This window comes from Sturnira hondurensis, unplaced genomic scaffold (assembly GCF_014824575.4).
Source record: "Sturnira hondurensis isolate 20B ecotype Veracruz unplaced genomic scaffold, ASM1482457v3 Scaffold0006413, whole genome shotgun sequence".
Taxonomy (NCBI): domain Eukaryota; kingdom Metazoa; phylum Chordata; class Mammalia; order Chiroptera; family Phyllostomidae; genus Sturnira; species Sturnira hondurensis.
The window spans coordinates 23,573,175-23,861,532 of NW_028079044.1; the positions used below are offsets into that span (position 1 = coordinate 23,573,175).

The window sequence follows — 288,358 nt, forward strand, 5'->3', positions numbered from 1 at the left end:
CACTAGCTTTGGGCCTGGGGCCACTTAGCAAGAGGTATGGGGCACCTGCACGCTGAGGCTAGATGCTGCTTGTTTGAGAGGTATTAGGAAAGTCTGAAGCATGAGCTAAGGCCATTTGTATGGAAAACACACTGGAAACAGCTTGGGTGGGCCCATAAGTCAGGTGGGGCAGGATCTCAGGGAATTACCAGGGTCGGGAGAACAGTGCTACCCAGGTTAATGGAAATCCAGATATGGTGCCTGCCTGCCAGCTCTGTGAGGGGGGTGCTCAGCAAAGGAACAATAGCCTCTGCCAGTATTTCTGTCACGGAAAAAGCTGCCCCTCCAACTCTCACCCTAATGCCCGACATTTCAGTTCCTCCCTATATGTTCCTGGTGCCTTTTGAGCTGCTGCCCCAGTGCTGAAGCTCAGAGCAAGTGGGTGCAACTAAGTCTGTGCTGGGGCCCTTTAAGAGGAATGCCTGGGACTCCAGAAGCCCTGTGTGTCCCTCAGCTGCAATCCCTGCTGTTTTTTACAAACAGAAGTTATGAGTGCTTTTTTTTTTTCTGGCACTGGAACTCTGGGCTGGGGAGCCTGCTGTGGACCTGGGACCCTCACTCCTTAGGGAGAACCTCCACAGCCAAGATATCCCTCCCAAAGTTTATCTGCCATGTGTGGGTGTGGGACCAGCTCGTTCCACATCTCTGCTCCTCCTACTAGTCTCAGTGTGGGCTCTTCTTTATATCCTTAGTTGTAGAACTTCCGTTCAGCTAGATTTCAGGTGGTTCTGAATGACAGGTGTTCTGTATTTTAGTTGTAATTCTGATGTGGTTGTGGGAGGATTCAAGTAGTGTGTTTACCTATTTGTCATCTTGACCAGAACCCTAATTTTTGTTATTTTGATACCACTTGAACATTTCTCTTTTGAAGAAAATACTGAGAAAGCACTTGGGGCATCTGCCACACAGTACGATATCCTCAAGGGAGAGACCACAGTGTTCTCTGTACACATAAAGGTCACACTTCCAACCTTGGTGAACTTGCCTTCAAAAGTGGATGAACTTCCAATGCATAAATAAGGTTGGTGGGATTCTGTGTTCTACCAGAGAAGCATTAGCCTTATGTAGGTATTCTGAAGTCAGAGTGGGCTTGTGGGTTGTAGGGGAGGTGGGTGGGCTTTGGAGAAAAACTGACCATCCAAACAGTGGAGGGTTGTTGACTGGCTACATTTGCCACATAGAACTGTATCCTAGGAGTTTTGCCAGCTTTTATGTACCACCATTTGCCTAGGAACAACCATCTGCCCTCTGGGGGCACCTGGTAGACAGCAGTGCCCAATCCCTAGCAACTGGTGAAGAGTCAGCACTTGACTAGAAAGGAACAAGGGAAAAGATGACTGAAGCTTCACAGTTATTTCTGCCGGTTTTACTCCCTGTGCAGACCTATTGAGAGCTTTTTTCCAGGAAGCCAAAAGAGTCCTTCTGTCCTTTAAAGTGACACTCGCGTGCCACTCTGGGGATCCCCCAGGAAGACTTCAACCCACTGTGAGCTGACTTTGATGCCAGTGGGAAGAGTTACCGTTAATATCCGGTAGGCTCTTCCCACATGTGTGAGCCACTGAGAAAATGCTCTAGAGTTTCAGAATGCTGTTATCATAATTGTCTCCAGCATCATCGTTGTCATCATCACTAGCTTCAAGTAAATTGACTGTGCAATCTTCATAGCACTTTATAGCTATCCTTTGCTGAACCAATTTTCTGAACAGAATCTTCCTCCTCTAACATTGGATTGAATGAGGTTTCAGGACACAGCAAGGAGGAGCTTAGCTGGAGGGTAGGTTTAGCAGGGTGTGGAAATGAAGACAAAGAATGCTTCAAAGAGTTAGACAATCATCAATGGCAACTATATTGATAAAACAAAAACTCAAGGATTTTAATATATGTAACCTCAATGACTAATATGTTGATGATTTTATGTTTGAAATTATCATAGTATAATTAACTTTGTTGTTGTTGCACACTGTCACAAATTTGAACAGACATAGGGATCCATGTAACCATCACCACAATCAGGATATAACATGATTTCATCACCACAGAAAACTCCTTGTGCTTCCCCTTTGTGCTTCCCCCTTCCTACCCCTGACCACACATCAGTTCTCTATCATTGTAATTCTGGCTTTTAGAGAACGTTATGTGAATAGAATCACATAGTACATCACCTTTTAAACGTGACTTTTCCCTCAGCATAATGCCTGTGGACCCGGAGAAAGAAGATACCTACTAAGAAGAGCTCCTGGTGGCTAACGAGGCTCAATAAAAAAAAAAAAAAAAAAAAAGCGCAGCCTAGCAACCATTTATAAATAGGGGCATCTCAGAAAAGCCATGCTTCCAGGAGAAGCCTACGCTGAACTGCCTGCCTGCACTGTTTTCCTGCCTTCTGAGCCAGCCCTTATAAAGGGGTTCCTGGAATTTCACTTCGACCAGAAGGACTGAGACTTTCTCTGTCCAATGAGAGCTGCGCAGCTATATCACAAACAGCATCTTCACTGACTAATCAGAGTGGCTCTGCTCCAACCAATTAGGACAGTCTTCCTGGACCAATCAGGGGCTGGGGTGGAAATGGCTCTTTACATAAGTTAGCTCCCATTTGGCTCCCAGAGTTTGTTTTTCTTTTCCAATGAAGACAGAAGACAGCATTTCTCTGGCTGGAGCTGAAACACCAAAGAAGTCCTACAAGGGCAGAGCAGGGCAGGTGGAGTGAAGTGGACCAGAGCAGGTAGAACAGACAGGAGCAGAGTGGGGCTGCCTCTCCCTAGGGTCACTTAATAGCTGTGGTGCTTCATAACTGAGCCGTAATATGCTGAGTGGTTCCACAGCCATGCTGTTCTCACAGTCATGCTGTATCATAATTGAGTCATTTGCACTGAATAGTATCCTTCTTCATGGCACCCCCACATTGGGGATTCTTGTTGGCATGGAGATAGCACTGATGACCATTGGTTGTGATGACTTTGAGAGTCATCCAAGTTACTTCTTGTGTTAATAGTTTGCTCCTCTTCATTGCTGAGTAGTATTCTACCGTGTGCATGTACCATAGTTTATGTATCATTTGTTTAAAGGCATTTAGGATGTTTCCAGTTTTAGGTAGTCAAGAATACCACACTATAAATATTTGCTTACAAGTTTTCATTTGTCTAAGGTAAATACCCAGGTGTAGGGATTGCTGGGTTGCATGGTAAGCCTATAGTTAACTTTACAGAAAAGTTCCAAAGTGGTTGTATTCGTTTGCATTCCCATCCGTGATGTGTAAGAGTTTTAGCTACTTTGCATCTTTATTAGCACTTGGTATTGCCAATATTTTTTACTTTAACTTGTGCACTAGGCATGTAGTAATATTTTCCTATAACCACAATTTTCATTTCCCTGATGGGTAATGGTGTTGAACATCCTTTCTCATGCTTGTTTGCCATCCTTATATCCTCTTTGGTGAAGTACCTATTCCTCTTTTGCCTGTGTTTTAATTGGTTTCTTACTGTGGAATTTTGAGGGTTCTTATGTATTCTGGGCATGTAATTTATGGAATATAATATTTGCCAATATTTTCTTCCAGTCTTTAGTTTTATTTTCATTCTCTTAACAGTGTATCCCATTGAAAAAATCTTTTTTAATTTTGATGAAGTATAACTTATAATAAATGTTTAAGAACTTACACTAAGTTATAAATATTTTCTACTGTTTCCTTCTAAAAGCCAATAGTTTTAGTTTTTCCATATAGTTGCATCATCCATTTTCATTAGCTTTTGTGTAAAGTGTAAAGATAGGTAAAGATTATTCTGCTTAGGGATGTTCAATCCTTCCAACTTCATTTTTTTAAAGACTATTTTTTCTGCATTGAATTGCTTTTGCACATTTGTCTGAATCAATTGGTTATACGTGTGTGGGCCTATTTCTAGATTCTCTGTTCTGTTCCATTGACCTACCAATATTGCTTCACCAATACTCCCACTGTCGCTGTCATTGTAGCTTTGAAGTGTCTTAAAATCAACTAGTATGATTACTTCAACTTTATTCTTCTTTCTCAAAACTTCAACAGCCAGTTTTCAACACACGTTGGCTAGGAATCCAACATCAGGCCAAGCACCTTACATGAAGAATCTCATTTAATCTTCACAACAAATCAGTGAGGATGTGTGTCAGTTTAAGTTAAGAAGCAGATGTCAACGTGAATTTAGAGTGTGATGGGTTTATTGGGTGAAGCTGCCATAGAGGATAAAGGGGAGAGGGAGCAAGAGCGGCAGGAAGCCTTCAGACCATGATGCCCGCTCACACCTGTGAAAGGAGAGGAGACGAAGGCTTGAGTAGGAAGAGACTCAGGGTGCAGCACAGCTCTGAGAAAATGTCATCCAGGGTTATCAGGAAAAATCCAGAGCAAAATGTTCTGACTAGAGGAGTCCCATGTTGAGCAGGAATCCCCAGGATTCTTGTACCTTATTGTGCTCAGCCACTGGCTGGGAACAGCCTGAGAAAAGGTTAGCCTGGTATGAATCCTGCAGAGAAATTAAAATCCAAGATAATCTGATTCTGCTCTTATTATTCCCCCCCCCAAAGATTTTATGGTCAAATTTAATATTATAAACATGTAATATAATCTGAACCCTCCCTTCTCAGAAATGAAGATCTCAAGGTTAATAGAGTTAGAAATTATACAGCATTCTTCTGTTCTGACAACAACAAAATATTAATAGAACTCAATGTAGTGCTTTCTGGATTGGACACTGTGGCCAGAAGAATAACACAGAGTTAAGACTATGTTTCTTGGTGTCCAAAAGACATAATCCTGCCACAAACTCATTGTGTGGTCTCAGGATGATTATTTAACTCCAATAGACCTCAGTTTTCTAGTCTGCGTATATGACTCGTAGAAATTCCTAGCTCTTAAGGGTTCGTATGAGAATTAAGTAAGATGGTGTAGAAGATGTAGCAGAGTGCCTGGAATGTAAAAAGTGCTGATAAATGTCCATTGATGGCTGCTTCTTCTCCTTCTTTTCCTTCTCCACCTCCTCCTTCTTCATCTTCATCTACGTTTTCTTCCTTACCTGAATGCTAGAAAGCCTAGCCCTAATACTGAGCACATAGTTCTCATTCTTTTATTTGGAAAATTGCTTCATATGGGGTCAAGTAGAACAAGAACTGTGGGATGTGCACTTTGGGAGATCAAGATGAATAATTGTGCTCCCGAAATCATGTTGTTCACTCAGTGATAGCAGGGAGGAAGCTAGAAGGAAATCAGCAGCTGACAGATCAAGGACCTTTTCTCCTCTACTTTTCACTCATCTTTCTCTTCTTTAAGAAAAGAAACAGTAACAAAGCCAAAGGGCTTCCTTTTTAGCAAAAACAATGAAAACATTAACTTAAGTATATACAGTTTTTAAAATTTTGGAATGTGCTTCCTTCTTTGAGTCCTAAAATGAACCTGTGAGGTAGGTGGGGCCAGTGATGTCACCCCCATTTTACAGGTGAGAAAAGTGTCACCCAGACAGTTAAAGTGACAGACAAAGCAGAGTTGTGGTGAAAATTTAAGTTTTATGACTCAAGTCATGTGTTCTTTTCTTTACACTTGAAAGTCTATAGATAGCATCACAATATGTAAACGGATGCGTAGTCCAGACCATAGTCTTTGAAAGAAGACAAGAAAGGTTCCTTGAAAAATATAGGAACCAAGCCACCTTGGCTATGGGGAAAAGTTTTAGTAGAAGGCAGGGTCCCTTCTTCAGTAAGCTTACAGCTGTAATGAAGAGATGAGGCCAACATACATATTAATGAGACAGTGACCCAGACACATGAAACTGTCTGCACATCCGCTCCGTTACCCAGGCAGTCACATCTCTACCTGTGAGTACCTTCTATGCCCAACCCTGTGCTTATAGTGCTTTACATCTATTTTCTTAATAATCCTTCCAAAGATCTTCAAAAACTACATCTAATTCTCAGCTTACAAATGAGGAGTTCTAATTGGGAACATTAAGTAATTTGTGCTAGATCACAGAGCTAAAACCCCGTGGTAGATCTGGGCTTCCGCAGGACTGCAGAGCTCAGATTCCCAGCCGGGAGTGGTAGAGACCTCGCTGTTATGCCCTAAGAGGAGAATGTTTCCAATCATACTACTAAATGGATATGTCTATATGAAAAATGAAGATTCTTCTCAAAATCTTGTAGATCTGGTTTAAACTCTTTTGGATTAGCTAATTATTCAGTCAGGATATTATAGACATTGGACACAAAACAAATAAATATTTAATCTTCTGCCCATTGATGGTAGGTCTGTAAGAGGGGCCTCATGAAGCATCCTGAGTAGACAGGGGGCAGGGACGGGGAGTGGGTGGGAAGGGAAGGGGATGGAAGTCTACAGCCCAAGGACCCTGGAAGCCTGAAGAGAAGCAAGTCTGCAAAGCGGGTAAGGGAATACTGAAGTCAAGTTCAGTTCACAATGGACTAGCCTAGCTTAAGGAGGTGAAAGAATTATGTCTTGGAGGTAATTCTGCTTATTTTGTCATTCTGCTTAGGTAAGCAGAATATTACCTAGTAAAATAATGTTGGAGGCACTTAATATATGGGTCAAGCTGTGTTGTGAGTGACTTTTTCATGAGTTATTCCTCATTAAATTTTCACAACCAGCTATTAGGTAGTTGACTCTTAGCAAATATAAATTGAATAAATAAGTACTGATTTATTAATCTTTGGCTTGCTTTTATTTAACTTAAAAATATGTTTTGGAGCTATTTCTAGGTAGAGATATAATTATTTGCTGCCTTCTTTTAAATGGATACACATTATTCTGTAGTATTGAGGTACCATGATTCACAAAACCATTCTCCTGTTGTTGGTTATTTAGGACACTTCTATTCTGTTATACAAACAATAATCCAATGAACATCTTTGCTCACTGTTCATTCCTTTTCCTCGTTATTTGCTACCTTTTGTACATTTGGCAATGTTTCTGTAGGATGGGTACCAAAAGTAGAGTGTCATAGTTGGTTTTTTTTAAAACTAAGAACCCAAGCTTTATTAATTGCTGAGTTGATGAAAGAGCTTTAACTTCTGACCTAAACTGGATTTTGGAACATTCTTTTTCTGTTTTAATGTGAAGCTGAACAATGTCTTTTTAAAAGTTAGGGGATATACATTATAGGCCTTCTATTTCAGATAGACCAAAAATCTATGTGTAATCATAACAGAGCTATAAAATTCTATATTATTCTTCAGCAGGAGGCAAATAAAATTTTTCAGAGTAATAAATATAATTTTGTGTTTTGATGTCAAGTTCAGGTTCTACATTTTATAGCATTTTATAGCCCTTCCTTACTCTTATTTTCAACTGATTTTCTGTAGATTTACTTTTTATGTCTGGAACACCAAAATGTGGGGGGAAATGAAGAAGTGAATGCTCAGTTTTTTAAACCATATTTTGTATCTGAACATACTTTGATTCAACCATCCTCCAGATACCTGAATGTGTCATTTCACAATTAGGATGCTGTTGGTGGGGAAGGTCAGTAGAAGGTGAGGAAATACTGAGCTAAACTAAAAGGTTCCCTGTGGGAATCTCCTCCCATAGAGAGGCTTCTAGACTCTGGGAGAACTACAGACAAGCAAGCCAAATGTCCATTGGTAGATGAATGAATAAACAAATGTGATATACTCATATACAAACAACAGAATATTATTCAGTCTTAAAAAGGAAAGAAACTTTGAACCATGCTACAACAGGGGTAAATGCAGAAGAGATTATATTAAGTAAAGTAAGCCAGTCACCAAAAGATAAATTCCATATTTGTGGTACCTAGAGAAATCAAATTCATGGAATCAGAATGTAGAATGGTGTTTGCCAGGGGCTGGTGGGATGAGGAAATGAAGAGTTACTGTTCCATGGTTACAGAAGTTCAGTTCTGCAACATAGAAAAGTTCTGGAGATCTGGTTCACAGCTGTGTGAATCTATTCAACATTAACAAACTGTATACACATAGAAATAGTTAAGATGAATTTTATGTAATGTGTATTTTACCACAATTTTTAAAAATTACAGATAATCTAACCCAAGAAATCTGTTACACTTTGAGTAACCTACCCTCTAGTGCTTATATTAAAAATTGCACTGTCAAACTTAGCTGTGTCAGTTGGGTTAGCCCGAACCCCAACAAGTTGACCTCAAAATGTAAAATGACTAAAACATAGGAGAAGATCATTTCTCTCATGTAACAGTCCATGGCAGGTGGTCAATGAATGTCTGTTAAATGAATGAATGAATGAATGCAAGTTGTAGGATGTTTATACCCATCCATAGTACCAGGTACAAATCTCATTTTACACATTCAAATGTGAAAGATATGTGACTATATTCTTCCATAATTTAAATTAAAATATATTTCAAACTCCTTTTCCACTAGGTTAAATGACCAAAACTAAACCTGAGATAGCTCCTTGCCACCCTGTAGTAGGCAGTTAATGACCTCTCCAAAGATGTCCCCACGCTAATCCCCAGAACCTATAAAATGTTGCCTTATAGGGCAAAAGAGACTTTACTGATTAAAGTAAAAATTTTGAGATGGGGAGATTATACTGGACTCTCTGGGTGGCCCAGAGTGTTCAGCAAGCATCTTTGCAAGTAAAAGAGGCGGGGCTGGGAAGTCAGAGTGGGAGAGATTTGCAGAGGCTGCACTGATGGCTTTGAAGAAAGAGGAAGGGGCCACACACCAAGGAATGAAGGAGGCTTCTAAAAGCTGAGCAAGGCAAGGATATGGATTGTCTCCTACAGCCTCTAGAAGGAGCCCTGTGGAGCTTACACCTTGATTTTACCCCGGTGAGACCTCTTCCAGACATCTGACCTCCAGAACAAGAAAATAATAAAAATGTGTTGTTTTAAGCCACTCAGTTAGTGGTCATTGTTATAGCAGCAAAAGGAAACTAATACGCACGCCATACCCACCTTGCTGACAGTGGTAGCTAAATTCTGGGTTGGGGAGGTGATGCTGATTCAGAGCAGCCATACAGAGCAAAGGGGCTTAGAGTAGGGACCACTTGGATTTAAAACTCAGCTCAGTCACCTGCTTGCTTTGTAACTTTGTTGGAGTTATGTAACCTCTTTGTAAATATTACTTCCTCACATGTAAATTAATGTCTTTATCTGTAAACTGGGAATGATATCAGTACCTACCTCATTCAGTTATTGTGATGAACAAAAATATGTTCTTTTAGGTAAAGGCTTTAGAATAGTTTATGGATGCAATAAACTCTATACAAATATTAGCTATTATTGTGGTTACTCTTATTATTACCCTCTGGCCCTAGGCCTTGATTAAGTCCATGCTGGTTCCTGCCAGTGGAGCCCTCACCCTACACCATAGGCTGTCCAAAGTCTGCTTGTAACTCAGTTGATCCTGTGGCAGAATGTTCCCCCCATGCTGGAAGCATGGTGCTGATTTCCAGGCCCGTCTGAAACAGAAGGTGTTGGTGACTCACCCAGATCGCTTAGAAACCCTTTTATTTGTTGGTTGATGTTCTTGTCTTCCCAGCTCCTGCCAATGCTTTGGCTGATGGCTCACCTTAGCTGCCTCGTCCAGACCATTGAACTTGGGCAACAGAAGCCACCTTGCCTAAGTTAATATGCCCTTATTTGAGGTCAGGAACACTAGAGAAGGATACAAAAGTCTTGCTCCTTTGTCTCGAGGCAGGACAGACTCTGCAATAAAGTTTATGCTCCAGAGCTTGAGAGGTTCCTGGGGAAGGTGTATTTTCCCCAGCCTTCACCTGGGGCTCTCACTAGGTTAAACCCTAGGTTAAGGGTCTTCCCCTCTCACTACCCTACAGATGCCTCCTGGGAGAACTCCCTCAATAATCATGGGCATGGTTGCAGGCAGCTGAACCTGAGGCGTGGTCTAAGACCTCAAGATACTTAGCAGGGTCTGTGAAGGATGCAAGGGTACATGACCTGAGAAATGACAATAACAAGTTGTGGCATTGCAGAGGAAGGTGATGGAGGGCTGGAGGAGGAGGAGAAAGGCCTGGCAGAGTGGCCTGAGCCAACATTCAGCCTGTACAGATTTAATTTTGAAAAAAAGCGTACTTTTAGACCAGGCTTCATTCTATCAGCCACCTTCAGATGTCATTGTGTCCTGTGCACACAGAATGTGTAATGCTGCCTTCAACCCAGGATCAGTTGTAACAAAGCCAATTTTTTTTCTCAAAAGTAACAACACTGCTACCCCTGAAGGTTCCCTCATGTCCTTAAAGGTAGAACTTAAAAGCTCAAATTTTTATGGTGTCCAGAAACCAAGTAAAAAGTAACTTAGAAAGGTAAAATTGTGTTTGTAGTTTTTCCTGAATAGATTTTTTTTAAAGACCAAATGAATCATTACATTTTGAGACAGCTCAGCAGTTCATACTAATATCTTTTTGTTTTATTTTCCCCATAGGTGATATACTGCTTAATATGTAAGCATTTATGCCAGAGTTTTTCAGTGCTGTCTGATTTTACTTCATTCCATTTCTCTATAGTTCACATGTTTGTGTTCCTTCTCAACGTCCTGCCATCCAAAAGAATCCTGCCTCCATTTAAACTCCTCTTCCACCCCATCCATACAAATGCTTCCTACACACACACACACACACACACACACACACACTTTTTGTTTTCAAAAGAACTATGGCCATTGGCAAGTTATTCTGGGAGTTATAAGAATATCATATGGGCCCTGGCTGGTGTAGCTCAGTGGATGAGCGCGGGCCCGCGAACCACACGATCACGGTTCAATTCCCAGTCAGGGCACATGCCTGGGTTGCAGGCCAGTTCCCGGCAGGGGCCAGTTCCCGGCAGGGGCCAGTTCCCAGCAGGGGATACATGAGAAGCAACCATACATTGATGTTTCTCTTCCTCTCTCCTTCCCTTCCCCTCTAAAGATAAATAAATAAAATATTTAAAAAAATAAAAAAAATTAAAAAAAAGAATATCATATGGATTCACTGGGAATGACACTGAGTGTATGGCCCACTGGAGGTACAGATATCAATCTAAAAAACAGTGTCTTCCCCAGGATAGAGAAGAGTCAACAATGACCAACCATTTGCCACTGAACAGGACAAGAAAACTGGTGATGAGTGACTTTGTGCTACCCATTTGCTTCTTTATCTCTGTCCTTCTTATATTGTCTAGACAGTTGTGGGAACCAAACACAAGTACACTGACCGTGGGAAACGCTGACCCGATGAGGGAACAGGCCCCTCCAGCCCTGCTGCGTGACTGCCCTGGAGGGGCCGGCCCCATCCTGGCCACGTGTTGGCTGACAGGCTGCAGGTCCTGCCTGTGGACCAGGTGCTTACCCATCAAAGGGACACTTGAGAGGGATGAAAGACAAGGGACTCCTTCCCTGGCCCCTCTGTCTGCTTCTCACACTGGCATCTAAGTTTTGACACTTTCACATTGGGAGTCTCCAATACAATTCTTTGCTTTTTGCTTTTTTTTTTTAGAACATAAAGTTGAAGCCTAGAAAAAAAGGCTTCAGGAAAGATACTTTTACTCCATTCTCCAATTTCTCTTAAAAACACACTGCAATACATGCTTTGGGACTTCCATCCTTAGTCTTTTCTATAATTCTTTGCTTTACCCTTTTCAGTTCTAAACCAAGAACGGAGGCCAGAATCCAGATGCCTTGCGAATTACTTCAAGGGAAAAAATCGGGAATTGTGTGTAAACATAGCATGTAGTAGTTAATCATACTGAGTTGATTTTATTTCTAACGAAGGCCTTGTAAAATGTGTTGGTCATCTCCGTTTAATAGAGTAACAAAAACAGATGAAAAATTTGGAGTGATTTTTTTCCCTCAAATTCATCACATTCACGGCAGAGGCAAAGCAAGAAACCAAGAACTTTTTAATCTGAATCCAAAAGAATTTGTATAGCTTCCAATTTAATGGGGGTGGGGAGGCTGTGAGTCCATGTCTTTGAACATAAAATGAAAACAGAGATATCACTTGTAGTCCATTTACTGATGTGCAGTCTTCAGCTTTCTTTTTAAAGCCTATTTCAGCCTTCAAATAATCTCAGCACCAGCCTCAATTAAGCCTTTATTTAGATTGCTATTAACAACATGACTACATAAGAGATTTTTCTGACTAAAAAGAAACTAAATGCTTATGTATCTTCTCCCAGTCCCTACCCCTACAGGTGCTTTGCTGTTGCCTACTGTCTATAAAAGCAATAGAACCATCATTACCACCTTCCACCTCAAACTGTTGTGTGTCTTTATGACTCACGTCTTGGATATGGACCTCGAGAGCACTAAAGCTGGGTAGCAGAACCATCATTCAAACCCTGCCTGTAAAAAAAAAAAAGTAAAAGTAAGTATCCTTTAGCCTACGGCAAAGAATCTGCTGTAACAATATTGAGGGCAAGCAAGCTGAGAGAGACAGAGAAGAAAATGTCATTGGGAAAGGAGAACATCAGACTATAGGAGAAAGAGAAAATGTGTGGCCTCTCTTAGAATTATCAAGTTTGGATAAGTTTCCTGGCATATTTTACATTCTTTACAAATAGGAAGGCATTTAACATTTTTATTACTAGATAAAATATCTATCTGAGGGTGGGATCTTGTATTTGATTTGTAAGGAGAGCTTTCTTGTTCTGTTTCCAGTATGTGATTGGCTAAAACGGAACACGGCCTAGGTATTTTTGCCCCCTGTTTCCCTGTGACATAAAGAAGTTAAAAGGAAAAAGCCCCTGAGGATTAGAATTAGATTTAAATTCATTGTTTGTAATTCATTTTTTGGTTGTTGTTGCTATTGTTTTTGTTTAAAATAATTAGCCCTTAAAAAAACTCTATTTCATCCCCTACGCTCTTCAGGGCTAAAAAACCAATTGGGTTTGATTTAACTAAAATTAAATTATTGCAATGTTTTTTGATGAAGAAAAGGACCACCAACATTCTCTGTGCTGTTACTGAACCCTGGGACCCCCACATCGATGCTATGACATGCTCTGAAAGAGGCAGATCTGTTACGGGATGGTAAAAGATTTTATGGACTCAGGTTCTGAATCTCTACCTGCAATACTAATTAAACCTAATCTAAATTGATGACCTTTAGGGAAATTTGTGATCCACATGCACATCATTGTAAATTATTTTCCAGTAGGGTTCCACATAAAGGAAACGAGTATGATTCTACGACTAAGCAGGGGTGAAACTTTATAACGAAAACAAGCAGGGGTTGGGATGAGAAATCTTTTCCCAGAGACACTTTAAACTGAGTCCATTACCTGTCCGTCCTGGGTGATTTAGGTAAAGCATCTCTGGAGGTTGAGTGATGGAGCACATACCTCTGAAGGCTCTTCCCATCCCTGCAATCAAGTGACACATCTCTGGGCTGTACATTAAGTTTGTGTCCCACAGATGGGTGACATGGTCTTCTCCTCTGTGACTCCAGTGAGAAATATACATGTTGAGAGAGTTTCTTCTTCAGCTGTCACTCTATCTGCCTGAAGACAAAGAAGACAGATACCATTGTCTATAAAGGAGAAAACAAGATTAGATCCATACCTTATACCAAACACAAAAATCAATTCCACGTGGATAAAGATGTAGGTGTCAAGTGCAGAACTTTAAAACTTTCAGAGTTCTATAAGTGAATACCTTTTTGGCTATGGGTGTTTTAAACAATACCACAAAGTGTACTGGCCACAAATATAAAAGCTTGAGACATTTAACTACATTAAAACAAAGAAATTCTACTCAACAAAAGAGAGCTTTCTAAAGGATATATGGACAACAACTGAGAAGGGTGGAAATGGGAGGGAGGGGGGGAGCATGGGGGTGGGAGGGGATGGGAGTAACAGACAGAAAACTGTACTTGAAAAATAATTTTAAAAAAATAAAAAAAAGAGAGCTTTCTAAAGTGAAAAGACAAGCCACAGAGAGAAGGTATTTGTTACATATGACAAACAATACTATTGTGAGAGTGTAAATGACGCCTTGAAGTTCATAAGAAAAAGATGAACAGTCTAATAAAATAATAAGCAAAAGAAATGAAAGGCATTTCATAAAAACGGTAACTTACATAGCCAAAAATATTTGAAGAGATACTCAAGCTTATTAGTAAGAAGGGAAATGCAAATCAAGACTATAAGGTGCCATTTTGTACCCATTTAACCAACAAAAATTAGGAAATTTTACAACATCAGGTATTTAAAAGGATATAAGTAAACAGAATCACTTGTACATTTCAGGTAGGTGTATAAATCACTACATCTGTTTTGGAAAACAATTTGGCTGTATCTCATGAAGTTGTATCTCATGACTCAGCAGTTCCAGTCCCACCCAGCGTGTCCTTGTGTCCTCTCTGAACATCTGTGTTCTGGGAAACAGCAATAAAACACCAGCAAAAAAGGTAAGTCTTCTTGTGGCATATTCACCCAATAAGATGAGTGAATTATAACTGCCCACAACAACGTGGATGAGTTTTAGTAACATAATGTTGAGTGAAAAAGTTGATGGAGATAAAAAATAAGTAAAACTAAATAACATTGTTTACACATAGAAAAAATGATGAACACGCATTTCAGGAGAGTGGTTATTTCTGGCATTGAGGAAGATAGCACGTAGGTAAGTGTAATTCAGGGGTTATTTGTAGTCATTAGATTTCATGACAGGTTCATAGGTTTTTCATTAAATAACTAAACAAAAGCAAAAAAATATAAATAAATACATGAAAAGAAGATAGTTGTGCCCCTACCAAAGACATTAATGTTTGTGAATCAAGGATTCTGAATAACCAGATTTTGTATATATGAGGTCTTCCTCAGCCCCCAAAAGAGAAATACATAAAAATAAAATGTGATTTCATAACTGATGTATTTGTGCTTTTATTCAAGGATTTTAAAGTATCTTACAAGTTTCCTTTTTAAAAGGTCTTATTTATTTATTTTTTTGAGAGAGGGGAAGGGAGGGAGACACAGAGGGAGAGAAACATCAATGTGTGAGAGAAACATCGATCTGTTGCCTCTCGCAAGGCCCCCATGGGGACCTGGCCGCAACGCAGGCGTGTGCCCCGCCCGGGCAGTCAGTCTGTGGTAGGGTCTCCCGACCCACTGAGCCACGCCAATCAGGGCATCTTACCAGTTCAAGCCATGGATTCTACACTATTTCTCAATATTTTCACCATCCTTCCACTCACACACACTTTTTTTTGTTTTTAGTGTTTCTCTTTAGGCTCACAGTTGGAGAAACAGGCAAGGAAGAAAATCCTTAAATGCTTTTCTCAAAAAATCAGTGGTGAACCTAGAAAAATGGCTTCCTAGGCTCTATACCCCAAGATACACCAGAGTGTACTTCAACCCAGTTGTCAGCAATGACGTGCATAGTTCTGAGTTTTACATTTTTATCTGTGGGGCCACTTGTTTTTTAATCAGGCTTGCTCGAGGCTTACTACTTTTAAAAATCTTTTTGAAAGACTCACTTTTTGCTTTGTTAGGTTTTTTTTTAATATCTGAAAGACTTTTTTAAAAAGGTTTTGTTTATTTATCTTTAGAGGGGAAGGGAAGGAGAGAAGGAGAGAAATATCAATGTATGGTTGCCTCTTGTGAGTCCCCTGCTGGGAACTGGCCTGCAACCCAGGCATGTGCCCTGACTGGGAATCGAATCGCAATTGGGTGGTTCGCAGGCCCAAGCTCAATCCACTGAGCAACACCAGCCAGGGCTGCTTTGTTAGTTTTCACTACCGTTTGTTTATATTCAGTATTATTAATCTTGATTTAGTATTTTCATCTTTCTACCTGTTTAAGTTTATTCTGCTTACCTTTTTTGGATTTTTAAGTTGGAAATTTGGGGAGCTGATTTGAAACCTTTCTTTCTAATACATAAGCATTTAAAGCTACACACATTTCTTTCATTAGTGCCTTAGTTATATTTCACAAAACTTAATATCCTATTTTTATTTTAATTCAGTTAAAATCTACTTTGTGATTTCTTCTTTGATCCATTGGTTACTTTAAAGTATGTCATTTACATTCTAATCTTTTCTAGATACCATGTTACTGCTTTCTAATTGGTTACTAGTTTCTAATTTGTTTCTGCTGTAGTCGGAGAACATATCCCTAAGGATTTAAATCTTCTGAAATTATGGAGACTTATTTTATGACCCAGCTTACAGTGGAATCGGTAAACATCCCGTGAAAACCTGAAAAGAATGTGTGTTCTGCAGTTGTTGGTTATAACATTCTATAAATGTCAATCGGGTTGAACCGATTGGTAGTTTTGTTCCTATCATCTATATCCTTATCATTTTTAAAATCACTTCATTCTTTCAATTGCTGAGAATGAAATATTAAAATATGTTAGTTCTGTCACTTTGTTTCATGTCTTTTGAAGCTCTGTTATTAGGTATATACTTATTTAGAATTATCATGTATCGCTGATGAGTTGACACTTTATTATTAAAATATGCCTTTTAAATCTTTTGTAATATTTTTATCTCTAAGTTCATTTTCTATGATATTAATATAGCTACACAAGGTTTCTTAGGCTTACTCTTTGCCAGGTATATTTTTTCTATTCTTTTACTTAAAACTATTTGAATCTTTTTATATAAAAAACTTTTCTTATAAACTGGCTATAGTTTGGTCTCACTTTTTTTCAGCCAGACTGATTTCTGCTTTTCATTTGTGTATGTAACCCATTTGGATTTAATATAGGTATTGGTATATTTGGGCTTAAGTCTACCATTTTACCGCTTTTATTTTCTTTGCCTTGAATGTGAGAAAGAATGACCAGACATCCCAGGAAACAAGTCAGTTTGAGGCACAGCATAAGGGCTGGTTGCCATCAGCTCACAATACGACTCCTTGCCTTATCAAACTCTAATTACATTTAATATCGTACTTTATATAAAATGTAAGAATCTTATTATAATTTCATTTACTACTCCCTTTATTCTTTTAGCTATTGCTCTTATAGGTTTTACTTACACATACACACTAAACTCCAAACTGAAAAGACAATTACTTTGATTTAAACAGTCATATGTGTTTTAAAATTTTTCAAAAAAATAATAGCTATAAATATTTCCATTCCTGGTGTTCTTCATTTCTGCCTGTAGATTTAGATGTCATTTGGTGTCTAAATCCTTTAGCCTGCAGAGCTTCCTTTAATATCTTCTACAGAGTATGTCTGCTGGCAATTCATTCTCTCAGCTTTTGCTTGTCTGAAAATGCCTATTTTAGGCTCACTTTTCAAAGATATTTTTATTTACCAGTTATAGAATTCTGGGTTGACAACTGTTTGTTTTCCTCCTGTAGCACATTAAAAAAATTTCCCACTGTCTTCTGGCCATCATACCTGCCGACATTCCTTTTGTTATTCCTCTGTACCTCATGTGTCTTTAGTTTTTGACTTTTTAAAGATTTTTCTTTTTAAACAAATGGAACTACATCAAACTAAAAAGATTTTGCACAGCAAAGGAAGCCATCAACAAAACAAAAAGACAACCCAGTGTATGGGAGAATATATTCAACAATGATGCATCTGATAAGGGGTTAATATCCAAAATTTATAAAGAACATATATAACTCAACACCGCCTCCCCCCAAAAAGACAAAAATCAAACAATCCAATTAAAAAATGGGCAAATGACCTGAATAGACACTTTTCCAAAGAAAACATACAGATGGCTAATAGGCATATGAAAAGATGCTCAATGTCACTTATCATCAGAGAGATGCAAATTGAAACCATAATGAGTTATCATCTCACACCTGTCAGAATGGGTACCATCAATAAATCAACAAACAACAAGTGTTGACGAGGATATGGAGAAAAGGGAGCCCTTTTGCACTGTTGGTAGGGATGCAGGTTAGTGCAGCCACTGTGGAAAACAGTGTGAAGTTTCCTTAAAAAATTAAAATGAAACTGCCTTATGACCCAGAGATTCCACTTCCAAGGATATATTTGAAGAAACCCAAAACACTAACTCACAACAATGTAGACACCTATATTCATTGCAGCTGTATACAATAACCATGATTTGGAAACAGCTGAAGTGCCCACCAGTAGATGGGTGGATCAAAAAGCTGTGGTATGTTTATTCAATGGAATACTACTTAGCTGTAAAAAAGAAAGAAATCTTCCTTTCTACTACAGCACGGAAAGACCTGGAGAGTGTTGTGCTAAGTGAAATAAGCTAGTCAGAGAAAGACAAATACCATGTGATTTCACTTGTATGTGGAATCTAATGAACAAAATTAATAAACAAAATAGAAATAGACTCAAAGATGCAGAACACAGATGACAGCTGTTAAGAGGAGAGGGGGAATAAAGGAGTTAGGGAGCTGGGTGAAATCAATGAAGGGATTAAGCAAAAAAAAAACCTTATGGATACAGACAATAGAATGGTGATTATGAGAGGAAGTGAGGGGTGGGAGTAGGTGGAAGAGGGTAATGGGAGAATAAATGGTGATGGAAGGAGACTTGACTTTGGGTGGTGAATAAACAATACAATATACAGATGATGTACTTACAGAATTGTACACTTGATACCTATATAATTTTATTAACTAATGTCACTAGAATAAATTCAATAAAAATTTTTTAAAATGAAAACAAAGGATACTGATATCAACCTCACAAGACAATAAAAAATAATAAAGATTTTTCTTTTATCTTCGTTTTTCATCAGTCTGACTATAATGTATGGTTTCATTTGTATTTATCCTACAAACTATTTGTTGAGTTCATTGGACCAATTTTGGAAAAATTTCAGCCAATGTTTCTTCAAATACTTTTTTTCTGCTCCATTTTCTCTCTCTCTCACTTCTTCACTTTCTCTCCCCTCCCATCTCCTCTCTTTTCTTCTCTTCTTATCTTAAGCACTGAGACATGTATGTTAGACCACTTGATATTGTCTTACAAGTTACTTTTTAAAAAATTTTTTTTGTCTCAATGATTGAGGAGAGGAGATGAGAACAGAGGGGAAGGAAGAAGAGTATGAGGCAGAAAGAGAGGAACAGAAAAAACATTTGAAGAAACAGTGGCTGAAATTTTTCTTTTCTTTGATTTACTGTTTTCTGATTTTTTTGAATTTGCTTTAGAATTTTCATCTGACTCTTTTTAATAATGTCCATTCATGTACTAATATTCCTTATTTGTTTATTCTTTATGCCCATCTTTCCCTTCAAGTCCTTTTAAAATTTATAATGGCTGTTTTAAAGTGCTCATTGGCTAAATCTAATATCTTGGTTAACCTCAGAGTTTATTTTCATTGACTGCCTTTTAAAAAATTATTCATCACATGTTTCTGTTTCTTTGCATGTCTAGTAATTATTGACGGTATTTTGGATATTGTTAATGATTGCTTTGCCATCCTTCAGCGACGGTTGAGCTTTGTTCTGGCAGGCGGCTACAGTACTGGTGGGTCTGCATTCTCCTGTCAGCTTAAGTTTTTGCTCCATTGGAGTGGGTTATTCTGAGTCTATCCTTCATCCTAGGAAATGGATATCATTTATTCTTAAACTGTAGTTTTTATTTTATTTTAATTGAATGCGAGTGTGTCTCCCTAATCTGGCTGGGACAGAACTCCAACATCTACTAACACGATGCAATCCCTAGTGTCTCTATTACTTTTTCAGTGTCACACTGGCTGTCTTTCACGAGGCTTACTCCATGATAAGTCCCCACACAGATTTCGGGGGTCACCCTCTGTGTAGCTATCTCCTTCTCAGCACCTTGCTCACAAATTTCAGCCTTCTTAGCCTCATCTCTCATCTCATCTCATCAACTTCTTGGACTCCTCTCACTGAGGTATGGTCCGGAAATTTCCTCCAGGCAGAAAGGTAGGGTAGCCATGGGTGTCCCTTCGTGTGTTTCCCTTCTCCCAGGAGCCACAGTTCTGCACAGCCTGGTATCCAGTGCTTTAAAACAGCAAGTTACTCATATATTTCATCCAGTTTTATAGCTATTTATGATGGGTGGACAAATTCAGTAGCAGTTTTTTCACTTGAAAAAGAAGTAATATTACTTGATTTTTATAACCTTTTGTTTTGTGTTTATAAAAACTTTAAATTTTTTATATTGTTGCAAAGCAAACTGAGTTATGACTTACACGCACAGTTCAGAGATCTGATTTCTCATCTATTTGCAAAGCTGTCACATCCCCAGCTGTCAAAAGATTTTCCCTGTCACATGTCAGAACAGTTCTCTGAGACATGAGTGTCCTGTCCTTACACTTCCACTCCCAGTACCTCCCTTCTCAGGTTGGACCCACTCGCCCGATGTCAGAGCTTCTCATCAGCTGCATCTTCTGGATTATTTACCTCAAAACATGAATCACAAAAATTCTTAAAACTTTTAAATAACCTGAGTCCAGCCATCATTTGTGCATGATGACAATGCTTCTTGAATCTATTTATATTTCATTCTAAGCCATATTTGAGGAAAGGCTCTTTAATATGTAATTCTTTTCATTTATATGTATGTTTAAATTTTAGGTAACATTTAACCGCAAACATGAAAAGAAATTTCCAAAAGCTCACAATTGGTGCTCTCTCATTTGCCCTGAAACGACTTCCTCCGAGAACGAAGTGGTGACACCCTTCACTTCCAAATCCAGCATTTGACGAGCATGTCTGATGTCTCTCCAAGGTGGTTATGCTCTTAACATGCCACTTTCCTGCTGTCCTTATCTTGTCTGAATTCCACTATTTCATTTACTCTGTCCTCATTGGATAGCTCCTAAATATGTGGGCATTTCTGTTGCTTTTCTGTGGGACCTTCAGATGTCCTGTATGCCTTCTTCTGAAGCACAAAAACCCAGCTACGTCTGGTACTCCAGAGGAGTACCCAGGCCCAACAAAGAGATTTCACACCTTGAGGTCCCCCTTTGCTTGAAACAATGACCAATGACAGAGAAAAATACCCAAATTATGTTCTCTGATAAGAATACAAGTCATTTGGCATTTGATAATAAAAAGATTTTAACATCTTCATGTATGATAACTATTAAACACATTAAAAAACAAAACTGGGAGCATCCTCAATGAAATATTTATAAATTTTGCTTAAGCCTTTAAAAAGCTAACAGGTAGATAATGCCTTCAACTCCCAACCAAGAGGAACTTACAAAAGAGATTTCATAAAACCATTAAAAACTCCAGACTCACTGGGCTGGGGATCCTGGATCCAAAATTCACTGGTTAGGTCAGTTTGGGCAAATGGTGGAAACGCCCCAAGCTACGGTTTCTAGTCTGTTAAATGCAAACATTCCTTGGTTTACATGAAGATTCCCCCGAAATGTTCACCTTGAGATGTATTACAATGAGAGGTTACTAAGACATTGTAATTCTCATTTACAGTATGACTATATCTTATTCTAAGTTCAAAAATTACCATAGCGTAGTATCTAAATACCTACATCTATATATCTTAAAGGCTCAGAAATCTAATGCAATAGAGATGGAGTTTTAGATCAAAATTTATGGAGGAAATATTTATTGTGTGTCTTATGTACCGGGAATAAGAAAGCAGTGATGGGCAACACAGAATGGTGCCTGGTTTTCTGCACTGAGCATCCTAGAAGCAGAAGGGCTCCATAATTCATTCACTCCAGAAGGCAAGAGAAAATAGTGTTAGAAACTGGAAGGGGATATGGATTTGCCATGCTCTTTAGTATACCCTAGACACAGGATTTTAAAAAAAAATCAGAACAAAAATTTTCAGATTACTTACTTCCATTCAGGAAATACACCGTTTCAAGTGCTTGTATTATTAAAGGAAAACACAAATACAAGAACTTAGAATTTTAAGAAATTATAAAGAGATCAATTTCTAAAAAAAGAAAGAAAGAAGAGATAATTAACAAAGACAAAACAGGGAAAACAAACAAACACAAAAAGTATCAGGACAAGTAAATGGAAAAGTTACTTTACAAAAGGTTAGTAATAGAACGGATGAACCTCTGGAGCCTGATGGGAAAGAAGCAGCACAGAGACACGGTGAGGACTGAGAAAGGGAGGCAGGGCCATAGTTCAAAACTGTATGAGAATTTCTCTAAAAGCAAATATATGGCAACAAGTTTTAAAACCCAGAGGATAATAATGACTCTCTGGCAAAACACAAATGACTGGAACTGACCCCCAAAAGGGTGCCCGAGACTGGAACAATTGTGATGGAAGAAATCATGGGAAGAGAGCTACCTTCAAACAGGCACGGAGACAAACAGTTTCCTAGAGAGGGTGCCATCTAATCTCCACAGAACTGATTGTTCCCATGGTGCAGAGTTTGGTCCAGCCCAGAGAGAAAATATGGAAAGTTCCCCGATTTGTTTTATACAGTCAGCATGCATTTAATGCCACAGTCGTCTAGTAGAAAACACAATAAGAAAGTATATTTGAGTGTCATTGGTCGTATTTTGCTTGCTTGTTTGGTTTGTTTAGAATCCTGTTAACGGTGAGATCATATATTTGTCTTTCACCGCCTGGCTTATTTCGCTCAGCATAATGCTTTCCAGTTCCATCCATGATGTTGCAAAGGGTAGTAGTTCCTTCTTCCTTTCTGCGGCATAGAATTCCATTGTGTAAATGTACCATAGTTTTGTGATCCAGTCATTGACCGATGGGCATCTAGGTTGCTTCCAACTCTTGGCTATCGTGAATTGTGCTACTATGAACATTGGGGTGCATAGGTTCTTTTGGATTGGTGTTTCAGGATTCTTAGGATATACTCCTAAGAGTGGGATTGCTGGGTCAAAAGGCACATCCATTTTTAGTTTTCTGAGAAAATTCCATACTGTTTTCCATAGTGGTTGTACCAGTCTGCAATCCCACCAACAGTGAACTAGGGTCCCCGTTTCCCCACAACCTCTATGGAACAGGCTGACAGGGTCCAGAGGGGAGAGGGGAGAGAATCATAGGGGAAAAGGGAATGGACTCACATGAACAAGTATAAAGGACACATGGACAATAACTAGGGGTGGGGGGTGGAAAGGGGAGGGAGGCGGGGAGCATGGGGTGGGGGGCGGGCAGAGTTGGGAATATAAGACAGAAACCTGTACGCGAACAAGAATTAAATAAAAATTATATTTAAAAAAAAAGAAAGTATAGACGTATACCACTCTCCAATGAGATGCAAAATATTCTAGACAACATATTAGCAAATATTATCAAGTTCTCAAAAAAATGAACTCACTAAGACCAAGCTCATTTTATCTGAGGAATGTGGAAGTGTCTAGTTGTCAGATAGTCTTGGGGAACAACGCAATCAAGTTTATCAAGAAACTAAAATATAAAAGCCATAGAATCATATCAATAAATCTGGAAAGGACTTGGATAAAACTGAAAAACTGTTTCTAATAAAAACTCATACTAAGTAATGAAACATTTGACCTCCTAAAGACGACCCCCAAAGTACCCACAGCGGTCATTGTAAAGGACCACACAGAACACACTAAATCATTTCCATTGAAATCAGGAGCTAGACTGGAATGCCTTGTTATCACCATTGCTGTTTATAACACTTCTGTGGTTGAATGACTGCCTTAGACATTACAAAAGATATTAAAACCGGACTTTTTGCTGATGATATAATTGTATACCTAGAAATCCAAGAAATTCCAGTAAAAAATGTGGTAGATTAATTAAAGAAGTTTGTAAGATAGTAGTAGGAGTAATCAAAATAAAGTTTATAGAAGATAGTTTTTCTCTAGCAATAAGTTTCTGAGTGAAAATGGGGGAAATTCATTCATAATAGTGACAAAGTGTACATAAATAATGGGACTATACATTCGAAGTTCACGGGATATATAAGAAGAATATAAAATCTCATAAAAAAGATACTTATAGCCCTGGCTGGTGTAGCTCAGTGGATTGAGCGCGGGCCTGTGAACCAGAGGATCGCAGTTCAATTCCCAGTCAGGGCACATGCCTGGGTTGCAGGCCGGTTCCTTGCAGGCCAACTACCAGCAGGGGCCGTACCAAAGGCAACCATACACTGATGTTTCTCTCCCTCTCTCCTTCCCCTCTAAAGATAAATAAATAAATAAAATCTGAAAAAAAAGATACTTATAGATCTGAGCAAAGTGACTCTGATAGCATTTTCTGGTTTGAGAAGACTTAATATCATAAAATATGTTAGTTGTCCCAAAACCAGTACATAAATTTAGTTCAATTCCAAATGGAATTCTAAAATGTTTTAATTGTCCAAAATATCTTTTGAATTTATATGGATAAAAACATGCCCCAAAATATCCAAGAAAAACAAGAAAAAAAATGTGTGGTTAGGAAGACCACAGAGATTGGCTTTGGAAATATCAGAGCATACTACACAGCCAAGGTAATAAAATGGATATGGCATGACCTGAAAATAGACAAATAGATCTGTATACTTAAGAATACATGTAAAATGAGCCCTGGCTGGCATAGCTCAGTGGATTGAGCACAGGCCTGCGAACCAGAGGATCGCGGTTCGATTCCCAGTCAGGGCACATGCCTGGGTTGCAGGCCAGTTCCCTGCAGGCCAACTCCCAGCAGGGGGCGCATGAAAGGCAACCATATATTGATGTCTCTCTCCCTCTCTCCTTCCCCTCTAAAGATAAATAAAATTTATTAAAAAAAAGAAAAAAAAGAATACATGTAAAATGGATTAACAGCATAGTTATAGATGTATCTATTATAACAGCTCTTAGAAGAGAAAAGCATAGCCCCTGGCTGGTGTAGCTCAGTGGATTGAATTGAGCGAGGGCCTGCGAACCACACAATCGAGGTTCGATTCCCAGTCAGGGCATTCGAAGTTCCTGGGTTGCAGTCCAGTTCCCGGCAGGGGACGCATGAGAGGCAACCATACACTGATATTTCTCTCCCTCTCTCCTTCCCTTCCCCCTCTAAAGATAAATAAATAAAATCTTTAAAAAAAAAGAAGAGAAAAGCATATGTAGGCAAATGGGGAAAAGATATGAACAGATAATTGACAGAAGACCAACTCTAAATATAACAAACACATGAAAATATTCTCTAAAGCATCAGGAGTCAGGAAAATGCATATAATACTGGCAATGAGCTATCACTTCATACTTATCAAGTTGGCCAAAAAGAAAGGTGACACCTATCGCTGGCTGGGAAGTAGAGAAAGGAAAAAATACTCTCAAACACTACGGAAGGAAGTGTGAGAAGTTTTTGTTGTTATAAAATTGGCAAGTAACATCTTATAATGTTAAAAATCTTTATACTCTCCAATGCAACAATCCTACTCTTGGGAATCTATCCCACAGAAAGAAAATCACCATTAGTTAAGGCGATATATAAAAGGTATTTCTTGCTTGTAGGAAACAACTGGAAGCAGAATAATATCTATATCAGTGAAATGGCTGGGTTGAGGATGAAATATGCAGTCATTAAAAACATGAATGAAAGTCCTGTCAAGTGACTTGAAGAAATTTCTACCAGATAAAGAAAATGTTGAATTAAATCCCATTTTGTAATTTTTTTGTAGTGGTACAAGACTTATTTGAGAAATGACAAGCATGATCTTATTTTATTTTCTTTTTTAATTGAACTTATGGGGGTGACACTAGTTAACAAAATTATACAGCTTTCAGGTGCACAATTCCACAATACATCATCTGTACACTGTATTGTGTGTTCTCCATCCCAGGTCAAGTCTCCAATAGTCACCATTTATTGCCCCCCATACCTCCCTCCACCTCCCTTCCACCCTTGGCAATCACCACACAGCTGTCATGTCCATAAGTTTTTTTCTCTTTTTAAAAATTTTTGCTCAATCCCTCCACCCCTACTGAGCCCCGCAATTTCCCACCCCAATAGCTGTTGGCCTACTCTCTGTCTATGAGTTTGTCTCTATTTTGCTTATTAATTCATTTTGTTTATTAGACTCCACATGTGAGTGAAATTATACAGTACTTGTCTTTCTCTGACTGGCTTCTGTCACTTAGCATAATGCTCTCCAGGTCTATCCATGCTGTCGCAGAGAGTAAAGGGAAACTAAGAAAACAAACCCACTCACAATTGCTTCAAAAGAATGAAATACCTAGGAATAAATATAACCAAGAATGTAAAAGACCTATACTCAGAAAATTATAAGACCCTAGGAAAAGAAATTTACGAACACACAAATAAGTGGACACGTATACCGTGTTCATGGATAGGAAGAATTCACGTTATTAAAATCTCCATACTACCCAAAGGGATCTATAGATTTAACACAATTGATATCAAGTATACCAATGGTGTTTCACAGAACTAGAACAAATATTCCAAAAATGTATATAGAACCACAAAAGACTCCAAATGGCAACAGCAATCTTGAGAAAGAAGAACAAAGTTGGAGAAGCATGTTACCTGATATCAAACTACACTACAAAATCATAGTAATGAGACACATGGATCAATGGAACAGGATAGAGAGCCCAGAAATAAGTCCACACCTTTATAGTCAATTAATGTTGACAAAGAAGGCAAAATATACAATGGGGTGAAGATAGTCTATTCAATAAATGGTGTTGGAAATATCATGCAAAAAATCCCATCATCTTTAGACTATCATGTAGCATGAGACTCAATGGGCCTTTGGTGTAAATCCTAATGTAGTTGCAGGAAAAATACATACTGATTCAATGTAACATAAGGTACTGCTTCCAAACTCTCCCCTGAATGCCACTTTTTGATAGCTATTTTATTTATTTTTTCATTTACTTTAATTTTTTATTGAGCTTATTGGGGTGACATTATTTAATAAAATTGTATGTTTCAGGTGTGCAATTCTATATAATACATCGTCTGTATGTTGTATTATGTCTTCCCTACCCCAAGTCATCTCCTTCCAGCATCATTTTCCCCCAGATCCCATCTTGTAAAACAAGAACAAAACAAGCAAATCTCATGTGTGTGTGTGTGTGTGTGTGTGTGTGTGTGTGTGTTCCCATACAGAGTTATATGAGTAGACACAGAAAAGGACACAAGTCACACCGGGCCCCTGGGGTATGAGGGTGTGCCTGTGGTGAGTGGCAGGGCAGGGAGAACTGCTTTTACAATGCAACATTGGACTGAAATCTGGAGAGAACTTCCCTTCCTTGGTCACTCACACTACTAATAGCTGTGAGCAAAAGTGGACATTCTGAGTTCTGTTTGATAGATTGTATTTTTCCTTTCTGTGAGCATTTTCCTTATTTCTATCTGAATTCAAAGGGGTGATATTTTGTTTTCAGAATTCAATTCTTTTTACTTCTATTTCAGAACCTGCAATTTTGGAAGGTTATCATCTTTCTCAAGATTTTTATTTAGGCTTAAACTTGTTATGGTGTGTGTATTTCATTAAAATATAAAATGATGATGGGTCCTCTTATTTCCCATGCCCTTTGTGATGCCTCTTCGTGTTTTGTTTGTACTCTTAGCCACATCTGCACATGTTCCTATGAGCCCTTTTTCCCAATACTCAAATATTCCAAGTTATAATTAATAAGTAAGAATCAATTGTCTCAAAGGTCTTGTTCAGGCTATAGGGATCAGGAAAAGCCACCTTGAGGGTGTGTGTAAGGCACCCCTTGGTGTAGACACCAAGTAGGCACTCAAATACTTGCTAACCAGGACACTTCTAAACTAACACTGAACAAGGAAGTAGGAATTAGCGAGGCAGGCAATTGCAAGAAAAGGTAAATTATTCCAGGCAGAGGAAATACTAATAACAACAACTGGCATTTATGACAATTGACGCTTACTGAGATAGCTGGCATTTATTCTAAGTTTTCTGAAGTAATTGGCTAAATACTTTACATGCATCAGCTTAGAGACTCCACACATTAACCCTATTATCTTCAATCTACTCATGACAAAGCTGAGGCTTAAGTTCAGTGGCCTCCCCAGGAGTCGAGGTTTTTTAGAACACAATAGGAAGTGAGAGTAGGATTCAAACCTTCTGTTTGTCAGCAAAACCGGAGCTGTGACTCACTGTAGTGTACAGCCTTCCCTAAGAGCAGGTGGAAGAGGCTGTGTTATATCACCTTAAGGCATTGGGTTACTCTAGAACTCACCCACGCATGACCATCATGGCTGTTTCCTATTTCACTACCTGAAAGAACTTAGTAACTTTGTCACTCCGGGACATTTGTGCGCTTTGCCTTCTAAATCTTTTATGAAAGTGTTCAATGAAGCAGTTTCCCTCATTTAATCTGTGTGATCCCAGTATCAATACTATTTTATTCAGAGAAATATCTATGTGTTTTGTTCTGATTTTAGGGTTTTTAAGATTTCCTAACTCTATTGAACATGGAAAACATTTTCCCCAAGATAATTCAACAATGAAAACATTTTCTTGAAAAGTTTTTTTCTGAAAATATTTTTATAGTAGTTTGTCTTTATTAAGGTGTTCTTTACCTATATATGCCTTATAAAGCACTAAATGACAAGGATTTCATTCTATTCAGAGTGCAGATAAGGTGGTCAAAATTAGGATTCATTTTCATATTTCTTTGGGATTATTGGCTTACCAGGAACAGAACTAAATAACAACAAGGATCTGGCCTTAAGGACACTCAAGTGTCTCATAGATCCCATAGGAACACATATAATTCGGCTCTCAATAGAGGCTAGAAAAGCAACTAAAAAATGTGAGAAACCTCCATTATTCTGGAGCCATGCGTCCCCTATTTCTGCTTCTCTCTGTTCACCTGCTTTACTCTTTCTACTGTAGAGCAGTATTTTCTATTTCACAGTTTTGGATGACTCCCAGGTCAGCATACAGTTGAGTTACACTCTGAGTTCTTTGGCTTAAATGGGTGAATCTGAAGGGTGAATGTGATTGGCCAACAGCCCAGTAATAAATTGCCGGCCCCCATATCCATCCCCACATAACTAACCAAGGAGGTGTGGGACCACTGGATGCATAGTATTAGGGTTCCTCTTCGGGGCCTTGGGAAGGCTGGATCTCTGATTACACTAGATGGGGTTATGGCTAGCTGGCATTAGAGTGTTAGTGTGCAGAGAGGAACAAGAGTAGCACCCTTTTACATAAAACCAGCCAAGATTAGATGCTCCTGCCCAACTGGATATATCCAAGTGCAATGCCATTACTTGAAAACATCTGTATGAGACCTAGCTAAATTCATAGATCCAACATAGCTCTTAGAAAAATGTTGTTTGGTGCCCAATAACAATGTGTGCTATAAACATGGTTTTCTTCAAAATTTCATATTTGATTTAAGAATGAAATTTGACATGCACCTTACACAGACTCATGATTTCAGGACACCTCTTAGTGTAGAGATGTGTTAACTCTAACATGTTTCAGTAAAATTCATGGGCCTTCGCCATGAGTACCTGACATGTGGTAGGTAATAATACATGTTTGTTGAATGAATGTCAAGTTTTGACAGCCTTTAAAGAATATACCATTTTATTAGGGAAACACAAGAATGTTTTGCCTTTTTGCCTCCTCTGTTTTATTCAGGGGATAATTCATATATTGGACAATTTCTTGACTTTCTTGCCTGTGTCCCGCTACCCAAAATGTAATATTTTGTTTAACGTTAGCACAAATCAAACTGTGAAACTCAAGTTACCCAACTTCCCTGGCAAAGGGTTGGCAGAGGCAGATGGGAAAAACAGTGGAAAGATTTAGACTAAGAATAGATGTTTTTAGATTGCCTGTAGATTTTCATCATGACCTCCACTCACTCGCAACTATTAGCATGGGTAATTAATAGTTGGCTGGCTGGATTCCCTCTTACTTTCGGGTTCTATCGTCTTTCAGGTGAATTTCATGAGGGCTGATACTACCTAAGAGATTTCTAGCCTAGTCCCCTGATGACATTCCAGGGAATGGGAAGTGGAAGAACAACCAACAATAAGGTGACATCTTCCTCCCTTTGCAGTTCCCTACTCTGGACAGGTCACCTTGGGAGACAGCACCTGTTTGTCCATAGTTGCCAGGTGATATTGTTAGATATCATAATGACCAATGTGTCAGCTTAGGTTATAAAATATGTCCCTAGTAGCTTTCATTTCTGTTATTTTATTTTGTCTGGTTACCTTTTAATTCCTGTTTTGTTTTTTTACATTTCTGCCTCTCAGTTTCTGTTTATTTGTTCCATTTTCTTCTGAGATTCTTGAGTTAGTATATTTATTCTTTTAATAACCAGTGAAGCTATTCGGAAAATGATCAGTTTTGATAATTTACTGGCTGTGCTCCTCAAAGCACAGCCCTCAAACAGGACCTGAACACACATAACAGTGAGGGACTTTGGGCTGCAGTCACACGCTCACTTAGTGTATTAGACATAATCCACAAAATGCTACTGAATTATAGTCCCCATCAGTTAAAAATCCAGTTAGTACAACACCCAGACAGGCCACCAATAGATGTTTGTGCCCCCACTCTGATTTTATATGTAAAATCCTAACATGTGAGATGATTGTAATGGCACTGGGGCTTTGGGAGGTACTTCGATCATGAGGGCTGTTAAAAAACAAAATTCAGCTGAGTAAATTTTAAAGATTATTTGGCTTTATGCAGTAATTTATGAATTGGCCAGCATCCCGTCTAGTAGATAGGAAGGAGTTCCCAGGAGCTGGACAGAATGGAGGGCTTTTATAGGCAGAACAGGGGAAAGAGCATATTGTTTCAGGCAATGTCACCGTCCTTTAGGGGATGAAAGGGGACTGTCAGGTGGATGATGTTGCCAGTGCCGACCAGGAAATTCCAGACTTAATTTAAGATTACATTCCTGGGAGAGGCTGAAACTGCAATTAGGTTAGGTGTTAAGTCTCAGTTTGATGACAGGGGGCTTAGCACAAGTGACTCCATTTTGGACCTGTTGTCTCTTTTTGACCAGTTCCTTCCTTTTGATCAGACTCTCAGCTTAACTGAGAGAGATGATAAAAAATTAATGCATTACCGCCAGTCCCTGGTACTGCTCTAAAATTCTAACAGTTTGTGTTGATTCTCTGCGTGGTATTCACTGGTCATGAGCGTTGTTATTTTTTTCCCAGAATCCCTGTGATATTTACAAGCCACTACTTTAAGTTCAAAAAGTTTCAGTTGGTCATTCTCTTCATTCCTGCTCTGAGGTTCAAGTCTTAGGGAGATCATTTGCTTGGTGGTTAGTGGCTGTGAACATACACTTAAAGCTTTTGAGAGAATACAGCATGTCAGGGAGACCACTATGGTTATTATATGTAGGATTAATTCCCAGTGTTTGAAATGCACTTTGGAGCCATGGTCCCCAAAACCCAAACCCAAATCAAAATTAAATAAATCAAAGACAGACCCTGTTGAAGGAGTCATCTGTCTAAGCCAAGTGGAACTGAATTCACCCTCCCAAGAAGTGTTAATCCGGGTGCTGGGTTATAGCATAGATGGTGTTGGTCACAGCATAGAGCATCGCAAAGACGTGTCCTCATTCAGCTAAAAGATAATCAAGAGCTATCCTATCAAGAACAACTTTGGCCTGAGAGTCAGCAATTGCTTTAACAGCAGATTCCACAATACTTCAAGAGTGAAGGAGAGACTCTTGATGGCAGCCTCATCTACAATTACTCCTCACCAAGGAAGCAGGATCCTGCAGAGGAAGAGAATCCGGAATCACAAAGGCCTCCTGGGTAATTCCCACTTAAATCCATGGCTCGGGACTGCAAGTGACAGTCATGGAGGCCAGCACAATTTTAAGGGTCTGTAGACCATACAGACAATTTTGTTCCAGTTATCCTTGCCTTGTGTCCCTTTCTCTGCATAGACTGGATTCAAGGTTCCCTGAGTTTGGGGCTGTCAACCAGAGATAGGGAAAGAGACCACAGATTCCCTAGCCTCACGGACAGATACAATATCCAGCATTCTCAAAGATTATCCACCTTGGCAATAACCTAGGAAAAACAGATGAGGGTGTTCTCTTTTCAGGCCAATATCACAGTAAAGAAAAGAAAGAGAAGGAGTGTTTCATGTTCGGTTAAAGTATGAAGTCCTGATGCAGCATCTCCGGAGGAAGCAGTCTACCTCAGTGTCAGCTACGTATCTTCCTAGGCACTTTGGTTTGCAGGCCTCCGACATTTGCACACAGGTCAGGCAGGGCCTTCCTCAGCTGAAGTTTGGCCGACATCTGGTTAGTGAGGAGGACTGGTGTAGTCCCTTCCAAGGAAATTCGAGGGCGGTCTTTCTTCTTAGCTATTCCAGATCAGAAGAGTGGGAGAAAATTCAAAATGTTAGTTCGTGGATTCCTAGCTAGGTTTTCAGGAAACTAGAAGAATTCAAGATGCAATCCACTTTACAGGTATACAACAGAATCTCAAAGACAATTAACAGGATTATAATGTAATGTAGACAAAGATGCAAACATCATTTTTTTCTCTACAATTATCCCCATTTCTTTTTTTCATGGATGATTACAGAAAACTCATTAGTTTGCTATAGACTTGGCTGGTCTATTTATATAAGGGCAGCAAGAATAGTGACCAACCATGTAAGACTGTTATAAGAAATGGGGACAACTGTAATTGAACAATGATAAAAATAAATAAATAGAGTGATTATTGATTTAAAAAAGAGACTGCTTTGCTGGAACCTTGTAAGCAAGGTGCCAGGGAGAACTTTTCAAGGCCTGTTGCAAGGAGAACAGATTTTTATTGAATGTATGCAAGCAATTGTGTTGCTATAAAAGAATACTCATTTCTAAGTTATGGTGGGATTACTAGGGAGAAGTAAATGTTTCATATTTGTTTACAAAGGTATATTTTATCAAATTGCTACATTTCATAGCTTAAGAGAAAAGGTTTCCTTAACTATGGAAAAATAAAACAGTAAAGAACCAGCAATGTTTCATGGAAATTAAAGTCCTCCTCCTCAGTCCACTCAGTTCTGTTATTAATTCTTGTTCTGTTTGAACTCAGGTTTTCTTCTTTAGTTCTGGAAATTCTGACCCAGTTGAGTTGTACGATCTTAAAGTTATCAGACACCTTTACTTGTCAACAGTCCTTTCCTTGAATTTCCTTGAAGATGAAGTACTTTTGCAATCCTGTTACAAAGTACCTGAGTAAAGAAATAAGTGTCAATAAATGACAAAACGTTTTTTAAAAACGTGCATTGTTAGAGATCTGATGAGGGCTTGTTGTAATGGAACCGGTAAGGAAATTTGGTGGCTTCTGTGACACAACATTTTAAGCTAATAACTGGAATTATGACTGATAATGTTAGACTAGGACATAGCAGATGTTAGGGATTTCATGTAACTTCTGGAAAATGTATAACACACACCTGTACAAATATAATGTAAAGGAGGCCTAGCATTCCTTCATATTTGACAATACTTCCCATGTGATTTAACATATAAATTAGCCTCATTAGTTTATCTCTTATAAGGAAAGGGGAAAAGAATCTTTTGAGATGTTCTAGGGCCTCTCTGAAAAGTCCTAAAGTTACTTCTAGGTACAAAAGAATTCATTTAGAATTTGATATTGGAAAGTTTGCCAAGAATATCAAAAGATTTCCAAAGACTTGGCCAAATTGGATAATAGACCACTAAGAAACAATACTTAGTTACCCACTTAACCAAAGTGACAGAGATTTCCAAGGCAAAAGCAGGAAGTTAAGTCATGTAAAAAAACACCCAACTCTTTAAATAGAGAATATTCAATTTTCTTAAGTAGTCAGAAGATCTGCTAGAAACAACATGAGAAGGTATTTTGAAAAGACATAAAATCTTTGTTCTCTAGACAGATTACTGAAAAAGTAAAAAAAAAAACACAAAAAACTCTTACAATCTGATATTATAAACTGACCAATAGTCCAAGAAAAGTCTTTAACAGGGTGAATATCAAATTCTAATTTTGCACCAGCTTACTTTTGATATTCAAACTCATTTTTACTGACCTAAATTCACTTAAATCGAAGCCAGCTCGACCACGTGTATATTTCTTTTGTCGAGATTTCTTTTTCAGAAGCCTTCTGCAAGGTTTAGGTTTTGTCCTCTATCTTTCCTCTTCCCTATTTTGAAATGATCACCTTCTTTTTAGGACAAAATCACTTCCTTTTCCCTTCACCAAATGCATTTCTGTTCCGTACATTTTACTTTCCTTGCATACAGAGATGCTTCCCTTGTTATCTGTAGTAGCTTTAATCACATATATTAGAAGTTTTTAAACCTTAGAAATCTTTGATTTCTATGAAAATTTTAAAAAGTAAGTAATTGTGAACTAATTATCTTTTATATTGGTGTTCTGTTTATAAGTTTATATACAGTTTATAAATTGATAAGCACTTTTTATAATTTTCAGAAATATGTGCTTTCTCATAGTAAATTTCTCAGTTTAACAAAATATATATTTACTAATAGATCATATATCTTTAGTTTCTCTGAAAATGGAAACCAAAATTATGTATGTCCAGCAATGAATATTTCAGTATTTTATATTATTTGGAAATGATTCAGATATTCAATAAACTTAACTCAATGTATCATTTAACTTAACTTAGCAAATCTTTAAGGTTTCAGGGTACCAAAACACTTGGGAAAACTGTTTTGAAGGTTCATTTAAAAACTTTTCATCCTACTTACATCTATTTAATTTACTTATTTTTTAACAATTACTGTATTTTTTTGGACTATAAGAGATACTCCCCCCAAAATTTGGGAGAAAAATGGGGGTAAGTCTGAAATGTAGCTTATCTGGCTTGCTGTGTGTGTGTGTGGGGGGGAGTGGAGCAGGGTCACAGGTTATTAAATATTTTACCACATTTTTTGCTTCAAAATCTTTTTCCTATTTTCTTCCTCTAAAACCTAGGTGCCTCTTATAGTCCTAAAAATACAGTCTGTTTAGATGATCCACAAAAACTTCATGAGACATTAGACACACTTTACCGTCATTCTGAACTATTTTTCTTACTGACAATTTTGTAAGAGACAACGTGAACTTATTGGACCGTTAGAAAGCCTAGGTAGAATAAAATCCTAGGTGGAATATGACAGCATATATATATATATATATATATATATATATATATATATACTGCAAAGATAGGCCTTTACTGAAACCAACAAACTTAAACTAGATTTAATACCAAATATTTGCCCAGATCACATCAACCTAAAATTCATATGAATAAAATTCATATTATAAAATGAATAAAATTGAATAATAATATGAATAAAATTCATATTATATTTCTGAGACTGTAATTTCTATAAGCCCTTAATGTTTTAAGCCAATTAAAAGGAGCACTTTTACAAATCAATTTTTGGTAATGCCATCTGGTGGTAAAAAGGACCATACATCTACAATACATACATAGGGAGAAATACACATAAATATATAGATTGATGCAAACAGAGATTTTCTAGCTTCTGTTTTAAAATATTAGCCATGAATTAGGTATAATACTACCAAATTCACCAGTTATAAAAGAATCTGGATTTAAGTTGTTTTTGTGCATAGGGAATAAGATAAGTTTACCAGCTCAGGTAGCTAAAGCCTATGAGCCAAGAAAAAATAGACCAAAAACATCCCTAACAGTTCCATTAACTGTGGGAAAGATCCTCCTTCGAAGGTATATGTGGCATTGGAGCTGGTGTTGAAGAATTTGCAGAGGACCTATGAGGACAATTTCTTTGCCAGTGTCTCAGTTGAGCATCTCCATTGATTACAACTGAGACATCAGTCTCTGGGCTTGTATTTGACAATGGACTCCCAGGAGGGTATGATGTGAGAGGCCCAGGTGTTATTTTAGGTCTCTGGCCTTGGAGTTGTTGTAGTTGTAAGGCCAATAGGTTGGAAGAATTTTGTTAAAATCTTAGGAGATAATCCAGGTCACCCAACTGATAATACTACTCCAGTAGGTTGAGTGACCTCATTTGCTCAGAAATTTGCTTTGGATTCCATTGTTCTCACCAAATCTGTTGAAAAAAAAAAAACAACACAAAGTTCAGCTGAGTAAATTTAAAAGATCTTATTAGCTTTGTTCAATGATTCATCTAGCAGATAGAAAGTAGCTCTCGGGAGCTGGACGAAATGGAAGGCTTCTACAGGTGGAAGGAAGAAAAGAGTGGGTTGTTTCAGGCAACGCTGCTGTCCCTTAAGGGATGAAAAGGGTCTATCAGGTGGATGACCTCATTGGTGCTGACAGGAAAATTCCAGACTTAAGATCACATTCCTGGGAGAGGCTGAAACTGCAGTTAGGTTCGGTATTGTCTTGGTTTGTTGATATGGGGTTTAGCACAAGTGACTCCATTTTGGGCCCGTTGTCTCTTTTTTAGCAGAGCTTAGCCCTCATGGATGGGACTAGTAAACTTATAAAAGAGGCCCCAGAGAACTCCCTGCCCCCTTCTGCCACGTGAGGACATAGAGAAAAGACAGCCATCCATGACCCAGGAAGCTAGCTCTCACCAGGCACAAAATCTTCCTTGATCTTGGACTTCCCAGACTACAGGATGGTGAGAAATAAATTTTTATTGTTTATAAGCTGCCCAGTCTATAAGAGTAGCCCAAAAGGACTAAGACAAAGGGCTTTGTCATTTCCAACATTTAGACTTTCTCCTAACACCTCCACCCCACTCAGTGTTAAGTAACTTTTTTCTTTTCCAGTCCTTGTGGAAGTGCTTTCACTGTTAGTGATTTTATATGGCCACACCTGTTAATGCATTTGAACACAAGAGCTTGAATATTTACTTGTTATCATATACCTGGTACGTTTAACTGTCAAAACTGCACCATCCCCTTGTATTAAATATATACTCACAACTGTGTGATTATTTATAGAAAACAAATTACTGGGCGTCTCATAAATGTCAAGAGCCTTGGGATGTGTCTTCAGGTGCATGGACAGATACATTCCTTCAACAGATGCGTCTGCTCATTCACTTTTATTGGTCTTTCGCCAAGCTGAAGCAGAGAGAAACCACCATGCTTCTTATTAGGTGGGATGCCCCAATAGGCAGCAAAAACTGTGAGACCCAGTGAATGAGTGCATTTTCCCTTTTTATTGGAACTTCAATGTATTTCATGGACTCTAACTGTTGGGAGAGAATGGGGCATGATCTTGCTTGAAGGCTGAGGTGCAGAGTAGGTCTCTTTGAGTCATTTTATGGCTCTCTCATGTTTTAGAACCTCCTAAAACTCTTCAACCCACACACATACTGCTTATGAGAAATACGGGCATAGTGCATTCTTTCACAAAGCAACCTGGACCCACATTAATTCAGAGGTGCTAGTTCACTTTCTGTGGAATCAGAAACACCCAATATTATGACTTCGAGTGCCCTGATCTTTTTCTTTCTTTCTTTTTTGCTCCCTCTTCCACTTCTCCATATTACCCTTCTGGCTGACAGCGCCTTCAGTTTGTCCATGGGGAGCTTCATAGTTAGCACTCGAAAGCCAGGAGCTGGGTGTCTCCAACTTTGAGTTGTAACTCTCCAGTTCTCTAAATTTCTTTCTTTTAGATTCATTACAGTGGAACATTGCTAGGATGTTGTATTCTCACTTAATCATAGCCTAGTATCTATATAGCTACATCTATGTATCTTTCAGTTGCAAGTTTTATGTACTATAGATTGATTTGTAATCCTCACTGGAGGATATGTTTATTGATTTGAGAGAGAGAGACAGAGAGAGAGAGAGAAAGAGAGAGATCGAGCTTGCCTCCTGCATGTGGCCCCACCGGGGATCAAACCTTCAACCTTTGGTGTTCTGGAGGACACTCCAACCGAGCCACCTGGACAGGGCTAGATTGAGTTTTAAAACAGAATTTATTCAATAAATATTTATTGTGTGTCTTTTGTACCAGAATGAGAAAACAGTGGTGGACAAGACAGAAAGGTCTCTGGTCTCCTGGAGATTGGCACTCCAGAAACAGAACAGCTCCATAATTCATTTACTCTCTTAAGTCAGAGAAAAAAATAGTGTTAGAAACTGGAAGGGGATAAGCATTTGCCATGTTCTGTGGTCTACCCTAGCCAAGGAATTAAAAAAAAAAACCACAAAATATTTCAGATCAATTCCTTTCACTTGGGAAATACATGCTCATTATTTTCTTCAAACTAGAAATTACTTTATCCCTCTTTTCTTTGAAGTTCTGTTAAATCTGTTATTATTCAGGGTCTCCATCCAATTTTTCATCAAACTGTCCTATTTGTAGTTTCCGAATGTTAACACCGATGTGCTGAAACGAAGCCTATAAAATGCCCTAGGGGCTTAAACTGCGTATGAGGCAGGAATGGTATTTAGGCCCTTAATGAAATTATGAGCTTTGAACGTGTTGTATTTTAGGTTTATAGGAGTCTTCCTCCACTTTTCTTTTGACAGGGTGGGGGTCTGGGGTGGAAATACTCTTTCTTAGTACTCGTTTTTTACCTGTATTGTCTTCTCTTTTCAAATACAATTTTCTGAAATTGCACATTTATAAACACTTCACACTGCTTAAAGGCATCTGTAAACTTTGTGAATGTATTTTTCCAACTCTCAGGTTTTTTTCCCCCCTACTGGTCTAATTCTCGCAGGCAGAAATGCTAAATACGTCTCTCCTTGCTTCACCGATCTTTCTCCAGAAAAATGAAAGTGGCGAGAAAACGAAATAGAGAAGAAAAGAGTATGGAGAAAAGAGCATAGGGAGAAGCGAGGGAAAGGGGAGAGAAGGGGAAAGGAGAGCGAGAACACGAAAAAGCACTGGAGTACTGATTGCAGACAGACTCAGAGCAGTAAAACGCCGAGCCGCCCGCGCCCACTGGTTCCCGGGGCTGCCAATCCCGGCGTAATCCCGTAGGAATTTCTCTCGGGTTTAGCTAGGAGTCACATTGCCGCCTCCTCTCCCCCAGACGCCCGGAGGCGCCCGGAGCAGCCAACTTGGTTGGGAGAGAGGGAGGGAGCAGGAGGAGAGGAGAGGAGAGGAGGAGGACCCCGGGAGGGAGGCGGTGGCGCGGGGAGAGGAGGGGCGCAGCCGCTGAGCCACCAGCCGCCTTCCACCGCGCTTCTCTCCAGATACTCCGGGAGCTCCAGCCGCGCGGAGCGCACCCCCACTGCTCTGCCCCCAAACTTCAGCTGCAGCTACATTCCAAGCCATCTAATTTATTCCTCAAGAAAAGAAGCTGAGCCGAGACACCGGGAAGGAGTCCGCGGAGGAGTGAAATAACAGCAGAGCTAGAAGAGCTCCAGAGAGCAGATTCCCCCGAGCAACAACTCGGTGTCAGGAGTGCAGAAACCAACAAGTGAGAAGGAACCGCGTTCCGGGGCGCAGCCGAAGACCCGGGAGCAGGCGCAGGAGGAGGCAGCGAGCGCCCCGGAGCATCGAGCCGGAGCCTCCTGCTCCGGATCTCTCTGCGTGGCTGTGCCTGGTGCTGGTCAAGGGGCTTCCTTTCGCCCTCGTTGCAAGCGGCAGCTCCTAGCCGGTCCTCGGGGAATATGCAGCGCGCTTGGATTCTGCTCACCTTGGGCTTGGTGGCCTGCGTGTCTTCGGAGTCGGTGAGTGGGCCAGGAGGAGATCTCGCACGCTCACGCGCCTTTTAGGGGTATTGGAGGCGAGGGGAGTCCGTGGCACTAGCAGGAATCAGGTTGCGCCACTTGGGGGTTCTCACCTCCCACACCCCCAGGGAGCTGCAGGAACAAATGCACTCGCTCCTCCACCCCTTTTCGCCTTCCCTCTCCACAGAAAAGCACCGCTTGCTGGAGTTGTTCCGAGGTCCCTGGGGATGAGGGCACGAGAACGCAGTTTTGTCAAACCGCAGAGGCCCCTGAAGTCACTACCAATTTCTTCGTCCTTGTAGAGTCTTGCTGCGTCGCCTGGGAAGGACCAAAGGGGAAAGGGTGGCTGGAGACGGGAACCGAGAGAAGGTTTGCAAGGGAACGGGTTCTCTCCACGGGCTCCCTGAGACCCAGGGGTGACCAGGAAACTTTGAAGTACTGGCCTCTGTACAGCATCTCCCTCCGCCAGCTCTCCTGCTCCATTGAATGCAAGTTCTGGGGAGAGGTGACCCTGATTTAAGAAAGTCACGATTATTGCGAGAGGAAAGTTTGTAAAAGTTCTTTTGTTTTATGTTCTCCGTGGTTGGGGTGAGGGAGCAGACACTATGTGGAAATGCGACCCGTGGAGGCGCAGTCTGCGTTCCCACGGAGGGGTAGCGAAACGGNGCATCTCCCTCCGCCAGCTCTCCTGCTCCATTGAATGCAAGTTCTGGGGAGAGGTGACCCTGATTTAAGAAAGTCACGATTATTGCGAGAGGAAAGTTTGTAAAAGTTCTTTTGTTTTATGTTCTCCGTGGTTGGGGTGAGGGAGCAGACACTGTGGAAATGCGACCCGTGGAGGCGCAGTCTGCGTTCCCACGGAGGGGTAGCGAAACGGCCGGAAAGTGCTGGGGCACCGGTGGCTGGAATCCGGGTTCTGCGGCGTCCCCCTTCTTCATGTAGGACTAAGGGCGAACCGCGGGCCCTGAGGGGCAGGAGGACATTTTAACACTGATTGCACTGGAGTGTAGCGTGCAGGGCTAGGCGGGATGCGTGTGACACTGCTCCGCCTCGGGTGGCGTGGCAGCTCGGCGATCCAGGCTTCAGGCTCGCCACGCTCGCAGTTGCTGGCCCTGGCCGGGGTACACTCAAGGCCCGGAGGAGTTTCTTCTCCTAACCCCTGCAAGCAGCAGGCACTTGGTTTCCGGCAGGGGGAACTTGATTTCTCCTTTGGGTGGGTTTCGGTGGCTGGAGCTTGTTTTCCCTACGTCGCCCAAAGAGCGCCCTCTAATGGGAACTGTCTTCTGGGCTTCCCCCGGTCCTTGACGGCCCCTACCTAGGCGCCTTGAGCTTTGCGGGGCTAGGTGGAGGAAGCCTAAGCACCCGTGATTGCCTCTGCAGCCTCACTGCAGCTTGGGGTCTCATTCAGGGAGTACAGCTGTTTCCATTCCTTCTCGTTCCCCATATCTCCTCCTATTGCCACCTAATACTTTGTCCATTTCCAATGAACTTGAATGTGTCTTGCAAGACAAATGCCATTTCTGGAGATGGTGTTGTGTTTTTCCCCTCCCCTCTGGACTTCCCCCTTCTTTTTTGAGTTGAGGCAATCCAGGATTGGGAAACCTCTTTGGCGTTGAGCAGCAGATGGACATTTTTCGTCAGTGTGGGAGTCTCTGTGTGCATTGACAGATCCCCGTAGATTACTGGAGATGGAGAGTGTGTAGAATTGAACACTGCACAGAATAGTTGAGTATTTGGCTGCTCAGGCTGTAAAATAGAACTCTGAACCTTATCAGTATCATTTCTCTCCGGCAAAAGCTCTTTAATCCACTGGGACTGGTAGTTTCCCAGCCAGTTTTGAACTTTGGCTCGTTGTACACAAAAGGGGAGAGATTCTCTGTTTATTTCAGGAAAAGCAAAGCAAAACATAACAAAACAACCAAACCATTAGTGCTCATCTTGTTGCAAAACAGGGCAAAGGGAGAACTCCATCTAAAGGTTTTCAAGTGAAGCCTACCTAAAAAAGCTGTTCAGAGTTAAGGGAGTCCTTTTTTTTTTTTTCTGTGATTTGCTAAGAAAGGTTACTATTTGGGGATTCTAGAAAAAGAATGTCTGTATTTTCTTCCTCTCGGGCACAAACCGGACAGTGGTGCTCCTGGAGGGAGCTTTCTGGCTGCACTACACCTGTCCTCCCCAGTGGTGCCTTTTTCCTGAACTCATTTTTGGGGTTCGGATATTTTTCCTGTCCAGCCGGAATTGGATGCTTTCCAAGTGAGCTGCTTCACTGTGGTAGATACTGTTTTCAGTAATTGGAATATCATCCAGAAGAGTGATTAGATATTTTTAAAATGTCAACTTGGAGACTCTAGCAGGGAGTCTTTGTTAGGAGCTCAGTCATTCTCAACTGAAGCTGTTTCAAAGCCCACGGTAGCCAATAGTCTATTTACATTACTTTTAACTCTGTGTTTGTTTCATGTACAGCAGCATAAATGTACACAATATCGACAGATTTAATTTTTAAACACGTGGTCATTATAGCACATTATTTCCAGTGCTTCACATTTTGATTGGAAAACTGCTACCGTTTCCTGGGAGTTAGAAGTAGTGATATTCTAAGTCTTTCTTTACAAGGAAGAAAGGAAAAATGTCTGCAGTTAGTGAATTCTTTAGTTTAAAGTAAGCTTAAGGCTAAAAAAAAAAAGAATCTCAGGAACCAAGGGTCGACGCTGTCTGAAAAGGAACTGGCAACCCTTCCTTTATGGACACTGGGAACCGCAGTGACAGCCCCTTTGTGGTGATGCGTTCATACTTTCCACCGGCAGGTTAGGACTTTTTGCAGTGGAAGGCAGTGCAAGGGGAAAGGCTGACTGAGTGTGGCAGTAGTGATATGCTGCTGTTTCTCCATCCGGTTTTCCATGACTGTTTAGCTTTAGAAATCATGTATTGCCGACTGTTATAAATGCATAATTTGAACTGGAAATATGTTTTGAAAAAGGAAGTGTTTTGAACTAGTGGAATTTTATACATATGCTTAGATGTATGTAAATTAAAAGAAACTGTCAAGTCATTTGGACCCATGCATTACCTCTCAGTGTGATATGAAAGGCAGGCTTTGAAAAGTTTACATTAGAAGGAAAAATAAAATTGGAGCCATGTAAACTTTTGCAGTTCTTTAAAAATATATATGTTGGCTGTTTGAGTAATGAAACAAATTACTTTTGCTGGGGAATTTTATAGAAACAAGGGCTCTTTCTCTGTTCGTTGCGTGTTAGCAGTAGCTAGGTGTCATTTAAGAAGGAGAGACCAAACACGGTCAGACTTGCCCAAGAAGGGTGCCCTGGCAGGAGTTTGAGTGTGCCCTCCAACCCTTACTTCTGGAACCAGGTACATGAAGTTTTGATGGTGCTCACCTTGCGAAAGACTACGTAATGTGATACTCAAATGGTGCCTTGAAGAGTCATTAGTTTGGAAAAGATTTTAATGGATTGTTTAGTTTTTTTCCCCAGGTAGGACTCATTCTCAAGTCTCCAGAATCCCCCAGAAACCTGACTGGCCAGCTGTAGATGGCCTGGCGTCTCCTCAGGTTGGCAAAACTCCTAAGGCTGACCCAGCCCCATAGAGCTTGGCCGCCTTATAAATCTGTAGCCGTCAGATTTATAAGATGCTCCATAATATTGCTCCTTCTGGCTTATAGCCCCTTGATTACTCTCGGTCATGCTTCTGGGCTATAGACTACCTGTCGCACTGTTGTGGATGTTCCTGGGATACATCCTCGTCACTGTTTCTCATTTTAGATTCTACTGATTCAAGTACAAGCTCTAAATAGCTCTACATGAATGATCCGGTCATTGTTTTTATCTTTCTGTGAGTAGTCAGGTGGACTAAGGGTCAGAATCACTGAAAGTATGTAAAAATACCAATTTCAGAGCCTCCTCTCAGAACTACACAGTTAGAAATATGAAAGGGTGCAGCTCAGTGGATTGAGTGTGGGCCTGTGAACCAAAGGGCTGCCAGTTCGATTCCCAGTCAGGGCACTTGCCTGGATTGTGGGTCAGGTCCCCAGTAGGAGGCACACAAGAGCAACCACCCATTCATGTTTCTCTCTCTCTCTTTCTCCTTCCCTTCCCCTCTCTCTAAAAATAAATCAATAAAATCTAAAAAAAGAAAAGAAAAGAAACCGGAAAGCAGGTGGATTGGTCTATACTTTTATGAAGCATGTCAGATAATTCTGATGAATCAGCCACATGTGGGAACCATGGGTTACACATTTTACCCCTGATTCCATGCTATTTGGTTTTGTCCCAGGGCTCCTTGTGGTAAGTAGCTCTGTGACCCAGGAAACTAGGGTAGTGTGCACAGGGGTTGGACGTGGAAAGTACACGCATCTGAGTTCAGATGCTGGTACTTTGCCACTTCCTCAGTTTTGCCACTAAACTCTTGAGTCACTTAAAAAAATCACACATGCGTGTATAAGTGGGACCTAAGAATGCCTTTATAACATGGCTGTAGTGAGCGTAAGATGAGGCAGCATAGGAATGGAACTTAAGGCAGAGGTAAAAAGTGTTATTTAAAATTTTTTCTTTAGGATTTTTCAGCCGAGAAGATATTCTCATGGCCTCTTAGACCTCTGACATTCTAGAGGGGTTGGTGCCACCTGAGTGGAGGGCCCTTGCTCCCACCCTTTGACCCCTGTGGTGAGTAGCTGTTGATGCTGCTGCTGAAGTGTGCCCCTGACGAGCTGGTCGGTCCTGCCGGAGCTTGCTTCCCTCTGGCTGCTTTGGGCAGTGTGGTCTAGGGTCAGCTAAAGCCAGTATCGGGGTAGACCTGGGGTCATTGGACATTTTTGACTCTATAGATCTCAGTTGCATAAACATTGCAGCTTTGGTTTGAGGAATAAAGGAAGCATTGACGTCATCCTTCACACTCCCTCCTGTTTCCTTCGGCTGAACCAGGTTCCAGCAAGTAGGAAGGAGAGAGTTACCTGTGCATTGCATGCTGGAGTGCTTGCTGGTGGTCACCTAGAATGATGTGACAGGGGTGGCGAGGGAGTATTGGGACTGGAAAAGGAGTGTTTTTTTAAAGGGTGGACATGGATGAAATTTCTCCTTTTAGCAAGTTGAGCTTTGGATCTTACTTTTGAAAATCTTCCTGGGGTTTTGACAAGTCTGTTACTAGGGCAGCATTAGCTTTGGCAGGAAGGCTAGAGGGGTGACTGCCTGTGAATAGGAAAGAAGACTGTTGAAATTGAATTGTGAATGTCTTTTTCTGAGGGATCTCAAAAAATTGGTAGGATTGGAGGAAAGGGAGAAGCCTCGAAGTCTTTGGAGAGTTCCCACTTGAGCTTCCTATCAGCAGAGTGAGGCCCACTGGAATGCCGTGGGTGATGTGAGAGCCAGTTCATGTAGTCTTGGACTCCAAAGCTATAAAAAAGTAATGTCACTAAAGACAAGATATGTGTTCATATTTCTTCTGCTGTTGAATCTGTTTTGTGAAAAATGTCAGAAAGCAGTCATGTCACAAATGCAGGAAATATGCGCTCTAACGTGTTGATGTTTATTTTCTTATGGTGGTACAGGTATATTAAATTCAAATAGTACTAATATTTAAGGAGAATGCACAGTGCATAGAATCTTGTCTTATGACAAGAATGACATATGAAACAAAATATCCATTTATTACAAGAAAGTTATTTTTTCAAGTTCTTACCCCCAAATGAGTAAAAGTTAAGTATGTATTTGTATATGATTTATGATGAAATGTAAAGACTAAAAATAAATATGTAATATTTAGGGCAAAAAGTAAGGCTTTGCACACATTTAATGAACTATCTTAATCCATCTGAGACCTTAGCTTCCCCATCTGTAAAATGATGGAATGAACTGGAGGAACTTTCTGTCTTTAATATTTCTTTTTTCTGTGTGCTTCGGGGCGTGATTAGAGAAATGTTATGCTTAACCTAATCAATAAGTAATTATTAAGGTCCTGTCAAATACTTACTATTTTATTATCGAAGCAAGTAATTCATTCACATTACAGAAAAGTTAAGTCATTTCTAATAGCTGGTTAATTAGTTATCTTGCATTGAGTATTTGTTGGGTGTTAGGATTATACATGTTGCTCCGAATGGTGATGACCTAGTAGTGTCCTGCATTTTCCAGTATATTTTCTGATAGAAGCCCGTGTAGCACGAAGACAACCGGATGTGATAGAATTCACTTTCATTGTGGATAGAAGAGAGACTTGTAGTTTGGAGGGCTTTTTAAGGCAGAAGTGACGAGGGATCTCAGGCTTCTCATTTCCAGAGTGGAGCCTTTCACGGGGGCCTTCCTGTTGCTTCCTCTGTGGAGCCCTAGAGCCCAGGGCTGGTGCAGCGGAGACCAGAGCGAGACTGGAAGTGAGCAGGAAGTGTGCGAGGTGGTTGAGAGCCTGGGCACTGGAGTGAGACTTGCATTGGGTTTGAAGCTGCTGGCTCTGTTTACCTCGGGCACGCTTCTTAATCTCTCTGCACAGTTTTCTCCTCTGTAAAATGGGTTCTTAGGGTTATGTGAGACGAAATAGGTAGGAGCTTCTAACCCAGTGGCGTGTTCATGCTCTGTGTCACAGGTTTGTTGATGTTACTCTAACTCCTGGTTTTCTGCTTCCAAAGCCTGGGGGTTTGGCATTCTGACTGGGCCCAGCTGATAAGGTCCAGTGGAGGATGTGCCCAATTCATCCTGCCTTTTCTTACCGGGGCTCCCTTTCCTGGCTTGGGGTGGCCTTGCTCTGTGTTGAGATATTGGGGATGTTTATGCTGGTATTCAGCTTTTCTCTAAATGTGGGCAATTTAAGAGAATATGCCATTGATTATTTCTGGCCCATGAAAGGTTCTTTGCAGGGACTGGGTGAATCTGTGTTAGGATGTCAAAAGCCCACCTTTTTCAGTAATTTTACTATCCAAAGGAAATAATCACAGCCACTAAGTGTATTTATTGAAGCTTTACTTAGAACATTTCAAAATGGAAACAATAATAAAGGAATGGTTAATAAATTGTAATTTATACGTTAAATATTATATAGCCATTAAAATGTATTTGAAGAATGTTTATAACTTAGAAACTGTTTCCATAGGAAAAAAGTTAGAAAACTGTATAATAAAACTCTTAGTTATATTAAATAAAGTATATACTATATATAATACATACTATATATGGGGTATATATACATATTATATATGTATACATTATATATAGGTATACACAGACCTGCACATGTGATAAAATTGTGTAGCAGTAAATACGTATACACATGCGCACAAATGAATATCAGTAAAACTGGGGAACTCCGAATAACATAGGTGGACTGTATCAGTGTCAATATTCTTGTTGCGATATATTTATTATAGTTTTATAACATGTTACCATTGGCAGAAACTGGGTAAAGGACACAAGAAATCTCTCTGTATTATTTCTTACAACTTTATGTGAGCCTACAATTATCTCAACAAAAATTTCTATAAAAAATGGCACCAGACCCAGATGGTTTTACAAGTAAGTCTGCTGATCCTTCAGAACAGATAGTAATTGTTGTCCCTGAGCCTAGAGAATACAGAAGGCTATTCTTTTTCATTTGATGAGGTTAACATTGCTGTATGTGAAAACCAGACAAGGACAGCACAAGAAAACAAATCCGCTGGCCAATTTCACTTGTGACCATAGATGCCAACCTTTTAAGTAAATGTCATGAAACTGGATACAGCAGCTTGTAAAGAGAATAATGATGAGTCCAAGTGGGGTTTTTCCAGGAATGCTTCAACATCAGAAAAGTAATGCAGGTATTAAGTTTAGGGGAGATGACAACATGATCATCTGAACAGATGCAGAAAAGCATGTGGTAATAAAAGTTCATGAAGATGTTAACATGAGGGTCTCTAATTTCTGGTTAACTGAAGGCTCACTATATTAGGGTCCATACATCTGTGCGGATAGCTCAATTTGCTTGACATATTTAGGAACCAGAAGGCCACTGTTTACTGAGTTGTTAGGCAACTCTGGTTACATGGATGACAGGTGTGTGACTGTGCAATAGAGTGTGGATCATAACATATATAGATTTCAATTCATACGAAGCTATAGTTCTGGCCTTGCCAGGGTTCAGTTGTATATGTTCTGCCAAATTTAGATAATGCAGGGATTAATCTTGAAGGTTTGGGAATAAGGTGAATAACTTAAGGGTTCTGTTGCTGGCATTACCCCTTAAAAGCTACAAGACTATGGGGAAGTTTCTTGTAATCTCTGAACTTATTTTTTCAGTGTGAAACCGGAGATAATAATTTGATTTTTGGATAATTTGAAGATTAGTCTCAGTAATGATTGAAAATGTCTCACACAAAACCTTACCCGCAGTAGGTTTTTTAAACACATTTTGTCTTTTCCCTTCTAGCTTTAAGTTTAGTGATTCTGGAATATTTTTATATATGCATAAATATGTATGCATATATTTCTTATTTCTCACTTGCATTCTGATCCTTGTCCCTAAAGAACGTACATTCTCACAACTTGATGACCAGCTTATTTTTTTATCAGGCAAGGTGTGATGCTGAACCATACTTTTTCTTTCCCCACCATCCATATTTCAACACCAGAACAGCAATGCAGTTCTTCAACGTGGAAGGGAGCTAATCGCACTCAGCTAAAGCTCAAAATCGACTTGTATACAAGTTGGAAATTTAGTTAAGACTTAAAAATATAATGTAGTGCTTGGGATTTATAATTGTAAAATTCTTAAAGAAGGTCAAATTGGAATCTTACATTGTAAATACTGACTTATCTGTTAGGTTTACTAATGAGTTAAAATCTTTACTTTATGTTTAAGTTCTAAACTCATTTAGATAAGAGCGGTATTTTATTTGATAATATTATTTGATTAGATTTTTGTCTTCATTAATTAGTAAATGAAGTTTTATGCTTGCCGAGCCAGTCAGTTAATAGTTAACTCATGTTACTACACACTTACCAAGGACAAACTTCTTTGCTGATTTGTAAGTTAAAAAGAAATTATGACATGATACCTACCTGCAAGCAACTGTTGTCTATCTACCTTTTCATTATTTAGCATAATTGAAGGTGGGTTGGGCCCTCGTTGACATATGCATTGTATAAAATACTCATCATTTTGGCCTCATCTGCTTAGACGAGTCTACAATGAAACTGCCAGAGAACTACATCAGTTGAGAAGGATTAGAACCCCTTGTGAAAGAGAAGCCGCTGCCACCAGAAGCACAAAAGCACCTTCCCTGAAGTGGCAAAGTGTGTTAAGAAAAAAAAAACGGTTCTATTGATGATGTGGTAACACTTTTTTTAAAGATTTTATTTATTTATCTTAAGAGGGGAAGGGAAGGAAAGAAAGAGAGAAATATCAGTGTATGGTTGCTTCTTGTGAGTCCCCTGCTGGGAACTGGCCTGCAACCCAGGCATGTGCCCTGGCTGGGAATCGAACTGCGATCGTGTGGTTCACAGGCTTGCGCTCAATCCACTGAGCTACGCCAGCCAGGGCGATGATGTGACAACACTTAATTTTCATTTCTTTCTTTTTCTTTGCCTGCTGTCCAAGGAAAGGCTTCTGAGTGTCAAGATCTACAGAAGATACAGTGAGCAAGACATTTTTTAGAACCTGAGTAATCTGTTGATGTTTATATCAGGGGAAAAAGAAAGCTGACATTTCACCAGTCTAATTCCCCACCCTTTAGAAGCTTCGGGCTCTTAAAGGTGAGAGCTGCACCTGATGCGTTAGGGTCAAATACTCTTAGCTGCTGAATGAGAGAAGTATAAAAGTGTTGGGATGATTCTCATTATATTCTTTTGAATTCTGGTTTTTCAATATGTGACAATGGATTACAGAGCTGGAATTGACTTTTAAAAGGAGGTGTACCTAGAGAGGTTTAATTGATTTGTCCAAGAGCACGTGGTTAGTAAGTGGTAGAGTTGTAAGTTGGGCCAAGACCATCTGACTTGTTAGTATTTTTCTCTTACCATGTTAAGTTTCCCTCTGGGCTCCTTCTTTTCCGTTCCCCACGTTAATGATCAGTACCAAATAAACTTATTTAGGGCACATGCTTGTTGAGTAAATGAAGCACCAAATGGAACATACATTATATGTTATATACAATGTGCATCCATGTGGTTGATTTGTTTTGTGCAAGATGAATAACTTAAGGCGATGATTAGAGCATTTCTCCATTTCCAGCCAGACTTGTGCTGCAGCTACCTCTTCTGTCCGCACACCTTTTGGCTGCTTAGGGAAGGAGAGCTGAGGGCTCCCCCTGGGAGGGGACAACCCTCGGAGGTCAGGGACTGCAGGGAAGTTGGTTTGTAAACCTGAGGAAGATTCTGGAGACTTGTGGGCAGGAAAGGAAATAAACGCCTTCTAGAGATAAGAATCAAAACCAGAAGCAAAATCCTCATGAATGAAATGTGGATTTAGTGGGGGAGACAGCTGCTGCTGCAGGTTGAGGGAAGGAGAGCATACTTTGGAATTGCATACTTCGCATAGGAAAAGAGAGTCAGAGGCACGAATGGCGCTCAGGTGAAGCACGTTTCCACTCAGTTCTTTTTGCCCACTCTGGACGCAGGTCCATTTTTTTCTCCCAATATTTTTTTTCCTTGAACACTGCTTCTGTAAATCTTAGAGTAGTGACATAAATGTATCTGCGTCGTGGTTTATCAGAAAACGAGTTTTGGCAGTGGTATTTTGTAAGAAATGAATTTATTGGAAGACAAGAACATTAAAAATCCCTCCACTGATCTACTTAGACCTATGACAAGCCCTCTCCATTCATTGCCTCTAACGGTCTCACAACTGCTGGGCTGGCCGTACTGCTTGACGAGGCTGCATGTTATGTGGCCCAGCAGGAGTTAGATCCTCAGTTTTTCTAGCTTTAAATAGTCCTGACTTGGTACTACCATCTAAATGTACAAGCTCTTTTTAATGTAGTCTATGGGTGCAGCCCCAAGTAGTGCGTGTCAGACCCTGCGTTTGCATTGGCTGGCCCTGTTCTGATTTCTTCCCAACATTTAGCGCGCTGCTCTGATGACCCCTCTCCACAAGCTTCAGTCTGGTGATGAGAGAACTAAGGGAGTAGAATTAATGGGAATCTCTTTAAATCCCAGCTCTGCCAGTATCCTTATGACTTTGGGCAGGTTACTCAGTCCCTCTGTGCCTCAGTTTCCTCATCTGTAAACAGGCGCTGGGTCACAGTAGCCACAATTAGAGAGGCTGGGAGGGTGAGTGAGTGAGTTACTGCTGCATGTCACTCATTTCGAAGAGTGCCTGGTGTTGAGTCAGCCCTAGCCTCTGTGTTGAGGCTGATTGAAAAGGATGGCTCATTAGATGCGGTGACCGAAGAAGTAAGGATCCTCTTTGGAGGCTGTGAACCTGAGGCTGAGAAGAATGGTGGTGCCACTGATCAGAGAGGAAAGACGGGAGCCACAGAATTTTGTCCTTTTTTCTTTATTTCGTATGTGGCTATTGTGTTTTGGTGAAATGAGGACGCATTTAAACCTCTCTAGCTCGTAGTTCTCGTCTGTACAGTGAAGGGCATGTTCTAAGTCAGTGGTCCTCAATCCTCTCTGCACATTAAGTTCACCGGGGGAGCGTCTACCAGCTGTCTGTGCCCAGGCCCCACCCAGCATTGGTTAAATCTGAATCCGCCAGGGCTGGGGCTCTGCTGTCGGTTTGTAGAAGCTTCCCAGGTGATTCTCACTTCCTGCAGGTTTGAAAACCGCTGCTCCAGGTACCTTTTGTGGTTTCTTCCAGCTTATAGGGAAGTTGAGCAGGTAGAATTTTTGTCATCTTAAAGCATGTCCCGTACTGCTTGGAGCACGGTGGCTTCACGGGACTGATCTGCTGCGGCCTATCACCTCCCGTCTAATCTGGGCAGAATTGGGAAATGCTTGCTCTTCTTCCTTTTTAAAAAAATCCCTACCCGAGGATATGTTTATTTATTTTGAGAGAGAGAGGAAGGAAGAGAGAGAGAGTGAAAGAGAGAAACATTGCTTGATTGCTTCCTGTATGTGCTCCAATGGGGAGTGGAACCCGCAGCCTAGGTATGCGCCTTGACTGAGGATTTAACCCGCAGCCTTTTGGGGAATAGGACGACACTCCAGCCGACTGAGCCACTCAGCCAGGGCCAGCTTCTTCCTCATCTCTTCTCAACATCTTTTTCTGCTGGCTCATAGTTTTCTGATAATCACGTTGATAGACTGTGATACATTTGAGAGCTCCTCAGACAAGAGTTTATACCTATACATATACTTTACGGTTATCTGAGAATGTCTTTAAAAAATTGGAACATTTTTCTTTCCAGAGGAGAACTTCCCTGAGTGAAACAGAGGATGTTTGCCTTCTTGGCCTCGTTGCAGGAAAGCATGTTTGGTCAGCTTATTAGATTTGCCCGAGTTCACGCTCTGAGCAGAGATTGTGTGCTTTACCGATTGGGAATGCATGTAGGACTTTTCTGAATTTACTGGTCGTGTGTAAGCCCTGCACACGCATCTTAACCACGGCCCTCTCATTGTAGCTGCACTTCGGCTCCTTGGAGCCGGTTCAAGTCCAGTTAATTCCATGAACTCTACGGTTTCCGGATGAAGTAGGGAAGAGAGAGTGCTTTGGGCTGTCCTGTGAATAAGGCATTGAAGTTGGTGCTAGTTCTTGCTTCAGTGAAAAAAGCAGCAGCCCATTATCTAATCTATTCATAGTTTACTTTGTTCAGATATCTAATTTGGGAGCATGTTTGCCCTCACTCAACTCTGAAACAATTTTCCATCCCTTGAATAAAAGGGGATATCTTTAATTGACTCAGGGGGGAAAAAAGCCTCATTTAAGAATTCTAGAGTTCTCAACGCCTTTACAAATTGCTCTGCTGGGTAACATTAAAATGCTGACCCTTTAGAAACTTCCATTCAACATATATCTTTCCTACAATGGAGTTGGAAGAAGTATTATTCATGAGCAAGCTGTTAAAATGAGCCATTTTTAGTGATTCGTAGGCTTTTCAGTTTAATAAGTCTCTAATGTCTAGAATAAAATTCAACATTACTGTTTATTATTTTGGAGGCAGTAGGGTTAAATGTGTCTGTCCCAGAGCATCGATGTACTCCAGTTTGCCCAGAAGTGTTTGTTCTTGGTAGAGATAGACATGTATCACTGAGTCATTAATTAGGTCAGTGGTTCTCAAAGTGTGGACAAGTCAGCATCTGCATCCCCTAGGAATGTGCTAGAAATGCAGATTTATGGGCTTCCAGACCAACTGAACCAAACTCTGGGGTGGCACCCAGCAATGTGAGCTTTAAAAAGCCCTCCATGTGATTCTATTGTATGAAAGAGTTTGAGAACTACTGAGTGGTTCACATCTCTGACTGCAGGGGCACAGTTAAGTGAGAGTCCCTGACTATGGGGCTCAGATATCAGCATGTTTTTTATTTTTTAAGCTGCCTGGGTGACTCCAGCCCTGTGCCCACAACAATCAGGCACCAGAGAGAGGAAGGGAGGAGTGTTAACTCCCTGGGCCGAGCAATGCCGGATACCCTGGGATGTGAAGCTGTAGTTTCCTGGTGAAACAAACAGGCTTATGCTCCCCAGTTTATTAAGCTGTATGTCTAATTCTCTTTGCTCCCCTTTCTTAACAACTTATTAACTACCTACGGTTGCACAGGTAACAAAATCCCAACTCAGACGGGCGAAAGCAATAAAAAGGAACTTTCAGCTCAGATAATAAAGTCCTGAAGTAGTCTGTCTTCAGGCCTGCTCCATCAAGAGGCTTCAGGAATGCTGTCAGGCTTTAGGTTTTATTTATATCTTTCAAAGTAACTTTCCTTTGATAGATTCACTCCCAGGCCTTAACTAATTGAGGTAACAGCTAACCTTTGTGAAAAAGAGAGCCCCAGATATAGTGGCTGGCAAGAACTACAAGTCTTGTTTCCCTTTGACATAAAAGTCCCAAGACGGGGCTGGTGGGATGGCTCTGCCTTGCTCTCCTGCAGCTCTTACCTGTCTCCCAGCCAGGAGAAGGAATCCAGGTGAGGACCTACGCACTCCTTTTAAGGCCACAGCCTGGGACTGTACTTCCACCTACCTCTCAGTCATCAGAACAAAGTCCAATAGTCATACAGGGTGCAGTGCATGCTGGGGAATGTAGTCAGATGTGGGTGGCCATGTTGCCAGTAAAAGTCTGGGGAGGTTGTATTACTAAACAAGGGAAGATACTAGGTATTAATGACAACCAGGGGAGGCCTATCGCTGTGTGATGGCAGTACGGGGCCTGGCAACTCCAGGTTAACAGTCTACCTTCTCTGCAGTTGTAATAGAAAGAGTTTCTTTTCTCCAACTATCTTATTAGCAAGATAGGAAAATAGCTTCTTTTTGACTCTGGATTGGCCTGGCCTGGATCACACGCGTCATCCCTGGAACTACAAGTGGTGGAAGCGTTGCCAAAATCCCATGGACTAAGACAGGAAAGGATTGGTTCCCAAAGAGACATGGAGGGAGGAGAATGGGTGTTGTCTGGAAGGGACACCCTTTCCTCCCTCCATCTGTGCTCTGGTTGTCTGTTGCTCTTATGAAGCCTGATCTTCACCTTACCTGATTTTGCCAGGGTAAGATGGTGGCACACACCACAGTCCGCCCCAGGGCTCACACTCTTGAGGACCATCTTGGATGGGGATGGGTTCAGACATCACCCTCTATCCAAAACTCCCCTGTACATCTATTTAGCGACAAAATGAAAGCGTGTACAGAGTGAGCTTAACCTCAGTTTTCTGTTCATTGCCATCGGGACGGAGGCAGGAAAGGGGAGAACTCGGGGATGCTAAAGTGGGAGAAGAGGAGATTTACCATCAACTTAGTTGAGGATGGAGTATTTGAAGACTGTTAGCACATTAGATAAAAGACATTTCAGAACAAATTTATTTGATGAGTTTAGTAAACGCAGGAGATGGTAGCAGGGCACCTTAGATGTCTTATTTTTTTTAATTTATTTATCTTTAGAGGGGAAGGAGAGAAGGAGAGAAATATCAATGTATGGTTGCCTCTCGTGAGTCCCCTGCCGGGAACTGGCCTGCAACCCAGGCATGTGCCCTGACTGGGAATCGAACTGCGATCGTGTGGTTCACAGGCCCGCGCTCAGTCCACTGAGCTACACCAGCCAGGGCCAGATGTCTTATTTTAATGGTTGGTAAATATGGATACAGGAAAATATAAATTTGTTTATTTTGGGCTGAATGGTAAATGCTTTTTCTAAAATATTCTCAATGAAATGGTTTCCATCTTTAATTGCTGAAGATTGTGTAGAGATCTTATATTAAACAATGACGGATATTACAAAAATGATGTCTTACACTTATGTTTACTCTCTTGTTCTCAAAGGTTTGTTTCTTTTAATGTGTGTTTTTATGCGTTACTCATTGCATAGAGGAACTGAAGTAATTTCTAAGACTGCGTATCTTTTCCACAAAGTTTTGAAGAAATGATGTGAATGGTTGGTTTATATTCCTATGCAACCAGCATTCCAAAAGCACACTATGTAATGCTTAAAAAAAAAAGCGTGTAGTCTTAAATGACAGAAAAGTAATATGTACTATTCAGAATGACATGCTATTTCTAAGCCTCTCAACTGAGTGCTTATTGTTCTTTTAATAAAAATGTGGATTGAAGGCACGTCTGATATAAATGAATTAAAATTTCATTTGCCCAGAAGTTTGTGTATTAACGTTAATAAGATTTACCCGAAACACTATTGATGGCTCAATAAATATTGAGAGATCCTTTGAGTTGCCTCCCAGTGTTTGCTGTTTCTTCCCTTGGGCATTAACTACTCTTGTGAGTCTTTTCCAGGCTGCTCTTGTTATTTTGTGCCTCGAGGTGTAAGTAGAGACAGAAAACCCAGGGAGTCAAACAAATTCCATACCATAAACCATTTGCAGATGTGTTTAGTATCCATTCAGGAGAGCCTTTCCTTTTACTTTATTTAACGTAAAACTTTCTCTTAGTGTTCTATGCTTACAACAGGAGAAGTTTTTATTTCATTGGAAATTTAAACAACAATCATACAAGCATTTTCTGGGAAAGCATCATCCGGTAACAAGCGCCAGGGAGATTTTGTGTAATGACCTACACCTGATGCTTCGTCTTCCTGGATCTTCATGGTCTTTCAGACACGCAGGGATGAAAGGGGTGGAGACTTCCAAGGAGACAGATTTTGTCTGGATAAAAGAAAGGCCATTCTGAAAGGCAGTCAGAGGTGGAATAGATGCCTTTTCAAGTGGTGAGAGAGGGCGGAGCCTGGAGGTGAGCGTGCAGGTGTTTGGGTGGCCATTTATGTGGGACCTTTAGGGGGAGTGAAGAGCATCAGCCTCCTGGGAGAGTAGCCGACCTTTCCAGCTTCCTTCTCGCCTTAAATTCTGTCATTCTTACAGTATTTTGAAATTGAATGCTGAGCAACTCCACATGTATTTTCTTTCATGTCTTATTAGCATGGTCTGACTGAGGTGAGACATCTTTTGTTGCCTTTAGTTGAAGGAATGGGGCATTCTAGCACAAACTATCCGTTAAAGTGATGGCAAGGCCTCCATTTGCCAAATTTGGGGGATAAGGTAAATATTAGAATTTGACACTGTCTGAAACTCCAGGTGACCCTGACAGGTACTTAATCGGGTAGAATGGGCAGCTTGACTGATGTGAGCCATTGGGAGATCCGACAGACAGGTCCCAGTGAGACTGGGAGGGGGAAGGAGTGGCAGAGGAGGAAGGGGGTCTCTAGAGGTAGAGGGGCTGAGGGTCTCCTAGCCAGTATCCAGGCAAAGGTGCCACTGTCCCAACCTGTCAAGGCTTTGGGAGGAGGGGTGCTTAGCCACCCAAGCATTCGCTGAAACAACTGATGAGTGGAAGGACTTCAGGTAAGGAGCCATTTCCTCACCACTTCACTTTTACCAAGGAGCATTCTCTGTGTGTTTCCTTCTTGAATCGTGGTGAAACGAGAGCACGCTGGGCAGGCAGCCAGGAGACTTGGTTCTGACAGCCTGGCTTTCTCTGCCAGTGACCAGCTGTGCCCTCTGCTGAATCACTCAACCGCTTTTCCCTCCGTGTGTCCCTTTGTAAGACCTGTTGATCCCTGCAGCCAATAGTATTTTCATGGTTGTGCCTTTTTTTTTAAGGAAATGATTTTTTGTCTCTTCTTTCTACCAACTTCCTTGGAATAAAGTTTTTAAAATTCCGGTCCACATTTTAACACTGTGCTCTGTTCTCCTCTCTTGTCAGCCCAGTAAATTGGTTATAGTTGTCACTTAGGATGCAGTCATCTTTCCTGATGAACCATTTCCTCTGAGAGATGCCACTCCACGCAGCTGCGGCAGCTTCAGTTTCTTCCTCCCAGATAGGAGGGTGGAGGTTGCTGTTGAGGATGGGAAACAGGAGTTGGAGTAGGAGGTGAAGTTCTGGCAGTGGAGGAGGATGTTGCCTACCTGGTAGAGACAGGAAATAGCGGGTGTGAAGGCCAGCTGCTCTCATTTTGTGGATGACAACTCCCAGCAGAATATCGCCCCTTGCGTTTCAGGCTCTGCACACTGCACTCTGGGTACATGTGTTTGTTGTCTTGGAATCCAACAGTTCTGTTAGGAACTGGGAAGTGAATGCACTTGGAAATGATCCGGAGCCTGCGGGTAGCCCAAGGACTGTGTTCAGGGGGTGCCAAGGAGCTGATGAACTTCCTCTTCCAAAGGCTAACCTTTCAGTCTGTGTGACCTATCCACAGACTTTCCAATTTGAAAATCTACCAAATGCCTGTGACTTTAAAGGCAAGAATTACTATGAGGGAGGTGAAAAATACTGCCCAACCATGATCATGCCTCACTCACCAATTTACAGCTCATCAGCCCCAGAGGCTGCCCAGTGGCGCCTTCCCAGGACACTGTGTCTCCTTGCCCAGATTCTTTCCTCACCCTGCCTGCGTTGGAACCATCTTGGGTGTGTTTTGTTAAAGACGCACATTCTTGGTTCCCACCTACAGCATTTTTATGTCCGAACATACTGACGTTATGTAATAACTGCTTTAGGGTGAGAGGCTGCAATGCTCGGAATGGCTTTCTGCGGGCCCCCCACCTTGATGCTAACCTTCCTGGTATTCTTAGTTCTAGGTCTAAGGTCCTCTACAAAATGCAAAATCTGACACTCAACCCAGGATCAAAACATATCTAGAAATGACTTATTCATTAAAAATTAGTTTATTTGGCCATTCAATAGGATATCTGTCAAACAATAATTTATTTTGTGCTACTTGCAGCTGATGTACGTATTATATGTACATAACATTTAACAGCTCTCTTAAGACATCGCTCACATATCACAAAAAGCTGCTCATTTAAGGTGTATGGGTTAGTGGTTTCTCGTGTTTTCACAGCTGTGCACCTTCTTTTAGAACCTTACCATCATTCCCCAAAGAAGCCCTGTGTCATTAGCAGTCACTTCTCATTCCATCCCCCACCAAGTCCTCATGGTCACTAATCTACCTTGTATCGTTATGAATTGTGTCTATAGATTTGCCTGTTCTGGAAATTTCATGCAAGTGGAATCATAGAGTATATTTTGAGGCTTGCTCCTTTAACTTAGCATAATGTTTTCAAGATTCCTCTGTGCTGGTATCTATTATCAGTATTGCATTTCTCTTTTTTGCTAAATGATATTTCATTGTGTGGCTGTGGCAGATTACTTTTTTACCCATTTATCAGTTGATGGACATTTGGTTTGTTTCAGCTTTTTGACTGCTATAAATAATGCTACTTTAAACACTCCTGTACAAAGTCTTGTGGGGACATATGTTTTTATTTCTCCTGACTATATACCTAGGAGTGGAATTGCTGGTCATATGGTAACTCTGTGTTTAACGTTTTGTGAGAAACTGCCAGACTATTTCCAAAGTGGCTGTAACATTTTATGTTCTCACCAGCAGTGCACAAATGTCCCAACTTCTCCACCTTCTTGCTGACACTTGTTATTGTCTGCCCATCCTTTGGCCTTCCCATTCTAGTCAGTGAGAACTGGCCTCTCACTGTCGTTTTATGTTTACCTCATGACCAGTGCTGTGGAGCATCTTTTGTGTTCCTATTAGCCATTTGTTGTTGCTTTTGGAAAACTGTCTATTTAAATCCTTTGCATATTTTAAACTTTGTTTTTTTGACTTCTTACTGAGATTGAGAGAGTTTTTAAAAAATATATTCTTGATAGAAGTCTCTTATTAGATAGACAGTATGCAAATATTTTTCCCCATTTGTGGGTTATTTTTCAGTCTCATGAGAGTATCCTTTGAAGTACAAACACTTTTCATTTTTAGGAACTCTCATTTATTTTGTGGTTGCTTTTTGGTGTCATCTGTAAAGAACCATTTTCTAACTGAAGGTTAAAAATTTTTATTTCTCTGTGTTCTAAGAGTTTTATGTCTTTAGCTATTACCTTTAGGTTTATAATCCATTTTGAATTGATTTTTGCGTGTGTTGTGGATACTACTTTTTTTAACGCACTATCTTGTTGTCCCAACACATTTTGTTAAAAAGACTATTGTGGTTTTTTTTTCCCTTCATTGAATTGTCTTGGTAGCCTGTGAAAAAGCAATTGAACATAAGTGTAAGGATTTGTTTCCAGACTCTCAATTTTGTTGCATTTATCTACCTAATCTGTATGCAGTACTGTATGTACATAATTGTGTCCATAAATACATGTATATGTGCACACACACACAGAAGGAGAGATCTTGAAGCAAACTTGGGTGTGATCAGTGTATTCCTTTGTCTTAAATTTAGGTGGTTAGGAAATGGGGAAAATTAAAAAGTAGGAATTTAAGGCATTCCCTGTATCAGGGCACCTGACCATGAGGTCCCTTGACTCTCAGTTGAGCCCTCTTACCAGAAATACAAAGAGTAGGCAGCCAGTGGCTGGGGCTGTTAGCTTCTATTCTTTTTCTTCTCTTCCTCCTGAAGTGGAATGTATAACTGAATGTTTGGGAGTGGAGTGCATTTCAGTTCTCCCTGGGTTTGGCTTAGTTAGCCCTGCCGGTGAGGCTCTGAACTGATTCTGGGGCCTGAATTTCCTCAGCTGTGAAATGAAGCAGCTTGACTATGATGCTTCTCCCAAATCAGCTGAAATTCTGATTTGTGTGCATGGCCACCCTTAAAAATGGTATGTTTTATTGTTGTCATCTGTACACATAACAGAAGGAATAAAGACGTATCCTATCAGTTCTCTCATTTTACTGCTGATTTGGGTGTGACTTAGAAGCAAATAAATGGTAGAATTGATTGCAACTAGTTCTGTCTTTTAAAAAAATAATAAATAATTCTCATCGAGGATGTGTTCATTGCCTTTAGAAAGGGGGAAGGGAGGAAGGGAGAGAGAGAGGGGGAGGGGAAGACAAACAGACAGTCAGACAGACATCGATGTGAGAGAGACATAGATTGGTTGCTTCCCATACATGGCCCTACCTGGACATCGAACCTGCAACCTAGATTTGTGCCCTGACTGGGAGTCGAACCTGCAGCCTTTTCCCACATGTTGGGATGACTCTCCAACCAACTGAACCACAGGGCCAGGGTGACTGGTTCTCGTAAGTTATTTAGTTTAATGGTATGAAAACCTACTTGTTTGCTCTTTGTAATGTTTCTTGGTGATTTTAATTTTTAATGATGAAATGCATGCCATAGAAAAAGGAAACAAGATTTTGACTTGACACTGTATGCTTCTGCCTTACGGATGTGGTTAGGGGGTTTTCTTACCTTGAGAACAGTTAACTATAGATACAGAGCTAAAAATTCTTTCAGAATGTCTTAATTTTATTCTTGGGTTTGTGGGAATTTACAAATATAGGCTTTTAATTGTTCACAGCTGGTGCGTGAATATAGTGGTAATAATAATTAAGAATAATATGGTTCACCTCTTAAGCTGTTCATTTTAATCCGCTAATTTATTTTTAATCTGAAATCTGGCAAAGTCATGAAGTGGAACATTTGGAGGCGGTCCCTTTTAGTTTTCAGCTGGGAAGTGTGTGAGTCTGCCTTCTCTTGCTCATTTCTGACACCAATTTTGATCGCTCGATTTTAATATCTTCTACTTAAAAGCCCACACTTAATATCCACGCAGACTTCCTCACTACAAGCGAGCCCTTGAGCACAAGCAGCAAGTACCAGACGCCTGGATCCAGTGTGTGTCCGGAGCTGAGCCCCAGACTGGCTCTCTGCCCTGGGGCTGGACCCGATGGAGACAGGATGCTTGGTATGAGGGAGGGCTTGCTTTAAGGCTCTTGTGAATGACTCCAAGTACGGCATTCAGTACTTTTGGGGGATAAAAAGAACTCTCCCAATTCCCAGGACACTTGAAAATCATAGCGCTAACTACGTGTTATCTCCGCTCTCTCCCTCGTTTTGTTTGTTCTTTGTAAAGTCCTCAAATTCAAATTCTAAAGTATTATGACAGTTTATTGATGGAGTTTATTTCCCATGGTTGCTTAATGCTCAACCATAGAGAAATTTTTCAGAGTGTTTTAAAATGATAAATATTTATTAAAAACAAGTATAAAAAATAGAATGTGTATTCTTGAAGAATGGTTTGGTTGGAAGTTGTGTTCTGGGAAACTTTAAAACAACAACAAAATGGGTGTCTTATGAGAACATGTAATTATATCAAATTATGAAAATAACACCTCTTTACCCTGGATAATTTGGGGAGAACAATATCTTAAATTTGCATCTCACATGTGATGTAAATTTAAGTTTTTTTACTATGTTTTTAGAAGTAATATTCTAACATTAATTATATGAAGAAATAGAAAGCTTCTCATATTTTATCCTAGTCTTTAATTTGCCCGAGTTAATAAATAGTTGTTAAATAGTAAATAGTTGTTGGAAGTAAGTGATTCTCATAAAACATCTTCACTTTTCTCACAGGGCTTCCTGGAACAGATGACTTTTGCTAGGTATAGTTGATAGAAGAATCTTGATAAGAAAACTTTTGTAAGGACAGGTTCTTTCGGTTTTTTTTTTGTTTGTTTTTTTAAGTACCCAGTGAAGAGGACTCTCTGGGATCTACAGACAGAACCCATTGTAGAAAGCTAAGCTGTTCGTCCCATTATGGTCCCAGGAAAACAAGGTGGAATTGTTATGACTTCAGAGGGCCCTGGAACTGAAGGAGGGAGGTTGTGACTGCAGGGAAACACTAGATCAAAATAGAAATGAATGTGAGATCCATAAATTTAGCCATTTCCAAATGGGTCCTCTTTACTGCTGTGCTCGCTTTTGCTTTCTCATGAAATAATCGTTTGTGGAAGTGAACAGAGGAGCAGTGATGCTTCCCTTCCTAAGGAGTCCTGTGTCTCCGCCCCTCAGAGGGCCTCTCTTCCCATCTCAAGCTGTTTATATGTGGTCAGCATGTGGGCACTGTGCGTGCCTATGTTTCAAGTATTTTCTCTTAGAGAGCCATCGTGGAAAAGCAGAGCAGAAAACTCCATTGACATTTTGAGAGTTGAATCTACAGAAGATGTTTGTAGTGTGCTGAAAACATAAGGTCCAAACAGACGGAGTAGGCCCCGTGCCAGACCGTTTCATTGGGAGGGAAAGAGGAGGTCTGGGGCCGTCCTTGCAGGATTATCTCCAACTCAGCAGCTGCTGTCTGAGTTTGATTATGCACGTCCTGCTCTGGGAGCCCCGCAGTAACCCCTGGGCCCGTGGGGAGCTTCAGGGCTGTCTTTTAAACCAAAGACTCTCGCCCTGGACACCCAAGGGCAGAAGTCCAAACAATATGGAGGTTAAAAAAAGGTGGAGCTTTTGACAATTGGGTTTGAAAGAACAATCTAGGAAGGAAACTGATTCCTGAAGTTGGGAACTGCCTGTGCTTTTTAAGACTCTGGAAATGTCTTAAAGGGATGAGGAAGCAGGGCTCAGAGAAGTGATGTGACTTTCCTAATGAGACCCAGCCAGAACTGACAGGTCTGGTTCCTAGGTGAGAGCTATTTTATATAGCAGCACCCTATTCCTGATGACATGATTTTCACATCAATATAAATAGCATGTTGTGTGTTTTGGAAAGTTGAGGTAAAAGAGAAGAAACTTTGAGAAGGCATTTTGGAGTTGTGTGCTAACCACCTATTCTATACTGTCCAGTCACATTCAGATTCTTCTTTAAAGCAGTAGTGTTTTATCAGGGGGTTAATCTTAGTAACTGACCCTTAAAAAGATTATTCCAGTAAATTCTGTGTATAATTCTTAAAGGCAGAACAGGCATATTGGAGAGGTGATGGGAGGGAAAAGTTGAGTCTGAGAAGACTGCTTTAAAAACTAGGAAGGATGTTTACGTAACGACCTCTTTTGTTCAACTCCGGTTGTGTCTGGAGCAGGGCTGCAGCCTCTGGGGATTTATGGCCTCCAGTATGCAGGAGGTAGGTGGGCTCACATTATCTGTGTTGAAGACCATGTGTGCGGTCTTTGAGCTCAAGGCTGTCCAGGTTACAAAAGGCTTTGTCAGAGAAGATGGCCACCTAGAGTTCTTTGAGAGTAACATGTAAAGTGTCTGTGCTGAGAACTGGTAGTTTTTCATGCTTTGTGGTTGTAGAAACAGACTTAGTTTTTTCCCTTTTAAAGATTGGGAAGCTGATGTCTTGTAGGAAAGAATTCATGAAATCCAAGGACATCTCTGGAGTGTGGGTACCTTCTCTTCTTGCCTAATTAAAGGGATGAGCTGTTGGAGTTTTGTTGGGTATAATGGAACTATTTACTTAACATTGTTGACCTCAAGGGTTTTGCCCAAGAGAGGAAAATCAGGATGGTCTCACTCACGGAAATTCCTAGTGGATGTGGAATCTGTTTTTATCCTTCTTCACGGTGAGATTTCTAACTGCTTTATTCATTTGTAAACGTTATGCTGGGTGTGAACTGAGTATCCTTCTCTGTGTCCCACTGTCCTTTCTGTCTGATTTAAAAAGCCAATGCTGTATTTAGGATACTCTGTTGAGATGCAGTGGAGTGGTTTTCTTTGCATTTATCTTCGAAGATTTGGGGACTGAAGATAGATAAGGGGAAGTCTGGAGCATATTGCAGGATGAGACTATTTTTCAAATAGGCAGCTGTGAGCGTCTTTTAGAGCTACGCCTTGGGAAAGGTCTTTCATTAAGTGGCCTAATTAGGCCATGTCTGAGTCTGTTTATTGATGGATGAGCTTTTGAGGTACCTGTTGCCTGAAAGTGAATTTGTCTGGTGGTTATCTGATTCCACACCCCCAGTGACCAGAGAAAAGCTAGGTGGAAGGGAGTGCTGTATATTATTTCTGTCCTTCACCAAAGATACAGTTTGGGGCACTTTGGAAATAAAAGGTCTCAAAAGATCATTAATGCTTTCCTCCTATGCTTCCTTTCATTGATAGCTGGCCATTGGCTTCCTTGAGAAACCCTGCCTGAATGGTATTATATCAAAGGAGGCCACTAAAGTGATTTTCTTGGTAGGCAGTTGTTCTATTTTGCACGATACATAACAAACCTTTTTTGGAGAACTGTCTGGATTACTCAGGTAGGAGGCAGAGCTCAAGGATCTGATATGTATTTGAAATAGTTTCACTAAGTTATCTAATTGGGTGTTTAGAGAGTTTCAGGATGTACAGTGTGGGCTAACACCTGCATAGGCTACATTCCGTTGTCATCGCTACCAGGAGTAAGTTGCCTCCGGTGGTGGCTTTCTGTAGGAAGAGGATATATATATGTCTATTTCTGGATTAGTTTTTACATAACTGAAGTGTATTTCCCACCTGCTGCTTTTTTGCCTGGGGTTGGAAGTTTTCCTTTGCTCTGCTTGTCACTTGGCATTTACATGGCGATGTGTCCTGCCTTTCACAGCCACAAGATTCTGTGCGATTCTTCAGGACAAATTTCTCCAAGCGGTTCTTCATTCAGTTGCTCCATAGTAAATGGCTCACCACACCACAGTGAGGAAGTTCTGAATTTGAAATCTCTTTTAAAAATATTTTTCCCCTTCAAAAAATGTATACAGCAAATTTCTGAGCGGCTGAAATCCCACAATGCATTGTCATTCTCTGTAATCCCTTTTTAGAAGATTTGGTAGTGTTTTGCTGCTTAAACTAGACTGCGCTAACATGAACTTCAGGTTCTTGAAGTATAGACATAATTCAGGAATAATAACGGGAGATCCTTTAGATTTCCTTGGAGAAGACAGATGACTGTATGGTGAATATACATGAATATCACATGTTTGAAAATGTTACTTAATCATTCTGGTTGTGAGTTAAGCTTCCCCTTGGCAGATTGGGTCTCTTCCCAGAGTAACACTTGGAGCCCCAGGTGCTGTTGCATGGTGCCTTTCGTTCTTGGCATTCTGGGGCGGTTTACATCTGTGAGCCAGATAAAAATATGTGGAAAGGTGATTAGTGTAATTGGCCCACTATTATAATTATTCAGTAGGAGGTGACTATGGGACTGCTATTATAGCCCAAAATGCCTGGTAGGAAGGGGTGGAGAATCATTGAAAACAGCAGCAACATTATCAGGTGTTGGTTTAAACGTGCCTTTAATAACACACTGCAGTGGCACTTTAAGAAAGATGGAGGAATTCTTAACTGTTTGGGACAAGAATGCACACATGCACACACACACACAAAGAGGAGGAGGGCTTTTTTCAAGGATAATTGTGGAGAATTCTGCTAATGATTTCTGTTCCCTTAAAAATAGCGTATGGGGTAACAGAATTTAGTGGGTGTAAACTCACTCATAGTGTTTGTCAATGTAAGATGGACCCTCTGAAGTTGTTGCGACACTCAGGGTGGCCCTCATGGTGGTGGTGTTTTAGCTTCCTTCAGAAAAGAAGCCTGGTCCGGGGTCATGTTGTAAAGCGAAGTTTGGGGGTTTTTTCACATCAAAGGGCAGAGAATGTCTTACAGACAGTGAGCTAAGAAGTAGGCAGCAGGCGTTCCAGCCCTTGCATTGGGAAACTATGTGTGGAATGCCACAGTTCATGGACCAGGGACCTCCAAGTGAATCCAGGTGCCTGCCCACCGCTGTTCTCCTAGAGACAAACGACTGTAGGCAGAAACTGCAGACAGATGGACCAAAAATGAAATTGATGGCTTTATTGGACATTCTTTTCATGAAATTTAACTTTCTAATGTGCACATACATCACTCTGGGGACGTCATTATAAATGGCTGACCTTTTGTTGGGGGAGCTGCTGCTGGCTGGCTGCGCAGCCCTGCTCAGCTCCCTTTGATTCCGGCCCACATCTGTTCAGCATGTGATCAGTTTTTTTTTCTCTCTCTGAAGTACACTGACAACTGCCTAAAAAGATTTAATGAAAACCAGTCAGAACTAATTTCAGTTAGATATTCCAGCTCTTCTGGTTTCAAATGTAGAAGTTATGGCTTCCTAAAAGTCACTGTTGAGGGCAGCATCAGGAAGTCTCCCTGGGCAGGGAACTGGGTTTCTTTGTCTTCCTCCCTGCGCCGTGCCCCAGGTTAATGATTGCAGGGTGCCTGGGAATAATGAACCAGTGCTGCAAAGCTTGTTTTTGGCCGGCTCGAGTAATACTGAAAAATTGTTCTTTCACCTCTTCATCCTTTCTCATAGAAGTCAGACCACTGCTGTGGTTACACCTAATAAATACTGCAGACTTCATCAGGCTGTTTAATGGGATTTAATCCAGTGTCATTTGTGCACTTCAGTGAGTGGTTCTTATTTTCGTGTGGGTTGCTGTGCAATTTTGAAGTGAGCTTTGAGGACTTTCCAATGATCTCTGTTTTTTTATGGACCCAGAATTTGAGTGAGCATGTTTCTAGTGGAAGTAGAATCCTATCATGGAGTTGCAAGAAAAGCATTTCTGGGGACCCACGCATAGGATGATGAGCTTTAGTGGTGAGATTTATTGGGCTTGAAATAAATGGCTACGCCCAGGTTCCTGATGTCTCATGTCCTTTCATTCCACTGTGGAAAAAGTCCAACCTTGTCTGTATCAGTCCCAGAACAAAGGCCAGTGTCCAAAAATTCAGAGCCGTCAGTTTAGTCCATGTCTGTCCCCATCCAGCTAGCGTTGTCTGTTCCCAGCTGTGCTCCGGTTGGTGCTGCGTTGCTGTACTCAGGCTCATGCTTGCAGCCTGGGCCCCAGACAGCTGCTAGACTGGCATGGCTGTTACAGAAAGAGAATGTGGGAGCACAAGGTGAGCATGTGTTACTGAGCAAGAGAGAGCGTTGTTAAAAGCTTGGATTGTATTATATCTTGGGCTTGAGAAGAACCAGGTGCCTTTTCAAAATAACAAATTAATTTCCCAGTCCTTTGTGGGTTTGTATAGGGTCCTTCCCCTAACCAATCCATTTCCTAGATCTTCTGGGGTTCTATGCCCCTTATCCAATCCGATCCTTTTCCCAGGCTAGTTCTGCCCCTTATGGTGTCCATCTTGGTTCCTACTGTGCATGCCTTATCATAGAATCTCCTTCCCCTCTGCCATCTTAGCTTCTATTGGGCATGAGCCCAGCAGAGAAATTTTTTCTTGCTGTTTTCATTCCTTCCCCAGTAATGACAGAAATGATCCCCCTCCCCCCACTTCCCATTTCAGAAATTAGGTCTCGAGGATGGAGAATGCAGAGGTCCCCTGAGCAGTCTGTAAGTGCTGAAGCTTCCTAGTGAAGCAAGTTTATTGTCTGATTCAGCTCCTTAGTAGGTTAGGCTTCTTAATGTCTGATCACTTTTCCTCCCTTCCTTTATTAATATCTAGTGACCTACACTAATATATTCCCCCCTTGAAGAACCTTAAGCCTTGTAATCTTACAAGGGTAAATGCATGAAGTTCTTATCTTCTGTAGCTTTTTATTGCTGTCTAGGGGTGTAGTCCTGCCTATCCCCAGGCTCAGAGATTCTTGCTATTTGCCAAAGGAAGAAAGAAGCACAGGGAAGGGGAGGCTTCACAGGAGGGAGAGGGATTGTTGTAAAGTTCCATCAGTCTGTTGTTTTCCTTGGGAGATAGCATAGGTGTTGTCTAGAGGGCGATAATGTTGGGCTAGCTGGCATCCATGTTGTCTTCTAGAGCTGACAAATTTGACAAGAAGGTTAAAAAGGTATGATCCAAAATGAGGGGAATTATAACAGCTAAAGGTCTGATGGGAGGTCAGAACAAGGCAATAGAGAGAGGGATCAACTTTAGAGAGTCCTAGATTACACTGCAGGAGAGGCTTCCCTGGAGGAAGGTGTGTCATACCTGCTGATGCCCTTTTGTTTACCATACTTAATTCAAATTAGGCTAAGGGGAGTATCTTAAGATTTTCTTCTCGAAGCACGTTTTTTCTGTCTGAACTCCTTGGGCAGTAAAGGGAAAGCAGTTTTAAGCTAAGCCGAATAAACTGCTCCATACCTCACAACTCAACCATCTGGTCTTAACAACAAGTCAGTCTGCCCAAACCACTGAGTCTCATTTCAGGTGGCTCTGATACACATGGGCTTCTGAAGTGAAGCCTGTACTGTATAAACAAGTCATCATGTAAATAAGGTCATAGGCATACCTTATGAAAACAGCAGGAAAAACCCACAAAGGTTAATGAGCACAGTAAGTCATAAACCAGTTTCTGAGTCTGTTAGCCTGTCAGTTGAGAAGAATTTTAGATGTAAGGTTTTTGCTGGAATGAAAGCAGTGATAATCTGATAGATTTTTCTGTGTTCCCAGTTTGAACATCTCTGGTGATGTCATCATGTTCTCAGGGAAATTCTGCCTGGTGTACACAGCCTTAGGAAAAAAGTTTTAGTTATCAATAATTCCTAGTCAAAAGACAGGAGAAAAATGAAACATTAGTTTGGAGGGTTGAAGGAACTAGAAGAAGTCTGATACTAGTTCAGTTTTTGGTGAAAAACAAAACTTGAGGACAGTTAACTGACTAGAGTCTAATGTCCATAATTGGGCATTAAAAGTCCCATTTAAATACAATTTCTCTCCCTGAATTCACCCTCGTTTTTATTAAAGAAGCTGTATTGAGTCCAGTCTTAATTTGACCTGATTAATTGCATAAACACAATAAGAATAGCAACTGATCATACAGGTTCTTTAAAATCTGCTTTGCTGGAATTTCATAAGCAGTCTTCAGATTGAGATTTAATCAGCCTCAGGGTGAAAACAAAGCCAATCCACATAGTTACCATAAGGCTTTGCCTGCAATACCTGTAGGTTTGGTAAATTCTTCAAGTTCTTGAGGTCCTCAAGAAAGCAGGGTTGTTTTCCTTTGTTCCTTACTTGGAAAAACTGCCATGACCACATAACTAAGCAAGGTTCTAGGCCATTTCTTCAATGGCCTTCTATCAACTTTGAAAGTCAATCTTAATTCCATAAGGGTTTCTGGTGACATCCAGAGTCCAGGCGTGTCTCTCATAGATACGACATTTCAGTCAGTGTTGGTTAATAGAACCACAATTGGAAACTGGTTTTATGTCTTCTGTTATAAAGAAAACAAATTCTTATTGGATTCATGGAAAAAACCAAATTGGCATGACTTACTAAGAATTGCCAAGCTCTGGTTAGTATGTCTTAGTTGGTTGGAGTGTCGTCCCATATCCAGAAGGTTGCAGGTTTGATCCCTGGTCTAGGCATGTACCTGAGGCAGCCAGTCAATGGTTCTCCCTCACATTGACGTGTCTCCCTCTCCCTTCCTCACTGTCTAAAAGCAATGACAACAATTTCCTCAGGTGAGAATAAAAAGAAGCAAACAAAAAAAGAATTGCCAAATTCTGAAGGGATCAGGTAGGGAGAAAAAATATAAGGAAAAAGGAAAATCGTTGTCCTTTTAACAGAGTGAAAAGGATCAAATTCCAGTTCTGTATTAGACAGCTAAACAAGTAAGTGATTTGCATTTTTTAGGTTGGCAAACATGTTTCATAACTTCTAGAAACATAGGCTCTTTTATTGGCAAACACACTCGAATTTTTTTAAGAGACAAACTTTCATGAAACAGGTATTACAAAGCAAAACTACTGATCTGGAAAGGAACAGCTGAAATAAGTTAAACTGATTTGCTCAGATGGCTGAGGTTTTTCCTTTTGATAAGATTTAGCTTTTCAGAAACTTGCATTTTAAAAGATGACCCAGACAAGAGTTCTTGAAGACCAGGTATTTGCATTTCAAAAGTACAGACTTTGGTTTAATAAAGCTAATTATCTATCCATAAACCTTTTCCTTGAAGGACCCAGGGTTACATTTCTGCCAGTTGTCAAATATGCACCCCAAAAGGGCTCTCTTTAGGCACCATGGATGGAAGTGGTATTGCCTGTAGTCCTTGGGGAGAGAAAACTTTCTTCTTTGTAAAAGAGGAAGAAATTGAGTAGCTGAGGGAGCCATGAGCATCTGCAGTGGCCCCTAGCCCCACATCACACGGCCAAAACCAGGGAAGGTGTGCGACCCTTTATTTGCTGGCCATTGGCATCCCACGGCTAGGCTAGTTCCTGCCCGCGCCAGCTGTTGCATCTGTTCCGCGGCTTTTCCTCTCCCCCAGTGACGGTGGAGATGCTCCTGAAGAGGATGACACTATAGTATGGCTCCACTTGTAGAGCCTTACCAGTGTCGACAGGGGGGACCAGGCACTGCTTAGCGGGTTTCCTTAACTCCACACGGGAGATTTTGATGGCTTCTGGACATACCTAGTTTTACCAGAGGTCCTCACCCTTGTGTTTGCCTGTACGAGGGGTGCCTAGTATCTTCACTACCTTGAGTGGAAAATCTTGTCCTAGAACTCTGGCCTTTAGCAGTCGGGCTAGCAATCTGTCTCATAGCCTTTCATAGTTCCAGCACCCCCAGCCCTTCATGGTGCCTAGTAGTGTTGGGGAAGCCTCCTCTAAGAGGGAAGGGAGTATCCTTGTAAAGCCACCCTGAGGATTAGGCGAGAGAGAGCACCTCTGACCCAGGGGGCAAATGTTACCTGCCTTCTGTTGCAAGATCATAAATTGCTGGAACCCCTGGGTATGAGAGGGCACGAACGTTGTCGGAGAGATTAACAAACATTCAGCCAGTCTCAAGATTAGTTTACTCTTGTGGAGGTTCTTTCAAAATCATCACGTCCCAATTCGTTTAATATAAACCTTTCCATTTCTCTGAGTACTTGCATCTGAGGCTTTTACTTACTCTCTGCCTGTAGGAGTATTAATGAGGACCAGGGCGTGAGAGCGTTCAGCCTTGGAGGCAGATTTTCCATGTTTATTGCACAGCAAGGGGGACTCGGCCACCCTGGGGTGCAGATAAACATCTACATTTGCAGCAGGAGGTGGGAGCAGAGCACTGGGCTGGGAGTCTCAGGTGGGCGCTCTGGCTGCAGTGGCGCCTTCCAGGTGGGCTTCACCCCAGCCCTGGCAGCTATTGGAGGGGAAGGGGCAGCTGGGCATGCTCCAAGCATACGTGAGCATCACGCTTCTGTATCCCCTGATATCCATCCACCAGTCTCCCCACCAGGACCTACAGTGCTGGGTCTGGTCCTGTGGCTCTGAGGGAGGGGAAATACCCAGTACCACGGAGTCTGAGTCTTGGGCAGTGTGCCTGCTGCACTGAGAACAAAGGAACCCCAGGGCAGGCAGATGGAAAGTGGGTGCTGTGCTCATGGGAGTGCAGTGTTCTGAGGTGGCTGAGGGGAGCAGGAGGCAGTGGGAGGAGGTCCCTCTGCCCACACCCGTGAAGATGAAACCAAGGGGAATTCCGGATCTGGATGTGACATGGCAGTGAGGGAGATGAGAGAAGAGGAACCAAACACACACACACACAGGGAGCAGCAGAGAGACAGTAAAGAAAAGACCTCCAAGCCTCCCAGCTTCCCAGCATAATGGAAGAAAGGTCCCACTTCTTACCACAAGCCACGCCTCCCCCCATCCCTTTGTGGTTGCTAGATGTTGCTGGTGGAAAGGAAGCCCTTTCACAGAGTCCCAAGAAAAGTATTTCGGGGGACCCAGGCGTGGGAGGATAAGGTTTAGTGGTGAGCTTTATTGGGGTTGAAATAAATGGCTGTGCCCAGATTCCCAGTGTCTCATATGTGACTGTTCCATTGTGGAAAAAGTCCAACCATATCTTCATCAGGCCCAGAATAAAGGCCAGTGTCCAAAAATCCCGTGCCCTCCGTTTAGTCCATGCTTGTCCCCATCCAGCTAGCATCGTCTGTTCTTAGCTGTGCCCTAGTTGGCGCTGCTGCGTTGATGTACCCAAGGCCTCCAGGCACCTGCTAGGTCTACGGAGCTGTTACGGAGAGAAGATAGGAGCTCACGGGTAAGCGAGTGTTAGAGAGAGAGAGCTTTGATAAGCTCGGATTGTATCATCTTGGGCGTGAGAAGGACCAGGCGCTCTTTCAAAAGAACAAATCAATTTCCCAATCTTTGGTGGGTTTGTGTGGAGTCCTTCCCTAACCAGTTAATTCATTTCCTAGATCTTCTGGGGTTCTGTGTCACTTCTCCAATCTGGTCTTTTTCCCAGGCTAGGTTTTGCCCCTTATGGTCTCCATCTTGGCTCCTACTGCGCACGCCGTATCATAGAAGCACCTTCCCTTGCTTGGGACACTTCAGCTTCTAGGCATGCGCTCAGCAGAGGCATTTCTCCTGCTGTTTTCATTCCTCCGCCAGGAATGACCAGTAAGGACCCTTCCGCCCTGCCTCGGGGATTAGGCCTCCAGGTTGGAGGATGCAGAGGTCTCCCAAGGGGTCTGTGAATGCCGAAACTTCCTGATGAAGCAAGCTTATTGTCCAGTTCAACTCCCTTAATGTCTGATTACCTTTTCTCCCTTTCTTTAATAATATATACCTACCTATGCTAACAAGAAGTCTTTGGCCCTTACTTAACAAGTTACCTCGATTTGCATATGAGCTCTGTGGATACTGGAGGAATTAAGTCACAATAATATAAAATTGTGTTCTTCACATCAATTCATTCCAAAAAAATGCTTGGAAGTCCTGATCTCCCCCCTTTCTTCATGCAAACCCCAGCCACGATTTCAGCCACTACCCACAGGGCTCCTGATCAGTGTGTGATGTCACTTAGTGCAGGAGATGGCACTGTCTTGGTCATCCTGGAGAAGCTTCTGGCCCTCATGGGGAAAGCTACCCTACTTGGTGTTGCCAGCCTCCTTTCCGCTCCTCCAAGCCATCCTTCCGCCTCTGTTTGGTTATACTGGAAGACCTCAAGTCCTGTAGGCTGAACCAGTCCACTTAGGTTACTGGACAGTTCCTGAAGCTCGCCCCAGTCCTGCCTTTCCCAGCATTGGTGACTGCCATTATCTTAAGCTGTTAGATTCTTGCCCTGGGGCAAGTCTGGCTCAATTCTAGGAAGCTCTCTGGGAACAGAAGTTTCTCTCCAGGCAGGTTCCTTGAACCCAGACAGATAAGAGAACTGGTGCTTGGAAAGGTTAGAGGACTCGCCTAAGAGCACACCCGACTGGCAAATTGGATCTCTAAGTCTTTAATGATTTCTGAAGACTCTCCCTTGATTTGTTGGACTTCTCCCTTTGGGGGAAAAACACTACTTGGGCCTCAGTTTCTCCATATGGAAAATTGTAATCAAACCACTGACTCATGACTGAGGGGACATCTGAAGATGGGTCCCTCAGAGGAACAGGCCTGTGCCTCCAGAGGAACGGGTCTGGGACATTGCACAGCTCTTTAGAATTTACAGAGCATTTTCTACACATGATCGGGCGTGGTCCTCCCGGTATTCATGTGAAGTGGGCAACACTGACCTTGTTTCTCAGATGAGGAAAGCAGGTCCCAGAGAGGTTGTCAAGACTGAGCATTTGGCCTGAAGTTTGTTAAGCCTCAGCCATAGAGACGTGGCTTTGGGATGAGACTTCCAGGCAGTGGTAGGCATGTTCTTCCTTGTAACCATTTCCCAATGTTTGGTCCCGTGGGCCTCCCCAGAGTGGCTGTGTGCCTGTTTGTGTTGTGGGTCTGAGGAGGATAGAATTCAGCGAATATGTACTGTGGTTCTGGATTTAAACATAGGACTCTTGAAAGGGAATACAAACTTTAAATTTTGTAGAAAAAGAAGTATCAGAAAGTCATCGTACATAGGCAAAAGAAAAAAAATCACAGGTTTGCAAGCCTGATACAGAGCTGCTCTCCCTGAAGCAGTTTCTAGAACCACCTCATTATCATTTAACAATGCCTGTGCCTTGTCGTGCAGCATAGGACCAATAAATGGCAGGACTAAATATTTTACAGTTGCAGGAGTTTCTTCCCTCCCTTCCTTGAAGTTTAAAAAGGTAGAGCAGATGCCTCTAGTCTGTTTTCAATGCAGTGAGAGAGAGAGAAAGTTCTTTCCAGATTCAGGGATACCAAAGGTTGGTCTCCTGCTAACAATACATAGATTGTACCAAGGACTGTGGACAATGACCTCCCCCTGCCTTTTTTTTTTTTGAGAATTTTTAAGGGCCTTTATAAATTCTTGGGATATATCACAAAGTTGAAAGGTCAAGCCAGGAACCAAAACTGGGTTCTCTATTGACACCCCCCTCCACTACCCCCCTGCATGAGCACCTGATTTCATTGCCCCTGTTAATTGACCTTCAAAATGGACAGTGCTCATTTTTATGACTGCCTGGTGCCTGGAGGAAGGCTGGGAAGGTGCTCACTCGGCCAGCCCCTGGACCTGAGGGGGGGAAGGGGGCCTGGCCCCTGGCCTGGAGGGGAGAGGCAGGTATCTTCCCCACAGGTGGTGGCTCCATGCTGCAGTCTTTTTCTGATACTTGGTCAGAGCCGTATTTATTCTCCATGTCTCCTGCTGATTTTTGACACCCATCCAGGCTTTCTTTCAGCAGGTGCATGGCCCATAGTAGGTGCTCAGTAAATATGGGTTGAGGAAATGTAACCCTCTGCAGGGAGAGGGAAGGTGTGCCTATTGACATGTAGGGAGAGAAACCCTGCTTGGGGACAGGTTCCGGAGCTTCATTATTTCTGGCTCTGGACTGTTTGAATGCATCCTCTGTCTCAGTAGAGGCCATACGGCATTATAAATGCCACTGGAATCATATAAAAGCAGCCTCATTGTCCTTGTCACTGCTTGTCTAGAAAGGATACTACAAGAGACTCCTAACTGTGCTTGCTGACACTGTTGGGTGCTTTAACACCAATCTAGCCATCCACTCTCACGGTTATCTTTATCCTTCTAAATCAGAAATCTGGTCATGGCACCCTCCTACTTAAATGCCCTGCATTGGCCCCCTATTGCCTGCAGTAAAGTCCGTACTCCTTGCCACCAGACCACAGAGGGTCCCGTGTGCCCCTGCTGTGTCAAATCCCAAGGACTCCGTGTACAGCCGTGCGGGCTTTTCAGGTGGGGACTCTAATGTACCAAGTGGAGTTCGATATGTTGGGATCTAAATTCCCCTGGTGAGTGTTGGGTTTCCCAATGATCTGGGAATCAGTGTATTTGGGACTCAGCAGTAGGGTACATTTAAAAAAGGGCACTGAATGCTTGGAATGGGAATGTAATAATTCATGTTTAATACCTGGAGAAAAAGGAGATGTTAAGGGGTCTTTGCATATAATCTTCAAAAATGAATTTAATAAAAATGTTTTTCAGTTGATTGTATAGTTTATTTGAAAGAACATACAGAGTGGAGCAAAAGTAGGTTTACAGTTGCATGTAAAATTACACAATGATTAACAGTAATATAAGAATAAACTCTGTTTCACATACCCATTACCGTAAGCCTGCATTTGCCCTACTCTTCATATGCGTGTGTAGATATACACACGCTTACAGGTATGTACAGTTGACCCCTGAACAATATGGGTTTGAACTATGTGGGTTCATTTGTACATAGGCTTTTTTCAATAAGTATACAGTTGACCCTCCATATCTCCTGGTTTTGTGTCCACAGATTCAACCTACCACAGATAGGAAACGAGTATTTTCCATTTGAGGATGAGAATCCCTGGATGCAGAAGGCCAACTGTGTGCCCTGTTCCTTGTCATTTTATGTAAGGGACTCGGCATCCATGGATTTGGGCATCTGTAGGGGCCCCGGAACCAGTCCCTCGTGGGTACTGAGGGAGGACTGCAAGTTAAGTTTTGGGGGAGTCAAAGTTACATATGGATTTTTGACTGTGTGGGTATTGGCACCCCTAACCCCCTGCATTGTCCAAGGGTCAACCATATACATACGGTATTATATTTTTTATAGTTTGGAAGAGGAATGAATCAGAGCCTTGTACTATTGGAGATTAAGGCATAAAGTTATAATAATAAAAGGAGAATGGTATGGGTATAAAATATGCAAACAATCTAACAAAACAGTATGCCTCAAAAAATTCAACATGTAGTATAACAATTATATATCAAGTCATTGTGGGAAGGCACAGACTATCTGGTAAAGGAGGTTGTGAAGTTGGATACTTAGAAAAATATTTATGTTGCTCCTTGCCTCAGCTCATAACACTAAAATATTGTCCATGTGCATTGGCATTTCATACACACATACACACACACACATATAACCCTAAACAAAAAATAATCTAGAGAATATTTGATCTTTGAAAGAGGATATCTTTTTAAGCCTGAAAGCAAGAAACTTATCAGTGATTATTCAACTTGAGTACATAAAGTTATTCTTTTTACTGAAGAATTACAAATGACTAATAATCTCTAAGATCAAAAAACACATCAAAACACATATTCATTGTTCTACCATCATATTAGGAAAGATTTAGAAAGTGCAAATACTCAGTGCTCATAAAGATCTGCTTAGATACCCCTTCTAGAAAGAAATATAACTTAAAAAAATTTTAAAATACTTAAAAATATTTTGGATTTTATATATACTGCGGAAGTTACTACTTAAAAATAGGGTAAATTATTAAAAAATGAAAATAATCTGTAATTTTAGTTTTGAAATCTTGGTTTTAATCTTAGTTTTATTTATTTATTTATTTATTTATTTATTTACGTTTTTCAACAACCTTTTGGCCCTTGGCTTGTCCAAAGAGTGATATCTATAATTTACTATTGTTAGTCACATACTTCTCCATATAAAATAGGGCAAAGAGATAACCCATTGGGAAAAACATGTCTGATAAAGGGGTTGTGATCTTTACTGTCCTAGAAGACTATAGTGAGACATCCTATATAAAAGACAAGTCATGTTAAACTCTAGTTCCTGAAATGCTCAAATTATAATTTACGGTGTAACATTGAACACACTTTACCTGTTTGGATGTTCATGTCCTCCTCTGTAAAATGAGAGAGTTGGGTTAGATCACAGTTTACCTACTGGGGTGCCCCTATGCAGCTGTGCCCAGATTCTGATGCCCCCTGGTCCTCGGGGCAGCTGGGCAGAGCCCAGGGTGGAGGCCACATCACCTGTAGCCAAGACCTGCCATTTATTCCTGGCAGTGGGCGCGACAGTACTACCAACAACCCCACCTAATGCATGAAACCTGCATGCCGCGACTTGTTTTAAACTCAAGAGGAGAAAGCTAGTGGGAAAGGAGATAATTTCAAAAATCATAAGGAACCGCTCATCCTTCCCACTCAGTACTCAACAGCCGTGTTAAAAAGTCAAAGGGAGAAAATACAGCGAACTGTTACCAGTAATTATCTCTGGTGGTGGGCTTGTGGGTGACTTTTATTTTCTTATCTCTAAAATCCTGTATCTTCAAATGAACTGCGTTAAGAATGGGTTGAATTTAAGTTAAGATTAGTTGTTAAAAACAAATCCTCACCTGTAGCCATCCTTGTAGTCCAAGACTCCGTGGGTACAAGAGGCTGCTGTACTGTGAGTGTTAAAGACGGCAACCAAAGAAAAACCTCCCAGCCCCCCCTGTCCTCACTGTGTAAATCTCCTCTGTCGTTTCACCCCAGGATTCCTTGCCCAGTGCTTGTTTTTCAGGGCGGGTTTAAAGTGTGAGAACTAGCTTTCGAGCTTGTCTTAGGGTCAGTTAGAAGTCTTCTCCTTTCCTTAGAGTAGCTTATCCCTTTTTCCTCATATTCCTCTCAAAATTCTTTCTTCGCTCTTTTTCCCTTCTCTGTAATTATTGGAATGACTGAATAATTCTTTTTGTTTGTGTTCTTGAACCCCCCGGGGTGTATATAGTTAGATGTATGTGCCTTGTGCCCTCTTCACTAAGCGATGGAGATTCTGTTTTTAACTTGTTCCATCTAGTTCCTTAGTTGTCACTCTTTCCCCTCTGCCACCTCCTTTCTGCTTATTTACATCCTTCTGGTGATGAATTGCCCAGACCTTTCCACCCTACTATGTTAAACCAGATTTGGGGTGGAGGTATGGAAATGTGGGCCTTTTTTTTCCTGCCCTTTTTTGGTTTTGCTTTTCTTTGTAGATAAAACACTACATATACTAAAGGTGTTTAAACCTGTTTTGTTTTGTTTTTAAATATTTATTTATTTATCTTTAGAGGGGAAGGGAAGGAGAGAGGAAGAGAAACATCAATGTATGGTTGCTTCTCATGCATCCCTTGCTGGGAACTGGCCCCTGCCGGGAACTGGCCTGCAACCCAGGCATGTGCCCTGACTGGGAATCAAACTGCGATCAAATTGGTTCACAGGCCCACACTCAATCCACTGAGCTACACCAGCCAGGGCTAAACCCTGTTTTCTCTGGCTTCTTAAACAGGTATTTTGCATTGGGTCCAAATATTTTAATTATCTGAAAACTATGATTGTCTTGTCTAAATGATGGAGGTGGCATGGTGGGCACATGGAGAAAGAGAAGTGCCTGTATAAGTCTTAAGCAAAATTTTGGAATGATTAATATAGCAAGGCTACCATAGCATATAGTAATTACAAATGAAAGTTAGAATGTACTGGCCCTGGCTGGTGTGGCTCAGTGAACTGAGTGCAGGCCTGCAAAGCAAAGGGTTGCCGGTTTGATTCCCAGTCAGCGCACATGCCCAGGTTGTGGGCCAGGTCCCTAGTAGGGGGTGCATGAGAGGCAACCACACTTTGATGTTTCTCTCCCTCTCTTTCTGCCTTCCTCTCTGTCTAAAAATAAAATTTAAATAAGTTAGAATATACTATAATGTTTGTATTAAAACTGTGGTAATATTGATTACTTTCTCTTATATAACACTTTAGTATTTTATAGTGTGCCTTGACTTTCTGAGCATGGATAATAAACTAAGATATTAAGTAACAGAAATTTCCAATTAGGAGTATGCTAGTAAACAACATTGTAATTATATACTTAATTTTTACAGTAATATTGATTTCTTACAATGATGCCATTGCAGTTTGAGTCATAATTATAAAGCACCATTCTCTGCATTGCGGATGATAGAATCTGCCTAGTAGTTCCCCAAAATGTCAGAGCTGATGTGGACCTTGAGGTCATCTGATCCAGGGTTTCCCAACCATTGTCACATCATGACATACATCAGAAGGTTTGCACTGCTCACTACCAGGAAACAAATGGTTGCTTTTGGCTGGAAGAGATGGATCAGGGACCTCTGGCTGCCCTGAGGGCTGAGGGGCTCAGAACTTCTCACAGCTGCACCAGGGCATCCCAGTCTGGAAACTGTGATCTAATCTGACCCTCCTGTTACATCTGAGACACATTTGTGTCTACCATTGAGATCCAGACAGGTAAAAGAACTCTCCAAAGTTACACAATGAACATGATGTTACAGTAGATAGAATTTGAGCCGAAATTTCTGGCATTGGAGTCTCACGTGACTTCTTTTTCACAGGGAATGCCTCATTGCGGTTTTTATAAGGACATTAAGGACCATGAAAACCTTTTATGGGGCATGTTTTCTCAAAAGGTCTATCTCTTTGCCATATTTTATATCGAGAAATATATGATTAAGAGTAGTAAATTATAGATACATTTCTTTGGGATAGCCCAAAGAATAAAAGGCTCTTAAAAAATTAAGGTTATGAAACTAAAAATATTCCAGTACCTGTAAAAATAACCAAACCAGTTTAAAATATTTTATATATACAAATTAGGAAGGTACTCAGTGTATAAGACCTTTAAGCTTGTGTGTTGCCTTACTTTTAAAATTCAAGATATAAAAGATGAGAAAGGAGATTGAAATTTCAAATATCAGAGTGAGTCAACACCACCTTCATTCTTATTTACTAGCTGTCAACGAATTAAGCCCCTCAGGAATACTAGGAAACCGTGGTTATCTGACGTAGTTTGTATTTATTTGTTTATTTTTAGAGGGAGGGGAAGGGAGGGAGAAGAGTGGGAGAGCAACTTTGATGTGCAAAAGATACATCCATCTTTTGCCTCTTGTACCCAGGCATGTGCCCTGACTAGGAATTGAGCCAGCGACCTTTCAGTTTGCAGGCCAGCACTCAATCCACTGAGCCACACCAGCCAGGGCTGATATAGTTTTATGATTCCGTGGTAGTAACCTCTAAGTTCTCCCTCAGCACCCCCATGGTGTGATTCACTGACTCTAGTGTTACTACGGCTTGGATCAGCCTTAGAAATATTCATGTGCTTGTCAGCTAAAATGCCTGCTGGAACATGGCAACTCACCTTTAGTTCCTTGACCAAACTAAAAACTCTACATGTCAATTCTGGACAATTTATAGTGTGCCAGGATTGTGACAGATTGAGTTGTTTCACAGTTACCTCGAGATGTATAGTTCTAGCATCAGCAACAGCTCTGTGACCTTGACGTTCCTTAATCTCTCTCTTTGCCTCCATTCCCTCATCTCTACAGTGGGGAATAGCAGTACCTGCCTGCTAGGCTTGTTGCACAGATTAAGTAAAGTAATAAATGTAAAGTCTTCAGAATAACATCTGGTACATATAAACCCACAATAAATGGTATCTATTACTATCATTTGCCACCATAGGTTGTCATTGAATAGGGGCCAGTAGGGGCCCTCAGGTATAGCCGAGAGCTACCTACTCTCCCAAGCTCAGACTTACATCTTTTATAAAAACAGTAGTCACCCAATTGAGTTCTGGGGGCATCAGGGAGTATGATGATTGACAGATGACCCCAAGTCTCTGCCTCTTGAGGACATTTTGTTGGCTGTCTTCTTTGGGGAACATAAAAAGAAAGCCTACTTCCTGGGGTGTGTATAAAATATTTTCCCCCCATAGTTAACATTAACAACTAGTTATTCTTTTGTAGAAAAGCTATAGAATAAAGGGGGAAAAGGCCCCAACTTTTGGCTTTCCTAAGAATGCCTCTCACTGATATCAGGATAGCATGGTGCTTTTTCAGTCCTGTGCTCCCCCAAGGAGTATGAGGGAAAGCGCCACAGCTCTTAATTCAGACAAGCTGGCTTTGGCTTCTAGCCCACACTTACGGCTGAGCGCATCCTGGAGGGATGTCTGACATGACATGGAGGGTGCTTTAGTTATTTTATAATGATAGAAAGGTTGATAAGTTGCCTAGCCTGGACTGGCTACAGAAGATTCTGTTTGAAATCCGTCAGAGAGGGACCTACGGTCAGATAAACTTTTGCAACAATGCGCGGACAGATTTCCAGTGCATGGACCAATAGCAGACTCTGTAAACATCACAGAGCGAGGGCACACGGGAGAGCCTTGGCTTTCTCTCATAGTCTTCCAGCTTGGAACCACCTTCTCCTGGTGTCCTGAGCCGCCGGGAGGGAGTGTGGTGTCAGAGACCAGCGAGGTGCCTGGAACACAGACTGCTCACCGTAACTGTGCCCTCTGTTTCCTGAGGTCATTGTTGCTGAAGTAGTTTTTTAAGGGAATCTTGGGGCAGCCTTGTGTGGTGGCCCATGAAGGGTATTTCATGCCAGTGGCTTTTTAGGGGTGACTTTGGTTAAATGGCTCTGAATCTCATTGTCCTGTGCCCTCCTCCCCTACAAACTTTTCAGCATCATTCTAAGTTATTGGAGCTCCTTTAGTTTTCTTACCCATCACACTCTGTAGCCTCACTGTGTTCCTTGTCGTCACTGGTAGATTGGTACCCTCTCCCCATAGGGTTGCCAGGTGAGATACAGGATGCCCATTTAAAATGCAATTTGAGCCCTGGCTGGCGTAGCTCAGTGGATTGAGTGCGGGCCTGCGAACCAGACGATCGCGGTTCGATTCCCAGTCAGGGCACATGCCTGGGTTGCAGGCTGGTTCCCTGCAGGCTAACTACCAGCAGGGGACGCACGAAAGGCAACCATACATTGATGTTTCTCTCCCTCTCTCCTTCCCCTCTAAAGATAAATAAATAAATAAAATCTTAAAAAAAGTAAAATGCAATTTGAGATAAACACTGTTTTTTGTAGTGTAAGTATGTCCCATGCACTATTTGGGATGAACTTATACAGGTGACCCTTGAACAGTGCTGGGATCAGGGGAGCTGACCTACCTTCCCAGGCCGCCCGCAAAATCTGCATATAACTTTTGACTCCCCCCAAACGTAACTAAAACCAAGACTTGACCAGAAGCCTTACCCACAGCATACACAGTCGATTAGCATGTATTTTGTATAATATATGTATCAAACACCGTATTCTTAAAGTAAGCTAGAGCAAAGAAAATGTTATTAAAATCGTAAGGAAGAGAAAATCCATTTACAGCATTTATTGAAAAACAAATCCATGTATTAGTGGACCTGTGCAGTTCAAACCTGTGTTGTTCAAGGGTCCACTGTGTTAAAAAGTATTCATTACTTGAAGTTCAAATTTAACTGAGCACCCCTTATTTTTATACCTGGCAACCCTGTGCCTCTTACACTGTTGCAGCATTTACTTCATCTGCAGGATATCCTGGTCTTAGGAATGCTGAGGGGAGTGAGAGAGGCTTCCCAGGTACTTCTGAGTCCGTTTTGACTACCTTAAAAAGAAAAAAGCCTGCAGGTTGGAAGCAGAGTCTGGCAGTTGGTAGGGGATTCTGAGAGGTCAGGGCATGAGGCACCGATCTCTTTGATTTGGGAGGTCGACAGTATGAAAAGACAGCCATTCACCAAGGAAGTGTACACTAGACAGTTTTATGAAACATAGAAATGGCTTTTTCATGCGGCTCAAACGCATGATGTTGAAAGAGAAAACGCAAATAGGAACGGTTTGTGTTTGTCAACCAGGAACGGTTCTGGTGGTGTCCACGGGAAGTACCGAGGTAATCAGGTGACAGGGACTTGCCCCTCCAAGAATTTAATGTATGGGTGAGAAATTTGAAAATAGAATGGCTTATCCCAGCGTCGGTTTTTCTTCCTTTTGTTTCTTCTCTTAGCCCCCACCTAAGAGACAGAGCAGGTCTGCCGTGGCTATGGACGGGGATCTCAAGTGAGGGTGCGCTGTGGCCTGGGAGCTCCCGAGTCAGAGGTTGCTGCTGTGGCTCACGCTGTTCCTTGAGTGCCTGCTGGCTATGGGTCATCACTGTATTAATGGGTGCCTTGTGTGTGCCTGCCCGGGCCTTAGGTGCTGGTGACACAGCAGCGAGTGACACAGGCCTGCTGGAGCTTGTGCTGTATCCTGTGGGTGTTTTGAGAAATAGGAAGATGTGCCTGGTGGGGACCGAAGCCTGGCCTCCAGCCTCTTACTCAGAACTGACTCCTGTGCGCTCTCTTCCTCTGTCAGGTTAAGAGTCTGCTATTGGCCAGTGTACTGGAAACCTGGCTGTGCACTGTTGGGAGAGTTTATCTGACCTTAGGTCCCTCACTGATGAGTTTTTACCAGACTCTTCCGTAGCCAGTCCAAGCTGACAGTGGCAGGCTTTTAACAACATAGCTAGTCAACTAGTCAATCCTTCTATTGTTATAAAATAGCGAAGGCGCTCTCCATGTCGTGTCGGACAGAATGCCTCCTACTATTGGGGCACTATCAGTACCTTGTGGGGTGGGCACTGTGACGAAAAATGGTAGAACGTGGTAAGTTGTTATGACATTTTGATAAATTTTGAGGGGCTAAAAACAGTGTACTGTGACAGTGAGCTTTTTCCTCATTATCAGAAGGATGTGTAAATGGTACGGAGTAAGAGAGGAGGCTAGTGGCTCTGGTAGTTGTGGGTTTTTAAAAAAGATATTAGAAAAATAAGCCTTATTTTAAGCTCCTTGGAATTTGAATTTTTTCCTATATTCTAGAAGCTTCTTGGGCTGGTTGAGATCCCCATCCTGAAGTTACAGGACCTCACAGTGCCCAAGTATCTCAGAGCTGTCACAAGGTCCTCAGAAAATCCTGCAAACAGTTACTTAATCAGCGAGTAGATGATGGAGTATGGTTTAGGGCTGGGGGGGTTCTCCGTTGGGGAAAATTGCAAGTCAGTCAGGAACCAGGTGTTGTCAGGTCAAAAGATTGCTGTAGAACATGGAAACCTGTGGCTTTGGATATTCAGGGAAGTTAAAAGAAATTCGTAAATTTTCTTCTAGAAGATTTTTGCTTTGAGATATTCTGATTATGTTGTATTGGCTTCAAATGCTATTTTAATGAGCTCAGGTTTTTGTAGTGGAACTATAACTACAGCCATGAATTTTATGGATTACTTAGGAAAGAAAAAAAAGATTATTTTCCCATTGCTTAAGGGCCAACACACTTAAAAATATCTGTAAACTTTGTCTTTAAAGTCTTTTTATTTACAAGTGACTCCTGATGTTTGGCCTAATTGGTTCCTGAACATTTAATCTTGAAGCATAGCTATAACACCAACTCGTATTTTCTGTGGGCTATGTTAAATGTAGAGCTTACATTATTATGTATTGGGCTTCCATTCCTGGAAGTCAGCTTTGTAATATTAAAAATAACATAGTGGATATAAAAATACATCAAAAATATAAATGCAATTTTTAAACAAATATTTATTAAATATTTCAAACCAAAGATACTAAAAACAGTAAAAAACCTTTGCTGGAAGTGTTACTTTGGGGGAATTTTTTTCTGCTGAAGCTGAATTGACTGAAGCTTGTCAGAGTCCAATGTGAAATCTTCATAAAGCAAAGAGTCTCTTTTTGAGATTTATTTATTTTATTTTTAGAGAGAGGGGAAGAGAGGGAGGAGGATAGGGAGAGAGACGTGGATGTGAGAGAGCAATATCAGTCATCTCTTGGATGCCCTGTGACTCGGACTGAACCCACAACCCAGGCCTGTGCCCTGACCTGACTGGGAATCGAACCGGCAACCTTTTGCTTTGCAGGACAGTGCCCATTCAACTGAGACATACAGGTCAAAGCCAAATATAGATATTTGTATTCCATTGCTTCCAGGACCTTTAAATTGTATTATATGATAGGGTTGTCTACCTCAAATTCTGTTGTGTTGGAAAAGTATAGAAATGCCTATAAAATTTTTAATTGCTAAAAGTTGAAGGAGGGGCAGTTGCCATGGCCACTCATGCTTGGATATTGCAGAAGGATCTTCTTAGCTGAACTGTGAATGAGATGTTTAGAATTTGATCAAGACTTCATACTGTGTAGAGCAATCGCTAAAGAAGTTCATTTGCCCTGAGCGCAGTTAGAACAGACGGCCAGCCGGGTCTGCACCGTCCCCAGCTGAGTCAGCCTTGCCAGTCCACGGACCACGGCATTGACTTTGTGCATCTGGGTGCCATCAGTTGGGTTATCCCTGTGAGATAACAGGCTGTTGCAGGTGGAGCTGTCTCCGGGGTTTGAAGCCCAAACAGCATTAGGATGTTCTTTAATCTGTATGTGTTTGTGCCTCAAGAAAATAAGCAAAATAGAAGTTTTGGATAAAAGACCAAATTTAGGCTGTAATCATTTTCTGGTTTTCTTTTTAAAGAAAGGGACAAAGCAGGGCCTGGCTTTATCTCATAATAGCAGCACTGACCATAGAATTTCTTGTGTCTGTGCCTACATGAGCCATCAGAGTTCCTACAGTGACATTAAAGAAAGATCCTTTATCTCCCACGTTTTCAAAGATGAAACACATCTAAGTGAAAGAGATGATATGAACGTATTTTCTTCAAACACTTTTGGGTACTTACTTTTTCTTTCACTAGATTTTGTGCTTTGCAGGGTTACGTACCTGGTAAAATATTTAACTATTTGTGTATTCATGATATGTCGACTCTCACTTTCTGGTTGAATTTATATATTTTTTTAATTACTGAGGTATGTTAAAAGGGAAAAAGAAACAGTGATCTTGCATTATTGTTCATAGTCCAGTAAACATCAATCTCCAAATCAACGTGTATTAAGTAGGTATTTGTGAAGCACTACACCATAGGGGCCAAAGGGAAGGTGAAGAGTGATTCCCAGACCTTTTTAAGTTTCCTGGTCCGATTTTCTGACCACTTATTAGTGACTAAAAAATCAACATGACCTGAGTTCAATGGGATTTTCATGGCAATGTATCCGACTCTACTCACACTTTGTCATTCATTTGGTTTCTTGGCTTAGTTAGCATTTCTGGTATTCTTAGTTTGGTGGGTCACTCCTCTGCCCAGGTGTTCCAGTTGTCTAAGGTGTCATTTCTGGGTGAAGGTGTCATTTAACCCTTTCCCACCCTTGGGACACCGTCTGGTAGAAATTAACTGAAGCAGTTCTGACCTGCTTAAATTGGTTGGGAACTGTGGCCTTATTGGCAGGATGCTTTGACAGAAGAAAGACTTTTAAAACAGTCATTATATTTAGTTTTATTAAGATGACTGGATCAAGCCACCAAGAAGTTCCAAGGAGTGGGGAAAATAATGTAGTGTGCATTATGAAAATCACTTGTGGTTATGCGCTTTGGTCATCTCTTCAGAATCTCACGGTGGAGGAAGGAAGGAACGGGGAAGGCGCTATAGGTACAGTGGCGGTGCCTTGAAGACTGTAAGAACCTACACAGTAGCTCTCAGGGGGCCCTGCCATGCCCATCGGCCCTTCTTGGGAGATCACTCTTGTGGAGACAGAGGCCCCTCCCCCAGTGCTTCTCTTTTTTTAGACTTCCGCGGTTTATGGAAGTCAGGATTTGAAAATATTTAACGATGTTTATTCTTTCTGTAGTGGATGAAGAGGTTCTCCTCTTAGCCTTCATGAAAATGGGCTTTAGCCATGCACTGCACTGGAAGTGTCGAAATACCAGCTGATAAAAGCAGGAAGGTTTGCCAGGAAAATCTCAGTTCACACAGACCGAGTGAGCTACTGAATCAGAAGAGCCTTAGGCAAACATTTTTTCACCTGATTTATATTTATTTAAATTGCTAGTTTCTTTATGTTTTGTAAGAAACTTTAACTATTATAGTCCAAGAAAGAGATTTGACATTCTCTCCAATTTGCAAAGACTGGGTTCTCGTCCCTGAGGACTAGCTACTGCATTAATTCAAAAGGCATATATAATTTGGAAAAACAAGTGATAGGTACATGCAATGGAATATCATTAAGCCTCAGAAAGGAGGGAAATTCTGACATGTTACCACATAGATGAACCTTGAGGACATTAAATGAAATAAGCCAGTTTCAAAAAGACAGGTGTTGTGTGATTGCACTTATATGAGGTACCCAGACTAATCAATTCAGAGACAGAAAGTGAAAGGGGGCTTGCCAGAGGCTGGAGGAAGAGGGTAAGTGTGTACAGATTTTCAGTTTTACAAGATGGTAAGAAATTGACTGATGGCGGAGATGGTTATGTTGCTGGTGAAACAGCCCTTCCACAGTCTCGCGAGGAAAGCAGCCCAAGGCCCACACATGGGAGACTGTGGTGCGACAAGATGGCTTGTCCAGGTGGAAATCTGCCCCTGGGTTTCCGATGTCCCATCTCCCTCCATCCGGCCATGGGAAAAGTCTAGCTGTGTCTTCAGCGAGGTCAAAACAAAATTTAAGATCTGGAGTTTCTGCTTCACGTTAAACCGTAGTCCTTTTGGAGTCCCACAGTCTGCCGCGGGCACTGGTAGCAGCTAGTCCCACAGAGCCCCGTGCTCCTGGGCAAGAGAGAAGGTGTGAATGAACAGGGCAAATGCATAGGCAAGAGAGAACACAGAAAGGAGGGGTGAGTGGGTCAGAGAGAGAGGGAGAGAGATTCTTCGTTGCCCTGGGATTATATTAGTTTGTGATTGGGATGACTGAGGTGTTTTTTCAAAAGAATCCATCAACTTCCCAAGCTTTTGCAGGCTTTGGCTGTGTCCACACCTTCTAGTTAGATGGACTGACAGGCCTCTTTAGTCCAGCACCTCCCTTCGCCTCCCCCAACAGTCCTGTACCAGGGTGGGGGTGGGAGTGCTAATTAATCCCCTGGGGTGTGAAGTTGCAGCTCCCTGGTGCAGCAGTCTCCTGCGTCCAGTTTATTAAGTCAATGTCTAATTTCCTTTGCTGCTTTTTCATATTAATAATTGTTAACTACCTGCGGTAACAGATACAGAACAGTGAATTTCAACCTCTGTCATCTCATGGCACACAGGAACCAATTATTGAAATTTAGCAGCGCACCAAAATACTTGTTGTATTTTTTGCCCATCTGACCCCCAAAAGGTATAATTTTGACTTATTCACACCAGACTATTGTTGTATTAGCTGTTGTCGTTTTTTTAGTTGACAGTCTAAGGGAAAAGAGGTCAGTGCCCCTGACTAGATGGTCAGGTGTTGCGTGTTTTAAAGTTTGGTGTAATACCAGTTGAAAATCACTCGTGTAGAGCCTTGTGAATGTATTTAATAAGACTGAGCTGTATACCTACAAATGGATAAGATGGTAAGTTTTATGTTATTTTATTAGTTATAAAAGGTATTTATTGTTCACCTGTTTGGGGAGTGCCAGTTAGAGTCCAGTGACCAACACAAAAGCCCCAGGTTGAAGGGAGCTCACAGGCCAATGAGAGTTCAGGGTGTGATGCTGCTGGGATGGGGAACCCAAGGTTAAGGTTATGGTTAAGAATGCCTGGGTTCTAAACTCACATGAACCTGAGTGGACCACAAAGGGGACCTGAAATGGTTCACTGTGTGATTTCCACCTGTGCCTTCTTCCCCCAGTGAAGCCCTGCCTCCGTGCTGCCTCCATCCCCAAGCCGGTGCCTCGGGCTCACTTCAACAGGCTTCTCCTTTAACAGGCTTGCTTTATGCTCTGTTCCCAAATCCAGCTCTGCCGTTCGTTCTTGGCCTGTACTTTTACATTCCCTATTTGATGTGTGAGTTTCTCCCATTTTAGGCCCATGCCTTGTTTTCTTCTTAGACTACAAATTCACAGAGGACACGAGCTACACACTTTGACCTTTGCAGCACCCAGCACAGTAAACCATATTTAATGAACGTTTTGGATGAGGATGAAGTGGAAGCTGACATTGCTAATGCCTACTTAATTGAAGGTTCTTAGTGCCTCTTTAGCAGTGAAGGATGGTCTTCAGTTTACAGCAGAGAACAAACAAGCCCTTAAGCTTTTCCTAGTGACCCCGAAAAATTCAGGCATTACCCCAGTACATGCTGACCTGGACTTTGCCGGAGAAAGGGAGAGAAACAATCGGGGCAGTGGGACACCTTCCCTTCCTGGTGCACAGTTCAGAGACGTGAGTTCAGTGCAGGGGATGGTCCGAATGTTTACTTACTAGTTCAACTTACTAAAGATGCAATTTCCCTCCTCTTTCTCAGCAAATAGATTTTTCTTTTTACCCAGAATAATACTTGTAAGTAGGGTTACATATGTCCTAGTTTTTGTTTGTTTTTTTTTTAATACCTGTTTTGCTGGCTTAATGAACAGCTTCTCCTTTCATTTTCAAAGTGCCCTGGTTTGGATACATTTTATTGCTGCTTTGGTTCGAAGCAGGGACCATCTACAGAGAATCAGTTACTAGAGGAAGGTTGGAGGAAGAGGAAGGAAAACTTAGGTTGTCAGAGACTCAGGAGGTGAGGAATTTGAGAAATAGCTGTGTAGTCTGACATATTTGGGTGGGAAAAATTATTTGGCTTTTAAGTTGTAAGCATGCTAGACTAGTACGTTACAGTTTGAAAGTCTTGTGGACTGCATGGGATCAAAGAAAGGTTTATTTTAATTAGCCATCTGATAGAATCCTTTACTGCAGGTTAATATTTTCTTTAAGGCTTCAAACATTTTTATGGCTAAGGGCGAAAGTTTCCTATAATGTGCAAATGTGTGCATATATCTTGCATTTGATCTTTAACTTTAAAAAAGAATTCCGATCTGCTAAATTCTACTATATGTAACTTAGATAATTGTATAGTTGATAGTTCAGTATTGATTGACTTAGCTATTAAGAAAAGCCATTTGGATAAATAATAAAGGAAATGAGGTAGGACCATATTAATATCTTCATATTTATTAAGGGAACATCATGAAATCTAAACAAAATAAGCCTTTTTTAAGTCAGGTATCATTTAGGAATTTTTATGTTGCAAGTTTTAATTTAAACCAGTTTGAGCTGATTTCGGTTAAGGAGGTATATAGGTTTAAGTGAACGGCAAGTCCAGCTGTCTGTGCTTTCAGGTGGGTTGGTCCAGCCGTCCAGTGATCTCAATGCCATCCCGTTCATTTCCATTTCGCATCCCTGGTGTCCACTTCAGCCGAAGCCTAGGGCTCCCCTTGCTGGGACACTCACTATGTTCCTTGAGTTTTTTTTATCATGACATTCTCCCCGTGTTACTTGTATACAAAAATAAAATTTAAAAGTATTTAATATTATATTTTGAAAGAGCTTCGCAATGCGATAAGAAGGCCCTAATTCACATTCATCTCATCCAATCAGCAAACGGCCTTGCTGGGTGGAGGAATTATCATTTGTATTTTGCATGGGAAGAAGCAGAAGTGTGAGTTTGAGTTACTCAAGGTGGGATAGCTGGCAGGATGAACGTGGACTTCAACCCAGGTCTCCTCAGTTTTATTTCAAAAAATGTTGTTTCCAATTTCCTTTTCCTGTAGGTTTAAGGTTGCGTCACAGTGTTCCTTGTTAGGGAAGAATTAAGCTGGGTGCCTTTGGGCTGATCAAACTCGGCTTACTCATCAGCAGAGTGACTTTATTGACTCAAAATTAGCCCCATCCTCCCGACATACCGAAGAGAGATCAGGAGCTTGTTCAAATATCCTTTGACAACTCTGCCTCAGTCAGCACCCCATTCCTCCCTGAGCACTGGGGTTTTCCATCATTGTTCCTCAGCTCCTGCCCTTCCTGCTTACAGGCTGTCATCTCAATTGTAACCTCCACGTAACAGACTTATGCTCATTCCTTATGAACCAGGTAAAATGCCGCTGCCTTTGTGATGTTTTCTGTTTATTCTGGTAATCACTCTTCCTTTCCTGAGCTCCTGGAGTGCCTTGAATTTCTCTTATGGCACTTAGCACATGCTGCTTTGCACTCTTGCTATTTGTCTTTATTATATTCTTCCCCACAAGCTTGTTCTGAGCTCCTCAAGGGCAGTGACCATTTCTCATTCATCTTAGGAATGAGATGCTGTCCCCACAGCACTTAGCACAGTGCGATATCCCCAAGAAACTTTGCAGTTACTTTTTAAGAATAAATGCATGGGTTTAGAGATGGTTATGCCCACTCATAAGATTTGAGGATTGCAGATTTTTAAAATGTGAGTATTATAGGGAACCTTATTATTAATATAATTATCACCTCGTTTGTACATAATTTTAAAAAGTCATTGTATATTTTTGTGCAGTAGCTTACAGTTTTAAGTCCACACTACTTTTTATGGACCTACCATTTCATTAAATGGCATAGGCGTTTTTGAGAACTTGGCTATGGAGGGGGGAAGGAGTGCAGACAAGGCCTTTTTCTGAAGCCCAGTGACCTAACTTCAAGCCTTGTTCGGTATATCCTGTTAGGCTAAGCCATGGACAGCTGTCTCCACCCGACCAGCTTTTCTCCCACAGCTTGCATTCATTACATTAGCCTAGAGAACAGGTCTGAAGGATTTTAACTCTTCTCTGCCTGACCTGCTTTTCAAAATATTTTGGTGGTTTAGGAAATTCTCCCTGTTTCATATATACTGAATTTTTTTCCTGCCCATACATTTCATTCCATGTCCCCCCATTTCTGCAGAACTTGTGGCACCAGCAGAATTTAGCTAGAAAAGCGAGCAAAGGGAACTAGATATTGAGTTTAATTGGGAAGCATAAACCTGTTTGCTTGCTAACCAGGAAGCTACACCTTCACACTCCAGGGGTTGGTACAGCATTTCTGTACCAAGCAGAGTAACATTCTTCCCCTTTCCTCTGTGTAGAAGTTCGGGAGTGAGAGGAGGGAAAGGCAGGCATATGCACACTAGAAGTCAAAATGGTATGGGGGAAGTGCTGAACCAAAGAGGCCTGTCAGTCTAGCCTGGGGAAAGTAGGGATTGGTTAGAAGGTGGGCCTATCAGAGGCACACAAAAGTGGGGGAAGTTGACTGGGCATTCTGAGGAAGCACGTGGTCCATTCCAATCCCTGCCCTTGTTCTCTCCATGGCCTCTAGGAGGGGTCCTGAATACCGAGGCACAGCAATGGACTATAGCTGGAAACATGCTATGCTAGCCACATGCCTGACTGGCCTGGGCTTTGACCTGGAGCATAAACTGTGAGCAGTGGCCTTCACCCAGGCCCTGCTGATGACATAGTTGGATGTTTTCCAAGCTGAGACAGACAGAGATGGGGCACTGGGAAGCCAGAAGGGGAACCCCCTTAGTTTTACAACATCAGTAATCCATACCACAGAGCCACATTCTCCTGTGCAGGTCCCAGGAAATTCTTTTCCTTTAGTTACCACAAAAACCCCACTTCTACCAGAAATAAACAGCATTCCACCAGTAGCTCTTGGGCTGGTCTAGGACCTGGCAGTTTTGAGAGTAACCCCCACTTACTCTCATTCTAGGTAGTGCTGATGTTGGGGTCAGAGAAGAATCTGTCTCAAGGGACACCAGAATAGACTGGTATTGAGGAATAAGGGGCTTTGAGACAGACCTTTTAAAGTGTGTAAGATTTAGGTCAGTGGAGAGGAGCATATTTCCATGTAAAGGAAAGAAATAGAACAAAGTCTGCGGTGAGAATGAGTATGCAAAATTAAGGCAGGAGGACCCCTAAGCCGGCTTCAATGGAAGCTTGCTTTAGAGAAAGGACTCGTAAACTGTGGGCGCATCAAAAGTGCCCATTGAACTTCTTAAATATTCACATTGCTGCACTCCACCCCGACCCTGAAATTCTGTCAGACAGGACTGTTCTGAGATATAGGGTGTGTCCTGGGTGTTTGCATTTCTAACAAACATCTGACCAACTTTGAACACCTTGAGAGGAGGGACACCTGCTTTATGGAGTAAAATTAGATACACTGATGGGGTACATGTCCGCAGTCTTTGCATTTTTGGAGGAGGTTTTGGGTATTTAAGAAGGACAAGAACTGTAGCTGAGAAATTGTTCCAGGGTTGCTGAGTAATCCTGGTAAGTGATGTAGGCAGTGAGGGTACGATGTCGGTGGGTGGGGGAAGGAGGGGGGTAGATTAGGAATTAAAGGGTAGGCCTTTTCCTTGGAAGAAGGTGTAGACAGCTGAAAAACAGAGTTTTTCAGTTTTACTCTTCTGTAAACTGCAAAGAAATTACTGGGAAATTTTCCATGTACATAAGCCACTGAAATTTTTTAGAAAGGCAACCTTTTTAATCCACTCTTCAGCTAGCCCTGCTAGACATCCAAAATAGCTTGAAGTCAGAGACTGGTCTAGTCTTGGGTTTGGACTTGGAATCTGAGAACTCCGGACAAAGGACTTTGTGGATCAACTCCCTGAAAATAGGGAATTTCCTGTGGACACACGTTACCTGGGAGAAGGTCCATATTCTTGATCACATTTTATTTTTTTTTAATATTTATTTATTTATTTATAGATAGAGGGGAAGGGAGGGAGAAAGAGTGGGAGAGAAACATCAATGTGTGGTTGCCTCCCATGTGTCCCCCACTGGGGACCTGGCCCACAACCCAAGCATGTGCCCTACTGGGAATCGAACCAGTGACCCTTTGCTTCACAGGCCCGCGCTCAGTCCACTGAGCTACACCAGCCAGGGCTTGATCACATTTTTAAAAGAGCCCTAATTAGGATTTTGGGTAACATCATTTTAGCACTCTTCTGATTGGCTGGCTGGATTTTCCTCTCTTCTCCCATTTTAAAACCCATAATAAATGCCAGTTGGTGAAAAAAGGACCCCAAACAACAAAGAAGGCCCCAGCCCATACACCAGAGGGATAGGAGAGCCCCGCACTTTGATACGGAAGACCCTCCTTGTGCTTTTGTGTGTGTGGTGTGCCATCATTAACAATACACTGCAGGAAAATGGAACAGGGGTGTTTCATTGAATGTGTGATGAATGTTTCTATTCCTTGTAGAGCAATTTCAGTGGTCTCAGCTGAATTACAGAGAGAGCTATTGTAACGGCAGGGAGCTGATGCTAGTTATTACCATCAGGTTTGGAGCTGAAGAACAAAGCTGGTGTGTGAAACAGGACTATGTGTGAATGGCTTTCTCAAGTTTTTCATTAAAGATTTGTCAAAATGGTTAGCCCTCTAACCATCGTGGACTCTCCGGCTTCCGATGAGTCCTTTGTGGAATTAAAAAATGCTTTTTGGGGAGAGGGGCTGAGCAAGTGCTTTGTTGGAATTTCCACAAATTGATTAATGGGCCCAGCAGAGCGTCCTGCTGTGAATTCCTTCTGCTGATGGTAACCATCACAGTGAGCAAAGCTTTTCCGAGCTTGGCACTTCCATGCAGCCTGTAGGCTGCTATATTGGGTGTGACCATTTTTAAAACAGTGCTAGGATGAAAATGGGCCATTTCGAAATGGCCTATTGATTTGCAAAACCTTTTTGTGTCAGATTGAATGGTCTCATATCTGAGTTGAGGGGAAAATGCAGCCTATTTTCAATTTATTATTGTGTCTTGAAAGTTTGAGTTGACAACATCTCAGGCAGTGGAGTTCACCTCCTGTTGAAAGGTCTGCTTGCATTTCCTGCCTTGGTTAAACATGATAAAATCTGATTCAGTAGCTTATACTGCAAATACCTCTGCAGGCCCCACTGACAGTGTGAACCACAGTCAGTAAATGAGGATCTAGAAGGCCTAACGATGAGTCAAGTTCACCCATAAACTTGGGGACCATCTCCCCACCAACGCTCTCTATCAGACTGTTTATGGAAGAGGCCACCACATTTATTAGGTGTTGGCCTCATCGGCAAGGTCTGTGTTCACTCTGGTCATTACAGTATTTAATCTTGAGGCTAAGTCTGGCCTCTTTACAAAGAGTTACAGAATGGTAACAGACCATGTGAGCTTGCCACTGGGTAAACGATGTCTTCGCCTGTTGATAAGAACCACCTTGATATACTTTAATACAAAAGTGTAGGGTCTAGGTTTATAGGATTCTTTCCCTATCTTAATATCAGGGCTGACTTAGTGTGAGTCCTGGTTTGACTTCTATTGCAGACTTTATATGCACCTTTTGTGGATGTTTATGACTGCCAATAATAACAACAGTAATAAAGGGTTAAGGAGGAAGGAAGTTGTAAGGACCACAGATGCTCTTTGCGGAAGTGTGGTGTGATTCACCTTGAGGAGAGGAGGCTTCTCATCCTCAGGCAGTCCGCAGCCTGGAGTGAGCAAGCTGCCACCTTTGAACCCGTATTTTGCCCACTCCCTTCAGTGCCTGCTTTTTTTTTCTCTTGAAGTGGCAGGAGTATTCATGAAAGGTGAGGAGCTACCAGAACTATCTATGACCAGAAATGGACCAATGACATTTCTGGGGAGAACCTTCTGTTTAAACCCCCCATTTTAGCATCGAGAGTCTGCTTCACAGTGAGCATGAAGGAAGGCATTCACAGCTGTGAGGCCGTGTGTGCTTCACGGTCTTGATGTCGAATTTGGTGGTAGGAGGACCATGGCAATAAAAAAGCCCAGACCCCCAATCTGCTTGGGAGATGGAACTTCCTAGAGTATCCTAGAAAGTAGTGAGCATGTGGAGTAGGCACCGTTTCATGAGTTTTTGTGGCACATTGTGTTTTGTAAAATTCCCTCTATCCCTTAAATTGAACTCAAATGCTCCTGGTACCTTCTGTCTTCATCCAGCTGTTGTGTATCTTGGTGTTTCCCATCAAGGAAAATGAGGTTTGGAAAGTCTTCCTGTCAGTTTCTCTTCTGAGGCCTGGAGTAATAACTTGTACGTGTTTGCGTTCCCTGGAATACTTTTGTGTAGGGACTTACGAAGTTTTTATTATTCAGTTCCATTTTTTGATTTAATGAGCATTGTTTAAAGCACATAAAATCTTTGTCCCCTTCTGTCAAGCCAGAGCCTAGAAACTGTTGTGATGTAATGACAGGCGTGCTGCTTTTTAGCTGAAAAAATAGAGTTGGAATAATGTTTCCAATTCATCAGTTTTGAAATCCAGCTCGCCTTTGAGACTGGACTCTCTTTTAGCTTTGAAATTTTACACTGTGGTATAAAAAAATTACATTTTGTAAATTTTATACTTGCGTCTCCCTAGTAGTACGTAGTGTGTACACACACAGGCCACATAGATGTGGGCTGAGGACCTTCCTACTCATACGAAAATGGGAACCCAAAAAGTCTCTCGAAGATCTCATGGTGACAAGTGATTAAATATAATGTGAAATGAAAAAATTAAAATCAAAATCGGAGCTAGAATGGCTGTCCCAGTCCTACTCTAGGATTTGGGGTATAGATACAATCAAGTACTTGGTGGCGAATGCTGACCCTCCTTCCCAGAGATAGACAACATCCTCAAAAAGGAAAGTTAATTGGCCGAGAGTATTATTATCATCATTATTGACACCACGACTTGTTTAGAAGGTGTTCCTGAAACAAGGAATTTTGATGCTGTCCAACATTTATGGACCACATGTCCACTGACTTGGGCTGGTTCTCACCCAGCGCACAGCCGCCAGGAACCCTGGGGAGTGGCTTCATACGGCAGCCCTGAACAAGTCCCCTGACCTCTATTCTCCAGGCGTGTTTGTAAAAAATAAAAAATGTTCTATGAACTATACCACAGTGATTCCTACTGAAGCAGGCCAATCGTGACAGTCTGGTGCCCTTCTGTGATTACCCCCAGTTGGAGTCTGGAGCCCCAGCAGCTGCCGGTGGAGGTCTCACTCCTCAGGGGAGAGGAGCCAAAGGCTTGTGATGGGCACCCTGATGTCGTTCCTAGTCCTGTATCGTCAGCTCTTGGCTCCTACCCACAGTTTTCTGTGATCACCTGCCGGGTGGGGTCCCCAGGTATGCCCAGCTCACAAGTTACTGTTGAGAAGGATAGAAACTCACCTCCTGTTCAGCCAGCGATAAGTGTGCTCACCCACGTCTCGTCGGAAGAGCAGGGCTGCTAGAGAGGGAGGGTGGGTGACTCTCCCCAAGGAGTCCTTGCTTGGTTCAAGCCAGACCCTGTTACCTGTGGGGAGGTCTCTTTGACCCACACTAGCCTGTGCAGGTGGTGTAGGTGCACAGAGAGACATGCACTATGGATTGCATCCTGTTCCTCCTAAAAGGCCTGAGAGATTCATGGTCACCCCCACTGAATGGGATGAAGAGAGAGAATCAGTCTGTGGTTATAATTTTCCTAATCAAACCATCTTCCCTCCCTAGGACAGTATAAAGCCAACCACTTCCTTAGTAAATAATTACTGGTAACTAACACTTAGAGATACTGCTTACTTACTGTGAGCCAAGCACCTATTCTAAGCAGTCTGCATGTGTTAAGTCTTGGAATCCTCACAGCCGTCTTAGGAGGTGGTTATGCTATAATTGGCTGCAGAGACAGGGAGCAGTTAAGAAACATGCCCGAGGTCACTGGGCTGGTGGAACCAGGAATAAATTCCCCCTATGTAACTCCAAGGCTCTGTCCTTGACCAACCTGTCACACCTCTTGTTGCTGAGTGCAGACTAGTTTCTGGGTGGTTCATTTGGATTCTAATGGGCTTTTCAGGCGATCAAGTTTGATCATCTATGGGAATAGGCCATTTGTTTTCCAACTCTGCGGAAGAGAGATACCAAGTCAGAGACCTGGCTAGGTCAGCTCATCTGGTGGGCCCCTGTGCTCGGGGTCTCTCTCTCCTCCCCTTCTGAGCCCAACACCAGGAACTCGGTGCCAAGTACTCTTGTACCCATTTCCTTTTTCTTGGAATAGATTTTCACAGGTGCCTACGTCTTCCTTCCATCTTCCTTCAAATTTTCTCTTCCTCTTTCCTTTTTCTGGAAGAAGATCAGCCTGTATTCACTGTTGGTCAGGGAGGGAAGGTGCCTCATGAGTCAGGCACTTGACTGGAAGGTGAAGGTGCCAGTTCTTGCGGCCAGGTTTGGGGAAGGTAGCAAATTACATCGTTCTTCAATAGGAGTGATGACATCCTGACGGACGTTTGGCCTGCCTCTGATTTGAAGTTGCTCTTCTCCAGCTAGGCTTGGCCCAGATGCCTGCTTAACCCCAACCTTGTTCTAGTTATGTGTCTCAGACTGCAGGTGAAATGAGGAATGGAACGCAGAGTTAGTGTTAATATAAAACTCTAACTTGTTTTCACTCAGAGCTCCATCTTGGGACTGCATTCTAGCTGGAGGCCCTGAGGAATTTCTCTCACTCTCTTATTTTGATATATTAAAGTTCTTGAATTATATTCCATGTTATTGATCTTGGTAAATGTTAGTTTCAAAATTGAGAGAGAGGTAAATGGTATGAGTTTACAATATTCCATTGTTTTTACTGTGCATTTGTCTGAATTCTATCTAATGCCTTAAAGAATTATATCCAGCTAGAGCCTTTTCACATAAAATCAGTTTACTTTTTTAAAGTATTAATTAATTTTCAGAGAAAGGGGAAGGGAGGGAGAAAGAAACATCAATGGGCAAGAAAAACATCAATCAGTGGCCTGTTGCACACCCCCAACCGGGGACCTGGCCCGCAACCCAGGCATGTGCCCCAACCAGGGATCCAACTGGCAACCTTCCGGTTTGCGGGATGTTACCCAACCCACTGAGCTACACCAGCCAGGGCTAAAGTCACTTTACATTTTGCCTTTAAAAATATTGATTGATTTAATACATTTGACGTTTGCCATATCTAAGGGAATTTATTCTGATCAAGGATCATTGTAAAGTCCTAAAGTTTATGTAGACCAAATTTCCTAATAGTCCATGCACAGGCTCTCGTCCTCTGCATTCAAGACCAGAATAGACAAAGGAGTTTCAGGTTGTTGCCAACTAGCCTAGAACATGTGATTAAAAGTGGTTGTATTCTGTTCTGAAGCCTGTTGGTCTAGTCCCGCTGTTCTTCAGAAGGGCCAGGTGACGGCCTCTTCAATGTGTTTGTTCAGTTAACTTTTCAGAGCGTGGCATCCTCTCCCCACAGAAGACTGACTGATGAAATTCCTGTGGCGTCTCGAAGCATCTTGCCTTTGTTAGGGAGTAATGTTTCTCTGGTTCATTAAGCTTGTAAGAGTTTTCTGGTACTGAATAGAAAAGAATTGTAGGTATTTCAGGAATTCCTGAATAGCTATTTGATAATCAGACGGATGAAAAGAAAACTGTTAGGCCAGGGATTCTATAACACAGGTTTCAGATTTTGAAAATGATGCCAAAGTTGGACACTCTTATTTCATGAAATGCTGTTTTGCACTGAAGGAGAAATTCCTAAAAGGTATAAAATGTTTCATTTGAAAAATACTGGAAGTGAAATGTGCTAGGTGAGACATTCTTTTAAAATAAACTCAACTCCTATAAGCCAATATTTCTGTTGGTACTAATTTCAGAAAATCTGAATTTTAGGCGTTCAGTTTTGATAGCTAATCTATAAATACACATTCTGTCCACACAGGTCATATATGAGAATGTGTTTTTCTAAAGTTTCATTTTGCTTTGTTACTCTGATTTTTTCAAAGTAATTTTCTGAAGATACCAAGAATATATTTCAACTATAAATGACCTAAACGTTCCCTAAACAGCTGGGAGAGGTTTTCTGTGGAGGTGGGGGTGTCAACTCAGTCGTCACTCTTGCTAAATTTGATTGCTGTAGAGCTTCCTTTTAGGAAGAGATAAGGGGAGCGGAAGTTGTAGAGATAAGCGGAGCTCACACCACCAGCAAGCAGTCTGGGCGCACCTGGGCCTTTTTGCTTGGTGGCCGTTTTTTGGCAGCAGGAACCACATACACCACTCAGGGAGCAGATAACACAGTCGTGGGATGAGCGTTAAGGAACTGCGAGTGCTTCTCTTTTCTCTTTGCTCTGCTTCAGAATTTCACCTTCGGCCTGTGAGAGCCACGGTCAACTTACTTATGTTTAATTTTACATGAAGATTCTTAATCTGTCTGTCTGGTTTGGCTGCAAGTGCTGTATATAATGTGATTGCTTGATGGCACACAATTTTGGATGTCTACCCGGGATAATTTTTTCTAAGGAGTTTTAGAGGATGATTATTTAAAATATAAGATTCTGGTGTATTGAAATATATAAGTGTCGGAACAGTGTGCTTTCCAACTGTAAAGAGCCATAGGACAGGTTAGCTTCTGAATTTTAATGTTGTTGAGTTTTCTGAATATCATATCCTTCGGCAAAAGCTCAAGTCTGAGAGGGTTTTGTCTTTGGGCAGATGCTTCTTAATTTGTCTCTGACTTTAAAAGGAAAAGATGCAAGTCATGTTTTATGTTTCAGCACTTCATTTCAAAAATTATGATTTTATAAATGCTAATTTGCCAAATACTTTACAAAGCAATTCGCATACTTCGACCTACTTCGTCCCGCACAAGAGTGCTCTGAGGGAGGTGTTAGCATCTTCGCCTGACCCACTGAGCGGAGGAAAGGTCAGGCCTCACCTTTCCTGGTGCCCATCTGGTTGTTGAGCTGGGGCTGGGGACTTGGGTTACTTGGCTGATTTGGGATCCAGTCCATTTTGTAAAACGCCACACAAAGCTTTTTTAAAATAATTATTATTTTTCTTTTTTTGTTAAGATAAAGATATACCCTCAGCAGGCACCGCAGTCTGGCCTCTGCCTGCCTTCCTCACTTCTGTTTTCTCCCCCCCTCTTGCCTTCCCTCCTGCCCTTCAGCCTGTGGGCTCCTTTCTGGCCTCTCCCACAGGCCCAGCTTCCTCCCTGCAGGGGCTTCTGCATAAGCTACTCTGTTTTCATGAAACTCTCTTCCTTCCCCTTCCCCCTTTTTATTCCTTTCCTTGTTCCCTGTGAAGGCCTAGGCATTCTTCAGGCCTCAGTGCAAGTCTTTTTTGACCTTACACTCTCATAATTTCACTCACTTGTTGGAAGCATTTCTGCAGTTTATTTGTGTGGCACTCGGTTAATATAACCGAACTGATTCAGAATGATTCAGGTAGCTGCTGGAAATCGCTTGGGAAAAGTGTGCAGATAATAAATGGCAGTGTTTATTTAGGGGAGCTGTGCAAACATTTAAACACAAATGTATGTCGTCGGTAGAATTTAATAAAATAGGTTTGATTTGAAATTTTTCCCTTTGCTGTACAATCTTCATGATCTAAAAATAGATATAATATTTCTTGGTCTGAGAATAGTATACATCCAGCTTGAGCTTTAATACATTGCTAAACCTACTGAAAGCTAGACCTGTCCACTTGCTCTTGAACTTGATTGTCAAAATATAATTTGTTTGGAGTGAATTCTCAGAATATCACAAATACACATATATTCACATGTGATTAGATGGTATACTTGGAAGTCAAAGTTGAACTAGGAGGTATACAGTTTGGATTATTCTTGTAATATTAATTCATATTTCCTGCCATTGTGTTCTCCTCTTTGGGGCTGATGAAAAGTTAACTACTTATGAACCAGCCTGAGAAAGAAATTTTATGTTTAAAGGAAAAAAATACTAAACATGGAAATTATTCCTTCTCTTGAGTACACCACACCCCTTTCCCCAGCACACACACACTTTAACCAGTTTTGGGATCGTATCAATTAAATATTTTGCCATGTGTCTGGTTATTTGGTGTTTATATGAGAGTGGTGCCATTTTTTTGCTGAATAATAAATATTTTTATCTCATTGATTTTTGCCTCAAGCCCTAGAACACAGTAGCTGTGTTGTGTGGTAGGAAGGACCTAGAATGCCAGGCTGGGATTTTTTTAAAAAGAAGATACAGGAGGAATGCAAGTACACGGTACTGATCCTGAGGATAGATGTCAGGGCGTGTCTAAATCATGTCTGCATTTAGCGTACTTTGTAAATAAAGCCCATAATTGGTACGCATGAGTAGTTGGAGCGGTTCTAATTGCATGAAACCCATCTGAGAGAAGGGTCCATTCTGTTCTTGGCGGTTGAGGAGATTGTAAGTGCAGGGTAGAGCTGTGTGTCATTTAGAGATGGTTTGCTAGGGTTCAGACATCCTTTTTCTCTGGTGGGTGGAGATGGGGTGGGAAGAAAATAGCTGGATTTGCCCCAGTTCTTGGGAAGGTGAAGGGGATTTGTGATTCTGGCTAAGGATTTGGGGACCCGGGAGCAATGTCCAAGCAAAAGAGCTGGCTGATGGTAGATTTGTGGCCAGCAGCTGACGGGCCTTTATTGGTAGGCATGTTGCCAGTTTAAGTACTTTTGTTGGTGTTGTCTTCAGTTATATCCTTGACATGTAGGGAGGAAATCTTTTCAAAGTAAACAGAATGACAAAGAATTTCTGAATTTTACCTCCTGAGATTGGTCTAGGGTTCTTCGATTAAGTTCCTGACACCCAGTTCATTCTCTGAAGTATTTTTTTGTTGAATGAATGAATGAGTGAATGTAATTTTTAAATGGGATTAGTCCATATAAATCAAATACCCATTGTTGAAGCATTTCTATAAATTAAATGAAATCTGTGTAATAAACTGATGTGTATCAGTGAAGCACCTAGATGGAAAACTCATTTTAAATCATATCTTAGAAGTCACATGTAAAAGTCATTTCCAGATTATGATTGCTAGTTGAAGGACAGCTTTAGTTTTAGACCTGCTTTTGCATGACTTGCTGGAATTGGGGAGTAAATATGCCCGTGGTAACTTAATGACTAAGTTACCTGCTTTATGCTACGTGGTTGCTATGAAAGATCTCCACACGAATAACGGTGAAAGCAAGGTTGCCGTATTTCAGCACAAGGGCTAAAAGGGACTAGGCGGGCAGGACATGAAGACATAGGAGAGGAGGGTCCAGGCTTGACAGCTGTGAATGAGGTGAAATTGGAGGTGGGGCTTAACCGATTTTGGAGTCTGACAGCTAGAAGGGAGAGGGGAAGGGCTTGCTGGGGAATCTCCACTGATTTGGAGATGGAGCGTGGGCAGTGAGGGCGGTGATAACCCTGAGGTTATTGTAAAAGGGGAAATGAGGCAGGGAGTGGGCAGAGGACCTGGGATTTATTTAATTACGCCATCAGATTTCCGAAGAGAAGTGGAGGAATGAAATTGTTCAAAGAGAAACGTGATTATCCGTGTTCATGAGTCCTCATGAGAGTATACGTAACTGGCTGTTTCCGGAGCCATGTAGCAGATGTGGTCTCCAGTAGATTTTGCCCTATCTTTTCAGCCTAATGAATAATCAGTCATGAGTCAGTGACTGAACCTTCCTAAGTATCAGGATTTTGTCTCAAATTTTATACCTCTCTAGGTTTGAGGGCTAATAGTGTATTCCCCCACTGCACAAAGGGGAGCAGCTGAAACGCTAGGGTTCTAAAGATAGAGTCCAACCATGTTGGAATTAATGCAGGGAGAGTGAGCCAACTTTTCCAGGTACTACTGAACATTCTTTTAAAAAAAAAAACATTTTATTTATTTAGTTTTAGAGAGGGGAAGGGAGAGAGAAAGAGAGAAAGAAACATCACTCTGTGGCTGCCTCTCATGCTCCCCCCACTGGGGACCTGGCCTGCAACCCAGGCATGTGCCCTGACTGGGAATCGAACCAGTGACTCTTTGATTTGCAGGCTGGCACTCAATCCACTGAGCGACACCAGCCAGGGCCTATTGAACATTCTTAACAGGAAATAAAGTGTAAATATTCAGGGAAACAAAACAATAAAGCCTTCATGTATGACCAGATATTAGTTTTTGAGTTGGTAATAATTTTGATCTAAAAGATTACGAAATGTCAAAAATTCATCCCCTCCCAATTTTCACTTGATTTTCTGACAGCTTTATTGAGATAGAAGTTACACACCACATAATTCATCCACTTGGAAAGTGTACAGCTCAGCTGTTTTAAGTCTGTTTACAGTTGTGTGACCATCACCACAATCTAATTTTTAGAACTTTTTCATCATCCCCCTGAAAAAACCTATATATGTCCATTAGCAGTCACTCCCCCCATTCTGTATTTCTCACTTCCTCTCTTCTTCCCCCCAGTTCTAGGTAATTATTAATATAATTTTTGTCTCCATAGACCAGTTGATTTTTCAAAACCTGGTGTTTTGTACAATGTTACCATGGATTTTTGGCATCAGAAGACCTGGGTTTAAACCCAAGCCTATTAGTGCTATGACCTTAAGAAAATTTCTTAACTTCGTAAAGTCTGTTTCTATATTTTTAAAACACGGGTAATAATAACTACTTCACAGCTTATTGTAAAGATTAAGGGATATTGATGTAAAAGTGTTTCGTTAAGTGTTGTGTGAGTTGGTTGTTCTATAGGAGTTGAGTAACGGTCTCAAATGTTAATCCTTAAGACAGATGGTGGGGTATCGAGGAGGTAGAAGAGAGTAAAGGGGGTCAAATATATGGTGACAGAGGCGGCTTGACTTTGGGTGATGAGCACAGTGCAATGTACAGCTGATGTGTCAGAAGTTACACACTGGCACCTGTGTCATCTCATTAACCAGCATCAGTCCAATAAATTTAATACAATTTAAAAAAATAGTTGGTGGAACACAATAGAATCTGTAACAAATGTTTGATTACAGAAAAACAGGTTTTATACTTTTGTGGCTATGGTTTTATTTTTATGTGGATTTAGGGTTTGATTTTCAAGATGGATGTTTTTCTGGATTTCCCCATGGAACCTAGTATGTTAGTACTTATGCTGTTTTTGAATAACAGGCCCCTTTGAGAACCTGATGAAAGCTATGCGTGTATACTTGGCTTTATTAAAGAAAATTAGGAGGTTCGCAGATCCCTTAAAACCATTCATATACTCTCTACATACCAGGTTAAGAACCCATGCACGGTCTTTTAAAAGAAAAATAAAATAGCTCTTCAAAGCTGAGGGGAGCAGTTCCACATGTTGGCAGGAAAACAGAACCATCAGCCCAGTGTGTTTATTTACTGTTCAGTTTTTAATATTCACATAAAAGTGTGCCTCGTAGGCGCTTGGCCAAGCGAGGTGGGTTTGCATCGAGGTATAGAAATGAAGAGAGGAGAAGAAGTGAAGTATCCTAGACAGATAGAACTGGCAGGAAGAAGAACAAGCAAGCAGAGAACCCTTCATATTGTGAGCCATGCCAGCATCTGCTCAAGTTAGAACCCTCGTGTAAACAAGCATTTCATTCCTACAGCACAGGGAAGTGGGAATTCACCACAGCCTTACTGTGCAAAGTGAGTGGAATGGCCTTGGTGGAGCTCATTCTCCAGACAGCTGTCACTCACAGGGCACCGGACATCAGTGTCAGGTATTTCCTGGTGGTCGAATGGCCCAACTGTGCAGCGCCATCAATGGATTTAACAAAAGACGATCTTACTAGGTCTAAAAAGTGAACTTCCTCCTTCCCAATTCTGGTTTCTCAGTTTCTTCCCTTAATTTGAAACACATCATTATGGGAAGATATTTGGATACCAGTGGTAAAATAATCCAATTAAGATTAAAACTAAGAAGGTTAAGACCGAGAGAAAAGATGAGAAAGCCAAGTACGTGCTACAGTGGCCAGCTGGTCCCTGTCAAGTAAGAAAGATCACTTGCTTCTTAACCTTTAAATAGTCCTTTAGCAGACATGTCTTTTGCAAATATTTTCTCTCTGTGGCTTGTTTGCTCATCTCCTTGTCAGTGTCTTTTACAGAGCAGAAGTTTTTAATTTCAATAAACTCAGCCTTATCAGTAGTTTCTTCCATGGATTGTACTTTTGCTGTTTTATCTGAAACATCATTGTTGTTCTCAAGGTCATTTAGATGTTCTTCTGTGTTGCCTTATGCATTAGGAGTTGTATAGTTCTGCATTTTGCATATAGGTGTGTGATACATTTGGAGTTAATTTTTGTGAAGGGTGTAAGGTATGTGTTTAGACTCTTTTTTTTTTGGCCTGTGGGTGTCCAGCCTCCCCAGCACCATTTTCTCCACTGACTTTGCCTTTGCCCCTTTGTCAAAGAGCATTTGACTATGTGGGTCTATTTATTCAGCCCAGCCTTCTAGTGACGTAAAGATAAGTGGACAAGAGTTGGCATTTTTCACTGCAATAGCCGCCTTGCTTGCCCTAGGCAGGATTTCTGGAGGTGATGGTCAGTGTGGGGAGTCAGGGTGGCAGGGAGCTGGCATGGAGGATGCTCCTTTTAGGACTCGGAAGTTCTGGAAGTTTCTTAGGGAGGGATTCGTTTCAGAGTGAAAGCTAGAGGCTCCGCAGAACTGGAATGAGAGCAAGTCCAGTTCTCATTTCCTCCTCCTCTGCAGGCGCCTCATTCCTGACACATGCATTCTAAGCAATAAGATGAGAGCAAAATTTGGGTTATCTACTAGGGACTCCACTGAGACAAATATAACTGGTAATTCTCACCTTTAATTCTTTATTATCATGAAGCCTAAAATAAAAGTCAAGTTGTTTTCAAGCAGATCTTTTGTGTTTAAATTTTCCCTTTACTGGCTCCGTATCTGCAGGCTAACCTGAATTCCAGATTTTCCATTTGGGGACTTGGCAGGCTCTCCCGTGGAGCCTCAGGTTAATTTAGTGACAGGTTAGTGCCTGGGAGAAGGAACATGTTCATAGTAGTGTTACATTTTTTTTTTTCCCCCTGATAGTATCACTTAACTTTGTGGCTTCAGACCATCATTTTCCATTCACGTCACTCCTGATTGGTGTTTCTGGCTCTGTGTCCTTTTCCCTTTCATGATTTGAACCACCCGATAGACATTTTCCCTTGGACACCCCGTTGGCACCTCCAAAGCCAAAAGCAACACCTGCCACTATTCTCCCAAACTTACCTTTCCCATTACTATTTCTAAATGGTGTTAGTGAAATGTCTCTATTACCAAGTCTTGTTCAAGTTCCCACTTCTGAGACCTTATAAATGTCTCCCTTGTCCATATTCTATGACCTTGCTCTAGATTAGCCTTCCTGAAAGACTTCATCAACTCTTCCTAATGCTTCCTAAGGCCCCCTTTTAATGATCTCACTTCCTTCTCCCCAGATTTTCAGGAGCTCACGATTTCTGGTTATATAGAGTTCGGGCTTCCTCAGCGGTCAGTCAGTGCTTTAAAATTCCTGGCCTCCACAGACTCAGAGAGAGAGAGCAGGCTGACAGCTAAGAGCAAGGGCAGGTTAAGGGGTAGAAGGAAAAGGAAAAAGGACTCCTGGATATGGACGGCCCTGTGGTGATTGCGGAGGGAGGGGTATATAAGAGGACTACAATAAAAAATTAAAAATAAAACACAAAAATAAAAAATAAAAAAAATAAAATTCCTGGCCTTCATATCCAGCTCTCAGCGTTGTTTTTACATTTTTCCCTCATGCTTCTTCCTGCCTACCTAAGCTCAGTATTCTCCCAGTACCCACATTTCCTGCAAATATCTTATACTTTTGGGCTTGTATATCTCTGTCCTCAGACTTCGAAGCCCATGGTCCTCACACTTAAGCATGCGTCAGACTCACCTGGAAGGATGGTTGTAGCAAAAGTCACTGGGTCCCACCCCCAGAGTTTCTGCATCAGTAGGTCTGGGGTGTGGTCTGAGAATTTATATTCCTGAGTATCTGGGGATTCTGATGCTGGTGGTGCAGGAACCCCACAGCCCCATACACCTTGCACCTTGAGAACAGTTCCAAGGCAATTTCAAAGCTGAGATGGACATATCACAGTACATATTTAGTATATTTGGGTTTAAACATAAATTTAATTCTTAAGGAGGCTGTCAGTTACTCAGAGTTGTGCTCTGGAGCTTTTATGCTCAATTATGATTTGACTTAAAAAAAAAAAAACAACTAAGCTCTTACTGTGCCAGCTGAGAGGCCCTTGCCTGTAAAAGCACTGCTGAATTGAGGGTTCTCCTTCTCTTTCTCCACTGCAGGTTGGACAAGGACACTTACCATATTTACACATGAGCCACCAGTGTCCACACTCTGTCATTATGAAACAACAGGCTCTACGGACAGTCAACTGCCAATTACCAAACTATAGCACTGTGTTCCAAAAGCAGTTCAGCCAAGCTATGACAACATCTTGGTCGTGTCTTCTGTTATCAGGCCTAGTCACGGTCTTGAGCTTGTTGGCTTGGTAATTACACTCTTTTGAAGCTCAAGTGTCCCCAGTTGTCCTGGTGAGATGGTTTCATATTTTAGTCTTGTTTCATGGTATGGGGATCAGCCCTGGCCGTGTGGCTCGGTCAGCTGGAGTATTGTCCTGTAACCAAAGGTTTCGGGTTTAATTCCCAGTCAAGGCACATGTATAGGTTGCTCATTCTACCCCTGGTCCAGGGGCATATGATCCCTGGTCCAGGGGCATATGAGAGGCAACCAGTCCTGTTTCTCTTTCACATCAATGTTTCTCTCTCTCTCCCTTCCTGTCTCCTTTTTGCTATTTGTTAATTAGCAGAATTAACTGCTCAGAATTTTTTCCTAGAGGTTAAAGTTTTTTTAGAGATATTCAAGTCCAGTCTCTCATTTCATTGGCTAGTGCAATGAGGTCCTGATAAACCACACTGGTCACCAAGACCACCTTGAATGTGACTCCATCTTTGATTCAGAAGATATCGCCAGGTCCTGTGGGATCATCATACAGAAAATAATCTTTGTTGCTTCTCTATGCTAAAGAAATTAAATTAGATCTAACCTTAAGATTATCAGGGTTTTGAATAGGTAGAGTTTAACATATAAATCCTAATACTGTGTACATATGTGGTCTTCTGTATCAGGTTAGGGACAAGGTGGAAAGGGAGGGGGAAGGAGAATTAAATATTAGGGACACCAATAGCAGTTTCTCCTATAATTATAGGCGTAAGAGTGTGGCCTTGTGGCTGTGTCTCAGCTCCCCCTGGCACCAGTTATACTGACATCACACCTAGACTGAGGGAGACAGCGTGTCCCTTCATGAGCCATAGAAAGGTCTGGTAGGAAAGGCTGTGTAGACAACTACCGTGAAGAAAACAGAGACGTTTGGAATGGCGGTAGGAAGTGGAGGGTCCAGAGCTGGTTAACGTTAAAGAATCAGTGACCCGGAGGTTGTAGAGCTGAAGTTCAGCAACCAGTTGAAATACCTGAGTTATTGTCACCTCACAGAAGATTCATACTGTTGGTGAAAAATACAGTGGTCGTGTCACTCACCAGACCTGAGCTCAAGTCTTCCTTCTGTCCTGCCTCCCACGCCACTTGTTAGCTGTGTGGTCTTGGGTAGGACCCTGGTGTCACATCTGTTTTGTTGTCGGTGGGGCCCATTGCCTGGGCTACGTCACATGGGTTCAGTGAGCTTCACTTTCACTGAATGACTTGAAAATGTGTCACAGACACGAGGCAACAAACTGAAATGGCTGGGGTTTTATCATGAGTACCATGGTCATAGTACATTTGTTACAGAGGCTGACTTTATTGTGAGCTTCTTTGATGCTTCTCCTAAAGAAGTATGGAATTTTAATTCAAAAACACATTTTATGTCAGAACATAGAAGTTGACTTTGGTAAATTAATGAACTTAAACACTTAAATTCTCTCAGAGCCTTTACACATTTCTTGATTATTTAAGAACATTTGGTTCACCCGAATGCTATGGAGTTATAAAACTGTTAATGGTTTTATAGCTCTGGAAGCAAAGGTTACAGTTAATTCCTAAGAATGATAAGGAATATTGTAAAAGAGTTTTGTTTTCAAGCATTCTGCTCACAGTATTTCTGGGGGGAAAAGCAATTTGAACCATAACAGATTCTAATTGGCCACATTGTATGTGCCTTAAGGAGCTCTTACATTAACTACTGTGCTTCAGAGTTTTATGTGAAATACAACTAATAAGCACATGTAGCATGCCAAAAAGCATTCCTGCTGAGTGTCTTCGTCTCTCTGAGTTTAGTAGTATTTCTTTTCTTACAGGTCATTCTGGCCCACCACAGTCATTATTTTCATATTTTAATTTCATTGTAAACATTAATATATAGAGAGGGCGTATGTGTATCTGTATATGTTTTTATGTGGTTGTTCTTTATTTTCTAAAGTTTACACAAGTAAAAATTTATTACTAAAATCTCATGGCTATAATGGCTTCTATCAAATGTTATTAAAGTTTGACTTTAAGAAATTTGGGAAGAATTTCCCAAAAATACAGGGAAAAAGTCTCATTTCTCTATGTCAGTTTGAAGAGAAAGTAGTGCCTTAGTAGTGCCTTACCAAATAAGTCCTAAATTGTGGTATGTTCTGCCATCTTTAACCTCTCTGAGAGTTCACAAGAATAATTTAGTTGTCATAGGTGTTTCTTCCTAAACCCATTCTCACCATAAAAGCCTCATTACCCACCCAGAGTCTCAGAAGTGGAATGGAAGGAGCATCTATGGAGTACCTGCTATGTGTCAGGCACTGTCAGACACTTATGTGCAGGTGGTCATTCTGACCGCTAGAGAGGGTGGTCATATAATCCTCACTTTGTAGAAGAAGGAACTTCTGTGGAGTGTTGCCGTCAGTGGAACCCATGCCTACTGCACACTGGAAAGTTCCTGTTTTTCCCCACTGCTTGTGGATAGAGGCATAATTACTGACTCTTTTTTTAATGTGCCAGTAAAGCTTATTTTATGTTTTAGAATCAATAAACTTAAAGGAGCGTTGTCTCAAGTTTTGTTCGCTTTGTCTTACAAAGTTCCACGAGGTAGGAGCCAGGTAAGCCCTCTGTCTGAGGCGAAGCCTGTGGGTGTTTCCTCTGTTGCTCAGAAGTTTTTAATTACACTTGGCACAGCTTGTGGTGAAAGAACACAGCTTGTGGGGGTGGAAAATGAAATGTTAACTATAACGGATAAAATTGTTAGCCAACTCAAAGAGTTGTTTAGACAAAAGGAAGAGGGAGCGGCTTGAGTGAATTTTTTGTAATCTGCCTTTATAACACAACCAACACCTGTCCGAAATACTGCAACTGTCCACTTGCTAAAACGCTCTTCTCCATCCTTGGTGGTGGGGCCCTGATACCCAGTCCACATTGCTCAGCAGGCACAGTGGCTGGAGGAGTGATGTGTGTAGGTCAGAGAAGTTCAATGACTCACCTGATGGAAAACCTGGAGGTGGAACACTTGGTTGTCATTCCTGATTCCTAGGTGCAAATAAGTACCACGGAGAATGAATTGGGGCATCTCTTCTTGTATCTGCACGTTGGTAGACTGGGGACTGTAGATCGAGCGTGGGTCTGCTGAAGCCGGGAGCTGGGTCATGCAGCTCTGGCCTAGGACCCTCACTCAGGCTGCCGTTTTGGAAATGTGGGTCTTCAGTCCTAAGGGAAACTCGGGGGAGGGGGGGGAGTGAATTCATTCAGTAAATATTTATTGAATGTTTTCTGTGCCTGGTAGAGAAACGGGTGACATATGCCTCTTCATCTGTTTGGGGTAGGCAGACCTAAGTCAGAGTAGGATGTAAGTAAGAGGCATAAAGAGGAATGAAAAGCCATTTTGTGATCGGGAAGGGGGAGAAGTTTTGTGGGGCTGGTACTCGGGTGAGAATGGTAAAATGTTCTTTCATGCTCACTCCCCGTTCTCCCAGGTAGCCTCAGCCCAAATAGCCTTTCCTCCGTGAATCCCTTCGGTAACCCCTCACCCTGGACTGGGTTAGGGTCCCTTGTTGTGGGGTCCTAGAGTATAGTGTGATGCACTGTTAGCACACCAACTACCCCCTGGATTATAGCTGGCCCTTCCCTGTCTCCTACTCGACCGTAAGCTTCCGTGAGGAGAAAAGCCATGCAGACACAGTGCCCTGTGCTTAGTAGATGTGTAAATATTTGCTAAATGAAGTGAGGCTATAAAGGTTCAGTCCAGTTGTGGAGGGCCCTCTAGTAACATTAGGTGATATTTATCAGTTTCTTACTACATGCCAGACACTGTAAAAAGTGCTTGGCACATACTAACTAATTTAGTTTTCCAACAACCCATAACATAGGCACTATTATTATTCCACTTTATAAATGGAGAGCCAAGGCACGGAAAGCTGAATATGTTCAGCTTGTAAGTGCAGAGCCTGACTCAGCCCCGGCCATTGGGATCTGGAGTCCTTCCCTCACCCACTGTGCACCCTGCCTCTGGCTCACCCTGCTGGGGCATTTAGACTGGCTCCTGGGGGCAGTAGGGTTGATACTGCTGCAGGCAGGGAGTGTGTGAGCACACATGCCCTGTGGCACAGCGATCCCAGCATTTTTGTGTAGACAGACTGTACAAAGAAGAAAGACGCCTGGAGCAGTGCAAAGTCTCCCTGAAATGGCAATAGCAAGACACATGAGCATGCTTTATTGACCTAAGGCCTTCACCGAGCACGTGCTATGGGCCAGGCACCGTTCACAGTGCTTTACACATGGAAGCAACCTATGTATCCCCGGATGAATGGATAAGGAAGATGTGGCAGATATACAATGGAATATTATTCAGAAATTTTAAAAAAAGGAAATCTCACTATTTCTGACAACATGGATGGACCTAGAGGGTATTATGTTAAGTGAAATAAGTCCAAGAAAGATAAAAACGGTATTATTCTTTTTATATGTGGAATCCAAAAAAAAACAAACATGATTAAACCGAATAGAAACTAACCCGTAGATACAGAGAACAAGTTGATGATTGCCCAAGTAGAGCAGGTAGGGGGATAGAAATACAATTTTTAAAAAAATGTATAAAGATCTGACCACCCGTGACCCTGGCCCCAGGGGAGGCGCCATTGCCTGAGCTCTTTCATTTCTGCTCTGGCTCTCACATGTTCCGGGGTGCCAACGGCAGGGCAGAGTGGCGAGGGGAAAAACAGTTCACAAATATTAGCCAGTTTGATGCTCATGGCAACCCGTACGGTAGGCACTGTCACTGCATCCTCATTTTACAGGCAGGAGCCCGAAGTTCTGAGGTCCCACGGCTGGGATGCGGGGGAGCCACGCAGGTCTGCTTCCGGCCCTGACCTCCGTCCCATGCAGCCGACGAGTCTTCCGGAGTCTGCTGCGATTTCTGATAGTTGCCAGTGATGTTTCCCCTCCATGTAGTATGGGATCTCAGTGACATTTTGAAGACAGACTCTTTTATTTATAAAAGCATGGGCTCTAAAGACGTTTGTCTAGAACCATTTATATTCTATTTAACATTTGCTGGCTTAGAGCAGGGAAAAAAACAGACACCAGCCCTGCCTTGAAAGAACTTGTATTTCGATGAGGGGCCACAGAAAAGCATATAGATGTATAAAGAACAAAATAATTCCTCCTAGAGAAAGGAAAATGAACGAAATAAAACCAGGTAATGCACTTGACCTGTGCCATCCACTGCAGCAGCCACAAGCCACTTGTGTCTGTTGATGACTTGAAATGTGACCAATTCAGACTGAGAAGTGCTGGAAAGTGTGCAATATGTCATGGAATTCAACAACGTAATATGAAAATGAAATTACAGGTATTTCATAAATAATTTTTCCATTGCTGACATCTTTAAAATTGTTCATATATTTGATTACATAAATTACAATAAAGGAATGTCAAGTGAAATAAGCTAAGCACAAAAGGACAAGTATATTGTGTAATTCCACTCGTATGAGGAATAATCAGATTCATAGAGACAGAGAGTTGAATGTTGGTGACCAGGGTGGGGGCCTTCTGGGTACAGAGTCGCAGTCTGGAATGATGGAAGATGTCTGGAGGTGGGTGGCGGTGATTCAGGTTACACACCAAAGTGGACGTCACAATGCCACTGAGTCGAATACTGCAAATGGGAAAATACAGGGGAAATGTATGCATGTTTTACCACAATATGAAAAAAAAACAAACAAAAGAATTGACTATTAGAAAATTAAAAATTATACATGTGCTTCCCATTCTACTTCTGTTGGGCTGTACCGGGACAGAGAATGGTGGGTAAGACGGGTAGGAAAGACTTTCCGGAGGAGGTCTTTGGAAAGAGAAAAGCCTACTCTGAAACGAGCTTGAGGGAATAGTTTCAGGCAGATGATGAGCTGGCGCGAAGGCCCTGGGGTGGGAATGAGCCTGCGTGGTTAGGTAGGTGGGATGAGATGAGGATGGAAGGGGGCGCCGGTCATGCAGCCTTCTGGGCTGTGGTGCCTGGATACTACTCTGCTTGACTTGAGAACAGAAACATATTTAAAAAATGCAAATTCTTCATAGACCAAACCATAGGAAATTGCTGCTATTTCTGACCTGCACAATGGCAGTTAGTCTGATTGAACCTGATACTGTGTTTATAGTTTTGGATCCGGTCGTTTCACCAGCAGTGTGCTCAGTGTGCTAGCAAAGAACACACTTTGCTTTCTAACTGCCTGCTCCCTGGTGGGCGCCCCAGAGGGCAGCACCCATCCTGTTGGCCGGAAGAGCACCGTGCCCAGCAACAAGCCAGTGTCGAAATGGAAGAAAACCTAGTGGGCCACAAACTAGAGCAGTCACAAATAATTAAAAAAAAATCCTGAAGGCAGTACCTTGAACATTTCCTATTTCCTGAATCCTCATCTCTGTCAGCCTGGTGGCTTTGAGAACCCCGAGGGAGAGATAATGGGGTCACTAATACCTTTGGATCTTGGCTCTGCCAAGTCCCTGGGCATGGATTATCATTGCACAGGTGGACTTTCTTTCCGAAAGGTCTGGGCTCAGACAAGCAAGTTGGAGGGCTGGCTCTCTCAGCAGGGGAGTGTTGTTGGGGATGTAAGTTGGGGTTTGTTTGTTCTTATATAAAAAGGCCATCAGTGTTGGCTCAGGCAGTCTCATGGCCAAGTTTCCTGGGGCCACCTTGGTGGCTCATTGTGTGTCATTACAGCCTTTCCCTGAGCAGGGGGCCCGGGACAATGAGAGGCAAGTGGAGGTGCCAATCATTTTCTTAATGGCCTCTGATGGGAAGGTTCATTTGTGTTAGAGGGGAAGGTGGTTAATACCTAAAATTTTTCATTTTGTGTAAACATTTTCTGGGCTTTGAAAGATCTCTGGCCAGCGGCTGGGGATGGGTGAGTCCAGCCAGCAATGATGATTACCTCTTTGTGTTCCTGTCTTCTGTGCAGACATTCTGTGCCATGCTTGAACTCCCCAGCGGGGCGGGTCTAGGGCCTCTGGGCATCCTGGGTGGTATGAGGAGGAGCAGTGACTCCAGGCTCTTTGGAGTTTAAAAGTTGCCTGGGTACTTGCGCTCCCCTGAGATGACTAGACATCATTTCCTGGTAGGCTAGGTGCTTGCTCTTTAAGCTAATTTTTCAAAAATACAATGGAGGTGTGTTCTGTCCCATTTGTAATTATTGATATCTGAGTCACAAATCAGAAATATATCATGCCGTTTCTAGATTTCTCTGCTCAGCATATATGGTGATCCGTGTCTGTGGGGTCACTGTGGTGTCGTCTGTGTTTACTGTCAAATGGTTGACTGATGTAGTTCTCAAGTATATTAATTCAACACTTTCTAAACTCAGGAAAAACTGGTATTTTGGTAGGTTTATATGGTGGCGAAGTTGGGGTTAGGCTTAGTTACAGATTCTCTGTTTACGTGTTTTCCTGACCCGATGAGCTTCCTGTGTTTGTTTGTTTTGTTTTGTTCTTGCCGTGGTTTTGGTGATGATCGTGCCCACCTGGCTTAGTTGTGACAGACTGACAAAGCTGTGTGACCTCCCTGACGGTGGCTCAAGTTGGAGGAACGCCCAGTCACTTTTGTCACATGGTACTTGACCTGCCTAAAAGATCAGATGCATCTGTACAAATACAAACAATCGTACATACCGGGTTTTCAGTCTGCAGTTTTCACAGCTTGCATCTCTTTCGTCCTCGTGTTAGACCCGGGAGATTGTAGTTACTGTTTCCTCATCTTACAGATAAGGAAACTCAGTGCCGGGGGCATTGATTTCAGGTTTGAGTCTCTTGACCTCATCTGCCGACTACCATGTGGCCTGACATGCCCGCAAGGGGCCAACAAATTGCAAGAATTTGTTATTCGGCGTATGCTGAGAAACGATGATCTGTCATGCGTCATTTTTTATCTTACTTTACTAATTGCTGCTGGTACGTCCTTCTTGCTCCTTCCTCAAACCCCTGTCTCAACACAACTTGCTGTCTGACCCCAACCCGCCTCTTCTTGTATTCCTGAGTCAGTGAAGGGCCCCACTCCTCATTCTGGGGGCCAAATCAGACACCTGGGTGTTATGTTTAATATTTAGGTGATGGTGGGCAGACCATGTGATCACTGAGGCTCAGGTTCCAGTGGTCAATTTGGAGTAAAACCTACTTTGTCAGATGTGAGTCATATTTGGGGGTAAATGCTCTATAAGGACAGCAACTACTGTTGTCATTAAAAAAAAAAATCATCATGTCTTCTCACTCACCCCTTACTTACTCAGGTGGCAGGACCTGGAGATTTCACCCACATTGATACCGTGGACTCAGCCCTCTCCTTTCTAATCCTTCTACTGAAGACTTCTTACATTCTTACTGCCCTAACTTGACTCATCACCCTGATCTAGTCTAGCCCCTCCTTCTTATCCATCATCAACACTACACCCAGCCTGATCTTCCCAAAATAAATAAATTTGAACTTTTCCTTTAAGTCCCTCATCTGCTTACAGAATTGATGTAAATTCCCTAGTTTTTCCCCAGAGGCCCTGCAGGATCTGACCTTTTGAAGCCTTAGCGCACACTGTCATACCTGTTCCTGGACACACACCCTGCCCTCCACTGCCCTGAGTTCTCCATCCTGTCTTGATCCCCCAAACACTGACATTCCCTGTGCCTCAGTTCTCCCTTGTTTCCTTCCTGCCTTCTACACCTCCTCTCCTCTGCCTAGCTAGCATCCACCCATTGTCAGCTTTGTGGTTGTAGCACCCTACACATGGTGGGTGCTCAGTGAATGAATGAATGAATCAGCTCTTGGCTAGAGTGGATACAGAATGGCCAGCATCTTTAGTCTTGAGGTCCTCTCAAGTCTGCAGCCTCCTTAGGGGTTTGGCAAGCCTGGAAACAGATAGGATCTTCAGAGGAGGACCCTGGTTGGCAGCTGAGCCACGGGGAGACCTGGAGTCTGCACCTGGGAACTGGGGCCCAAGAGAAATGCTATCGCTGTTGCCATACATTGTCTGCTTTATAAGCAGCATGAAAACTTACTTGTGAATTATTTGAATTCGAGTGTATACAGCAGCTGTCCCATCAGGAATTTATTTACAACTGCTGTTTGTCTATTCAGAATTTAAATCATAATCACCCCTATGAATTCCCTGCAGAAACAACAGTTCTCCCGCCACCTCTGCCTCCAAGAACCAACCAGCTAGGAGTAGTTGTTAGTGGTTATCAGGTGCAAATCTCCATTAGCCAAAAAGCAACAAAGCCAGGCCTGCTGTACGTCCAGGCTGTAGGGTCCTGCGCAGTTGTGATCAGAATCACACAGTCATCTGACAGCTTCCTCTGGAAGGTTTGGGGACTCTCGGCTAGTCTTGGCCTGCTGTTCTGTGAGAAAGACATTTAATGCCTCCCATCTTCCTGTTAAGCTTTACTTCTTTGGAACACTCAAGAAGTATGACAAGATTATTTTATTGCATGTATGTTCTAAACAACTAGAAATCTAAGCTTTTTTCCTTCATGAAAAGGATGGAGGTTCTTTGCCTTCCTCCCATGAGGGGCAGAGTCTGTGGAAGGTGTTTGAGAATTGGCATCTCTTTGACTTTCATGTTCAGATACGCAGGTGTGCCTGGAAAAGAGCCACGTGATCCACCTGCTGAGTATCTTGTAAATGCAAACTTGTGTTAAAGAGAATGCCGCGGCCAGGGACAAGGCCTCGTTCTCTAAGACTAGGTTGCTCTCTTCATGTACGCTGTTGCAGTAAACCTTTTACTGAAGTATAACATAGAAAAATACAGAAATTGTAAGTGTACAGCTTGAATTTTCAAGTGGGCCTCTTAATATGTTCATATATAATACATCAATAATTTAGGATTTGGTGCTACCACCGATTTCTTGTTTCATGAAGGGGTTGGGGAGGACGGAGGTGGGAGGGACCGCCGTTCTGTCGGCCCAGCTTTTAATAACCTCCCCTTGACTCTCTGCTCGTGGGGGCAAAGTTTTGCTTTCCTGGTGGTACTGTCTGGGCCACTCAGGGCCGGTAATTTTTACCTTCAATTCCGTTTCTTTAGACTTTTAAATACTTCACGTGAATTCCATTAAAGCCATGCATGTATATAAATGGTCTGCGCCTGCCTCTGTGGCAGGTAGGACAGTCTCTTCCACCTAAATTCAGTCATTGGTAATAGTCTACTATATTTGCTTTATTCTCTTTTATATATAGATTTTGGGAGGCTGTACTATTGTTGGTATATTGTATTTTGGTCTTCAGCAGACTCCCCCTGCCAAATACTTCTGCATTCACCCCTATGAGTAATGACAATACTGTATACAATAAGAAAGTTAGTCCTGGCTGGTGTGGCTCAGTGGATTGAACGCCGGCCTGTGAACCAAAGGGTCGCCAGTTCGATTCCTAGTCTGCGCACATGCCTGGGTTGCTGCCCAGGTCCCCAGTAGGGGACACATGAGAGGCAACCATACATTGATGTTTCTCTCCCACTCTTTCTCCTTCCCGTCTCCTCTCTCTAAAAATAAATAAATAAAATCTTTTCAAAAAAGTTCATGATGGTTCTATAATATTTTCTAATATCCAGTCTATATTCAGATTTCGCCCATTATTCCAAGAATGTCGGTTTCAGTTTTATCGTTTGAACCACGGTGCGCTGGAGTTCTGGTCTCCCTCGCCGTTTTACTGCATCGGAGAAGGCGGGGGACTGAGGCGGCTCCGTGGAGGGCATGGCACAGCTCTTCGCGCATGTGCACCTGTGAGTCGTTTTCCCAGGCGGAGACCGCACTCGCCTGTCTGTGTCGGCAGTTTCCTTCCTTGCCTGAGGCAGCAGTGGAGGCAGGAATGAATGAAGAAGAATCACCACTGTGAATGGGCTGCTCACAACTTTAAAAAATCCGGGGATGGTTATTTATTGGGTGAAGCTAATTGAGTCTGATGCCAATGGCTGAGGCAGCTGGGCATACACAGTCAGTGACCAGGAGCCATCTCTTGTGTGCTGGTTTGCCAAAAACCTGTTGTCACTCTAGCAGGGAGCATAGCTTGAGGCAGAATATTTGGACGGGTCTCAGGAGCTTTCCAGGCATTTGGACGTCATGATAAAATAGACTTTATTACTATTTGGTACTGTATACAATTTATAGAATAATTGAACAGATAGTGTATCGAATTCCGTATACTCATCTTACCCCTCCATTTCGCTTATTGTGCAAATTTGTCATTATCATGTACATTTGTGTATATTGCAATTCATAAGCTGATATTGCTGCATTGTTATTAGCTATAGGTCATACTTTGTATTAAGTTCCCATTTTGTGTTGCGCAGTAGTTCTCTGGGCTTTGATAAATGCAAAATGTCATGTGTCTATCATTATAGTTTTATATAAAGATAGTTTCATTGTCCTAAAAATCCCGTCCTTCACCTATTCACCCCTCCCCCTTTACCCCTGAGCCCTTGGCAACCACTGGTCTTTGTATTGTCTAGATAGCTTCGCCTTTTCCAGAATGGCGTACAGTTGGAATCGTACATTATGTGGCCATTGCAGACTGACTTTTTTCCACTTAATAATATGCATTTAAGTTTCCTCCATGTCTTTTGGTGGCTTGACAGCTTACTTCATTTTATCCCAGAATGGTATTCCACGCTTTGTTTATTCATTCACGAGTGTGGCTGGTTTATTTTTGAACAAATATAGAACATTTCAGCACATAGTGTGGGGTTGATAAGTAATTGTTGAAGGACCTCATTAGATTGAATCCTTCATTTTCCTGGCAGATATACAGTGCCAAAGGAGGGTTGTGACAGAAAAGGCAATTATGTTGTTAGGCACCAATTTCTGCTCGCGGTGGGTATTGTTTAAGGAGGGAGCGCTTCGCCCTGCAGTGGCTGAGCCCAGCAGCAGCGGCTGGCTTTGATCTGGGTTCCCAACAGCAGTTTACACGTTCCCTCCAGAACCGTACTAACACAGTAGCCACTGGCCACATGAGGCTATTGGAATTAAAAACGATTAAAGGTGAGTAAAATAAAATAAAAACCATTGGGTCTATTGCATTAGCCACACTTCAGCCGCCCAGGAGCCATATGTAGCTTGTGGCTATCATTTTGGATGAGGCACATAGGGGACATTGCTGTTGTCACAGTAAATTGTATCGGCCAGGCTTGATCTAGAGCATTCAAGTAGAAGGACGGAATTGAAATCAGTTGACCAGGCTGACTCCGGTTTCAGCACTGAACTGTTTTGTGCTGTGACAGTTTGACAATGGCAGAGAGGAAGGCCAGAGATTTGTTTGCTGGAGAAAAGTTGCTTAAAATAACTTGCCGGGGATAAAAAGGTTGCTGGGGCCAGTGAAGCTGTGAAATCCGCCTTGTGTGACGCCCCGGGAGGCAGGGCCGCACAAAGGGCTAGGCCCTTGATCAGCCAGGGTTGAGGGGTTTTACTGAACTCAGCTCTAGCTTCTTTGGTTTGGTGAAAAAGCAGAGGCCTTCTCTAATTTGAGGGGCTGGGGTGGGTGTGGACAGGGAGTTAAACTTCCCAACTAATAAATTGGCAAATTGTATATCCGTCCCTTCAGTAAACTCCTGTGGCCATTGGATGCCAGGAATGTGGAACCCGAATGAGTATCAGATATTTACCACAAAAATTGCAGCTCCTTGCCTTGGAATTGAAATTACTCTTATTTGGGAACAAAGCAAATGGTAGTTAAGTTTTCTTGGCCTTTTCCCTGTTTTGCCAGCTCTTTGGATTTGATCAGATCTAATTTCATTCACGCGATAAGTACCATGCTGACACAGAGTATTATGGGCTGTCAGTCTACTTAGATTTCAGTTCTGTGTTCATTTTGCGTATGGCACTTTCATAAAAATGTTGGGTTTCTTTTTTCTAGATAGAAGTGCAGATAACAGATATTACATGAAATTGTTATTTTCCTTAAAGTCTAATCTAGAAATTGGCTCATGATGTTGGCGAGGGTTTTTAATATAATTTAAATGAAAATGCCAAATTATACTCTGTGCACATTGTAGCTTTAAATATTGACTTTTCGCCTTTTGAAGCACTTGAGTTTCTAAGAGGCCTAATGTGGAAAGGCGAATTTGACAGAATAATACATCTAGTATAATTCCTGTGAAAAGACTTGAAATATTCTGGAATTTGGAAGTTCAGTCAGGATGTGACTGACCACTTGGAATCATGAAGGTCTATAAACACAGGCTTAGGATTGACAGTTTTCTCTAAGAATAGGCACAGAGAAAATAGTATATTATCTTGCAAATGAAGGATGGGAAGTGCCAGGTCTCAAATGAAGACAGATTTTCCTTTCATCTTTCAGCTCGTGTCACCTTCCAAGAGTTACTCAGGTTTAATCAGTATTTAATAATTATTGCATTTGTACAACCGACTTTTCTTTTAAAAGCAAACATGTCCCTTGAATGAAAGGCAGGATAATGGATGGATTTCTTATAACTGCTATGCTTTAATTTAATTTTTAAAACTATGTTTTAATTTCAATACTGTTTCATGTTAGCAAAGTCTAGAGAAATTGATTATGGCTTCTTAGCATGGGATTGTTTCCTTAAAAGCCGTGAAAGGGAAAAGAATCAATATTAGTGATTTCCAAGTGGCAGCTTTTTACACAGGCCCCCAGCACGATTGATTACAGCTCCTTTTGTAAAGGATTTTAAAAGAATAATCTGTATTAAAAACATTATTCTTTGGTATGAGCTTCACCAGTTCCAAATGGGTTTCCATGGGGGCTGTGCTGCAATGTCTCCACTTGAAGGGATTGTGGCTGTCATCGGTGGGCCAGTCAGAGTAAAGGCTATTAGGTGAGGAGCTGTTGGCTCGCATGCCAAACAAGGTTACCCGGGCAGCTGCGGTCGTTCAGCCTCCCAAGCAGCAGGGACAAGAGGCAAGTTATTTTCTACGAGCACTGTGTAAGGTTAAGCAGCAAGAAGAGTCAGAAGTATGTCTTTGTTCCAGAACCTTGGCTAGAGGCAGGTGTGTTCTGTCAATGTGGGGAGAAGTAGAAGCTGGTAGCTCCCCAGCCTCCATATCCTGAGACCCGTGCAGAGAGGAAGGGGCGCATCTTCATGGGCATCCAACACTTGAGCACCGTGACCAGGTTGTTCTCAGGCTGCAAGCTGATCTTGTTCCAATTAAATCATAAACTTGACTCTGGGCAGAGGCCCTCTCTGGAGGTGGGGTGCCTGGAGCAGGTAACTCTTAGAAACAGCCCCATCTCGAAAGGGACGTGACAGGGCCCAAGTGAGAGACCTTTCATGTGGCCTGGGCTCCCATGGTGTTTAATTTTCAGTAGGCCTCCGTGCTCTCTGGGAAATGAAGATGTAACAGGTAACAGGTAACGGGGGTGGTGGGGGTGGGGAGAGCGGGACAGACCTTGCCATTGGTTGCTTCACAGAAGGCGTTTGCAGGAATAGGGGGACTCATTAATTTGCAAAGGATGGAAGATCCTGGGGACGTGGGGATTTTTAGAAAACAATGTTTGGTTTATCGCCATCAATTTTTATTCGGTACCCCTGGATGCCAAATCGCCACAGAGCCCTTTGGTGGGGCTTGCTTCAGAACTGAGAGAAACAGTGGGCAGGCTGCTTTTATTACTGGTTCATCTGGAGGGAAAAAAATTCCTTTAGGTGGTCAGATGGGTTTTTGACTCATCACTATTTGCTTTTCTTTATGCCCCATGATTTTGGCAAACGAAATGCCGTGTCTCTTGTGAAATGGTGCTTTTGAATGTGTGTTCCAACTGAGACTTAATTATCACTGAGGTACCATGAATTGCCTCCTCGTTTGGGGGCAATGATAATAATAATATGCTATTTTAAAAATTATTCTCCAAAGTGCTTTTTAAATATTATTTTTAATTGAGCATGTGATTTTACCATCTTTCCCAGTTTCCTCTTTCCCCTCAAACTCCACATCCTGAAATCATGAGAACAAGAGTAGAGGGTTCCATCGGCAGAGTGTCTTCATATGGCGGTTCCGATGGGTCAGAAAGATGAAGTCAATGCTGAGGCGGGTTAGGTTACATTCTGGATTTTTGAAGGCTTTGGCCACATGTTGATTTGCACAGTCAATAAAGAATGTGTCATTGGTGGAAAAAATATCTCTGTCCACAAGTCTCCTTTCGTCTTCATTTGGCAAGACCATAAATGTTACCTTCAAATAAATTTTGCAGACACTAAGAGAAGACACTATGAGAAGAACCTTCTGAAGTGCATTTGCTTGGAGACGGCACAGGGCCTGTGACTGCGTGCACACTCCACGTGAAGTGTGTTGTTTTGGCTGGGAGCTCGTGTTCCTGCCTCACGTGTTGCAGGCCCGGGAAGGCTCCATTTCTTGGGGAATTTCATCCAGGGTCTCTGGTAGATTTCATCGCATACTCTCATACCTTTAAATCCTTTCCTGGTTCCTCCATTAAGGATACAATTTCTTTAAGAGCTGCTTGGCCCTCATTGTTTACTTTATTTGGTTGAAAAGTTTGGTCCAAAGCGGGAAGAATTGGGACAACTCTACTAGCATAATCAATAAAGTGTACTTTAAAAATCTCTTTATAATATAATAAAAAGAAACCCAGGGCCTGGGGCTGTGAGTCTTGGGCAGAATCAGGGTATTATTTCAGTAGGTATCAGTAATGCGAATAACCTTTGGGCACACAGTGCGGACCCCACTGCAGCTTGGCTTCGAGTATGACAAGTTACCAGAGTTTGACTCCAGTGTTGAAATCAGTGGTCTCGTCACCTTTTGATTATCCCTTTCTGCTTAGCTTTGTTTCTTTCCAGAGTAAGGAACCATCTGCACACGGCATCTTTGAAGATGCCCTGCTAGGTTAGGTGGGCACTGTGTCGACCAGAGGTTTTCTGGAGTGAGCAGGACAGGCAGAGTGAGAGGCCCCCCTTACAGACAGATGAGGTACGTGTAGTGGAAGGGCCCCCCAAACTGGGAGCAGCGTGGAGCACCTCCCAGGCTTGCTGGCTTGGCTGCCGCTGCCTGGGACCAAGCTGGAAGCGCCCTTGTTCGCTGGGAACCCCGGCAGCCTCACCTTGAGGTGGAGTGGCTTCCTTGCTTTAAATAAGCAAGGAGGAGAGAGTAGCTAATGAGATGGGTAATTAGACCCAGTAAATTTTAGAACCAAGGATCTTGTGATTGGCTTTCCGTTTCACTGTGACTTCAGATAAAAATCAGCAGGAGTGGCCCGAGCATGGTTGTGTCATTCTGTGGCACTTTCTTAAAGTGTGAAGTATTTTTCATGCCTGTCATTTATATACCTATATGATACTTTTCTTAGATTTTTAAAAATATAATGCCCCTGTCTCCGTTTGAATGCATTTATTGTTAAATAGTTAATGATTAAGTTTTCAGAAGCCATTTGTACACTGGAAGCTGGTCCTTGGTCATTCATAACCATGACCCATTAGTCTTGTGCTTTCTGTACATCTAGTACCATATATATTTACATATTTATATGTTTTTTAAATGTAGCAGTAATATCACTTAGGAAAGACAGCATTCACAAGCCCACCTCGCCCTTCCTCTTTGTTTTCCAGTTCCATTTCAGTGCTTGATCAAATGGATGTCAAATGTTAATAGAGTTGTCATATTAGAAAATATCACAATAGCACATGCTTTTTAAATTTAGTGTGTAGTCTAAACATTTTTCCTTGTTGCCCTGTGGTATATGGTCTTTCATGGCTATGTTGAGAAAATCCGTGTGTCATACATAGCTGACACCGCTGCACGGCTGTGGTTGGCATGTAGGCTGTCTCAGTGATCTCTTCCACTTTTCATTTCAGGCATGATCAGCAGTCATTGTTTTTCCTCTAACGTAGTAGTCAACACCTCAGCTTTCCTGTTTTTAGTCTGTTTCCTTAGGATAATTCCTGAGAGTTGAACATTCTGATCAGATGGTATAAAACATTTTGGATTTTCTTAAAATGCATTACCAGAGTGCTTCCCCAAAGGGCTCAAGCCAATCTCTGTTAGTCGGCATCCAGGGAACAGCCCGAGCTTCTCATTACAGGCCAGGAGTCAAGTGTCCCTCATCCCATTCACATTTAGTCTCCGTGCTCGCTTAGACCTCTGCAATACAGGCTTATTGGGAAAGTCTGTTTTTCAACTGCCGTGGTGTACAGGTTCTTTCTCTGCGTCTGCTGAGCCTGGAGGGCAAGGTCTGCCCTTCGGACCTAGGGTCTTTCCATTTTCCGGTCCCATAAGCTTCCTGGGGCATTTTGTCAGCCCCTAGACAGGGTGGAGATGTAGGTGGCTGTGCCTCGGGGCCTCCAATTACAGCAGTTGAAAAACCCTTAGAGTGAATTATTAAATCTAAACCAGAGTCTGTTGGCTTCCTGCACTTGCCTTGGAGTCTGTTCCATTATGGTAGTTTCACACTACACTTCTGAATTAGAAATAAATTCCAAATCTCTTTTTTCCCCTCCTCTCCTGCCAAACTCCACCAGGAAACAGAATCTCGTTATTTCAGTTAGAATATATTAATACTGACCTTCTCCAGCACTTGGGACTTTTCAGGTTAGGCTCACATGGCTTCTATTTTTACTCTAGTCTAAACTGTGGTCATATGGATAGCAAAGTAAATACTGAAATATTCTAGTTTGAGTGGTGGGGAGGCAGCATTGCTTATAATAACATGGCTCCAAACTTCTTCCCTCTGTTTGATATTCCAAAAAAGGGAGAAAGCAGGACTTGGAGCACATCTGTAAGTAATGAGCATTTTCCTTTTGTGTGTCATGCATATTCAACATAATCCTATGCGAAGTCCCCGGCGTTGCTTTCATATATGTTGCTTCAGAGAGGCCTGTTTCTGTTGCCAGCAAATTTAATTCAAGACAAAGGTCGCTTCCCTTCTCTGTCTGCATCAGGAATCCAAACCCTTCCCACAAACAGAAATAAGAACTGTTGAAGTATTCTGCTTTTGTTATTTACCCTCCCCCGCCCCCCTCCACCCAGTTGACTTGCAGATAGAAGAGAAAGAAGACTAGTTTTTGTTTGGCATTAGCAATAAATTGATTTCAGGAGGAGTATATTTTTAAAGGCTATTGATAGAATTTTGTAATTCAAATATTTCAGAGCTTTCAGAATGACATAAAGTGAAAGTTCCTTCCAGGTGAGATATTTTTCTTGGAAATAGTTGTCTTTGTCATTTCTCTAGCGTACAAACTATGCAGTCTGTTGGGAACTTGGGGGCCAAGTTTAGATTTCTTTCTGCTCAGTTTATTTAGTTAAGGGCTCTTAGAGCTTTGTGAAATGTTGGCTTATAGAAGAAACTGGTGTTCGGGTCACAGGAGTTTGCAGGTGATGTGCCAGCAATAGGCTTATTGGTAGATGAGCATATTCTCATTGAGTATCTGTGATTAGGGCTGTTCATTGTTACCATGTTGCAGAGTAAAGAGAGATGGAGCTGGGACTGGGAGGTTTGCATCCTGCCTGTTATGTGTGCCGTGATGCTGGGGAGAGGAGGAGGGGTGCAGTGTTCAGTCAAATAAGCATACAAGCTCTTCTGGGTCATCCTACCTGAGATGCTCTTAAATTTACCCAACAAACCACTTATTGAGCCCAGTCACTGTTCTGGAGACTCAACAGTCAAACATTATAGGAAGAAAAATCATTGTGAAGCACCAGCTATACCAACATACATACGGTGAGGCACTTCTTCTGAAAATGATATTGATCCTGTTTAATCATAAATACATAATTAGATGAGCCAAGTGATCCTTTGGCAAGATTTTGTGTGTTATTTTTGTTAACAGGCTGATTATTGTGCTGAGCATTTTATTAAAGAAAGGTTTAATTTGAGCTTTGTTGGCTAGGAAATGTAATTGCTTAGAACCATATTCAGGGTTTGGTTGTGTGTTTTTTTTTAATACAAAGAGGAAAATTCCTACACTTAAGTACACTAGCTCAGTGTTGCTTTTTAAAATGCTTTTAAGCCATTTAAATGTTCTCCAAAGACTAGTGCTGTGTCTCCCTGGCCTGTTGGGGGCATTGTTAATGAGTGGGCCATGTCTTCTGAGGTCCTACGCACCTTCCTGGCAGTCCTCCTCAGAGTTAGTTATAAGGCTGAATTCTAGGTTGCCCTTTTTAAAAGAGACCTAGTAAGAGAACTAGGTTTTAGTTTTTAGTTTTTCCAGGTGTGAGGTAACCAGGCAACTTCTTTCAAAAGTATGAGATCTGTTCAGAAGATATACAGCCATGTAATGTGAAAAATAGAGATATTTACTGAAGAAGATGCAAAACATAAGAAAGTTTGTACATGGGACAACTTGGTCCCCGTCAAAGCTGGCTCCTTGGGACCTCTCATAGTTTTCCCAATAGCCATAAGCTGCCACATTGTTTTTCCTGAATCTCATCAATGGTCTGAAATCTCTTCCTTTTCAAAGGTGATTTTAGTCTGGGGGAAAGACAGAAGAAGTCTCAGGGTACCAAATCTGGGCTGTAGAGGCACTGAGTCACCTGGGTGGTTTGATGTTTCACAAAAAAACTCTGAAGATGTGATGCATGAGTGGGCACATTGTCATGATGAAGCTGCCAATCACCAGATGCCCATAGCTGCGGCCTTCTGAGTCATCCAGATAGTTTCCTTGGAGGAATGTTCACGCTTAATGCAAAATTTGCTGCAGATCCATTGCTCTACTCACTCAGTCATTCTGAATGTGACAGGCTCAGAGTACACATGCTCACTCATCTACGGCCCCCTACTGACTAGTACAGTGAAGTCATCATTGTTCACACATGCACGTTCCAGTCCACTCTCCTGGGCTGCCAGGTTACACTGATGTCATACAAACTTTTCTTGTTATATTAACAACGGCTGAACTGTTTCCAGACAGGCCTCATATGATTATTTCCTTTCACCAAATGGCTTAACAGTCAAGTTCAGCCTTTCAGAAAAATGTGACCCCTGTGCTTTTTCTTGAGCATTTACCCTCTCCAGGCTCTTAGAGCACAGTGACTGGCTGGGTAGGGAGGTAGAAAACCTCAGACTTGGTGCTGGTCTGGGCCCTCTTCCAGAAATGCACGCTCTAGGTGATGAGAAAGAGTCCCACACAAGGGGAAGCATCCACCAGGAAAATCCAGCCTCTGCAGAGTTCCAAGCGATTGCTTCCGACTTGAAGGAATATAGACTGTAGGAATCCCATCGTCTGCCCCACCTCAGTTTGTTTCAAACGGTTCATAGAACCAGTCAAATTTGTCTCCAGTTGCCTGTGATTTGACTTTTCTTAATTTGATTTTAACTTTACATTTTTATGAGCAGCCTGGTTATCCTTCGGCCTCACATGTCACAGCCAAATGTGATTCTACCTTCATATAACCTGGGCTTTTTTTTCAGAATTGGGTTTATATTCCTAATATGCACCAGTAAATAATTTAAATTCATACCCCCACTCTGTGGAAGGAAGGTGTGCCGAAGTGTTTCTTAAAGGAAAAGACCTAGCTTTCCATGTAGTTAATTAAGAACCTATTGTAGCTTTCTGAGGCAGTTCTGAGCTAAAGACCTTTCTTACGCAGGGATTTAAGAATTTTTTCTCACGTGTGGCCTCATCTTTGACCTTGGCTTTTGTACGTATTATATACAGAATGGTAGAGTAAGCCTGGTACATGATTAGGGACAGGTTAGTTGTCTGTCAGGTTAGTTGTAAATAAAACCTTTCAAAAAAGTTTTTATAAATACAACAATATTTGGTTATAAACTTATGTATCGATTAGACCTCATGCATTCAAGGACAACAATATGTTTTTCTAGTAATAAACATAAGGTTCTTTCGATGACATCTTTGGTTCACAGGGACACCTGACAGAGAGAAGATATACTAAAAACGAATGACTGACTAAAAACGAATGAGTGACATTCGCTGTACATGGCTCCAGGCCTCTTCCATGTGGGGAACTTACAGGAGATGAGGCGGAGAAGAAACTCTCAAGCAAGAACTCTTGACTAACGCAGAATTTTCTCATACGGTGCCAAGAATGCTAGTTCTAAAAGATGTTAAATAGATATTCTGGAGGGAGAATTTCCATGGCCAGAGTTGGAAGTGCTGAATCAAGCAGAGCTCGACATGATTATCGCTGTTCTTCTCAGGGCCTTTTTACGATTATGTGCAAATCACAAGCAAAGGGAGGGAGGAGTGGACACTGCAGGGCCAACACTCACTGAGTGCACACGTTGAAGCTCAGATGGGTTAGAACCCCTGCCCTCCCGTCTGCACTGTGGGTCTTTGGGCAGGCCTCAATTCCTTGGTTTATAGTGGAGATTGTTGAGATGATTACTCGTAAATGTGCCAGTGCTTATAAAACACGGTTAGCACAAAATGCCTGGCACAGAAGAAACATTTAACAGGTAGCTAGAGCCAATGCTTTTGAACCCCAAGCTGAATGGCTTTGACATTGTAATGTCACGGGTCATTACAGGGCAATAGAAAGGGCCCAGAGGAAGGCAACCAGATTTGGGGGCCCCCTTTTGGCCACTAACTAGACTGGATGATGTCAAGCTAATTTGCTAGTATGGTGTTCTGTATCTTTTGGGGAAAAAAATAGGTGATCTTGATGTCTGTAATGTCTGGCCAGACTCTAGGATTATATGTTCCTTTGAGCTATACGGAGGCCAGAATTGGAAAGTTCATCTTAAGGGCAAGTATATCATTTCTGAGTGAGTGTGTGGGAGAAATTATTTCATTTAATATGTGTGTTAGTAATAAAATAGTTGAGTTAGTCACCTCTGGAAAGATAAGCTAAAATTACAGCCAGTTTGACACTTTGTAATCACTGTAAAAGTGAGTACCCATTTGAATTTAAATCTGGACCGGATGTGCCTTTGTCCTGAAATGAAGAGGCATCGTCTGAGTGTTGTTCTCTATGATGTGGTACGGAACGTAATATCGGGCAATGTGAGTATTTTGCTGTTAGGTGCAAAAACTCATTTTCCAAAGCTTGGGTCCTGGCGTGGATGGTGTTCATAAGTAGTTAGGTTTTCTACTTTCTGACTTTGTTACTCATCTAAGTTTAAGCCGTGAAGTTAATTTAACGCCTACTGCTTTGAGCTTTAATTACCTTCTCAGTTGCACTAGTTGAAGGCATTTAGAGGGTGTGCATCTAGTAGATAAAGCAGTGTTTCTTTCAAGGAGGGCCTCAGATTTCAGAATAAGAGATTTCCATACCTGCAGGTTGAAGCATGAGAGCTGTTCCATACAGACCGTACCTACATGAGAAAAACCCGACGATTAGATCTGTTCAGTTGCTTGCTGCCTCGCAACTTTTCTTTGCTGGGAAAATGGACAGGCTTGTGATATTTCTTTTAAAGCTGAGATTGGTGCACTTAATGGCCTTTGGTGCATAGAATTAACATTTCTCTTCCTATTTATTACAAACACCATATGCATTTGGGCTGAATCATTTTCACGAAACACTAGTTTTCATCATCCTCAAGTATGTAGGACCTAGATCACTGTTGCTTTCCTTAACTTTCATCCGTAAAGTGGTGTATTTCCTCTCAGGGATCTTATGTAAAGGAAACTGGTGTCACCAGGTCACAGTGGAGTTTTGGCCATAGAGCCGGAGGTTCAGGTAGAAGTAGCACCAGCTGGCACTTGAACTGTGGGTGAGGCCACATGGTAGAAGAACTTTCAAGCCTAAGGTGCTTTTGTTTTATCCTATAGATGATAGGGAGCCAAGAAAGGGGTTCCAGCAGGGGGGAATGTGGTCATGTTTAGGAATGGTCCCTCTGTAGAGAATGAATTCAAGGACAAAGACTTGAGCAAGTGACTAAGCAGGGGGTTCTGAGTAATGGTCCAGGCCCAAGGTTACGAAGTCGTTGTAGTTTGAGGGCTAGAACAGGAGGGATGAAGTTAGGAGACGAATATGTCCCTTGCTTTTCTCCTAAGCACTGTGGGGATACAAACTGAGTCAGAAGTCATCCTCCTCTGAGAAGAACTGCCTTGTCTTCATGCTTCAGTTTCCTTGGCCAAAAGTGCCACATCTCAGGCTGCAGCCCGCCCCCCTCACCATACCTCGTTGCTTTCCACAACTTCCCTTTGCTCTCCTGTGTGCACATCTTCCATCAGCCAAGGGGGAAAGGTGTGAAAGCCCAGCTTTGATTTTCTTCCAGCTCATACTCCAAGCCCTATTAGCCAATGATACTGACACTGCCCCCCAGAAACGGTCAGTCCCAGATTAAACGGCCTCCTTGAGCAATCCCCCAGGTGGGCGGCTCCTTTGTACTTGGGGACGTGCTTCTGCGCCCTTCTCCTGGTGAGTTTAGTCAGGTGGTTCTATCTCATGCAGGGGAAGGATGTTTGGAGTGTGCCCTGAGGTGTTCTGCTTCAGGAGGCAGGCAGCTGGCCAGGAGTAAGAGCAGTTGTCTTGAGTCACTCCTTCTGATGGCTTTCGAGAGATGCACATCTTCCCGTCTCAAGGAACTGTTGGTGCGTAATTCTCTTCCTTCTCCAGGCACATTAACAGCAAAAGTCCTTTCAGCCCAGTGTGAGTCTTCACAAAAAGAAATGTGTCCTGTTTGGAATGGTATTTTTTGTTTAAAGAAGAGACACTGGAAGTATTCTTTGAGCATTGTCTGCTACAAAGTGAAGGGCTTACTGATTATTAAATTGGACTCTGGAGGGATTTGGGGAATTCCTTCTACACCCTTGGTGCCCCTGACATTAGAGTGGGTGATGACTGTGAGTTGGGTGTGGAATTATTTGCACCCCACTGGGTGATGGGGGAACAAATACTATTAGCTGCATTTAAGCACATTAAACACATTGCCAGCTCCCAGACTGTCCGGAAGTCTTCCAAACCCCCAAGTAGCCAAGGGCGAGTCAGCTTCTCTAGACATGGCCTGACAGTTCCTCATAAGGAGCCCGTGGTCCTGGGGAAGTTTGTTGTTGGTCAGGCTACTCAATGTGCTTGAACTGTACGAACTGGGAGGTGGCCAGGGTCTCTGGGAGATGTTTCTGCCCATCTGGCTGTTAGTTTGACAGGTGTGTCAGTCTGGACAGCTGGGTCCCCTAATGAACAGAAATTTAATTTATACACAGGGATGAAATATTTTAGTGATACCCATGCCGCCTCAAACTTCTTTGACAGAGTCAAGAGGAAAATGAAAGTTAGGCAATGAATTGCTAACATGTAAATGGACTTTCACTTACTTTTCCAACTCTTAGGTTGCTTAATTGGATACAGTACAATGTGTATGGGGAAGATGATCACCCAGGCTTGGACGTGAGGGATTTTAATGATAGGAATCGTGGTGGATCTTGCGATATGCATTAACTCAGGGACCTGAGACAAAGGCTAATTTGTTTTAGGTAATCTCTATTGACAAATATTTATTAAGTACCCATGCACTTTGAGAGGGTCAGGGAGCATACACAGGCAATTGAAGGCCTGCCTTCAGTGAGTGGTGCTGAGCTGAGGGGCATGAGAAACACATCTGTGACAATTAAAAGTAACAGTGACAGTTTATGCCTTGAATTGTTCACATGCTACAAAATCCAAAACAGTAGTTTACCACTAGGGAACATATGGGGACTAGAGAAGTCAGAGGTTATTTTGGAGTGGACAGGATTTTAGAACAAGAAGGCCCTCCACATGAGTTGCACCGGACAAAGGTTAGTTCAAGCAGGATGGAGAATTGCTTTCAGGTGGGAGCCCATGGAGCCCAAGCAGCATAAACTGAACGCCTCCTATCTGCCAGGCACTGTGACTGTGGGGAGTGGAGGTAGGTTAACGATGACCTGAGGCACAGTCTCTGCCCTCCACGGAGCTGTGAGTGTAACAGGGGTCATTTAAGTTGATAGTAGAGCTATGGAATGCAGATGCAGTTCACAAGTTTTGGGAATGATGGCCTGGAATGGTGATAGCCTTGGAAACGGTCTAGAGCAGGATGGCCTCAGATCACGGAGTTAAGCTCTGACCATTCTAGCAGAAAAATTCCAGCACACTCTTGGCTCAGGGTGGTCATTCAATGCCTGCAGGCCAGCCCACTGGAAAACCAATCCCTAAGGTTTCAGTTCTCAGAATGTGCCGGGGTGGTGGCTCAAATGAAATGGGTTCCCATACTTCCCTGTCAGCTGGCCCTGAAGCCTGGTGGGAAAGACGGGCTCAGGTTTAAAACACCCCGGTGTCTGTAGCCAGCAGCTGAAATGTGAGAGGCTAAAGTTTAGGTGGTGTTGTGGAGGGCGGGCCCGTATCGTCGTAGGAAGGCCCCAGTCAAGGAACGGAAGTTTCCTTTGAAGGGGAAATCTGATGAAAGCCAATGCAGTGAGGGGAACATTTTTTATAATTCCCATTAGGAACAAATATTCAGTTTGAATTTTATAAATAGGACAATAATGGTGTTACCTGTTTGCAAACACGAATGTTGTCTAGTAGCTATGAGTTGGCTTTATTTGTTTCTGGGCTTTTATGAGCTATTGGTGGTAAAATAACCAATTTATTAAAACCATTTGAAAGGATATATGTCTACTCTGCCTTCAGTTCGTGCATGCATGCTACCTTTTTGACATGATTAGGTTGAATTCTAATATGAACACTCTTACTGAAGAGCTGAGAAGCTGTGCAGCTGGTATGCTTAGGGAGTGGTCCCTCTCTGCATGCAGTGTGTGGTTTGCTGTTACCAAGTGCCAGCGATATAAAGAGAATGTACTTGTGTGGGTTTATTTGCATTTGTCATTAAGGCTCTGCCAAGCCAATGAGCCCTGGAAACAGGCTTGCCGTGGGCTTTCACCCTTGTCATTGAGCCTCACTGGTGCTACTCCTTGTAGGGTTCCCTGCGTGGCATCTGCCCACATCTGGGATGTGGCAGAAAGCTCTGGACTGCCCAGGTGACCAGGGAGCTCTTGGCCCTGAGCATGGCCAGGCCTGTGAACACTTGGTAACCTTGATTTAGCTTAAGTACCACCCTACCTTTGTATACATCCTCAAGAACATCTTACATGATTTCAGTGTTTTGTAGCTTTCCAGTAAGGAAGCTTAGCAGTGACTCTGTGACAAAGTGAATGCCCGAGATGGCTTAAAACTGGCACTGGGACCACTGAAACTCAGGTTTAGTGGAATGTAACAAAATATGCACTTGACAGGTGCTGAGGTCTCTGTGCCATCTTCATTCCCTTGGAGTAGGCCATGTGGGCTTCCCTGGGGGACATTTGTCCAAGCTCAGCCCTTCATGCATGTTGTCAGGGGGTCCTGAGGAAGGGCAGGGCCAGAAATGGGGGCTCAGAGGGATGGAGGAGAGAACAGGCTGCTCACTGCAGCATGAACCTGAAGAGTAAGATAATTAAGTGCATTTGTTCATTTCTCCCCATCCTGAATACCTTCTCTTTCCTTCCTCAGAGGGCAGAGCTGACATCTGATAAAGACATGTACCTCGACAACAGCTCCATTGAAGATGCTTCAGGAGTGTATCCTATTGATGATGATGACTATGCCTCTGCATCGGGCTCGGGTAAGGCTAGCTACTGCCACTCTCACGGCCATGCTCCGTGCTTGCACGTGCATGGAGACGCACACAGGCGCAGTGTCCTGGGGCTCACTTCAGGGAGACAGGCAGGTGCACACTGGTTGAGAGCATGCTCTTCGGAGCCTGGGTGTGAGTTTTAGCTCTCCATCACCTCAGCTGTGAGTTCGTGGGAGAGTATCTAACTTGGCTGGACCCCAGTTTCCTCATTTATAGAATGGAAGGCCACTTCCACATAGACTTGTTGTGAGGACTAAAGGGGTCGATGCATCTGGGGCTCTGAGAGCTTGCTGCTTGGCATGCAGTCAGTGTTCTGTCCATGTTAGCTTTTAATTTTTGTGTGTGAAGGCTTTCACAGTGTTATCATGAAAACCACCCTGAAATAAATCCCTCAGGCCCTAGTTTTATAAAACTGCAAACCCCATATTGAAGATTATGGATGAAACCAAGGAGCATTATACTTTCTTAGTCCTAGTGTATTGCTCAAAAGTAGGAGGCGGAATGTGGTAGCCAGGAAAAAATGATGGCAGGGGATAGCCTCATCTCCTCGGTGTATCAACTATCCGTTGCTTCGGCAATGCTGTGTAATAAACCACCTCAAAATGCAGAGACTTACGTCAACAATCGTTTATTCAGCTCATCGTTCTTATGGGTGGGTGTTTTAGGCTGGGCTGAATGGGCTCCCCCACACATGTCAGTGGTCAGCTGCGAGTTGGGTATGCAGCTTGCTGACCTTGGCTGGACTCTGACATGTCTTTGAAGCAGCTGGGAAGATTTGGCTGTGGTCCACATGGTCTCTCATCCTCTAGCAGGCCAGCCATTTGTCCCCAGGCTGGAAGCAGAGATCCCAAGGAAGCAGCAGGGTGCAAAGCCCCTTAGAGCCTGGGCTTAGAATTGGCACAGCATCACCACCCCATTGTATCAGTCAGAGCAAGTCACATGCCTGCTTTCCTTTCATTGCTCCACCTTGTAACGAAGGTGCTACCAAGTCACATGGCAGAGTATGTGGAGACCAGGGGAAATAAAGGATCCTGGCTGTTTTTGCAGTCTGCTGTACCTAGTAAATGTTTTCCCCGTGCCAGGAATGGCCCCTGAGAAGCTGAGAAAGGGTTTGTATGTATATTTAAGTAACGATCAAGTCAGGAATTTGTGGCCAGCAGCATGCTAGGGAAGTGTTATCTAGGACTTTTCCTGCTTTAGGTTTTCATTGTAAATTCAACAGATAGTAAAAGTTATGCTGGACATAGATGTCTGACGATGGGGTTGGCCTGGGCTTCAGAATGACTCAGAACAAATTAAAACCAGCTGTATCTCTAGTAGAGGTCTAGCTGTGTAAGAGTGAGTGCTTTAAGTTAGAAAATGCCAAGTCTGAGTAAGACATGAGAGGTGGTGGCTGACCCAGTAACAATGAGCTTACAGTGCAGTCCTAATGTAAAAATAACCCCGGTTATTCTTGGGAGAGTGATATATATTGCACACACAGATTGAGTGTGAAAAGAGTGTTTCTCCATAGCCCACAACTCTATTAATATATTTCACTCATGGCACCTCCTTTATTCCCCTTAGCACCTCAAAAGTGCTTTGTAACTGTCATCTTCGAAATGTCCCAGGAAATAATAAATATGGGGACTTTTCTGTCCCTGTTTCACAGATCTTAGCATCTAAGAGCTCTTAGAGATCTGTAGCTGTCGTCCAAGTCATTTGGCTGATTTCTGGCAGGATTGCCCTTCAGTTTCATATACGAAAGCAGATACACAGTCCAGTGCTAATCCCGCCTCTCTCCATCAGGATGATAGGGGTTTTGAGGGGGTCATTTGAAATCCCAAACCCACTAACCAGATAGATGGAGTTGAGGCTTCAGTGTGGGCTGGCATTGCTTCCGCTTTGACCCCAGCCTGGGGCAGATGATGGCTGCAGATCAGTTCATGCAGACTCTGGAAAGCCCTTTGCGCTGCCTCGAGGATGTTATTTCTCAACTTAAAAATAGCAGAAGTTGTAGGTCAAATTCGTAGATCATATACTACGGTCAGACATTGTTCCTACCCTTCTAACGTCACTGTTAGGACATTTCTGTTACTGTCTCCATTTTTCTAGGCAAAAACCTGAGGCATAGAGAGATTACGTCACTTGCCTTAGGGCACGCTGTTAGAATGTCATGGGAGCTGGGATGAGGACCTGGGAGTTGGGCTTGAGAGTGTGTTCCCTTCCACTCCTTTGCCAAGCTGCCTCCCTATAGCACAGAACCCCACTCCAGAATCAGGACACCCTGCTGGCTGATGGCCAGCCCCAGCTGGAAACTGGGGTGCCCCATGGTGTTGGCCAGTGTTATCTCTGTTTTCACTCCTATCAAGCTATCCTGTGGGAAAGCAAATGGACCAAATGAAAATGGCCAAAGCCCCAGAGGGTGCTTTCCAGGGTGGACTTAATTAAGGTGGGCATTAGTGGGTATGAAAACTTCACCCATTCACTTAACATTTCCTGGGCCATCGCTATGTGCCAGACACTCTACCGTGTCCCTGGGACACAAGGCTAAGAAAGACCTGGTTGCTGTCCTCAAGAAATCAAGAGCCCAATGGAAGAAATGTAGAAAAGAGGAAAAAATAATTGTAACACCACGTCATGGGCGACATAACCTAGCAAAGTGCTGTGCATCAAACGTTTAGGGTTAAAGGTAGAGCTCTGGTTAAAGATGGCAGGTTGCACACACGCACATACCTTTTCAATACTCAGCTAAAGTGACGTCAAGGAATTGGGCCTAAATTCGCGTGGACAGACAAAGCAGAAGAAGAGACAAAAGCCAGCATTCTGAAAGCTGGGAATCAGATGAGCTGGAAATGATGCCCTTGGCAGATAGGGGAAAGCTGAGTCAGCTGGCGGTGGGGTTGGGGCGGGGCTCCAAGAAGCAACCCACTGAACACAGGGGATCCCCTTGGGGCCTGGGAATGGGTGGCCCTCGATGGGGGTGGAAGTGGTACTGGTACTAACGCAGGATAACTGAAATTTTGTTGGAGAGGCAAGCAGTGCAAGGAGAACTGTGATGAGTGTGAATTGTAGAGCAGGAGTCGGAAGCAGAGACTCCAGAGCCCGAGTGGACATCCCAGTTCCGCCTACATCAGCGGTGTCCCTGGTAAATTGTCCAATACACAAATGCTCTGTGCCTCAGCTTCCTCACGTGTAAACGTGGGGAACAGTTGTACCCACTGCCCTGGGCTACATAGTTAGTGTATGTAAAGTGTTTAGACCAATGCCTAGCACATAATAAATACTAAATAAATGTGGACGGTTTTTTAAAAAGCAGTAGCAGCAAGCAGATTCCCTGATTCCTTACCACCATAATGCAGCCAAGGGACTCATGCTCCCAACCTCAGAAGGAAACTGGAGCTTTATCATCAGGAGAGGATAGAACAGAGGGTCTTTAGACTGGGAGTGTACCAGGCACAGATGGGGCTGGGGTAGGACACCAAAAACAGAGAGAGCTAGGCCCTAGGCTAAGAGTTATTCAATGTTGAGCTATTCCCAGTTGTCTCCTCCCTATCAGTTCTGGAACACTGACAGTCTGGCCTTTACTCTCTTATGGGGAATTGGATCAACTCCAAGGAGACAGCTCTACTATATGGTACTTGCATTGGGAGCTCACCGACAAAACACACAGGTCTGTCTGGACTCACAATGGCCACAATCTGACAAACCTCTCCTGTGTGCCCAGAACTTCTGGTCAGCATTTCAGTGTTTCCCACTTAGAATCGAAAAGACAAGCAAGGCTCCCCGGACATTTATGGAAAAATGTGTAATATGAAAGGTAGAGACCTCCCCACACTCCAAAATTGGAACAGGACAGAAACTCACAATGAGAAGAGAACCTATAAATGTGGTACATTTGGAGAGATAGGAAGATGCTTTAATGGTAAAACAAGAAGAGGAATAAAAAAGGAGCCTTCTAAGAGTTGGAAAGAGCCCTTGGAGAGTAGAAATACTGTGTCAGAAATGAAAAGCTCATTAGAAGATGAGAAGATACAGAGGATATTTATTCAGCAAGTATTTGATAATCGCCCACCACATGGGAGAACAGATACCATTCTAGGAATACGTCAATAAATAAAATGTAGCAATGCTTCACTGGTGGTGGAATAATTTTATTTATTCCTTTTTGTACTTCCATGTTTCCAACTTTCATCCGTGAAAATATATTCTTTTTTAAAAATGTGTCCTTTTTTTAAGTAGAAATTTAAAAACATTTTTAGAAGAGGCTCAGTGACAGAGAGAACTTGGAGAAACGGTTTCACAATGGAGGGGAGGAGGCGGTGGTGTTGCTGCTGGGCAGCAGAGTGTAAGCAGGCCTCTCCCAGGTGGGGACAGCTGGGCTCTGGGTGGGAACATCTGGGTTCTGGGTAGGATGTCTCAGGCAGAGAACAGTGAGAGCTGAAGGTCAGGGTTGAGGGGGAGGTGGTCAAGGAGGCTGCCGGGTTTCTGGTTTGGGCAAGAGAGTGACTGCTTCTGATAAAGATAATAAAGACCGTAGAAGAGCTGCCTCGGGCAGATCAGACATCTGTCTCTCACTTCATAAATGCTAGCCTGAGGGAATGTTCTACTTTACAAAACCGCTTCTCCTTCACGACACATTCCCCACACTCCTACTTTGGTGATTCATAGTCGTAGCTATTGTGAACCAAGGGAGTCCTGAAAGCCCTTAGAATTTTTTGTTTCTCCTTGAAAACATTTCTGTAAGAAAATGATTCATTGTAGAAGGAGCAGCTCAAGCATGTTGTAGGTAAAACCTTGATGGAAAACCAGGTAAGCTGATCTAAAAGAGCAATGCGTTTCTGGAGCCCTCATTTCTAATAATGTATTTACGTATCATTTTATGTATATGAAATGCTTTCAGATATTTATCATATTTGAACCTCTGGGGATTAGTTATGGCTTTTTCCCACTTAGAGATGAAGAAACTAATAGTCAAGCATTAATTGCCCGAGGTCACAGAGCTAATAAATGCCAGGACCAGTACTAAGTTTGTTGATGTGTTTGTTTAGTGCCAAATCCCACATTCATTCCAACACATCCTGCCATCTCTTCTCTATCTAGTGAATATACACACTGAAAGTAAAGGAAACAGTTGATAGAATAAAATATATTACTATGTATAGTAAATATATTACTATATTTACTATTTAAATATAGTAAATATATTACTATATTTACTATCATAAAAATATAGTAAATATAGTCAAAACAGTTGATATAGNATGAAGAAACTAATAGTCAAGCATTAATTGCCCGAGGTCACAGAGCTAATAAATGCCAGGACCAGTACTAAGTTTGTTGATGTGTTTGTTTAGTGCCAAATCCCACATTCATTCCAACACATCCTGCCATCTCTTCTCTATCTAGTGAATATACACACTGAAAGTAAAGGAAACAGTTGATAGAGTAAAATATATTACTATGTATAGTAAATATATTACTATATTTACTATCGTAAAAATACAGTAAATATAGTCAAAACAGTTGATATAGTAAAATACAATAAAAACAGTTGATATAGTATAGAGTAAAATATTTATAAAAAACAAACCATAGTCGGAGCCATTGTACTGTTCCCAGCACCTGACCTCTGACTTTCTCAACTGTCTGTTACATTAACCTGCTTCTGTGCGAATTTGAGGTATTCACTGTTTGTTTCTGTCTGAGGAAGCGGGTTGGTTTGATTACAGAGTTTGAGTTTGTTTGAGATTTTACAAATTTGACAAAATGGTGAACTTAAAAAGTATGTTGCACTTCTTTGAATGTCAGAAATGATCAAATGTAAAATATAAAAAAAAGAAAGAAAAGTGTAAACTAGTGCTGATGACAGTCGGCAGTTAGTGCTGAATCTTAAGGGAGACTTGACGTTCTGTGTCCAGGTGGGAAGAATGAACCTGCCACAGAGACAGAAAGTCGAGAGGGGAGAGGAAAGCCAGGAAGTCAAAGGCACAGAGGCCTGGAGATCAGGTATCAAGAAGGAGATGGTGGCCGGCAAGCGACCAGGGGAGCTAGGAGGTTCAATTAGATGAGAACCACTCTAGAAGGTGCCATTGGATCTAGAAACGTGGAGGACATTGGTGACCTTAACAAAGTCGAACCACCAGTGTGATGGCAGGGACACTCTGACTAGAGAGAATGGAGCAGATGGAGAGGAAATGAGCGAGGGAGGGGCTCCAGCGCCCCTGGAAGACCGAGGGCAGCTCCCTCAGATAGGGGTCACCGTGAAACTGTTCTCCTTGTTCGGTTATTGGTTAGTTATGTTTTGAAACAGGACAAGTAGCATGTAGAAGGGAAGGGATTTCACGGATCAGGAAAGACTGCACATTGCAAATGAAGGGTTACTTGAGAATGTTCATGGGAATAGTATTTTTTGAAATTGCCAGGCTACCCACAGATCCACTTTTAAATCACTTGTTCATCACAGTGAAGACCGCTGAATTCTTTTTAAGGGGAAAATTCTCTACTTTAAAGGTTATATTTATTTATTTTTAGAGAAGGGGAGGGAGGGAGAAAGAGAGGGAGAGAAACATCAATGTGCATGATAAACATAGATCGGTTGCCTCTCCCACGTTCCCAAGCAAGGGCCTGGCCGGCAACCCCGGCATGTGCCCTGACCCAGAATTTGGTCCCTCAGAGTGACACCCAACCCACTGAACCACAGCAGTCAGGGCAAAGCCTGCCGAATTCTTGATGAGCAGGTATTTTAAAAGAACATGCCTCTGTCAGTGTCAACAATAGACAGTATTGTCTCTTTATGTGGAAATCTGCATCTTGATTATATAGCATGTCCTATATTTCACATGCTCAGCTCATCTTTGCCGCCTTCTCTAGGAGCTGATGAGGACATGGAGAGTCCTGAGCTGACCACATCTCGGCCACTTCCAAAGATCTCGTTCACCAGCACTGCTCCGAGAGTGGAAACCACCACGCTGAAGATTCAGAACAAGATGCCTGCTCAGACGAAGGTATGTTTTGTCTTGCATCGTATTATCAGGTCACTGATAATACATTGAATGTCATTATCATTGTATTATCATTTAGTCATATGGAATAGTCCTTTTAAGAGGCCCCATATAAAACTATGTGAGGGCAAATGATATTTCTGTTATATCATCATAAATGGCATTTACTTACTGTTTATGATTGTTTTGACTTTTGCCCACTGACTGCTCCTTTTGTGAGTTAGGTAGACTTTGTTTTGAGAGCAAGTTTAGGTTCCAGTGAAATTGAGTGGGAAGCACAGAGAGTGTCTTTCGCCACCTGGCCCCACCTATGTCCAGCCTCCCCCACTATCAGCAGCCTCCCCTAGCGTGTACATTTGTTGTAATCAAGGAACCTACATCCACATGTCATTAACATCTGAAGCCCATAGTTTACATTCTTTGGGTTGTCATTCTTTGGGTTCTGACAAAGGTATAATGACATGTGTCCACCGTCATAGGATCATACAGAACCGTTTTATTGTCCCCAAAGTCTTTGGTGCTCTGCCTATTCTCCTCCACTAAAATCTGGCAACTGCTGATCTTTTCACTGTCTCCATAGTGTTGCTTTTTCCTGAACAGCACATAGCTGGAATCATACAGTATGTAGCCCTCTCAGATAGGCTTCTTTCGCTTAATAATAGGCATTTAAGGTTCCCCCGTGTCTTTTCATGGCTTGATAGCTTATTCTCTGTACTTTTAGTACTGAGGCCTAGCTCAGATATGACTATTTTTAAAGGGTGGTCCTTTTTAAGGGACTCACAGCTAAATTAAGGAACAAAACCCTTGTGGTTTTTTATTTGGCTCAAGACAAGAAAATTTATTTTTGTTTCGTAAAGAGTCTGTTCCGAGTTAAAACCAGTGTGGACTTTACTTATGTTGAAACAGGTTACGGAATGAGGAAACTCCAGATACTAGTTGCAATAACTTTTTTCTCCAAGTCTCCGCCAGCCCATCATCAGTCGTATGCAAGCTCTGATCTCTTTCAGTGATACTGATGAATCTGAGTGCATCTCTATGTAGTATTCATTTTGAGAGCTGACTTACTAAGAAATAAGAACAGAGCAAAGGTACAACTAGCTAATGAAACTGTAAGACTTGTGATTTTGGCCTTATTAATGTTACATTGCAATTAGCTGGCCCCCTACAAGTTTAGGTGAGCTTTTTAATTTGGAAAATGCATAGTAAAGTTTGAAGAAGGCCCAGGTTTCAAATCCTGGATCCGGTCAAATCTCTGAGCTTCTCTGAGCCTATTTCTCTTGCATCATTGAGAAGATTAGAGGTGAGGGCAGGCTACATGGCCTCTGAGACCTGGTAAACATTCTGTAAGCCTTGACTGAACTTGGTTTTAGCGGCCAAGACCGAGCCAATTCACCAAATAAACACGTGTAACAACTATAATAGTAGACTTTGTGCACAGTCCAGGGCAGCATGTGGCTTATGAAAACTAAGCAACACAGTGGCCCCTTTGGGAGCTCACCCACCTGTTGGTGCCCAGCTTTAGCAGCAGATAGGATGTGAAAGGCTGTGCTGTGCAGGTAGTGATAGGCCTTCTCTGGAGTAAGAGGTGCCCTTCTGCTGGCAGGAACACAGGTGGGCTTCCTGCCCCTTCATTTCCTGCCCTTATCAGAGAGCCTTTGCCTTCCCCGCCTCTTTTCCCCTCCCCCATCCTTCATCCTCCGTCTTCTGGTGACTGTGAACAGGATGGTGACTAACGCAGCTGGAAGGCTGTGTCTCCAGATGTGGAGCCGCCAGGTCAGCCGTCTCCAGACTGAGTGCTCCCGGTGGGACTAAGAAGGGTCAGTAGCTGATCAGCCTCACAGGTCAGGAGATAGGAAAGACAGAGTCAGCTCTGTGAGCCCTGAGGCAGCCCCACCGAGCCTGGTGCGTGCACGGCGGCCGCTCCATAAATGTATTAAGTTGAATGAATGAAGAAAAAAGAAGGGAGAAGGTGAGAAATGCACAGTAACAGGTGCAGCTGACGGTAGGACGGCTGACCACCTCACAGCGGGCGTGGCGCAGTTTTCCAGGGTGGATGTTGAACATGCGTTTGGCTTCACTACGTTCTTACTTGGACCATTTGCCGGGACTAGTCTGTAGAGGTGAGGGACCATTTAGACTCACTAACTTGAGGTAAGAAACTCAGTTTTGGCTTTTAGTGATAAAAAGTAGTATCTTAAGCTAAATCTAATATAACTTAGAGTCCTGGTCAGTTGACAGCAATGGATTAAACATTGATTTAAATGTTTAAAAATTGGCTTTAAGGAAGTAATTGTGTCAGATCAATATAAAGAAGATAGGTATTTGGCAGATGAACTCAGAAATTAAGGATGTCTAAACATCTTAATATATTTGTATTCCTAGTATCATTTGTGTTCAATGTAATCATAATCAGTTTCATTCATTTATGGGGATTTATTGAGGGCTACTCATTATGTGTCAAATACCATTCTAGGTACTGATAATTGATAATATTGACAATGAAAAAACATTTGTAATAGTGATTACACTTTTATTTTGTTGTGACAAGGCACAGCTAAATTAGACATTGCCTTTAGGATACTACTCGGGGAGAGGTTGTTTTTGTATGGGGCTCACAGTGGCATTAATGTCACCATTCTAGATATGCTTCCTAGTTTGTTGTAAATTTATGTGACAAAAACAAAAAGAACACAGTTCATTGTTCAAGCAGAACATCGCTCTTAATCTTTTCCTCCTGTTACATTTCCATGGCATTTAAACAAGCAGACACGGGTGTGACAGATCTTTACTTGGCTTCGTTTAATCATCTGTGCTGCCTTTGGTACTTTCATTTTGCACGAATGTGCAAGAGTTAAGGTATTTACGATTAATTCTGTGCCATAGAAAGAATTCTTCTTAGAGAAGCCCCTGCTTCCATGCAATAAAACCTTCCATTTTTACATGTTTTCTCCAGAGCATCTGGAAGCTATGCTGTGATGGACCATCCCTCTCAGTTCACGGTGCCCCAATTCTGTGTAGCCCTCCGGCCCCAGACACTAACACCCCTGAGGTGCATGCAGCTTCCTGGCTGCTGGATTGGAAGCTAAGTCAGGGGAATTGAAGTGTTAGCTCTCTCAAATGATTCCAGGGACTCAGAAAACCTGAGGGGACATTATGTAATTTTTCTTGACAATGGGACAGAGAGGATGTGGATAAGTTAAACTCAGTCCCTGATATCATAGTAGCTGCTTGTGTGCCACCAGAACTTGCTTCCCTCCTTCCCTTCCCTCGTCACACACTGGAGTATTCACCCATTTGTGTTTTCCCTTCCCTTTCCTAGTCTTTAGGGCCAGTGCTAATGAGCAGTGGAAACATTAGTAGGTTAAAGCCTAGACAATCCATTCTCTTATCTGTTGAATTGTCAGTCCTTCTGACAGGCAGTGGGTTAGAGATGGGGTTTCACAAGAAGAAAAGAGAAAACTCAAGCAGTGTACTGCCCAGGAGCATTCCTCTTTTGCTTTCTTTTTGTACGTGAAAGCTTGGGAGGATCTTTTCATGTTTTCTTCTCCCACAATGATGTGAGGGAACGGTGAGATTTGTGTTGCATTTTGTGAAGCTATGAATGATAATTTTATCCACAGTCTATTTTTGTAAGTTACAGCGTGTTGAGGTTTCAGTCACTGGAAGGTTTCTTGTGGTTTAGGAAAGTAAGCACTCTATCTCACTTGACTACATCTGAGCTTCGCTGGAAGCCTAGTGCTCTGTTCACTGAGGCAGGGACCCCCTGACCTCACCTACTCTGAAGTTCAAATGGGTCCACCTGGTCTAGTTCCTGGTTCTTTCTAGAGATGTCCATGACCATGAAGCACCCCAAGAAGGTGCGATTTTTTAAAGGTTATTTAACTGTCTAGCTGTAAGTAGCAGACTGCCATGTTGGGTGAACCCTGGCTTTCAGAAAGCAGTCAGTCTTAATGAAGGCCCTAGCTCAGAGTCCTAATGAAGATGGTTGGCTGTCCTTAGGAAGAGAAGTGGCACTGAAAAGGATTATCGTCTTCGATAATAGCCCAGTGCAACTGACAGTGTTTTCTATCAATAGTAATGACTGACGAGAACTCCAGGCTCACAGAGAATAAGCAACTCGTGTGAACTGAGATCACCTAACCCAGTAGTTTTCAAGCCATAGAATTGTTTGGAGAGCTTTATAAAAAACAACAATAATGAAAATCACTAGTAGTTTTCCCACCCCAAACCCATGGAAACAGTCTCTGGTGGTGGGACTTGCATTTTTTTTAACTTTGTAGATTTCATTGTAACTGTAGGTCATTCACACAGGATGGGCAGTGATGGAGCTGATTATTAGAAAGCCAACAGCTGATTGATGTGTTGATGTTGTAGACTGTGAAGTGTCCTGGGGTTTCAGAGAGGTGAAAGATGAGGAAGGGCTTTGTCAAGGGCAAATGGACAGTGAAAGAAGTGGAGGATTTGGAGGATTTGGATCGGAGTTGGGAGAAATGCATGAACCAAGGCACAGGTGTTAACGCCAGTTTTGGTAAGTGGCCATAGAGAGGGGTGTGTGAGGTTTCCTCCTGGGCATGAAGCTGGGGGGAGACTACAAGCTCCCCAATATGTGCAGTTATAGGGTCATTGCAAGAACTAATGTGTTACAGACCTGAACAAGGCTGCGGAAATGAGAATGCAAGGGAGGAATGTAGTTGGAGAGAGTGGTGAGGGGCAAATTGGCAGGGCTGTGACACAGCAAACTGATACAGTTTGGAATGTGCAAAAATAACAACTTTGGGGGAGGCCCAAAAGAAGAGTTGGAAATAGAAAAGAAGGTTGATCTGATTCAGTGCTGCAGCCAAGGATTAGTGTCTTATAGGCTGCTGGGTAGATAACAAAGCTGACTGTAGATGAGGTTTTGAGAGTTATTATCTTAGATTTATACTTACAGAATTGTGGGATACCCAAGGGCCTGAGTGTTCTTCATTGGTTGAACAAACACTAAGATCCAGAAACGTGGTGCGACTTAGGGTCACATGGGAGCTACTTGCAGAACCCAGGTCCCCTGAAGCTCTAGTTCAGGGTTCGCTGAACACATAAGAATGCATAAGTGAAAGAGAGAATTATACCCATAGGGTAAGCCTGAGGGCCTCTCCCCACAGAGTGGGATCAGGAAGAACCCTTCAGAGCACCTGCAGAGAATGCCTAAAAGGAAGCTGTCACAGTGCCCTCTGTCACAAGGCAGGGGACTAAGGAGAATTGAGACAGTGCCACTAGGTTGGAGCAGCCAGAGAGAGATGGTGGCCAGAAGAGTGGTGAGAAAGTACAGATCTCATGAAACATCAATTAAAACAACTAACCACGCACTTAGGATTGTTATGAACTCACTCTCTATCTTGCCTGCACATGTGATGGCTGTTACATAAAACGATGAACTACATGGGTTTACCGTAGGACTCACCCACTTGGTAAAAACATTACACAAAGTGATTATCCCAATTATTTCCTAAACCTATTGTGTTTTTTTGTGGGGGGGGAGCAACTTTGAAATATACTCATTATCTTTTAAATACATTAATGAAAATCTTTACAATCTTTCCCTTTTCCCATACCAGTCACCTGAAGAAACGGATAAGGACGACGCTCACCGCTATGACTCAGGACGAAAAGTGGACCCAGCTGAAGAGAATACAAATGTGTTTACTGAGAAGCACCCAGACAACCTGTTTAAAAGAACAGAAGTCCTGGCAGGTGAGCAGTCTGGTAGGGGTTAGGTGAGAGGACCCTTAAACAGGCTCCCTGTTTGTCTGAGTGAGATTTAGAGGTGTGGGCAAAGGTTGCTGAATGTCACCTTTCTACTAAAAGCCGTTGGGGGGTTGGGGGTCACACTCCAGAGTGAGAGGTAAGAGTTAAGCAAATGTCTTTATTTTCTGTCAACTCCCTCAGCCTTGGCCTTGACCAGCTATTGTGGGGATCTTGGGGTGGGGGAAGAGGAAAGTTAAGATTTTTCCAGAACAGCTGGGCATGGAGGATGGCATGATGTGAGCCGATCAGTCAGTCTTGCTCCAAGGCATTGCAAAATAGAAGAAAAAGTTCCTCACGGAAAAGGCAGTTGACATAAGCAACACCAAGGCATTAAAGATGGTTCTCAAATTAACTTATCTGGTGAAAGTATTAGCATTTGCTGTTGAAAGGGAAGATTTGCAAGATTTAAGAACACTTAATCCTGGAAAGGATAGTCCCAAATCCAAGTCTGGGGGTGGGGGGGTGGGGAGCGGAAATTGCTTGCTTTTTTCCTATTTACTCTTACAAAATTTAAATAAATCGTGTCATGCTTTGTGTTTTCATTGAAAAAGCAGTTAGAAAGTTAGACTGTGAAATGTGAGAACGGAAAAGACTAAAGAATTTTACAGTATGGAATTCATCGAGTTCACGGCCAGATTTTTCTTATTGAGGCTTTTGGGTGATGCTATTAATACAAATCAAAGAGGGTCATGTACCTTTCTGAGGAATGTCAGAGCTGCGCAATTGCTTCATTGAATCCAGTTTTTACATTTTGGGGGGCTTTCAAATTAATCCTTTTCTGAAAGTGTTGTAAAATAGTTTTGACAACAGGCCTGACAAAGCTACTTCTGCAGCCATTGAATCTCCTTTAAAAGCAATCTCCCTGTCGGTGCGTTTCAGCTGTCATCGCAGGCGGAGTGATCGGCTTCCTCTTTGCCATTTTCCTCATCCTGCTGCTGGTGTACCGCATGAGAAAGAAGGATGAGGGAAGCTATGACCTCGGAGAGCGCAAGCCATCCAGTGCTGCTTACCAGAAGGCACCTACTAAGGAGTTTTATGCGTGAAACTCCCGCTTAGTGTCTCTATTTATGAGATCACTGAACTTTTAAAAATAAAGCTTTTGCATAGAATAATGAAGATCTTTGGTTTTTGTTTTTTTCATTGAAGAGCCATTCTGGCGCTTCAATGATAAAAGTCCCATTGTATTTAAAACTTTTCATGTATTTCTTTAGAACATAAAATTACAACTTAACATCTGCAGTGTTCTGTGAATAGCAGTGGCAAAATATTATGTTATGAAAATTCTCAATATTCATGGAATCAGTTTAAACTTTTATGCGCAAATATGGGATGATTGTTTTTATTCAGTGGTTCAAAGAGGAAAGCTGTTTGATTTGTGTCCGCATGTCTCCGACCGACCCAGCCAGGTTGGTCTTAGTTTGTTAATTTATCTGTTGTTCCCTCCTCCTCTGCTCTCTCCTCCTGTCCCTTGGAAAACAAAACTCTCCGCCTTTTGTAGCTGTTACGGTGCAATTTGTCTTCGGATAATTCAGATAACGGTAATTTAGTGTATATGTGATTTTCAAATATGTGAACTTTAACCTCCACTTTGTATAAATTTTTAAGTGTCGGACTATCCATTTTACACTTGCTTTGTTTTTCATTACCTGTAGCTTCAGGCAGATTTGCAACAGCAAATTAATGTGTAAAATTGGATTATTACCAGAAAACTGTTTAGTCCAATCTAATCAGATCCTCTTTTGGGAGGATTTGATGTGAGTTACTGACAAGCCTCAGCAAACCCAAAGATGCTAACAGTATTTTGACAAGTTGCTGCAGATTCCTTTGGCCGCTGTATTTGTTCATTTCTTGCAATTTGAAGGTATGAGTAGGGGTTTAAGGAAAAATCAGTTTTTGTTCTTAAAAAATGCATTTAAGTTGTAAACGTCTTTTTAAGCCTTTGAAGTGCCTATGATTCTATGTAACTCGTCACAGACTGGTGTTAATGAGTATATATAACAGTTAAAAAAAGTTGGTATTTTATAAGCACAGACAATTCTAATGGTAACTTTTTTGTAGACTTACGCATAGACATAAATTGTAATTTGGGAACATAAAAACTACTGAATAAATCATGTGGCCTAATAATTGAAAATGTCACTGTTATAAATTTTGTACATTTCGACCAAATGTACATCTCCCCCTTGCCATTGACCGTCCGCTCTCCAGGATGACGTGGGTTTGATTTCTTAGCGTTCCACAGCATCAGTACATCACCACCGACGAGCTCCTCATTAGAGGCTGGTACAGCTTCACTTCTGAATTGGCCAGAGGAATTCTGAATGTATCATCTTGTGTGTATTGGGGTGTGGTGGGGATGGTGATGTTTGCGGCCCTTACAGCAGAGCTGATGGCAGCATTGAGACAGATGCCTGCTTTCGCAAACAACGTTTAGGGCTATCAATTCCAAAGAACTGAAGGGAGCTTTCTTGATGTCGGTATCTAAGGTTTAGTTTTATCAATTGACTTACCTTTGAAACTATGCTCCAAATCTCTCCTGAAGCTTCACCGAAGAACCACGAAATGGAATACCATCATTCACACCACGGGGAAGGACGGAAGGGCTGGCAGGCTCTCTGTATGAAAAGGAGGGCCTCCCTGCTTAGGGTTGAAATTGTGCGCAAACAATGATGCGTGAGGGGGAGAGGGAAGGAGGGTCCCCTGCCTGGGTACTGCTTTCTAACTGAACATTGCCTTTTTCTATGTTACCATTAATTTTGCTTTACATTGTGAGTTTCCAAAGTAGGAAGGAGATGGAAAAAAGGCAACCTTTGCAACATGTAATTTACTTTACATAAATATGAAGTATTTCATTTAGAGAACATTCCCTGGAATTGCCACAGAACTCATTTCTTTACAAAAATGTAAAGCAACACCTGGAACAGTGTTTACTTAAATTCTTAATGGCCTTAATTCTCAAATTCCTGCCCCATCACTTACAGAACAAATTCGCATGGGAGTGATTAAAAGGAAGTGATAGCACCCTCTAAAGCTGCATGTTATCCCTCAGTTGCAAGGTAAAGAATCCGGTGAGCATACCTCTAACAGTGCAAAGCATAGTGAAACTCAGTTCGTAGAATAACAACTGCTTGGAAACTCAATGCCAGGAAGAGAAAAATTCTGCCAAATATTTTGTCACTGCTGTAAAGCAAAATATTTGTTAAAGTGCCAAAATAAAGTCTGTCATGCTGAAAGTAAAAAAAAAAAAAATCATTGTATAGACTGACATCCAGTTTTCTTCAACTGTATGTTTTCTGCCTACTTTAATTATTTTTTAATTTTTAAATGCAATAAATAGTGCTATAAAAAGTGTTAGTTATGATTACCGAGTTCAGAAAAATTTTGGTCGACTATAAATATTAAAGCCAATGTGAAAATTTCCTGTTTCCTTAACCACATGTAAATGATTTCCTTTGTGTGAATATGGCTTTGTGTTTGAGAGATCTGCAATATTTAAACTGGCCAGTTTTCCGCATCTGGGGGGAAGTGGGATGAGCCCACTTGTTTTGAAAAGTTTCAGCCACAGTGAATAGTACCTGAACTTCAGGATTAGGACCTGGTTAATACGACTGAATTTAGGTTGGACAAGTTTGCAGAAATTGGCATCTGTGAATGCTAAATGTTGATAGTTTCAGATCAGCTGTTCAGTGAATTTGTAATGCACATTTTCTTGCAAAGCAGACGAAATGCACTTGCTTATCATGGATATAGTTTCATTGTGCAGAGTTTGGGAAACTAAGCTAGATACGTAGAACAGAATCAATGACCTTACTCTGGTTGCCCAAGGCCCCACCAATGGTGCCGGTTCACGCGAGAACAGGTGCAGCAACAATGCCACGGTTTTTATGAGCTTACTTCTTCACTATCTTGGACATTTTGAAACCTTAAGGGAAACTTCTGTTAGGAGAAAAAAATATTCAAACCTGAAAATATTGCAGGGCTAAATGGATGAGCAGGATCTTTTTTATAGCTTGATTAGAATTATATTGTATAATAGAGTGGTCGAAGAGTATATTTTTAATACCTTGGGTTTCCAAAGGCACTGACTTCAGGCAACAGAAGCTGCGACTGGAGCTGCTAAGCTTTTCCAGGCAGCGATGAGACCCCAAGAGGTTTCTGATTAAAAATAATCATGCCAGATGATAAGTGGAGTGTTATGAATTGAGCAATCACTAAGGCTTTTTTCAGTGCTAATGTTTTATTACAATAGTGAAATTTGAGATTTGGTCCTTTCTGGGGAATTAGATTTTGCTGGCAGAGGACATTTTTAAAGGAGTAGAACAACTGCCTGCCATTTAGTGGTGAAAACAGTGTTAACATGAATTTTGCCCCACCCTCCTAACTCTGGCTGACTTCACATTGAACGACTTATGGTTCTAAGATTCCATCCCTTTTTGTTTGTGTACTGCACATGGTCTGTAGCAGGGCTTCTTCTGACAGAGCAAGTGTGGTCGCTTTGGGAGCAATTGGGTTCCCTGAGAATCAGCTAGAAGGGTATAACCCAAGCAGTCGTTCTAACACACAAATGACGGAGTGAAGCTTTAGGCTTTGGTTCTTCAGCTTTGGGCTTCGGTTGTACTGAGCACAGGCTCATGAATTGTCGTAGCCTTAGCAAAATGGGTTTTGCCAAGTCCGGTGGTGAACTAGGTAGCCAGAGATGCTGCCCTCATGGGGTTTCGAGAGGGGTGCAGAGTGGAAACTAAATCGGTGAATAAAACAAGTGGGAATTATCAGTCCATGGCAATTTCCATAAAGGACATAATGCAGGCCAATGTAAGCCACTGAAAGATTGCATCGGCCCAGATAGGCTGAGCATTTTGCAGGAACAATCTTAAAAGTCTTAGCTACTTAAAACAGCACAGGTTTATTTCTTGCTCATGTGATGTGTCTATGGGTTGGCAGTTCTCTGAATAATTGTCATCCTCAGGTCAGTGGAGTAGCCATTATCTGGAACGCTGGCCATCACTGAGGTAGCGAGGAAAGTAGCAGTGAAGCACCCGGTGGCTCTGAAGNCAGTCCTTGGCAATTTCCATAAAGGACATAATGCAGGCCAATGTAAGCCACTGAAAGATTGCATCGGCCCAGATAGGCTGAGCATTTTGCAGGAACAATCTTAAAAGTCTTAGCTACTTAAAACAGCACAGGTTTATTTCTTGCTCATGTGATGTGTCTATGGGTTGGCAGTTCTCTGAATAATTGTCATCCTCAGGTCAGTGGAGTAGCCATTTTCTGGAATGCTGGCCGTCACTGAGGTAGCGGGGAAAGTAGCAGTGAAGCACCCGGTGGCTCTGAAGGTTCCCACCCAGCAGTGACATGTTGCTTCCACCCACATTTCATTGGCCAAAGCAGTTCATGTGGCCACACCTGACTTCCAGGCTACCGAGAAGTGCCACCCTATTTTGTTCCCTTCAAAGGAAGAAGGGATACTTATGAACGACTATAATTACGACAGCCTGGTCAGGAGAGGTTTCTGGGAGGTTAGGGCTGAAGGGTGCAGAACCAGTGGTACTAACTCGGGCCAAGCATTCCAGGCTGTGGGAAGCCCTAAAGTGGGAAGGAGCTTAGTGTGTTGAAAGAACAGTAGCAAGACCAGTGGTCCAAGAGATGGAATAAGAAGGCTGAGTTGTGTAATGGCCTTACATTTTTGTTCACTTGCACTTTATTCTCCTCAAGGAAGCTGGGCTAATCTCTACAATAGATTCAGATTTACAATTTGATTTTTATGTTACTCCCTTCAATGGCTCCTATAGCACTTAAAATAAACTCCTGACTCCTGACACTTGTCCTCCAGATCTTCAAGAACTGACCACTGGACCGCGCATGATAAGGAGAGACAGTGGGGTAGCGTGGCCACTTAGGAAGCCACGATTGTCACCTCAGGGAGAAATGATGGCGGCTTGGCCTCAGATGGTAATAGTAAAGATGGAGAAGACTGGAGAGGAACTGTTTGGGGAGATGGAATCAACTGGTCTTGTAAAAGGTTGGAAGGAGTGGGGAGTGAAGAAAGAACAGAAGCAAAGATAATCCCCGTTTTTGGCTGAGCTGCGTGAGTCATGTATTTAAGAACGGCAATATCGGGAGGGGGGTGGGCCTGGCTGGTAAAACAAGAGTTCCCTTTGGGCTGCATTAAGATAGGACTGCTCAGCACCCAAGTGGAGATGTCAGGTGAGCAACTGAATGAATCTAGAGCTCAGAGAGGAGGTCTGAGCTGGAGATACTAATTTAGGAGTATCGTCCATTGTTGGTGTGCTGACTTACTCCTCTTTTCCTACTCTGCTCAGTACCCAAGTTAGAATGGGGAGAGGGTTGACCCATGCAAACTACATTTCCCAAGCTTCTTTGCCAATGGCTTCTGGGAAAGTTTGGCCAATAGAAGGTACTGGCAGAAGACTAAAGGTCAGCAGGAAGAGAGAAGCCAGAGTCCTTTGTCCTCTCCCTGCTTTACATTAGTGAATCTTCTCTACGGTGTGAATTCCCAGGGACCAGTTCTCCAAGTTCCCAGCTCCCACTGTCCTAAACTCTCATAAACCTCACTTTCCCTCTTTATCTCTCACCTTTAGGGAGGGGAGCTGCGGTTGGTATTCTCTGGGTTATTTCACCCTCCCCAGTTTGCCCTTCCAGCCCTTCCAACCTGTTTGTAACTAATTCCCTGGAGTACATCCCCTCTCTGCATTACCCTCCTGTGTTCTATTTTCCTTCCCGGCCCCAACTGATGACCGAGGAGTGAACAGCGTGTACATGGTATTAAAAGCCACAGGACTAGACGAGAATATCTGGAGAGGTAAGTAGACAAAGAAGGAGGATGGCCCTGGCTTGGCCGCCTTGCACCATCTGTCCTTTTTAGATGAACCATTACCAGGTTCATTCTTCAGCTCTGGTCATAGGACTGGATTTTCATTCCAGCAGATGCTTAGCAGGGAAATAATCTTTAAATTGCAGAGGGGAAAAATCTCCATAATGTGTCACAGAGAGCTCATTTTTGAGCAAATCAATAAACAAGCTCAAGTACTCACTTCTGCCAGGACACTAATAACCTACAGTATGTACTGGGTTTTTTTTTTTAGCAATTGGGTAAAGGAGTAAGAACTATTTGAATATTCAGAAAATAACTCTATTATCTGTGTTTAATGAGAAAATAGCAAACAAAATAGGAGTTCTTCCACTCTTAGCCTTATCCAAGGCCATTGCAAGCAGAACTCTTGCCTCTTTAGTGATATTCTGCTCATGTAAATGCCAGACTCAGCTGGGGTTTCCTCCCTGCAGGCCAACTGCAAGGAAAAGCAGTAGATGGACTTGACTCCAGGTCAGACCCAGAACTTGGGGATCATAAAAAATCTTTTCTGATGACCCATTTCAGCCCTTTTCTTTTTTTAATATGTCACTTTTCCTCTGCTTACCTCATTTTTTTCATGTGTAAGATAAAAATAGTAACACCTCCTACATTGGCTTATGGGAATTCAATGATGCACATATAATGAGGTGGTGCACTTAGCATCTGGAAGGACATCAACACAGGCCCGTCTCTTTATTCACTCCCTGCACCAAAGTTTTCCCATGCACTCACTGTGTAGCATGCTTCCAGGCCCTGGGAATATAGGCACCGATGAAATGAAGTCCCTGCTCTCAACAAACTTATATTCTAGTGGGAAGAGACAGACAATAAACACGTAATACAGCGATGAGATGGTGACATTTCAGCAGAGGCTTGAAGGTGGTGAGGGATTAAGTCATGATGGGTCAGGGAGGAACTCTGGGGACTGGGGAGCATTTCAGGAACTCAAGACATAGCCAGTGCTAAGGCCCTGAGGGTGGCTGAGAAGCAAGTGACTTAGAGGCTGCAGTGGTGGGCAGCAAGTGAAGGGTCCATGGGCTAGATGGTGCCTGTATGTCCTCATAGCCAATGTAAGGACCTTGGAGGACTGTTGCGGGATTTAGAACCAAAAAGTGGCATTATCTTGTCCATGCTTAAAATTCTTAAGCATTCTTAAGACCTTAAACCTTGGCAGGTATCAGAATCACCCAGAGAACTTATTAAAACACAAGTTTCCAGGCCCCACCTCCAGAGTTTCTGTAGGTGGCATTTCCAACATCTTTCCTAGGGACAGCTACTGCTGTTGGTCCCACTGGGGAACCACTGCTTCAAAGGGGTTGCTTTGATACTGTGTTGAGAATAGGTTGATTGCAGGTGGTAGATGTCAGCAGAAACACAGCAGGAAGACTGGGGAGACATCACTGCGGTATTCAGGGAGAGAGACAATCATGGGGGATGAAGTGGTGAGAAGTGATCGGGTCCTGGAGAGCCCAAGTGGCCACCAAGTCTGGAGAACCCAGGTGAAAACATAATAAATGGCTTATTGACACAGTACATTGCAATATACTCGTCTCCCAGATGGCCACAAGCTCTAGACTCTTCCCTTCTTCTTAGGATGTCAGGATCACTGTCCTGATCCAGCCCCCAACAACCTCACTCCTTTCTCTTCACTTCTATATCTTTCAGCATATAGCTTTACCCAGGCTTGTGTAATATGTGCCTTCTTTTGCCTTCAGTTCTAAGGGTGTCAAGGACACAGACCAGGTGTGATTCATTTTGCCACTCGTCACCCGCCCTTAGTGCCCAGCCCAGGTCCCAGCACAGGATGACGATGCATACACGCATCATCTGTGCTCTTACCAGCCTCTTACTCAATTCCTCTCTGCAATTTAGTAAGAACTCATGTCCTAGACCTTTAGCCAAACAAAACAAAACAAACAATTTATATTATGTCAAAAGTCTAAACAGAATTCGGGTAAGTAGGTGTTCACAGATACTTGTTAAAACCTTGGACTTGAACTTTGTCTACTTAAAACACAGAAAGTACTTTGATGGGATAATGGTTTTCTTACAGATACATTTTATCATTTTTTAGATAAATATTTAGCATTTATGCAGGGAGCTTATTAGGGTTGTCTTCCTTTGTTCTTTCAACATTTCCGTTACTGTGCCACATAATCACCATGCTGGATCCATGCTGTTCTGAGATCAAAAACTACCCTTTTTATGAACCTCTCTCCCATTTATGTGAACGAGGCTGGGCTGTAAACATGGTATGAAAAAAATTCTTATATGCCATCTTGATTGCTAACATCTGTTCAAATTTCCATTCATAAATTTAAAATTCAGGCTTCTGCAGCCATCTGTTTTCTTGCAACAATCTGAGAAGAAGAAAAGCCTAAGGCAGCTGTGCAGGTGGGAGCAGAGTTTCTGCCTGGCTTGGCCAACCTTCCTGAGCCCTTGCCTTGCTTTCTCTTCTCTCCCTCGCGGAGCAGGCGTGCCTTTTCTTCTTCAAGCAGGGGTTTTGTGCGGCAGTCCCCTGTCATGCTGGAAGGAGGGATCGGGAAATGGCCAATCTTTTTTTTTTAATCCACACCTGTTTTTAGTTCATTTACTCATGTTGACCCTATCTTCTGGACAGTATAGAAAAAACTTTATTATTTGTCTTATCATTGCTTTTCACTGCCTTCTATGTTTACTTGTCTCTATCCCTCTCATCCCCTCTTTCACATACACACACACACACACACACACACACACACACACGCACACACACACGAGTAGAGTGCCCATTTTACAAACAAGAAGGCAGGAACTGAAATTTTTCTACTGACTTGCCTCCAGTTGCCTGGCAATCTCAGCAGACTCTGGAGAACAGGAACCCATTGCTTGCCTAGATCACAGGCAATTTTCTAGCTGAGCCACTGGGCCTCTCATTGGGAATATCTCTGTGGATTACTTTGGCATGGTTAATAGATATGATTTGGCAGCTGCGGGACGCAGATGCCCAGCTAGGCAACGGCTCTTCTTTATTTTGCTCTTGGCAGTGTCATCTATGTCTAAGGGACTGGGCTGCTTCTAAAGCCACTTGGCGTTATTCCAGTGGTGCTCTTGCAGCAACTGTAAAATGCCTTCGAAAGCTGACGTGACATTTTGGGGCCCTGCTGGGCTACAGTGCTCTCCCAAGTGCAACCAAGCTTGGGACTCAATTTTAGCTTTATATGACTATTTTTTCTAGTTTATCTTGAGAAGTAAGTCCTCAGCAAACCCCATGCAGAGTTTAGTTTGCATTCTAACGTCTCTCTGACATTAGAACCTCACCAGAACGAGTGAGGGCCCACCCATCCCAAACCTCACTTTACTCGTCCTGCACGTAAGCTGGTTTGTGGGATTGTCGGGCTGGGTGATGCACTCATTTTCATTCTCTCTGGCATAGCTTTTATGTATAGCTTATAACTGCTATTCTAATCTCACTATGTGGCCTGGAATGAGTCATTTAACCATTCTGACAACTTCTTGACATGCCACGAGAGTAGACGATGTCAAAACTTTGCCTCCCTTATTCTTGCTGGCTTGTGGTTCATTGGGGTGATTTTGCAAGTTTGAGGAAGGGCTTGGCCAGGGTTCTGATGCAGGACTACTCAACTTACAAGTTACCCATAATTCTCAACAGCTGTTGTCACTCCATCAGAGAAGTCCCTGCCACTGGTCTCCCCAGGCACTCCCCCACTGTCACAGAATCCTGGAGCAGAGCAGTTTCTGCTCCCCTCTTTGTTCTAAGAAACACTGCCCTGTCCCCTTTCCCTGTGGCCTAGGCTCCTCAGGGCTCAAGGTGGAGAAGCGTTCAAAGGCAAGGTCATACATAAGCCTTAGCTTACAGCTCACTTGTCGGGGCTTAACAGGGTCTGGAACAGAGATGACAAATGTCCAGTTTGGGGGCCCCTCTTTCAGCACAGTCTGCTCTTCTGCTCCAGTAGAATTCTTCAGAACTCTTCAGAATTCTACTGGAATTCTACTCCAGACAGTGTCTGTGCGACCACAAGGAACTGATTTGAATTGAACTGGAAGATACAACCCTTCTTACCATCCTCTGCCCAAAGGGGCACTGGCCTTGAGACCACAGTTGCTCTGAATTGGTGATGTTGTGAGTTAAATGTAGCTTGGCCTAGGAGCCACACCTAATTTGCAATGTTGTTTTGGTGGGAAATGCATTAGAACTTGAAACATCAGCTTACAAAGTGAACTTTTGGAAAGCTATTGGTATATAAATTGGAGTTCTCTCCTGTTCTTAGGTATGTGGTGGTACAAGCGACTGCATGGGTTGATGTTGAGAGCTTGTGCTGCCTACTTCTAATCCTGTCCCTGCTTCTTACTGGCTGTGTGACTTTATGCAAGTTAATTAACCTCTCTGTGGCTCATTTCCTTCACTGGAAAATGGGGAAGGTAATAGGATTACCCTGCCGACAGGGTTATTATGATGATTAAAAATTTATTATTTGTAAAGTACTTAGATTAGTTCCTAGCATACAGAAGGTACAACATGAATTAGAATGAATACCATGTGGTAATCTGAACTGAGAGACTATATCTGTTTGCTTTATTTTCTTCGTAAAACATAAAACAGAGTTGATGACAAATTTTGTATTTCTGTGAGGTGCTATGGATATCTATTCATAATTTATTCAATACTTTACAAATATATTCATTCATTTAATACTCCCAGTAACTTTCTGAAGCAGGTATTAGTCCCTGTTTTATAGGTGAGATAATAGACGTTTCTATACAGTGTTAAAGTGAGCTGACACAGCCGTACACACCCCTCAGACACATGTAGTAGTCAGTGACCTTATGTCAGAGACAAGGGGAGGCTTCAGGGACTTGCTGAAATATCTTCTGTAAGATCAACACGTCCCAGGTAATACAAATGTGTTATTCAAGGTCGTGAAGACGGACCCTAGTGACTCGTTTCCCCTAATCCTGTGATTTAAATTTTACTTTAAAAATCATCTTCTGCCCTGGCTGGAGTGGCTCAGTGGATTGAACGCTGGCCTGCAAACCAAAGGGTGGCTGGTTCGATTCCCAGTCAGGGCACATGCCTGGGTTGCAGGCCAGGCCCCCAGTAGAAGAGGTGACCACACATTGATGTTTCTCTCCCTCTCTTTCTCCCTCCCTTCCCCTCCTTCTAAAAATAAATAAATAAATAAAGTCTTCTAAAAAATCATCTTCTTATACTACAGAACCAGGGCATTACATCGTTGTATATTAGAAAATAGAGACAAGCAAAAATAAGAGAGTAAAACAATATTCTTGCCACTCAGTGAGTACTAGTGCTAAGGGCAGAACTCTACTTATATTTGTGTTTCTCTTTTTTCCACAAGATGAGATCACATGATACATACTACTATTCTATTATCTGCTATTTTTTTCTTTTCCAGTCAATGATTCCCACTTTTCCATTTCAACACATTCTGTCTCATCTAATAATAAACCATATTTACATTACCCAAGTGTCTCCAAACGTGCCTCAGGGCTGTTTATCCAAACTTGAATCTCATCCAGGACCATGTTTGCATCTGCTGATTTTAATCTATTCCTTTTTCCTGACACAGATTTGTTGAAGAGTCTGGGCAGTTGTCCTGCGTCCCTGACCTTTTTTTTTTTCCAGAAACAATCCCAAATTTATAGGAAAGTTGCAGTACAAGTAATTTGCTCTTCATTTCTGAAGCAAGTGAGAGTAAGCAGCTGACATGATGCCCCATCACATCCAGTCATTTGAGTGTGTATTTCCTGCAAAAAGATCTTGTTCCATATAACCTCAGTCAGGAAATGCACCGATACGTCACTACCCCCAGGCCCCTTCAGGTTTCTCCAATGGCTCAATAATGTCCTTTGGTTGAATATCTAAATATTCATCTGGAATAATGTGCTTTGAGTTTTGGTGTCATATCTTCTTTGTCTCCTGTGATATGGATCGTTTTTTAATTTTTCCTTGACTTTTGTGGAGATTACAGTTTAGTTATTTTGTAGAATGTCTCTCCCGTTAGACTTGTCTGCTGTGTCTTCCTGATCGGATTTAGGCTGTGTACCTTTGGCACAAGCATCGCAGAACTGATGCTGTGCTCTTGCTACTGCACCCCACCAGGTGGCTTAGGGTTTAGATTTGTCCCATTATCGATGATGTTAGTTAGCACTTGCTGTCGGCTGTGACGGTGCCTGCCACCCACACATCTTTCTTTTTGTAAGAGGTAATTTAAGACGAGGTAAATATCTTGCACTATTTCTTACATTAGCAATTTATTTCTTTATTCCTATCAGTGTAGACACAGAAATTTCTATTTTATTACCTGTTACTACATTTGTTATTATGTTTATATTAGTCCATACTTGGCTAGCGGGAGTCCCTTCAGGCTGGTCCTTCTGCGTCCTTTGACGTTAGATGTCTCTAACGTCTTTGTTCACTTTTTTACTTTCTGGGACAAAAGGAGGTTTCAGATTTATCTTGTACTTGCCCTAGCCCAGCTCTGGAATCAGACATTTATCCAAGGATCCTTGGTGCCTTTGAGTGGAGACTGGTGGGTTGTTTAGGGGTTTTTTTTGAAGATTTTATTCATTTATCTTTAGAGGGAAAGGGAAGGAGAGAAGGAGAGAAATATCAATGTGTGGTTGCCTCTCATGGGTCCCCTGCTGGGAACTGGCCTGCAACCCAGGCATGTGCCCTGACTGGGAATCGAACCACGATCGTGTGGTTCTCAGGCCCAGGCTCAATCCACTGAGCTACACCAGCCAGGGCCAGAGACTGGTGTTTTGAGACCAAAGTCGAGGCGTGCACTATGCTCACTGCTGTTTCAGTGTCCCTGCTCCCAGATCCTCTGTGTGCACAGAGGTGGGGAGAGTGCATCTATGTGTGTCCGCTTTTGCTTTATTCTTCTTTATCTGTCTGCCAATCTATCCATCATCCTCTGTCTGTCCTCTTGAAATCTACGTGTTCCCACTCTCATCTCCATTCTGACCCAACACCACAGGGATCACTCTAGCCTCCCCTTTCCATACGTGTAATTTCCTTCTTCAATGAGACACCTACTTCATTGTCCTTATGTAGTCACTTCTCTAATTAACCCACCTCTGTGTAAACCATCTCTCCTCTGTCCTTGCACCTTGTTTTAACTTAAGCACCTCTTTAAAGATTGTATCTCCAAATATAATCACATTCTGAGGTACTGACAATTAGCACTTCAACATGTGGATTTGAGGAGACAGAAGTGAGCCCGTACGAGGGACACCCTCCCATAAGGCTGAAAGCCTTCCATTCTTCTGTATGTAGCCAGAGTGCCTTATACAATGTAGATTTCTAAGACTACCTTATTTGAATGACCAACCTTTTTATAAAAGCTTATTCTCATCAAAAATTTCTATGACCAAATCTGGGGAAAATAGTCTGAATATTCTGGTGGGCAATAGAGGAGGTTTTGACCTTTGGGTTTCCCGAATAACATAAATTAAAGCCAAGGACAGCTACGTCAAAAGAAAGGAAACATGTACGATGGGAACTGGAAAGATCTGCAGTAGGGCCCACAGAAGGAGACCGAATAGCTCAGTGGTTCTTGCTTATGGAGAGATGTCTGGCCCACTGGCCCTGGGCTGGGTGCAGACATTGGGGACACTGCCCATGGGCTTAAATGGGTGCAGCTGAGGTTTTTGGAGGAACTACATGCAGGGAGATACCCGAAATAGGAGGCCAGGCTCAATGTAGCATAAAGTGTCAATGCAAAGCAATCTGGTACCAGATCACCGGACAGAAGCAGAGATAAAGAATCAAAGCCAGAGGGTTCAGAGTGGGAAGTGCAAAGTGGAGCCCGGGGCAATTTCCTGAACCGCTGGGACAGAAACGTAGGAGCTGTTTATAGTTCCACAGCATGTCAGCCATGGGTGAGGAAGGAGCCGGTTGGGTAAGCAGACCACGTTGGGCACTCTGGAAATCAGGGCTTTTTTGAGAAGCAAATAAGAGAAACTTCAACTTATATAAGCTTAAATTTTAAAAAATGAATTTATTGGTGCATGTGGCTGAAAGAGGCAAATCCAGCTTTAGGCACAACTGATACCTTGGGGTTTAAATGATACTGTACTTTCTATCTGATGTCCGTACCACTCTGCCTCCCTCTTTAGTTTGACTACATTTTTCCCCACCACATACGACCTTTCTAGGGCTAGGAAAAAGATTTGAAAGAGGGGAACTTCCATTCTCCTTCGTCTGTCCACCCTATCATTTTGCGTGTCTGTTAAATTTTCAGGTAGACTCTAGATGAGTTTGAGCTATATCCATTCAAAACCCAATCGCATGGTCAGGAAGATGACATACTCTGAGTGGTCATTCTGGGTCTGGTGGGAGATGAGTGCAGCTGTGCCTAAATCATGGGGGAAGGGAGAGCAGAGCAGCTCTAGAAGGGCAGCAAAATGTTGTTCACAAAAAAAGGGAGAGTGGAATGCATGGTGGGCAAAACTGTGCATCCATCACAGACGCCTGTGCCAAAACCAGGGAGTGGACACACCTGACGTGCCCAGGACACGCCCGGCTCCTTCCTGTGCACTAGGTTACTCCTCCTATGCAGGGGAATGACCCAGAAGACTAGGTCTGAGGACTCCGTAAGTCATCCTAGAGTTGCTTTCTATGGCACCAGCCTCCTTCTGAGTTAGGCCCTGTCTCTGCCTGCTAAACCAATGCCCACTATAATCCACTTTTGCTTGTTGTTTTAGTGTTCTGTAGGAGATCAGTAAGCAGTTAGTGTGACCACAGCACATGTAGTAGACAAAGTGCATTCGAGTTCAGCCAAGCAAAGAAATGAATCTTCAGGACTCTGGTGAATCTTTAGTCACGCCTGCTACAGAGGGCCCGTGACGATTTCTGTCTTTGGTAGGGAATGTCATAGTCTACTGACAAATAAGGGGACATGTCAGTTTGTTTCCGATTGCATTTCTTCCCTCCCTTCCCCTCTTTTTCCTCTCTCCCTTCCTTCCTTCCTTCCTATCTATCTACCTTTCTATCTGCACACATCTTCTTCCATCATCTGTGATACTTATATCACACTCACTAACTGCCAGGCACCATTTTAAATGCTTTTGACAAACTTCAGCTCCTTCATTCCACATAATCTTCACGTCCTAAGCATCCTCTTCACATCCGCAGTTGAGGAGAGACGTTTTCTTCTGCAGGTTGATGAAAGTACAAAAATTGATTCTGAGGATTTGGAAAGTCAAAGTAACCAATAATTAAAACAAATAAAAAGCTATAGCTCAGAAAACAAATCAAAAGATATAGCTCAGAAAAAAATCAAGGTGACCACCCTTCCCTCACTCCCTCAAAAAGGAAAGAAAATGTCAAGTCAGTATGCGCAGTAAAAACTCACTTAACGTCATTGATTGGTTATCGGAACGGTGTCAAAACCATGTAGAATGAAACCAGTTTTGTCACAGGCTAATTGATACAGACCAGACTTAAGTCCCTGTCGCATGTAATGAAACTTGTAACAGAAGGATGTTGAATGAAACAATGTTATTTGAAGACCTGCTGTCTTTAGCACCTGGGCCTTTTCAAAATTATAATTTAAGACACTCCTCTGGATTATCTTAATGTCAGATAAATAAACGGAATTCAATCAAAGTTATTTGGAGTCTTCTATGTACTAGATGCTATGCTAAAAGATGTACTTATTTGTCCTTAGTGAATGAGACACAGTTCCTGCTCTCATATAAAACTTACTGTCCAGTGAATAGTAGTCAAATATGGCAGAAACTGATAACTACCCCCTTGTTTATTGCATCCTTCTTCATTTTAATAATAGAAGCTCCAAAATTTTAGCTGTGCATATGGCTGCGAAGCTAGGAACTACTTACCCCAGCAAGTGTGTAACTAGATTGGCTATGAAATTATATTTTAGCCAATCAGGTGTGTGACTCTCAGGGTTACATTGTCTAAAGAATCCCCCCTCTTCTACTTCTTTTGTCTCCCTTCCTGTAGATTGGCATGTTTAGATATGGTGCCAGTGTCTAGCTTCAGCTATGGAATAAGAACCACACTCTAGCAGTCTTTCCCAACTGGGGTTCCTGTAAGAGTTAAGCCCTATAGAAATGATTTAAGTAACTCTTATCTCCATTATTTCAAGGATGTACACATCTATAATATTCTACATATGCAGGAGAAAAGTTAACTTGTTACCACAATAGACATTTAAAAGCATTAGAGCTTATTTCTCTCTTGAGAAAACTCCATTGAGAAGGGTGGTTTGGGGATATTGGAGCAAGAAGACAGAAGGAACCTAGACTCTTGGATGCCTACGTGGACCACAGCCTCTGACCCATTCTACACAGCCTGCCCCTCTCTGGTCTATATGAAAGAGAAATTAGTGTCAATATTGCTGGAGCCATTACATTTTGTGGTGTCTTGTACACAGGAGGAGCTTAGCCTTTTGCTTATTTAATTTACACTGAAAGGGAAAAGAACATTGCTATAGGACTCAAAAGGCTTGGGTTCAAAGAGCTGTCTCATGTGGAGCCAGTGGATGTCAACCTGAGAAGGTAAATAAGAACACTTTTGGTGCTTGGCACAATCCTCCAGCCACAGGAGGCCGCGTGACCAGAGCAGCAGCTGAAGACGCAGGGAGAACAACCCCAACGCAATGCTAGGAGGTACCTTTTTCCATTTGCCTCATGCCCAGCATTGTCCTAGGACCCTCCACGGTAAACACCTATCTTGCTCATGAACCAAAAATTCAATCTGCCAAGAAAAGAAGTGGATGTACACAAGAACTGTCGGACCAAACACATAATAGCGAGTGGCTGGCCTTTCGTCTTAGAGGACATCTTTCCCCAGACAAACGGCTATGGTTGCCAGTAGAGAGGGTGTTGACAGACATGATGGAGAAATACTGTATTCTGGGGTGCTACTGGGGTTCTGTATCTCTCCAGTATGGTGGCTTTGCATCAATAAAGTCCAACCATGGGTCACATCTCATAGTTCTTATTAACAGAGTCACGGCGCACTCGCTGCGATCAGCAGTCAGAGTGGCCCTAACTACTAGTATCGGTGTCCAAAGTGCAGAGCCCACAGAGAGTGTCACGTGCAATTTCTGTAATCACTTATAAGTAATGTGGGGGAGGTCACGATATAGATTGTACAGATGAGAACACTGCTATCTGGATAATTTTATATAACCTGTGGAAGGCCAAGGCGCTGTCAGGTGATTGCCTGGCTGCACAACTGATGGTCTATCACACCATGCAGCCGTATAGTTGACTGTTGAACAACTAGGGCATTAGGGGTGCTGAACCCCCATGCAGTCAGAAATCTGTGTATAAGTACAGTTGGCCCTCCGTAAACACAAATCCCCAACCATGGAGTCGCCCCTTTAACAATGTGGATTTGAACCATGCAGGTCTATTGAACTTCGATCCACTGGAAAAAAATCCACATACAAGTGGACAGATGCAGTTCAAGCCCATATTGTTCAAGGATCAGCTGTACTGAGTAAACGTGGTAGATTGAATTGTTGACCCCAATTTCTTAAGGAACTCTTCCTTTTGGAAAGTGGAAGAAAAGCAATTATAAAAGACACCTGCCAAGAAAATCAATCTTTGACAGGAGGCACCATTTTTGAGGTTCTGAATTGTGAGGCTGCTGCTTTAAAACTCCTTGTGCTTGTCTCTCTGCCTCTTGGCAAGTCTTTGAGCACTAAAACGACCACACCCCTCAGTTTACACCTGCCGCCCAGGTGACGTTACTAACAGCACCGCTCTCACTGTCTAGGAGTCTCAGTTTGGATGTTGTTTACTATTGGTCACACCACCAAGGACCCCTTCTGGTCCCCCAGGGAACATATATTCAGATCTGAAGACCCCTCATGTAAACCAAGAAGTGCCTGATTTATTTCCCATTTCTTTTTTCCTGTTACATTTTTAAAATATTTATTGTATACCTATTATATACCATATGCCCTAAGTTACTTTGATATATCTTATCCCATTTTGCCATCAGAATTATCATGGGAGGTATTTTTATTGTTCCACTTTTTTTTTTAACAGAGAAGAAACTGAAAACCCAGAATGTTTCCTGGACCAGCCACAGATAGCCAGTGGCTAAACCAGAGCTCACACCCTGGCCTCCTCGTTTCTAAATTCTGTGCTCGTGATCAAGTCCGGGCCCTGTGTCTCCAGGGGGGAGGGTGAAGAACTGCCTTGTGTTGGTCCCATTCCCCCAGTCATGAGGTCCCACCTCCCTAAAGCTGGCATTGTAACTGAGGCCTGCTCAGGGTCAGGCTGCTCCTTTTGCCCAAATCTCCCTGTGAAAGACCTCCTACCAGGCTTCCTTTCACAGCTGCCCTCACTTTCTCTACATCTCTATCCTGGTTCTGTTCACCAGCATCCCCTTGGGTGGCTGCCCAGTGCCCAGTCCATTCCATGAGGGCAGCCCGAGCAATCTCTCCAAAATGCTGGCTTCACCATTCCACTCACCTGCTGAAGCCAGTCCAGTGCTTCCCATGGGATAAAGTCTGAACTTTACATCAAGGTTCACAAGGTTCTTCTTTTCAAATGCGCACATCAGTTGTATTGAACTTTGACCTTTTCCTTCTCCAACCCCCACCACCTTGCCAAATATTTGTTCCAGCTTCCAAATATGTTTTCCATTCATGTGTTATATCTCGGCTTAGATCTCTGGGCTGCTTGCCTGGGCTCTGTGTGCCCCTCTCTGCCCTTCCAGTGGCATGCTGGAGCCAGCTGTTACGAGCTCTCCAAGCTGATTGCGCCTATTACTTCCCAGCTCCAGCACTGCCTGCCTTTGTGTGTCCTCTGAAAACTGGCCACAGTGTGAGTATTTGCATCACCGAAATTGGCAAATGGTACAAAGCAGGGTTTTTCAAAAGAAACTGGTTGGTAAACATGTACCAGCGTGACACTGTGCCCCTCCTGTGTTTTTGTAACCCTATTATTCATTCAATGAATGTTTACTCACTCACTGCGTACAACACGTCAGATACCATCCTAGGGGCTGGGTGGGCAACTATATTCCCTGGCATCATGGAGCTTATGGTGTTGAAAGGGGAGACTGGCCTTATTCAAATATTCACATACATAAACTATAAAGTGATAATTCTGTTCAGAACTAAAAATCCATTTAATAGGATACTTGATTTAGTCTAGGAAGGTTTTCCTAAACTAAAATCTGAAGGAAAACTTGGGGTCGAGGAAGGAATAAGGTGAGGGAACAGCATTGCAGGCCAGGGGAAGAACATGTGCTGTGCTCAGAGGGAGCATGGCTCTCAGGAGCAAGGGGAAGAAGACAAGAGAGGCCAGGAGTGAGCCAGGAAGCGTGGTGGGAGATGCAGCGCAGAGTTAAGGCCACATGGAGTTTTGTAGGCCTTATTAAGCAGTTTCACCTTTAGCCTAAGAGCAGTGGGAAATCACTGAACTGTTTTCAGCAGGGAGAACCCATGGAGCCGTGGAGAGTAAGCGCAGCATTCTGGTTCGGTTATCAGCTCTGGAGCCAGGCTGCCTGGATTGGAATGCTGACTCTGCTGCTCACGGGCATCTTCTCTGTGCCTCAGTTTCCTCATAGGAAGTGGTGATAAAATAATACCTACTCTAAAGGGCTCTTGGAGCAGCGCTTGTTCAATGAAATAAATAAAAACCTCTTTGGTAAGATAGCCGAATGTTACAGGTGGCCTACGCTCTAATGGGGAATGCAGACACAAAAAATAATTATAATATGACATGAAGTAAGCCCAAAGGACAGTGGCAACACAAAGATGAGGGTGGGCTTGGTTTCCAGGGCAGAGTGGAGGGCACAGAGGATGTCCCAGGAGAGAGAGTAGCACTACGAGTTGTGGAGATTTACCAATGACACTGAGCCCTGAAGCTTAAAGCCTAGTGTAGGAAACAAGACATGAATACAAAGCAATGGAGAAAAAATCTTATGGTAGAGGTTACAAGTGAGGAGTAATTAATTTCCACCGGAAAACAAATGGGGAGGCTCTATGGAGGAGGGCCCAGCATCCTGGTTGGCTGCACAGGCACTGGAGTCAGGCCAGTTCAGGTCGTTGTACCTCACTAGTTAATATACTTGGACCTCTCTAACCCACAACATCCTCCTCTGTAAAGCAGTAATAATAATAATAATACCTAGTTCGTAGGGTTGATAACAATTCACAGTTAATGCATGTAGAATCTCAGCATAAAGCATGCAACAACTGCTAGGCTATTATTTTTATTACATCGTGAGTTGAACCTTGAGTGAGAAGCACTTTGATCGGCAGTAAAGGAATAACAGGAGAGCAGCCACAGAAGTTAAAAAGCATCACACAGTATGGTCATCAGTACCAATCTATGAGCTGTTTTTACTTGTCCAAGATGAGAAAAATATCAAGACTGAGACTCGAAATTGAGATCATAGGGGAAAAGGTGAGGGACTCACATGAATAAGTATAAAGGACACATGGACAATAATTAAGGTGGGGGGCGGAAATGGGAGGGAGGTGGGGAGCACTGGGGGGGCAGGGCAGGGAATATAAAACAGAAAACTGTACTTGAATAAGAAATAAATAACTAAATAAATAAATAAAAAGAAAGCAAAAACATATCGACAGAGTATGTTTATACTTGCGTGCCTGTAATGAAAGCTGCAGTTTGCCTTATAGATCTTTTGTCTGTTTCACTTTTCCAGCAAGCTTTTAGTTGTATCTTACAAAACTAACAGTCCCTGAAAAATTGGAAAAAATAAAACTTGTCCTTTACCTCAGATAGAGAAAAAAGTCATTCCGTGGAGTTAGATTTAGCACCGCAAACCTGACCCTGGAAAGGTGGGCCAGGATCAGAGTTCATACTTTATCTGGTGGGCAGCGGGGTTCATAAGCGTTTAGAGAGATTGCTAACTGAGAGGTATGCCTATGCGGATGAACTGACATTGCATGACTTGTACTTTTCTCCCAAATGAGCATGTCGTTTTCTTTTTTAAATTAAAACTTTCTTTTTCTGGTTAAGAGGAGGGATCTGAACTGCTCCATGTTTCTNCACTAGTTAATATACTTGGACCTCTCTAACCCACAACATCCTCCTCTGTAAAGCAGTAATAATAATAATAATACCTAGTTCGTAGGGTTGATAACAATTCACAGTTAATGCATGTAGAATCTCAGCATAAAGCATGCAACAACTGCTAGGCTATTATTTTTATTACATCGTGAGTTGAACCTTGAGTGAGAAGCACTTTGATCGGCAGTAAAGGAATAACAGGAGAGCAGCCACAGAAGTTAAAAAGCATCACACAGTATGGTCATCAGTACCAATCTATGAGCTGTTTTTACTTGTCCAAGATGAGAAAAATATCAAGACTGAGACTCGAAATTGAGATAATAGGGGAAAAGGTGAGGGACTCACATGAATAAGTATAAAGGACACATGGACAATAATTAAGGTGGGGGGTGGAAATGGGAGGGAGGTGGGGAGCACTGGGGGCAGGGCAGGGAATATAAAACAGAAAACTACTTGAATAAGAAATATATAAATAAATAAATAAATAAAAAGAAAGCAAAAACATATCGATAGAGTATGTTTATACTTGTGTGCCTGTAATGAAAGCTGCAGTTTGCCTTATAGATCTTTTGTCTGTTTCACTTTTTCTAGCAAGCTTTTAGTTGTATCTTACAAAACTAACAGTCCCTGAAAAATGGGAAAAAATAAAACTTGTCCTTTACCTCAGATAGAGAAAAAAGTCATTCCGTGGAGTTAGATTTAGCACCGCAAACATGACCCTGGAAAGGTGGGCCAGGATCAGAGTTCATACTTTATCTGGTGGGCAGGGGGTTTCATAAGCGTTTAGAGAGATTGCTAACTGAGAGGTATGCCTATGCGGATGAATTGACATTGCATGACTTGTACTTTTCTCCCAAATGAGCATGTGGTTTTCTTTTTTAAATTAAAACTTTCTTTTTCTGGTTAAGAGGAGGGATCTGAATTGCTCCATGTTTCTCAAAGATAACCGTTTGTACCTGATGAGTGTTAAAGAAATGCAAACTTATCAAAACATAAACGGTTGAAAATACGTGAGCGCACTCTTTGTGACCAGCAACACAAGCGACCTTTTGAGATAAGCTACACCGGGCAGTAATCAGATGAGTCTCCTTTCTTCTTGGGCACCTTCACATAATTAATGCATAAAGTAAAGAGAAATAACTCTTCCTGATCCCTATCTGACTCACCTCCACTACCTGGCAATCCTGGCAATTCTGAACCAGCAGGATGGGAAAATAACAGTTTAATTGCTCACGCCTCAGAGACGTTTGACAGCCCTCAAAGCTACGAGTTTCCAGACGTCCTTAGCCAGGTTCAGCGCCACCAAAACCGTTCGCATTTTCCTTTCAGCTTCACAGCGCCTTGCTTTCCTGCATGCATCGCCACTCACTAAAGCACAAAACACCTGCGTCCACGCCTGGACCCGACTCGGCCTGAGGCTAGAGCTGCTGGAACATCCCCGGGCCCAGGAGCAGTAAGGGCCCGCGGGGGTTCGAGGGCGACGAGCGAGTCCTGTTCGCCTCCTTGGTAAAGAAGCGAGGCCACGGGGATCAGGACCCAGGGCGACACTAGGTGTCTAGTGGGACTCGGAACCCAAAAGGTGAGGAGCCGTGGGGTGGGCCAGTGGCCCCCCGAGTCCCAGTGTGTGGTGCCCGCCCCTTCCCTCTCCCGGGCCGGGTTGAAGGTGGCGCCCGGGTCCCTCCCACCTTCGCCCGCCCGACCAGCTCCGCCCGGTGACCCGAGTCCCGCCTTCCCGCCGCGGCGCAGGGGGCAGGGCCGCGGACGCAGGCTGCGCAAAGGGCCGCGACCAGAACCTTGGCCCGTGAGCCTGGTCGCGGGCATCTCTGCTGCCCCCTCCGCAGCCGCCCAAGCGGCCGGACCAGGTGGGTTCGTCCGCCCGCCCCGCAGTGCCCGCAGGCGGCTGGGCAGAGGCCCCGGCTCCTCCCGGGGGGCGGGCTGAGGTGGAAGTCGGCCTCGGGGATGGGCTTCCTAAGTCGCTCACTTTTGAAAGTGACTGACGGACATTGCTGGGAGGCCACTGGAAAACTGGGGCCTGCGGCTTCCGTGACAAGGGACGCGCCGGGCCCAGAACTGGGAAGCCCCCGGGCTTTGGGATGGAGCAGGAGGCTGCCCAGCCGCCGCGAACGGACCACGGCGGTGCCTCCCCTGCGCCGCCCGTCTTTCCCCTCCTCTCGGGGCCCAGCCCCACGCCCCAAGGAGCTTCCCTCTCTCTCCCGTCTGGAACAAACGCCTATCCCCCTAGCCTTCAGGGTCCCCTATCTGGTCCCCTTTGAGGTTCTTTTCCCTTGCGCTTTCACTTTTGGTGCCGTCTAGGCTCCACTGTAAGTTCGCTCACTTGTCAGGCCCTCAGTAAGGACTCAATGCGTAATGGAAGGACGAGCGAGGACCCAAAGGTAGACTGGTGAAGTAAGGAATGAGTCAGTGAGTGAGTGAGAACACCTGAACCTGAGCTGAACGAAGGACCACCTGAACGGATACAGATACATTTCAAGTGGAGGCAGTGGACACAGGCTTACAACTCATCTTCTGGTAGATAGTTTTCCGAAAAGTTGTCAGTGTTGTACGTACTTTTGTCAATGGAGTCATTCTCTTGTGCAAGTTACTTAAAAGGAGCTCTCCTCTATGCTGTTAAAAAAAAAAAACAGTCACAGAAGCTCCCCCTCATTTACATTTAGGTGGGTTTTTGTACAGGTGTTCCTTAAAACAAAATATGCCTAGGCTTTTTCTTGCTTGCATTTTGTTTCTGCTTTGGACTTCTGCAGAATCATTGTCACCATAATATTATTTATTGTATTTCAGAAAAATAAGAGTGAATCAAGACGTAGAACCACATGACCCTGATCTTAATTTGTTTGTAAAACCAGACATTTCTCTTGAATTCATGACTATGAAGTGTCCTGTTTCCCTGAGACAGGTACTGGCTAATTTGTGGGTGACTGAAGAAGGCTGACTCTAGTACAGAAGAGAAGAGAGACATTTATCTGTGTGTGGATACTTTAGAAGTTACATAGGCCTAGACTTTTTTAATATGGTTGGTCACTGCATCAGTTGTAGGATGACTTTGGACTCATCACTTGATCTCTTCAGTTCTTAATTTCTTAATCTCCAAGATGCAAGAGGTTGTGGGATCACTTTCACAGTTAGACTTCCAGGTACAGGTGGCAAACGCAAGGCCTGTGGGCTGAATCAGGCCTCCTACCTTGTTTTATCTGGCCCAGCACCTTGTTTCTACCTGGTGGCAGCCCGAGCTCTTGCTTAACTGTTAAGGAGTAGTTACATTTTTTTAAAAGATTTTATTTATTTATCTTTAGAGAGGAAGGGAATGAGAGAAGGGAAGAAACATCAATGTATGGTTGCCTCTCATGAGCCCCCTGCTGGGAACTGGCCGGCAACCCAGGCATGTGCCCTGACTGGGAAGCCAACCACAATCATGTGGTTCCCAGGCCCGCACGCAATCCACTGAGCGACATCAGCCATGGCGGAGTAGTTACATTTATACAGTCCTAAAATTACATTCAGCCTTTTGAAGGCACCCACGAGGCTGATGTGGCTCCCGATGAAAATAAGTTTGACACCCCTGTTCTAGGACTCTACTATCAAGATTAAAAGGTGAATTTGCAGGTGATGTAATGAAGTTCTACTTACCTCAGCTGCTCTGCTTGGGAGTTCTGCACAATCTTGACCCTCTTTTCTTCCCTGCACCTTGCAGCTCACTCCTCCTCCTTTCCATATCTGCTCCAAAAGACATGGGAGCTCACTAGACTCTGGGCTGGTGGAGAGAAAGGAGAGCAGGGTTTCATTCTGCATTGCCACAGCTGCCTGTCCTGGCTCTAACTTGTTTCCTATGCAGCCCAGACTGACAATGCCATATATTTCCATCATATCCAGGGAATTGAAACACTATTAATTTGCATGCATATGAGGTTAGTTATCATAGATCACAACATTTTGGAGCTGGAAGGGCCTTAGAGATTTTTAAAAAGCATTTATGGCATTTCACATATTTATGAAAATGTATTTTGCATGCTACATTTAACAAAATCAATGTCCCAAACAGGTTAAGTTGAATAAAATAATGTTACCTGCTTCAGTTATTTCAAGTCTGTTGGGAGATGTGGAGCCAAACATGGTGTTTGGTGAAAAAAAAACAACTTTCACAGACTTTTTTCCCCCAAAAAGCCAATTATGGGATCATATGTTGTTCATCCATGGAATGTAACAGTTAATATCTACAGGGCATTGCCTGCCTGCTAAGCATTATTTTATTTATTTATTTATTTATTTATTTATTTATTTATTTATACTTATATTGCCCCATTTAATTCTTAGTATAAGCCCAAGAGCTAAGTACTATTGCATTCCCTGTTTAAGCTTCCTTACGAGAAATGGGGCTTGAAAAATGTGAAAGTCGGGTACTTGAAACACAGGCAGATGGAGGCAGGATCTCTTTCCAAAAGACGGACAATTCCAGGGTACACTCTGGGGCATTGTGGGTAAGTGAATTTAGGATGGGAGCGCAGGGGTGGACTGATTCAGACTGAATTACAAAAATGGGTCTTTATATCATTTTGAAAATTATTGAATCCCACTGGGACTCGGGTACATGCAGATACGTTGACCTAGATGCAGGTTCATCCTAAGTTTAAACACGCTCAGATTTACCAACGTAGGTAGTAGAAAATGGGTGACATTGAGAGCTGTCATTAGTGAGTGGCCCTTAAGGGCTGTGAACTCTAAGTACCAAGCGGTGTTGTTTCTTGGGCTAGCTTGGTGTCCTTGGTAAGGCACTGCCTCCCAACCTGTTTCTTAATGTTAAATATTCGAATTTATCCTAAAATCACTGTCAAATGATCACATATTAAATACAAAATACAATAAAGTTATATAATACACGATGAACACTGTGCTGTACTTCCTGATGATGCCAAAAATGTGTCTTCCTGTGTCTGCACGTGCCTGTGTCCCCTCACGTGTCAACCTCTTCCTGTATAAGAACGACAGCTCCTAAGGCAAACAAGGTCCAACGCCTGCATCCCTGTAATCCAGGGACTTGAGTGCAAGATGAATTTCCAGGACCTTCATAATTAACCTACAAGAGCAAAAGAGGGGCTCATAAAACAAGGGGAAAATTATTTTGTTTTTCCTTTGTCAGTTAAGTTTAGCCTCGTGGAAAGTAGAGACCAATTGTGGCCACCTGAAAAACCGAGAACCAATGCCAGTTTGATTTAGCTCAGGAGGCTGAAATTTTATGCCCTGAAGGCCGGGGTGATGGAATAGACCTTCTCATTGCTCACAGTAGTGTGTGTGTGTGTGTGTGTGTGGGGGAACATTAAAGCAACAATTTTTATTACTTTCCCTGGAGCTAGAACTTTAAAATGTACTTTATTCTCCCCCTTCCCTTCCTAAACCACTTAGCTTTTAAAAATAAACGACCCATTCATGTGTTTGCTATGGCCAGGGTATTAGTCCTCTCTCTTTACTCCTGAGCCCTGCTTCTTTCATGCAGTAAAGAAGTGGGACTGATGTGCTTCTAGATCTCTGGAATTTTTCTTTAGTTATTTTATCTAGCACATATTAATTACAGTAACCGTTTCTTGAAGGTGTACCATGTGCCCAATAAAATGAAGGAGATACTGAATTAAGTAGGAACGTGATCTATCCAAAAATAATTACACCACAGGTGATGTGCAAGTAGTTGCCACTAGGAAAGGGGTCTGCGGAGAGCCGAGGAAGACTTCACAGAGTAGGTGAATCTTCAACTGGATTTTGAAACCTAAGAACCAAGGGGAGGGAGAAGGATGCTTGAAGCGAGGAGAACTACCTGGGCAAGGAAAAGGGAGTAAGAAGCGCGGCACTCCCAGAAAGAGCTGGTTTTCATAAAGGGGGCTTGTGAGGTTGGGGCCAGAGAATGAAGGTCCTCGAATGCTATGCTGCTTGGATTTTACAACAGCCCACATTATCTTTTTTTTTTTTTTTACAAGTGTCTTTAAGCTGAAATTTTAAGCAGATGGTGCTATGTGGATTTTCTTTAGAAAATAGCTCCGTGAATAATGTTTCAGTGGAACTGATGAGGGAAAAGCCAGGAGGCCAGAAGGAAATGATAATGTTCTTGCTATAGTCCACATGAAATAGGATGAGGGTCTAAACTAATATTTTAGTTTAGAAATATTCAGAAAATAGAGAAGGTAGGCTCTAATGACTAGGGCATGGGGAAAGAAGGTCGAAAATAATTCTGAGATTTTGGAATTGCTTGACTGGGTGACTGGAGATGCCACCATGAGAATAATAGAAATAAGATAAGGAGGAGATTTTGAGAGAAAGACTAAGTAGGGGTAACTGTGGAACATTCAGGGGGGATCCCCAGGATGTAGCCTTGACCGTAGCTGCACTATGACATCATATAGTTGAGACTTGTCAAAGGTTATGACAAGTCCTCAGTCCTCAGACAAATCATTTCCCCAAGTCACTTAAAAAGAAGGGAAAAAAAACACACTAGACTTGACTAATGACCATTACACCATATTTACGGCAAATTTGTTAGAACTCTAATTGCTATGTAAGTTCCAGTGATGGGGAAAAGGGGACAGGTAAACAATGAGGGGTTACGATAAGCCAGCAAGATAAACCAGAATAGAGCAACACAGAGGGGAGTAGTTGAACGGAACACAGAAGAACAAACGGCAGGAGCATAGCAGAGAGAACGGATGAGTAAGGACTTGGTGTGGGCAGACTTGGAATACAGAGAAGGAACTTGAGCTGGCTCTTCCAGAAAACTGTACTTCTTTACAGTAAGGGTAACATAAGTTTTGATTTCTCTTTTTAGTCAACATGTCAGGAAAAGACATGTGGTGACTGGGCAGAGGGTTTGATGTTATTTTGCAGAGGAAGTGTTGGGAGACCTTGAACTAAGGGAAGAATGACAAAGGAAGAGTAAGATACAGTGAAAAGGACAATGATTGGGAGGAATTTTCAGAACACTTAACGGATTCTGTGACAGCTGCTAACAAAGGTGGTGTAGGCTGAAGCAATGCTCTCAGTGTCGTGACATAATTGCTCGGAAAAAAGGATTTATTAGCCTACCATCTTACACTTAAAAATGTTTTTAAAACTTGATTGTTACATGAATCTTCAGAAGCAGGTACATCCAGGCTCTGTTATTTTCCTTTTATAAACTACAGATCTGGGTGTTTAGGAGGCCAAGTTTGCATCAGATTCTATGGCTGGAAAGATGTTCAATCCACCATTGCATTCACTGTATTAGAGCCTCTCTTTGCCTTGGACCCTTGGCCTTTTACAGTGTGTGTCTTCCATCCCCCACCATGTCACATGATGTGGAAGTAAAGGGTTGATATTCAGAGGCCAACAAAGCCAAGGTCTGCAGGGAGAGAGGCAGTGATGGAAGGGATTCTTGGCACCGACTTTGCTATGAGCAGTAGAGGTGGTCATGAAGACCTGTACACAGAGAATATCTGTACAAGTCAATGACACTTTCAATATGATAGAAGTCTACAATCTAAAACAGTCTTATGGTTAAATCTTCTTGGAGGCAAATATGCCCTTTATAAAGTGACCTTAATCACTCCTTAATATACTGTCTGGGTGAATTCAGATTTTCAAATACAGGATACATTTGCAGTAAGCTGCATCTACATCGATTACGTTGTGTGTGGAGACTTTTCTGACCAGAGCATCAAATATGAAGATGGGGACTGGAGCTGGGTCCCCCAGTTATCAGAAACCATTTATAACTTATTGAACATAATGATTTGCAGTTCAATGCATCCAGCTACTTTGAATGTTTATGGAGCACCTACAAGTAGGGCGCTAGGTCGGACAAAGCTTAGCGGGAAATGAAGAGACAAACCCAGCACTTGAACTGCCCCTGGTCTGATGATGGGACCCACACAGATAGTACCGAATGTAAACTCACCAACACCGCAGGGCAGCGTAGGGAGACCGGAAAGTCTTATGGGCCTTGAGTTCCACATTATTATTAAAATGAGACCAAGTATAGGCCCTGGCTGGGTATCTCAGTTGGTTAGAGCGTCGTCCCCATGTGCCAAGGTTGCGGGTTTGATCTCCGGTCAGGGCACATACAAGAAGCAACCAATGAATGCACAAATAAGTGGGACGACAGTCAGTGTTTCTGTCTGTCTGTCTCTCTTCCTTCCTCTCTCTAGAATCAATTTTAAAAAATGAAATTAAGTATAATTCAAAGCAAAAAGTATTAAATTAGATCCAGAATTATTTTATACTGATAAAGGATAAATCTCTGAGGAAGACAGCATAGTTGTGACTTTTTATGGACCAAATATTGAAAAACATTTATCCTCAAAATATATAAAGGAAATGGTTAGAAGTGAGAAAATGACCCAAAGAATTTGTAGGAGACCTTAAGAACTGTTGTTTACATGACAAATCAAGTAGACAAAAGCCAGTGGTTATATACCAAAGGTAAATGGTAGGATTTGAATAATGTAACTAATGAGGTGGAAGAGTATAATTTATAAGGGTGAACAGGGATATAGAAAGTTTCAAACTATGATATATTTAATATTATTCAAATATAATTATTGTATGGATATATGTTTATAATACACATGTATATATATCTATCCATCTATCTAATCTCTTAATTGTGGAAAATTTATTTCTTCCTTGAAACATTTATGGAGGATGGTAAAAAAAAAGTCAAATGAAGACTTAGGTAGCTTCCAGAGCCCTCCTGGTCCAGCGCCTCGGTCCTCTGGTTCAGCTCACTTTTGAGATGATGAAAAGAAAATATCCTCTCTTTTTCTTGATGTTGTCAAACTGTTCACATAGTCCATCTTCCACCTTTGTATACATGCTCTTTTTGTGCCCAGAATCATTTTGAGATTTTTTTTTACTATTATCAAAATACATGGATCTATGTTACCGGTGACTCATGTGAAGATGCAGTTGTTACATTCAGTTGATTTCTAAGTCAATAATGCTGTATGTATTTTACTGCCAAGTGTGCCGTCTGAAACACCTGGCCATACTTTCAGAGGTTTTTCTTTACATTAGCTTCCCTGAACTAAAGCTTAAAGAAAACCAGTGGCCATAGGAATGACTGACTAGAGAATGACCGGAGGATCATGAATACCAGTTAAAGTCCTTCGGTAGAGAGCAAATCATGGAATTCAGCACTGTGCTGAGTCCATTTCACTACCCACTCAGTTCAAATTTTTTTAGAGTCTACCACTGAAACTAATGACATGCTAGCACCCCATAGTCTTCATAGTTTAATGATTAAGAACCTGGGCTTTAAAGTGGTTTTCCTTGGTTCAGAGCTGAGCACCAACAACACACAAGTGACCTTGGACCAACTACATATCCTTTCTGTGCCTCAGTTTCTTTATCTGTAAAGTGAAGATAATAATTACAACTGGCTGTGGTGGGCAGAATAGTGCCCATACCCTAATCCCCAGAACCTGTGAATGTGATAGGTTATGTGGCAAAGGAGAATTAAGGTTGTAGATGCAATGCAGGTTGCTAATTATTTGATCTTAAAGTCGGGAAATTACCCTGGATTACCTGAGTGGACCCAGTGAACCATTGAAGAGGGTCACAGAGGAGGAGTCAGAGTGTTGGGGAGATGTGACTAGGGAAGAATGACGAGAGAGCTGCACTGTGGCCACCTCTGGAGATGGAGGAAAGAGGCCATGAGACAAGGAGTGTGGGTGATCACCAGATGCTGGAAACAGCAAAAATCCTCCCCTTGGAGCCTCCAGAGAGGAATACGGCCCTGCCAACGCTTTACCTGGTGAGTCGAGTGTTGGACTTCTGACCTGCAGAACTGTAAGAGAGTAAGTTTGTGTTGTTGAAGTCACCATGTTTGTGGTCATTTATTACAGCAGGGATAGAAAGCAAATGCATCGCCCTCTAGGGTTTGTTGTTAGGGTTAAGAAATGCAAACACGTAGGATAGTCCTGCCACGTGGGCAGTGCTCAGTCAATAGTAACCACCATCATTCATTGGTACTTCATCTTCAAGGAAGAAACTCTGCTGTCTTTGCCCCTTTGTCATAGTTGTCTTGTGATTATGCCAAATTGTGCCCTCTCCACCAGAATGAGGAGCCAGGAGTTTCTCCTTGTCGGGAGAGTCCATAATCATTCCATGGCAATTTGCAACCTGCTGCTTAACCTTCCTACTGGTTTATGGCTCCAGAGGGTTCTGCACAAGGGTGACCTGTGCTGTGACTCCCTGGGTTTGCCTTTCTTTCCAGATTTTAGGGCGGTGGTTTGCTTGGGACCCTCCATTCTCTGCTGGGCGCAAGGAACATTGTGCACTTTCAGGCTCTTCAGTTATTTTGTTGCTTTAAGGACAGGAGTGATGACTTCCAAGCTCTTGGCATGTTTGCGCCGATCAGAAGTGAGGGGAGTGTTGTCATTGCCCTGGGGCTGCTAGCAGCGCCTCTTCATTCAGGAGCTCTGCATCTCCACACTTGACTTCTCTCTGATTTCTCTTCTCTGGTTCTCAATTCATCAATTTCATTCCCAAACATGCTCTTTCTGTGTTTTCTGTTTTGGTTAATGGTACTCAGTCAGTGAGAGAGGAGGTAATGTGATGTGTCTGAAAATGTGTGGTTTAAAACAGGCTCAAAATCTGGGAGGTCATCCTTAATTTTCCCTGTTTCCTCATCCTCCAAAATTAATAAATAACCAAATGCTGTTGTTTCTGTCTGTGATAGCTCCTGCAGGTTTCGGTTCCCTCCTCATCCTTCCTATCAGTGCCCTCGTCTTACCCCTTACTGTCTCTTGCCTTGGCCATGTGGAATCTTTTAAACCACTTTACCCTCCACACCACCTCGTGAGTTGGATCATAGGCTGGCTCCTACTGCTTCCCTTCTCAAAAGACCTGTGTTTTGAGAATTTGTCTGTGGAATAGGGACTAAACTCCTAATACGGTACTTAAAGGTTCTGAAAGATCTGGCATGAAGACAGAACTCTAGCTGCATTTCTGGAACATTCACTTACTGCGTTTGTTTGCTGGGGCTGCCGTAACAAAATACCACTGGGTGCCCTAAACAGCAGAAAGCTATTTTCCCGAAATTCTGGAGGCTGGGCATCTAAGATCAAGGTGTCAGCAGGCTTGGTTTCTTCAGAGGCTTCTCTCCTTGGCTTGCAGATGGCCCTCTTCTTGTTTCCGTATGCACCCTTTCTTCTCTTCATGCACATCTCTGATGTCTGTGTGTCCAAATTTCCTCTTCTCATAAAAACACCCATCAGTTGTATAAAAGCCCACACTAATGCCCTCATTTTAATTTAACCATCTCCTTAAAGGCTCTGTAGTCACAAATGTAGTCACATTCCAAGGTACTGGAGGTTAGGACTTCAACAAATGAATTTTTGGTGTGTAGGACACACTTCAGCCTATAACACTGACTGTTTCCCCCTATGCATTTTGTCTGTGTGTATGACATCACATCATGAGTGCACGTCATGACTCGCAAAGTTTTAAAAATACTGATTCTTGGGTCCTGCCCAGCTCTCTAGCTTCTGAATTGCTAGGGCTGAAATGGGACTGGGGATACATTTGTTGCATGTATATGTTTAAATTTCTCCTGAGTGCTTTATAATCCTCCATCTTCCCTAGACTTTTTACCATTTCTGGGAAACATATTATAAAGGTTCACACCTTGGCTCATGGTTGTTCTTTAACTAGAAATACCCTTCCCACCATACAGCTCTGAAAATTCACATATCTTGCAAGGCTGAGCTGAAATACCATCTTCTGTGTTATTTCTTCCTGTTCTCTCCTGTGATAATACATATTTTATCATCATTTTATTGTAAATATGTGACAACCTATTTCCTTCTGTTTTGTATGACAGTAATTTGCCTTCCTCTTTTACTAGCTTCGTGGAGCAAAGGATGACATATTCTTTATTTCTGTATACGAGCATCTTTGAAACAGTTGCTCTGAGCATAGTAGGTAATCAATCAGTGTTTGCAGTATAAATAAATGAATGAACTCCTTAATAAATCCTTATGATTTTTTACACAGTGGAACCCATTGGACAAAAATAGCTTATCAAATCTCAAACAAGTGACAGGCTTTTATTCTTATATTAAATATCCTTAACACAATACATAAACAATGTCTTTAATGTGTATTTTCAACTTAGGACCTGAAACATTTAAAAATCCCACTTGAAGATGGTGTTTGATAATAAGAGGAGGATGCAGTGGAGGCATCCTACCAATTTCTGATAATGGCATTTTTTTGTGTATGTTGCCCTTTTCAAAGCCCATGGCTTAATTCTTAAAGGTGAATGGATTTCCCCATTTTTGGTATATCCTCATTTATCCTCCCAAACCAAGTGCTTCTTTATGGCTGGTATGTCTATTAGCTAAGTTAGTAAGCGAATGAATAACAGAAACAATTCTTGAAATAATTACATCAACTAAGACCCCATTTCTGGTCAGGGATCTAGAATGTGGCATTTCCTTTTTTTGTGAGTTTCCTGAAAACTACTAACACTTCAACTCTACACTTTGCAGAGCTGGAATAATTTCCTCCCAAGTCATTTCTCCAAAGCCTTTTCTGGGCCAGGGCAGGCAGTAACAGAGATTGGCAGGGGAAGGACTGTGACTACTCATGGGGGAAGAAGGAATCAGCTTTGAAAACACAGATGAGCTTTTGGATGTGGAAATTTACAAGGGAGCCCTGAAACATCTCTAGAAGCTGAGCCCGGCAGAATAATGGGGGGCTGTGCGCTGGCTTGGCACTGGAGTCTGTCTGGCACGAACAACACTGTAAACAACCTTCTAAACATTTGCATCTGCATACATGACATTCGATTCTCAAACCATCCAATTAAACACTTGTCAATGGAAGAAATGTTTGCTTCCCCAGCTGACGTGGCGTCAGCCTGGCCTTTCTGAAGGAGAAGCAGTTTCAGCTGATAGTGTCGTGTGCTTTTCTTTTGTGGATCTGAGCTTGTTTCCCTTGTTCAGAGAAAAAATCTCCTTGAAAGCCACGGAGACTGTGCCAAGCTATGGACCATGGGATTAGGTTAGATAACTAAAGAAAATATCCAGGCTGTGAGCACTTTTCAAACCCAAGAAAACCTTCCTCAGGGCTGTAGTTTCTTTTGTACAGTTCTAAACGCATAGTGCTTAAAAACTATAAGTGATACAAGCTGAGAAAAAGAGAAAAAGGCTATGCTGATACATTTAAAAACTATAATTCTTGGGAGGACTGGGTGTATTTTTCACAACATCTCAACAAATACACATTAAATTAATGTTAATATTGGGGTTGTGTGTGCGTGTGCAGAATGCATGTGTGTCCCTGTCCTTGTCCACAGACACAGACATGCTCTGGAGTAAGTCACAGTGACTGGTTTTGGCCACATGCTATAGGGACATAGTGGAAGAGAGGGAGGAAATAAGGCAGAAGAATTCAATTTAAATTATTCTTTAGAAAAGTTCAAGTGTATGAGGAAGTGGGAAGTGTTGTGACTTGGAGTAAATTTCGCAATTCTACTACCATGCGTTCTCTAGTTAATAAAATAGGAAATATAATAACAGGAACATCAAAGGTTATTGTCAGGATTAAATAAACCGATCTATGTAAACTGGTTACAGTAGCACTTTCCACTTTGTAAATGCTCGAAAAATCTTAGCAGGAGGTTGAAGCATTCCTCTGTGGAGAAGAGAAGGAGCCAAGAAGAGGGAGAAAAATTGGGTAGTTATCACACTGTGGATGGAGAATTCGGCTTTGGAGAGGAGGGTGGGCCATTCATTCTCTCACCGGGACATGAGCTGAGAAGGACTGGGTTTCGAGGTGAGGGTGAAGGCAGCCAAGGCCTCTCGTGGTCATAATATTGTCTCCTCGCTTGTGTAGATGAAGAGAGCTTTTGTTGAGTGTGGGGGAGGCAGGGGTGGAATTTGGGGCTTAAGGAGAATGGAAAAACTTTGTAGCAGCTGTTCTGGGAGATTTGATAGGGGTCAGCTGAAGATAAATACAAGGGTTGCCCAGCAATACAGAGGACCCAGTTGAGATCAGACAGCCTGTCTGTAGTAGAGACATTTGGCATAATTATGTAAATTTTGATGATGGTATCGTGTACCCTGGAGCAAGGACACAGAAAAGTCAAAAGGCCCTGAACTAAGATTAGTCTGAAGTGGTGAGTTGGGTGGGTAGAAGCACAGACAGACTGGAGGTGAGGAGGTGTCCATCATTCCGGGCTGCTATGACAAAGTACCGAAGGCTGGGAGGCTTATAGACAATGGAAGTTTATTTCTCACAGTTCTGAAGGCTAGAAGTCGGAAATCATGGTGCCAGCTTGGTCAGATTCTGCTGAGGATCCTCTTCTGGGTTTGCACACTGCCATCTTCTCATATCTCCATGTGGTTGGAAAAGAGCTGGAGAGAGCTCTCAGGTGTTGCTTTCATTAGGGCACTAATCCCATTTACCAGGGCTCCACCCTCATGACCTCATTACCTCCCAAAGACCCCACCTCCTAATACCATCACATTGAGGTTAGGATTTCAACATATAAACTGGGGTGGGAGGAGCACACTTGGTTTATGGCAGGAGTCTCTTCACCCGGACAGTCAACGTCAGTCTGGCTGCTACTCCAGGCCACACGTGTGCTGTGTGATGGGGTAGAAGGATGAGGGGACACGGTTCACTTCAAAAGCTCAAAAGCATTTCTTGAGCTTCTCCTATATCCTGAGTGGATCATTCATATGACACTGATCTTTTCTTTGAAAAGCTTTAAGCCTACTGACACAATCTGGGTAATTTTGATTCAGATTGTGGTAAACTTTGAAGGAGATTGTGCCTGAGCTGACTCAAGATGCTTGTAGGAGAGCAGGGGTAGTGAATGGCAGAAAGGGAGAGGAAAAAGCAGGGCGAGGTGCTTGATTTGTTCAGGGCGACTAAGAAAAGGTTGTAGAGACAAGGGTGTCAGATTCTGATAACCAGTTGCCATCTATGCGGGTTTCCCCCCACCCATTCAAGAAATTCTCAGACAGCAGCTAGGTTTCTTACAAGTTAACTCAACACAATTCTGACACTACTGTTAAAAAATAAAATACAACCAAATAAATTTAAAGATAAAATTGGATTTACTCAGCCTTTCAGGGATTGGGCAGCATCCCCTCTAGCAAATAGAAAGGAGCCGTGAAGAGCTTTAGAAAAAGAAATGCTTTCAAAGGCAGAGGTGGGTGAGACAAGGGAATATTTAGTGAAGAGCAGATAGTTTCAGGTAAGACCACTGTGGTGCAGGCCACGGGGGCCTCTCAGGCAGATGACCTCGCTCATGCTGACCAGAAAATGCCTGACTGCTTAAGATTGCATTCCTAGGAAAGGCTGAGACTACAGTTAGATTACATATTAAGTCTCAGTTTGGTGATGTGGGCTTAGCGCAAGTGACTCCATTTTGGGCTTCAGTTTCCACGGCTGAGGACTTGGCTTCACACACAGGCCCTCCACTCAGATGTCAACCACCAGTCCACGTTGTTACCTGTGTTTCTGACCAACCGGCTGTAGATCAGAAGTTCACACAACCCTTTCCTTAGATTTGATTAACGTGCTAGGGCTGCTCCCAGAATTTAGAGAAACGTTTACTGGATTACCAGCTTATTATAAAAGAATATAACCTGGGAACAGCCAGCTGGAAGAGATGCATGGGGTGAGGCATGGGGGGAGGGATTGGGTCTTCCATGACTTCTCAGGGCGTGCATCTCCCCGTGTTCTCCAGCCTGGAAGCTCTCTGAATCCTGTCCTCCTGGGTTTTTATGTGAGTTTCATAACACAGGCGTGGTTGATTAAATCAATGACCATTGCAACTGAACTCAATCTCCAGCCCACTCCGCTCCCTGGCTGTTGAGGGGGGCGGTCAGCGGGGTGGGCAGAAGGACTGAGGGTTCCAATCCTCTAATCATATGGTTGGTTCCCCTGACAACCAGGCCCCATCCTCAGGCCTGGTCCAAAAATCACCTCATTGACTTAGGAAATTTCACGGGTCTTAGAAGCTCTGTGCCAAAAGGGGACAAAAACCAAATATATATTTCCTATTATAAATCACAATATGATGACATTATGCTGCTGTTGCTAAGTGCGAGAAATAAAGATCTGCATTAAAGTGATAAAAATTTACTGGTAGGAAGAGGAGAAAGACATGTAAGAGTATAGAACGATGAGACTTAGTGACTGATTGGTTATGGAAGAGAGAATAGATGATTTTGTACTTTTAAGCCTGGATGATAACAACAGTTATAGTTTTATTAACAAAAAGAGGGAATTCCTCTTTTTGAATTAGAGAAGCTTTGCAGGGAAGAGATGATTTTGGAGATGTTGAATCAGAATATTTGGCAGTAAGTGAAAGCAATCCAACTAAAAGGAGAGTAAACCAAAAGAGGTAAGAAGTAACTCTCATAACTGGAAAGTTTAGAGAGACAGCTGGCTTTCAGCAAGACTGGATCCAGGGCTTGCGTGATGCAATACAAACCTGTCTCTGTCCTTATCATCTCTACTTCTTGACTCTGCAGACAGGCTCCCAGCATTGGGCAGGCACAATGGGCGCCTGAAGCTCCAGGTTCTCATCCTAGAAATCCCAGTGGAAGAACTTGCATTTGCAACATGCATATGTTTTCAAATATCTTTTACTCCTCTTCAGGTGTGTTGAGGTCAGCACATCAGGAGATGACAGCTGTTGAAAGACAGTTTGTTATTTGGTTCCCAAGGCAGGTGCTAAGCTGTGCAGGGGACACTAGGGTCAGTTAGGAGGCTGAAGGAGTGAGTATAGACATAAGAATCCTTACTAAAATGTTAACAAATAGAATTCACCAGTATAGAAAAAGAGCTATATACTCTGTATAGAAAAGGACACATGATTCAGGGGGTTTGTTTCAGGCAGTCAAGGCTGGTTCAATATTTGGCAGTCAATCAGTGTAATCCCCCATATTAACTATTTAAAAAAGAGAAATCACATGATCATATCAGTTGATGTGGTCAAAGCATTTGAGAAAATTTAACATCCTTTCATGATTAAAACTCTCAGAAAGATAGAAATAGAGAAGGGCTTTCTCATTTTGATAAAGACCATCTATTAGAATATACAGCTAATGTTTCACTTAATAGTGAAAAATGATGCTTTCTGCCTGAAATCAGGATAAAATGGGAATAATCAGTTTACTTGATTTCAAGCCTTATTACAGAGGTGCAGTAATTGGTGGAGAGACAGACACACAGATCCATAGAGAAGAACAGAGGACAAAGAAACAGACCCAGGTAAGCATGTCCGCTGATTTTCCACAGAGGTGCGGAGCAATGCACCGAAGGTGATGGCCTTTTCTGCAAATAGTGCTCCAACATTCGGACACCACCACCAGTATATGGACGTTGACCTAAGTCAGTTAACCCAGAATGGGTCATGAACATGAACGTAAAATGCCAAACTTCACAAGTTTTAGAAAATAATAGGAGAAGATCTTCAGGGTCTAGAACCAGCAGCTCTAAGACTGACACAGTGATTATGATCCTTAAAAAGAAAAATGTGATACATTGGTCTAAATGAAAATGAAAAACTTTCTCTGTGGAAAACCCTGTTAAGAGAATGAAAAGACATGATACAGACTGACAGAGAATATTTGCAAATCACATACCTGACAAGTGACTGTGTCTACAATATATAAACTTTCAAAACAACAGTTGGCAAACAATCCAATTAGAACTTGGACAAAAGATAAGAAGAAACATTTTACTAAATAAGACATGCAGGCAAATAAGCACCTGGAAAGATGAGCATTGTTTTCCACTAAGGAAATGCAAATTAAATTGACAAGATATCACTCTACACTTATCACAGTGGCTGACAATTTAAAAAAATCACAACACTAAATGCAAATATGTGGACAAACTAGATCACTCACATGATGTTGGTAAGAATGTAAAATGTCACAGTCACTTTAAGAAAAGAGTCAATTTCCTAAAAAAATTAAACATGCAACCACCATGAAATCAGCAATTGTATTCCTGAGAATTTCTCCCAGAGAGATGAAGATGTATGTTCGTACTGATCCCTATACAGCTTTCCATGTAACAGACAAAACTTGGGAACAATGTAGATGGCCCTTTAATGAGGGAATGGTTAAACAAACTGTAGTATATCCACACTGTGGAATACTGCTGAGCAATAAAAAGGAACAGACTACTGATATAGGAAATGACTTGGATGAGAAGAAGCAAATTCTAAATGTTATATGCTGTGTGACTTCATTTATGTAACATCTGTAAAATGACAAAGTTATAGAAGTGGAGATGAGATTAATGGTTGCTAGGACTTGAGGGGCTGGGGGTGTTGGTACAGGGAGGAAGGAAGAGTGGGGGTAGCTGTAAAAAAGCAACATGAGGGATGTAAGTGTTGATGGAAATGTTCTGCACCTTAATAGCCTCCTGCAGTATCCTGGTTCTAACATTGTACTGTAGTTTTGTAAGATGTTACATGGGGGAAAACTAGGTAAAGGGTACATGAGAATCGCTATTCTTTCTTATAACTGCATGTGAATATACTGCATGTGAATATCCAATTATCTTAAAATAAAAAATGTAATTAAAATAATCTTAGGCTCTAGTGTAGCTTCCTTCACTGTGGTTGACAATCTAGAATATTTTGTTAACTAGTGATATGCTAATCTGCAAACATTTACTCTGAATTTCTGCACTGTACTCACCATTATGGACATACTTAGACATACCCACACATGCATTTTACACATACACACATACTTGGGTTTGCATGTACTCTAAATTTTACAATTCTAGAAGCATACAATTTTGAGTACATCTTAACTAGAGTGTGTGTGTGTGTGTGTGTGTGTGTGTGTGTGAGAAAGGCCTGTGCAAGTATGCTTGAGGGAGTGGGCATAACTCTCTCCATAGTTTGAATGTTTCATTGTGGATTACAGGAGCTATGGTGTAAAGGGGTATTTGTAATCCTGTTCAGCTCTTAGTTTTCCAAGAAGAATATCCTCTCTCAGGATACGTAGCTTTGCCACAGTACTAACATTGCATCGTCAAATCCACGTGAATTGTACACAACAAAAGAGAAACAAACAGCCTAGCTAAGGTTTGGCACTTGCAACAAGGAACCTACCAATTTGAGGTTTGTTTTAATGGAGTACCTTTAAACGAATATTTTCCTGAGTAATTCTAGTGCTTGGAATGAATGGAGAATCATATGAAGAATTTGTAATTTATTTCCAAAACTTGGGGAAAAAAGAAAATACCAAGTTTTCTTTGGTTTGTATTTATGGAATATGTGGAATTTTAGCATTTTAGATGTTCCCTAATTATCAGTTAATTTGTAGAATATTACTGAAGAACTGTTTTCACAACCAAGTTATGACTAGAGTGATATAGTTCACTAATGATTTTTAGGGATCTAGCAGAAAAATAGATTCTGTCAGACCTCATGGTTTAGAAGAATTCTTAAAAATGTAGGTGAAATAGATGATTTTTTTTATAGAACCAGATCATTGTTTTTCTATCCAGCATCCAATACTAGTTTACTATGTAATGAAACCATAAAAGCAAAATGAAGTCATAAAACAGAGGAGGCAGAAAGCTTCGAGGACACCATGGACGGTTTCTGAGCTTGGCTGTGCTACAGACATGAAGCAGATAGTGAAGAATCACCCAGGGCCTGGGCCGGGCTGCTCCCCCCTTCCACCACTGCCAGGCCGTCTGGACGGTGTGTTACACCCGGCTTGTTACACAAGCCTCTGGGCTGTGTGTTACAGTGGGACCAGCTCTCTGAGCAGCTCTGGCCCCGGCCATGCACCTGACATTGTTCTAGGTGTTGGGTACAGCAGTGAACAGAACAGGTGAAGATCCTTGCTCTCATGGAGTTTCCATTCTAGGTTGGAAATAGGGACAAGCTAAATGGGTATGTTAATTTGGTAGGCTGTTTGCAAGGACGTTTCTATGTAGAAAAAATAAAGCAAGGAAGGAAGTAGAGGATGCTAGAGTGGGTGGAGTTGTTGAAACTTTGACTATGGCAGTCAAAGGAAGATTGACTGAGAAGTGAAATTTGAGCAAAGCCTTGATGGCACTATGTCCCCTTTGGTCATAGCTGTCCCAAACAGAGCAGACAGTTGGTACAGAGGTTCAGAGGTAGGAAAATCCCACTTTAGCAAGGAGGCCAGAGAGCCTAGAGCAGAGCGATGGAGGAATGGAGATGAGGCCTGAATGTAGCAGGGGCCTTGTGGCCCATCCTAGGCCCTCAGCTCTTACTGAGAGAGAAGGTGGTGAGCAGTTTGAGGGCTGTGAGCAGGAGGGCACATGGTTTGCTCAGATAGCTTTGGTAGGATGTGAGTATTGTGTTGCCTTATTAAGTTAGAAGGGGCTCAAATGCCATATTGAAAGAATTCCAGTAAAATGCTAACTGAGGAATAGGGAGGTTAGAATGAAGAAGAAAACAGAACACCTTGACTAGACTTTTCTAATGCTCTTAAGAAAGTGAAGGTAGAAGGGTGGGATAGTCTTATAATTAAAAGTCTTATTTCTAGAATAATTATTGGACTAGCAACAACAAAACTGATCACAGGACATCTGTTTTAGTAGGTAGTGCAATATGTCAGCCACCATTATGGTGTCTTAAAATCTTGAACATCGCAAAAAAGCCGAAGGCGTTTCAACTGGGATTGCTCCCACTGGGAAAACCGTTGGAAACAGAAAGGGTTTCAACCAGAAAGGGAGTCTGAGAAGTAGAAAGGAAAGAAATGTGTGATTATCTGGTGTTTTTGTCCTTCCCTTAATGATGTGCTTGAAACACTTTTATGGGTTTATGGAGACTAGTGAATATACTTAGTTACATTTCATTCAAGTCAGATCTATATGGCTGAATAAGACTTCATGACCCAAGTAAATTTTTATGTTACCCTGAATTAGTGTTACTAAGGGTATATGTTTCCTTAAGAAATGCTTGTGGAGACCTTAAAATAATGAAAAAATATCAAACACACCTGGCTAAGAATTATAGCATTAGATTCACGTTTCTCTAGATAAAGGTCATCCATTACAGGTACATATTTTCAGGTTGAGACTCGGAATAGCACTTCTAAAGAAGAAAGATCCAAACAAAATGTGAACAAGATCTCTTTGCTTGTTTGTTTGAAGTAAACATTCTCAGCCTATCCTTACACAGCTACATCCCACAAAAGTTTGGAAATCTTCATTTGTGTTTTGTCTTCAGTAAAATAAGAAATGCCTTTGAAAAACTGTTTATCTTTGCATGTAAAGGCAGAAAAAAACTTTTGATGTTTGGCAACAGATTTACTTACGAACAGAAATGAAATAGTGTTATCTTTTTTCTTTTTCCTCCTGGGCATCATAATCAGACTGAATATTGCAACAGTGATACCTGTTAGGGAAGACTGTTTATCTTGCCTGTCCCTGGAATAAGACAAGAATACCCACACAAGTGCCATCCTCTTTGGAAGAACAAATGCTAAGTATATAATTTTTTTTTGAGAAATTTTGAAGATACATGAGTCAGATAAGAGAAAATGTGTAAAATAGGATTTAAAATTTCTATAGCGTTTGAGGAAATACATGCAGGTGGACACAGCACCCCTTGCCCTAAGCCACTGGGTTACTCACTGTGGGAGGCCCCCCTATTATCGGTGGCCGTGTACCCCTTGGAGAGAGTTTATTCCTTTTTTCTTTACAATTGAATGGCAGCTTACTGTGCATTTTGTTCTCACTTCGTTTTGTTCTTCTGGCATTCCTCCTGGGATGTTGTTCAATATTTGTTCGTAGAGAGCACTCTATTCTTTTTCATAGTTTCATGTTCTACCTTATAGAAGTACCATAATTTACTTAGTCCGCTATTTATGGACAGTTACGCTTTCCCCAAACTTTTGCTATTACAGATATGTAACAGTGAATATCCCTGAACGTAGTAGATCTTGTCCATCTGTGGGGAAATTTCCAGGAGAGGAATTTTTGTGTTAAAACGTGCATGCTTACGTATAGACTGATCTCCACAGAAATCGCACGCTCCTAGCAGCAAAATGGAATCCTACCTATTTCCTTGTTCCTTGTTGCCACAATGGGTTACAAATCTCTGGTTTTCAGCAATCTGATGGAAAGAAATGGCATTTGTTCTTAGTTCTCGTTTCTCTTAACGATGATCTTGAGCATCTTTTCCTGTGTTTTAAGGGCCATTTGTATTTTCTGTGACCTGTTGGTTCAGATGTTTTTAAAAGCATTACTGATCTTTTCTTATTAGTTCTTCCATATTGTTTTTAATCCATTAATTTTAATTTTTATTGGTTTCTTATTTCTTTCTTCCCTTTTATTTTATGTTTCAGTGGAATGCTTAAATCTTTTTTGTTCTTGTTACTTAACAGTTTAGCCATCTCTTAGCTAATAGTTATCTTGTTTTTCTATATAATTTTTTAAACCATATGTTGTTTTTCTTCATTAATTTAGACATTCTGCATTTTTAACTTTTGATTTTTATCCTCGATGCAAAGATTAACAGAATTTTAAAATATCCTGATGGTAGAGATTTTGTTTTCTAGCTTCATCATTTTGGGGTTTGACTACATTATGATTACAGATGGTCTGTACTGCTTTGCCTCTTTTAAAAGTTGTTGAAGTTTTTTTTTCTTTTGCTTGTTTGTTTCCAAATAGCCAGTTTTGTGAATTTACCAGGAAAGGAGGTGCATTCTCAATTTTCAGAGAGAATTGAAAATTATTTTACTTACATTTTCTAGATTCTGAGATATATTTTTTCCTAATAGTTTTATTGAGCTATAATCCACATACCATACTTTACCCATTTAAAGCAAACAATTCAAATAGATTTTTCAGTAGTCCCAGAGTTGTGCAATCATCACACTTTCACCTTTTTCCTCCCTGTCTTTTGTGTTTTTTAAATTTTTATTTCATTTTTATTTTTTTATTTAATTCTTGTTCAAGTACAGTTTTCTGTCTTATACTCCCACCCTGCCCACCCCTTAGATTCTGAGATATATTTTGTCTGCCTGTTCAGGTGTGTATGGAAAGAAAAGAACTGAAGTTTCCTATTACTGAGATTTTATTTTCTACTCTAAAACTTTATTTTTTGTAGGGTTTTTTTGTGATGTTATATTATTGGGTACTTAGATATTCATAACAATTTTCATTTTGGCTCGTACCCTTTATATTATAAACTCTTTGTCTTCACTTAATATATTTTATTCTGCATTCAAACTCTTGGTATTGATATTATGAACCTTGTTTTCCTTCATTGTTGGCTATTGCCTCTTATAGCATTTGCCCTTTTATTTTCAGCCTTCCTGAGTTACTTACTGAATTTAATGTGGCTTTTGTTTGTTTGTTTGCCATTGGATTTTGCTTTGAGATTCAGTCTAAAAGCCTTTTTAGTTCTTTCAATAGGTATGTTTAGATCATGTGTATTTATAGAACTAAATGGTTTTAGTTCTATCATATTTTTGTTACTGTTAATTGACAATATTAACTATATTTCTGCTTTTTTGTTTGTGTGCATCTTCTCTTAATTTGAATGATTTGCATTTTTCTAGCAGTTGTCTTTATAGCTTTACATAGTTCTCTTTACTCCTTACTATGATGAACTTGGCAATTTCCACTTCTTTTGAGCTCTAGTATATAAGATTATTTTAGGGATAAGTAACTGAAAACCTGCCTAATAGTTGCTTAATCAGTAAAGACGTTTGTTATCTCAATAGTAAGTTTAGAAGTAGGTCAGTTCTAGAGTCTCTGCTTGGCTGCATTTACAGGCATGAACTTCCTACATAGCTGTGGCAAGAGGCAGAAGAAAGTGCTGTTTTGTTTTCTGATATTTCTTCATAAGAGCAAAGTCTTCCCTCATGTTTCACCGGCCAAAGTTGAATCAATCATTTGTGCTAAAAATCAGTTATTTAAAAAAAAAATACATTTGTCAAGACTGGCTTAGAATAATCAGTGATTATTCCCAGGAGCTGGGGAGAGCGCCTCCGCACTCTACCAGCAACGAAGCAGGGAAGGGCAGATCTGCGTAGGTCCCCACTGCTGTCGGCTACCTCTGCCTGTGTAAGGTGAGAAAATCAGCAGAAGTGTATTACCACCCACTTTCTTGGCCCCCCGCTGTCTCAACTTTTGTTAACTATATATTGCGATGCTCTAGGGCTTACACCATTCATTTTATCCTGTAACCATCGTCTTTATATTTGTTTTGGTCTTAGCATAGTGAGTTCAGTACTACTATCAGTTATTTTGTCAGTTTTCCATTCACATCTTGATTGGCTCAAGTTAACGTACTAGCAATTTCTTCCAGGATTGGTGAAGCAGAGGGAATCAAAATCTTTGATTTCATGCATGCTCAAAAAATGCTTGTCAGCTGTCAATATACTCCAGATGTTTTATTGGATATAAAATACTTAGTCCTAATGTATTTTCCTGAGGATATTTCTCTAGTCAGGGAAGAGACATGGAGTCTATGGGTTTGGATTCCGTACAGGTTCCATTGCTTTGATTATGCTGTTGAGGGCACTCATTCTGCGGGTGTTTGATTTCCATTTTCTGGCTTTCATATTATCATTTTTGCTCTAATTGTTTTAAAATTTTTATTTTTGCTGTCACCATTTTTTAACTTGGTCATTTATATTCTATTCTGTCACGTTTCTCATTTGGGTCCTTCATAATCCTTGCTTTGTTTTCAGCAATTTTTAGTCTTTTTTGGTTTTCCCTAATATGTCTCTAATTTCTCCAATGGTGTGAAGCCTGCTAGTAGGTAAGTCATCACTTTCTATTGCCTCACTGTATTTCACTTGAGCTATTGCATGTTTATACTGAGTTTTTGTTTTTTGTAAAGGCATTGCTTATTTTGGGTTTATGGTGTTATATTTGGCTACAATATCATCTGCTCTGTGGCAATATTTTTTATATTCCACTTTTCCCTGGTCCCTTATGTTTTAGTTTTGTTGCTTGGTTGTAGTTCCCCGCCCCATCTTTGTAACAGTCACCTGAAACAAGGCTGTTTCTGGGTCACTGTTCATACAGGGAGAGGGGTCAACGCTATGTTCCAGACCAAGCAAGTGGCTTTATAACGGGGGGTTTCATGAGTGAGTGTGATTTTTTAGCTTTTACTTTCCACCCCACTCCTTTGCCTTCAGCTTTTTGAAAATATGGCATGTGCATGTCCTTTATCACTCATTTCCAGCTACCTGCTTTTTTGGTGTGTGCAGTTTGGTCCCGGACGTCTCACGCCAGCCGTGTGCCTACTGTCTTTACTCCAAACTAGGGGTGATTGGCTTTTCCTATCAGGGTGGGACGCTGGAGCTCTGTCCTCTGCTGGTTTTGTCTTAGATCTGTAGCTGGGTGTGCTTTCTTTGGACGTCTTCCTGCGACCCCATTTGGGCTGTGACACAGGGTTTACGTGTCTAATGCAGGGGGATGATGCGTGTGCCCTGCTCTGTTGGATGCCATAGTTGCTGACCTGTTCAGACTCTGCGGTCTCTCCTGGTAATAGCAGGAATTGGGAAAGGCTGGCCTAGAATCCTCTCCCCACCTACGTTTGTGGAGCTACATGATGACTTTCTTTCCTCATAACAATGATATGACTGCCTCTGTGGTCTTTTATGAAACACAAAATAAAATGTCATGCTAGCAACCGATACCCCAAATCCAGGAGGTTCTGTGAGTGAGAACTCCAGAGAAGGGCAGAGCAGAGTCTTGACCCCTGAACACCAGCCAGGTGTGGAGTCAGGGTCTTCTGGGCTCTGATGTACAGAGGTTCAGCCTTTCAGGAGATACGAATTCTGGTGGAGCACAGAGACCAAAGAACGTATTAAGGAAAATATGGTTTGAATTTATTTGATGGCTGAAGTTTTGATGCAAGAGCAATTGAGGAAAAGAAATAAGCACTTGCAGAAGGAGCAGGCCAGGAAGTGCCCTGACGGGGCTAACAAGCTGCACCTGTGGGGCCCGGCGCGCACAGTCAGGGAGGAGGGCCGGCAGTGAACCGCTGAGATTGTGCCCAGGCCAAAGGGGCAAGTCAACCCTGATGAATTGGCTAGTACTTCAGATTTTTAAAAATGCCATGCGGCTCAAACAGAAATGCCTGTTGTAAATCTTTGCTCCCTGAGCCACTGGTTTGCCACTTCTGCTAAATTAGGGCTGAGGAAGCCTTTTGTGGGGCCACTTTGGCTTTGGCTGGCTGGCTTTTACTTGGGATTGCCACTTACGATGGACAGCGGGGACATTTCTCTTCATGAGAAATGAGTTTCAGTTTGAGTGTTATTCTTTTGACTGAACTGACAAGTTGGCAACGTTAAAATACAGTTTTCAAGGAGGTACTAGGCTTTCAACATCTTTTGAAATAACCTACAACCACAGCTTCATGTTTATATGCCAATAAGTTCAACTAAATTGGGCAAAATTTATGTTGCAATTATTGATTGGGACCTTTTCCTTTCCCTTGGAACTGGGACCATCTTGGGTGACCAGGGCCCAAAATGAGGCCAAAGATGTATAAAGCACCCCCTATGTTAAAGTGAGCTTCAAATAACTGGGGTCAGACACCCAGAGCTCAGTATGGGTGGCCAAACGGTTCTTACTATTCCAAACTGTCACCCCATGCCTCCCCCAATCCTCTGCATAAAAGAAGATACAGGGCAGAGGGGAGAAAGAAGTCACTGTTACCATTCTGAGTTGCTGACCACATGTTATAGTGTTTCCCTCCTTTCCCCTGGGGGGCTTCATGGCTAGACGGAGCTCCAAGAAAGGTAGACTCCTAGACGAGAGCCTGGGGTGTCACAGGAGCCTGGCTCCTCCCTCCTGGCTGGATGTTGGGTGAGATGAGGCAGCCTTAGCATGGACTGGAGCTAAGTGTGGGGAAGGAAGAAGAGAGCCTGATACGAGTCCCTGAAGTATCAGTTGTATGTGAACTTGGAAACTGGTGTCTAGCCTCTTGTCTGACTGTAGTGGTCTATAAAAGCTGATAGAGAAGGGACCATGGGCTACAGTGTCTGCGAAGACAGAGGAAATTCCTCACCTCACCTGGAAGGCCAGGAAGAAAGAGGATTTTCATGGTTGCTAAGGCTTCACAGAAGAAGCATCCAGCATGGGAGGAAAAAGTGTGGGGACTGACATCTAGTTAGGAGATACCACATTTAGTGCGACGGTTGGGGGCATGAACCACTGGCAGAGACAACATGGAAACACAGTTGTTCCCCTCTCGGAGGGCATTCTCAGTCATGGACGGAGAGGAAGTGAAGCTGAGCATTTCTCCAAGTAAACCGCATGCCCCTTTGCGTAGGAATTGCCAAATGAGTGAAGACCACCCGCAGCTGCGAGAACCAGACGCAGCTAGAGAGGAAACGCAGATAGCCCTCACCTCTCGCAGGCAGCTGGTCTGATACGTCAACCCCTGCTGCCACTCAGATTTCACCCTGCCTGCTCCAACGCTCTACGGACTTAGGCCTGGAAGATGGAGGGTGGAGGAGGGACACTGGACACGGAGTACATCTCCTCTTTAATTAAAGAGGGGTGTTGGGGAGAAGACCAGGGCCCCTACTCCCTCTAAGCCCTGATCTGAAGGTTGGCTGGCCTGGGCAACACAGATGGGAAAGAACTTAAAACTGGACATGAATCTGGGATTTAAAAATTAAATAGTTGCAGTCTCAAATACTGGAATGTGACTCTTCTAACAACTGAAAGTGATTGGAAAGTAGTGGACCCTCCTCGGATGTTATTAGGGGACAGCAATTCACTACAGCGCAACTGGCAGGAGGGACTGGGGAAAATAAAGTCATTTCAAGGTATTCATTGGGTTCAGACCATCCAATTACCTGGTTGTATACAATATAGTAGAAAGAATATAGCTATTACAGTCAGAATGATTTGGGTTTGGTTCCTTGTTCGGCCACTTACTTTCCACATGATTTTTGGTAAATTACTTTCCACGCAGTTTCCTTAACTGTGAAATGGGGATGGGTTGTCACATTGACCCACAAGGAATTTGGGGGAAGATGAAATGAAATCATTCCAGGAAGGGACTAGTGTGGTGCCCGCAGCAGAGAGCCTTGAAAGGAGGAGGGGTGACATTGTCACCGGGCACAGATCTGTCAAATCAAGGACTAATGGCCACAGAGCTGTGAGACCAGGTATGCAGTCGTCAGATGTGTCAAGTCAAGTAAGTGGTTGATATTTCCTAAGTCCCAAACTACCCTTTTCTGTGGAGGCCAGTACATTTTTCCTACTTAACTTGAAAGTTTAAATGTATCTAACTGAGGGCTAATACTATGGAAACCAGGAAAAGGGGCCCCTTGTCCTCATCAGAAAGATGAGGAAGCTCCAAAGAGGAGATCTGAGGCAGGGCTTCTGCCAGCCCCAAATGTGCCACACACATTTCACTGGGAAGGCTCTCTGAATAACATAGTCTTGGCCTTGTGAGTGTGTTCCTTGGCAACCTTGGCAGGAGGGGGTTTTCACGTTGCCAGCTAAAGCCCCACCACTTGGGTTCGGCTTGAGTGTCTCTGCTCCTGACCCTTTCCCTGCCCCCAACCCGAGGAACTTTTGTTTGTGCCACGGCCATTGTATTTCTTTCCTTCTACTCATGGGCTCTGGTCCAAACTTCCTGTCCACATCCTCCAGCACAGACATGCACGTGGGAGGTTTGCTTTGAGAAGGCCCAGCTTTGGGTTTGTCAGTTTCTCATCTGGCTCCTCGTCTCTCTCTCTGTTTCGTCTGGAGCCTTGCTTCTTTGTGACCCACTGGAAACTGAAGTTGTGCTGACAAGATGGCGACTGTCTTAGTCCCTTGCTGGCGCTGGAAGGGATGGATGCAGAGCTCCAGAGTTAACATGAAGGCTCCTTCTGCCTGCAGATGGTCAGTTTGTCCTTGGCAGAGCCTCTGGGCATAGAGCAGGAAAGAGTGTTCGTCCCAGAACCCGTCCAATTTACACTTGAAGGAAGCGCCATCTTATTTTGGAATGAGAGCTACTTTCCTGCCGAGCAAACTTTGTTTCTAGGTCAGCAAACTCTTTGAGGGAGGGGAATCTTCCAGTACCCTGTGTGGGCCTCCAGGGGGTCTGAGGCACAGGCAAGAGGGAAGCAGTGAGGGAGAAAAAGAGGGGTGAGAAGGAGAGAGGAATGAGAGCTGTAGCTATTGAATACCCATTCTGTAGCCACCACATATTTTTACTGAAAGTTTAGGGTAATTTTCCAGTGCTTCCTGTCTATTTATTTTGGTAGCTAACACTTAAATAGCGCTTACTATATGCCAGACGCTGCAATGAACATTTCATTTGTATTAACTCTTTAATCTTCACTACAAGTCCACAAGGCAGAGAAATGGAGGTATAGAGCCATGAAGCAACTTTCCTAAGATCCCGCAGCTAGTAAGTGGTAAAGCCAGGTTTCAAACCCAACAATTATATTTTCTTATTTTTCCTTCTCCTCTCCTCTTCCCTGCCCCCCCCTTTCCCTCCTCTGCCTGTTGCTCTTTGCTTATACTGTAAACAATAGTACTGTATACTATTATTTATTTATATAAATAATAAACATACCATTTATTTGTGGTCTCTTTAGCGCCACATTTTTCACATTTTTGTGATTTTGGGGGGTGATTGCATGGTTTAAAATGGCCCCAAAGTGTGGTGTGGAAGTGCTGTCTGTTGTTCCCGAGTGTGAGGAGGCTGTGATGTGTCTTTTATGGGAAGTACATGTGTCCAGGCATGAGTTAGAGCGCTGTCGGCTGGGAGTGCAAGGTTAATAAGTCAATAGATAATAAACATGGTGTCTTTAAAAGAAACACACATAAACAAGGTTATGTATTGATAAGTTGACAAAAATGTAGCTAGAGATTCACAGGTACCTAACCCTGTATTCTCCTAGGAGCCATGGTTCAGTATTTCCTAGTTCGGTGTTTGTGGTGACTTTGTAGAACATAACTACCATGAATAATGATACTACACTATATATCTTTCTCTGGCAATGATGACAGTTAATATTCTCTGTTATATAAGTTTGACTAGATATATAGCCATCTTCCTAAGTAATGTGGTCATTATGCTAAGCATTGCCACTACGTAGGTTTTACTTCCTCAGTTCATAAAACCCCATTCCTAGTATCTGACATGGTGCCCGGCAAATAGTCAGTAGTCGGCAAATATTTACCAAATGAATGAGTGAGTGAATAAGTGCATGCTTCAAGCCTACAAGATAACCTAGAGTAATAGTATACATCTTAAGAAATACATGACTGGACCTTAGAATCAATATTTTCCTTCTTTTCTTAGTAAGCCATAAAGCCTATATAGTGAGCAAGTTTTTCTAAATTGCCTGCTAGTTGATTGCATACTATTTGGTGAGCATTGGCTTTTGGGATTTTCTGAGTAGAATTTTATATTGTTTGCTGTACAGATTGTTTATTTCCCCTAGTCCTGTCTGAATAAGATTGGGGTCCATCTGTCTTGGCTAAGAGTGAATTGTTGACTTACCAAGAGCACTTTGACAAACAAAGAGGTTATCAGCCCCTTGTGTGGGTACCCTGTAGTCTGTTTGGCCACAGTGGGTTAGGAGGTCAAAAATCAAGGACTTAGAGAGGTAGAATACCTAAGGGGATTTTGACCCATGAAGGGCCTTATATATACTTAGGGATCTATAGAAATGGATATATATATATATATATATATATATATATTAATCTATAATATATATATATTCATCTATTCAACAAGTATTTTGAAGTACTGGTATTGTAATTTGTAATATCAATATGTGACTTTTCTATTCATTGCAGCTATTCATTGGCATATTTGGAAAATAGTTCTATTTAGAAAGCATTATCTTTCATGCATTTATTCCTTAAATATTCTTTGAGTAACTGTTATGTTCAAGCANAGATATATATATATATATATATATATATATATATATATATATATATAAATCTATAATATATATATTCATCTATTCAACAAGTATTTTGAAGTACTGATATTGTAATTTGTAATATCAATATGTGACTTTTCATTGCAGCTATTCATTGGCATATTTGGAAAATAGTTCTATTTAGAAAGCATTATCTTTCATGCATTTATTCCTTAAATATTCTTTGAGTAACTGTTATGTTCAAGCACTTGGGATATAGCAGTAGACAAAGTCCCCAGCTTTTGAAGAGTATAGTCCTTCCGAAAAAGCAGACCCTGAACAATCCATCTAAGGCAGTGCTTGCTGCCTTGGACCTGTTCCTGACCCAGCCACTCTCTTTCTCATAACTTATTTTATTGTCCTCCCTCTATTACCTGAAATTATATTGCTCTTTTTGGTCAGTTTCTTATTGTCAGTTACTCCTTATATAAGTATGTAGTTCCAAAAGAGCAGAGATCTTGTTTGTCTTTCCTGTTGCTGAATCTCCATCACCTAGAACAGTGTTTGGTTCAATAGTAGATGCTTAATCAATGTTTGTTCTTATTTCATTGTGCTATGAAGTGTATTCTAGAGAATTTTGACTCAGCGCAGGGAATGGTTCTCTAAGGAAATACTGATCGGATTGAATTCTGAAGTAGTAAAAATTAGCTAAAGGGGGTGAGGAGGGTGTATTCCAGGCAGAGGCATCAGGACAAAGCAGGTGTGTTGGAGTGAGATAAAGTCAACAGATCTGGGGATTAATAGAAGGAGACTGCATGAGATGAACCTATGAAGATAGGAAAGAGCAAGGCATTTGGGGATGAAAAGGCTTTGTGTAGAAAGCCATAGTTTTATCCTAAGAGCAGTGGGAAGCAATTAGCTGTAAACAGAAAAGCAATCTTGTAGCTTTAAAGATTGAAGGGAGACAACTGAGTCTGACTCTTCATGGTCTTGATGAGCAAGCAATCAGTTTCAGAAACCTTCAAACTGAAGTACCCATAAAACATCCAGTTGAGGATATCAACTAGGAATTGGATACACATATTATGGGGTTCAGAGAAGAGGTCTGAGATGAATATACCATTTGAGTAACAGCATTGTAGATGATATTTGAAGTCAAGGGCATTGATGAAGTAGTCTAGGGAGAGATTATAGAGTTAAAAAGCCTTCATTTAGTCTGAGCCTTGAGGAACTTTAACTTTTAAAGACTTGATAAAGAAGGGTGAACAGGGAAGAATCTTAAAAGGAGAGGGGGCTACATTATAATGCTTTAGTCCTATGGCCTCTCTGAACACTTCCGTCATTAGTTGCCCAAAGATAACCTGTTTAGAGCCTGCCTCTATAATGGGATTCAGTTTAATTTACTGGACTTTAATTATTCATTTTCTCGTATTAACCTGGAGAGCAGGAACTTTGTCTCTTAAAGTCATGCTGCAAACTCTAGCACCTAGCACACTGACTGTTTAGTAGACATGGAATGTGTCCATGTTTGAGTGGAAATAAAGATCCTCCTTAGGAAAGATGAGTAAGAACAGAAAGAGTTTTCTTCATATAGCTTCTCTGTGTAGTAGGCCACAGTACTTTTATTTCAAGCATTTTGTCTGTAGCTGTGAAAAGGTGACTTTCAGGTATCAGCAAGCAGATGGGAAACTTTCTGAGGGGCAGAGGAGTCCAAACTCTTCATACGTGCTGTCTGTGTGTGGATTTGCTCCTCTCTAAGACCTATGGCTGTTAGAAGTTACTCCCAGAAGCTGCTGCAGCAGGGATTTGGTGCTGACCTCGCCAGTTGGAGCTTGGCTCCCAGTAGGCATTTCTCGGTTTCCTTCTTCTTCGTGACTGCCTACCTCCCCTTCCTCCTAACTTTATCTGAAACCCTCCTTTCTGTCCCCCAAAGGATTCCAGGAGCATGTTTCACATAGGCATTTTTTATTCATCATTCAATAATGGTTTATATTCTTACCAACTTTCTTCTTCATTTACCATTCTAAAATACTTTATTCCATGACATATAATTGTTACCTTTGGCAAGGAGGTTTCTGTATCCTTTTTGATGATGGATCTAAGGATGATGTGATCAGTGTGTGAAGGTCAGTGGGCCTTTCTCTCCTCCCCACGGTTTCTCATTCCTGCTGGGTGCCTCGGTAAGCCTGGCACTCCCATGCTTGGTTCTTTTTGGTGGGGCTGAAGCAAACGGCTGTAATAGTGAAGTCTTGCTGTCATTTGGTGATCAAGTCCTCGCTGCCTGGACTTTGCTTTAATTCATCATCTTCCCTAGACTTACTGTTTGGTCTTGCCCTGTGGAGTTTTATGCTTACTTGACCTGTGGAATTTTTCTTTAGCCCTTGGTGTGGAACCAATGACTCTGTTGTTTTAATCCAGGTATGTGTTCTTCAGCCTGTGTCTGTCATCTTTGGTGCTGCCTGTTATGTTTCTCATCTCCAGGTGACTTGGATGACTGAGCATTCTGTTAGCTTTGGGGAAAAGCATCAGCATGACTTGCATGTTGCTGGAGGAGGGTGGGGCTTTAGCTCCTGAGAACTGAGGGTCAGCGCCTGGAGGGGATCAGAGGGAAAGAATCTGGGGGCTGAAACTGGGGCTAAGTTGGAGAAAGACTTTCAGCAAAATAAATCTCACTGATTTCAAAAAAGGTGAATATGAAGTTCTGTGTACATAAGTGAAGACCAACTTTTAAAACATTTAAAGGCATACATTTAAAAATGACAACTTAATGCTAAAATGGGATGTTTGGATTTTTAAGCAGTAGCTTAATTTTGAGTAACATGACCTCATTCATTGACATGAACTGCTTTACATCTTCAGGTTTCATTCTATCAGTACCATAAATGAAACCTAGAGAAATTACAGAGGAGAAAATGATTTTGATTTTCCATATAGTAGTCATTACGTACATCCTTTCATAGTCTTTTTGTGAATTTTAAGTTGCAGTAATGTCTTGCTATTCAGTATTCCAATTTTGTGCAACCATGACCTTCCCGAATAGTCACAAATGTAGGAGAAAACCCAAATACAAGCCTTTGAGCTCAATGAAATACCTTCTACCAAGCTCACAGCTTGACTCAGCAAAAACATAATGGCATTTCTTCTTTTATAATAGACCCATGTTAGGGTTTCAAGCATAATTTTAAGAAACAAAAATCACCGCTCTGAAAGACAATAGAAGGAATGAAGAAGAAAAATAATGATTAAAATACAGTAAATTAAATTGGGTCCCATTATAAAGGTGGGCTGAAGGTGAATAAAACTATCTTTGGATAACCGATGATGAAAGTGCTCAGAGAGGCCATAGGACTAAAGCATCGATAATGTAGCCCCCTCTCCTTTTAAGATTCTTCCCTGTTCACCCTTTTTTATCAGGTCTTTAAAAGTTAAAGTTCCTCAAGGTTCAGACTGAATGAAACCCTTTTTTTCTTAAGTCTATACTCTCTCCCTAGACAACTTCATTGGTGCCCTTGTCTTCAAACACCACCCACAATAATGCTACTCAAATGATGTATTCATCTCAGACATCTTATCTGAACCCTAAAGTGTTTATTGTCCATTTCTTATAGGTTTAGAGCCTGTTTGATTCAGTTATACCTATGGTATTTTATTTATTTTCTCCTGGAGACATATAGATTTTACGTTTAACCTAGGAAACAAAAAGATAGTTGTATATTTAGAAATAGCCCTGCACAAAGTTATAGGCCTTAAAGCATAATTGAGTAGAGACACTGAAGAGATCATTGCTGTGTGATAGAAATTTCTGTGATAATAGAAATGTCTATCCACATTGTCCAAGACAATGGCCACTAGCCACAGGTGGCTGTTGATCACTGGAAATGTGGCTATTGTGATTGAGGAATTGAATTTTAATTGTATTATAATGAACTTACATAACATGTGGATAGTGGCTACTATATTACTGGGTTGGCCAAAAAGTTAGTTTCATTTTTTTTATAAAATAAAAGACACTTTTTTCATTTTCACCAATAACTTCATGGATTTGAATATTTTGAGTATGTTGGCTATCTGCTGCTATTGGCTTCTAGTGGGTAAAGGCCAGGGGTGCTGCTGAACATCTTCCAGTGCATAAGACAGCCCCACAGCAAAGAATAATTTGGTCAAAATGTCAATAATAGCAAAGAACTTTGCAAACCACTTTTGAAACATTTTGTTAGTCACAGCACCTTCTCCACACACTGCACACATCTTGTTTAGAATTTCAGTTGTGTTTGTACCTTTCTTGTAATAATAAAGCGTGATATGCTGCAAACATTGTATATTTTCTTCCATCTGCACCATTAAAATGGCTGCACAAAAATTCACCAATTTTGATACATTTTTAAAAAATGCACACGGATATGACAGCTGTCACAACACAATCTAACGAAATTGCTTTGAATGAAGTGAGAGAAAACTAAGCACTGCTAGAGCCATCTGACAGGGAAAACTGAATGAACTTTTTGGCCAACCCAATAGAAAGCACAGTTCTGTATAATTGTTTTAGTTTCCCATTGCTGCTATTAAAAAATTACTATAAACTTCATGGCTTAAACAGCCATTTTATTTAACTATTTTATCATCTTACAGTTCTGTGGGTTTGAAATCTGGCACAGGTTTTGCCAGGCTCATTGAGGTCCTGGCCTGGCCACTTTCATTTCTGGGGGCTCCAGAGGAGAATCACCTGCCTGCCCTTCTCAGCTTCTAGCAGCTGCCCGCATTCCTTGGTTCCCGGGCCCTGTGCTCCACTTTCACCCAGTGTTACATCTCCCCGTCCTTTTCTTCCATAGTCATGTCACACTCGGAGTCTCGTCTCCCGCCTCTGTCTTCTGTTTTTGGTAAGACAGACATGCTGTCTTGTGATTTTACTGGGCCCACCTGCACAGTCTAGGATACGCTCCCTGACTCAAAGTCAGCTGGTTAGCAATCTTAGTTCCACTTACCATGTAACCTAATGTGCTCATATGCTCAGGGATTGAGATTTCAACATTTTAAGAAGGGGCATTATTCTGCTACCACATCAACTTCTAAATATAGACCCATTTCATAAAAGGTCAGGTTAATCCCTATACATCTTTTTCATTTCATTTCATTTCATTTCACTTTATTTTAGATTTGAGAGAGAGAGAGAGGGAGGGAGAAAGAAAGGGTGAAAAACACTGATGTGAGAGAGAAACATCAATCAGTTGCTTTTCCTATCTGCCTCAACTGGGGACCAAACCTGCAACCCAAGCATTTGTCCTGACTGGGAATCAAACCAGTGACTTTTCGCTTTGAAGGACGAAGCCCACACAACTAAGTCACACCAGTCAGTGCAGTATTATTTGTTAAGCCTATACTTATATTTCATTCACCGTAGTACGGAGGTCTCATACCAATTCAAGAACCATAGGATTTTAACTTTAAAAGGGGATGGATATGATACCTAGTCTAATCTTCTATCTGATACAGTGTCGCTTTCTTCAATAGAATCTACAGCTCATTTAGCTTCTGCCAGTAGTTTCCCATGAAGGGCCCTCCTTTGAACCCTTGTATGTGTGACACTGATCTTTCCCAGCTTGTCTCATATGCAGTGCTCTCTGCCTGTGCATGTTTACTTCCCTATGTCGAGATTCCTCATATCCCTGACTCCCCACTGGACTTGGCTAACTCTAGCTCTTTTTTTAGGTTGTAGCCCAGACTTAGCTTTTTTTGGAAGGCCTATACCAGGATAGAGCCTCTTGCTTTATGCTTCACACTCTATGTTAGTACAGTTATTTAACAGTTCCCTTGTTTCTTTTCCTTATGCCCACTGGAAGTAGACTCCATAAAGACGGGTTTTTCTCTGTCTTGTGCAGTGCCATAACACCATGTGTAGGACAGTGTCTGCTGCCTACACAGGTATTCTGATGCTTATTTATTGAACAAATGAATTTACAGATCATGTCTATTCTTTTTTCATGTGACTGTTCTTTAAATAGACAGGATAGCTGTTGTACTTCCTCAGTCCTGACCTCTCCAGGCTGCATATCCAGAGACCATAAAGGAAAGGTTTATGTGTCTATAGACTGGTCGGCAAACTATAGCCGAACCTGGCTTGCTTTCTGTCACTCTAAGTAAATTTTACTAAAACACAGCCATGCCTATTCTTTACCTATGGGCTATGGCTGTTTGTTAAAATAATTTCAAGCTACTTTCTTTCACAATTGGGATCTACTGATTTTTACAAATTGATTTAATTTTAAATTACTCAACTGATACAATTTCTCAAGGTTGTATCAATCATGAAATACAGCAATGTTTTAAATGGCCTGCATGACCTCCCTGACACAAGGGGACCCTTTTATGGACCCTTATGTGTAGACTGAAAGCTTAGTCGATTCATGAGTATCATTATTTAGAGTGGTGGTTTTAGGCCCCCCTCCCCTTATTTTGTTTGCTTTAAGCAATGCAATACTTTCAACAAGTGAAACTTCAGAAGGAGCCAAATTAGAAAACATGTAAAGGGAGCTTGTGTGATTGAAGAGGGCTGCCTTTGGATGCCCATTTACTCTGTCTCTCTTTTATTACCCCATGTCTTTCTTCCTTTTTTTTTTTTGCACTTTTTTTTACTGTTGTTGAAGTACAGTTGTCTCCATTTTTCTCACCACCATTTTCCCCGCCCAACCGGCCCCCACCTCCTTCCAAAAAGGGCTCATTAGTAGCCTCCTCCAGGAGAGAAAACCACGGCGATGGCATCTACAAGACAGAATTCTGAATTGGTCCTGCTCCCGATGTAAGGTATGAGGACCTGGGCAGTGTCGCCGGAGGGTCGGTCTTACTGCTGTGTTCCACGGGGCTGCCGTCCGGATTTTCCCAGCTGCTCCCGCCTGACAGCCCTTTTACATCTCAGCAAACTTTCTGGCTTCAAGATCCCTCCCTTGTAGCTGAATGGTACAGGAGGCTAACTCCTGGGTCTCACTGAATTTCACCTGCTGGTGAAAGCTGCCGGTCTTTTCTCACCTTTGGCAGCTGAGGGGTCATTAAACCAGAGATGACATATTCAAATGCTTAGGCGGTTCAGGGTGTGAACACTAATGGGGGACTCCAGGTCCCAGGGTTAGTGAGACAGCACTGGTGGCAGTGGGACTCTGGTGCCTGAAAGTGGAGTAGCCTCTGTTGATGAGGTTGCTCCCAGATCGTCTGATTTTTCTGGAGAAATTCTAGATTTTCATGTGAAATCTCTTGACCTTTTATGTGACCAGTTGATTTGATAAGTGGAAAAACACTGTGCACGCCAAACAAAATATACTTGACCTGGACGAAGCCCACGGATGACCTTTGCCTCGGTTTTTGGCTTGTCTGCCTCTTGGTTTGGCTTTGCCTGGGCTCGGCCCCCATTTGGCCGTTCCTACCAGTGTTGCACACTTCCTGGGGGGACAGGTTATTGGAACAGCTGTCCGGTTAACCTTGACTTCCCGGTGATCTGATACTGAGAGCAGGCAGGACAATGTCCGGTTACTTATCCGTTGCATCGCTGGTTGCCCCAAGTGTTTCTGCCAAATCTGGGATTTGGGAAGCCTGTTTTTATAATTTTAACAGAAGAGAAATAGTCTATGGAAGTACTTTTTAAGTGTTGAAAAGTATATATGACAAGAATCCAGCATTTTATTACTCAGTGACTTTCAAACCTGTTTGTACTTTGGGGTTTCTCTGTTTGGCCTTGCTCTTAATATTAATCAGGTGGCTCTGACTTAGTTAAAAGTTGGACTGCCACCTACCCACTCCTCTCCGAAAAGACCAGTGAGCTAAAGAGAAGTCAGTTTCATTTGTTTAGAAAAAGAAAGCCTTTAATCTTTCACCATCTTAGACATTTTCACTACCTTTTGATTTGTGGATTTTAGGCTTTTGTGCATTTTGGGCATAGCCTTCCTGAAATAAAATCTTTGCATTCCTTGGGATTATTTGGAACATTCTAAGTATGGACATGGCCAATACCAAGTTGGGAAACCAAGAAAGTACTTCATAAATCACAGTGTTTTCTCTGACCTCGAGTCAGTATCCGACACACATCCTCTCTGAGCCAGCCCTCCTGGTCTGCCTGGTGTGGGACTATGCGTGCCGTCTCTGGGACTGAGCTGGTGGAGCTCATTAAAGCAGGTTGCTAATGAGCACAGGCTCCTGTGTTTGATGCCCCCACATTTGCGAGCTTAGCCCAAGGAGGGACTGCTGGCTCAGCCAGGGCGGCAAATGTGTGGTCTCAGGCCCAAGAAGGGTGGGATTAGAGTAAAGCAGCGAACAACGGAGCTCTGAGCACATGTGCTGCTGGTTGTGGCAAGTGGTGTCGTCTGTGGGTGGAACGAGCACCTATATTACCTACATTTAGGGACAACATTTGTGTCACACGAAATCTCCCAACATGTGTAATAATGGGCCCTAAGTTTTCAGTGACAGAAACCAATAGTTTCCCAGAAATCTAGGAAGAGACAGGGAGTCTTAGAGCTCACGAAGCTTGGGTGGCCTTCCATGGCCAACCTGGAACTCGGTGACTATGCTGAAGAGCCCTTGTGCGATCCCTTGTTAGATGTGAAGTCATGCGCATGCACCCGAAGACAACCCTTTCTTCTCATTGGGGACGTGTGAAAGGGCAGAGAGAGTTGGGGGCGGGCCTAGGATTGTGGACATTGCCCCATGGCTGCCTTGCACCCCTCTGGTCTCACAGTTCCCGAGTGTTTTCCTATGGAAATCTTCGTTATAAGAAGGACACTATTTTCTAGCTGTACCTGTTTTTCCAAGAGTGAGAATTTTTAAAAATTATTTTTATTGTGAAAATTTTCAAACAAATGAGTACATAATATAATGAGAATATAATAATGAATATCCACTTGTACTTCATCTGGATTTAATAATTTTCAACCTTTTGCCACAAGTGCTTCATCATTTTTTTGTATTTTTGCTAATGTTATATTCCCCCTACATTTCTTTAAAAATATCACTATTTCTTGCATCCACACATGCTATTATGATTCTGATTAAAATGAGATTGTTAGTGACCAGGAGACCTGCCCACAGAGGGCCTCTGGTGATGAGGGGAATGAACACAAAAGCCACAGCTTTGTCCTGTGTCCCCGTGCTCTGCTCCCTGTCAGAGCTGGCCGGCACAGGCACAGGGCCAGAGTCCTTTTGGAAAGAATCAGGTGATTTTGTTCTTTTTGCTAGGCCATAGTACAGAGCTTAGGGAGGTAATCATTCTATCGAACATATATTTTGAATAGTGTAAACTGAATAAAACTTAGAACCAAGAGACAGGGAAATGGAAGGGAACTAAGGCTATGAGAAGGTCATAGAAAATTCTCAGTGGCCTGACAGTTTGAGCGTGTCCTCTTTTCTTGAAATCTACTCATCTCTCTTGGGGGTAAAGAGGACCCAAAGTTGCAGCAAACATCTGCAGAGGGCCGGGTGTCTTGGAAGAAGCTGAAGACAGGCGTTGGGAGATCACACTTGGGAAGAAGAAGAAGACAGCCAAAGAAGGGAGCTTAGTACAGGGAGGCAGACTCAGAAGGTCCAGCTCAGCTCTGTTGTCCTTTTCCCAAAAGACTGGTTGTCCGTGGGCCTGTTAAACCTTTTTTGATCTGAAAGGTGTTTTGGAAGACTAACTCAGTCCATAGCATTCTTAATCTCAAGCAGGGGTTCTGAAAGTTGAATGCATATGGGTTTCACCTGGAAAGCTTTAAAGACTGCTGCTGATTCCTGGATCTCACCCTCAGAAATTCTGATGTAATTTGTCTCAGATGTGGCCAGGGCAACAGGATTTTAAAGGACTGATTCTAGGGATATTTTAAGACTCATTCTGCAGGTTTGAGACCCACTAACCTAAGGCAATTAACTATATACATTACCCTTTAAAAAATGCATTCCATCTCCTCTCCTCCATTAAACTTTATGGGAGCTCAATGCATAAAAATGATAAAAGTGGAGGCTTTTTAGTTAAGGTAGTCCTGCAACCTTGCTCAATGGGCACCACTTGCCACCTCCACGAGCCAGTTCTTTCCAACGCTCTCATTTCCTCCCTTTAGCAGCATCTTCATCAAACTAGGCTCCTAAGAGAAGGACCGCTAGAAGAGAATCACCAGTCCAGAGTTTCCTGGATTTTAACCATCTGGTCCTGAATTTGACCCTTGGCTCTATTATCACTTGACTTAGTAATTGTGACTTTGGACAACTGTACCTGAATTGTCTCACCCTCGGTTCCTGTATCTCTTCATTAGAGGTAACACCTATCCTACACGTTGTGGGGAAGACTAAATGTGGACATAAGTTAGTGTATTGGCATTAGAGGTTAGCTCCTTCAATAGTGCAAGCTTTCCCTGAGGCCACACTGCGGACAAGTTCAGGTCTGGGACAAGATCAGTGGTTGGTTTAGTATGCAAACCTGTGTAGTTACCCTTGTATTGTACCTATATCATGGAATGAATCCTGATTCTCTCTACCCATGGTGGATCTGAAATTCTCCATTGACTTGTGCATTGTAGGAAAAAGTAGGGAAGGGGGAGGTTTTCCTTGCTGAGTGGTGGGGGAGCAGCCAGGCGAAATGCTTCAGGAAACTAGGTAGAAGCCCACTTTTCGTTAGAACGACTGTATGAAAGAAGTATGAGAGTCCATAAGGGTGGTGGTGGGTGGGTTGGGGGCCTGAGGTGGGAAGGCGTTCTCTGTGGACCAGAGGTGCAGGTTATGACCAAGGTAGGATTTTTGGATTTTTAATCTCATTTTTAAAAGAACAATGGAATTTTAAGCAGTCATGGAAAAAACATGAACATCTTTTTTTTTTCCTATTTTGGTATTCTAATATGGTTAAATAAAACTCAGATAATATAGAAACTTCACTTTCCTCCTTATGAATATTTTACAGTGTTGCTAAGAAGTGAAATTGACTGATGTGAATTTAACTACCTCCTCCTCCTCCTTCACAGCCAGACATTAGTAAGTAGTGAAATGGCTGGAGGTGTTCAAGGAGATGACAAAGAGAAACCAGAGGCTTGGGGAATTACAGAGTCAGATAATCTGTAATTGAATAATGTTGAGTAGGATACACAAATCAAAAGTGTTTAAAATCTGTTAAAGGAAGGGCTCATTTGGGTTTGGCCCTGTCTCAATGACATTGAACTAGTGATTGAAGTCTAAGCGTGACCATAGGTGGTATTTCCTGTTTACCTTTCACAAAGCTGGCATCAGTTTCCACATGGAGTTCCCTGCATGCTCCCGGCCTCTACAGAGTGAAAAGTGCTCTTTAGTTTCCTCAGCTTTAATAAAGAAGAACACTTCTTTTCTTTCTGGAGTCCGGATAGAAGGAGGACCAGTACCCACGGGTAGGTGTCTGGGCCAGTGAGGATGTTTGGTGGGCTCAGTGTGAACTATCCTTAGTCTGTTCAATTTTTTAAAAATTATTTTATTCACGTACTATCATCCAAAATATGTAGGTTTGGTTGCTGATCCATCTTAATATAGTTGGTATATTTTAAATTTCTATTCTTAATAGACAGATAGGAAAAACAACCACGACAACTCCAAAGAAAAGTGGAGGATACTTATTTGGGACAATAAAACCTCTTTTTGTACTTTGAAACGAAGGCTGAGGCAATTTCTGGCCAAACTGTCATCCTTTCTGTCTGGTGACCTCTTCCTCATATCACCCTCCTGCTGTCCGGACACCCCCACTCATGTCCAGGTGCTGGGCAGGGCCCCCACTCGGCACTGTGCTCCGAGGTTCCCTGTCCACAGTGCCCCGCTGAGGGCACCACCTGCAAGGCCATGTCCTTTATCATTTCCCTTTTGAAGAAAATTTCTATTTTTTATAACACCTTAGTGTTAGTGAGTTGTCTAAAGAAAATTTGATAAAAATAGCTCTGGTGAAGGTATGTATGAGAAACTAATAAATGGTAGGATTGCTTTACCCTGATATGAATATATACGTTTCACAAGGAGTCCCCTGGAACCCCTGACTAGTGTGTATGTTAACGAGGGGTGTTCAGGATTTCCGGTGTGGATTTAATGGCTGGGGCAGAGGGGGGCAGAGTACCTTTTATCTACATCCTCCTCAAATCTCAACAGATGACTACAGCTTCAAACCTGTCTTAAAGACAGGACCTACTTAAGTTTTGCCTTAACATCACTAATTTTTTTTTGTTACACTCACCATTGCCAGAACATTTAAAAGTCCCTTTCCTTCCCCCTAAAGCTAAGACAGGGGTGACATCTCACTTCCTTTCTACATGTAACTTACACTGTATTGGTGAAGAGGTGAAATTTGTGGATTATAGGGATTTCAGTTCTGCACTTTGCATTCAATTAACAAATTACTTCATTTATTATCGTCCTGACTTTTCAGCTTGAGGCACATCCTTCTTTCCCTTTTACCAGTTTTAACAGTGAAAAATTTCAGTCCATCATTGCCTAATGAAGACATGGATAATAATGAATACATTATTATGGTTCAGTTATTTCTTAGAACAGCCCTGTTTAATAGAAATATAATGTGAACTGCATACCTAATTTCAAATTTTCTAGCAGCCACATTGAAGAATAAAAAAGAAACAGGTGAAGTAAATTTTTGGTAATATATTTTATTTAATCCATGGTCAAAAATATTGCCTCAAGGTATAATTAATTAGCATGGTATTATATACATAATTTTTTCTACACTCAGTCTTTGAAGTTTAGACTCTATTTTACACTTACACCACATCTGAATTTGGAGCGGCCAAATTTCAAGTGGTCAATAGACAAATGGAAAATTTCTGAGTAAGAAGACTACAGAATTGTGAGCCTGTGCTTACTTTTGGATTATCTTCTTCATAAAAACAGGTTTCAATCTCATGATTTTTCTCTCCATTTCTCGTTCTCCTCTAGTGCTGTCCAATTCAGTAATTCACTCATTTGTCACTAACATGCCTGCCATATATGGTTTCACAGATAGGACACTGTGAAGCCTTCTAAAGCCACCAAGCTGCTAGAAACAGCAGGCTGCAAATGCATTTCCAGATTCAGCTGCAATTCATTTGAAAGCTTGCTACTACATGCCAGGCACTGGGTTAGTCCTCCACACGTAGGTGATGAACAAGTGAGACGTGGTTCTCTCTCCTTGGAGAGTTCACATTGTTTGAGAATACATAAAAACTGCAAATATAGGCATCTAGATAGACTTGTGATAAGTGTTATGAAGGAAGGGTAGTAGTCCTATGGGAATGTGTAGAACGGGAGCTCAAGAGTCAAGGAAGATAGAGGAGATGTCCCTGAGGGAGACCCTCTAAGGGGTTGTAATGACAACGCCCATGGCTGTGTGCAGCAGCACTGTTTCAGTGACACAACCTACTTGTCCGTGTCAGATGCTTTATGTCCTTGACCCCCACTCCCCATCATTTCCAATCCCGTCTTTCACTAAGTTCCATTGGTTCTTCCTCCAAAGTACACCTACAGTCAGACCATATCGCTCATTCTCTGCTGCCATCTCTTTAGAGAGGCTGCTACCACGCGGTTATTGCATTAGGCTCTGGCTGGCTCCCCATGCACTGTGGGCGTTCTCCAGTCCGTTCTCTGTGCTGCAGCCTGTGTTGTAAAATGCAAGTCCAAGTGCGCCTCACTCCAAGTTAACACCCTCTACCCTCTTCCCATACTTCTAGAATAGCCCCAGTCACATGGTGGCCCACAAGACCCTTGCGACCTGGCTCCTACTACACACCACATCTTCCATCTGCATTTTGCCATGCTTCTCTTTTTTTCCTGCAAGGGGATTTTCACACACTCTCGCTTTTACCTGCAGTGCATTCACTCTCTCTTTTTGCCTGGCTAACTTCTTTTGGCCATTCCTGTTAAATGGGTCTCCCTCAGGGACATCTCCTCTATCTTCCTTGACTCTTGAGCTCCCATTCTACATGTTCCTATAGTACTACTACATTTCTCTCATAACACTTATCACAAGTCTATCTAGATGCCTATATTTGCAGTTTTTATGTATTCTCAAACAATGTGAACTCTCCAAGGAGAGAGAACTACGTCTCACTTGTTCATCACCTACATGTGTAGGACTAGCCCAGTGCCTGGCATGTAGTAGTAAGCTTTCAAATGAATTGCAGCTGAATCTGGAAATGCATTTGCTCAGCCTGCTGTTTCTAGCAGTTTGGTGACTTTAGAAAACTTCTTAAGGTTGTATAACCTCTTGTTGGTATGAGTCAATGTTCTGGCTTCTGTTTCATTTGCAGATTTTAGAGTGTATCCTTTACGAGGCTTTTTCTTCAACAGACAGCCAAGAAACCTGGGAAAGTTCCAGTGAGCATTGAGACGATGCTCACAAGATCGTCCGCCTAGCTTCGTACCATAAGCATAGTCTTAACCACCAGCCTCTTTGGCCCTCGTACCCATTCCTGTGGCTGTGGAATTGCTAGGTCATAGGTACATGCATGCTCCGATTACCATATAATTCCAAATTGTTTTTCAGAGCAAATACCAATTCACACTGTTGACAAATAGTGTAGGAATTCTTCTCTTGTTCCATATTCTCTCCCACACTTGTCAGACTTTGTTTTTTAGTGGTGTGAATGGTATCTTGTGATTTAAATGTATAATTCCCTCATTACTAATGAAGTTAAGCATCTTTTAATTTTTTTATTCACTATTCCTATTTCTCCATGTGTGAAATAACTTTTGCCATTTTTCTATTGGATTGCCCATCTTTTCCTCATTGAGATTTTCTTTGAGATTTTTATGTATTTTAGCTTCTGATCCTTTGTTAGTATCTGTTAGTAACTAATTAATTCTTTTACTCTATTTTTATTGTTGACACTATTATAGATGTCCCCACTTCCACCTTCTCTTTTACCCCTTCCCATCCAGCTCCCACCGCCTCTTCCCTCTGGCAATCACCGCACTGTTTTCTGTGTCTGTGGGTTATGCAGGTATGTTCTTTGGCTAATTTCTTCACCTTCTTTCATCTCGTCTTCCTCTTTGTTAGTATTTATATTGATAATATTTTCTCCTAGCCTTTGGCTTTGTTTCAGTTGGTTCTGTGGTCCTTTTATGAATAAATACAATTAATTTTGGATAGAGTAAGTTAATATTTTCTTTTATGGTTCCTGTTTTTGAAAATGTCACTGAAATAAATTCTTTCCTACTCCAAAGTTATAAATCTATCTCTATCTGCAATTTCACAGATTTTGATCAGTAGTATTTTTGTTATCTTTCAGTTCCATGTATTTTCTAATTTTTATTCTTTTAAAATTCATGGGTAATTTTGAAGTGTTTTGAATTTCAAATACATAATTTTCTTTTATACTTCTTTTTGCTGCTGATTTTTAATTTAACTTTTTATTGTCAGGTAATGTAGTATGTGAGATAAGAGAACCTGAAAGTTGAGATCCATTTTATAGCCTGGAATGTGGTTAATTTTCATAAACCATGTGTGCTTAAAAAGAATGTATAGCTTCAAGTTATTGGATTTATTATTTTACAGACACACACCAGATCCAGTTTGTGATGTTGTTCAGATTTTTAGTTACTGATGGTTGTTACTAGTTGTTATTGTTGCTGGATGTCAGTTACTTAGTCGTGGTAAAATCTCCCATTATTACTTGGATTTGTCCATTTCTTTGTAATTCAGACATTTTTTGGCTTATGTACTTTTGAATACATATTATTAAATGCATATACATATAAAATATGTTATATATTTCTGGAGAATTAAGCCTTTTATGTAGTGATTCTCTTTGTAGCTAATACTCCTTTTGTCTTTAAATCTATTTTGTTTGATAATAATACAACCTTACTAATTTTTTAAATTAGTATTTTGTCTTATAACCAGATAATTAAGTCCATTCACATTGCTTGTGATTAATGTTATCTGTGGACTTATTTCTCCCATCTTTTAATGGTTTGGACTAAAGTGTTGATCTGGATTATATTATATACTTGGTTGATAGATGTTTGGATGCTAACTTACCCAATCACCTACCCATAATCCATTATGTTGGACTATTCCCATGGCCCCAACAGCACAGTGGCTTGGAATTCAATGGCACAGTAAAGTGATGCAGGAACTGGATATGGTTAGCTCGGTAAAGACCAGTGTCAGGAAAGAAAAAGTTCACCATCATCATATATTTAAAGAACTGTCATATGCACATAAAGAGGAAATAAAACATTAGCAACAAACGATAGAGCTAGAAAAAACGAGTGGATAATCCTTTGTTCATTGAGTAACTGGTACATGACAGGTAAACTATGAATTACTTGTTACACCTAATTCACATAACAAACCACGAAGGTAGGAGCTTATTATCCTCAATTTTTACAGGTGAGGAAACTGAGTCTCTCAAGGTCAAACAACTAGTGACCCACTTGGTGAAATTGGGAATCAATTGTATTCTGTATGAATCGAAAATGCTTGCTCTTTTCACTGAATTAGAACACTTGGAAGTGAACTAGTAAATACCAAATAAAGAAAAAACTCTCTTTTACTTAAAACTGATCAAAAATATAATGAGCTATCATTTCAGACAGTGCGTTTCCCGCCTTTGAATGTTTCCCAGCGAGGTGGTTGTGTATTGAGTCTATTGTAGTGGGAGTTGTACTTTGAGTGCGGAGTTGTCCTTTAGATCAGATGAGCATCACGGTCTACTGCAGTTTCCAGCGCTTGTATTGACACTGTGCCAAAGCTTAACCAGTCTAAGTCTTCCAAAACCCTCCCTACTTTTTGAAAGTAGCCGCCATGTGAACCGGCCTTTCTTCACTCTGCTTCCTGAATTCACTGCAGTGCTAAATGATGTGCGCAGGTGGGGGCTGAATCAAATGCTCTTTGATAATAACTTGATGAAAGTCAACCTTGCCTGTTGGGATCGAAGAAAAAAATCACGTGTGTTTTGTAGAATGAAAACGTGATTGCAGCAGAAGGTTTGTTAATTTGAAGGGCTGGAGCTAAGAAATGCAAAAGCTGAGAGGCTCCGTTTAAAATGAAATATAATTTTGTACATAGATTTTAGCAAGTAGCCAGAATTCACTGGGGGGAAAATAAAGGTCTGTTTTCTGTGTCTTGCTTTATTCATACATTTTGCCTTGTGAAGAATAAGAAAAACTTGTTTCTGTCTTCAGTTCCCTCAGGCGGAGTGCCCGTAGGCTCTGTTTCTGTTCAACTTACTTTTCAGCCTCATTGCCATTTGATCAGTAACCATGCCCCTCCCCCTTTAAAGCCCTGCTAAAAACATATTTCTACCAGATGCTTCTGTTGATCCATGCCTCTCTTCTTCACCTTCAAGTAGCCAGTGGTGGCAGCTGAAATACACACACATGCACACAAAGATTTATACATGCTTTACTTTTGAGTAGTCCTTGAAAAAATTTGTAAAAGTGATTTGACAACTAACTGCTTTCTCCCACATGTCTCTGGGGTCTATAGGAAAGATCTCATTATAGGCTTTTGATACACAAAGAAACTGAGGCATAAGGAGGTTATGAATTGCTAAGTAGTCGGTGGCAGAGTTTTGGCATCTTTCAGTTCCCGCAACTCTAACAGCCAGATGTTGTGTTCCAAAATATTTCCCTTGAGCTTCTGATTCTTAGAGTTTAATTTATGACATGGCTGATACATGCAGTTTGGTATATTTGCAATTGGCTGAGCCAATTGCAAATTTGAATGGTTATTCAAATTTGAATGGTTATTTGAATGGGCCAACCAAGTGCTAGCCAAAGCCTACTAGAATGTGAACAGACTTGAGAAGGGCCTACTTCTGAGGTGAATGTGTTGTCACCTGATGCGTGACACCACAATATACCCAAGAAAAAAGATGGCCTTTAGTATTTGACCTTGTGTCTCTGTAGATTGGTTATTCCAGTCTTATCTAGTTGGCCCATGTGACTCTAGGGTGACTTGGGAGGTTTATCACTTTTATTTTTCTGGCCTTGGCTTTCTCATCTCATAGTTCAGGGGCGTGCACCAGATGGGTGATTCCCAGAATGTGTGGTCTTTCGGTTGCACATACCCGAATCAAGAGGGGAACTTGTTAAAAGTCCTGATTCCTGAACTCCACCCAACCAGGCAGGATGGGCATCTCTGGAGATGGGATTCACTTATTTACCTTTTAACAGAGCTGACAAAGTATGGGCACTAAAGTTTGAGAACCTCTGAATGAGGTAATCAGGAAAAAGACTGAGGAAGATAGCACTTATGGATTTAATTTTAGCAGAGACTTTTTTTACCCTTTGCTCGTGTAAGACTTTCTTTGACATACAAAAGGCTGCACATATTTCATGTCTGTGACTCGGTGAGTTGGAGATAAGTACACACCCACAAATCAGTTTCATAAACTCATCCATCATATCCATCACTTCCGGGAGTTTTCTCCCTCTTCCTTCCCTCTCTCTTTTTCTATTTTTCTGATAATGACACTTAACATTAGACCCTGATTTCAGTTCCTTTGGATATATACCCAGAAGTGGGATTACTGGATCTCATGATAATTCTACTTTTAATTTTTCCAGAAAGCTCCATACTGTTTTTCATAATGGCTTTACCAATTTACATTCCCACCTCTGGTACCCAAATATTTCCTTTTGTCCACATCTTTGTCTTTTTTGGTAATAGCCATCCTGACAAGTGTGAGGTGATTTCTCATTTCAGCTTTGACGTGCATTCCCCGATAATTAGTGTTGTCAGGCACATTTTCACATACCTGTTGACCACACAGAATGTTCTTCTTTGATATCAGAGACTCTCGTTGTTTTAAATTGTCCAGAAATGAACTAATTAGCATGCGATGACAATATACTGTTTTCATTATTTACGTCTGTCCCTCCGAGCTTATTATCTGCTTTGGCTGTTCCTCTCTGGCATGCCAACAGCAGCCTTCCACCTCTTCTCGTTCAAGTTGACCCTTTATGCTACTGTCAGAGGTGTTCTTTGGTGTGTGTCTATAAAACAACCACCACAAAGAAGTCTCTCACACAATTAATTATTTCTTTGCATTATAAAACATTTAGTTTTTTAGCATGGCTTCCTAGGCCTTTTCTAGTATTGGAAAAGTAGTAGGAGATAAAGCTTTTCTAGTAGTTTTATCTCCCAAATTTTTATTCTCACCTATCTAGGAGTCCTTTTTTTTCTCAAAGTGGTGTAGGTATCTGCTTACCAACAGTCATCTTGTTTCTGTTTTTTTTTAAATATGCAAAAGCTTTATATTTTACACCATTGTTGGATCCAAGAACAATATATTTGTAGAAAATATGCTAAAATATTAAACTGCAAGCACTTATTAATGAAGAAAATAAGCACAATTTAGGTTGGCTGTTTGAATTACTTATTTAATTTTTTATGTATTTATTTTTACTATTTACTACATCTTGCTATTAGAAAATTGAAGACAAATACCAAAGAAGTATTTGTGCATAAATAACTTAAAATCAAGAATATTCTGTATATACATACAGATATTACTTAAAAAAAGATTTGTTGTAACAGATCGCAACAGATTGTCATTCTGGGATTTAAACAGTAAAATACCTCCATTTGGTCTGTGGAGCATCGGGCTTCTCTGTGTGCAGTGTTAAGCAGCAGAGCCTGCACACTTCTGGAAGAGTCTCCTTCTGGAAGGCCTTTCGGGAACTTTTCTCCTTGAGGAACTTCAACACATTTTTCACAATCCAGTGGACTTGTCACCTTCTCTGCAAAGCCTTCACTGCCCCTAAAGATAACTGCTCCCTATATTTTCATGTGACCAGGGATATTTATCTATACATTTTTGTAATGCATATGAATTATTATCATTATCATTATTATTATTCTGTTTCTGCATTTCTTGCTAGGTTATATCTCATTCATTCAGCTTTATACCTAAGTGCCGCTATGGGGTCTGGCACAAAGTCGATGGTTCATGATTGATATTAAGTGAGAGTCTTGTTTTGACTTTGATATTGGTACCTCAAGACCCTATGCTTCTTATTATTATCCTAGAGTACGGGATCTTATATGCACCCAGTTAGTGTTAACAGCTTGGCCAAGTGATCTGGCTTCTCTCCTTGCTCTGGGAAATAATTCAACTCTGTCAAAAAGCAGTCAAGAAAATTTCACATATGGGGGTGTTGTGATTATGGCCATTTGAAAAGCTTGGAAATACCTTTTTAGTTTTATTAGACTTGTGTCTGTCTTAAATATGGATTAGGGCCAATGCTTTGCTATATCAAGCAGCAAGGATCAGAACTCAGGATTTCATGATCTTTCATTCTGATCAGAAAATTACTGAAATGATTCATTATTAAACCATGAAGACTTTCTAACACTGGTCTTAAGGGAGGAAGAAGCCTACATCTTGGAAGGGGAATTTTCTGTCAGTGACTGTGAAAGGTTTAGTTCAGGTCCAGTAAATAACTGGAGAAGGAGGGAAATACAAGGACACAGTAGTTGACAAGGGATTTTAATACTAGGCATTGACTTGGGTGTGAGGGAACACGCATGTGCACTGTTGGTGAGGATAGTAAATTGGTTCTGCCTTTCTAGAGGACAGTTTTGCAATGCATATTAAAAGTCTTAAAGGTGTTTATACTTTCTTTTCTTACCAATTCTACTTCTAAGAATTTTTAAATGAAGTAATCTTGATAAGTGTACCAAGAGGTTTGTCTAAGGATATTTCTTTGGAACCTATCTAAAGGTCTGAAAGAGAGGGAATTGATCAAACATTGTTTTGTCTATATAAGGTAATCTATACAGACATGCAAATGAGGTAGAGCTGTATTTATGGAAGAGGAAAGAGGCATATGAGATATTGTCAAGTTGAGAACAAAAGCTGTCTATGAGACCATAGGTAGATTTTGATTGATATTTATAACAAACATTTAGATATATTGGCACCAAACAATGACTAGGAATTACACACTGACACAATTTTTTTCTTTTGGTTTATCTTAATGTTACAAATTCTCTCCAGAGAACATACATTATTTGAATTAGGAAGAGATCATATTTTATGTTAAAAATTATTATCTATAGCCCTGGCTGGCATAGCTCAGTGGATTGAGTGTGGGCCTGCAAACCACACAATCGAGGTTCAATTCCCAGTTAGGGTACATGCCTGGGTTGCAGGCCAGTTTCCCGCAGGGGACACACCAAAGGCAACCATACATTGATATTTCTCTCCCTCTCTCCTTCCCTTCCCCTCTAAAGATAAATAAATAAAATCTTTAAAAAAATTACTATCTATAGAAAGAATAATACCTTCAGGATGGTATTCTCCAGATTTAATGAATAGTTCTTGGAGGGAGTAAATGTATCATATTATTTTAGCAATGAAGTGACTGAGGGAATAGGCAAGTGGCTGGACTCCCAACCTGGCAGTATTGGGTAATATTGGGCCCCCTTTTGCATTTTATTTATTCGTCTTTCCCACTGGAAGTGCTTTTGCAGAGAGCTGAGATTTTTCCTCCTTCCCCACCTGGTCTTCACTTTTCGGACACCACCCAGAGGTGACATTTCTTCCAGGGTTGAGGCCGGGTCCCTTTCTTTGTCTAAGAATTGCTGGAACATTTACGATTTGTTATTAATTTTTTTCATTTCACTAAAGATTTTGAGAGTCAAATTCCATCATTCCATGAAATCTATAGACATTTCGATTCTATAAAAATGTATATTGTATAGACATTTTTTGTATACATTTGTCATTCCATTTTATCTTGAGTTTTTCCAGTGTTATCAGGTTTATAAAATGCTTCAAAAGTGTTTTTTATGTAGTTATAAAATTTATTTGAGATTGATTTTTGTGTGGTATGAATTGAAACCATAAGTTTATTTTTTTCAAAGTACTTAGCCAGTTTCACACAAACCATTTATAGAGTGATCCATTTTTTCCACATTAGCTTATGATATATATTTTCTCATTAATTAAGTGATATAAGAGTCTCTTTTAGGCTTTTTTGTTTTATTCCATTGATGTATTGATTCTACACCAGCATTATACTGTTTTAATAAAGGATTAAAATATACTTTAATATCTAGTTTGGGTGCATTCCTATGGATTTTACTTTTTAAAGTATAGCTATCTTCACACAATGTTTACTACACACGATGCTTGGCATTATATAAAAAATATAAATTTATTTGGCAGTAATTGACATTTTCCATTAGCATTTAGTTTACCCCTCCAGGAACATATTTTATCTTTCCATTTTTAAAAATTTTCTTGTTTCATCTCCCATAATTTGTAGCTGTTGTGAATTGGATCCCTCCCTCACTACATCTTCCAACTAGTAATTCCTGATACATAGAAAACAATTTTGGCCCTGGCTGGTGTAGCTCAGTGGATTGAGCAGGGGCCTGCGAACGAAAAGATCGCAGTTCAATTCCCGTCAGGGCACACACCTGGGTTGTGGGCCAGTCCCCTGCAGGGACAAGTTCCCAGCAGGGAATGCACAAAAAGCAACCATACATTGATATTTCTCTCCCTCTCTCCTCTCTTCCCTTCTAAAGATAAATAAATAATTAAAAAAAAAGAAAACAATTTTGAATATGTTTCATAATTAGTTAATTTGTTGAGTGTTATTAGTTTTAACAGATTTTTGGTTCTCTTACATTATCTAGAAAAGCAATGATATCATCTTATACAAATAATTATCATTGCCATCCCGTTGCTCAAATAATTGTATATCTTTTTTCTTTTTTTGAATGTTAGTAGTGACCCTGTGTGTGCTTATCTTTTCCTGATTTGAATGAGAGCAACGTGAGTCATTTGCTGCTGAGAGGTCTGGGTGATTAGTCTGAGAGAGATTAGGAGACATGTTTTGCTTCCTAGTTCACTAGTAGGCTTAAAGTTAAAAAAAAAAAGTTGAATTTTATCAAATGATTTTTTGTCCTTTTTGATAATTATGCACTCTTATTTGACCTAGTGATATAATGTGTTATATTAATATACTTTCTAATATTAAATAATCCTTGCATTCCTGAGGTAATCCCTACTTGATTGTGCTGGCTTTTTATTTTAATATACTTTGACTTAATTTCACTGGTTCCTCATTCAGGATTGTATCCATAAATGAATCATCTATTGCGCTTTTTAAGAAGGAATGTTACGAGGAAACAAATGGTTTCATGGTCACATCCATTTGAGAAAGACAGATTAAAACACTGAAGTGAATTTCTTTGCTTCAGGCACTTCAGAGACATATACATGCTAACATATGCTATAAATCTCTGAAAGAGTGTTTTCCAAACTAATTCACAATAACCACCTTCCCCCTCCAATGAAAATGACACTAATTTCCACAGAACCCTCTTTGGAAAATACTGGTCATTGTCATATTGCGGTACAGGTTATATAAACCACATAAAGTGAATTAGGATAACTTTTCTTTATTTTATATACTTTGAAGTAGATTTTACAACATGGGTGCTAATCAGTTTCTTGAAAACTTGAAAGGCCCGCAGCATTTTCTGGGCCAGTTTTGCGAATTATCTCTTCCTAACATGGCAGTCTCTCCCGAGGAGGTTCAGCTTCCCTAGCCCGTGGGATCCACTTTATTAATTCATATTTGTAGAAAATGAGTCACTTTACAGAGCTTCTAAATTTGTTAAAATATAATTGTGGATAGAATTCTAATTCTTAAGACATGTTTACTTACCTGTTGGTAAGTAAAACAAAAAGCAATCTACGCCAAATGCTTGAAACTACATAGCACTGAGTAAATGGCGACCTTTTTTATTGTCTATCTCCTTTCTAATTTTGTTTCTTTCTTTTTTATTTAGATTTGTCAGAAGTTTGTGAATTTTAAAATTCTTTTCCCAAGTAACCACTTTTCTACTTATCTATTTATCTACCTGTCTATTTTACTGTTTTCAAATTTAGTAGTTTTCTGTTTAGGTTGTTGTTTTATTCTTCCAGCCTTTCTTGCAATTGTGTTTTTTTCCCCTATATTCTTGAGTTGATTGAAAAGTTCATTTAAACAAAATTATTTATTAATAATGAAAACATTTAAATCTATTAATGTGAACTAAAATGAGTTCTGTATTTCATGGCTGTTTGCACGTGTGGCTCAGCGTTCAAAGTTTACAGAAGGGCTTCCAGGTAAAAGCAAGACTCGGGCCTTCTGCTGCTCCGGTCTTCTCCTCGGGGGCGAGCACAGCTCCCAGGTCCTTCCAGAGCTACTCTATGTGGACTTGGCTTTTGAGCACAGCTTTGTCAGGAATGCATATATTAATACTTAGTTATTATTTCCATCAGGTTAATTAGCTCTACTTTTCTTTTAAGATTTTATTTATCTGTATTTGGAGAGAGGGAGGGAGAAAGAGAGGAGAGGAGAGAAATATTAATGTATATATGGTTACCTCTCATGCGTCCCCTACCGGGGACCTGGCCTGCAACCCAGGCATGTGCCTTGACTGGGAATTGAACCAGTGACTCTTAGGTTTGCAGGCTGGTGCTCAATCCATTGAGCCACACTAGCCAGGGAAAATAGCTCTACTTTTAACTTAAACTTCTCATTTGATAAAATAATAGGATTGTGGCTTTAAAACTATTTATTGGATATTAAATTACTTTGTTATTAATTTCTATTTATATTGTGATTATAGAATGTAGTCTATAAACTTATATTATTTGGAATGTCCTGAGATTTATCATGTGATCAATTACATGGTCAGTTTTTATAAATGTTTCATAGATATTTAAAAGGTATTATCTATGAAGTTACTAAGTATACAATTTATTCAAATAATTTTTATTTATTATTGTTCATTTGATCTGTTATGATAGAGTGGTAAATTACTTTTCTTATCAAATTGAACTTTTATCAATTTTTATTTATATTTCTGATAAGTTTTATTTTATATTGTATGCCATGATATTTGGCACATAAAACTTATTTAACTTCATACACTTATTCTCTTATTCTGGATTGTCATTTTTGCTCCTTTAAAAAAAATCCTAAAAGTAACACCTATACCTGCAAATAAGAATTCAAATAGTAGAGGACATCAAATGAAAAATAACATATTTTTTTCAGACTCCCTACCTGTAAAGTCACACTTCATTGGGAATTAATTTTGAATATTTTTACTATTTGCATTTTTCTGGTGTTTACTTCCATAACTTTAAATAATATGTTTATTTTTCATTCTTAATTTATTCACTATAGTTATTATGTATTCTGTTGATTCTTCGATATGAAAGAGTATACTAACTGCTCTTAGCTATGTTTGTTAAATCACTGCCAATTTTCATTTTGTAACCTTTACAGTTTTATAAAATAAACTCCCAATTTCTTGATTTAACAGTTTTAAACATTTTTGACTCTGTTATTTAAGATGGGGAAATGAATTTCCAACTTAACATCCTTTGTGCCTCTTTTTCTCTACTATCCAACTATGTTGTCACTTTTATTTGAGGAAGATATATAGCATTATGTTCTCTAATTGTAATAAATCTCTCATACTTTGTTTATAGTTTGTTCTGAAAGTTAAAAGCTAACAGGCAGCATCTTAATATAATTACTATGTAAATAGTCACTGAATTATTTGGTAAAAGTATTGAATGTTTGGAGAAGGCAAGGTGATTCACTGTCTATACCTCTTTAAGGGGAATGTTCCAAAGGTCAAGGAGAGATAGATTCTGTCTTTTTAAACTTTCTATTTATTACTTAGGCTCATGCCATGATTTAAGTTGTTTCATATTTGGACCATTCTTGGAAAATGTGTGTGTGTTTTTCTTTCTGGAGTTTCTAAATATCTTTTATTTTTATTGACAAAAGAAACACATGTCTTCCTACCACAATACTAACATCTTACAACTGTTAGTTATAAAATTTGTTAACTGCTTTGTTATGTATTGACTGGTTTCTAGGTCTGTGTATAGTTACTATCCTGGGAATTTTCTTCATCTGATTTCTGGATTAGTTCCATTATTTCTTACATTTTGTATCTTTCTCTTTTTTGACTCCCTCCCACCGCAGTACGTATTCAAGTGATTTATTTTCCAGAAAAAAAGTACAACCAAGGTAAACCTTCCAGGGCCTACCTTACCTGAAAATGTCTTTATTTTGACCTAATGCTTGAGTGGTATTTTGATCGGGGTAGAACTCTAGATTTTAAATCATTTACTCTTAGCAACTTGGAAATATTGCTCCTGTGTGTTTTAGCATGCCTCAATTTCTAACAAAAAGTCTGAGGCCACGTTGATCCTATTTATTTTCTCTTTTTTTGAAGACTTTATTTATTTATCTTAGAGGGGAAGGGAAGGAGAGAGAGAGAGAGAGAGAGAAATATCAATGTATGATTGCCTCTTGTGTGTCCACCGCCAGGAACCCGGAACTGGCCTGCAACCCAGGCATGTGCCCTGACTGGGAATCGAACTGTGATCCTGTGGTTCGCAGGCTCACACTCGATCCACTGAGCTACACCAGCCAGGGCCCCTATTTATTTTCTATGTAACCTGAAATGTTCTTTCCGGAAGATTCTAAGATTTTGTTTTTAATTTCGGCACTCCGCATTTGTCAAAGTGTCTAGGGATCCCTTCTTTATGTTCACCCTGTGGAACAGTCCTGGACTCTTTTTACCTAAAAACAGTTATCTTTGGGTTTGAATAATTTTATTCTGTGTGATCTTCGATTATTTTCTGTGTTTGTTTTCTTTTGGTTTTTTTTTTGTGTGTGTTTTTTTTTACTGTTATTTCTGGAGTTTTCAGGAGGGGGAAGAGTTATATACGAATATTCACTCTTCTTCCTGAACTGCAAATCTGCATTATAAATTGTTTTCAGTGTTAAGTGATATTTTTTCTGTTTAATCATTTTAGCCTTGAATACTTTGGTCTTTGTATCTACAATGCTATCTTCCACTTGTTTTTTCCTCCTTTTCCCTGGTATAGCTTTATTCACCCTATTTCATCAGTAGTTTGTACCTTATTTTTTTTAGGTTTGTTATTTCTAAGCAGCACTGGGTGGGATGAATGCTCCCTACCAGACCTGAATGTTCAGCAGTTCCTAATGTTGATTAGACCCTGCAGGCAGAATGCCTTTTAGTGATGTGCTCAGGAAGTGTGGCTATATCATGGGATTTGCTAAGGACGTTTACATCTGAAAATATTGTTCTCATTTTTGGGAAATGACATTTAATTTGTCTAGTATCAGATTTGGGGGACACACATTATTTCTTTAGATGGATGTATAAGTTGATACCCTTTTTTCCTCATGTTATGGGTGAAGTCCGGGACCAGCCTTTTTCTCCATTCCTCCCTTTTCCCTCCTCCTTCCATTTGTAGCAATTATTTTGTTATCCAGATCCATGTGTGTGTGCATGCACGTGTGTATGTATGTTTTCACGATGAAATTCAGAAATTTATCCAAGTATGATTGTTTCAATATTTTGTTCTTAGTGGAATACTGTCTTCTCATTTTATTGACTCCTTTTAAGTTGAGAAAATTTGATTTGACTCTTGCTTTAAGTGTTGTTTTTTCCTCTAGTAGTCCAGGACTGTTCCACAGGGACAGGATACCTACAATGGGGGCATCACCCCTTGTTTCCTGGTCTTTTGGTCTAGGAAAAACGTGCTGTCTAGTTTTGTCTCCTGGGCCCGAATCAGTAAACGGTTCCGGGGCTCTGCAGAATGGGCTGGCTCACCTTGCTCCATCCTGTGCTACCTTTAATCTGCCTTCAGGGGGTGCAACTCATTCTCCCTTCTCTTTTCTTCCCTTCCCTGAAACGCCCACTGAGAGAAGAGATTTTCGTATTAGGAAAATAGGCTGTTGAATTCCAGAGTCAGAAATAGACCGTATAAATATGTATGAAGCGTTAAAATTCTTCTTTGAAGTATGATTTCCTAACTAATGGATGCTTCTGGGCTGATTTTTCCTTTGCCCTCAGTTCAGTCCTGTGCAGACCAATTTGCTTTTTGGATGAACTTAAGAACCTTATAATTATCATTCATTACCATTTCTATAATACCATTCTGTATTATAATAATATCTTTAAAAAATTTTACACCATATTTTCCCTAGAGTGCTTCACACCCATTATTTTATTTAATATTCCCAACAGTGCTGTGAACAGTGCCGGGAGTCTGTTATCATTCCTATTTTAGAGATGAGGAGACTGAGGTACAAATCATTTAAGTGACTTGTCCAAAGTCATGCGGTGAGTGGGGTGGCAGCATTCTGACAGGGAGCTGTGTCTTCAGCTATTACAGCCAGGACACGCTGCCTGTCACTGTTAGTAACAGGATGTGATCACCAATTTTGAGTATTTATAACACCCCACCTACTGTGTTAAGCCCTTTATATACGTTGTGTCATTTAACACTCTTTATAACCCTGCAGTGCAGGCCACTATTATTATCCTCCCAATTGCATAGAAGGAAACTTCAGTTTACAGGGGTTAGGTAACTTGGTCAAGGTCACACAGCTAGTCTGAACCCAGGTTCCTAGCCATTTTTCTCCCTCCTTGCTTTACTGGGCCTAGCCTATGAAGATGTTCAAGATAGCCCCGCTTATAAAAAAGTCTTCCATTTGTTATGATTTCCAGGCTCCATTCTCCTCTCTATGACTCCTATAGGCCTGGGACCTATTGTCATGGTGGAACTGGGAGCCTCCTGGATAAGCAAAGCGAAGGGAACTAACGTTCACAGAGTGCCTAGTCCGGGCCCTGTGGCTGCTAGAAATCTGTGTCACAAGTACATTCCAAGTCTGGTGTTATCATTCCTACCTTACGGAGAAGGAAGGAAATTAGAGAAATGAAATTTGCACAGGCTCCTAGTGGAGGACTCAGGACTTGCACCCAGCTCTGTCAATGGAGGCGCTTTCAGGGCCAATGAGAACTATTTCTCAGAGGCTTAAGGAGGTCTTTGACCAACAGAGATGTATTTACCCCCTGCTAGTTAGTCATTTAATAGATATTATGGAGCCCCATAAAGCTTGCCATGAAGGAATTCGTAAGAAAATTCAAAGAGAAGCAAAACTGTACCAAGTTTTCAGGCTGCATTGCTTAGCTTATATCACGATACCAGCAGGCCTTTGACTGAAATACATAAGAACTGGGACTTCACCAGCAAAAACACATTGGTAAACATCATAATGACACACACATTTAGGAAAATGATGTTTTTAATTTTAAATGCTATGTAGCCTTGCCTTATATAGTCAATGCTGGGAAGTTGTGGTATACCAGGAAATGATTTGCATTTTAGCCTTAGGGCAAAAATATGGAACTTGTAATTATGTCAAAGAGAGGCAAAAATCTTCTAACAAGAAAAACTAAAGCTATAAAAGTCTCAGGATGTGTGTTGATTAAGCTACTGTGTGGCTGAGCATTTTGTCTGAAACTTCATAGAGAATTTTCAAGTAAAAACCTTCTGAATCTTCGTTGCTCTGTTGCCAAAGTGCAGAAGTCATGGGTGATGGTCATTTTCCTGCTCCTTCTAAGACCTTCCTGGCCTGAGGCAGTTTCGAGCAAGGAAGACTGGCCCTGCCTCATTTCAGCTCACGGGAGGAGAGCTAGCTGCATGTCTGCCCTGGTATGCGCAAGCCAGCTTGAAGTCTGTGATGCTGATCAGATGCAAATAAACTGCCCCACAAATAAGCCGCCTCACAGATGTGGCTGCCCCACCTCCTGGGCCAGGGCTTTCTGCACCTGTGGTGCAGCACCCCTCATTTTCCTCCCCCAGCAGCCCCATACTGACTTCTCTAGTGCAGAGCTCCATCTGTATACTGTATGGGTGACCAGAGGAGGGCTGGTCCTGCCCCAGAGAGCTGGAGTGGAGGGATCCAGGGAGAGGCTGGAGAGTTTTCCTGTTTCCTTTGTCCTTCCTCTCCCATAGTTCTCCCGTAAGAGAGACTGTAGACTGTAGCCATAGTTCAAAGAACTGGCTGGCTCTGAAATCACAGGTCTGGATGCAGATTGTGGTTCTGTCCCTCATTCTTGTCAAGCCTCTTTTCCATTTATGACTCTTAATTAATGACACTTAGCTCACGGAGTTGTGAGAATTGAATGAGATAATGTGCTATCAAATCTATAGGACCTGATAAAGATATATTATAACTGTTACCTCCACTAATAGCATGAAACCTTGGCCATCATCAGGGCTCAGTCTCGGATTGCTGAGTGGTACTGTTTGTGGGACGTGAATACATTGATCACCACTATGCTATTCAGCCCCTCTTCTGAATGAGGCAAAGTTAACTAGCTTACTTGGGCCTTTAAACAAGTGAAATGTATCAGCCCTGTGTGCCTCTTGCTTCACAGCGGGGAAGGCATGTGTGTGTCTGGGAGATGGGGCTTGCCAAAAATGTTTGCTCCATAACTAGGTTACCATACCATCATGTGCTGGTGTGGCTTGATAGGAAGCATGTCCTGGATGTTTATTATAGATTACTTTTTGGCTGGAGTTTATTTGCAAATCCTGTACCTAATGTAGGACTTGCATTTAGGAGATGTAAAGGGCTGTATAATCTAAGTACTAAGAAAATAACCCAGTGAAAAAACAGGTCAAGGATTTGAATAGATCTGTCACCACAAAAGATGTGGATGACAAATACACACATGAAAATGTACCCAACATTAGGAAAATATAAAATAAAATCATATTGTGAGACAATTACACACCTATTAGGAAAATAAAAACACTGACTCTATCAAGTATTGGTGAGGATATGGAGGAACTAGGGCTCTGTTATACCACTGATGGGAATGTAAAGCGATACTACTACTTTGGAAAACAATTTGGCAGTTTTTTAAAAAAAGTTAAACATACACTTATCATTTGGTGCAGCAATACTATTACTAAACCCTAAATCCATACAGAGAATGGTATACAAATGTTTATAGCAGATTTATTTGTCATAACCTCAAACTGGAGACAACCCAAATATCCATCAGCAGGTGAATGGATAAAATAACTGTGGTATATCCACATAATGGAATACTACTCAGCAATAAAAGGGGGTAAAGTATTGACACATGTTGTAACATGGATGAATCTCAAAATAATTATGGTGGGTCAGAGAAGTCAGACATAAGAAGAATCCATACTCTATGATTTCATTTATATAAAATTCTAGGACATGCAAACTAATGTATAATAACAGAAAGCAGATGAATGGTTTCTTTGGACTAGGTGTAGGAGTAAGGGATTATCCAGAGGCATGAAATTTTTTCGAAGGTTGAATATATTATGTTAATTGAATCTCATGGATATAAACATGTGTAAAACATCAAATTGTATATTTAAAATATGTGCAGCTATTGTATGCTAATTATACCTCAGTAAAACTGCTAAAAAGTTATTTAAAACATTTGGACAAAAAATAAGGTGGAGAAAAAAGAGTATTAACTCTTTAGCCCTATTAATGCTTTCAGGCCTATTAGAATTTCCATTATCCCAACATCATTCATGTGGCTATTTTTCCTGTACACTTTGCAAAACATCCAATCCAGGCCATCAGGAGATCAAGAAGCATCTCCTTACAGTGCTGGTCGCCGTAAATACAGTGTGGAACTGCACCCATGCCAAGACAAATGGAGACAGACCAAGCTTTGTTCACAGAGTTTCGTTCCTTTGAATTAAATGCATGCTCAGCTTTGGTTCTGGTTGCCAGCAGCTACTTTTTTCAAGGCTACAATTTGCTTCCCCCACTGGGTGTGGAATTCAGTAAAACCAGCTTTTTGCACATGCCTTATTACGGTATGGACATAGATGTGTTTGGGATTGGAGAGGAAAGTAACTAGAAGCAGATTTACTGCAGTGTGGACATACTTGTTTGGCTGACCTCTTTTTACTGGTTTCCTGGGTTGATTAGACTCTGCTAATTGATGGGGCTTCAGGGGTGATAGCCTAGCAGAGCCACCCTGCCCTGGACTTGGACTCAGCACCCACATTCCTGGTGGTCAAGTCATGCCATTGTCCCCCTTTGGAAACAGGCATCGGAACAGGAGAGCTGGAACACTTCATGGGTTCTTACGGTGCAGAAACCATAATGACTTCCAAGAACATGGGCGAAGGCAGTTTGGCCCTCTTTTCACTCCAGTCTGTAAGGGAAAGAACAACCCACCAAAGTTCAGAGCATCTTAAACATTTTTGAAGTTGTGACATTATGTGAATAATTGGTGTCTGTGGGACTCTGAGAATGAAAGCGAGGCATACTGGTGTTTCTCATTACTACATAGAAAAGAAAAAATCTATAGTCAGACATAAACAGTTCCATCTAACATTCATTTTCAACCAGGGAATAGCATGCACTGCCGTACAGTCACTTGCATTTAAACACCCTACTTTACAATCCATAACCATGTTCCGCACAGTAACGTCAGTGCCACAGACCATACTGTGAGGAGCTTTTGCAAGGAGGACATGTTTAGTCTTTGTAGCCGCTCTTTTAATTTTGCCATGACCTTGAAATTAAAATTGCAAGCAATGTTGTTCAGAGGCAGTGTGGAATGGCGAGGGTCTGGTTTCTGGGCCAGGATTCCTCCTGCAGACACAGACCAGTCATTGTCTTTGGCACCAAGGATTACTGAAGAGACAGCCCTTGTCTTCAAAGAGCCTTCAGCCTGGATCCAGAGGCTGCGATCAACAGGCACTTGTAACGCAGAATGGTACGTACTGCAGAGAAAGCGCCTAGACCAGGCGACCTCTAGGAGAATTGCCCAACCCAAACTATGAAGGTCAGCGAAGGCTTTTCAAAGGGTGAGTCAGAGTTCCCTCTTGAAGAAGTGGAGGGGAATCTCCTACCATCCACGTGGCAATGAGCAAATCAGGTTCTCTGAGCCTCTGTTTTGGAAGTAACAATATCCCTCAGTGATGCTATAAGGATTAAATCAGAGGATATACATGAAAGCACATGGCCCAGTCACTTTCTAGGGCAAAAGGTCCTTTCTTTTTCTTTCCATCCAGCCTCCATTAAGTGAGGAACATGACTTCCACAGTAGGCTACACAGAGGTACCATCTGGAGCATTTTCAGCGGTCATGTCTGTCATTCGGTGTTTATATTCCCACTTTCAATTCATTAGGGTTCTTTCCCCTTTGGTCTGGGCTGTGCTCATGTAGAGTGCAAGGTGTTTCATGTCCTTCCTGGGACACTTCATTAGGGGAGGTGGCCAACCTTTGAGCAAGTGGCAGAGGGTGACGCACGCAGCCTTGCAGGCTGTGGCCCTGTGTGTGTGTGGGGGAGGGGCAGGCAGAAGCCATTATCAGCTGTCAGGGTACTGGGAGCCATAAGAGAAGACTGCCTTAGACAACAGTTGGAGAGAAGAGAGGACAAGTAGGGAAAAATCACCTTCAAGTGTAACTCAGCTTTACTCTCTATATGCATATCTTGCAAGTAGTACATTCTTCCTACTCTGCTGTAAAAATGAATGGAGCAACCACTTTTTGGAAACATTCTGACTGGTCGGGAGGCATTTGCTGTGCAAGAAAACAAAGCCCCAAACTTCACAACAGGTTGGGCATGCTTTGCCTTTGGCCCCTCTGTGTTGGCTCTTGTTCATTTTTCTGTGCACTCTTGCCTTCCTCAGACAACTTCGCGTTTTCCAAACCCAAATCACCTTCTCATGTTGCAAATCCGCCTAACCTTCAGTTATTTTCTGCACAGCTGTCACAACAAACTTCCCCTCATCTGCTACTAAATGTATCAGACACTGTTTGCAGGCTGTGAGTGGCCGACTCCTTCCTGGGGCTTTCCAGTAGAATCTGATGTTATCCCAAACTTCTCATCTGTTTCAAAGGGTACAATTTCCTGCATTCTCTGGAGGGAAATCAAACGCACTGCGTTTAGGAAATAGGCCGATCCTTCACAGATTTAGTAGACCTCGAGGCAATTATGGAGTGATTATTCCAAACTTAGTGTCTCCTCACCTCATTTCCCATAACAATGACTTGACCTGACTGTGGGCTTTTCATCTTTCCCGTGAGATAGCAGGAAATAAATCATAAAACTTGAGATTTCTCTGTCCTCCTCCCAAGCCTTTGTAGTTTCTTCCCCAAGGTAATTGGTTCTCAGTTCCCCTTTTTCTTTCTCTCTGTCTATTGAGACCCAAGAATCTTTTTCTGTAAGTCTATCTTCATAATCCTTTAAATTATACACTTAGCCTCCCGATAAATACGATGATCTTTAATAATTACATTTTGGATTTAGACATGGCTTGTTAAGCAAAGTCACTCTCAGCTGGTTTCCTATGTCTCCTTTAGGGTTCCTGTCCCATCCCCTCTCACCTCTGGACTGGGGTGTATTTTCCACAGTGGTCTTCATGCCACACTCCAAACTCATCCCCCTCCAAGAGTCTCCCTAATTCTCTTTTAAGTTTTTAAGTGATCTTTTAAATTTTCTCCGGTCAGACATCTGCTGTAGCACCTTGATTTCTCCAATTCCTGGAAAACTTGCTTTGTGAATGTCCTCCACCCACCCCGCCGGATGCTTTGTCTAGCTGTGCGCCAGTGTGATGCGGTGCTACCGTGGTTTCGCTTTACACTGACTGATCAGGCACTTTGAATCGTTGTTTCAGCTCTATTGCCGTGAATCTATTCAGCTTAACTCTGTTCTTTGGCCGCCTTTGATTAATATCTCACTATGGGGACAGAGAGGAATTAGCGCATTAATTTCCCCTCGACACCGTTGAGAAGGGCTTTGTTTCCCGGGCAAGAGCCTGAAGCTACAGGTGCTGTGTGCTCCAGCTACAGAAGGAGCGAGCAGGCCCCGTGGTGAGGTGTGTGCGCGCTCTCAGCTGGCCTTCGCTCCTGGTGCTGTGCGGCAGCCAGCTCGCAGCGCAGAGCAAATGTTAGCATTTGGGGAAAAGTCTACCCACACGAGTATCAGATTTTAAAACTGAATGGTGAATCTCTGTTGAGTTAACAGTATTAAGCTAGATGGCATTTTCTTTTTAAGTTCATGAAACCTAACAGCTGTTTAGTGAGGCAGCGTTTTCATATGTGTCTATTTGACAAGTTTAACAGCAAATTTTGCAGGAAGTGACTCACTGAACAGGCTCCCTGGCTTGAGCTGGGACAAGAACAGCATGCAGCAGCAAGATTCACTGAGGGTCTTTCTGCTTTTGCATTTCTGTGGGTGGGGGGGAGCCTGGCTTAAGTGAGGGGAACTGAAAGGCATGTTCCAAAGGAAATTACTAATATCTCTACCCGAGTGTCCCTTGGAATTTGTTATTAACCAGTTCAAGGGGAGAAATACGGGGGAAGCACACTATGTAGCAATAAAAGCACATTAGTACAGTCAGCTTACTGTAACCCGATATTGGCAAATGGTAATTAAATCTATATATCTCTAGCTTTATAGTTTTCTGCAGCTGAATCTCTTGAAGGTATCTGCACTTCATCTGACTCAAGGAAGGCCGTGTTCTCTCTCTTGCCTCTGGAAGAGGCTGCTGTGCCTTGTAATAGCTTTGTAATATCACCAGATCGAAGACAAATGCTTCACTGGTTTTATTGGCAGAAATAAAGCACTTCTTATTACTCTTATGTTGGGGGTCCAAGTCCTAGAGAACTAGGACTGTGAGGCTACAATCTCATTTCCTTTCTTCCTCGCCCCGCCCAGTTTTTTCGTTCTCTTAAATTGTAGGACCTCGGAATTGCTAATGCCTAGGGTTATCCACTTTGTATTTGGCCCCAAAGGCTGTAAACTATATTCTTCATGATTTATCTGTGCTTTTATTGACAGTATGAGCTTGGCATGGACATGTGACAGAGTCACAGATATTGACCTCTGTTCTCAAGAGCATCCGTCTTCATGGTCAGCCTGGCATTCTCAGCCAACAAAAGAACCAAGAGCTATCTCATGTACTCTCTGAATTTCAGTACAGGTTTTGCAAGCCAAGAATACGAAGTTAGTTCTGGGTTTTGTGGTTGATTCCATTTATTTGAATTTTCATTACGTTATTTCATCTAAGCACATATGAAGAAATTTCATATTTTTTTCTCTCAGCCCATCATAATGTAGGTCAAAGGTCAATTACATTCAGCTATATGACAAAGATACTCCTACTACTTTTGAGCAGTAGGAATTTAGTTTTCATTGTGTTACATACTCAAGAAACACGAGAGGAATAAACCAACTCAGGAAAAGGAAAAGGAAAGGAAGCCAAATCAATTTTCTTATATGGCAAACTAAGAACTGCTCACTCGTAACCAGTAAAATGTCAGGGACACAACATGAGTCAGCTCACTTGACGTCTGTACAGTTGAATCCTGAGTGATTCAGTGTGAGGCGAGGGGTCTGCTAGTGGGCCTCTCCCAGCAGGTTGTCATCCCCACACCCCCAACCCAGAGCTCCTGGGATTCCCTCTGGGACGGGGACTACTGGTCAACGCTCCATTTTCCCTGCTCTCATCACCTCACTAACCAGCTGCCCCTGGACTAACTCCCAGAACCAGTGGGAGGAGAAAGGGGAATATCCTGCACTGGCTCCCTTCCCTCCTGTTGGGATTCGTCTCTCTTTCTGCAGTCATCCTCCCTGACCCCTACGATGCCCGTGTCTTACTCAGGGTGACGGGTTCAGTGGCAGAGGCATTTGAACTGAAGTCTCTTGTTTGTGGCTCTGAGGAAAAATAGTGGCGGAAAAACCCTGGATACGGGTGAAGCCTGGTCCACATGGTAGGTGTGGTGGGCCTGGGACACTCTCTCCTTGCCCTGGCATCTGATTCTGACAAATATAACCAGTTCTGCTTCACATCTGTGCAATCCCCCTGCCCCTGCCCGGAACTATAAATGTTATAGTACTAAAAAATGTTTGAACTTAAAAAAAGTCAGGTAGGTAAGTCTATTTTTTCTTCATAACTTCTTGTTTGAAAACAATTACAGACTTGCAGGACGTGGAAAAATGACACAGAGAGACTGTTGCCTTCCTTACCCAGCTCTTCCCAACGATGACAGCTACGTAACCAATGTATGTCCAAATCAGGGATTGCCATTGGTATAATCCACAGACTTTATTCAGGATTCACCGATTTTTACTGGGTGGGATTTTTGAAAATATTTTATTTATTTATTTTCAGAGAGAGGGGAAGGGAAAGAGAGAGGGAGAGAAATATCAATGTGTGGTTGCCTCTCACATGTCCCCCAATGGGAACTGGTCTGCAACCTAGGCATGTGCCCTGACTGGGAATCGAACCACAATCCTTTGTTTCACAGGTTCGCGCTCAATCCACTGAGCTACACCAGCCAGGGCTGGGTGGGATTTTTTAAGGATTTCAAATGCCATAGCATTTTGTTAATATGGCAAGTAGAATTGAAGTTGCAGCTGGAGCAAATATTCTCATCTGATCTTTTCCTTTCTTTCTGTCTTGTCCTCCTGTGCCCCAGTGTGTGGACAATAGATAGCAGAAAACATCCATCAACAAATAGTCTGAATGCCTGTTCTGAAAAGCACTAAATTAGGTGCCGAGGAGGACATGAATACCATTAATAAGAAATGGTCCTGTATCTGGGAATTATCTGCTCATACAGAAAGGTTCAGCTCAAGACAATGTGTATTTCCTGAGCATGTGAGATATATTCAGCAGTTTTCTATAAATTATACATGGAGAAAAGCTACTCTTTAGTTTGTAATGTACACTCACTCCTCCTCCCCAGCCCATATGTCTGCTAGCTCTTCGAGTCTTCCAAAACTAACTCCATCCCATGCTCACAAAGTACCTACTAAGTCCCAGTTCATGGCTAGGTCCTAGAGGTTCAAAGGTAGATTCTATACAGTCCTTTCCCACATGGAGTTCATGGATTAATGGGAGAGACAGACAGGTGGAGTGTAAGCATTTTGAAGAAAGATAACCACGGCAGCAAAGAGAATGTCTAGGAGAGGAGGAGGCTGGAGTCAGGGAGGTTGGTCTGGAGACTGTGGTGGTAGTTCAGGTTGAGGTAACATAGCCAGAAACCAAGGTGGTAGGGAAGATTTAGAGAGGAAATATGGCTTTGAGGGCTTTTTAGAAGTAAAATTTAATAGCATGTAGTGATAAGGGGCTGAAGTGGTAAAACAGAGTGACATGTCCCCAGTGGTCCAGATGATGGGGGTGGTGGAAATGCCACGCAACCAGAGTGGGAGTTCAGGAAGAAGAGCAGATGCTGAGGAAACATCATGAGTGCGGTTTGGATATGGTGAGTGTGAGGTGCCTGTGGGCATCTAAACTAAGAGAGTTTGTTAACCTCTAGATGAGCTCATGTTGTAGAAGGTAAGTGAAGGCTTGGAGGGAACGACCTTGCTTGTTAGAATGTGCAGTAGAAGAGGGTCAAGGACAGAACCCTAGGAAATAATAAACTTTCAGGCTAGATGGAGGAAAAGGACCCTACAGTAAAGATTTGAAAGGAGAGAAGAGAGATAGGAAGAAGGGTATGGAGAAGGAGAGACTATCCACAATGTTAAATGTTTCAGATGTTAAGTGTGATAGGAAATTAAATGTTTCCCATGGAGTACCGAACAAGGAGTCCTTTATGATCCTTGGGAGTTCAATGTCAGTTGGCTGGTGGGAAGAGACAAAATGGTAGATTGAGTAGTGGTTTTTATATGTGAACCAGTTAAGAAAGAGTTTGGTATAAGGTGATTTAATCAAGTGCTAACATGGAATACAGTGAAAAGTGTGACTGATATTAAATATTTAAGAAAGGCTAGTACAGTGTTATAGCTGAAGTGCAATCCCTTGTTTTATATATAAATAGAGACTTCAAATAAATGGTTCAAGGTCATGTATCTAGAAGGGGACAGCCAGGACCAAGTCCTAGGTCTCTTGACTCTCTTTATAAAAAGGAACTTGTAAATACACTATGGTTGAAAGGAGAAAACCAAAATCTGATGAAGAAAAAGTAATCCTTAAAACGATGAATCATAACTATATACTTCTGTTGTGAAATATAGCTACTTGTTTGATGAATTTATTCATTTTTCTACTGTATTTATTGATAGGTGTTGTGTGATTTGCTTAGTATACAAAACAAATAAAAACATATTCTTCACAGAGAACGTGCTTGTTAAATTTTATAAAAGTAAAATATTACTGCTGTTAAGTGATGTCTAGCAGGGTGACAGACACAAAAACAGGTAGCCTGCAGTGAGCGACTGAAAAGGCAGCAAGGAGTTCTGCCTAGGAGTTGGAGGCTGATGAACTGAGGCATTTTCGGCAGAGGGAACACGAGAAACATCAGAGAAGTGTAAAGAGTGTTCTGTAATTTCAAGGACTGAAACCAACCTGTTGGGGCTGCAGTGTAAAGGTTGGGGTCCTGCAGGGAATGATTTTGAGGATGAGGAAGCCATACCCATACTACTGACAGTAAATGGTGAGGACACATGTTGTAACAAAGGAGCTTTTCTGTTGTGTTTAAGATAAAGCCAGGGGCAATGGACCTGAATGTAAGGCAGAGCTATGTGTGAGGAAGTGTTTCAAAGAAAAGATAATGAGGTTTGAGCTTGGAAAGTGGTGGTAAGAGTGGAAGGGAGGGAAGTTAGTCAAGAAAGAATTTGGAGGTGAAATCATAGGCAACACTGTTCACCTGTTCTTCCTGAGGGGAGGAAGGCATTCAGTAACACAGTGCAGTTTCTAGCTCACTGACTGGGGTGGGGGTAGGGGTGGGAGTAAGGGAAGAAAGAAGAGCAGGTTTGAAAGGAAGATTCTGAGTTTGAGGTTGGATATTTAGAAGTTAGGTACATGTGAGAAGTCTGGGTAGATCTTTTGCCAGATTCTAGGCTTAGCTTATTGTGTTAATGGGTAGTGAATTAGTATAACACTATACTTAATTATGGATCCCCAAGAAGCCCCCAAAGTAGTATAGCAGTTGGAAAAGTATTCAAAATGCAAGGAACAGAGAACATCCAACTAACAGTGACTGAAACAAATGGAGTTTATTTCTCTCACATTGCAGACAAGTTGGTGGAGCTGCATTGGACTTGCCCTCCTGGTTACAGAGTAGCTGATGAGGGTCGAAAATTGCGAACAGTTTCTCGTCAGCTTGCTTCTGTTTGGGTCTCCTTGGGTAGGACTGGGTCACAGGGCCTCCCTTGGCTGGGAAGTAGGCTGGAATAGGAAGGAAGAGAATGGTTGATTTCAGCTAAATTACTAGTTTTCCACCTACTAGATGCAATGATTCTTTCCTAAATGTATTTTTCTATTTTTAGAGATAAGGGAAGGGAGGGAGAAAGAGAGGGAGGGAAACTATGTGAGGGAGAAACATTGACAGGTTTCCTCACACGATCCTGGACTGGGACCAAACCCACAACCCAAGCATGTGCCCTGACAGGGAATAAACAGAACCAGCAACCTTTCACTCTGTGAGACCACGCCCAACCAACTGAGCCACACCAGTCAGGGCACGATGATTATAAATAAATAAATAGATAGATAGATAGATAGATAAATTTCTAATGCTTGCTCTGTTATCCTAAATTAAGCATCATAGATACTCTGCATGTATATTTTCAAATAAATCAGGATATAATTAGGATAGTCTGCTATCCTAATTATAATATAAAGGAGAAATTGAAGGAAAATAATTTTTAATGTGATAGAGTATTTTAAAACGTAACTTCCAAGGCATGACTGCACTAGATGACGTAATGAAGTAGTGAGATACTTGCCTGGTGAATGTGATCGCAGCGAATGCAGCCCAGGGCTGTGTTGGTGGTGCTTCCAGTACCAGAGCAGCACAGTCATTGGTGTTTTGCTGAACTAATGACCAGCTCTTGCTAAAGTTCTGATCGAAACTGCAGCATAGTCCTTCCCTGATATGCACGGTAGTTATTTCTTGGGAAAGTCAACTTGCATTAAAAGTGTGAAAAACCATTTTTATTATAGTTAGTTAGATTCAAGACTCAGAAAGTAGGTTTTTTATATTTAAAAAATCTGTGTGGAATACAGAAGAATTCTTAGCACAAAAGATTGTCCCTTACATAGCAGTATGGCTAGGATCACTGGCACCGGCCAGTCAATTCCTAGTAGGACCCACATACTCTTATGACAACCAGAAATTCCCCCTCTTCCCCCCACCTTTCAAAAGTCTTCCTGGGATAGTACCATCTATACTGAGAACAACTGGCTTAGATTAATGGGGCTGGACACTTCACACTTAACATAAAATTGGGGTTTGATTAGCCAGAAAAGAGAAGATGATTATTGAATAGGTAATTATCAGTGCCTGCTAATCGTAGGAATTGAATCTTGCTTATTTTTGTATCTTCTCTAAATTCTTGCAGAGTTCTTGGCATATAGTAGTCTCTCAATGAACTTTCTGGAGCAACGGAATAATTGGAAGATAAGCTATGGAAAATAGAAATCCAGTATTATTTGAACCTTGAATTTAATGTGGAAACAAGTCTTCCTTGAGATGGTTAAAGGGCTAATTATTATAAATCCAGGAGGGTTAGCAGGTGTTTGGAAGTGAATTTCAATGTGCCAGAGTCTGTGTTCAGCTTTAGCATTTCAGGCCTTTAAATCTGCTACACACTCCAGACGGAAGGCTAAGAGTTAAACTTGCGGTAGTAAATCCTGTTCAGCAATGAAAGGTTTAGGAGAAATATTTGAAGTTTTCATGTTCATCATATATTCAGCCTTTAGAAGAAAAAATGACACAATAAAATGTCAATAAAAATCTCAGATCCTAAATCCTCTTCTTTCTGTCTTTTAGCACATTCGCTTCTTATTGTATCCTTTTCCACTTCACTTAGCCTATTCATTGTGGCGTTTCTATCATAGTTGGAGGCATTTTCAAATACTGATATTTTAGCTAAAATATCTAGAAATAGAAGCAAAGGGTTTTGTTGTATTTCCTCAAAATGCAGAACTATTATTAGAGAGAATATAATTCATAGTAGGGGAAAAATTGGTTTTGCTTTAGTTGGCTTCCAGATCGAAGTGGAAAAAAAATGAAAATAACATTATGAAGAATTTTATCTCTTTTTATGAGAATGGTAATCTGTAACTATGGATGGTGAAGACAATATGTGAGACCCAAGTCTTTTTCAAATAGTTCTCCAAAGTTGCCTTTGAATATCTGTGTTTCTGAATTCAAAGGCATGATACAGCATGGGTTTTCAAAGCATCACATTTTGAAGATGATAACATTTGTTTCCATAGTTTGAATTCAAGTAAAGGAACAATGACTTCAACCTTTTGTGTATGAGAACAAAGAATAGTAAAAAAACATTTCAAATGTCCTAAAATTGCTTGATAGTGCACTAGGTTTTTTATTTTTTATTTTTTTGGTCAACTGGTTTCTTTGTATTTTAGGGATTTTAAATGAAAGAAGACCTTGAGTGTCTATAAATGAATGACTGACTAATACCTCTTTTGTAAGAATGTGATAGTTTTCCATCTGTAAAAAATTCCACGGAATAACCAGATAGGTAATAAGTGGTGGCTTGTTTGGGGACTTTGAGGTACTTCTTACGTTCTCCTTGTCCGGATATGGCATGTGGGTGGATCCTCTGTGCCAAGGGGACGGGGATAGGGAAAATCACAGAGAAACTTTCCTCCCTTCCTTTCCCAGCTGCATGAGGCCGGACAGTTACCTGTCACAGCACCCGGGGCATTTGCTCCCTTCCTGTCATTACTGTGTCCTTCACCTATTCCCCCCACTTACCATCCAGCTACTTTCGTTTCCTCTGGAGACTGTGCTTTGTGAAGCCTCTATGCCTTTGTATGGGTCCCCCCTCTGTGGGTTACCTTTTCTTCAGTGCCACTTCCCGCTTTTTCCGCATGCCCCTAAATTAACTAGTGCTTACCTGCCTATGTCCTCCTAGCCCGATTCTCCCCTCTGCTCTCACAGAACCTTGGAGCTGCCTCAGTGATGGAGAGTTTTACATTACCTGTGTCCCCATTATACTTCATAGCCCTTTGAGGGGGTGGATATTATCCTACACATTTGTGTCTTCAGTACTTAGTAAGTGCTCAATAACTTTTTGTTAAATGAATGGAGACATAAAATTATGATACAGAACAAAGAGCATCTTTTACAGTTACTGAAGAGAAAATGTTGGAGATGAAGAAGACTATTTATTTTGGTTGATCACCACAGAATTATTTGCTCCCTTTGCAGACTATATAGAAAAGTAGTGCTTAATTTTATTTGACTGAAATGCCTGTATAGGGATATCTGAATTTCTGAGCTGGGGCAGACGAGCAGTCTTTCAGGTGAGTAACCCCACTGTTGATCCCGTAGTGACCTTCACTCGGGTCGACACGGTGCCAATACTTTGTGGTGGATTTAAAGTCTTCAGCTTCCAACGACTCTCTCATTCGTGATTCTATCCAGGCTTCTCCTCTCTTAGGTAAACTATTGATATATTTATGCTCACTGTTAAAATTGTACACTTTAATTTCCCTAAGATTAGCTCTGAGCTACTAGGGCTATCCCCTGGTACTAATATGAACAGATTTGGTAGGAAATCTGTGTTCCTCTTATGCAAACCCTTCTTGATTTTATATGTTAAAATATTTCTACTTTTGGTCTAGGTCTTTTCACACTGAGGGCTAGTGTTTTTAGTCCTTTCAGGCAAATAAACTGGTGCCTTTGCTCATCCTTCTTATTTGGATTGACTCTAGGTCTAGAATGAATTTTTTCATGTATAGTGAACCTAAATTTATTAATTCGGAGAGAATTTTTTAAAGTTATTCTCAATTATTGGTTATAATCACTGTGTTTTTAAATTACATATTATATTTTACAGTGTTTTGTAAAGTGGAATGTGATATAGAAATATTTTTTCCATTTTTGTTACCTTTCCAAATATAGGCAGTTAGTATTTATTATCATTTTCTACTATTTATTAATGAAAACATATTTTAGTTGTGATAATGTACATTTCTAAAAATGAAATTAATAAAAAAATCTATGCCCTGACTGGGTAGCTCAGGTTAGAACATTGTCCCAATACCCCAGGGGTATGGGTCCCATCCCCAGTCAGGGCACATAAAGGACCAACCAGTGAGTGTGCAGATGAATGGAACACCAAAGTGGTGTTTCTCTCTTTCTCTCAAAAACATTTAATCAATAAAAATCATTAAACAATAGATTCTTGCCCTGGCTGGTGTAGCTCAGTGGGTTGAGTGCGGGCCTGTGAAGCACGCAATCGAGGTTCGATTCCCAGTCAGGGTACATGCCTGGGTGCAGGCCAGTTCCCAGCAGGGGACTCACGAGAGGCAACCATACTTTGATATTTCTCTCCTTCTCTCCTTCCCTTGCTCTCTAAAGATAAATAAATAGAATCTTAAAAAAGTAGATTCTTATAGTGTTCCATTGGATGGAGACACACACACACACACAAATTATATTTTCAACCCAAGAATTATGTCAGTAATTTTCAGATTATGTGCCAGGGAAATCCAGGTTTAGAATCAACTAACATGTGATTACTTGTATATAGTGTTCTGGATGATTCTTCATGTAGTTTGTTATTTAAAAAATATGTATTATTTATTTATTTATTTTTACAGAGAGGGGAAGGGTAAGAGAAAGAGTGGGAGAGAAACATCAATGTGTGGTTGCCTCTCATGTGTCCCCTACTAGGGACCTGGCCTGCAACCCAGGCATGTGTCCTGACTGGGGATCGAACCAGCGACCCTTTGCTTCCCAGGCCCGTGCTCAATCCACTGAGCTGCACCAGCCAGGGCTATAGTTTGTTATTTTATGCCTGTAATCTTAGTAAACTTTCTAAGGTGCCAGCATTATACTTGGGAAAGCTTATTCATTAAAAGGTAAGACACCATCATCTTTTAAATTAACCTATTTTTAAAAATAAGCATTTATCTCATTTGCGGGGTTTGAAGATATGGTATAGTTATGTTATTCAGAATGACACACATAGCAGTTTTTGTTTTAATGTAGTTGTATCATTTTGTGTCAAAATTAACTGATTGTGTTAGGAGGCATTAAGTATTCTTATCAAAACGGCAGGTCATCCAATAATTCAATGGACGTAAATGCGAAAAGATGTAACAATGATAGACTTAGGCACTGCTTTTTTCTGGACGTACCTGTGAACCAGAACATGATGAGGATGGCGTCTCTGTGACCCCGTGGCGGGGTGCACCACTCCTTCCCTCGGCTGTTCCGACACGTGTTTTCTCTACAGCTTTTCACGTTTCCCTTTGTTCTATTCTGTCTTCTCATATGACTCTATGTACGAGTCTGCTCCAGTACAGATATTTTATTATAGTTATTTGCTTCTCAGACTGCATTTGGGTATTCATTATGGGTTTCTAGTATGTGTGAATGCATACAGTTTCTTTTAAGAAAACAATTCTTAATCCTTCGGGAAGTCTGTGCTAGTTGCTCCAGTTACCTGGTTGATTGTAGCTGCTGGTTTATCTGCTGCCTGGGAATCACAACAAAAGCCTTGATTAACTTTCTAAAAAGCATGGGTATGGACTAGGATCCCTAAGCTGTCTTGTATCTCCACAGTGCTGTCATTTATACAATTCCCATCCATCACTAGAAATGTACTGTGAAATCGTTAATGAATGTTTGCTTAGAGAATTTTTAATGAGAAGTAGATACATGTGGTTAGTCTTAATTAATAGATGGCTTAGTAACCTTTTTTATTTTTGTACTAACAGTACATTGCAAAATGTACTTTCAAGAATAAATTGCAATCTGGTGAAATATTTTGATTGCTTAATAAAATTTAGCTTTTAAAAACAATCATTATTATGGTCACTGTGGAAACCAAGAATTTATGTATGTAACTAGTTACAACAAAAAGGAGAGCAGCTTTGGGTAAATGGACATTTTATCAACGTTAATTCTTCCTATCTAACGGCATAGTATATGCTTCCATTTGTTAGTATCTTATTCAATTTCTGTACAGGTCTTTTACCTTTTTGTTAAAATTTATCCTGGTATTTTATTTTATTTTTTGATGCAATCATAAATGGGATCGTTTTCTTAGTTTCCCTCTCTGGAAGTTCATCATCGGTCTGTAAAAATGCAAACAATTTCTGAATATGAATTTCATATCCTGCTACTTTACTGAACTCATTATTGGTTCTAATAGTTTTTTGGTGGAATCTTTAGGGTTCTCTATACATAGTATCACTTTTTCCTTTCCAATTTAGGTGCCTTTTATTTCTTCTTTTTGTCTTATTGCTACGGCTAGCACTTCCAGTACTATGTAGAATAAGAGGCGTGAACATGGACATCCTTGTCCTGTTCCTGATCTTAAGGGAAATGCTTTTAGTTTTTCCCCATCAAGTCAGATGTTAGCTGTGGTTTTCTCATGTTATGGCATTTATTATGTTGAGATATATATTTCTACTTTGCTGAGAGTTTTTATCATAAATGTGTGCTGGCCTAGTATTCTTTTTATTTTAATTTTTAGCATATTTTAAACAAAATTACTAGGTAATGTGATTGTGTGATTTTAATAAATGCTGCCTTGTTAATAAGGCCAGTAGTTTTTTCTTCTTTTTTAAAAATTTTATTTATTTTTAGACAGAGGGGAAGGGTGGGAGAAAGAGAGGCAAGAGGAACATCAATATGTGGTTGCCACTCATGTGGCCCCCACTGGGGACCTGGCCTGCAACCCAGGCATGTGCCCTGACTGGGAATCGAACTGGCGAGCCTTTGGTTCATGGCCCATGTTCAATCCACTGAGCTACACCAGCCAGGCCTCTTCTTTACTTCTTCATTCTTTGAAGTTATGGTATCTGAATTTGATGGTGGAAGGTGGGATAGGCAGTCCTGTTTTAAAAGCAGTCTTTGGGTTATGGGTGGATAACTGTGAGAATCTTTTCCTAAAACCTGTTTCTTATTTACATAGAGTATTTTAGGAAGAAAACAACCTGGAAAAAAAATGAAGGTTCTTCTCTTCACATTTGTTGGTATTCACCTTTTATTTTTGACCTCTGGCAAAGCTATATACAGGAATGACACCTCGCAGAGGACTTTTGAAGAAATAAAAGAAGAAATAGCCCGCTATGGAGATGTTGCTAAAGCAATCATAGACCTTGCTGTTTATGGGAAAGCCCAGAACAGATCTTACGAGCGATTGGCACTTCTGGTTGATACGGTTGGACCCAGATTAAGTGGCTCCAAGAATCTAGAAAAAGCCATTCAAATCATGTACCAAAACCTAAAGGAAGATGGGCTGGAGAATGTCCACCTGGAGCCAGTCAAAATACCCCACTGGGAAAGGGGAGAAGAATCTGCTGTGATGCTGGAGCCGAGGGTGCACAAGATGGCTATGTTGGGCCTTGGAAGCAGCGTCGGGACTCCCCCTGAAGGTATCACTTGTTTTTTTCAAGTCAATTTGCTGTGTACTTTATAAAACTAATGTCTTCTGACCTAATTTATTATGGTGCACAGGATTCATATTATAACTTGGGTGATAAGAAAGAAAATGGAACCATTTCCTATTGCATCGGATTAATTAGTTCTCTACTGTTACATTCTTTTTTCCTTCTCTGTTCCTTCTTTCCCTTTCTTCCTTCTGTTACTTTTTAAAAGAAATTTGATTGCATAGGGTCACCTTTTAAATGAAGAATATATAGATAGTCATATGTGATATGTGATCAGCCTGATCACAACTTGATCATTTTTATCTAATATAACATTAATGTTATTCTGCAGAAAATGGAGATATATGTCGATAGGTTAGAAAAACTATGACTTCTTCCAAGTGGCTTCAGTGTGCAGAATTTTTTAGTCTTAGTGAGAAAGGGAGCAGAACTTTGCACACTGAATTGATTACTCTAATAGAAGGAATTATCCAGGGTAGAGTTCTACCTTTACTCATTAGCACATGGGCTCAGCTTCGTTGGACAACATAAATGCCTGGATTAGAGGTACAGTCAGTACCAGTCACCAGTGAGCTATCAGTCAGCCTTGAATATATTCATGGACTTGTATCTATGGCAGAGGAACTGATGTATAGAAACAAGTTGCCCTTATCTAAAAAGTTTTTAGAAACATTTAACCTTTTTTAATGCCAGGAGAAAGACCAAATAGAGAGTTCGATGATCAGGCTCCCCCCACCTCCTCACTGTCCGAGGAAGCTCATTTATTTTTAGCATAACTTTTTCAGATTACATAAATACAAACTAGACCAGTGCCCCCACCCCAAATACATATAACCGGGGGCAATTTTGACCCACAGGGGACACTGCGCATTGTCTGGAGACCTTTCTGATGGTCATTGCGGTGGAGGAAGAGCTACTGGCATCTAGTGGGTAGAGGCCAGCGATGCTAAACATCCCACAATTCACAGGGAAATCTCCCACAGTGAGGAGTCTTCTGGCTCAAAATGTCAACAGGGATGGGTTGAGATATTCTGCACTAAATAAAGCATTTGGAATGTCAGAAGCATATATATAATGGAAAGGGCAGTAAACAGAAAACACTCAGCAACTGTGAGATAGCGAAGACTGTGAGGATGTGTGAGAGTGAAAACTGTTGGTGGCAAATATGGAAAGGTTAAGGATACAATTAAACGTTTGTGTCATCACAATCCGATGCCAGTTTCTCAGATGCCAGCTCATGTCGTGAAATACTGCATTTGCTCATCACAGTCGCCAGATCCCCTTCCTCAGCTCCCACTCCTTCTCCAAAACGTGTGTTGTCCCCCTCTTCCTCAGTTAGATGGTCAGGTTATTTTTAATCATCTTTTTTGAGATATTCATATACCATAACATTCACCAATTTAAAATAGACAGTTCAGTGGATTTTAGCATATTGACAGTGTTTTGCAACCACCACAATGATGTAATTATAGACCATTTGTATCAGCCCCCAAAGAAACTGATGAGCAGTTATTCTCCATCCCTCCCCAAAACCCTCCTAAGCCTTAGGCCCTCTGTCTTTTTGGATTTGCCTATTCTGAATATGTCATATGAATGGAATAATGCACTAATTATGTGATCTTTTGTAGATGGAATATTTCATGGAGCATAAGGTTTTCCTTTATCCTTGTTATAGACTGAATCAGTACTGAATTCATTTTTATTGCTGAATAATATACCACTTTATGATTATACCATTTTTACCCTTTTGTCAGTTCTTAAACATTTGTTTTTATTAAAAAATTATTTCCTTTTCACCCTTTGGCTATTATGAATAATGCTGCTATTTATGCATAAGTTTTTTATGAATATAGGCTTCATTTCTCTTGGGTATACATGGTCTGTACAGAAAGTATCCAACCATGTAATATGAAAAAAATAATATGAAAAATATGAAATATGAAAAAATGTGTAATAGGAAAATAAATAGAGACATTTATTGAAGAAGATACAAGAAACATTGTACATAGGACAATGATGCCTTAGTCTTCTTAAAAGTAGGCACTTTGGGACCTCATACCCAATTGCCATCAACTGCCCTGTTGTATTTTCCTGAATCTCATCGATGGTCTGACATCTCTTCCCTTTCAAAGGTGATTTTAGTTTGGGGAAAAGCCTGAATCACAGGTCACCAAATTTGGGCTGTAGAGGGGCTGAGTCACCTGGGTGATTTGATGTTTTGACAAAAAACTATTCATGAGACATGATGCATGAGCAGGTGTGTTGTCGTGATGAAGCTGCCACTCACCAGTTGCCCATAGCTTGGCCTTCTGAGTCATCCAAATAGCTTCTGCAGTGAAATATTCAAGCTTAATACAAAATCTGATATAGATTCATTGCTCTACTCAGTCATTTCGAATGTGGCAGCCACACAGTACACATGTTCACTCAATGGCATCTAGTGCAGTGAAGTCATCGTTGTTCATACATGTTCATTCCAGTCCACTCTCCTTAGCTGCCAGGTTGCATTGATGTCACGCAAACCATTCTCATTATGTTAACAATAGCTGGACTTTTTCCAGAGAGACCTCATATATCAAGGGGTAGAATTGCTGGGTCATGTGGTAACTCTACATTTAACTTCTTGAAGAACTGCCAAACTTTTCAAAGGTGGCAGCACAATTTCACATTTCTACTAATATGATCAAATTTTATACTTTCCAACACTAGTTATCATCTATATATTTTTTTAAATTTTTAATTATTTATTTTTAGAGACAAGGAAGGGAAGGAGAAAGAGAAGGAGAGAAACATCAATGTCTGGTTGCCTCTCAGGTGCCCCCTACTTGGGACCTGGCCTGCAATCCAGGCATGTGCCCTGACTGGGAATCGAACCAGCGACCCTTTGGTTCCCAGTCTGCACTCAATCCACTGAGCTACACCAGCCAGTGCTATCATCTATATTTTCAGTCATAGCTATCCTAGTAGGTTATGAAGTGATATTGTGTTTTTGATTTACATTTTCTTAATGACTAATGATGTTGAGCATCCTCCCATATTTTTATTGGCCTTTTGTATATCTTTGGAGAAATGTCTATTAAAATCATTTGCCAAATTTTTATTGTCATGGGTTATTTGAATTTTTAGAGTTGTAAAATCTTCATGTATTTGGATACATGTCTCTTATTATTTTATGATTTACTAATGTTCTTTCCCATTCTATGGTTTGTCTCTTCATTTTCTCAGTGGTAGTTTTTAATTTAATACAACTTAGTTTTCTTTTGTTGCTTGTACTTCTGGTTTTATATCTAAGAAACCATTACCTAAACCAAGGTCACAAAGATTTATTTATTTATTTTTTATTATTTTTTTTTTAGATTTTGTATTTATTTGTCTTTAGAGGGGCAGGAGAGAGGGAGAGAAACACCAATGTATGGTTGCCTTTCGTGCGTCCCCTGCTGGGAGTTGGCCTGCAGGGAACCAGCCTGCAACCCAGGCATGTGCCCTGACTGGGATTCGAACCGCGATCCTCTGGTTCGCAGGCTCGTGCTCAATCCACTGAGCTACGCCAGCCAGGGCAACAAAGATTTATTTTTATATTCTCAGAGTTTTACAGCTTCAGCAATTATTAGTTCTTTAAGCTGACTTTTGTATATTGCATGAGGTAGGAATCCAACTTCAATTTTTTGCATATACTTATTCAGTTGTCTCAGTATCTGTTTAAAAGACTATTCTTCCCCCATTGAATCTAGTGTAATACATTAATCTATTTTCAGATGTTAAACTCACCTTGCATTTCTGGGATAAGTCCTAATTGGTTATGGTATATACTCTTTTTTATGTTAGTGTATTCATCTTGCTAGAATTTTGTTGAATAGTTTTACATTTATATTCATAAGGGATATTGGTGTGTAGTTTTATTTTTTGTGTGAGATTTCTGTCTGGCTTGGTATCAGGATAATTCTGATCTCTAAGAACCAGTAAGAAACTATTACCTTCTCTTTTATTTTTTTGAAGAGTTTGTAAAAGATTGGCATTAATTCTTTAAGTTTGTGGTAAAATTCACTACTGAAGCCATGTGGTCCTGAGTTGTTTTTTGTTTGGTTGTTTTTTGGGGGCTTTTGTGTGTGCATGTGTGTGTGTGTAAAGATTAATTACTAATTTAATACCTTTTCTTATTGTAGATCTATTCAAATTTTCTATTTTTTTTCTTAAGTCAGTTTCAGTAGTTTGTGTCTTTTTAGAAATTTATTCACTTTATCCAAGTTATATATTTTGTTGGCATAAAGCTATTTATATTATTTTCTTCTTATTATTTTTATTTTGTGAGGATATGGATCCCAATTATTGTTTACTGTCACTTGCTTTCAGCCTGAAGAACTCCCATTTATTTTTTTTTTCAGAGCAGATCTGCTAGCAGAAAATTCTCATGGCCTCTATCTTTACTTCTGTATGTAATTTTTATTTTTGAATTAGTTTCACTGGCATGAGATATGTGGTTGCCTTTTTTTTTTACTTTCAAAAATTTCAATTTGTCATCTCATTGTCCTGTGGCTTCCATTGTTTCTGACGAGAAGTCGGCTGTAACTGTTACTGGGATTCCTTTCTATTTGATGAGTCATTTTCTCTTACTGATTTCAAGACTTTCTTTTTATTCTTGGTGTTCAACATTTTGACTCGGATGTATATGGGTGTGAATCTCTTTGCTTTTGTCTTACTTTGAGGTTGTTTGGCTTTATGGATGTGTAGGATAATGTTTTTCATTAATTTGGGGAGTTTTCAGCTATTATTTCTAGAAATATATCTATATCTTTTTTGTTGTTGTTCTCTTCTTCTGGTACTTCCATTATGAGCATGTTGATGCACTTAATGCTGTCCGCCATTTCTCTGAGGTTCTGCACATTGTTCTCCCTTTTCCCCTCTCTATGTTCTTATGAATGTATAACCTGTAATAATCTATCATCAAGTTCATAGAATTTTTTATGCTAGCTAAAATATACTATTGAGCCTCTCTACTGAGTTTTTCTCTTCAGTTATTATACTTTCCAGCTTCAGAATTTCCATTTTTTAAATAATTTGAATTTCTTTATTGATATTGTCTATTTGATGGGACATTGTGATCATACCTGTTTTAATTCTTTGAGAATGTTTTCTTTGAGTTTCTTGAACATAGTATAATAACTGTTTGAAGTCTTTATCTGATAGGTTTGATAGCTGGACCCTCTCAAATGCAGTTTCTATTGCCTGCTTTTTTTCCTGGAATGAGTTACATTTTCTTGTTTATTCACATGTTTAAGGGTTTTTTGTTGTTGTTAAAAATCAAAGTTTTTATATAATATATTCTAGCTACTCTAGATATTGATTCTTCTCCATTCTCCTCTCTCATCCACTGGAGGTTGATGTTTTTGTTCTTTGTTTTTTCCTTTATTTGTTTAATGACTGTTGTACCAGCTCTGTGAAATCTATTTCCCCCACAGTGTACAAATTATAATGTCCGTGTTCAGAGTGCTTTTATTTTCCCTTATATTTACTTTTCACCTGGCTCCCTAGGAGTCACTGCTAGGTCTGCATAATCCACTCATTGGTCAACACTTGTGCTTCAGTTCCCTTAGCCAGTTATACTCTTACCCTTTACCACTGGGTGTTTATTTTGCTTAGGGGCTATTATCAAAACTCAGGGAGTTTTTGTTTTTGCCCCAAGTTCAGCCAGGGCCTGGAAGCTTGGCAGTTTCCTCTCTAATCAATCTGAGAGGGTACAGACTTGGCATTATAGCATGTTAAGTAGGATGCATGTAATTGTATTATTAAGCTTGACCTAATAATAATTTCCCCTGGGTCAGGATGGCTTATTTTGCAGCTGGTGTTTGGTCAGGGGTTGTGCCTAAGCCTCTTTTTCCAGTGAGGCTTTTGCCTTTTGTTGATGGATCTATGTGCAGCTTAGGAAATGTTTTCAAGTCTGACCCATGTTCTGTTTTAATTGTTTCCAAGTAGGAACATGTACGTGGCTTTGCAATTGTCAGGGTTTACTGTGGCCCAGGAGGGCTTTTCTTAGTTGTTTCTTTCCTTGCTTTTTTGTTAAACTTGTAAATGCTCTGTCATTTTGCTTATTGCTTGTAGTATCATGAAACTTCTAAGAACCCCTTAATTGCTTTCTACTAACTTCTCCATTGTTTTCAACAATACCCTTAAATGTGGAATTCTCTAAGTTCTACCCCAAATAAAGTCACTAACTGGGTAAGAACTGAAAAGCTCTTCATCCTCCTCACCTGCTTCCTCCCTGAGAGAACTTCTATGCTACTTCCCAGGAGGCAGGCACAGAGACAGTGGCCTGCTCCTCCAAGACTGGTATCTCTAGCAGGTGATAGGTATGGAGACTGGTACCTCCTGGTCTTCTCAGCTTGCCTCTCTCTCCCAGTGTGGAACCTCTGCCTGTGAGCGGGCCAAAAGAAGGGTGATTAGAGCCCCAATATTTTTGATGACTATGCTTGAAGTAGAGTTTCTATCATACAAGTATGGGCTGGGTTGAAGTATGGGACTTCAGTCCTTTCGTAGTTGAGTGCCCACGATAGGGTTTTCATAACGTGGACCTGGGAATGGGAGAAGAAAGCAGTTCATGGCCCAAGTGCTACAGACTGTTATTATTCTAACTCAGGTTTAGTAGTTTTTCTTGAATGAACGTTTCTCTATTTGTATGTCCTTAGGACAATTTTGAAAGAGTTTAAGTGATTTTTTAAAAATAGTATTTCCCAGTTAAATGTTTTGTAGTAGTCATCTCCCAAGTTTCTCACTCTACCATTCTGGAAGTACCACTGCAATGGAGAGTTTTGATCTCTCTGAGGCTGCGTGAATAGGCAGTAGAGTCCTCTAAGGTATCAGGAAGCCCCTTAGACTGAATTGTGTAGTGTCGAGCATGATTTTTTAAAATTGCCTTCTGTTATACATTAATCTACATTAAGCAGCAGTGTGTGTGTGTATGTGTGTGTGTGTATATATATATATATATATATATATATATAATTGTTTCTTTTTAAGCCTTAAAAGGTCTAGACTTTTTTTTCATATGAGAAAACCAGACTCTAAGAGGTTAGGTAGTTTGCTTACTTGCTTACAGCTTATAAGAGGCCAAGTTCAGGCATGAACAACTGTCAGCTCCAGAGTTTGTGCTTTTGGTCATTAGACTATATTGCCTCACACACAACGGTTTTAATGTTATTTTAATTTATAATATTTTCCTTTTTAGCCACCTGACCAAAGCAGATCTGTCTCAAAAGCTGCTGATACTTGTACTGTGATGGCAAAATATATTGATATTTGCACCTTTTGGGGGATGTTTTCTCATTTCTTTCTTTTGCTAATTTTTAATTCTGTTTCTGGGCCTGCTCTTCTCTGGCTCTCTGCCTCATATCGAAAACCAAGCCAAGTTACTGATTGCTCCTGGGGCCTTGAACACCCAGGGGAAGTGAAGTTTACTTGCTGGAATCTATTGTGGTGATCCAAGACTCACTTTCACCCCACTCCTCACTCCCTGGGGCTCAAAGTAGATAAACAGTTGTCTGGCAACTGGACTATTTTCAGCTCTGAGGAGACTGGAGAGTTAGGCAGGACCAGGTGTGGGAAAATTCCCTCAGGAGATACTGTGAAATCAGCATAAAGAGTCTTCACGGTACAGGTAGTGTGACAGAGTTCATCTCCTAGGAAACCCATGTTGTATCCCTTGGTTTAGTCACCTAGCAGCTGTGTGACCTTGGTCCAGTCATTTAATCTCTGTGGATCTTAATTTTGACACCTGTAAAATGAGAGTTGGCTGGAATAAGAATCTGTCAGGTGTCTTCCAGATTGAAAAGGCTTTGGTCTTTATGAGAATTCACAAGTGATCAGTGAAGCTAGAGTTCATTAAGGCAGGATTCTCCCAGGTGTATGCTACAGAGCAGATTGCTTATGTAACGAAAGGTAATATTTTTAACTTTTCCATTCTAGACTTGAGTATTATAGTATGTGTTGGTTTATTTATGTTAGGGTTAGGGCTCTGTGAGCTATCTATGGAGAGTTGGAAAAAGACAGATATACAAGCAAGCCAAGTAAGACGAGATGCTGAGCAAAACTTAGTCTTAAAAGCAAGAGAAGAGAAAGTATAACTCCAGTCAATCCTGAGGTAACACAGTAGACATCAGATTTCAATGGACTGAGTAAAACAATGAGAATCAGTAGCCAAATAGAGGAGGGCAAGAAAGAATGGCATGTGGGCAAGAAAGAACTTAGGCAGAATGTTACTGCTCTTCCTCGGTACATATAACTCGGTGGATCTTGTCTAAACCCAACACTACAGATCTCTGAGTATTTAATTACTCTTTTTTAGAGACTGACGTCTCTATGGAAGTACTAATCCCCAAATAGTATGAGTTACAAACTGTGTGTTTTCTATTAATTTGGGACCCCTGAAGGACTGTATAAATGTATCCATTTCTCTCTCTTCTCAGCATCTAGTGCTATATTCAAAACAGAGTCATTATTCATTCATGTTTGAGGAACTGTACACTTTTTAAGGCAACTCTTTTCTCAGAGTGTTAGTCACTCGTAAGAATGAAAAAAACATTGCTTTATTCTATATATTGACAATGCTGTCAACCTACTCATTACAGAAAGCACATACATAAATGTAAAAACAGTAAAATCATCTGTGATCTTTTTCTCCAGAGTAATTGCATGTTAATTTTTCCTCTAATACTTCCATATGCACCTATAGTTTTATTATACAAATTTGAGATTAAAATGCATATATTTGTGTCCTTTAATGCCATATATCACAAACATTGCCCACATAGTAATAAATATACTTTGAAAATTTTTCATGATCAAAAAATTTAAATTAAATATACAATAATTAATATAACCACAGCTCTGTTATTGGAATCTAGATTATTTCCTTTTCCCCTCCTATTTAAAAATCACATGGCTATAAAAATCCTTTAATACAGATGTAAGAATAGACCTTTAAAGGAGAGATTTTTATGTTTTTGATAAATAGCAGGGAAGGAGAATTCATTGGGATAATTTAGGAAGATTTAAGAGGATTGTAAAAAATAGTTTTGAAACTGCTCCTGTCAAAGAGCCAACCTATCAGATGCACATTTTAAAACACTGGTAACCAGGATACTCACAGAAATGATTGCGTATGGGCAAAATAGAAGAAGATGGGAAGGCCATGCAAAATGAAATCAAGAAAAATATACACGAAACTGACAGTGAAGGAAAGGAAACTGGGACTGAAATCAATGATCTGGAACCGAAGGAAGAAATAAACGTTCAACTGGAACAGAATGAAGAGGTAAGAAGGTAAGAATTTTTAAAAAAAATGAGGAGAGGCTTAGGAACCTCTAGGACAACATTAAACATTCCAACATCTGAATCATAGGGTTATCAGAAGGCGAAGAGGAAGAGCAAGAAATTGAAGACTTACTTGAAAAAATTGTGAAGGAAAATTCCCCCAATCTGGGAAAGAAAATAGACTTCCAGGAAGTCCAGGAAGCTGGAGTCCCAAAGAAATGGGACCCAAGGAAGAACACACAAAGGCAAATCATAATTAAATTAACCAAGACTAAAGATAAGAAGAGAATCTTAAAAGCAGCAAGAGGAAAGGAGAGAGTTACCTACAAAGGAATTTCCATGAGACTGTCAGCTGATTTCTCAAAAGAAACCTTGTTGGCAAGTAGGGGCTGGAAGGAAGCATTCAAAACCATGAAAGGCAAGGACCTACATCCAAGATTACTCTATCCAGCAAAGCTATTATTTGGAATGAAAGGACAGATAAAGTGCTTCCCAGATAAAGTCAAATTAAAGAAGTTCATCATCCTTAACTCTTAGTATATGAAATGTTAAAGAGACTTATCTAAGAAAAAGAAGAAGATCAAAACAATGAACAGTAAAATAACAAACTTGCAACTATTAGGAGCTGAATCTGAAACACAAAAACAAAAACAAACTAAGCAAATAACTAGAACAGGGATGGAATTACAGAAATGGAAATGACATGGAGGATTATCAGGAGGGGGGAAATAGGGGAAAAGGTACAGGGAATAAGAAGCATAATTTGTAGTTACAAGACATATCGGGGTAGTTTCAGAATAGTATAGGAAATGGAGAAACCAAAGAACTTGTATGTATGATCCATGGACATGATCTAAATGAGGGAAATGCTGGTGAGAGGGGAATAAAGGAGAGAAAAAAATGGGACAACTCTGATAGCATAATAAGTATAATATACTTAAAAAAACCCGCTCCTGTACTTATAAAAAATGTCAATATAATTCATAGGAACCAATTTTTCAGTCTTACTATTTTTAATTACTTAAGATGCTAATGTAGTAGAATATGTGCAACATTATATATACTATGAATTATTTATAATACAATGCAAACACTTAAATATTTAATTATTTAATACATTTATTTAAGTAATTATTTAAATATTATTTAAAACTTTAATATAGATGTTGACATTTTTAGGCTCTTGATACATTTTATTAAATTGCCAGAAAGATTGTACACATCAACTCTCCTATAAGCATTGTATCAAGAAAATTGTATTCATTTTCTAATCTCTGCACCTTCAGGTGCACTGGGTAGTTTTCCTAATCTTTTCCAATTTGATGGACTAAAAGTGATATTTCACTATCCATTTACTTTATATTCCTTTGCTTATTGTTGAGGTTAGTATTTTTATAGGTTTATCAGTTGCTTATATTTTTCTTTTTTAAATTATCTGTAAACATTTGTTGCTCACTTTTCTATTGGTGCCCTAATGATTTTCTAGGATGCATAGCAACTCATTGCATAATAAAGATTTAAATTCTTTTATTGTTGTTTGATTCAAATCCATCTCCTCCTTTTTTATTTCTTCTTAATACCTTACTTATTTTTCATACTTGAGGAGGACTGGCTGGCTGTTGAGTATTTTTAATCATAAAAGTACTCATCTTTTATCATAAAAGATGATAAAACAACAAAGTTGACTAATCTAGGCTCCCTTTGCATTCAGAGTGCTCTAAGAAACAGTTCTTACTCTCAGTTGACACAGGCTTTGGAATGAAAGGTCACCTCACGTTCCATGGTTCGCAGATTGTTGGGTGACCTGCCTTTCACTTACAAACTGAAGGTCCCGGTCAGGCTAGGCTTGGATTTTGAGCTCTGTGCACCGATTGGTACTTCTGCTGGTCCATGTCCAAGTGTTGTGTACCTCATGCCTGTTCTTTATGGAAATAATCTGGGAGTGGAAGAAAGAAGAGGTGAAGTTAGCACTAGACTGGGCCTAATGTGGAGTTGACTGGTAGTTAATGCCATTGTGGAACCACTCTAAGTAGTTTAAAGTTAAAGCAGACATGGGTATGTCAGAGGGTGTTAAATGGTTTGCAGAATGATTGGGAAAGCTAATGATACTGATTTTTAACTTGAGCTTTTCAGGAATGATCTTGAGAACTAGATTAAGTAACGGAGCTTATCAGAAAGCTGCTATAGAAAATTCAGACATTTTCATAACTGTGCTTATCTCTGAAACAACAGAAGCAGGAGGAAACAGCCTCCACCTCATTTCTACCTTCCAGCTCTTGTTCAAGTGCATAAAATTGGTGACTCTTAAATTACTTCTAGAACCCTAGTGTAGGAAGCTCAAGAAATGTAGTTTTTAGTCTTTACAGACAGAAAGGCACATTTAAAGGAGGTTGAAATGGATATTGAATGTCAATTGTCCATTTGCAATACAGTGCTCATTTTATTGTGCCTCTTAATAACAATGTAATATGACTTTTTTGCATATATAAATAAGCAGCTAAGTAAAAAGAGATAGCCATTGGTTATGTAGTAGAGGTAACATCACCAATAATTCGGTCCTCTGTAGCTAAGGAATGATAGTGGGTTTAGTAGCACTAAAAAGAACATAAGTAGAGTAATCCTGAAATGAAGAGGGGGCATATCTCCCTGGGCAGAAATAGATTGAAGAAAAATAATGTAGGTGATTGTCAAGTTTGCAATGTAAATTAAAGTAGATTCTCCTTTACGCATTCTACTGTTTCTCCCTTAATTATTTGCATGCATCTCTTTTCCAGGCCTCATCTTAAATGTTGGAATTTTCAAAGGTTTCTGCCCATAAACATCATCCTTAAGTAATAGGATCTAGTCCCATGCCTTAAACGCCCACTCTGTACTTAGGACTTCTAAGTGTCCACACATGTCCCTGATTTCCACTTGCATTTCCAAGCACTACTGGATGTTCTGTTAGCCCCGCAAACTCAGCATCCTGTTTCTCCTATTCCTCTTCTTTGTTAGTAATATTGCCATCCATCCTAGCACCCATGCTTGGGGCCTCAGAATTCTAATGTCTGATATGGTATCTTACTTTCATGCTTTTGTCCTCTGCCCACAAAGCTCATCTTTAATAATTTAGCTCAAATGTCTCCTCCTCTATGGAGACTTTTTCAGTGCTTGTTTATCCTCACAGTCGTGTTGACCACTTCCTCCTTTCTGCTTTCTTGTACCCTATGTACGCTTATAATGTAAGCATGTCTCTACAAGATAATAAGCCTCCTAAGTCAGAGATCCCTGTTTCAGCAATTCTCAACAGGGGGCAGTTTTGCTCCCCAGAGGAAATTTGGCAATGTTTGGACACAATTTTGACCCTCATGACTGAGAGAGGGTGCTACTTGCTTTTAGTGGGTAGAGGAGAGGAATACTGATAAATATCCTACAATGTATGGAGAAGGCCTCTCCTCTCCCCTCGATAAATAATTATCTGCTCCAAAATGCCAGACGTGCTGCAGTTGAGAAACTCTGCCTTAGTCCTTAGCATAGTGTCTCAAACACAGAAAGGTTTCAAGAAGTATGTTGAATAAATATACCTTCTCATTTATTTTGTTCTCACACTCAATTGGTCACCAATCCTTGAATGTCACATGTGACTCCTTTTTTCCATCTTCACCATCACATGCAAGTTCAGGACCTAGCATCACCATCCTAGAGTGTTATAATTGCCTCCTCACTAACCTTCTTAAATCCGGACTCATTTTATTAATTTTTTCTTTTATTCTAGAGAGAGGGGAAGGGAGCAAGAAAGAGAGGGAAGCAATAATAGATGTAAAAGAGAAACATCAATCAGTTGCCTCTTGCACTATCCCTGACCTGGGATTGAACCTGCAATCCAGGTGTATGCCCTGACTGTGAATTGAACCCATGACCTTTCAGTTTGTGGGATGATGCCTGGCCAACTGAGCCACATGGGCCAGGGCCTAATTCAGTCTCATTTTCATAAATTTCCATACTGCTGCTTCAATTGTCTTTGTAAAATATGGATCTCATTACATCACTCCATTGCTTAGCATCTTTTCATTGTTCAGAGTATAGTTTCAATTCTTACGACCTTTTAAAAAGTGACCACAGCCTGTGTTTCTAGACTTTTGTTTTCCCAAGCCACACACCTTATACTTCAGCCACAGGGCCCAAACTGCTCTTACCTTGATGTGTTCATACTCACCTTAAAACGTGCTTCCTGTCCTGGCTGGTGTAGCTCAGTGGGTTGAGCATGGGCCTGTGAACCAGAGAATCGCGGTTCCATTCCCAGTCAGGGCACATGCCTGGGTTGCAGGCCAGTTCCCAGTGGGGGACCCATGAGAGGCAACCATACATTGATATTCTCTCCCTCTCTCCTTCCCTTCCCCTCTAAAGATGTATAAATAAAATCTGTTTAAAAAATGTGCTTCCTGCACCTTAGCTAACCTATCCCTAACTCCAAACCTAATCCTATCCAACCTTTCTCTACCTAGAGAATTCCTACCCATTTTTAAAGACTCATTTAAAATGCATTTTTTCTAACGTCTTTTGTGAACCCCAAACTTCATTTTCTTTAATTTCCATTCTTATAACAATTTGTTTGCCTATATTAAACAATAATCACACTTTATTGTAGTTGATTGTCACGTGGTTATTTTTTATGAGAAGCTATAGAGTAAAACTCCAGGATAAAAACCACATCTTACTTATGTTTGCATCTCCCTTAGTACTCATGTCTGGTATTTCATAAATGCATATTAAAAATTCATTGATCTGATGGGTAAACTGTGAGACATATCACACCTTTAAAAAGGATATGTAAAAACTCATTCATATGCAAACAAGCTTCCTTTAACTCTATGTGATTTCCATAGGGCTTCTATATCCCTGTATATCCTAATAACACTATTTTGGTTTGCATCTGAAGTGAAGGCACATAGGAAAGAAGAGGATAAATGAATATCAATCAAATCATGGTTAGGTTGTTCGCCATAATCTATTCTTCCTGAAAACTTAAGCAGTGTGGATTGGAAAATCTAGAAAGCATCCAATTAAGTTTATTCTAAACTCTCACTCTATTCATCTTAGAGGAACCTAAAATAGCCTTCCTACATACTGCTAGCACATACACCAAAGGCAGGCATTCTATAGCTGATACTTTGGATTTTTTTTCTTAGTGCTAACAAATTTATACACAAGCTCCTGTCGTCAGATAATTAGTTATTTGCACCTGTCTTCTCCTTTGGTGTCATCAGGAAAATAGCATTTTCATGGTTCTGTTCAGGACTTAATTTTTGCCTGCTGTCTAATCGCACTATGAACAGAAGTGCTCTAGAGAGCCTGTATCCACAGGCGATACTTGGAATTTGGGGGTATGGAATCAGCTGCAAGATCTGATCAGAGGTGTCAGAGGTTACAAATTCCCTCTCTCCGTCAAATCAGGAGTGGGAATGTGGAGGAAGGGGACAATATCACGTTCCATATTGAGTGCCTGTCTATTATAAGCTAGTCATTGTGCTGATTATTTTATTTACATGTCTTTTGGGGCTAGAGATAGAGCGATCATACATTACAGATGTCAGGCTCTGGGAGGCTTAGTGCTTCGCTGGGAGGTCACACAGCTAACATGTGCTGGAGTCTTGCCCCAGGTCATGCCTTTCCTCTTGCCTTCCTTCTTCACTTTGCCTCGCAGTGGATTTTTCTGCCCACATCTTTCTGGTACAACCATTTCCCCTCTTGGCCATTTCCTCAAGAACAGGGTCACCACTTCCCTCTCCTATATGCCTTCACACTCTCACACAGACCCAAATGAAAAAGCACAAACCTTAAGAAATAAAATATTGCTGAATTTGACTGCATCAGAATGAATAATTTCTACTCATTGAAGAAGACCACTGAAGAAAGGTCTCATGCGGTTGGCGAGCTGGGAGAAGGTATTAACACTGTCTAAAATTGTTATGAGATTAATATGTGGACTATGGACTATTGGAAATTAACAAGAAAAAGGCAGTAACCTTAGTAGAAAAATGGACAAAGGTTCTGAATAAGCAGTTTAAAGAAGAAGCCTAAATACTAAGCATATAAAGAGTTCCCAACTCATTAGCAAACAGAACCACGTAAATTTTAAAAATAAGGAGGTCATTTTCCAAAAGAGGTGTAAAATGTATTGGCGGGTCAGTGAGGACACAGGGACTTATCCAGTGTTACATCTTTACTTGTACTTATATGTTTTTTAGTTTTTATATAATGTACAAGTTGTGAGTACACAAAACACAGCTTATTCTGCTATTATTATTTATTAGTTATTACCTTGTTTTCCATATGTAAACTTGCTTTTGCCTCACCCCTTGTGTCTTTGTCTTTGCATATGTTGTCCTAGTTTCAAAGCTTCTGGAAGCAAGGATAAGCTCTTTTTTTTTCACTTGTTTCATATAGCTTTTAATAGAGTCAGCCCTTCAGATCATACTAGTGATAATCCAAGTTTAATTTCATGGAAAATCTTCCGGGAAGAGGCTTTCTTTTGAAATTCTAAAAGAACAGACAGTGTTCCCTGAAGACTTGATAATGAAATAGTGTAGGTTGATAGTACTCGGGCATCCTTTTTAATAAATACCTTTATCCAGCTCCCCTTTCATCCTTTTGTTAATCCCTTTGACTCCTTTATCTTAACAGCATATCATTAGTTAATAACTATAGGTATGTTTTAATCATTTATTTTTTATTGTATTTTTTCTCATTACCATTTATTCCCTTATACCCTCTTCTACCTCCACCCACCTCAGTCACCACTCTGCTGTCCATGTCCATGAGTTCTTTCTCTTTTTTGCTCCATTTCTCTACCTACCAACTCTCTGAGCCCCTGCCCGGAGCTGTCAGCTTGCTTGCTCTCTATCTATGAGTCTGTCTCTATTTTGCATGTTAGTTTAGTTTGTTCATTAGATTCCACATATAAGTGAAATCATATGGTGCTTGACTTTCTCTGACTGGCTTATTTCACTTAGCATGAATTCACTCCATGCTTAGATCTTAGCATGGAGAGCATTATTTCACTAATGCTCTCCAGGTTCATCCATGGTGTTGCTAAGAATAACTATAGGTTTTTTGATAACTGATTTTGTGGGTGGATTATAATTAATATTGAACTTAATCATATAGAACTAGGAAATTTAGATTCTCGATAGTTGTGATTGTTTGTGTATCTTTATTTCTCTTTGTCTTTGCTTCTCTCTTTGTTATTTGCCCTCCCCTCCTCTCTCTGTAACGCTACCTACCAACTATTTCTGCCTTACTCTCTATTTCTCTCTTTATCTCACTCTTTCTTTCTCCCTGGCTTTTTCGTTGTTTTTGACTCTGTGTCTTTGTTTGTGTTTTCTTTTGTTTTCTACCCCGTAGTTTCTGGTTTATAGACTCACCAATAGGGTAGTCTAAGGCTGATATATTTGCACCTGTGCCAGGTTATTGCTCTAGATTTAATTGGAACTTCTTTTTCTTAGTCTTTAAAAGTTCTCTTTGACAGCCTCATTGTATTCTTAGAATTACAGTCACTTGGAGCAAGCTGGTAAGTACATATTTTGTACTCTTAATGTACTAAAGAAAAATTTTGTGATGCATTTCACACTGAAAGTGGTTTTCTAAGAGTGAATGCCATTTTGATGGGAAAATGGCTCTTGGGAAAATGCATCAATATCAATCAGCTAAAGACACTTTGATTTCTCCAGGGCAGCTCAGTAGGCCAAGGTCTTATGGGACTTCTTACATTCTTGATTTTCTTTGTCGTGAAAAATTGCATGGGAAGTTTCCAAGAAGTTTTAGAACTTTAAATCATCAAATTGAAACTTTTTTGAGGGAAAAATAGAGAACATTTGCCTTCCCTAGAAGTGCTGGCTTATGGATTTTAGATCAACTGTTGGTAAAGGCATTGGATGCTCAAGGCCTGATTAACAATGTGGATTGCAAATAAACCACTGGGACCAGGTGATATCTACCCAGAGTTTTTGAAGGGACTGGAGGGTAACATTTTAAAGCTTTGTTAAATGGTGTTTTACCTTGTTATTTGCCTCTGAGCCCAAGAATTAGCAGAATTTTCTTGGGACCACCTTCCATAAGAATTCCTCCAAAAGACCTTGAGAAGTGCATTTTGTTGGTGATCATTACTTCTTTATTTTATACCATATATATGACAAAGTAATGTGTAGGGCATTTCTGAAAGGCTCGTAGAGATGATATGTTAGAGGGGAGGTGATGACTGAATAGTGGCAGAATCCTGAGATGGGACCGCATCAGGATTAGTTCCCAAAGAGAACTATCACAACCTTATAAGTAGGGGGATTTTCAGATAAACATTTTTCAGAGAACATTCTCTTGGGTTTGTGACAAATGGGTGGAAAGGAAAAAGATCAGAAAGAGATCAGATTTGAGGGACTAATAGTTTGAACTAATGACCTTGGAAATGGGGTACTGAATATTATTAATAAAGATCAATTAACACATTTTGGATGTGAGAGATAAGAAATGAGAGGGATCAAAGATTAAAAAGCTTTCTTCAAGTATAAGTTAGTAGAAAAACCATACTAATAAATGTCACAGAGAGAAAAAAGGGAATATGGGGAGGGAAGTAGGCCAAAGGGAAGTTGGATAATAGGGTTCGTTTTTAATGCATGACCTGTTTAGGTTGATTTAATGGAAAACAATCATGTCCCCTTATACAATATCCCCAAATGCCTCTTAGTGATAACAGTGGACCAGGGTGATTACTGATCTGACCCAGGTGGCATTTTCTATTTCTTTCTGTTAAATTCTACAAACTATTGAATCCTCTGTAGATACTGCTGCAACAGTGATTCGTTTATTTATCTGTCAAATCGGTGTAATGAGCTTGATTCAGACAAGGGCTGCCTGTCATCTCTTCAGCTCTTCAGATGGCCCCTAGTGGTCATTGCATTGGTACCCACTTTATACCCAGGACAGGTTAGGTGAAGATGATACACATGTGCATCAAACAGGGGAAAGCACTGGTGTAACTAAGACAGGAGCATGAAGAAGAGGGCAATCAGTTCTCTGTGGGGATTGAACAAGCCTTCAGAGAGACATGACATTGAAAGATGAAGACTATGAATGGAGAGGGAGTCTTCTTAGGACAAGAAAGAAGAAGAGCAAAGACACGAGGTTGTGAATGTATAAGATGTACTTGCCCAGTGACTGGAGGAACACGTTCGTGGTGAGATAGAAATAAGTGGATGGTAATAGGATTGGAAAGGTACAAGAGGAGACTGTAAACAACCTGGCTAAGGCTATCTTACATATTCTTAGATTTCTCAGGGCAGAAGTTATTTCCAGAGTGAGGATAGAGAGGGAGGGAGATTGTAACTTAATTTGGTATTTCTTAGTAGAAGGATAAAGAAGTAAGAGTAAAGAGTTTTGAGATTTTTTTAAATTATGTTTTATTGAGTATGCTATTATGGTTTTGATTTTTCTCTCTTTGCTCCTCTACTCCCTCATGCAAGTCTCCCCATTATTGTTCATGTCCATGGGTCTAAGTTCTTTGGCTACTCCAATTCCTATACTGTACTTTATATCCCCATGGCTATTCTGTAACTACCTATTTGTACTTCTAAATCCCCTCCCCTCTTCACCAAATTTTCCACAACACCTCCCATCTGGCAGCTGTCAAAATACTGTCTGTATCCATGATTCTGTCTTTGTTCTAGTTTGCTTAGTTTGTCTTTTAGACTCAATTGTCAATAGATTTCTATTTTGCCATTTTATTGTTCATAGCTTTGATATCCTTTTTCTTAAATAAGTCCCTTTAACATTTTGTATAATAATGGCATAGTGAGGATGAACTCCTTTAGTTTTTTCTTGTCTGGGAAGCTCTTTATCTGCCCTTTGATTCTAAATATCTTTGCTAGGTAGAGCAGTCTTCGCTATATAGGGGCATGCTTTTCATGACTTTGAATACTTCTAGCCAGTCCCTTCTAACCTGCAAAGTTTCTTTTGAGAAATTAGCTGACTGTTTTATGGGACCTCCCCTGTTCCCCTGTAGGTAACTAATTGCTTTTAAGATTCTCTGTTTATCTTTAACCTTTAGCATTTTACTTGCAATACGTCTTGGAGTGGGCATCTTTGCATCCATCTTGTTTGGAACTCTCTGTGCTTCCTCTACTTGAATGTCTAGTTCCTTCACCAAATCAGGGAAGTTTTCTTTCATTATTTTTTTCAACTAGATTTCCAATTTCTTGCTCATTCTCTTCTTGTGGCACTCCTATAATGTGAATGTTGGACCTCTTGAAGTTGTCTCATAGGTTGCTAAACTATCTTCCTTGTTTTTTGGATTCTTTTTTCTTCTTGTTTTTCTGATTGCTTGTTTTTTGCTTCCTTATGTTCCACATCATTGATTTGATTCTCAGCTTCATCCACTCTACTGTCGTTTCCCTGTAAGTTGTTCTTTATTTCAATTAGTGTATCCTTCACTTCTGACTGGATCTTTTTTATACTGTTGAGGTCCTCACTAAGTTTCTTGAGCATCCTTATAACCTGTGTTTTAAACTCTGTATCCAATAGATGGCTTATCTCCATTTTGTTTAGCTTTTTTTCTGGAGTTTTGATCTGTTCTTTCATTTGAGCCATGTTTCATTGTCTCCCTTGTTTTGACCACCTCCCTGTGTTTATTTTTATGTATTAGGTAGAGCTTCTTTGACTCTGTGTCTTGGTAGCATGGCCTAATATAGTAGGTGTCCTGTGGGGTCCAGTGGCACAGCCTCCCCTTTCACCCAAGCTGGGAACTTCAGGTACACTCTTTGTGTGGACTAAGTACACCCTCCTCTTGTAGTTGAGCCTTGGTTGCTATTGGCAGATCAATGGGAGCATTTGCCCAGGCCAGTCAGCTGCGAGGATTTGCTGTGACCACTTACCACCAACCTCCACTCTCCATGGAATATCAGCTGCACAGGGGCAGGGTGGTGTTGCTCCAGTGTGGTCTATAGCTGTCCACTCAGTATGCTGGCCCTGCAGTTTCCCAGACAGTGCAGGCCAAGGTTGGCCCTATCTGTGTTTTGCCTGGGGCCACCCTGACTGAGCTATGAAGCAATCTGAGATGGCTGCTATTTGTGCAGGGCTTGGAGATTCTCAGGCAAAGACAAGCTGGGAATTAAGGTGGGCTACTGCTAGTGCCAGGCCTGGGGCTCACTGAGGCCAGCTGTTGCTTCTTTGACAGGATTTAGGAAGTTGTGAAGTGTGAGCCTCGACCAGCCATTCATAGGGAAAAGCAGCTTGGGTGGACCCATATATTTGGTGGGGAGCAGCCTCTGGGGCTCTCCAAGGTGAGTCAAACAGTGTTAGCCAAGTTGATGGAGTCTCAGAAATGGCACCAGTTTGCTGGCTCAGTGGGGGCGGAGTTTAGAAAAGAGACAGTGGCCTCTGTTCACCTTGATGCCAGACACTTCAGTTTCTCCCTGTATACCACTGGTGCCTTTCAAGCTGCTACCCCGGTGCTGGAGCTCAGAGGGAGTAAGTCTGTGTAGGTGAGTCCATGTGTGGGTTCTTTAAATGGAACTGCTTGGGGCTTCAGCAGTTTCTTCCACCAACTCAATCACCACTGGTTTTTGTAGCCAGAAGTTGTGGGGACTTATCTTCCCAGCACTGGAATCCTGGGCTAGGGGCCTGGTGTGGGGCTGAGACTCCTTTCCCCTGAGATACCCCTCCTGAATTTTTAGCCACCAGATGTGAATGTGGGACCAGCCTGTTCTGTGTCTCCACCTCTGTGCAGATAGATGCAGTTTCTTTAATTCTGTGGTTGTCACATGTCCATTAAACTTGATTTTTGATGGTTCTGAGTGATGATTGTTGTATATTTTAGTTGTAATTTTGATGTGGTTGTACAAAGAGGCAAGCCATGCCTGTCTATGCCACCATCTTGACCAGAATTTGGAGGGTTTTGATGACTTTGCTACTAACCAATGTGACAAAGTTACAAAAATACTCTGAATTATCCGGGATCAGTTTCTTTGCCATTTATAAATATTGTTAGTGTACCATAATTTGTATTTTATATGAGAATTGCTGAGAGGGTTTTTGTTATTGTTGTTTTTTAGTAAGTTATCTAGTTTTTCTGTTTTTAAAAATCTAACAAATCAAACAATTGCTCATATTATTTTGATCCATCAGGATTAATGTAATAATTTCCAGTCTCACCTTCATAGACAACTGTTAACCTCAATGCCTGCTAATGTTCCCCTCCCCTATGCTGCTGTTTTGTGAACTCTGTCAGTCTTACTATGATGCAGATGACTTTAAAACTAATGCCGCTTTTAGTGACAGAACTAATTAATTGCAAAATGTATTTTTTTAAAGATTTTATTTATCTTTAGAGAGGGGAAGGGAGGGAAAAGGAGAGGCAAGAGAAACATCAGTGTATAGTTGCCGCTCGAGCATCCCCTACAGGGGACCTAGTCCATAACCCAGGCTTGTACCCTGACTGGGAATCGAACCAGCAACCCTTCGGTTCGCAGGCTGGCACTGAATCCACTGAGCTACACCAGCCAGGGCCAAAATGTAACTTTTTAAAAAATTCAGACTGCCATATAATGATGTTCTGAATCATTATTTTTCAAGTGCATTTTCTTTACTTAATTTGGGAAAACTTACCACAAAACATTCAGTGCTTTCTTTTCTCAGGAGGCTCTTGGCTTGCTCTATCCATGGAACAGGACATTGGCCCTCAGACTGCACTTATGCATTATTTTAATCCTGAAGAGCATTTATTAAGCACTTATTTTTCAGCTCTATGTGTGATACACCCATTCAGAACAAAAACTAAATAGCTAATTATGTGCAAGTTGGAAGTACAAGTTCCACACAGCCTATCAAAATAATATCTCCCTGATTATGAGAGTAACAGATTTCTCTTCAAATGTATAAATTTAAAAAATAAAGAAAAGCACAAGCAGGAAAATAAAACCACATGAAATGTTATTGCCCAAAAGTTAGAGCTATGGACATTTTGGTCTACATGCACACTCTACTTGTTTCTGTGCATTTGAATGTTCATATGCATTTAAACACATTTTATACATGTTTATATGTATTATAAGCATTTTCTCTTCCTTTTAAAGAGAGTACAGTATTATTGTTTAGAACCTGGCTTTGAGGTTGAATCCTGAGTCAATTGCTAATTGGTGAGGTATATATTTTTTCAAATTATTTAACCTGTCAAAGGCTGTTTTGTTTTCTGCAAAATGGGAATGATGATAGTGTTTGCCTCATAGGGTTAGAGTCAGGGCAAAATGACACAGTTACTTAAAGCATTCAAGGCCTGGCACATAGCAATTTATTATATAAGTCCTTTCAGTATTGGATATTTCATTTATTTCTAGTTTTTTTTTCTGTGTGTAATGCTTGCTATGCACACTTGGTGCCATTGAATTTGTTACTACTCAGTTATTGATTTGTGTTCAATTCAATTACAAAAAAGAATTGCTGAGCCAGAGTCTCACCCCATTGTCCCATGTGGAAGCTTTTCTATTGATTTCTAAAATTTAGGGCTTCTCTTGGTTGTTCCCCTTGTCTGAATTTGATTACACCAGAGGACCTCACTTGGCAACCATGGGATTTATTTCTAATGCAGAAATATGATGACACGTTCTCATATGACCCCCAGGATAGGACTTGGTGGGAATGAAGCCCCGGGTAGATTGGGCTGGTAACAGAGATGCACACAACTGTCTGGGTAGGCCTACCAGGGGTGTCCAACCCATGGACCTTGGGCCACATGTGGTCTAGGGTGACTGTGAATGCAACCCAAAACAAAAACTTAAATTTACTTAAAACCTTTTTTTTAGCTCATCAATTTTCATTAGTGTTTGTGTATTTAATGGGTGGCCCAAGACAACTCTTCTTGTTCCAGTGTGAGCCAGAGATGCCAAAAGGTTGGTTGGACACCGTTGGTAGAGGCAATGGGGCCACCCATAGGATTTTAAGTGAGTGGCCAGCAGAGCCCTTTAGAGTAGGGTGCTGAAGTCTGGGGGTGGAACCAGCTTTCGGTGGGGAGTCAGCTCTCACCAGCCTGATGGGGAAGGAGCAGGAGGTGAAGCCAGCACAGGTTTGATGAATTCTGTGGCTGTTTCAGCTGCTCAGCAGCCAGTTTGCCCTCCAGGGTCTGGGCGATGGCGTAGAGCTCTCACACCACTCCTCCCCAACCCCAACTTCTATATTTGTTGAAAATATTATAGAAGGGAGATGACATTTAAGTTTAACAAAACTTGAAACATTTAACTCTAGTAAAATTTATGGAGGCACGGAAACTCTAAGTGCCACCAGGAGTGTGATTTGCTACAATAAGCACTTTTTGGAGAGCTGCTATGCAAATGGGCATATCCTGACCCCAGGCACACATCCTTAAGAAACTTGCACACAATACTTAAGCAGGTTTGAGCAGGTTTCTTATACAAGAAAGTTTATTGCAGTCCTGTTGGTACTAATAGGAAATTATTATTACAGGAGAGTGGGTAAATAAATTAGAGCAGGTTTATGCAATGAATACTGGAAAGCAGTTAAAATGAATGAACTAGAGTTACATGTATCAACCTGAGTTAACATAACTACAATGTTGAATTTTTTTTAAGTGAGTTAAGGAATTATAGGCACCTCACTTGGCTGCCTTGACAACTCATCTTCCAGTGTGGCCCATAGATTTTTCATAAAAATCATAAATTTATATGAAATTAAGAATGTGCATGTAATGCTGTGCTTGTACATTTATATGTAGTGAAGGTATAATCACATGCATAGTTTGAACACCACATGTAAATAGCAGGCATTATCTCTGGAGAAAAAAGAATGGGGTTTCTATTCTGTGGATATTTACAGGGTGGGGCAAAAGCAGGCTCACCGATGTCCATGTGGAAAGCAATGAGTAAAGTAACAATAGAAGAATAAGCGCTGGGCTTCACGTACTCACAACTGTAAAGCTATGTTTCCCTACCTCGCATTTAAAGGGGAAAAAACTGAAGCAAAGATGATAAAATATTACAATGTGGGGAGGTTGCAGTGTGTTCTAAATCATCTCTAGTTTTATGATTAATGTATTTTCTGATTTATTAACATGGGAAAGGGGGGAGGACATTAATATGTGATCACAGTAAAGAAATTCTAGCAATGCCAGGGAGAGTGAGTCTTTACTGTAGCCCTGACCCCCGGGCTGGTTCCCTTTGCCAGAGAAAACCACTCTTAGCTGTTGTCCATGAATCTTCCCCAGGACAGCCTGTGATGTAGCAGCGCACTGTGTATTTGCTTCTTTTCTACCTGCACAGTTAATGCCCTTTGCTCTTTTCACTGAACTATCTACATCTCGGGGAGAATTCATCCTTCTATTTCAGACAATTTCTTCTCAACAAACTCCTGCTTCACAACGGTAGGTAAACTGCAGTTTCTTTAAAGCTCAGTTTTGGAATCACTGATCTCAAATACATAGGATCAGTATTAAATATTAAATTGTGGAGATGGATTGTGCTCATACCCAGACCAATCTGGAAAACGAAGTATGTTTCTGTTCAGATCCGAAAGGCTCTTTTCCCATTGCGGTTTGTCAAGTGGTGGAACCCAAGCTTAGGACAACAGACAGTGTCAGGGGGAACATGTGTGAGGGATTCACACCCCTCAAAAAAAAGTGCCCTGTTTATGGCCTCCGGCAAAGCTGGCATTCGATGTCCTTGCCACTTTTGCAAGTCACTCTGCCAAGACCGTGGCTGCGTCTCGGGGTTGCTGTTGAATCCAGATAATGTTAACCAGGTCCTCATTTGTACTCCACTCAGTTTTCCCAAACTAAAGGTTTATTAGCTAGTGATTTTTAGGAAGGTTGGTGAGATTGTGATAATATAGCTGTAGTTTATAAAAATAGAGGAAAAGCTCCTTTTAATTTACCTAAATCTGTTTTGTTTTGTTTTGGAGCTAAAAAAGAAAAATAAAATCCACGAGGCGATGAAGTGGAGCTTGGTAGGTGAGCTACAGCTGCCAGGTGTCTGTGAGAGCGTGTTGTGGGAGCACAATGAGCCTGGATCCGCAGCACATGGACAGTCCCTGATCCTTGTCATCACTGAGTTTGGCTAACAGCCCTCTTCTCTCAAAGATGGAGCCTTGTGGTATTTCTGATACTATTTTCTATTCCTATCCCCCCATCGAGAGAGAAATTCGTGTATTTTTGCTAAAACGTTCCAGAGTTGAATTTGGCAGCATCAGAGGACAAACTCCTCGTGCAAGACCTGAAGGAGGAAAGGGACCCTCTTTTTCAATCTAATTTTCCATCAACTGTCCCCACACCCACTTCTTTACTCCTTGCCTGGTCCCCATGAGATGTGGAAATGACAGGAGCTTTGAAGTTCTAGGTGGGAGTTCTTTTTTTCTTATGGTCTCATGGTTGTCAGGATTCTTAACTTGTATGAGCCTCAGCTTCCTTGTCTTCAAATGAGGACATCACTATCTACTTTGAAAGGGATATTTAAGATAGCAGATAGCCAGCATGGCCTGGGTTTTGGCCGCTCAGACAGATGCCTTATGTACCTGGTAAGGTTGTTCCTGAAACTTATCAGCTGCATGGGAAACCAGGACTATTTGTATTATAGAGTTCCTGTAAGGGTGAGTAGAATCAGGCATGTGGATGTACTTTGAAAACTGCCAGGGGTACGTAAGTCTGTAATTTTAGTGCAAAATGCAAGCATTGGGTAGGATATTTGAGAAGGGCTTTGGGCTGTTTCACAAAAAGATTCTTTAGTGAGTATAAAGAATCGTTGCCCCATTGTTTCAACTTACTTTAAAATCAGTTTCCTGTAAAGTTAAATGAATGCCTCTGATAGAACCTGGCAATCTCACTCCTAGATGTTTTCCCAAGAGAAATCAAAACATATGCCCACACGAAGCTCATATGGGAATATGCACTGTAGTTTTATTCATATCACTAAAAAGTGGCAGTGCCCCACCTGCCCATCAGCTGGTGAAGGATAACGCACTGTGATGCCTCCACAGTGTGGAATACCACCCAGTGATGCAAAGAGACAGGTGACTGATGGACAGCACAGATGAATCTCGAAAGCATGATGCTGAGTGAAAGAAGGCAGACACAAAACATTACACACTGTATGATTCCACTCACATGCAATTCCATTAAGGGCAAAAGTTTAGTGACAGAAGATTGGCTGACTGCAAGAAGCATGAGAGAACTCCCGAAGTGATGGAAATTCTCTGTCTTGATTATGGTAGTGGTTATGTGACACTATAGATTTACCAAAACTCATTGAATTGTATATTGAAAACTGATCAATTTTATTTTTTGGAAATTATCCTTCAGTAGGAAGCTGATTAAAAAGCTGAAGTAGGTAGAATGGTTTGCTTGTAAAAAAAAAAAATAGACAATACATTGTTAAAAGAGAAAGGAGAAACATTCCAAGTTAAAATAGTTCCCTTTTATGGTTTATATATTTCAACTTTGGCTTTTTTTCCAGCCTCATCCATTGCATTGAGCATTATTCTCTAGTCACACCAAACTTGCTACAAAGTCCTCCCAGCCCTCTGCTCTGTTTCTCTTTGCTGTCCTTTGTGCGTGCCGAGCACGTGCCTGGACGCGCTTCCTCCCCTGTCCTCCCCTGGACACTCACTCTCTCTCTCCCTCACCTGACTAACTCCGGCCTACCTTTGGAGATTCAGTTTGGAATTCACCTTCTTCTTGATTTCCGCTCACCCCCGCACGTTTGGAATTCACCTTTGGGTATCTCTGTCTGCCATCTTTATTATTCCTTTTTCCAAATTACACTATAATTAGCTCTTCCCTAAAAGACAATAATCTTTTTTAGAAGTTAGCCACCATATCTTACACATTTTTTTATCCCCAGTGCCCAGCACATTGCCGATGGTCTCCAAATGTTGGAGAATAAATGGATGGGAGTGTCTCAAGGTCCTGGGGTGAGACAGTGTTAGACTGTGAAAGGGACGGAGATAAAGGAAGAGCTCATTGAATCTTAATCCCTTACTGGTTAGAGTAACTTTTGTTTAATGATCTACTTTACTACGTTGTTTGATGTGGAGTAGGCTTCAGCCTTCTCCGGCAGAAAATGAGGGGAATAGGCTTATCTTCTGAATAGAATGCTGTGAAGACACGAATAGGAGGATGCATGTGAAAGCACTCCAAATATTCACAGTCTGTGCACAGGTTACTATTATAACATATCATAGGAAGAGTGTGATTTCTCAGCTGTGGCTGCAGGGATGCCAAACCAGACCAAACAGGTAAAGTCTGTTCGCCTTCAACTGTTTAAGCATAGTATCACCGTATCATTGATATGTTCACCCAGCTCCGTGTTACAGTGGCCTTGTTGGAAATCTGTAGTCTTGTCAAATCCATTCACTCTGTTGTTTCTCACCACAGCAATCGCCAAACCCATCTTTAAAGTTTTTGAAGGCTTGCTTCTTATTTTATTTGTCTTTGGCCCCTCTACAGTACTTAACAGGAAGCACCGCACCCAGGAATGTTAAAATGACAAACCAAGTAAAGTTTAGCGTAGCAGTCTAGAGACATGTTATCCAGTTTTCTTTCAGAAGGCTAGATTTCAAAATAAAATTGCAATTGCATCTCATTTTTAGCGTCTGTTGAAATAATTTTGAATCACCACAGAAACCTTCCATATTTAGGCTAATAAAAATGTCCCGGTTCTTTGGAAGTCTACTGATGTTTTCATTTGGAACTTTGTGGGACAGAAGCGTTTCACTGTACCGTAGATTAATTTCCACAAGTCTCAAAGTCTAAACTACAGCATATTATCTACATAGCATTCTTCTAGCATTTCATAAATGCTTTCATTTCAAAAAATAATATTTTACCTTGATTACAGAAAGAATAAAGACTACACCTTAGTTTTAGGCAACAGATCCAAACCAAGGCCCTTGATTGGCTAGATTTATTATTATTTTTAATCTTATTAACCTTAATAGTATTGCTTGGAATAGAATGGTAGAAAACCTAATTAGGTATATAAATTTTGAGGTATGTTAAGAATACATCAAATAATATATGACTTTTGAGACATAGATAAAAGAAATAAAATTGATGAGAAAATGTGAGAGATTTTAAAATATTTTATTGGCATGGTATGTTATACAAATACTTAAATTTGTGAGAGAATTATAATAGAAAGCAAAAAGTTTCTATATTACAAGTATTTTTAATAACTGAATTTCTGTTTCTAGGAGATTTAAACTTATGTTCTAGTCTTGGTAAACAATTTAAAGTTAATTTGCTGATGGTTGATTTAACCTTTCAAATATGCCAAGGGTGACTAACTTCTTGTTTTTCATTTTTTTTTATTTCTTACACTATTACAGATGTCCTCACCCCCCTCCCCATTCTTACCACCTTCCCCTCTCCCCACCCTCCCCCGTTCTTCCCTCTGGCCATCACCACACTGTTTCCGTGTCCATGGGTTAGGCATATATGTTCTTTTACATATAAGTTTATTATTGATAGGTATTTATTGCCATTTTTCTTTATATCTATGTTACTCCCACTGTCTATTTCTTCTTCTTAAAGCAGTCCCTTTAAAATTTCTTGCAATACTAGTTTGGTGGTGATTGCCACTAACTTCTCGCAGCAATTACAGGTATTTATCCAAATGTGGTTTTGGTGGGGACGTGAAAATACTTGGGCAATAAATGCAGTACTTGCACTTATTTACTGGATACACGTTGGAGTTTCCCATGAGTGACTGTGTAAATTGGAGGAAGTGGGAAGAAAGAGGAACTTGAGTATAAAGAAAATATTTGTTTATTGGCTTCATTTAGAAATCCATGTTCTGATAGTTGGGATAGTAACCCAATAATTACTTTTCTGTAGATTATTATTTTCATATATTATTATATAAAGGTCTGTCCCCAAAAAGTCCAGCCATTATTGATACAAGGAGGACAGTTTACACAACATCCATGTAACCTGGCAGTCAAGGAGAGTGGACTGGAATGCGCATGTGTGAACAATGACGACTTCACTGTACTAGTCAGTGGGGGGTTGTACATGCCTTTGAGTGAGCCTGTGTACTGTGTGGCCATCACATTCAAAATGACTGAGTGAGTAGAGCAGTGAATCTGCATCAGATTTTGCGTTAAGCTTGAACATCCCACTGTGGACACTATTCAGATGATTTAGAAGGCTGCAGCTATGGGGAACTGGTGATTGGCAACTTCGTCACACAACTCACCGCTCATGCATCACACTTTGTGCAGAGTGTTTTGGAGAAACATCAAATCACCCAGTTGACTCAGTCCCCCTACAGCCCCAATTTGCTGCCCGATGACTTCTGGCTTTTCCCAAAACTAAAAGCACCTTTGAAAGGGAAGATGTTTCAGACTGCTGAAGATTCAGGAAAATACTATAGGGTAGCTGGTGGTGATTGGGAGCACTGTGTGAGATTACAATGTGCTTACTTTGAAGGGGACTGAGGTGTCATTGTCCTACGTCCAATGTTTCCTGTATCTTGTATCTTCTTCAATGAATGTCTCTGTTTTTCATAGCGATGGATGGATACTTTCCGGACAGCATCTTACATTCTTGGGAGGCAATCTCTTTTGACTATCCAAAGAGAAATATTGCATTTTTACCAACTGGGTTCTTTTCAATATTCAAATATAGTAATATTTGCACTACTTTATTTTCGTATAGCTTTTTTTTGCACAAGTATTTTCCTGTTTATACCCTCCAAAAACAAATAAAAACTAATAAAAGGAAAAAAAAACAAAAGAGAAACCAGCATCTAAACTTCTTAGAGAGCACTGTCTGCTTTTAAGATGGGTTGGTGTCCTTTCTGGGTTGCACGCCACAGCAACGATGTTTCCTAGCCATTCATCTTTAATTACATTTAAATTTACATTAATTTTTCAAAGGATTATAAACTCCTTCAAAACCAATGTGCCTGTTCACTAAACAGCATGTATTAATTTATAGCTGTTTATTGAAAAAAATATGGTTATTCTATGCCTCTTGCCTCATGCATAATAAACAACTCTTTTTGAAAGTAATTGCTATAAAATATCACTTGGGGGATCAGGATGTTAGTGTGACTGGGAGGTAGTGTTTTACACTTAGACAGACTGTTCTGAGTGTCTCCGGCACAAACATAAAACTGGATGAGGATACTTGAGGTCGGGAACGATAGGGCAGTTAGAAGAAATCCTTAGATAATGAATTCCCTGAGAATGGGGCTTCTTACGTGCCTGGGGCAGCACCCCTCCCACGGGAGGGAAGCGCCCTGTCGCTGCTAGCACAGCCGAGAGACAAACCAGAGGCTGCTCTTAGGCAATGCCAAGTCCCTCTTCTCAAGGTTTTTCTCTCAAGCTGAGCTGGTGTCTGGTTTTCTGACCACGTGTTATTTCACAACATGCTCATTTGAAAGAAAGCTGAAATGTTAGTCATCATACTCTACAATGATTTAGGCCCCCACTCAGAGAGAGTGGACTTCCTCCTATGATTTTCATCCTGTGGTGTTAGGTCAGAAGGATGTGGTTATAAAATAAGCTGTGATTGTATTTTGTTCATCTCCTACTCGTAAATCTCCAGTATTTTCCCACTCCCGACAGTGACAATAGGACAATGTCTGAACCCTGCAGTTTAAATGGCAGGTGGAGGCCTTCTAGACTTTGTCTCCAATTTAAGCATGAACTTTTACCACCTTCCAACTTGAACCTCAATGTAGTTCAACCATTCTTCTATCTAGTTAAGACGTATTCTAGACATTTTAGTGGGAAGGAGATAATAAGCTAAGGTTAGAAAGGGCTGAGGCCTGGGGAATGCTAACAGAGACTAGCACCCATGTCGTCGATTCAGGGGAGGCTGCAGAGCGGTGGGACTGCTCACGCTGCTAATACTTCCAAGGTGCCTTTCTAAGGTGAGAGAGCAGCACTCGTCTAAGTGATTGTGTTCAGATAACGTGACATTTCTTGTTTCCAGGCTGTCATTTTACTTTATAGATCAGGACATATTCTGCAAGCTGATATATTACATTCCTGAAGAAGGAGCCAATCCCAAAAGACAGGTAGGAGTTAAGTGAGAAACTCAGGACACCAGACTGTTAGTCTGGTGTCTAGGATGGACTTGAGTTTTGGAGGAAATTACCATGAAAATCATGGCCTGAGGGACATGCAGGCAAAACGCTGTTGGTGGAAATCAAGCTTCTCCACAGGATTGCATGGAGAGCATTCCAAGGACCCACACATGGGAGAATGTGGTGTGGCAAATTTATTTGGATGGAACTCTGCCCCTGGGTGTCCAATGTCCTATCTCTCTTCGTCCCACCATGGAAAAAGTCCAATTGTGTCTTCAACAAGGTCAAAACAAAAGCCAATGTCCAGAGATTCTGCTTCGTATTAAATCTTAGTCCTTTGGAGCTCACATAGTCTGCTGCAACTCTAGTAGCTGTTAGACCCACGTGGTTGCATGCTTCTGGGCAAGAGAAAGAATGCATGAATGAATGGGGTGAGTGCAGGTCACCGAGTGAGAGAGCTTGTTTGTTTCCCTGGGGTTGGATTAGCTTGGGTTTAGCACAGGCTGGGTGCTAAAAAAAGCAACCAATTAACTTCTCAGGTTTTTATAGGCTTTTTCATGTGTCCATTCCCTAGTTAGACTGACAGGTCTCTATGGTCAAGCTCTTCCCCTTGTTCCCCAATAATCTAGTACCAGACTGGGGAAGAGAGGAGTGTTAATTCACTTGGTAGAGTGATGCTATGATCCCCTGGGGTGTGAAGCTGTAGCTTCTTGGTGAAGTAAACAGGCTCATGCTCTCCAGTTTATTAAGCTGAATGTCTAATTCCCTTTGCTCTGTAAATGTAAATGTAAGACTCAAAACCATTAAACTGCTAGAAGAAAACATAGACTCTACAATCTTAGACGCTTGTTTCAGCAATATTTTTTTCTGAGATATCTCTTAGGGCAAGGGAAAACAGAAGGAAAAAAACAAATGGGACTACATCACACTAAAAAGTTTTTGAGTAGCAAAGGAAACCATCAGTAACAAAAAAGACAACTTACTGAATGGATGGAGATATTTACTAATGACATCTGATAAGGGGTTAATAACTTAATAACTAGTTAACTACCTACAGTAACAACTAGTTACTTATTAATGACTAGTTCTTATTAATAACTAGTTAACTACCTACAGTAATGAGACTGGCTACAGTAGGTAGGGGGTGGGGTGGGAATAGGTGGGAAGATGCCAGGTCACTTTGGTACCTAGACTTTTATCACCCCCGGTATGTCACACAACAGATACAATACATCATACTGTCCTAGAGATTTCTCTGACAAACTGCAAAGGTCCTGGATAGAGCAGAGCCTACAGGTGATTAGCTTTTAATTTTGACAGCTGGACAGGGCCAGTTCATTCAGACATTGACATTCACCTGCTTTGGATTCTTTAGCATTCTAACAGGTCTCTTTATGATATATGGATAGCCATATATTACATATGATTGTTTCATCATTTCCAATTAATTTATGTACTTCAGACTAAGAAATGCCTTATATGTGTTTTTTAGTCTCTTTAAGTCTTACTTAAATATTAAGTATTTCTTCAAAAAAATAACACATTTTGGGGAATTATTCTGTCTACCTACCTAAATGAAGACTGAGACCAAACAATATACCCAATTTTATTTAAGTTAGCTTTAAATTTTTGGTAGACAAAATAATCAATCTGTTTGTTTCCTTAGCTCTATCCTCATCCTCAATCTGTTGGTTTCCTTCCCATCAATGGAATACAAAACTCAAGGACTCTTTAGCACTTATATTGGGGGTTTTGAGTCTTGTGAAAGCAACTGAGTGGCCTTTTTTCCCTGATTATTTAGGAAATAACATAATTTCATTAAAAAAGAAGCTTAAAATTCAAAGGCTTTGGTGCAAAACTGTGAAAGGGATTCTAAATAGGCATGCTCCAGGGGAAGTTTTATTCCAATTTAAGCAGTTCAAGCTATATTGAAGGAAGCAATCTATTCATTTGGTAAAATTAGTTATTAGGGATATCTAAGGGTTAATAGATATCCCTATTAACCCTTAGATATCTGTGTTCATCTGAATCTGCATATTTTTATTTCTCTAAGTCTCGCCCTCATACATTATTTCAATGAATGATTTCTGAACTGTCATTCCTTCACTCATCATATAGACTTTCATTGAACACCTGCTAAATGAGGTCTGTCCAGAAGGTATCCAGCCATGTGATATGAGAAATAGAGACATTTATTGAAGAAGATACAAGAACATTGTGCATAGGACAATGATGCCTCAGGCCCCTTCAAAGTAGGCACTTTGGGACCTCCCACAGTTCTCCCAATCACCATCAGCTGCCTTGTTGTATTTTCCTGAATCTCATAGATGGTCTGAAACCTCTTCCCTTTCAAAGGTGATTTTAGTTTGGGGAAAGACCAGAAGTCATGGGACACCAAATCTGGGCTGTATGGGGACTGAGTCACCTGGGTGATTTGATGTTTTGCCAAAAAACTACACAAGTCGTGAGGCATGAGTGGGCACATTGTCATGATGAAGCTGCCAGTCACCAGTTGCCCATAGCTGAGGTTTCTGCATCATCCAAATACTTTTCATGGAGGAATGTTCAAGTTTAATGCAAAATTTGATGCAGATGTATTGTTCTATTTGCTCAGTCATTTTGAGTGTGATGGTCACACAATTTACATGCTCACTCAACAGCATCTACTGCCTCCACTGCCTAGTACAGTGAAGTTATCATTGTTCACACATGCGCATTCCAGTCAACTGTCCCTGGGTGCCAGGTTTTATCAATGTCACACACCGTTCTTATATTAACAATGGCTAGACTTTTTCGGGCAGGCCTCATATATTGGTTTCAGGTGTACAACATAGTAATTAGACAATCCTATACTTTACAAAATGTTGCCTCTGATAATTCCAGTACGGGCCTGGCACCATACATAGTTATTACAATATTATTGACTATTCTGTAACAATCTGTACTTCTTAATGCCTTTACTTCTTTCATCCAGGCCCCAACCCCCCTTGCCTTGGTAATCCCTTTACCAAGGGGATGACCTTGGTAATTTGGTAATCACCAGTCAGCTATCTGTGTGTATGAGTCTGTTTCAATTTTGTTTGTTCATCAATTTTGCTCTTTAGATTCCAGATATGGTATATGTCTTTAGCATGACTGAATGATTTCATTGAACATAATATCCTCTAGGTTCTTCCATGCCATTGCAAATGTTAAGATTTCATGTGTCTTTATGGCCAAATAATATTTCATCGTACCACAGCTTTTTAATTCACTCATCTATTGACGGGCAGTTGGGTTGCTTCCATAGCTTGGTTATCATAAATAATGCTGCAGAGAACACAAGGGTGCATATATTCCACTGAATCTGTGTTTTGGATTTCTTCAGATATATACCCAGAAGTAGAATCACTGGGTCATAATGCAGTTCCATTTTTAATTTTTTTGAGGACCCTTCATACTGCTTTCCACAGTGGCTGCACCAATCTGCATTCCCATCAAGATGCACGAGGATTCCTTTTTCTCCACATCCTTGTCAACACTTGTTCATTAATTTATTGATGATAACCATTCTGACAGGTGTGAGATGATATCTCACTGTGGTTTTAATTGGCATTTCTCTGGTGATTAGTGATGTTAAGAATTTTTTTCATGTCTATTGGTCATCTGTATGTCCTGTTTGAGAAGTGTCCATTCAGGTTTTCTATCCACTTTTAAAATTGGATTGGTTATTTTTCTTGATGTTGCTCTATAAATTCTGTATAAATTTTGGATATTAACCCCTTATCAGATGTCATTAGTAAATATCTCCATCCATTCAGTAAGTTGTCTTTTTTGTTACTGATGGTTTCCTTTGCTATTCAAAAACTTTTTAGTGTGATGTAGTCCCATTTGTTTTTTTCCTTCTGTTTCCCCTTGCCCTAAGAGATACCTCAGAAAAAATATTGCTGAAACAAGCGTCTGAGATTGTAGAGCCTATGTTTTCTTCTAGCAGTTTAATGGTTTTGAGTCTTACATTTACATCTTCAATCTATTTTGTGTTTATTATTATATATGGTTTAAGAAGAGGGTCTAGTTTCATTTTTTGCATGTATCTGTCCAATGTTCTTAATCCCATTTATTGAATAGAGTATCTTCACCCCATTGTATCTTTTTGCCTTCTTTGCTTTGATCTATAGATTGCTTTCGGTAGTCTGAATATTTTAATGACATTAATTTTCCTGTCTATCCACAGTATATGTTTCCATTTATTTGTATTTTCTTCAATATTTTTCTTCAGTTTCTTATAATTTTTTTCAGTACAGATCTTCGACTTGCTTGGTTTAATTTAGTGCTTTATTATTTTTTGAGATAATTGTAAATGGAATTGGTTTTCTTAGATTCCCTTTCTGAATGTTTATTTTGTATCTTGCTACTTTACTGAATTCATTTATCAGTCCTAGTAGTTTTTGGTAAAATCTTTAAGGTTCTCTGTATACATAGTATCACATCATCTGCAAATAATGACAGTTTCACTTCTTCCTTTCCAGTATGAATGACTTCTCCTTTTCCGATTGCTGTGACTAGGACTTCCAGTACTATGTTGAATAAGAGTGATGAAAGCGGAAATCCTTCTTTTGTTCTGATCTTAAGGGAAACGCCTTTAGTTTTTGCCCATCGAGTATAATGTGAGCTGTGGTTTTTTTCATATATAGCCTTAATTATTTTGAGTTATGTGTCTTTTATTTTCACTTTGCTGAGATTTTTTATCATAAATGGGTGCTGGACTTTGTCAAATGCTTTTGTGCATCTATTGGTATGATTGTGTGATTTTTATCCTTCATTTTTGTTATATGGTGTATCACGTTAATTGATTTGCAGATATTGTACCAACCTTACATCCCAGGAATATATCCCATTTGACCATAGTGTATGATTTTTTTTAATATACTGCTGGGTTTGGTTTGCTAATACCTTACTGAGGATTTTAGCCATTATGTTCATCAGAGATATTGACCTATACTTTTCTTTCTGTGTGGTATGTTCATCTGGTTTTGGAAAATGAGCTTTGGAGTCTTGCCTTCTCTTAAATTGTTTGGAATAGTTCTTTGAATGTTTGGTAAAGTTTATCTGTGAAGCCATCACATGGAATTTTCTTTATGATGACCTACAAAATTATTTTCTTGTAGCAAATTTGTACTTCTCCCAGGACACTGAATTTTGTTTCTGATTACATTTCACTCTTTGCTTCATTATGTTTTCACTACAAACTCAGGCAGTTTGTAGCTAAACTTATGGTTGTCTCTAGCAATTGCACAAACCTTATGATATGTATTTTTCCTTCTACTATTAACACTAGCATTGATTTATACTTTTCTCTAGTTTCCTTAATTTCTTTTTACTTATTTTTCAATATATGATTGCAAGTCTACTCAAATTCTTTTGCTAACAAAGTAGAAAATAGGTAAGTAAAATACAGTTATAAACAAATGAATAAAATGCCTCCTACTTCTTGAGGATAATGAAAGTACTTACATCATAGAGCTGTTGAGAGAACCAAGGGTTAATGTAAGTGAAACATCTAGAATAATGTCTGGCATGTTGTCAGAACCACATATATGTTTGCTCAGTATTCTTATTATAATTAAATCTTCACTGAAGTGACCATCAAGTAATCCTGTTTTTTTTTTCAAGTAACCCTGTTTTAAAAGACAGTCTATGAGAACTCTGAAAGTAAGTTAAATGAAGCAGGAAAAGATAAAGTTATGTATTTAAGAGCCACTCATCTACGTCTTCAAGTTATAATCTATGTAACAGCTAGCAAGTGCCTTATGCTGCATAAGGTAATATGCTAAAAATCTCAGTAGAGATGACCTCTGTGTCATTTCATATGTCTGGTAGTTAGGAGTCTTGTGTATACAAACATGAGAATGACTGACAGGACGAGGATTCCATCAATCACCAGAGGGACTGTTGTTCTCTCTCTACCTTTTTCCACGTTAGGGGTCGAAGGTCTCCATCCATCAGATAGATCTGGGCTTGAGACTGAGATCTGCAGCTAACCAAACACTGTGGCCTAGGTCAAGGAAACAAGGACAGCAATACCTACCAGATAGGGGCATGAGGACTGCATGAAGTAATGAATGTAAAGACCTTTGCATTATGCCTGCCCAGAGTCTGCATGTGATAGTTATTCGGGTGGACATTAGTTTTATGTAGATCTTTTGACCTGAACCCACTTTCTTGGATTTATATTGAGTATGGACAGACCTAGTGGTTTTACTTTAAATATTTGAAAACTCTCCCTACACTTGATGAAAAGTCTACAAATGCTTAAATTTTTACATTCTCATCATGAAGTTATATAGAATAGTGGCTTCTCAGATGTGGTTCAGATATCACAAATTGTCTACATGGATTCTTGGGAACCATGCATGCTATGGGTTCCTATTCCATTAATATTTCAATTACCATAGCATTTCTGCATAAGTTTCTGGTATGGAGTAATAAACTATTAATGGTTAAATGGATGCCTGGTTTTCATTAATAGGTAGAAGCTCATCAAAAACTTCCCATTCATTTTTTTTGAGTTCAAGTGGTTGGGACTGAATGGGGAGAGGCTCTTTACTCTGCTAACGTGGATCATAAAAAATATGGTCAATTTAATTCAACTCAGCAGGTATATCTTGAGTTCAGCATATGAGAAAAGCATTGTGGTACATATTATGGCAAGATCAAGGGACCTACCCTGTGGTGGCCATCTGTTGTTTGCTACCCAGCATTCATCCTCCTTTATATGGTTTAGGTTTTAGGTGGGATTGGCTCCATATCCAAGTCTAGAGATGGGTCTTTCTTGGCTCAAGGTGGTCAGCATATTACATCCTCAAAACCACAGTGTTGGCGTCAGAGTGGGCATATATGACAGGAGCTGAAACAGACTTGTTACCTGGGGCTTCTGAGAAAATGAAGCTCACTCTGTCTTTCCCATGGGAACTGGTAGAAGAGACATTGTTTCCCTAGGCAATGTGACAGGGGACCCAAAAAACCCTGGCAATTTATTTATTAAAAATTGTATATTCTTATATGTTTAAACTTCAGTAACCTTCAAAGTACTCTCCATTTGATGCAATATGCCTATCAAGATGTTTTTTCCACTGCTCAAAACAGTTTTCAAACTCATTGATTTTGATCCCTTTTAGTGCTGCTATTTTTTGTTTCACTTCTTCCACATCAGCAAACCATTTCCCTGAAGACTTTTTTCAGCAGAGGAAACAAAAACTGTCACTAGGGGGGAAATCAGGTGAATAGGGAGGATAGGAGACAGGGGTCATGCTGTTTTGGGTCAAAAACTGCTGAACACCAAGCACAGTGCAGGCAGGTGAGTGTAAATCGCCCACCACGAAATGGGCAAACACATTGAAAGAGTCTTCAAAAAAAAATTTCACTGAGACTGAACACAGCCTCTCACAACAATGCCAGCTGGTACACTGATACACATGGGTTCCTAGAACACTCACCTAGCAGGGGAAGCCTGTACTACAAGGGGCTCACCCTTCAGAAGATAATTCTGGGGTTTTGGGGGGATCCTGCTGGTATAATAAGGCCTAGGAGAACCTGAAGCTGTGAAGGGGTAGAATGCAACACAGATGCTGAAGGTGAGGTAGGGAAGTACCAGGAGCCAGAAACTATATATTCTGGATATTAACCCTTTATCAGATACATTATTTGCAAATATTTACTCCCATTCTATAGGTTGCCTTTTCACTATCTTGATTGCGTTCATTGATGCACAGAAGTTTTTAAGTTTGATGTGGTACCCGTTGTCTATTTCTGTTTTGTTGCCTGTGCTTTTGGTATTATATTTTAGAAATCATTGCCAAGTCCAATGTAATGAAGCTTCCTCCCTATATTATCTTCTAGAGTTTTCCCCCATATTATCTTTTAGAGTTTTAGGTCTTTAATCCATTTTGAATTTTATAGTTTAACTCTTTAATCCCTTCTGAATTCACTTTTGTATATGGTGTACAATATAAGTCCAATTCTCTTTTATGTGTGGTTAGCTAGTTACCCCAACACCATTCATTGAAGTGGGCTTGGCACTCTTGTCTAAAATTATTTAATCATACACCATGTTTCCTCCTCTCCCCCAGCCCCTGAGCTCTCTATTTTGTTCTAGTACTCAATTTGTCTGCCTTTGTGCCAGTATTATACAGTTTTGATTACAGTGGCTTTGTAGTATGTTTTGAAATCAGAAATCAGAAGGTATGAATTCTCCAGCTTTGTTTTTCTTTATATATATATATGGCTATTTTGCATTCTGTCAGGTTCCAAATGAATTTTAGAATACGTTTTTCTGTTTCTGCAAAAATTGATGTTAGGACTTTGATAGTGATTTTGTTGGGTTTCAAAAAACATATAAGTACATGCTGACAAGCTCATTAGGAGGGAATCTATGAGAGCGGGGTGGGATGAGAAAAGCATGGATTTGGAGTGAGCCTGACCTGGGTTTAAATCTAAGCATTGCTACTTTCTAGTTTAGTAAAATTTTTGAACCTTCCTGAAACTTATTTTCTCACTTATTAAATGTGATTAATGCTCTTATGCTTAAATCTCTCTTGCTTAAACTGTATGGTAATGACTTTCAATTGTAATTGTAATGGGATTGACATTGGTCATCGGATTGACTGTCCTTCCATCCAATGGACTTTAGTAAATGGCATCCAGGAAATTTTTGTCTAAGTCACATTATTCTGATGTTTCTAACCTGTCCCAAGAATCTTCTTCTAGTCCCAAATTGCTGTGTCAAACTGAATTGTGAAACTGAGCCAGTATTTTTTATTATTGAGGGCAGAAATTCTGGTTTGTTACTGTATTTTTCCCCAAGTTTTACTTTTCTAAGATGAGCATAGGGCAGCTAACATTTCAAAACATAGCTAAATTAAACAGTCCGTTTTGGAATGCCAAGCTGCCATAGAGTTACTTTATCTCTCTGATATGACATTCTAATAACATTATTTTGTACTTCCATATAAGCATAAACGCACCAGTTCCTATCATTTGCACCCTTGGTTTTGAAGATGGGATGTAAAAGGAAAATACAGATTTGAAATAGATAGGAAATATTGAAATCTACTGAAATGTATGGAATTATTTAACAGTATGACAGGCGTGCCTGTTTCTGTTAGAAGCGACATCAGGTAGGTTAGTGAGCTGAAGCTTCCAGGACTGTATTTTAATCACCTCTAGGGTTTATCTCCTATTTAAAATTATTTGTCATTTAGCCTGCATGTATTAAATCACTGGCACTTGCTCAATTCTTCTTCAGATTTGTTTGTTTTCTGCTGTGTCGTGTCGATCATTTGATCACTTTGAGGTGTGATAAGGGGAAGGAAGTAGCTATCTAATTCTCACTGAACAATCTCTCCCAAGGGAGTTAATAAATTTATTCTGTATCTTATCCGCCATCAGCTATAGATTGAGAAATGATCTCATAGAAACTTTAAATTCAGGGCTCCTACATTAGTCACCTCTCACTCATTGTAACAACCCACCCCCCGAATCTCTGTGGCTTGCAACCTCTAAGATTTATTTTTTGTTTGTCTTGTGTAGCTATGTGACAATACACCTGCCCATTCATGTTCGTGTATGTATGTGTATATATATATATAAAGTTGGTGGTGCCTTTGCTTCTGCCTCTGATATCTTTTTCACTTCAGGATCCACGGTGAAGGAGAGGTCCCAGCCGGCACTTGTTCTTCTTGTGCCTGAAGGAAAAGGGCTCTTAAGAGACAGTCAAAGCTTGCAGTGGCTCTTAAAGTTTCTGCTCAGCCCTGACCACACAGGCTGCCCTTTCACATTTCATTGTCCAGAGCAAGTCCCAGGGCCACGTCCAGCATCAGGGTCCCATGAGAGAGATACCCAGTTTACAAGGCAGGTGAGGGGCATGCGTCATTCTCTCATGGGGAAGGGGAGAGGAAATGAGAGAATATAACGTAGGTATAGTTACAGATGGGGCGACTCGTGTCTTTTCCTGCTATGCCTTGTTCTTCTCACGCACCTTTGAAAAGTTCTTTCTCTGCTCCCTCACCCTCCTCTCCATCACTCATTCCGGGACCTTTGCTGCCAAGTAGACCCGTGGAACCCACTCAGCTGTTCTGCCAGCGTGGTGTGGGA

The 288,358-nt window shown here is 41.2% G+C and overlaps 2 protein-coding genes across 3 annotated transcripts in view; both read left to right on the plus strand.

Annotated features, from left to right (window-relative positions):
* Positions 1–38,795: 38,795 nt before the first annotated feature.
* Positions 38,796–149,650, plus strand: SDC2 (syndecan 2). Its single transcript, XM_037048240.1, has 5 exons — positions 38,796–39,452; positions 133,972–134,083; positions 140,948–141,081; positions 146,673–146,808; positions 147,742–149,650. The coding sequence occupies exons 1-5, from the start codon at positions 39,393–39,395 to the stop codon at positions 147,903–147,905; spliced, it is 606 nt and encodes a 201-aa protein (XP_036904135.1). The 5' UTR covers positions 38,796–39,392; the 3' UTR covers positions 147,906–149,650.
* A 20,862-nt stretch (positions 149,651–170,512) lies between these two features.
* Positions 170,513–288,358, plus strand: part of CPQ (carboxypeptidase Q) — a 411,097-nt gene continuing 293,251 nt past the window's right edge. The window contains exons 1-2 of one of the 2 annotated variants that reach the window (XM_037048242.1): positions 170,513–170,649; positions 246,386–246,848. In XM_037048242.1, coding sequence (XP_036904137.1) covers positions 246,419–246,848 — 430 coding nt within the window. In that variant the 5' untranslated portion in view covers positions 170,513–170,649; positions 246,386–246,418. The remainder of the gene's footprint in view (positions 170,650–246,385; positions 246,849–288,358) is intronic. The other variant, XM_037048241.1, reaches the window with a different exon arrangement.

What these genes read in the sequence shown, in the direction of transcription:
- SDC2 (XM_037048240.1), top strand. Translation starts at nt 39,393, where the DNA reads ATGCAGCGCGCTTGGATTCTGCTCACCTTGGGCTTGGTGGCCTGCGTG. An exon ending in TGCCTCTGCATCGGGCTCGG is followed by an intron (nt 134,084 to 140,947) that starts GTAAGGCTAGCT and finishes CGCCTTCTCTAG; the next exon opens with GAGCTGATGAGGACATGGAG. An exon ending in AAGAACAGAAGTCCTGGCAG is followed by an intron (nt 146,809 to 147,741) that starts GTGAGCAGTCTG and finishes GGTGCGTTTCAG; the next exon opens with CTGTCATCGCAGGCGGAGTG.